At 45.8% G+C, this 246,224-nt stretch overlaps 5 protein-coding genes across 9 annotated transcripts; 3 read left to right on the forward strand and 2 right to left on the reverse strand.

Moving 5' to 3' along the window:
• Nucleotides 1-6,936: 6,936 nt before the first annotated feature.
• QPRT (quinolinate phosphoribosyltransferase) lies at nucleotides 6,937-31,863 on the reverse strand. The gene is made up of 5 exons (XM_063430954.1): nucleotides 31,768-31,863; nucleotides 27,780-28,074; nucleotides 18,601-18,875; nucleotides 10,888-11,019; nucleotides 6,937-7,247 (listed from the first exon to the last, which is right to left on the reverse strand). Exons 2-5 carry the CDS (start codon nucleotides 28,063-28,065, stop codon nucleotides 7,020-7,022), a joined length of 921 nt encoding a protein of 306 aa, XP_063287024.1. The 5' UTR covers nucleotides 28,066-28,074; nucleotides 31,768-31,863; the 3' UTR covers nucleotides 6,937-7,019.
• Nucleotides 31,864-37,202: 5,339 nt separating this feature from the next.
• DCTPP1 (dCTP pyrophosphatase 1) lies at nucleotides 37,203-39,477 on the forward strand. Its single transcript, XM_063429125.1, has 4 exons — nucleotides 37,203-37,346; nucleotides 37,665-37,750; nucleotides 38,720-38,830; nucleotides 39,022-39,477. Exons 1-4 carry the CDS (start codon nucleotides 37,266-37,268, stop codon nucleotides 39,290-39,292), a joined length of 549 nt encoding a protein of 182 aa, XP_063285195.1. The 5' UTR covers nucleotides 37,203-37,265; the 3' UTR covers nucleotides 39,293-39,477.
• A 9,014-nt stretch (nucleotides 39,478-48,491) lies between these two features.
• ITGAL (integrin subunit alpha L) lies at nucleotides 48,492-144,134 on the forward strand. 4 transcript variants are annotated; one of them, XR_010085237.1, is made up of 31 exons: nucleotides 48,492-48,662; nucleotides 48,734-48,851; nucleotides 49,672-49,754; nucleotides 50,482-50,540; nucleotides 56,529-56,643; nucleotides 75,093-75,223; nucleotides 78,001-78,146; nucleotides 89,148-89,292; nucleotides 93,078-93,228; nucleotides 93,312-93,379; nucleotides 94,398-94,521; nucleotides 95,133-95,281; nucleotides 97,300-97,437; nucleotides 97,544-97,747; nucleotides 98,321-98,442; nucleotides 98,519-98,664; nucleotides 108,546-108,700; nucleotides 108,784-108,891; nucleotides 116,382-116,446; nucleotides 117,326-117,485; nucleotides 124,799-124,891; nucleotides 125,839-125,918; nucleotides 127,428-127,514; nucleotides 130,300-130,372; nucleotides 138,933-139,040; nucleotides 139,125-139,178; nucleotides 139,415-139,495; nucleotides 141,451-141,546; nucleotides 141,848-141,958; nucleotides 143,220-143,597; nucleotides 143,907-144,134. XR_010085237.1 is itself a non-coding variant. In XM_063430947.1 (30 exons), exons 1-30 carry the CDS (start codon nucleotides 48,611-48,613, stop codon nucleotides 143,355-143,357), a joined length of 3,360 nt encoding a protein of 1,119 aa, XP_063287017.1. In that variant the 5' UTR covers nucleotides 48,492-48,610; the 3' UTR covers nucleotides 143,358-143,736. The 4 variants fall into 4 exon arrangements, 1 of the variants encoding a protein (XP_063287017.1); XR_010085238.1 differs by lacking the exon at nucleotides 143,907-144,134 and adding an exon at nucleotides 143,743-143,900; XR_010085236.1 differs by lacking the exon at nucleotides 143,907-144,134 and adding an exon at nucleotides 143,647-143,736.
• Nucleotides 144,135-159,922: 15,788 nt separating this feature from the next.
• On the forward strand, nucleotides 159,923-185,848 carry LOC134571410 (coiled-coil domain-containing protein 42-like). Its single transcript, XM_063429615.1, has 5 exons — nucleotides 159,923-160,012; nucleotides 163,341-163,541; nucleotides 172,248-172,463; nucleotides 173,922-174,080; nucleotides 185,753-185,848. Exons 1-5 carry the CDS (start codon nucleotides 159,923-159,925, stop codon nucleotides 185,846-185,848), a joined length of 762 nt encoding a protein of 253 aa, XP_063285685.1.
• Nucleotides 185,849-186,000: 152 nt separating this feature from the next.
• Nucleotides 186,001-243,358, reverse strand: RNF40 (ring finger protein 40). Of its 2 annotated transcripts, none has more exons than XM_063430950.1 (20): nucleotides 243,299-243,358; nucleotides 241,771-241,954; nucleotides 241,377-241,544; nucleotides 238,307-238,463; nucleotides 233,301-233,528; nucleotides 233,000-233,118; nucleotides 231,220-231,366; nucleotides 221,183-221,257; nucleotides 220,301-220,420; nucleotides 220,047-220,226; nucleotides 219,596-219,731; nucleotides 219,408-219,520; nucleotides 218,346-218,677; nucleotides 215,288-215,405; nucleotides 210,262-210,411; nucleotides 205,748-205,960; nucleotides 203,598-203,723; nucleotides 203,197-203,337; nucleotides 188,185-188,286; nucleotides 186,001-186,385 (listed from the first exon to the last, which is right to left on the reverse strand). In XM_063430950.1, the coding sequence occupies exons 2-20, from the start codon at nucleotides 241,900-241,902 to the stop codon at nucleotides 186,209-186,211; spliced, it is 2,934 nt and encodes a 977-aa protein (XP_063287020.1). In that variant the 5' UTR covers nucleotides 241,903-241,954; nucleotides 243,299-243,358; the 3' UTR covers nucleotides 186,001-186,208. The 2 variants fall into 2 exon arrangements, with proteins under 2 accessions (XP_063287020.1, XP_063287019.1); XM_063430949.1 differs by having other exon boundaries at nucleotides 219,399-219,520.
• Nucleotides 243,359-246,224: the final 2,866 nt, after the last annotated feature.

Below are 246,224 nucleotides of genomic sequence, written 5' to 3' on the forward strand. Positions count from 1 at the left end.
GATACCTGCACATCTAGCCACAGATAACAGATGAATTAAACAATCGGCTGCCCTAAATAGACTGTAGAAACATAATGATTTGTACGACTGTTGGAGTTTATTTTATTCACTTCCAAAGTCTATGGTTCTTCGACTGACTTGATATGTGTATGGGGGATTTGAACTTGGTCTGGGCTCTGAAAGACATATTTATCAGAAGTAATAGTTGGTCAGACCATTATATTTTAATTATAGATTTAAATGTACAGAATTATAAAGTGTCTTCCTCCTTGGAAATTAAGCCAGAGACTTACGGTATATATTATATAAAAATATAAAACATACTGCAAAATCCCTGTGCATATTTATATAAATAGAAGGTATATAGTAACTCCAATGGCCATTAGGTGTAAACCTCTTAGGGGGGTCCTACACTGACCTTTCATCTTGGTAAAGATATCTCCACTGAGACAGAGAGGGGTATTTTATATACACCCCTATATACTTATTAACCCTTAATAGGGAACACATGGGATGGGCAGCAGCATTGTAACAAAGCTGTGTGATACAAAAAGTGAATAAAAATACACAAAAATAAGTCCTGCGCTCAGACTCCCACTAATCCTGGGCGGCAACAATAGCTAGATTCCGAATAACACAGCCATGTTACAGTGCCGAATGTATCATGTGGTTTCAATGAGCCACGGCTTGCTGATTGCTACGATAACAGTGATTTCGCACATTTTGAGTACAATGTACTCTGCTCAGGTTTTTAAAATACTTTTTTGACAGAACCTGCATAGAGCCCTGCTCAGTTTAATTCACACATTATCTTGGAAGCCATGGCAAACCCAAACCATGTGTCTGTGAATGTACGCGTCAGCATATTCCTCAATTATTGTGAGGTTTGTGAAACGAATGGGAGAAGGTCCATCAGGATTAGATTCAGGGTGACCCTGGCACCGAGTATGGCCTTAAAAGGTACTCGTCACTTCCAGCTGCCAGTGTCAGTCATGAAAAAACACAGAAAACAGCCAAAAATAATTATAGAAAACAGATCATCAACACAAGGCTCTCAGGTCGTTCGTTAAACTGGGAAATAAATTCAGAAATATTGGATTCAAACTCAAAATCTAAAATGTTATGTTTGATTATCCATTATTCCTGTTTAACAGAGGGAAAAAATGTAACATTCTTGAAATATAATAAAATCAGATAGGAAATAAATTGAAAGGTAAGTCCTTCCTAGCCATTTCCCTGCTTAAAATGAGGGGATTACCCAAACACTGGTACACAATGCATACCACACGCAGACTGTTTAAACAGTACAAAGGACAGACTTGTTCGGCGTTGGTAGAATACTATGCAGAGTGGTGACCAGGCCTGGACCTGCCATGTGAAAAAATAGGTAAAAGGGGAGATAAAAGAATCTCTTCCCACTGACCCAATGTGTGTCTTACTGGCCACCAATAGATCAAAGATCTCCCTCACCGGCCCAATGTGTGTCTTACTGGCCACCGATAGATCAAAGATCTCCCTCACCGGCCCAATGTGTGTCTTACTGGCCACCAATAGATCAAAGATCTCCCTCACCGGCCCAATGTGTGTCTTACTGGCCACCAATAGATCAAAGATCTCCCTCACCGGCCCAATGTGTGTCTTACTGGCCACCGATAGATCAAAGATCTCCCTCACCGGCCCAATGTGTGTCTTACTGGCCACCGATAGATCAAAGATCTCCCTCATTGGCTATTGCACAGGGAGGGTTCAGTGAGACTCTAATCTTGACATCCACTGAGTGTATTGCTCTCGCTAGCTCCATGCGTTCAAACCACCGCCATGGGATGCTACCCATGCTACCACAGTGCTGGAATTTGTGAAAGGAATATATTCAGTCTGCATTCACTTGATGTGCAGATAGCATGGAGGGGGAAGATTAAATTGCTACCCTGCCCCCCATCAGGAACCCACCCCACAAAGCCCCCATCTTCCACAAGACTGCCCGTACCTGTGGGACCAGTCTGATATACTTCAGATATGTTCTCTCTGTAATGGCACGAGATGAGCTAAAACCAGCTTGAGATCTGAGTGGGGACCCACACACATTCACTTCAACCATTATGCATTCACACTACACACTGGGAAAAGAACATACACACTGCATCTCCTATACACACATACAACATTACTGTCCACACATACACTCCATCCCATATAAACACATGCACACTGCATCCCCTATAGATGCACACTACAATGCTGTACACACATACACGCATAGACACTGCATGCCCTACAAACAAGAAAAGGAGAAGGCCTCCAAAAGGGGGCCTGAAGTGTGTAAAGGGACATTAAAGGGGGTAACCCAAAGAATTAGATCAATTGTATACAGAAAATGTCCAATGGATACAAGTCCAGAGGACACAAAGAAGTCAATATATGGATACTATGTATTATTCAATATGAATAAAAAATTCTGTTTCTTAGATAAAAATTGAAAATATATAGCAAAACCACAACAGAAAAGGAAAAAGGAAACTTTTAAATACACACAGAGTAGAGAACAGGAGCTAATAAGCTCTGCGATGTAAGAGGGGTAGAAGGAGTTCTGCTTAGAATTTCCATAATTAGAGGTAGGAGGAACAAAAGTTAAATAGATCAAAATCACTCTTGCTTAAAGTGGTTATGGTGAGTGACAAAGACATCTGCAATTCGTTTCGTTCTGAATGTCAATTCGGCAAAATTTCGGGCAATTTGAACATTTGGATACTTCTGAATGTCCGAATAGTCGAATTGCCGAAGTTCTGAAGCTGTCAAAGTTCCAAGTATCGAAGTTCCGAAGTACTAATATACCCAGTGGAAGAATGAAGAATGTTACACTGCATACCACTTTAAATAAAAAGTATACACACATAGCCAGGATTCAGCTGTAAGCATTTGCAACACTTACAACAATCAAGTAACATACATTCATATAAAATGTAAGTTACTTAGCCAGTCAATGTAATGACCGGAATGAATAAGTAGATAACTCCCTAATTCCCACGGTATTAGGGAGCTATCTACCAAACGGCTGAAAGACCTAAATTGACGGGTGGGGACCCTAAAGTAAAATAAGGGGGGACACCTATTGTCCTCCCCCTGAGCGGCGGGTGGGGGCACTAAAGTAAAATAAGGGGGGGGAAACCTATTTTCCTCCCCCCAGGCCCCACCCCTGAGCGGCAGTTGGGGGCTCTAAATAAAAATGTAGTCCCCCTCCAGGTGACTAAGGGTCCCCAATCCCCTAGTCACCCCCCTCCCAAATTTTTTTTATAAATCCCTACCCAACCCCCTCACCCTAAAAATAGTGAGGGGGGAACAATGACTAAGTATCTGTAAAAAAAAAAAAAAAAAAGAAAAGAAATCAAACCTACCATTTGGGTCTTCTTTCTTCTAAAATCTTCTTTATTCAGCCCCCAGAAAAGGCCAAATAAAAAAAAACATAATATCCGTTGCACTTGAAAGAAAAAAATAAAAACCCAGAGCGCCCCAAAAAAAAATCTGACAAAAAAAACCTCCAGACGCTGATAAAGTAATCCATCTTCACCCATGGAGGGCTCCGCGCAGACTGGGCTCCGCAGGGCGAGGGAAAGGTTTATAAAACCTTGCCCTGCCCTGCATTTAGGCTCAGAGCACTCTGATTGGTTGGTTACAGGGAAGTCTCTACATTTACCTGTCACAGCACTCTGATTGGTTAGCTTGAAATCCAACCAATCAGAGTGCTCTATGTCATTTTACACAGCGTGTGAAAGTTCTTTGGAATTTTCCCACGCTGTGTAATTTGACTCATAACTCTCTGATTGGTTACTTATAATTTACTAATACTAAGTAATTTTTACTTAGTAAATTTGACTGAAAGACCAACTTAAGACTTTCAGCCTTTTGGTATATAGCTCCCCAATACTGTGGGAATTAGGGAATTATCTACTAAGCGGCTGCAAGAGAACCTCTGAAGTTTTGAAGTCCCGAAATTCCAAAGTGTCGAAGTACCGAAGTTCCGAAGTGCGAAGTACCGAAGTTCCGAAGTGCGAAGTACCGAAGTCCAATGTTCCAAAGTGCAGAAGTTCCGAATTTTGGAATGCCGAGCCGAACCGAACTAAATATTTTCCCCATGCAGATCCCGAGTAAAAAATATATTGTTCACAAAGGGTTAACCAACTATCAGAAAATAGGTAGGAGGAACGAAAGTAAAGTAGATCCACGTCACTCTTGCTTAAAGTGGTTTGGTGAGTGAAAGACATATTGTTCACAAAGGGTTAACCAACTATTAGAATTGCTGAGCACTATAAGAGTCTTCCCCAAACTCTAGCCCTTCAGATGTTGCTGAACTACAACTCCCATTATTCTATGAATTAAATAGATAGGCTGAGAATTATGGGAGTTGTAGTTCAGCAACATTTGGAGGGCCGGAGTTTGAGGAAGCCTGCACTATAGGACCTATGAAATTAGACGACAATATATTGAAATCAGTAGCTCCTCACCGAAGAGGAATCCCCAGGATATATTATGCTCACAGAGGGTTAACCAACTGGATGGAAGTTGCTGAGTAATACTAGTTTGAAACGTTTGAAGTCTAACGACCCCCCACCTGAAAGGAATCCTGGGGAAATGGTCACTGAAGGTGAAAATAGCAGCTAAACCTTCATAGACGCGTACTCAAAATAAATCGACTTCAAGGTCGCTATCTGAAAAGATGACTGGAGGGCCGGAGTCTTGGGAAGCCTCCTATAGTGCTTAGCAATTATAATAGTTGGTTAACCCTTTGTGAACAATATGTCTTTCACTCACCATAACCACTTTATGCAAGAGTGATTTTGTTCCTCCTACCTCTAATTATAGAGATTTTAGGCAGAACTCCTTCTACCCCTCTTACATCGCAGAGCTTATTAGCTCCTGTTCTCTACTCTGTGTGTATTTAAAAGTTTCCTTTTCCCTTTTATGTTGTGGTTTTGCTATATATTTTTTAGTTATTATCTAATAAACTGATTTTTTTAATCATATTGAATAATACATAGTATCCATACATTGACTTCTTTGTGTCCTCTGGACTTTGATTCGATTGGACATTTTCTGTATCCCCTAAAAACACACACACACTGTACACACACACACACACACACACACTGTACACGCATACACTGTACACACACACACACAGTACACACATACACGCATACTACATCACTGTACCTGCAATTAACCAAACAAATACACATTGTACAATCGGAAATTACCAGGTTTGACATAACCCCCGTCACCGGGGGTCCACCCACTCATGAAATCAATGGTTGGGAATAGGGACTGAGCTCAGATAGGAGCAGTTTATTTAAACTAAGTATCACACCCCCGATAGATAGTGCAGATTTTAACAGTAAAAAATTCCGCTTTCATATCTGCATTAAGCATGCCACCTAGTGGTGAGAGTAGGCAGTGCCTAATGCAGCTCAGTCCGTCTCAACTCCTATCGACAAACTCTTTTCCCCCTTTCACATTAGATACATCAGGGCTAGTCACTAAAGTGTGAATCTTCCGAAATTACACATTTATGGGATACACAGCCCCCTTTCAGTTATGTTTTCAGATCAGTTCATTTGAATTTTGGACAGTTCATACTTTAGGTAATAATGCTCGTGTACTGAACCTTGTTATGGCTAGTGGAACACATTAAACGTAGAAACATAGAATGTGACGGCAGATAAGAACCATTCGGCCCATCTAGTCTGCCCAGTTTTCTAAATACTTTCATTAGTCCCTGCCCTTATCTTATAGTTAGGATAGCCTTATGCCTATCCCACGCATGCTTAAACTCCCTCACTGTGTTAACCTCTACCACTTCAGCTGGAAGACTATTCCATGCATCCACTACCCTCTCAGTAAAGTAATACTTCCTGATATTATTTTTAAACCTTTGTCCCTCTAATTTAAGACTATGTCCTCTTGTTGTGGTAGTTTTTCTTCTTTTAAATATAGTCTCCTCCTTTACTGTGTTGATTCCCTTTATGTATTTAAATGTTTCTATCATATCCCCCCTGTCTCGTCTTTCCTCCAAGCTATACATGTTAAGATCCTTTAGCCTTTCCTGGTAAGTTTTACCCTAAAGTCCATAAATCTATTAGTAGTTTTGCTAGTACACCACTAAGCTCTTTTAATAGCTTTGGGTGTATTCCATCAGGTCCCATTGACTTATTTGTCTTTACTTTTGACAGTTGAAATAGAACCTCTTCCTCTGTAAACTCACATGTAATAAATGACTCATTTATCCTTTTTATTAACGGAGGTCCCTTTCCTTCATTTTCAGCTGTAAATACCGAACAAAAATATTCATTGAGGCAGTCAGCTAGACCTTTATCCTCATCTACATACCTTCCTTCTTTTGTTTTTAATCTAACTAATCCTGGCTTTACTTTTCTTTTCTCATTTATGTATCTAAAAAATGTTTTGTCCCCCTTTTTTACTGACTGTGCTATTTACTCTTCTGTGTGTGATTTGGAAGTTCTTATAACTTGCTTTGCCTCTTTCTGCCTAATCTTATAGGTCATTCTGTCTTCCTCACTCTGGGTTTTTTTATAATTACTAAATGCTAACTTTTTGTTTTTTACTATTTTGGCCACATCTGCGGAGTACCACAGTGGTTTCTTGAATTTTTTGCTTTTACTGACAAGCCTAATGCAATTTTCTGTTGCCTTCAGTAGTGCAACTTTTAAATAATCCCATTTCTCTTGGACTCCATTTAAATTGCTCCAGTATGATAATGACTCCTTTACACATATTCTAATTTTAGAAAAGTCTGTTTTTCTAAAGTCTAAACTTTTGTTTTTGTGTGACTCAGTCATTGTATACAATCACTACTTCTGAAACGCTGTAGGCTTGTTCCATAGAGACAGACTATTCCTGCAGCTGGTAATGAGTAAAGTGGAGCAGACATTGCATGCATTTATTCCTGGGTTTACAGATATACAATATATAGCCTGGGAACAGACAGACAGTCTATAGGGAAGTGCTCACTCAGGTACGGGCGCCATGGTGGTCACAGGTCGAGTCTGCAAGCCTTTGGCAAGTTTGAGAGAGAAGTCAACACTTGGGGGGCCCTGAGTGAGACATCCCATGGAGATCATGTCAATATGAGGTCCAAGGAATTGCAGAAGGTTGTGAGGGGAAACACCCCCTGAGGCTTCCACCACCACATCTGGATGTCTTGTCTTTAACGCAAGAGCAGCTTCATGGAGTGACTGCAAGAGACAGAGAGACAATGTGAGAGAGACAGAGAGACAATGTGAGAGAGACAGAGAGACAATGTGAGAGAGACAGAGAGACAATGTGAGAGAGACAGAGAGACAATGTGAGAGAGACAGAGAGACAATGTGAGAGAGACAGAGAGATGGTGAGAGCGACAGAGAGATATGTTGAGAGACAGGGCCGGATTAACATAGGGGCTGATGAAGCTGCAGCTCCAGGTTCATGCCAATGGAATAGGCTCATTGTTATTTTTATTACTCTGCACATGCTCGTGCTTAAGTATGGAAACTAAAGAGGGATGTAGGAGAACAAAACCAGTGTGGACTGGCTGACAATGAAATTGGTTAAGGTAAAGCTCTCTAACTCTGTGGCATGTTCCCTTTACACAAACCTAGAGCCTACCTGCTAGTAAGAAGGTAAGGAGAGTGCCCTGGAGGCTATGTAATATCCCACTACACACCACACATTACAGTGTGTACTGGGATATTACTGAGCCCCCAGAAAGCCCCCAGAAAGCGTGGAGCGAGCGCATCATTAGACACATTTATGTCAAGCTCAGTGTGCTGTCTGCTCAGTGTGCTCTTAGTTGGTCATCCCGCAAGATTGGCAGGCCGCCTGATGTGCATTCACGCCAGGCTAACCATCTAATTCTTTGTGTACACATGCCCCCTTTTTGGGCATGTTTGTCCATTTGGGCAGTTCTGGTTACATTATTCTGGTCAATGACCCACCGTTTACCCTGCCCAACCGAAATCCAGCTTCACCAGACACTGCTGTTAGAGGGTATGTATTTACTTGAAAGAGGAAAGCGAGAGATTATCATATGGTATGTGTTTTCTTATAGCTATATCCTGAGTTTCCCTCCAGCACCACCTCCTCCAGATACATGACACTTGGGAGGTATAACCTCTGCCAGATACATGACACTTGGGAGGTATAACCTCTGCCAGATACATGACACTTGGGAGGTATAACCTCCGCCAGATACATGACGTTTGGGAGGTATAACCTCACCAGATACATGACGTTTGGGAGGTATAACCTCACCAGATACATGACGTTTGGGAGGTATAACCTCCACCAAATACATGACATTTGGGAGGTATAACCTCCATGAGATACATGACGCTTAGGGGGTATGACCTCCACCAGATACATGATACTTGGTAAGGTATAACCTCCACCAGATACATGACACTTGGGAGGTATAACCTCCACCAGATCCATGACACTTGGTAAGGTATAACCTCCACGAGATACATGATGCTTGACGGGTATAACCTCCACCAGATACATGACACTTGAGGGGGTATAAACTTCGCCAGATGCATGACACTTGGTAAGGTATAACCTCCACCAGATACATGACACTTGGGAGATATAACCTCCACCAGATACATGACGCTTGGGAGGTATAACCTCCACCAGATACATGACACTTGGGGGGTATAACCTCCACCAGATACATGACACTTGGGAGGTATAACCTCCACCAGATACATGACACTTGGGAGGTATAACCTCCACCAGATACATGACACTTGGGAGGTATAACCTCCACCAGATACATGACACTTGGGAGGTATAACCTCCACCAGATACATGACACTTGGGAGGTATAACTGGTTTAGTGTTTTCTGTCGATAAGATTCTGTAATAAGGACCAACAAAATTGTAAGCACCAGGCCCAATGTGCTCTTAATCTGGCCCTGGTGAGAGTGACAGAGAGAGAAAGTGGGAGTGACAGAGAGACTATGAGAGCGACAGAGAGAGATGGTGAGAGAGAGAGCGACAGAGAGAGAGAGCGACAGAGAGAGAGAGCGACAGAGAGAGAGAGCGACAGAGAGAGAGAGCGACAGAGTGAGACAGTGAGAGCGACAGAGAGAGACGGTGAGAGCGACAGAGAGAGACGGTGAGAGCGACAGAGAGAGACGGTGAGAGCGACAGAGAGAGACGGTGAGAGCGACAGAGAGAGACGGTGAGAGCGACAGAGAGAGACGGTGAGAGCGACAGAGAGAAACGGTGAGAGCGACAGAGAGAGACGGTGAGAGCGACAGAGAGAGACGGTGAGAGCGACAGAGAGCGACAGAGAGAGACGGTGAGAGCGACAGAGAGAGACGGTGAGAGCGACAGAGAGAGACGGTGAGAGCGACAGAGAGAGACGGTGAGAGCGACAGAGAGAGACGGTGAGAGCGACAGAGAGAGACGGTGAGAGCGACAGAGAGAGACGGTGAGAGCGACAGAGAGAGACGGTGAGAGCGACAGAGAGAGACAGAGAGAGACGGTGAGAGTGACAGAGAGAGTTTTACAATCAGACTGAATGCTGCCGGCTGAATTTCAGCCAATCCAGACTCGGAGAAATCAACTCTGGGCCCAGATTTAAAAAGAATATAGTTACAAATAGTTAAAAGTCCTTGGCAGCATGACTGTTAATTATGTGGCAGATGGTCAGCGATTGCTAGCCAGCTACTACATGGAAACATATATATATATATATATATATATCTTACTATGACTGAGGTTTTGTACCCCGATCTGCTATATGACATGTTTGCTTACCAAGTAAACTAGCAACTGTGCTACCATCACTGCCCAGTCACTAGGAAAGACCCCTTCTCCAAGTTATTTGGTGGGGGATATTTACATTTTAAGGGGGGTGTCCCCTCCCCTGGCCCTCACCCATTCCTCACTCTAAATAATTATAGAGTGACATGCCCATCCCGGGTGGCTTGGGGTCTCAATCCATTATCCATCCACTAAAATAAATTCCCTACCCTGTTCCCTTCACCTAATATTGAGAAGCAGGCGAAAAACCTAAAACCTGTAAAAGATGATACCTTAAAAGTCCATTAGTCTTCTTTCTTCTCATTTCTCTGTACTTCAGCCCAAAAATGGCTAAATAAAAATTCATAATTCCCAAGATCATTAATTAAAATATAAAAAACACCTGATAGCAAAAAAAAAAATTATGGCGCAAAAATAAAAACCGCATCGGAACAAAAAATATTAGCAAACCAACCAATCAGAACGCTCTGACAGCCAAGTCTCGAGAGCTGTGAGAGTGTTCTGTTAGAGTACTCTGATTGGTTGGTATACCAGCCAACCAATCAGAGCGCTCCTTGTCATATTACAATGCATGGGAAATTGTCTCTGCTTTGTGATAGCAGTCATGGCGTGGGACACCTATAAAAGGGCTTTCCCCGCTATCAGCGCTTATTCTGCGGTGAGCCCTTCATGGGTGAAGATACATTATTGTTTGTTCCAGCTGTTTTTTAGGGGTTTTTTTGCAACAAGGCCCGTTTTATTTGAATTAGTAATGTTGGAAATTATGGATTTTTGGGGACTGTAGAAGAAGAATAAGAAGAAAGAAGACTTCTGATGATATATATAAAAAAATATTAATTCAGTTTTAGATTTTATTGCCCACTCCTGGGGGGGTAAAGGGAGGGGGGGGTAGGGACTTTATTTTAGGAGATGGATAGGGAATTGGGGACCCCAAGCCACCCACGGGGCACAAAGGCATGTCCACCCCCACCTTATAATTAATTATGACCCCACACGCGAATATGACTCAAATGTTTTAGAGGAAGATGAAGGCTGTGGGTACAATTACAGGGAAAATCCATAGAGTACCTCAGGGAACAGATTGTCCAACATAACAATGTCAGCTCCGGCTGCTGCAGCTTCAAATGCTTCCTCCAGAGAGCGACACTCAATCTCCACCTTCAGTGTGTGACCAATGAGAGAGCGCACGCCCGCCACAGCCTAAAAGACATAGTCCAAAGATAACATTTCTTGAGAAAGCCTAAAAGAGAGGGATAAATAGACTGTCTAAAACAATGAGTGATGTGCTGCTTCCATTCAGACTAATATGTTTAAACAGGGAGAAATCTAGACAGAGACATGGACAAAAACAGGGTTTAAATACCATTGCATTGATTAGCAATGTGGAAAACGTGCCTATGCCACAAGCTCCTGGAGGAGCATGCTAGCTAGCCTCCTGCCCAAAGACTGTGGACTGTATACGAAGACAGCATTGGAGAGTTAACCAGGCCTCCCCAAGAGCCTTGGCTACCCTGGTTTGGTACCTTCCCTCTCCCGAATTCACCTGAATGCTCACTCCCTGGCGGTCGTTCCGACATAGAATGCTACAAACTGACTTCAGTGGTATTTAGTCGTGATCGCTATGGAACCCTTTTTCGGCTATATGACTTTGCGGTTCCCGGTCATCTTTACCTGGTGGAATGTCCACCTTGTCGACTTGCCAGACAGGGCCGGCGCGTCCATAAGGCGGCACAGGCGGCCGCCTTAGGGCGCCAGAGGAGGGGGGCGCAAAAATCCGAATCCCCTGCCTCTGGCTCCGCCCCTGCCTCTGGCTCCGCCCCTGCCTCTGGCTGTGACCCTGCCTCTGGCTCCGCCCCTGCCTCTGGCTCCGCCCCTGCCTCTGGCTCCGCCCCTGCCTCTGGCTCCGCCCCTGCCTCTGGCTCCGCCCCTGCCCCTGGCTCCGCCCCTGCCCCTGGCTCCGCCCCTGCCTCTGGCTGGAGACTCGGATTTGTAATCTCCCCTCTCTCCCTGCAGCCAGCACACAGCAGGAGCCTGGCAGTGAAGTCAGCCGTCCTCCTCTGATGATGTCAGAAGGGGGCGGGACTTCTACTGCTCCCAGACTCCCCAGCGGTCCTGACTGCAGCTCCAGCTTCCAGCCTCCAGTGCAGCCTGTCCCAGCCGACCACCAGGGATAAGGTTCTCCCTCCCCGGCCCAAGGTAAGCCTCTGGGAGGGGGAGGGGGAGGGGGAGGGGGTGGGGGTGGGGGAAGAACTTGTAGCATTTTTTTTTTTTTTTTTTTTAAATCAAAACGTTTTTTTTTTCAGCCCCTGCCCCCACCATACTCCCCCCTGCCCCCACCATACTCCCCCTGCCCCCACCATACTCCCCCCTGCCCCCACCATACTCCCCCCTGCCCCCACCATACTCCCCCCTGCCCCCACCATACTCCCCCTGCCCCCACCATACTCCCCCCTGCCCCCACCATACTCCCCCCTGCCCCCACCATACTCCCCCTGCCCCCACCATACTCCCCCTGCCCCCCACCATACTCCCCCTGCCCCCCACCATACTATCCCTGCCCCCACTGTACTGCCCCTGCCCCCACTGTACTGCCCCTGCCCCCACTGTACTGCCCCTGCCCCCACTATACTCCCCCTGCCCCACTATACTCCCCCTGCCCCCACCATACGGCCCCTGCCCCCACCATACGGCCCCTGCCCCCACCATACGGCCCCTGCCCCCACCATACGGCCCCTGCCCCCACTATACTCCCCCTTCCCCCACTATACTCCCCCTGCCCCCACCATACTCCCCCTGCCCCCACCATACTATCCCTGCCCCCACCATACTATCCCTGCCCCCACCATACTATCCCTGCCCCCACCATACGGCCCCTGCCCCCACTATACGGCCCCTGCCCCACTATACTCCCCTGCCACCTCTATAGCCCCTGCCCCCACTATACTCCCCTGCCACCTCTATAGCCCCCTGCCCCACCATACTACCCCTGCCCCCTTTACAGCCCCTCTATAGCCCCTGCCCCACCATAGTTCCTCTGCCCCCTCTACTGCCCCATGTGCCCCTCTACAGCACTTCTATTTCCCTCTATAGACACTGCCCCCTTTACAGCCCCTGCCCCCACTATACTCCCCCTGCCCCCAATATACTCCCCCTGCCCCCACTATACTCCCCCTGCCCCCACTATACTCCCCCTGCCCCCACTATACTCCCCCTGCCCCCACTATACTCCCCCTGCCCCTACTATACTCCCCCTGCCCCCACCATACTACCCCTGCCCCACCATACTCCCACCTGCCCCACCATACTCCCCCCTGCCCCCACCATACTCCCCCCTGCCCCCACCATACTCCCCCCTGCACCCACCATACTCCCCCCTGCCCCCTCTATAGCCCCTGCCCCCACCATACTACCCCTGCCACCTCTATAGCCCCTGCCCCATCATACTACCCCTGCCCCCTTTACAGCCCCTCAATAGTCCCTGCCCCCTCTACTGCCCCATGTGCCCCTCTACAGCACTTCTATTTCCCTCTACAGCCCCTGCCCCCTGCCTCTGCCCCCCTTTCACACGCCTCTACTGCCCCTGTCTCCCCCCTCTACTTCCTCTACCCGCCTCAACAGCCCCTGTCCCCCTCTCTACTTCCCATTTACCCCCTACCATACTGTCCCTGTGACACCACTTTATTGCCTCAGTGTCCCTCGTTACAGCCTGTGCCCACACCATACTGCCCCTGTGTCCCCCCTCTACTGCCCATTTCCAACCACATTGCCCCTTTGCTCCCACCACAGCCCCTATACTCCCTTCTACAGCCTCTAACTCCCTTACTTCACATCCCTTCCACTCCCTTTTACCCCATAGCTCCAGTACAGCCCCTATTCCCTTACTACAGTCCTTACCCCCACTACAGCCCCTCTCCCCCAAATTGCTGCCCATATCCCCCACACTACAGCCCCTGTTCCCACTTGCAGCCATCAACCTACTTCAGTCCCTAACCCCCTACTACAGCCCCAATTCCCCACTACATTTCCTAAGCCCCCAATTACAGCCCCTAACTCTCAACTACAGCCCCTGTCCCCCTACTACAGCCCTTAACTCCTTAATTAGAGCCCCTATTACCCCACTAAAACTCACTACCACCTCCCCCCCCACCCAAGATTAGGTTCTGGATCTGCCCCTGCTCTGTATACCTGTCTGCATGTCTCTGTATGACTGTCTGTCTGTGTCTGTATGTCTCTATATGACTGTGTCCGTGTGTTTCTGAATGTCCCTGTATGCCTGTATGTCGCTGTATGACTGTATCCATATGTCTCTGTATGCCTTGTTCTGTATATCTTTGTGTGACTGTCTGTGTATATATGTCTCTGTATGCATTGTTCGTTATGTCTCTGTATGCCTGCATCTTCATGTCTCTGTATGTCTCTGTTTGTATAACTGTGTTTTTATTTATCTATATGCCAGTGTCTGCATGTCTGTGTGTGTGTGTGTGTCTGTATGACTGTATGTCTGTGTACCTGTATGTGTTGATTGTATGACTGTGTGCCTGTATGGCTGTGTTTGTTTGATTGTGTGCCTGCATATTTCTGTGACTATGTGCCTGTATGTGTGTGTAGCTATATATCTATGTCTATATGGCTTGGGAGGGAAAAGTTACACAAAGGAGCCTGAGGGGAAGAGGGACACACAAAAAACAGGCTGAGGGGAGAGACCCACAGAAAAGGGCTGTGGGAAAGAAAGACACACACACAAAGGGGCTGGGGGGGGGGGGGGAAAGGAGATACACATGGGGGTTGTAAGAGACATACAAGGGGGTGTAAGACACACTAAAGGGGGGTACAATACACTACATGGGGATTTCAAAAGGCTGGATATGAGACACCGCTAAAGATACATCTTATTTGTGTGTGGGGGCGGCAAAATTCATCTTCGCCTGTGTAGCCAAAAATCCTTGCACCGGCCCTGTTGCCAGGTGAGCGCTTTTTGGAGGGAAAGTGCCTAAGACTGTGGGGAACAATCACACCCTGAGAACCAGGAGGAGCTACCTTTATTTAGTTCACAGGAGCCAATGACAGTTGACCAGCAATAGCACTAATCGCTCTGGAACTATTTTGGACATGGACCACGTGTGCGGCCGGTCAGAATTTTACCTGCCTGGCAATCTAACTACACTGCATGGATCTGAGCGCTACTTGGATAATTTGGGCACTCAGATTAGAACTATCTGGGGATATAGGACATGTGGGGGTGCTTTACTGTATTAAGTATATATTTATTTATTTTTTTGTGTTATACCCTTTGTGTCCTTGAGATAATTCGTTTACAGGCTTTCAACTCAATTAACTCCCAGACACAGATGCCTGGGTGGGGTTATGTGGAATACAATGGAGACCCCATTGTGGCGGAACCCGCCTCGCCACTGGACATTGGAAAGGCCTGGCTGCCCGCCTCCTACCTGCTGACTATGGCCCCGGGTAAATTTGTACTTTTGAATGCAATATTTGGGCATGTGGTATTGTATATTGCTGCTACTGGCCCTTTAAGGGCCATCCGTGGACATATTATGACTTTTAGGAACAATGCCCCTTTAAGACTGTAGCAGATTGTATTCAGGCTGTCTTAAATATTATGTATGTTATTATATGTTCGGTAAATTGTATATGTGTATGCAGCATTCGTCTGATTGTTCGGAAGAATCACTCCATTCATTATATTGAGTGAAACTACCGAACAACCAGACCACCCAGGAATAAAAGTGTGCCTCCAATTACTGTTTGCAACAATGTTGCAAACGGGTAATTGGCCATTTATGTAATGTGTTCTTCGTCCTCTGGGTGGCCGCCATTCGGGAAACAAACACGTGGCGGCGGCCATCTTAAACTCCCGAACAGCGGTGCTTTGCCGTCGAGTGTCTGGAACTAAAATCGGACACTCGACTAGGCAAACACCGCTGAGACCTCCAGACTTCCAGCAATTTGTGTAGAAACTATCGAACGGCCTGCAGTTCGGTAGAAAGAACCCCACGAACAAGGGGATTCATTCGAATCCTCCCCAGGCAATTCGTGTGTTTTCATTCCCTTTTCTGTGACCGACTGCAGAGCCAAAATACATGTAACTATTTTCGGATACTTTTGCCATGCGGTTGGTCAAAACTTTAACCCTCCATAATTTCCGAACCCCTGGTCCGATCTGGGTGATTTTTGGATATGTGTCTCACCCAGATTTAAAGGGGTAACCCTATGTTTAGGGGTACATCCAGAAACCCAGGGAATTTGTGTCTGGAATAATGGGATTATGTGTCACACTAAGAGGAGGAGATGTGTGGGAGGTAACTGGTACATCATTGGCTGTGGTACTAATTGTTGTGGATCCCTCCTTGCATGGGAGAATGTCTTAAAAGGAGGTTGTGTGAATAAATCTGGAGTTCCTGCTTAACCCTCAAAGTGAAGTGTCGTCTCATTATTGGGGGAGGATTTATTGTATGCTGTTCCAGTTTGACTGCAAGGAGTACAAACCTTTTTGCATGGTTTGTCCTATTCGGCTGTATACAGCATTCAAATGCTTGAGATAATTTTATATGTTTCTCCGGTTCGGTGGTTGTGGTGTCTGCTGCAGTGCTTGGAGTCCTCAGGAAGCCCTAGGAGCATCCTTCAACGGAGGTATCCAGTCGGGGTGCCCGTCGATCCGTTACACCCATGCTGGGCAGATGTGTGTAAATTTTGTGTGGCTCGCCTGAATAAAGCAGTTCCTTTTCACCCTTCACTCAGTTTTGACTAGTGTTTGGGTGGACCGGCTATACAGCTATACTCTCCGCAGGAGAGCATAATCATTTAGAGCTGCATCCAGGACCCTGTTCAAGGGTGGGAAGCTACGGAGAGACCCCAAGCAAGCGGAGGTGGCTAGAGGCTGAGGCACTACTGGTTTACCGGCGATAAATAGGAAGTGTGCTTGACGGGAGCTCCATCAAAAGCAACACTTTAAATTACCTCATGATTATATCAAACAGGTGAACATAATACAAATTCATATCCGCAATGTCTGTTTGCCTCCCAGGGTAATGACCGTTTTCATTTACGCCGCTTGTTTTGGGAAAGAGCTTTACGTGTGACGTCATCATGTCATGTGACTTGGTTTTGGCGTGTGGCAGCGGCTGTTACCTAGGGAGGTGAATAGACATTGCAGGCATAAATCTTTATTAGTATGTTTTGATACAGTCTTGAGGTAAATAAAAGTGTTGCTAATCAGTATAATGGTATCTAAACGCTGCTGTTGTCCATGTGTGCTGTGGCTTATTCTTACTTTTTTACATAGGGTGACGGACCGCCTGGCACTCCGACCGAGTACCTCCGTCAATCGATGCTCCTAGTGCTTTCTGAGGACTCCGAGCACTCCACCCGACACCATCAGCACTGCAGACCCCACTTCCAGTGATACAGCTGCGCCGGGGTCTCGCCGTCCTTCACCCACCCTGGACCCAAGGCCAGGATCCAGCTTCCAGTGGGTAGACCTCTCCTACTCCAGAGAGCGTAGCAGGAATAAGCTCTTACAAGAGCTTATACTCAAGGGAGTATTGTGATTATAGCAATCCCCAAGAGTGTAGTTATCCCATCCCCCAAACATGAGCCAAGACTTCATGAAAGGGTAAAGCAGGTCTGTTTAATAGAAGCCAGCACTCACAATTTATACAATTCCTCAGGCCAGAGGCACACCCCCTGGACCTGATGGTACACAGGCACAGAAAGAACACAAACCAATAAGAACAATGTAGTAATGATTGACACTCCCCCATACAGCACACAAGCCCTCCCCTCTGCCTGGGATATAATTAAAGTAGCTAATACAATAACCTAATTATTCACAGGCAGAAAAACACACATTTTCCCCAAAGTCCAGAAAACACCCCAAAACATAAGATTAAATATTACATTCCCTGATAGCCCTGATCTGGGTGAGCAACATATCCAAAAATCATCCAGATCAGAGCAGGGGTTCAAAAGTTCCATGGAAGCCTCTTTTTGACCGACCGCACGCATGATTTCATGCCCAAAACAGTTCCAGAGAATTTGGCTGTGCGGCTGGTCTATTTCCCATGTTAAGTTCAGTTCAAATAGACGAACGGCAACCGTTCGTGCAAACCCGTCAATGTTAAAGTGCCATTCGAATTGCCAAACGGCATTCGACCCCAGTCGAAGAGTTGAAGTCCAGAGAAGGAACGGTTTCAGCGGTGTTAGTGCCGTCGCGTGTCCGATTTGAGTTCCATGAGCTTGACGACAAAACACAGCTGAACTTGTTCGACTGAACTAAAATGGCCGCCGCCACGTGTTCGTTTGGCGAATGGCGGCCACTTTGGCACTTCGGCTGTATCCGAAGTGCCACTTCAAAGTTGTAGAACTGCTCCAATACAATTTTAAAGGGGCAGAAAGAGTATTTTAGAATCCAATAAGCCCAAATAGAGCTTCTAAAGGGCAATACATCCCAGGGGCCATAGTCACAGGGCAAGGGGCTGGCAAGCAGGCCTCTCCAAGTACAAGTGGCGAGGTTACTTTCGCCACACATAGTATTGGTGAGGACTTGGGACAACCTCCAGAGTATGGAGCACCTCGACTCCAACGCTATTATTTTCTCTACTGGTTATTTTGATAAGAAAAGTCCCATACAGTGAATATTGATTTATACAATTGGTCAGACAGACTGACCTACTTCGGCCAATGGACCTTAAAGCTCAGTTTTTGGGTGATGCTCTGGTGCGAAGCCACAATTGTGAACAAGAGTGGTGGCTCTATTCTTACCTCAGTGATTCCACCCATTGCCCATACGTGATTGTCCTTTAGCATGAGCAGGTCACTAGTTCCATATCGATGAGTCCCAGCTCCACCCACCAGCAAGGCATACTTCTCAGGCAGACGGAAGCCAGGTGTAGTCTTCCTGGTCCCCGTTACTTGTCCAGACCATCCTGCACCTTTTGCGCTCTGTGTCACTTTCCTGGCCAGGGTGGCTACTCCACTCACACGAGATAAAACATTGAGAGCTGGACGCTCAGCTAGGAGAATGTCATTGATCCGACCTGGGAAAAAGAGAAGTAGAAGACATTTATTCACTGATCAGATACAGTGACTGATCTAGTGGAAAAGGCAGCACGGCAAATGCCCTCCTTGGGAATCCAGGTGTATTTATGTTGGTAGGCAGAGTCAAACACCTGGCATTATAGCATGCACACAGAGAAAACAGATTCTCTTCATAGAATTTAAATAGTCAGGTACCACAAAAAAAAATACAAAAAGTTTATTCTTGAAAATTATATTGTCTTCCAGTCATGGGATAAATATTCCCGGGACCATGATGGGAACCTTCAAATGTCTTTATGAAGAAAGACAACCAATTCTTCTCTCCCAAAAAATAGGTCATTAAGCTCATAACCTGCAATTTGTGTAAGTTCACTACAATAGGCAAACAAAACATAAACTAAAACAAGTAAATAATAATGAATCACTGAGAGCAATATGTCGGACATTTTGTGGAACGCACAGGAGGACACGTATCAGATTTTCAGTGGGAAGAAGACGCCAGGGGTCTGTATTTTTATTTTGAAATAATATTTTAATTCAATATACTGATAATACTACCTTCATATTAGGCTACTTAATACCAATTTGGATGATAACAGGAGATCAGTGCATGAAAAATGGGCCACAAACAACCCAGAACTCAACTGGTATTTACCAGGGCCGCAAACAAACCAGTACTAACCTAGGATTCACCAGGGCCATGAACAAACCAGAACTAACTAATATTCACCAGGGCCACAAACAAGCCAGAACTAACCAAGTATTCAACAGGGCCACAAACAAACTAGAATTAACCTAGTATTCATCAGGGTCAAACTGGGCAGGAACACACTCATTCTGCAGGGACACAACCAAAGCAGGACTAACCCAGTATTAACTGGGGTGATAACTGAACCAGGACAAACTTAGTATTAACCAAGGCCACAACCAAACCAGGACTAACCAAGTATTAACCAATGCCACAAGTGTACTGGGACTTACCCAGTATTAACCAGGCCACAACCGAAAAGGGACTAAGCCAGTATTAAATGGGTCACAACTAGAGTTGAGCGAACCTGAACTGAAAAGTTCGGGTTCGTACCGAACATTAAGTTTTTTGGACCCCGGACCCAAACACATCACTGTATGTTCGGGTTGGAGTTTGGCAATTTAATGATGCATTTTGAATGGCTGCAGGGCAGCCAATCAACAAGCGTTTGACTTGTGTGCCCTTAGAAGCCATCACAGCCATGCCTACTAATGGCATGGCTATGATTGGCCAGTGCAGCATGTGACCCAGCCTCTATAGAAGCTGGTCACGCGAGTAGGGGCGTGTATATCAAACAGTGAGCAGCCTGTGTCCCACGCTGTGTAAAATGACACAGAGCACTCTGATTGGTTAGCTTGAAATCCACCAATCAGAGTGCTCTGTGTCATTTTACACAGCGTGGAAAATTTCTATGGAATTTTCCCACGCTGTGTAAAATGACACATAGCACTCTGATCGGGTCCCCATTGACTTCAATTGGGTTCGGGGTCAAGTTCGGACTTTTTTTGTCTGCTCAATTCTAGTCACAACCGAACTAAGTCTAACCCAGTATTAAGCAAAGTCACAACCAAATCGGGACTTATCCAGCATTAACCAGGGCCACAACCGAACCAGGATTAACCCTTTAATAACCAAGGCCATAACCGAACCAGGACTAACCCAGTATTATCCAAAGTCACAACCAAATCGGGACTTATCCAGCATTAACCAAACCAAGAATAACCTTTTATTAACCAAGGCCATAATCGAACCAGGACTAACCCAGTATTAACCGGGGGCCACAGCCAACCCAGGAATAACGCAGTATTAATCAAGGTCAAATCCAAACTAGGACTAACCAAGTATTAATCAAGGTCAAATCCAAACTAGGACTAACCAAGTATTCACCAGTGCTTCAGACAAACCGGTACTAACCCAGTGTTTTAATTTCTTAGACAAAAACAGGAGCAAAGATGCTACTGGTCTCAGTGTAAACGAAGCCCTGAGATCAGGTACATCACCTGGATATATATATATATATATATATATATATATATATATATATATATATATATATATATATATATTTGTGTACGGCACATTCCGAGGACGTAAGGAAAACAGGGTTTAAAATAAGTAGTTCCTTAATAGCAAGTCAGTTGAGGTGTGCCGAAACTGACGTAAGGTTAGGCCTGTAAAAGAGGGCCCACCTAGGAAAATGATAAAATTGAGGGTGCGGTGGGAGGGGCACTTCCGAGATCGTCGAAGACAGGTAAGCAGGGGCTTACTGGGTTTAAATAGGGAAATTAAGTGCCTCCCACAATTACAGGCCAAGCCTTCTATTTGTGTACGGCACATTCCGAGGACGTAAGGAAAACAGGGTTTAAAATAAGTAGTTCCTTAATAGCAAGTCAGTTGAGGTGTGCCGAAACTGACGTAAGGTTAGGCCTGTAAAAGAGGGCAAAAATAATAACCATTAAAACAAAATGCGTTTATTAAGCGGTACATCATTTAGTCATATCACAGAAAGCCAGCCTTATCTCTTTCTCTGGATTGGGAATGTATCTGTTGTATGCGGATGATTTCCACCTCCCCATGTTTTTAATTATGTGTGTCGGTACATGATTACCTGAGGCAGCTGTGGCTGCTCCAATGCGAAAAGAATGGCCCGAGAATGAACGTGGGTTTTGTCCCAAACGGAGTAAAAGGGTGCGTATGTAAAGCATGAAAACTTTTGTGGTCAGGGGTTTCCCTAGAATAGCTAGAAGTGGGCTATCAGGAGCGGAATTAGCTTGGGCTGCTACTAGCTTATCCAACACACGAACGGGACACCATTTGGTTGAAGTGGGATAAAAGTTAATTTCCACTGGTGGGCCTGATTGGCTTGTTTTGGTACGGGTAACGGACAGAGTGTAGTGATCTAGACTTTTAATTAAGTGTTTCTTTAGGAGGCACGAGCTGAAATCAGAAGCTCTCTCTACGGTGAATTCTTTGGGTCTCAAGAAACCGTAAAAGGCTAGATAAGCCGCTGATTTGACAACGAGGTTTGTGATATGTTCGAAAGGGGACGTGTCGAGTATATCGGACAAATTCTTAAACAGCTTACTATCTATGGGAAGGCGTTTAGTGGGTATGTGTACTGACAAGTTATGAATGCCTTTGAGGACACTTTTAAGAGGGTAGGAAGATAGGAAAGGAGACTTGTTGGGAAAGGAGGTTAACATGTAGTGTTGGATACCCGTTAAGTAGAGTTTGATTGTGTTGTAAGCTAGATTAAGAGAAAAGTGGCAAAAAGTTGTGAAAGCAACCATGGTTTCAACAGAAAAAACATTTATTACACAGTAATTACGAATGAAACACATAAACAGTTCATATGCTCTGTAATAGGCTTTCCTCGTGTTAAGGGATAGACCCGCCTGAGCAAGCGTGCCGCTTAGTTGTAGGAGAGAGCTTAATGCATTACCAGGTCTTCGAATTTTGGAGGTACCCTGGGTTGCTGGGAAGCTGTAGGATGTAGTCTGAAGAACTCCTGTAAATTGAAGCGTGACAGAGCATCAGCGGCAGCATTTTGTATACCTGGGACGTGAACACAGGATATGCAGAACTGGAGATTAGCTGCTAGCCAAGTGAGTCTCCTGACTAGGTTCATGATCGTGAGGGACTGAGAGCGGCCCTTGTTGATGATGTTACAGGTAGCTAAGTTGTCACAAAAACACCTGACTGACTGCCCCCTCCACTCTACCCCCCACGTGTAAGCTGCTGCTACAATAGGGTAGATCTCAAAAAGAGAGGAGGTGGTACTGAAACTCTCGAGTGACATGGTTTCGACCGGCCAGGAGTCGTATAGCCACTCGTCTCCAAATATGGCCGCATATCCTAAGGTACCTGAAGCGTCAGTCCAGAGTACTGGGGAATCGTCGGAAACGGGGGGAACAAACAGAGACCTGCCATTCCACGAGGAAAGGAACAGCTGCCACATTCTCAGGTCAGCTGTAGCTGACTCGTCTAGGGTTGTAGTGGAGTCATCGTCAGGGAGACCGTGCAAAAGTGAAAGGATGCTGGAAATGAAAGACCTACCCTGTGGAATTATTCTCATGGCAAAATTAAGTGAGCCTAAAAGTGACTGTAGCTGTTTCCTGGTGCAAGTGCCTAGTGACATGCAGGTGCTAATGTAAGACAGAATTCGGTCTACTTTCTCCTGGGGCAGGCTGGCGTGCATGGTGACAGAATTGAGTGTAATCCCCAGAAAAGTAATTTCGGTTTTGGGACCTTCAGTTTTGTCCTGGGCTACGGGGACACCTAAATCTTTGAAGAGCGTGAGCAAGTGATGAAGGCTGCGTGGAGTGCAGTGGTGAGGTTCTATGGTGAGGAAGTCATCTAAATAATGTATGACAACTGGGCATCTGCAGAAGTTAAGGAGAAGCTATGTCAAGGTTTCGGCGAACAGGTCGAATAACTTGGGGCTACTTTTGGAGCCGAAAGTAAGCCTGGTAGCGAAATAGTAGTTGTCTAGCCACTTAACTCCGTGCAGATGCCAGAGTGATTGATGAATGGGAAGTAACTTAAAGGCGTTAGTAATATCTGACTTACTTAACCAGGCTGCCTTCCCGGAGTTAATAATCGCCTGAATGGCATCATCGATTCTAGCGTACTGAAGAGAAAAATCTTCTGAGGGGATTAGTGCATTCAGGCTAGGTGTGGGGGAGGCGTGTGGTGCAGAAAAATCAATAATAAGTCTCTTTTTGTTGTTAAACTTCCCAGTGGCGATACCTAGAGGGTTAGTTCTCCATGAGGAGAAAGGAGGAGTAGTGAAAGGGCCTATCATGAAGCCGTTATCCACCTCTTTCTGTAAGAGTACTTGTAGGGTGTCGGGGTCTGTGAGAGCTGACTGAAGATTGGGGCACTCCAAGATGCCTGAGGGGAGAGAGACAAAGCCTGTGTGAAACCCGTGAGTGAACCCTGACGTGAGAAATTCCACCAGATGTAAAGAAGGATGATTAGCCAGGTAACGTTGCAAACTTGGAATGTTTATTGGAGTAGAAGCCTTTTTAGGGTACAATTTGTTAGGGCACATCGTCTTGGCATGTGCCCTGAAACAAAGCGAGCACACATGCAGCAGCCTACAAGCACTGTAACTACAACCCCCAGCATTAAAATTATTGCAGACCTGAGCTTTGCCCAAGAACACTATTGGCCTGCCTAATTTGTCTCTAATCTCCTTCTGGTTGGAAGTTGATTGAAAATCGGAGTTGGCGTTACTGGTAGAGGGGATAGCTACATTTTCAGGACAGAAATTAATGGAGTGAGCTGCAGACGAGCAAATGGCACAGGAAGGGGTTTTGAGACCTGCAAAATGCATAAGAAACAACTCTGTATCTAGCTGACCCCAGTCCGTGACTGTATTATACTGGGACAATGAAGCGGCCGACCTAGAGGAGAACGACTTGTGATAGTCGTAAAAGGCAAAGCCCCCGTACTTATAAGCCAGCTCTATCACCTTGTGTAGGTACAAATCTAGCTCCTCTCTGCGGAGGGGAAAAGCAGTACAGATAACATCTCTGCATAGGCCAAATGCCAAGACAAACTCAGGGATGTTAAGTTTCCTATTCAACCTAGGGTCCCTGGCCCTCATCACTACTGATAGGTCCTCAAACGTGTATGCCCTGTTTTCTACCACGTCTTGAGCCGCTATCAGTAGCGAGGCCAAGTTAACATCCTTTCCCTCTATGATGTCACGTCTGAGAGACTGCGGTATTAGGTGAATAGGATTAATAACGTTAGTAACTTTCCTAGCCGGTGGAGGGTCACTGTTACCTCCTAGGGCGGGCGTGGGTTGGACAACCGGCCCGGGAATCTCGGGGACTGAAGGAACGTTATTAGCTTCCAGGTTATCCAATCTGTTATTGATGGTGGCAACTGAGGACACTAGGGAGGCCATCATGGCGTGTAATTCAGCCAGGCTATTAAGTACATTAACCTGTGAACTAGGGCCAGGCCTTTCGTTATCCTCAGTAGAGTTCAATAAACGAAAAAGTTCATTCTTCCTAGCTGAAGCCGGATAAGGGATATTCCTTTTTTTTAAGTTCAGCGGTAATCTTAGGGATAGTCCAGGAGCGATAGCTGGAAGCTGGACTTGGAGGGGTTGGTTGCGTTCTCTGCGTGCCCGACCTGAGCGGGGTGCTGGTAACCGACAGATTGTCTTCTAACACCGAAGCGTTGGACATTCTAAGGGGGCAGAGAGGGCGAGTTTAGTACTGAAAAATAAATAGCTGGAGGGACCCCACTTACTAGGCTAGTGCCCATAGGCGAAATTGTATTAGCTTAGCTTTCGTTGGTGGCAGATGAGGCCCTAACTACTTGCCAAGTGGCTATGAGAGGCACTAACTATGATTTGGCGCGTGGGGCCTTGGAGCCACTGAGGTGGGTGGCGGGGAGTTGGCCTCTCGGTGACATGAAAAAGAAGCAATACGATTGGCCGTGACTGGTGAGGCCCTAACTAATTTTTGAAGCAAGGCTATAGCTATGCGTTGGGACGAGTGGCCTGAACCTCCGAACGTAAGGGCTGACCTATGCCTTGCGGGACCTCTAAACTTATAGGCAAAGAGGCCTATGGGAACATACCTAAGTTGGCGGGAGAATTACAACTAGTCCTCGAACCCCCCCCCCCAGGACACACCAATAACATACCTGCAGAGGAAGGAAACTTTATTTGACCTAATAAAGTATAATCCTGAAGGGAACCAACGGAACTAAAGGAAAAGAAACGTGACCTATTTATGAAACGTACTATTTAACTACAACATACACACAAATGAACTGGGTGACACCGAGGCCTACCTCTTTAACAAAGCTGCGAATACGTATACCCGCGAAGGGCCACTTGCGAGAAGTGTCAGTATTAGTAAGAACTACAACAAAAACAGGACAGGAACAGCCATTTAACACAATGGAACAACATACCCCCTATTTACTCTGCTTAGCTATTTATGACTTTAAGGGGACCATATAACCTACTTTAAACACAGAAGTTTAGAATACTGGGCACTACTACAACCCGCCTAAACCCCCTTCATATAAAACGCAACTACTAAATCATAGCTTAAAACGTAAACAATATCCAGAATACGGAACAGAATGAAGATATTGCACCCACTGAACGAAAACGTATGGCAACCCGGTGCGGCTGAACGAGACTACGAGGTGTAAGTGTAACTGAACGTGTTACACTGACCGAGAAAATGCAGGAGCGGATTGAATGCGAGCCCGTGAGCGACAGGGCTAAACTTACGATTTTGATGCCGTCCGTGTAAGGCAAAAGCGGTATACTCACGAATACAGCCGCAGGGCGTTTGAACCGGGCTACCGGCGGGCGGGAAAACTGACGTCACGGATCTGTAAACCGGAAGTACACTGAAGCACTTCCGAGATCGTCGAAGACAGGTAAGCAGGGGCTTACTGGGTTTAAATAGGGAAATTAAGTGCTTCCCACAATTACAGGCCAAGCCTTCTATATATATATATATATATATATATATATATATATATATATATATATATATATATATATATATATATATATATAGCAATGTAGAATCAGGGTAACAATGTACTGGCTAATATATCGAAAAATAATATCTAAATAGTGAGACCATAAAGTGAAAAATAAAGTATATACAAGTGTAACTAATGCAACTATGCAACCAGGATATGAGCCAGGTAAGGGTAACTCAGATTTATGTATAGGGATGTGATCCAAGGTACTAAAAGATATATCTTTATTGAAAAACTGACTTAAAAGAAAAATATCAATCCCAATGTATTACCCCTATCCCTGGCATATCAAGGACACTCCTCGTAGTGACACTGTACCCTATAAGGTGGAGTCTCAGAATTTGTACTCACAGGTTGAAAAAAATATATAGTTTGAGGAATCCAAAGTGTCTCTGTAGTAGTTATAATATAGTTACAGTGGACGACTGTCAGTCATTACAGCAAAATAATCTAAATAGGTCTAGAAAGGGTTACAGTGCTAGATTTCAGAGGAGAGATACTGTCAGACAGCCAGTGTGGAGAGTAGGTTATGTTAGATCAATGGGTCAGTTTCAAATAAACTGACAGAAGAATTTTATAAAGCCTCTCTCCCTGGTAATCTAGCTAGACAGGCATAGAAGCAGAAAGATTAGATAGAGAGTAACAAAGTCATGTTTAAAGTATGAGAGTGATTAAATCAACCAATGCCAAAAATACCAAATAAAAAGGGAAAACCGCCCGACGCGCGTTTCGGTGCTCTGTATAATGCACCTTCGTCAGGGGCCAACAGGAGAGGGATTAGGTATCTCTTAAATACTAATATGCGCCAAAGGCACTGAATACCCGTAGCCAATGGCGTCCAAGGGAATGTCGGTACTTGCTATTTCCAATTAGCTTGTAGGGTCCCCACCCACGTGGTATAGGCTGGGAGGTGCCAAGTACCTCCATCTGAAATCCACATTCTGAAGCACATCCCTCTTTGAGAGGTGGGCGGGTCTATCTGCTGTTTCAATAGAGTGAGCCTAAAGTGGGTGGATACCAGATTGAAAGGGGCTGTCTGTGGAGAGCCTGATAGTTTCTGCAGGAGTGATTGAAATCCGTGGGCGGGGTCCAAAATGTAGACCAGCCAATCAGCTCGAAGTGGGCGTGTCCAAAACGGACTGACATGCAGTCTTATGTATCTCCAATCCCATCACATGAAAGCAGCCGATCTACATTTACATATTATTATTATTATTATTGCCATTTATATAGCGCCAACAGATTCCGTAGCGCTTATATCCTTCTCTGTCCCTTTTCATTTCTTACCATAGCCTTCTGACAAAATAATTACAACAAAAGACATGTAATATGTAATATAGCTCACCCCTGACAGTTGCCACCTGTGTAACAGGCTCTAGCCATTCCCCTTCTTTGTGTTTCCAACTCACAGAGCACCCAGCTTCTTCACAAACTGCTTGAAAGAATGGGCTTCCCGCTAACACCCCAGCAGATTTACACAGTAACACCGCCTCTTCCTGTAAGTCACCTCTTCCATGAGAAGCTGCCCACCCAGCCACATCCAGCCATGGAGCATCTTCTGCCAGCCAATCACGGGCCAGCTGCTGGAGGCGAGGGAGGGGTAGGAGAAGAACAAGATCCTCAGAGGCCATCCTAAGTCACTACAAAAATGAGTTAAAACACTAACTTTATACACACTATTCACATTTAGACATCGTGCACCAAACCCTATAGAGTCAGAGATGAAACTCCCAGCACACACCTCTTCCACAGCACCCAACCCCCCACAGCACCCAAACTCCCCCACATCTCTTCCACAGCAACCAAACTCCCCCACACCTCTTCCACAGCACCTAAACTCTCCCCCAGAGATCTTCCACAGCACCAAACCCCCCACAGCACCCAAACTCCCCCACACCAACCAAACTCTCCCCCAGAGGTCTTCCACAGCACTCAACCCCCCACAGCACCCAAACTCCCCCACACCTCCTCCACAGCAACCAAACTCCCCCACACCTCTTCCACAGCACCCAAACTCCCCCACACCTCTGCCACAGCACCCAAACTTCCCCACACCTCTGCCACAGCACCCAAACTTCCCCACACCTCTGCCACAGCACCCAAACTTCCCCACACCTCTGCCACAGCACCCAAACTTCCCCACACCTCTTCCACAGCACCCAAACGTCTTCCCCACACGTCTTCCACAGCACCCAAACGTCTTCCACAGCACCCAAACTTCCCCACACGTCTTCCACAGCACCCAAACTTCCCCACACGTCTTCCACAGCACCCAAACTTCCCCACACGTCTTCCACAGCACCCAAACTTCCCCACACGTCTTCCACAGCACCCAAACTTCCCCACACGTCTTCCACAGCACCCAAACTTCCCCACACGTCTTCCACAGCACCCAAACTTCCCCACACGTCTTCCACAGCACCCAAACTTCCCCACACGTCTTCCACAGCACCCAAACTTCCCCACACGTCTTCCACAGCACCCAAACTTCCCCACACGTCTTCCACAGCACCCAAACTTCCCCACACGTCTTCCACAGCACCCAAACTTCCCCACACGTCTTCCACAGCACCCAAACTTCCCCACACGTCTTCCACAGCACCCAAACTTCCCCACACGTCTTCCACAGCACCCAAACTTCCCCACACGTCTTCCACAGCACCCAAACTTCCCCACACGTCTTCCACAGCACCCAAACTTCCCCACACGGTTTCAACAGCACCCAAACTTCCCCACACGGTTTCAACAGCACCCAAACTTCCCCACACGGTTTCAACAGCACCCAAACTTCCCCACACGGTTTCAACAGCACCCAAACTTCCCCACACGTCTTCCACAGCACCCAAACTTCCCCACACGTCTTCCACAGCACCCAAACTTCCCCACACGTCTTCCACAGCACCCAACCCCCCACATGACTTCCACACGACCCAAACTTCCCACACGACTTCCACACGACCCAAACTTCCCACACGTCTTCCACAGCACCCAAACTCCCCCACACGTCTTTCACAGCACCCAACCCCCCCCATGTCTTCCACAGCAACCAACCTCCCCCACACCTTTTACACAGCACCCAACCCCCGACCAACAATTCTTCCACAGCATCCAGAACTCTCCCGCACTTCTTCCACAACACCCACCTCACACACACACACATTTCTTCCACAGCATCCAACATCCACACCTCTTCCACAACACTCAAATTCCTCCACTCCTCTTACACAGGATCCAACTCCCCCACACCTTTTTCAGAGCGCCAAACCACCCACTCCTCTTCCATAGCATCTAACCTTCCAGCCACTCCTCTTCCACAGTACCCACCTCTTGCACCTTTTCCACACCACCCAACATTCCCCCACACCTCTTCCACATAACTTAAACTCATCCACCACCTCTTCAACCCTACCTGCCTTCTACACCTCTTCCAATGCTCCCAACCTCCCCCACCCCACCTCTTCCACAGCACCCAAATTCCCCCACCATTTCTTCCACAGCACCCACCACCCACATCTCTTCCACAGCACCCAATCCCCCCACCCATCTTCCACAGCAGCCACCCCACACCTCTTCCACAGCACCCACACCTATTCCACAGCACCCAACCTCTCCCCCAAACCTCTTTCACAGCACCCACAACACCCCACTCTCTCCCACAGCAACCAACCGCCCAAACGTCTTCCACAGCACCCAAACTTCCCCACACGTCTTCCACAGCACCCAAACTTCCCCACACGTCTTCCACAGCACCCAAACTTCCCCACACGTCTTCCACAGCACCCAAACTTCCCCACACGTCTTCCACAGCACCCAAACTTCCCCACACGTCTTCCACAGCACCCAACCCCCCACAGCACCCAACCCCCCACATGTCTTCCACAGCACCCAACCCCCCACATGACTTCCACACGACCCAAACTTCCCACACGACTTCCACACGACCCAAACTTCCCACACGTCTTCCACAGCACCCAAACTCCCCCACACGTCTTTCACAGCACCCAACCCCCCCCATGTCTTCCACAGCAACCAACCTCCCCCACACCTTTTACACAGCACCCAACCCCCGACCAACAATTCTTCCACAGCATCCAGAACTCTCCCGCACTTCTTCCACAACACCCACCTCACACACACACACATTTCTTCCACAGCATCCAACATCCACACCTCTTCCACAACACTCAAATTCCTCCACTCCTCTTACACAGGATCCAACTCCCCCACACCTTTTTCAGAGCGCCAAACCACCCACTCCTCTTCCATAGCATCTAACCTTCCAGCCACTCCTCTTCCACAGTACCCACCTCTTGCACCTTTTCCACACCACCCAACATTCCCCCACACCTCTTCCACATAACTTAAACTCATCCACCACCTCTTCAACCCTACCTGCCTTCTACACCTCTTCCAATGCTCCCAACCTCCCCCACCCCACCTCTTCCACAGCACCCAAATTCCCCCACCATTTCTTCCACAGCACCCACCACCCACATCTCTTCCACAGCACCCAATCCCCCCACCCATCTTCCACAGCAGCCACCCCACACCTCTTCCACAGCACCCACACCTATTCCACAGCACCCAACCTCTCCCCCAAACCTCTTTCACAGCACCCACAACACCCCACTCTCTCCCACAGCAACCAACCGCCCAAACGTCTTCCACAGCACCCAAACTTCCCCACACGTCTTCCACAGCACCCAAACTTCCCCACACGTCTTCCACAGCACCCAAACTTCCCCACACGTCTTCCACAGCACCCAAACTTCCCCACACGTCTTCCACAGCACCCAAACTTCCCCACACGTCTTCCACAGCACCCAACCCCCCACAGCACCCAACCCCCCACATGTCTTCCACAGCACCCAACCCCCCACATGTCTTCCACAGCACCCAACCCCCCACATGTCTTCCACAGCACCCAACCCCCCACATGTCTTCCACAGCACCCAACCCCCCACATGTCTTCCACAGCACCCAAGCCCCCACACGTCTTCCACACGACCCAAACTTCCCCACATGTCTTTCACAGCACCCAACCCCCCACATCTTCCACAGCACCCAAACCCCCACATTTCTTTCACAGCATTTAACCCCGCCACACCTCTACAACAGTACCAAACCCCCCCTCCCCCCAATATCTGCACCATCAGCTCACTTTTTACACAAATAGAGTAATTTACTAAAGTGCGAATTAGTGGGAATTCAAAGTGAATTTTAGGCCCACATAACGAGATGGAAACAGTTTAATTGGAGAATATATTTTAAATTCATCTATTTTGGTCTAAATTCACTTTGAAGTCCCAACAATTATCCTGTGTTTCTCTTACCTGTGAGCTGAATTACTGAACCTTTACAGCAAATACAAAACCTGAACAACAAATGGCAGCCATTTATATACAAACTGGGCGAGTGTTATCAGAAAGCAAACAGATAGCTACATATTCACATATTGTGTAAAGATCAACTCATGGTGGGGGCAGAGCTCACCTGGGAGGGGGAGGGGGGATTGAAATCACCTGGGGGTTTACTACTATTAAATAACAACTCGTGGCCACAGCTCCCCATATATTATACCATTATATAACCTCCCACGGCTCCCCATATATTATACCATTATATAACCTCCCACGGCTCCCCATATATTATACCATTATATAACCTCCCACGGCTCCCCATATATTATACCATTATATAACCTCCCACGGCTCCCCATATATTATACCATTATATAACCTCCCACGGCTCCCCATATATTATACCATTATATAACCTCCCACGGCTCCCCATATATTATACCATTATATAACCTCCCACGGCTCCCCATATATTATACCATTATATAACCTCCCATGGCTCCCCATTTATAATACCATTATATAACCTCCCACGGCTCCCCATATATTATACCATTATATAACCTCCCACGGCTCTCCATATATTATACCATTATATAACCGCCCACGGCTCCCCATACATTATACCATTATATAACCTCACACGGCTCCCCATATATTATACCATTATATAACCTCCCACGGCTCCCCATATATTATACCATTATATAACCTCCCACGGCTCCCCATATATTATACCATTATATAACCTCCCACGGCTCCCCATATATTATACCATTATATAACCTCCCACGGCTCCCCATATATTATACCATTATATAACCTCCCATGGCTCCCCATTTATAATACCATTATATAACCTCCCACGGCTCCCCATATATTATACCATTATATAACCTCCCACGGCTCCCCATATATTATACCATTATATAACCGCCCACGGCTCCCCATATATTATACCATTATATAACCTCCCACGGCTCCCCATATATTATACCATTATATAACCTCCCACGGCTCTCCATATATTATACCATTATATAACCTGCCACGGCTCCCCATATATTATACCATTATATAACCTCCCACGGCTCCCCATATATTATACCATTATATAACCTCCCACGGCTCCCCATATATTATACCATTATATAACCTCCCACGCTCCCCATATATTATACCATTATATAACCTCCCATGGCTCCCCATATATTATACCATTATATAACCTCCCACGGCTCCCCATATATTATACCATTATATAACCGCCCACGGCTCCCCATATATTATACCATTATATAACCTCCCACGGCTCCCCATATATTATACCATTATATAACTCCCACGGCTCCCCATATATTATACCATTATATAACCTCCCACGGCTCCCCATATATTATACCATTATATAACCGCCCACGGCTCCCCATATATTATACCATTATATAACCTCCCACGGCTCCCCATATATTATACCATTATATAACCTCCCACGGCTCCCCATATATTATACCATTATATAACCTCCCACGGCTCCCCATATATTATACCATTATATAACCTCCCACGGCTCCCCATATATTATACCATTATATAACCTGCCACGGCTCCCCATATATTATACCATTATATAACCTCCCACGGCTCCCCATATATTATACCATTATATAACCTCCCACGGCTCCCCATATATTATACCATTATATAACCTCCCACGGCTCCCCATATATTATACCATTATATAACCACCCACGGCTCCCCATATATTATACCATTATATAACCTCCCACGGCTCCCCATATATTATACCATTATATAACCTCCCACAGCTCCCCATTTATAATACCATTATATAACCTCCCACGGCTCCCCATATATTATACCATTATATAACCTCCCACAGCTCCCCATTTATAATACCATTATATAACCTCCCACGGCTCCCCATATATTATACCATTATATAACCACCCACGGCTCCCCATATATTATACCATTATATAACCTCCCATGGCTCCCCATTTATAATACCATTATATAACCGCCCACGGCTCCCCATATATTATACCATTATATAACCTCCCACGGCTCTCCATATATTATACCATTATATAACCGCCCACGGCTCCCCATACATTATACCATTATATAACCTCACACGGCTCCCCATATATTATACCATTATATAACCTCCCACGGCTCCCCATATATTATACCATTATATAACCTCCCACGGCTCCCCATATATTATACCATTATATAACCTCCCACGGCTCCCCATATATTATACCATTATATAACCTCCCACGGCTCTCCATATATTATACCATTATATAACCTCCCACGGCTCTCCATATATTATACCATTATATAACCTCCCACGGCTCTCCATATATTATACCATTATATAACCTCCCACGGCTCTCCATATATTATACCATTATATAACCTCCCACGGCTCCCCATATATTATACCATTATATAACCTCCCACGGCTCCCCATATAGTATACCATTATATAACCTCCCACAGCTCCCCATATATAATACCATTATATAACCTCCCACGGCTCCCCATATATTATACCATTATATAACCTCCCACGGCTCCCCATATATTATACCATTATATAACCTCCCACGGCTCCCCATATATTATACCATTATATAACCTCCCACGGCTCCCCATATATTATACCATTATATAACCTCCCACGGCTCTCCATATATTATACCATTATATAACCTCCCACGGCTCCCCATTTATAATACCATTATATAACCTCCCACGGCTCCCCATATATTATACCATTATATAACCACCCACGGCTCCCCATATATTATACCATTATATAACCTCCCACGGCTCCCCATATATTATACCATTATATAACCTCCCACGGCTCCCCATATATTATACCATTATATAACCTCCCACGGCTCCCCATATATTATACCATTATATAACCTCCCATGGCTCCCCATTTATAATACCATTATATAACCTCCCACGGCTCCCCATATATTATACCATTATATAACCTCCCACGGCTCCCCATATATTATACCATTATATAACCGCCCACGGCTCCCCATATATTATACCATTATATAACCTCCCACGGCTCCCCATATATTATACCATTATATAACCGCCCACGGCTCCCCATATATTATACCATTATATAACCTCCCACGGCTCCCCATATATTATACCATTATATAACCTCCCACGGCTCCCCATATATTATACCATTATATAACCTCCCACGGCTCCCCATATATTATACCATTATATAACCTCCCACGGCTCCCCATATATTATACCATTATATAACCTCCCACGGCTCCCCATATATTATACCATTATATAACCTCCCACGGCTCCCCATATATTATACCATTATATAACCTCCCACGGCTCCCCATATATTATACCATTATATAACCTCCCACGGCTCCCCATATATTATACCATTATATAACCTCCCACGGCTCCCCATATATTATACCATTATATAACCTCCCACGGCTCCCCATATATTATACCATTATATAACCTCCCACGGCTCCCCATATATTATACCATTATATAACCTCCCACGGCTCCCCATATATTATACCATTATATAACCGCCCACGGCTCCCCATATATTATACCATTATATAACCTCCCACGGCTCCCCATATATTATACCATTATATAACCTCCCACGGCTCCCCATATATTATACCATTATATAACCACCCACGGCTCCCCATATATTATACCATTATATAACCTCCCACGGCTCCCCATATATTATACCATTATATAACCTCCCACGGCTCCCCATATATTATACCATTATATAACCTCCCACGGCTCCCCATATATTATACCATTATATAACCTCCCACGGCTCCCCATATATTATACCATTATATAACCTCCCACAGCTCCCCATTTATAATACCATTATATAACCTCCCACGGCTCCCCATATATTATACCATTATATAACCACCCACGGCTCCCCATATATTATACCATTATATAACCACCCACGGCTCCCCATATATTATACCATTATATAACCTCCCACGGCTCCCCATATATTATACCATTATATAACCTCCCACGGCTCCCCATATATTATACCATTATATAACCTCCCACGGCTCCCCATATATTATACCATTATATAACCTCCCACGGCTCCCCATATATTATACCATTATATAACCTCCCACGGATCCCCATATATTATACCATTATATAACCTCCCACGGCTCCCCATATATTATACCATTATATAACCACCCACGGCTCCCCATATATTATACCATTATATAACCTCCCACGGCTCCCCATATATTATACCATTATATAACCTCCCACGGCTCCCCATATATTATACCATTATATAACCTCCCACGGCTCCCCATATATTATACCATTATATAACCTCCCACGGCTCCCCATATATTATACCATTATATAACCTCCCACGGCTCCCCATATATTATACCATTATATAACCTCCCACGGCTCCCCATATATTATACCATTATATAACCTCCCACGGCTCCCCATATATTATACCATTATATAACCTCCCACGGCTCCCCATATATTATACCATTATATAACCTCCCACGGCTCCCCATATATTATACCATTATATAACCTCCCACGGCTCCCCATATATTATACCATTATATAACCTCCCACGGCTCTCCATATATTATACCATTATATAACCTCCCACGGCTCCCCATTTATAATACCATTATATAACCTCCCACGGCTCCCCATATATTATACCATTATATAACCACCCACGGCTCCCCATATATTATACCATTATATAACCTCCCACGGCTCCCCATATATTATACCATTATATAACCTCCCACGGCTCCCCATATATTATACCATTATATAACCTCCCACGGTTCCCCATATATTATACCATTATATAACCTCCCACGGCTCCCCATATATTATACCATTATATAACCTCCCACGGCTCCCCATATATTATACCATTATATAACCTCCCACGGCTCCCCATATATTATACCATTATATAACCGCCCACACAGGGCTTAAATAAATCATTCCAATATATGTGTTATTACCTAATTTGAACATAAAATATCTAGTTCCTTGAAGCCAAGCTGACATTTTATAAAGAGAAAGGATTTATGACAGGGGTTTTATTATGTTTTCAATAAATAGCACAATGAACCAAAGTGCCGCCGCAAAGGCCTCTGGGAAATCTGAAAGCTGGCTGTTTGTTTGTAACACTTGCTAATAAAGCTTTAGATCACCCCCTGAGGAGCCCTAGCACGCATGTGCAGCACAGGGCCATTTCGTTTCTCTCACCGGAAGTGACGCAGTAGGGAATTTCATTAGCCATAGACGAGCATTGAGTGAATGGTGCATTCTGATTCGCTGATTCACGCTGATTACTGATTGGCCAATGAATGGTGCATTCTGATTCGCTGAAGACGTTCTTTAAGCTCCGCCCAGCAGGAAGTGTCTGTTACTGCACGTGTGAGATGGAGGTGAGTTACTACCTGGCGGGTCCTCCCCCCTCCCCCTCTCTATAGTATTATCGGGGAGACCAGCTTTCTGAGGGGGGGGATGGTTGCTGTAGAAGGTCCCCCTTTCTGAGTGGGGGATGGTTTTTGCGGGTGGGGGGGGCTGTAGAGGGTCCTCACTATTCTGAGTGGGGGATGGTTTTTGGGGGGGGTAGGGGGCTACCTATTCTGTGGTATTTGACGTTACGGATTGTTCCTCCTCCGCACACCCAGTCTGATTATAGGGGGCACTCATGTCCTCCCCAATTCTTACTACAAGTTGGTGTTTCTGTTCCTTTTTAGGGTGTTGACATGACTGAGGCTCTTACAGCTACCGGATGCCTCCCTTCGGAATTCAGGTTCAGCAGCTCCCCAACAATGGAAAACATGTGAGTTTCTGTTCCCTGTCTAAGTTTCATTTTTCAAACTGGAAAATTAAGATATTTCTGGGGATTACTTTATAAAACAATCAGAAATGGGCAACTTATGGCCCCTGTGTTGTCCAGTCATTCCTTCCCAGGTTAGAAGGCTTAGCAAGGCCAGTTATGTTGGGAGACTGTCATATTATTTACTAAAAATCACATTATGAAGTTTTGTTGACTTTGATCATTTTGCAATTGGGATTTCCGTTCCCTAGAAATTCACTGTTTAAATAAACACACAGCGATGTTGCAACTTAAAGGGGAACTGCCATCTCAAATAGGTTTACACAATCTAATCAAAGTACGCAGGGAGTTGTGGAGTTTATTCCCTGCAATACCACAGGAAATACGGCTTATCATCAGTCTGCTTCCTAACCTGGAAGTAGTGTTTCTGAACCTTGCTTTACTGGCCTGTGCCAACTAATGAATTAAACAAAATGTTTTACACTTACTTTATTCCAGTGCCAATGTCACTCAGCGGGTCGCACTCTGCCACGTTAGCCAATGAGGGGAGGCTAATTTACATGTGCGTCAAGCCATGTGCACATTAAAACTTTCCCATATCAAGTCATTGACTCAAGGATTTCCTACTAAAACTTTCTTGTGTCATAGTTAAATTCTGTGAAACAGGAAACGTGTCTGGTAGAACGCCACTAGAGGCAGTCTTAACCCTGCAATATAAACAGTTTCTCTAAAACGGCTGTTTTGCACAGCAGGGTTAAGGGGACAGGGACACTGCACCCAGACCACGTCAATAAAGTGAATATATTGTGCCTTTAATATTCACTTTCTATAAAGGTTCAGCTATGTATGTAATTATCAAACTCGTTTCTCACCTGTTTTCTACAATTTGGAACTCCTTTTTATCTCTCCCCTCGTTCCCTTTATTAAGCTTTCTGCACAAGTTTACTGAATGTTTCAATGTTTTCTACCTAGACGTCAGCTCCAGGCCCAGTTCACAAGGGAGAGAGACTGGAATCGGTTCCATCAGCCCCGGAACCTCCTACTTGCGCTTGTTGGTGAAGTTGGGGAACTGTCTGAGCTCTTGTGAGTATAGAGCTGAGGAACATTTAGATATACTAGATATCGGGGTGAACCTAAGTGGGATTGGGGGGATTGCTTTAGACCTGAGGAAGATATGGCTTTTCCCAGGTCTGGGGTATATTGAAAGATCGGTCTAGTGTATGTTGTACATTTGTCTTCCTTCTGGTGAGATATTGGTAATTCTCTCTTTCTAGTCAGTGGCAAGGAGAAGTGGCAGAAGGTCTCCCTGGCTGGTCAGAGTCCCAAAGAGAAGCTTTGTCACACGAGCTGAGTGATGTCCTTATCTATCTCCTGGAGCTGGCAGAGAAATGCCGAGTGGATCTTCCCCAAGCTGTGCTCGCCAAGATGGAGCTGAATGCCAAGAAGTATCCTGCAAGCCGCGTTCACGGCAGCGCTAAGAAGTATACGGAGTATAATGCCGACAATGGAGCCTGCAGCTCAACGGAGCCAGGACTGAATGCTTAATTGACAATTCAGGACTTAACAGTCAATGACGGAAGTATCCCATCTGTTAGTGAGTGGGAGAGTTCCTAAAGAGTTCATCTTCTGTGCTAGTGAATAGTTGGAGATCAGGTTCTTGTTGCCACATTTCTGGCTTTAATCTCTTGTTCTGGATTTTATTCTCGTTTTAGAGTTTGATTTTATTTGTACTTTGTTTTCTGGTTTTTTTTTTACTTAAAAGGAAAAAACAAAACTCACACCTTGTTTGTCACTTTGCTGATGGTGTCCATCTTTGTTCTGTGGTAATGTCTGTGTTGTACCCACACAGGAAGCTGTCAATGGGTGGGGAGAGGCTGGTGCTGGTGCCCATGTCTTGAGCATGTAGTGTGTGACCGCTGCAGCACATGTTGCACTGACACCTTAGTGAACTCTGCAGGCGTTCCAAGCCAGGCTGGGCGAGGATTACCATACATTAGTGGTTTGTGTTTTAACCACCAGTGTAGTGTGAGAAGAATGGGATATGTTGTCATTATGTGATCATTTTTACAGATCTGAAACTACATTGTGTACTTCAGCACTTCTTCCGGCCTGCATAATAACCAAGCCTTAATATTACACATCCTCCTCAATGCTCTAGTTAGAATGGTCTGGAACATTCTCCATGGGGCAAGCCTGTTCAATGTGCCTTGCTTATTACAAGATCGGTTACCCAGCTTACTGTCTCTTGTGAAGACAAACCTGTTTTTACAGCAACTATTAGTTTTACAGTAATAACAGGGCTGGAAAAAACGTGGGTCGATAAAGTTTAGCCTTTAAAAACTTTTTTTTTTTTTTTTTTATGCTGAACTGAGACAAAAATCCAATTTGATGTGAGTGCCAGCTAAGCCACGGAAGGGGGAGAACATTTTGTCCTTGGCTGTAGTGCACTCATTATTGACAGTGTTATTCAATAAACCAACCACGGTAACCACTACCTCGCAGTCCCTGCACTTGCACAGCCACTGAAATTTCCAGACTGCAAGGGAGCGATTAATGAGCTCTGCTGGAGATGATCACCATGTTCTAAGCCCTTCTCTACCCAGTTTCCCCTGTATCAGCCTGGCCAGCTAGCAAGGTGATCCAGCTTATCGTATGGTTAACAGCTTATTGGATTTGTTCAGTTGAGTAGAATCATTCCCTTCAGGCTTTTTTATTTTTTTTTAGACAAAATGCAGTGTTTACATTAGTCTAGGGATACCTCCAGTGGCTCCTCAGATGGCTGCTAGAGGTGCTTCCTGGGGCAGTGCTGCACAGTGTGTGATTGACATTCAGTGTCTCCACCCTCTGCATGCAGACACTGGACTTTCCTCATAGAGATACATTGATTCAATTCATCTCTATGAGGAGATGTTGATTGGCCAGGGCTGTGCTTGACTTGTGCTGCCTCTGCTTCCTTGACTCTCAGCCAATCCTATGGGAAAGCATTGTCATTGGCTGAGATAATCACTTCTGATGTCATCCAAGCAGGTAGATCAGGGGCAGGTAAGATTTTCACTGTATTTAGGGGAAGACAGCGAGGCTAGATGGTGGCTTTAACACTATAGGGTCAAGAATTCATGTTTGTGTTCCTTTAATGTTATCCCTAACCCAACTCCATTTAATATCTAAGTGGCGTGTGGGTTCCTTATTACAAAATGCCCAATATTGCATTGATGTGCATTGAATCTCATCTGCCGCTAGAGACATTGTATCATGTTCGGACGGTATTTAATATAACTCAATGTGGGAGAGGAGGAGAGCGGTGCCTGGTCAGTCTGTAATGAGGAGTAGGAATAAGTGTAGTCTGTAGGTTATTGATTGAAGAAAACAAAGGACATGCACTTGGTTTATGGAGCAGATAATTGGCTCCGATCTTAATGGGCCGGGGCGCTCTAATCCCAGCCTGTGAATGTGGTGCCTGGATATTGTGATGTCACAGATGCTCCTTTTTTATTGATAAGTTTCTGCCTTATTATTTAAAGGACCACTCTAGTGCCAGGAAAACACTCGTTTTCCTGGCACTAGAGTGCCCTGAGGGTGCCCCCACCCTCAGGGACCCCCGCCCGGCTCTGGGGAGAGGAAAGTGTTAAAACTTACCTTTTTCCAGCGCTGGGCGTAGGAGGCGGCTCTCTCTATACTGACTGCCAGGTGTAATGGGCGGAGCTTATAACAATGATTGACAGGGAGCTGAGATGGAGGTGGCTCTCTATACTGACTGCCAGGTGTAAAGGGCGGAGCTTATAACAATGATTGACAGGGAGCTAAGATGGAGGCGGCTCTCTCTATACTGACGGCCAGGTGTAAAGGGAGGAGCTTATAACAATGATCGACAGGGAGCTAAGATGGAGGCGGCTCTCTCTATACTGACTGCCAGGTGTAAAGGGCGGAGCTTATAACAATGATTGACAGGGAGCTAAGATAGAGGTGGCTCTCTCTATACTGACTGCCAGGTGTAAAGGGAGGAGCTTATAACATGATTGACAGGGAGCTAAGATGGAGGCACTCTGCTGCAGGATAAAGAGCTGTGGATATCCATATTTCATTTTATTCTACACACCTCACCAATACATATGTGTTTAATAGTGATGTCCCGAACTGTTCACCGGAACCGTTCGCCGGCTAACATAGCTTGTTCGTGGAGAACGCGTCGTGGCGAACATATCCGATGGTTGGTCCGCGACCATCTATGTAAGTATGTACGTATGTGGTAGTGTATGTGCATTCATCCAACCAGTCAAACACCAGCCCAACATACAAGCACACCCCTGCAATCTAACACAGATATTACATACAAGCACACACCCCTGCAATCTAACACAGATATTACATACAAGCACACCCCTGCAATCTAACACGGATATTACATACAAGCACACACCCCTGCAATCTAACACGGATATTACATACAAGCACACCCCTGCAATCTAACACGGATATTACATACAAGCACACACCCCTGCAATCTAACACGGATATTACATACAAGCACACACCCCTGCAATCTAACACGGATATTACATACAAGCACACACCCCTGCAATCTAACACGGATATTACATACAAGCACACACCCCTGCAATCTAACACGGATATTACATACAAGCACACACCCCTGCAATCTAACACGGATATTACATACAAGCACACACCCCTGCAATCTAACACGGATATTACATACAAGCACACACCCCTGCAATCTAACACGGATATTACATACAAGCACACACCCCTGCAATCTAACACGGATATTACATACAAGCACACACCCCTGCAATCTAACACGGATATTACATACAAGCACACACCCCTGCAATCTAACACAGATATTACATACAAGCACACACCCCTGCAATCTAACACGGATATTACATACAAGCACACACCCCTGCAATCTAACACGGATATTACATACAAACACACACCCCTGCAATCTAACACGGATATTACATACAAGCACACACCCCTGCAATCTAACACGGATATTACATACAAGCACACACCCCTGCAATCTAACACGGATATTACATACAAGCACACACCCCTGCAATCTAACACGGATATTACATACAAGCACACACCTGCAATCTAACACAGATATTACATACAAGCACACACCCCTGCAATCTAACACAGATATTACATACAAGCACACCCCTGCAATCTAACACAGATATTACATACAAGCACACACCCCTGCAATCTAACACGGATATTACATACAAGCACACACCCCTGCAATCTAACACGGATATTACATACAAGCACACACCTGCAATCTAACACAGATATTACATACAAGCACACCCCTGCAATCTAACACAGATATTACATACAAGCACACCCCTGCAATCTAACACAGATATTACATACAAGCACACACCCCTGCAATCTAACACAGATATTACATACAAGCACACCCCTGCAATCTAACACAGATATTACATACAAGCACACACCCCTGCAATCTAACACGGATATTACATACAAGCACACCCCTGCAATCTAACACAGATATTACATACAAGCACACACCCCTGCAATCTAACACGGATATTACATACAAGCACACCCCTGCAATCTAACACAGATATTACATACAAGCACACACCCCTGCAATCTAACACAGATATTACATACAAGCACACACCCCTGCAATCTAACACAGATATTACATACAAGCACACCCCTGCAATCTAACACAGATATTACATACAAGCACACCCCTGCAATCTAACACAGATATTACATACAAACACACCGCTGTATTAAAACACAATAACTATATACAAGCATCCCCTGTACATTACACTATAGCGCCAGTAAATGCCGCAGCGCTGTACAGATATACAACCTAGACATTTTGACTTGGGGCGCCTTGGAAAAATACTGAAATATTAGGGGTGTCTTGAACCTAAGAAGTTTGGGAAATACTTCTCTAATCTATGCTCGGGGAAATGTCCCTGAACATAGACGAACGCAGCAGATCAGGGAATCCCTCTAATTCCCACCCTGCGAGAGCCTTCGCAAAACGAGGACCACCTGTATTAAACATGGAACATTATTTTGCACTCAAGGTAACTAGTTTGTGACTGGTCCAATGCAAACAAACATATTTAACTTTGTTGGCCAAGATTTAAAAAAAATAAAAAAACATTTTTAGTAGATCCATTTAATAATGTTGTAGGGGTAACTTGTGCTTGTTTATCATCTGGCGTTACCACCTATATACTAGGGAACTCTGTGCATTACTTAACCTAAGATGTTTAAAATCATAAAACGCCTTACAATGATATCACATCAGCTAAATGTGAAATGTCAGCTTGAATGCAATGAATTTTCAATATTAATGTTTCCCATATGGTCATTTACCATTTAGTAGCCAGCGTTGATCACTGCACAACCCAATAATATTCAGAGACTTGAAGAACTCGCCTGCGAAACCTAATGATCTGTGAATCAATTTGTTTTCTCTTTCTAACATGACGTTCCCCACCAGTTCGTGTATATTGAACAACATGTTTTGTATAACTTTGTTTTCAGTGGCTCAGTAAAGGAATAGACCTTAGTCTAAGATTTCAGGGACTTTTACCTAAAATATTAAGGTTTCCTTATTCATGTATAGGGTGATTTTTACTTACTTAATGGGTCATTTTTTATTTAGTTTTCTCTATTACCTTGTTTGTATTTGTTATTTTTTTTTCTTTGTGCTAGATCTCAGCACCCGAGTGCCATCATTTGTTCTCCTTTGTCCACAATGCCTGCAGTTTGCCATTGGGTGGGTATTTTGACCTATGCATCGCGTGTAAACTAGTTCACAACTAGGAGTTTGTTTGCAACCATATCCCTACGTTAAACCAGCCAGCTGCTGCTCACTAAAATGCTGAGAGTAGTGGTCGATTACTGACTATGTTAACTGTAATAATCTGTAGCCACTAACATGTACAGGCTTAGTTTATAGCAGCTACTTAACAACAAGATTGTAAACAAGTCCAAAAATGGAAGTTTGATTAAACGAATGTCCTGAACGCATATGGCACTTCAGTTGTCGAAGTGCTTTATGTGTGAAGGAAGTGCAGATCTCATATGAAACTTTTATACATTAACCATTTCAGGAGGGACACTTTCATTTTAGGAGTGCAAGTGGGGGTGAGGCCACGAGCGAGGCTGTTCTGAAACATTTTAAGTGACTAATCATTTTGGCAATTTAAATGTAATTTGGAGGAACAATTACATTACACAGTCTGATTTCTGAACACATTTATTATAATTTAAAGATACATTACTGTGAGTTTTATTGATGTAGAGCTCTGTTACACACTGAGACACAATATTTAGTTTCTAAAAAAAAAAAAAAAGAGGGACAGAGGAATTTGGGGATCAAATAGGGACTGTTCCTCCTAAATAGGGACACTTGGGAGGTATGCCCCTGGCTGTCAGTCCAACACCCAGTCCTGTTACTTTCTAGTAACTCAATGGAGCTAAACTCAAGAATGAAAAAATAGTTTAATGCATACACGTTTTCATTGGAAATATATCTACTAAATAGTGTCTTTATTTTTATTTTGTTGTATTTGGGTAGTAGTGTGCTCCATCCATTGCCAAAGATCACACTACCCATAGGAAAAAGTAATCCCTACATGTTCTTATGAATAACTATGAATATCAAAACAATGCAAATAAAGAAACTTATAGAGACAAAAATAAAAAAATAATAAAACCTGCAAAGTGATAAAGCCACATATGCAAGTTAGGCAGTTAAGCACTATTATTATTATTTATTATTATTATTGCCATTTATATGCTAATACCTGCCTCCCAACCTCCCCGGGTTTGTTAGGACACTCCTGATTTTTGGGCCTTAGTTCCCTGATTTCCCACTTTGGAGGTCACCAGGGAACTGACTTCAACATGCACTGCTCAAGTTCATCGTAAGACATGCTCTCATTATGTTTAGGGCATTCAATGTAAAGGTTAATTTATTTTTAATTGGAACAAGGCAGGAGTGTTCTCTGCCCCCTCTCCTCTTTGTCTTAACCATGGAACGTACTTTTTATTGTTTACATTTATAATAACTACTGTCTTTCTTGTACTTTTAATTTACTGCCTAATAAATCTATTTTTAAAAATAATATCGCTTATCGTCCTGGTAATTTTATTTTTTTTAAATGTATTTTTATATTCTTCTATTATGCAAAATATTGTCAAAATAGGGGATTATATCCGTTAATGGTTCTTGGTTTTAAAGCGCCCTAGCTCTTAAAACAAGTCTCAACATGCCCTCGTGCGGTTCCTGGTTTCATGCACACCATTCACTACAGTCTACAAAACAAACATGTCTAAACATGCCCAAGGTGTCTGTAAATACGCATAGGGCTTGGTTTACACCGCGCGAGGTGTGCACTCCTACAATATTGTCCCTATGGATTATATCACCCCACTACATCAGAGGTTGGACTGCTCATGCGCCGCGTGACTTGGCTCAGAGGAGGCCGCGCATGCGCAGTGGATGCACACATTGTGGGTGTGGTTGCATAGCAGGGGAGTGGTTCAGAGGGTCGCACATGCGCAGTCAAATTCTAGTTTGGTGACATATATAGATTCCTACTACTTCTAAATGTTGGATGTGTATGTCCACTTCACAAATCCTCCTGACTGCGGGCTCTAAATTCACGCCTGTGTGAGGATGATATTTGCTCCTTCTATTGCCAATATTCTGGTTTTTGTGGGAACCAGACAAAAAAAAGTATAATCTATTAAAATAAAAACCAAAAAACAATAATTTAAAAATAATGGGCTTTCAATTTGTTGCATGGATTAGTGACCAATTTTCACAAATAACAAACATAGTGTAAGACATGTGCCGGTGGCGGATTGGATAATTTGGATATTGATTGATATGGGGGCCGAGCATCGCTGCAAAATGGTGAGTTGAAGTGGATATGGTGATTATGGTGAAATCTCAAGGTATCTTTTTGTCACGTATTTATCCGCACATAAAAATGTGATTAATGGCATTTACTGTTCTGACAGGAAAAGTTGTGCCAAGCAGCAATCAAATCCACAGGAGGGTTTGCGCTGAGCAGCAATTATGCAAATCGGAACCTGGTAACTGCCTTTGTAGTCAAAGGCCGGTTACAACCAATCAGATCCACAGGCGGGGTATTTAGGCCCAGTTCTCCTCTTGCTCAGTGTCCTGTCGTGGTTTCCCTTGTGGTTGTCTGAGAGCGCATTATTGATTCTGGTAATTCTGGTTATTAGACTTTGGCATTGATATTGACTTCCCTGCTTTCTGGCATCCCTGACCCCTGGCTTTTCCTTATCGCTGTGTCTCTTTCTGTATCCCTTGACCGCGGCCATTCTAAGGTCCGGTATACGATACCTCTGTTTTACACAATTCTACATGCTGGATAATACTGTGATCCTGACACTTTTTTGTTAAAATATTTTATAAGGAAATATGTAAAACAAAAATCAATGAGTTATTGAACCCAGAATTCCCTGCTATGAGCAGAAATAAGACTATGCACAGAGAATTTTGACGATTGTTGAACTCTTGCAATGCTGGGTTAAAAATGTTAAATGGTTCAGATTTCATAAAATGTGAATAATCAAGAATTTCAATTAAATGACAGACATTTTTTTGTGACCTAACATGTGAAATTCACTAGAACCTCCTTAATGAAAACCCCAAAGTGTCCGATTTTATGGTATGAACGTGATTGATGTGAATGACACTGAAACTCTAATTGGAATCCCAGGTGAAGCCGAACAAAGCTTGTCACAACGGTCGCATAGACAGTCATTGCAACAACCTAAACACTGCATTAACTCCAATAAACAATCCACCCTTTTCTCTATACGTAGACAGGCTTTTAGGACTGTATACAAACAATATAACAATATTCCAATGAATCGCATTCGTAGTATAAAATTACAAGTCTTTTAGAAAGAAGGTCCTAAATGACTGTCGATGTATAGAGACAAGGGTGAATTTATTGATTGAAATAGTTATTTTTATACCTTTTTTTTTCTTAGTTTTAAAAGTATTTTATTAATTTCCCTTCATGCACTCCACTGACATTTAAGCTTATTTTAAATACAGCATTAACTGAGTGCAGGTCTGCAGGATATGACAACCAGCTTCTGCTTCCTTCCTGCCTTCAAACCACAAACCTTCACAAGCTGAGCCACTATCGGCCAGGCTGTGCCCATCGTGGAACATCCTCCATGTGAGAAAGTTCAGACTGTGCCCTTCGATTGGACTCTTTGCAGCTGTATTCGTCTGGCAGATTATCTCTGTGCCCAATGCCCATGCGTTTCACTCTTTGAGTTGGTGTCAGTGTGACCGTTCACTCAGCAGTTGTGGATATACCAGCTGTGATTGTGTGGTGGACACTCTCAACCTCTGGTCTAGCCTATTGAACTCTTGGCATCCTACCAGTGTGGTGAACCCTCTTATTTATAATATTTTTTCTGAGTGGTGGACTCTCCCTCCGTAGCTGGCTTTGAGTGGTGGACTCTCTCCAAAGCTTGCTCTTAGTGGTAGACTCACTGTGTAGCTGGCTCAGAGTGGTGGACTCTCAGAATCTGGCTCAGAGTGGTGGACTCTCAGAATCTGGCTCAGAGTGGTGGACTCTCAGAATCTGGCTCAGAGTGGTGGACTCTCAGAATCTGGCTCAGAGTGGTGGACTCTCAGAATCTGGCTCAGAGTGGTGGAATCTCTCCGTAGCTGGCTCAGAGTGGTGGAATCTCTCCGTAGCTGGCTCAGAGTGGTGGACTCTCAGAATCTGTCTCAGAGTGGTGGATTTTCTTTGTTTGGTGAAGATGCTGGATTTTCTCATACACTATGTGTTATTCGCACTGTTACAGTTTGAAGGTAAATATTATTGTATCTATATGTGTTTCTGCCCTCTTGGCCTGTTTATTTTGTTGGATTACTTCTTGCAGGATTGGATGTTTCATTAGCTTACAACGTGGAGGTTACACCCAAGAATACGTTCAATTCCACTCCTGGAGACCTCTTTGGTTACAGAGTGCGACAGTTTAATTCATCAAAAGGAGAGAGGTGAGCTGTGTGTATATGTGTGCACAATTTGTGTGTGTTATATGAGCTATGTATATGTGTGTGTGTGTATGTGTGAGCTACTGTATGTATGTGTGTAAGCTATGTGTGTGTGAGCTCTATGTGTGTGTGTGTGAGCTACTGTGTATGTGTGTATGTGTGAGCTACTGTGTGTGTGCTTTGTGTGTTTGTGTGTGTGAGCTATGCGCATGTGTGTGTGTGAGCTCTATGTGTGTGTGAGCTGTGTGTGTGAGCTCTATGTGTATGTGTGAGCTATGCGTATCTGTGTATGTGTGAGCTACTGTGTGTGCTTTGTGTGTTTGTGTGTGTGAGCTATGGGTATGTGTGTGTGTGAGCTATGCGTATGTGTGTGAGCTATGCGTGTGTGTGTGTGAGCTCTATGTGTCTGTGTGAGCTATGTGTGTGTGAGCTATGCGTATTTGTGTGTGTGTGTGCTCTGTGTGTGTGTGAGCTACTGTGTGTGTGTGAGCTCTATGTGTGTGTGTGAGCTACCGTGTGTGAGCTATATGTGTGTGTGTGTGAGCTATGTATTTGTGTGTTCATGCATGGATAGTTTGTGTGTGGATGTCACCGAGCGAGAGTGTTGTGTGAGAAGAATAGGAACATAGGAATGAACCATGAATTATGGGAAAGGTATACCATTGAGGGGTTATGGAGATAACATAATACAATACAAGAGCCAGGGTGGACATGTTTGCTTGATTGCTTTTTAGAGGGTTAGATCCTACACACAGTTGTACAGGTAATTGGTATCTGTGTGTGGTTTGCTATTTTCTTATCTTGTTTTATTCCGACTCCTCAGGATCATAGTGGGAGACCCAGGGTCAGGACAACTGCACCTATGTGACATCACCAGAGAATCATGTGATGTCATCAAGCCTCCAAGTAAGTAACAAGCCCAGAAAGTTCATTACTGCTTTCAGTCTGTGATGTGATGTCACACTGCTCTCAGTCTGTGATGTGATGTCACACTGCTCTCAGTCTGTGATGGTGATGTCACACTGCTCTCAGTCTGTGATGTGATGTCACACTGCTCTCAGTCTGTGATGTGATGTCACTATGTTCTCGCTATGATGTCACACTGTTCTCAGTCTGTGTTATGATGTCACGCTGTTCTCAGTCTGTGTTATGATGTCACACTGTTCTCAGTCTGTGTTATGATGTCACACTGCTCTCAGTCAGTGATGTGATGTCACACTGCTCTCAGTCTGTGATGTGATGTCACACTGCTCTCAGTCTGTGATGTGATGTCACTATGTTCTCGCTATGATGTCACACTGTTCTCAGTCTGTGTTATGATGTCACGCTGCTCTCAGTCTGTGATGTGATGTCACACTGCTCTCAGTCTGTGATGTGATGTCACTATGTTCTCGCTATGATGTCACACTGTTCTCAGTCTGTGTTATGATGTCACGCTGCTCTCAGTCTGTGATGTGATGTCACACTGCTCTCAGTCTGTGTTATGATGTCACTATGTTCTCTCTATGATGTCATGCTGCCCTCAGTGTGATGTCAGGGTGGGTTGCACCCTATGGCACCCTCACACTGCTCTATATATTTGTGTTTTGTGTCGCTGTATATTAAACCCTTTGTTTCTTCCACCACCGTACAGCCGATTCTGCTCACTTTGGACTCACTTTGGAAGTCGATCAACTTTCTAGAAATTGCATTGTGAGTATTAATCATTAAAAGGTTTCCAACCTGCCTGTATTTATCCAATGATCAGATTTTATATATCATACATTATAGAAAGTCCGTCTCATAATCCCATGCACTGGATCTGTCGCACTATCTCCCACACTATCTCCCACACTATCTCCCACGCACGGGATCTGTCTCACAATCTCACGCACGGGATCTGTCTCACTATCTCCCACGCACGGGATCTGTCTCACTATCTCCCACGCACGGGATCTGTCTCACTATCTCCCACGCACGGGATCTGTCTCACTATCTCCCACGCACGGGATCTGTCTCACTATCTCCCACGCACGGGATCTGTCTCACTATCTCCCACGCACGGGATCTGTCTCACTATCTCCCACGCACGGGATCTGTCTCACTATCTCCCACGCACGGGATCTGTCTCACTATCCCACGCATGGGATCTGTCTCACTATCTCCCACACACGGATCTGTCTCACTATCTCCCACGCATGGGATCTGTCTCATAATCCCACGTACGGGATCTGTCTCATAATCCCACGCACGGGATCTGTCTCATAATCCCACGCACGGGATCTGTCTCATAATCCCACGCACGGGATCTGTCTCATAATCCCACGCACGGGATCTGTCTCATAATCCCACGCACGGGATCTGTCTCATAATCCCACGCACGGGATCTGTCTGACAATCTCACGCACGGGATCTGTCTGACAATCTCACGCACGGGATCTGTCTGACAATCTCACGCACGGGATCTGTCTCACAATCCCACGCACGGGATCTGTCTCACAATCCCACGCACGGGATCTGTCTCATAATCTCACGCACGGGCTCTGTCTCCCTATCTCCCACACACGGGATCTGTCTCACCATCTATGTGTGTGTGTGAGCTACTGTGTGTGTGTGAGCTACTGTGTGTGTGTGAGCTATGTGTGTGTGTGAGCTCTATGTGTCTGTGTGATCTGTCTCACTATCTCCCACGCACGGGATCTGTCTCACAATCCCACGCACGGGATCTGTCTCACTATCTCCCACACACGGGATCTGTCTCACTATCTCCCACACACGGGATCTGTCTCACTATCCCACGCACGGGATCTGTCTCACTATCCCACGCACGGGATCTGTCTCACAATCCCACGCACGGGATCTGTCTCACAATCCCACGCATGGGATCTGTCTCACAATCCCACGCATGGGATCTGTCTCACAATCCCACGCACGGGATCTGTCTCACAATCCCACGCACGGGATCTGTCTCACAATCCCACGCACGGGATCTGTCTCACTGTCCCACGCACGGGATCTGTCTCACTGTCCCACGCACGGGATCTGTCTGACTATCTCCCGCACACGGGATCTGTCTCACTATCTCCCACACACGGGATCTGTCTGACTATCTCCCACGCACGGGATCTGTCTGACTATCTCCCACGCACGGCATCTGTCTCACTATCTCCCACGCACGGCATCTGTCTCACTATCTCCCACGCACGGCATCTGTCTCACTATCTCCCACACACAGGATGGCTCTCACTATCTGCCACGGGATCTGTCTCACTATCTGCCACGGGATCTGTCTCACTATCCCACGCACGGGATCTGTCTCACTATCCCACGCACGGGATCTGTCTCACTATCCCACGCACGGGATCTGTCTCACTATCCCACGCACGGGATCTGTCTCACTATCTCCCACACACGGGATCTGTCTCACCATTCCACGCACGGGATCTGTCTCACTATCTCCCACACACGGGATCTGTCTCACAATCCCACGCACAGGATCTGTCTCACAATCCCACGCACGGGATCTGTCTCACAATCCCACGCACGGGATCTGTCTCACAATCCCACGCACGGGATCTGTCTGATAATCCCACGCACGGGATCTGTCTGATAATCCCACGCACGGGATCTGTCTGATAATCCCACGCACGGGATCTGTCTGATAATCCCACGCACGGGATCTGTCTGATAATCCCACGCACGGGATCTGTCTGATAATCCCACGCACGGGATCTGTCTGATAATCCCACGCACGGGATCTGTCTGATAATCCCACGCACGGGATCTGTCTGATAATCCCACGCACGGGATCTGTCTGATAATCCCACGCACGGGATCTGTCTGATAATCCCACGCACGGGATCTGTCTGATAATCCCACGCACGGGATCTGTCTGATAATCCCACGCACGGGATCTGTCTGATAATCCCACGCACGGGATCTGTCTCACAATCCTACGCACGGGATCTGTCTCACAATCTCACGCACGGGATCTGTCTCACAATCTCACGCACGGGCTCTGTCTCACTATCTCCCACGCACGGGCTCTGTCTCACTATCTCCCACGCACGGGATCTGTCTCACTATCTCCCACACACGGGATCTGTCTCACCATTCCACGCACGGGATCTGTCTCACTATCTCCCACACACGGGATCTGTCTCACTAGCTCCCACACACGGGATCTGTCTCACAATCCCACGCACGGGATCTGTCTCACAATCCCACGCACGGGATCTGTCTGATAATCCCACGCACGGGATCTGTCTGATAATCCCACGCACGGGATCTGTCTGATAATCCCACGCGCGGGATCTGTCTCACAATCCCACGAACGGGATCTGTCTCACAATCCCACGCGCGGGATCTGTCTCACTATCTCACGCGCGGGATCTGTCTCACTATCTCACGCGCGGGATCTGTCTCACTATCTCACGCGCGGGATCTGTCTCACTATCTCACGCGCGGGATCTGTCTCACTATCTCACGCGCGGGATCTGTCTCACTATCTCACGCGCGGGATCTGTCTCACTATCTCACGCGCGGGATCTGTCTCACTATCTCACGCGCGGGATCTGTCTCACTATCTCACGCGCGGGATCTGTCTCACTATCTCACGCGCGGGATCTGTCTCACTATCTCACGCGCGGGATCTGTCTCACTATCTCACGCGCGGGATCTGTCTCACTATCTCACGCGCGGGATCTGTCTCACTATCTCACGCGCGGGATCTGTCTCACTATCTCACGCGCGGGATCTGTCTCACTATCTCACGCGCGGGATCTGTCTCACTATCTCACGCGCGGGATCTGTCTCACTATCTCTCACACGGGATCTGATAAACATGACAAAGTATTCAATGGCAGTGTATACTGTGAATGACAGTGTCTGTATTTTATGTCTGTATGACTGTCCCTCTATGTCTCTGTATGACCGTGTCTGTATGACAGTGCCTGTATGTCTCTGTATGACCGTGTCTGTATGACAGTGCCTGTATGTCTCTGTATGACCATGTCTGTATGACAGTGCCTGTATGTCTCTGTATGACCATGTCTCTCTATATGACTGCCCCTGTATGACCATGTCTGCCTGTCTCTGTATGAACGTGACTGTATAACAGTGCCTGTATGTCTCTGTATGACCATGCCTGTCTCTGTATGGCTGTCCCTCTATGACCATGTCTGTCTGTCTCTGTATATCTGTGTCTGTATGACCGTGCCTGTATGACCATATCTGTCTGTGTCTGTTTAACCATGCCTGTCTGTCTCTGTATGTCTGTGTCTGTATGACAGTACCTGTATGTCTCTGTATGTCTGTGTCTGTATGACAGTACCTGTATGTCTCTGTATGACCATGTCTGTATGACAGTACCTGGATGTCTCTGTATGACCATGTCTCTCTATATGACTGCCCCTGTATGACCATGTCTGCCTGTCTCTGTATGTCTGTGTCTGTATGACCGTGCCTGTATGACCATGTTTGTCTGTGTCTGTTTGACGTCAGCTGCCAGAGCCGTGCACGCATTAAAAACGCCCATAGGAAAATATGTCTTAATGTTTTCCTATGGACGTTCTGCGTGCTCAATGCGATTTTCGCATTGAGCGTTGCGGAAGCGCCTCTAGCAGCTGTCAGGAAGACAGCCACTAAGGCTGGATTAACCCTCAGTGAAACATAGCAGTTTATCTGAAACTGCTCTGTTTTCAGCTGCAGGGTTAAAACTAGGGGGAACTGGCACCCAAACCACTTCATTGAGCTAAAGTGATCTGGCTGCCTATAGTGGTCCTTTAAAACACGCACAACTCACTATTTCAAGAGTAAAATCACTAACATATTTCCATGTACACAGGTTAGGCCACGGCCTGACCTGGAGATGCGGTGCAGCCTTTTTTTGTAATAAAGAAATCTCCCCCGACAGACTCAGTCCATTGCTGTCAGACACCTTCCGTCTGTGACTGAGTTTCTGACTAGTCAATCTGTGGCGGACCGGTGTGTATTGAGAGGGGCGGCAAACTCAGAAACCGCCCCAGGCAGCAAAAGCTCCGCCATTGGGACAGCCAAGATGGCTGGGGTAGCACATCCTAAGAGCTCCAGCAACAACTGGCACAAACAAGCCAAAACCGAGCGACATACTTACATAAGCATCACAGAGTGACCGGGAACAGACTCAAAGCCGAACAAAACGGTACCAGTCCGGCACCGGTGCCCTGCCGAAAAAACGCTACCGGCCATGCGGCCTACACTAGAGCAAAGCCTGAGGTCCAGGGGAGGTGGCTGCTCTTCCGACACGGGACAAGCTCATAAACGAGAGCCCACTACAGCCCTGCCACCCCCCCCCCCCCCCCTCTGGACTGGTGGGGGACATCTCGGTCCTCGCTGGGGACGACCATCCCCATGCTACCACCTGAACGAGCGACAAAATCTCCAGCCAAACGGGACAAACAAGGACTAGCCAAGATGGCGGCTCAGCGCTGGGGCCCTCAGATAACAGCACTCACGACTACAAGCCCCAGAGGAGGGCCTGCCGGCACACCCGACCGACCTCCCGCCAAGCGACTCCACCAACCCTCAATCAGCAAAGTGCAGCCCTGCGAAGCTCACAAAGCCTGTTGTGTTGCTGACCAGGACGCAGCAAAAACATCTGCAGGTGGACGAAACCGGCGGATGACCCTTTTGCAGCCCACCAGGGAGGGGACCCCAATGGGGCGCAGGCCCTGCCACGCAGGCAAAGCCACTAGGAAAGGCATCGGGTGAGATGAACTGGACTGACATGCTCAGAGGCCCATGGCCTGAGACCCTGCTCGGGGCGCGGGGATTGTTACCTCACTCAGCCGGAGATATAAAACATTTCAGTTGCCACTTCACCATAGACTGTGGACTATGGATGATGCCATGCTAACACAAAGACAAGAACAGAACATCATGTGCACGGACTCAGCAAGAGACAGCATCTCACAGGTTACCGTAAGACATCTTAGCCCCAAGCGGCAACCAGCATGCTCGTCTGGACTGTCTCTATCACAAACCGGTCACGCATAGACTAAGCATGATTCCACACCTTACCGACACTAGCGTAGTTAATCTGAAACTGTTAAGCGTTTATTATCCTCACTTGTCTTAATCACCTCTATTCGATAACATGCTAGCCACAGCATAGAATAGCTAGAATAATGAATGCATGTCTGATGCTCTTGTTTCTGCTTCACTGTGCCTCAAGCCTGTTATATTCACGCTGCAGCAAAATATTAGAGATGCAGACCAGCGACAAGGGACCTTCAATGTTACTCTTACCGTGCCATGATATGTCTGTTTTATCCTGATCCCGCCTAGCAAGGAAATCTTTGTGAATTTACACACTTGCATCCACTCAGAACGTAGGTTTAGCCTAATCACAGCTTGAACACTCTCTAAAGCCGATTGTATTACCTAACATTGTCCTAAAAATATGTGCAGTTAAACGACAACCTTTATACTTACAAATTGGTGCAGTGTTATTGCATACCCCATTGTTATAATGTACTGGAACTAGCGTGTAGAGTGCCGTTGGGGTACCACATGCATGTATATGCACTGCAAAAATAAAGAATAAAAAATAAATTAAAGAAAAGCTCCGCCACTGGCCAGGTGGTTTTAATGTTGCGGCTGATCTGTGTATTTTGTCTTAGCCCTATATGAAAATAATTCTATTATCCTGTTTGTCTGCAGGTGTGTGGGATTGGGACTCCCCATGACTGTGATCGTGTGTTGTATATGAATGGAGCGTGTTACAAACTCACCTCCAACCTGACTGTGTCTGCGCAGCTGCAACCAGGATATCGAGGTAAATAACGGTAACTGACGGTAAATAGCGGTAACTGACGGTAACTGACAGTAACTGAGGGTAAATAACGGTAACTGAGGGTAACTGACAGTAACTGAGGGTAAATAACGGTAACTGAGGGTAAATAACGGTAACGGAGTGTAAATAACGGTAACTGAGGGTAAATAACGGTAACTGAGGGTAAATAACGGTAACTGAGGGTAAATAACGGTAACTGAGGGTAAATAACGGTAACTGAGGGTAAATAACGGTAACTGACTGTAAATAGCGGTAACTGAGGGTAAATAACGGTAACTGAGGGTAAATAACGGTAACGGAGTGTAAATAACGGTAACTGAGGGTAAATAACGGTAACGGAGTGTAAAGAACGGTAACTGAGGGTAAATAACGGTAACTGAGGGTAAATAACGGTAACGGAGTGTAAATAGCGGTAACTGAGGGTAAATAACGGTAACTGAGGGTAAATAACGGTAACGGAGTGTAAATAACGGTAACTGCGGGTAAATAACGGTAACTGAGCGTTAATAGCGGTAACTGAGGGTAAATAGCGGTAACTGAGGGTAAATAACGGTAACTGAGGGTAAATAGCGGTAACTGAGGGTAAATAATGGTAACTGAGGGTAAATAACGGTAACTGAGGGTAAATAACGGTAACTGAGGGTAAATAACGGTAACGGAGTGTAAATAACGGTAACTGAGGGTAAATAACGGTAACTGAGGGTAAATAACGGTAACTGAGGGTAAATAGCGTTAACTGAGGGTAAATAGCGGTAACTGAGGGTAAATAACGGTAACTGAGTGTAAATAGCGGTAACTGAGGGTAAATAATGGTAACTGAGGGTAAATAACGGTAACTGAGGGTAAATAACGGTAACTGAGGGTAAATAACGGTAACTGAGGGTAAATAACGGTAACGGAGTGTAAATAACGGTAACTGAGGGTAAATAACGGTAACTGAGGGTAACTGACAGTAACTGAGGGTAAATAACGGTAACTGAGGGTAAATAACGGTAACTGAGGGTAAATAACGGTAACGGAGTGTAAATAACGGTAACTGAGGGTAAATAACGGTAACTGAGGGTAAATAACGGTAACGGAGTGTAAATAACGGTAACTGAGGGTAAATAACGGTAACTGAGGGTAAATAACGGTAACTGAGGGTAAATAACAGTAACTGAGGGTAAATAACGGTAACTGGCAGTAAATAACGGTAACTGAGGGTAAATAACGGTAACTGAGGGCAAATAACGGTAACTGAGGGTAAATAACGGTAACTGAGGGTAACTGACAGTAACTGAGGGTAAATAACGGTAACTGAGGGTAAATAACGGTAACTGAGGGTAAATAACGGTAACGGAGTGTAAATAACGGTAACTGAGGGTAAATAACGGTAACTGAGGGTAACTGACAGTAACTGAGGGTAAATAACGGTAACTGAGGGTAAATAACGGTAACTGAGGGTAAATAACGGTAACGGAGTGTAAATAACGGTAACTGAGGGTAAATAACAGTAACTGAGGGTAAATAACGGTAACTGAGGGTAAATAACGGTAACTGAGGGTAACTGACAGTAACTGAGGGTAAATAACGGTAACTGAGGGTAAATAACGGTAACTGAGGGTAAATAACGGTAACTGAGGGTAAATAACAGTAACTGAGGGTAAATAACGGTAACTGGCAGTAAATAACGGTAACTGAGGGTAAATAACGGTAACTGAGGGCAAATAACGGTAACTGAGGGCAAATAACGGTAACTGAGGGCAAATAACGGTAACTGAGGGTAAATAACAGTAACTGAGGGTAAATAACGGTAACTGAGTGTAAATAACGGTAACTGAGGGTAAATAACGGTAACTGAGGGCAAATAACGGTAACTGAGGGTAAATAACGGTAACTGAGGGTAAATAACGGTAACTGACGGTAAATAATGGTAACTGAGGGTAAATAACGGTAACTGAGGGCAAATAACGGTAACTGAGGGTAAATAACGGTAACTGAGGGTAAATAACGGTAACTGAGGGTAAATAACGGTAACTGAGGGTAAATAACGGTAACTGAGGGTAAATAACGGTAACTGACAGTGAATAATGGTAACTGAGGGTAAATAACGGTAACTGAGGGCAAATAACGGTAACTGAGGGTAAATAAAGGTAAATAATGGTAATGACGGTAACTGACAGTAACTGAGGGTAAATAATGGTAAATAATGGTAATGACGGTAACTGACAGTAACTGAGGGTAAATAATGGTAAATAATGGTAATGACGGTAACTGACAGTAACTGAAGGTAAATAACGGTAACTGAGGGTAAATAACGGTAACTGAGTGTAAATAACGGTAGTGACGGTAACTGAGGGTAAATAACGGTAACTGACAGTAAATAACGGTAACTGAGGGCAAATAACGGTAACTGAGGGCAAATAACGGTAACTGAGTGTAAATAACGGTAACTGAGTGTAAATAACGGTAATGACGGTAACTGAGGGTAAATGAGTAACTAAGGGTAAAAAACGGTAACTGAGGGTAAAAAACGGTAACTGAGGGTAAATAACGGTAACTGACAGTAAATAACGGTAACTGACAGTAAATAATGGTAACTGACAGTAAATAAAGGTAACTGACAGTAAATAATGGTAAATAATGGTAACTGAGGGTAAATAACGGTAACTGAGGGTAAATAACGGTAACTGAGGGCAAATAACGGTAACTGAGGGTAAATAACGGTAACTGAGTGTAAATAACGGTAACTGAGTGTAAATAACGGTAACTGAGTGTAAATAACGGTAATGACGGTAACTGAGGGTAAATGAGTAACTAAGGGTAAAAAACGGTAACTGAGGGTAATAAACGGTAACTGAGGGTAAATAACGGTAACTGACAGTAAATAACGGTAACTGACAGTAAATAATGGTAACTGACAGTAAATAAAGGTAACTGACAGTAAATAAAGGTAACTGACAGTAAATAATGGTAAATAATGGTAACTGAGGGTAAATAACGGTAACTGAGGGTAAATAACGGTAACTGAGGGTAAATAACAGTAACTGAGGGTAAATAACGGTAACTGACAGTAAATAATGGTAACTGACAGTAAATAATGGTAACTGACAGTAAATAAAGGTAACTGACAGTAAATAATGGTAACTGACAGTAAATAATGGTAAATAATGGTAACTGAGGGTAAATAACGGTAACTGAGGGTAAATAACGGTAACTGAGGGCAAATAACGGTAACTGAGGGTAAATAACGGTAACTGAGTGTAAATAACGGTAACTGAGTGTAAATAACGGTAACTGAGTGTAAATAACGGTAATGACGGTAACTGAGGGTAAATGAGTAACTAAGGGTAAAAAACGGTAACTGAGGGTAATAAACGGTAACTGAGGGTAAATAACGGTAACTGACAGTAAATAACGGTAACTGACAGTAAATAATGGTAACTGACAGTAAATAAAGGTAACTGACAGTAAATAATGGTAAATAATGGTAACTGAGGGTAAATAACGGTAACTGAGGGTAAATAACGGTAACTGAGGGTAAATAACAGTAACTGAGGGTAAATAACGGTAACTGACAGTAAATAATGGTAACTGAGGGTAAATAACGGTAACTGAGGGCAAATAACGGTAACTGAGGGTAAATAAAGGTAAATAATGGTAATGACGGTAACTGACAGTAACTGAGGGTAAATAATGGTAAATAATGGTAATGACGGTAACTGACAGTAACTGAGTGTAAATAACGGTAACTGAGGGTAAATAACGGTAATTGAGGGTAAATAATGGTAATGACGGTAACTGACAGTAAATAACGGTAACTGAGGGTAAATAACGGTAACTGAGTGTAAATAACGGTAACTGAGGGTAAGTAACGGTAACTGAGGGTAAATAACGGTAACTGAGTGTAAATAACGGTAACTGAGGGTAAATAACGGTAACTGAGAGTAAATAACGGTAACTGAGAGTAAATAACGGTAACTGAGGGTAAATAACGGTAACTGAGGGTAAATAACGGTAACTGAGGGTAAATAAAGGTAAATAATGGTAATGACGGTAACTGACAGTAACTGAGTGTAAATAACGGTAACTGAGGGTAAATAACGGTAACTGAGGGTAAATAACGGTAACTGAGGGTAAATAACGGTAACTGAGGGTAAATAACGGTAACTGAGGGTAAATAACGGTAACTGAGGGTAAATAACGGTAACTGACTGTAAATAGCGGTAACTGAGGGTAAATAACGGTAACTGAGGGTAAATAACGGTAACGGAGTGTAAATAACGGTAACTGAGGGTAAATAACGGTAACGGAGTGTAAAGAACGGTAACTGAGGGTAAATAACGGTAACTGAGGGTAAATAACGGTAACGGAGTGTAAATAGCGGTAACTGAGGGTAAATAACGGTAACTGAGGGTAAATAACGGTAACTGAGGGTAAATAACGGTAACTGAGGGTAAATAACGGTAACTGACAGTGAATAATGGTAACTGAGGGTAAATAACGGTAACTGAGGGCAAATAACGGTAACTGAGGGTAAATAAAGGTAAATAATGGTAATGACGGTAACTGACAGTAACTGAGGGTAAATAATGGTAAATAATGGTAATGACGGTAACTGACAGTAACTGAGGGTAAATAATGGTAAATAATGGTAATGACGGTAACTGACAGTAACTGAGTGTAAATAACGGTAACTGAGGGTAAATAACGGTAACTGAGGGTAAATAACGGTAACTGAGTGTAAATAACGGTAGTGACGGTAACTGAGGGTAAATAACGGTAACTGACAGTAAATAACGGTAACTGACAGTAAATAACGGTAACTGAGGGCAAATAACGGTAACTGAGGGCAAATAACGGTAACTGAGTGTAAATAACGGTAACTGAGTGTAAATGACGGTAACTGAGGGTAAATGAGTAACTAAGGGTAAAAAACGGTAACTGAGGGTAAAAAACGGTAACTGAGGGTAAATAACGGTAACTGACAGTAAATAACGGTAACTGACAGTAAATAATGGTAACTGACAGTAAATAAAGGTAACTGACAGTAAATAATGGTAAATAATGGTAACTGAGGGTAAATAACGGTAACTGAGGGTAAATAACGGTAACTGAGGGCAAATAACGGTAACTGAGGGTAAATAACGGTAACTGAGTGTAAATAACGGTAACTGAGTGTAAATAACGGTAACTGAGTGTAAATAACGGTAATGACGGTAACTGAGGGTAAATGAGTAACTAAGGGTAAAAAACGGTAACTGAGGGTAATAAACGGTAACTGAGGGTAAATAACGGTAACTGACAGTAAATAACGGTAACTGACAGTAAATAATGGTAACTGACAGTAAATAAAGGTAACTGACAGTAAATAAAGGTAACTGACAGTAAATAATGGTAAATAATGGTAACTGAGGGTAAATAACGGTAACTGAGGGTAAATAACGGTAACTGAGGGTAAATAACAGTAACTGAGGGTAAATAACGGTAACTGACAGTAAATAATGGTAACTGACAGTAAATAAAGGTAACTGACAGTAAATAATGGTAAATAATGGTAACTGAGGGTAAATAACGGTAACTGAGGGTAAATAACGGTAACTGAGGGTAAATAACGGTAACTGAGGGCAAATAACGGTAACTGAGGGTAAATAACGGTAACTGAGTGTAAATAACGGTAACTGAGTGTAAATAACGGTAACTGAGTGTAAATAACGGTAATGACGGTAACTGAGGGTAAATGAGTAACTAAGGGTAAAAAACGGTAACTGAGGGTAATAAACGGTAACTGAGGGTAAATAACGGTAACTGACAGTAAATAACGGTAACTGACAGTAAATAATGGTAACTGACAGTAAATAAAGGTAACTGACAGTAAATAATGGTAAATAATGGTAACTGAGGGTAAATAACGGTAACTGAGGGTAAATAACGGTAACTGAGGGTAAATAACAGTAACTGAGGGTAAATAACGGTAACTGACAGTAAATAATGGTAACTGAGGGTAAATAACGGTAACTGAGGGCAAATAACGGTAACTGAGGGTAAATAAAGGTAAATAATGGTAATGACGGTAACTGACAGTAACTGAGGGTAAATAATGGTAAATAATGGTAATGACGGTAACTGACAGTAACTGAGTGTAAATAACGGTAACTGAGGGTAAATAACGGTAACTGAGGGTAAATAATGGTAATGACGGTAACTGACAGTAAATAACGGTAACTGAGGGTAAATAACGGTAACTGAGTGTAAATAACGGTAACTGAGGGTAAGTAACGGTAACTGAGGGTAAATAACGGTAACTGAGTGTAAATAACGGTAACTGAGGGTAAATAACGGTAACTGAGAGTAAATAACGGTAACTGAGAGTAAATAACGGTAACTGAGGGTAAATAACGGTAACTGAGGGTAAATAACGGTAACTGAGGGTAAATAAAGGTAAATAATGGTAATGACGGTAACTGACAGTAACTGAGTGTAAATAACGGTAACTGAGGGTAAATAACGGTAACTGAGGGTAAATAACGGTAACTGAGGGTAAATAACGGTAACTGACTGTAAATAGCGGTAACTGAGGGTAAATAACGGTAACTGAGGGTAAATAACGGTAACGGAGTGTAAATAACGGTAACTGAGGGTAAATAACGGTAACGGAGTGTAAAGAACGGTAACTGAGGGTAAATAACGGTAACTGAGGGTAAATAACGGTAACGGAGTGTAAATAGCGGTAACTGAGGGTAAATAACGGTAACTAAGGGTAAATAACGGTAACGGAGTGTAAATAACGGTAACTGAGGGTAAATAACGGTAACTGAGGGTAAATAGCGGTAACTGAGGGTAAATAGCGGTAACTGAGGTTAAATAACGGTAACTGAGTGTAAATAGCGGTAACTGAGGGTAAATAATGGTAACTGAGGGTAAATAACGGTAACTGAGGGTAAATAACGGTAACTGAGGGTAAATAACGGTAACGGAGTGTAAATAACGGTAACTGAGGGTAAATAACGGTAACTGAGGGTAAATAACGGTAACTGAGGGTAAATAGCGTTAACTGAGGGTAAATAGCGGTAACTGAGGGTAAATAACGGTAACTGAGTGTAAATAGCGGTAACTGAGGGTAAATAATGGTAACTGAGGGTAAATAACGGTAACTGAGGGTAAATAACGGTAACTGAGGGTAAATAACGGTAACTGAGGGTAAATAACGGTAACGGAGTGTAAATAACGGTAACTGAGGGTAAATAACGGTAACTGAGGGTAACTGACAGTAACTGAGGGTAAATAACGGTAACTGAGGGTAAATAACGGTAACGGAGTGTAAATAACGGTAACTGAGGGTAAATAACGGTAACTGAGGGTAAATAACGGTAACGGAGTGTAAATAACGGTAACTGAGGGTAAATAACGGTAACTGAGGGTAAATAACGGTAACTGAGGGTAAATAACAGTAACTGAGGGTAAATAACGGTAACTTGCAGTAAATAACGGTAACTGAGGGTAAATAACGGTAACTGAGGGCAAATAACGGTAACTGAGGGCAAATAACGGTAACTGAGGGTAAATAACAGTAACTGAGGGTAAATAACGGTAACTGAGGGTAAATAACGGGAACTGAGGGTAACTGACAGTAACTGAGGGTAAATAACGGTAACTGAGGGTAAATAACGGTAACTGAGGGTAAATAACGGTAACGGAGTGTAAATAACGGTAACTGAGGGTAAATAACGGTAACTGAGGGTAACTGACAGTAACTGAGGGTAAATAACGGTAACTGAGGGTAAATAACGGTAACTGAGGGTAAATAACGGTAACTGAGGGTAAATAACGGTAACTGAGGGTAAATAACAGTAACTGAGGGTAAATAACGGTAACTGGCAGTAAATAACGGTAACTGAGGGTAAATAACGGTAACTGAGGGCAAATAACGGTAACTGAGGGCAAATAACGGTAACTGAGGGCAAATAACGGTAACTGAGGGCAAATAACAGTAACTGAGGGTAAATAACGGTAACTGAGTGTAAATAACGGTAACTGAGGGTAAATAACGGTAACTGAGGGCAAATAACGGTAACTGAGGGTAAATAACGGTAACTGAGGGTAAATAACGGTAACTGACGGTAAATAATGGTAACTGAGGGTAAATAACGGTAACTGAGGGCAAATAACGGTAACTGAGGGTAAATAACGGTAACTGAGGGTAAATAACGGTAACTGAGGGTAAATAACGGTAACTGACAGTGAATAATGGTAACTGAGGGTAAATAACGGTAACTGAGGGCAAATAACGGTAACTGAGGGTAAATAAAGGTAAATAATGGTAATGACGGTAACTGACAGTAACTGAGGGTAAATAATGGTAAATAATGGTAATGACGGTAACTGACAGTAACTGAGGGTAAATAATGGTAATGACGGTAACTGACAGTAACTGAGTGTAAATAACGGTAACTGAGGGTAAATAACGGTAACTGAGGGTAAATAACGGTAACTGAGTGTAAATAACGGTAGTGACGGTAACTGAGGGTAAATAACGGTAACTGACAGTAAATAACGGTAACTGAGGGCAAATAACGGTAACTGAGGGCAAATAACGGTAACTGAGTGTAAATAACGGTAACTGAGTGTAAATAACGGTAATGACGGTAACTGAGGGTAAATGAGTAACTAAGGGTAAAAACGGTAACTGAGGGTAAAAAACGGTAACTGAGGGTAAATAACGGTAACTGACAGTAAATAACGGTAACTGACAGTAAATAATGGTAACTGACAGTAAATAAAGGTAACTGACAGTAAATAATGGTAAATAATGGTAACTGAGGGTAAATAACGGTAACTGAGGGCAAATAACGGTAACTGAGGGTAAATAACGGTAACTGAGTGTAAATAACGGTAACTGAGTGTAAATAACGGTAACTGAGTGTAAATAACGGTAATGACGGTAACTGAGGGTAAATGAGTAACTAAGGGTAAAAACGGTAACTGAGGGTAATAAACGGTAACTGAGGGTAAATAACGGTAACTGACAGTAAATAACGGTAACTGACAGTAAATAATGGTAACTGACAGTAAATAAAGGTAACTGACAGTAAATAATGGTAAATAATGGTAACTGAGGGTAAATAACGGTAACTGAGGGTAAATAACGGTAACTGAGGGTAAATAACAGTAACTGAGGGTAAATAACGGTAACTGACAGTAAATAATGGTAACTGAGGGTAAATAACGGTAACTGAGGGCAAATAACGGTAACTGAGGGTAAATAAAGGTAAATAATGGTAATGACGGTAACTGACAGTAACTGAGGGTAAATAATGGTAAATAATGGTAATGACGGTAACTGACAGTAACTGAGTGTAAATAACGGTAACTGAGGGTAAATAACGGTAACTGAGGGTAAATAACGGTAACTGAGTGTAAATAACGGTAGTGACGGTAACTGAGGGTAAATAACGGTAACTGACAGTAAATAACGGTAACTGAGGGCAAATAACGGTAACTGAGGGCAAATAACGGTAACTGAGTGTAAATAACGGTAACTGAGTGTAAATAACGGTAATGACGGTAACTGAGGGTAAATGAGTAACTAAGGGTAAAAAACGGTAACTGAGGGTAAAAAACGGTAACTGAGGGTAAATAACGGTAACTGACAGTAAATAACGGTAACTGACAGTAAATAATGGTAACTGACAGTAAATAAAGGTAACTGACAGTAAATAATGGTAAATAATGGTAACTGAGGGTAAATAACGGTAAACTGAGGGTAAATAACGGTAACTGAGGGCAAATAACGGTAACTGAGGGTAAATAACGGTAACTGAGTGTAAATAACGGTAACTGAGTGTAAATAACGGTAACTGAGTGTAAATAACGGTAATGACGGTAACTGAGGGTAAATGAGTAACTAAGGGTAAAAAACGGTAACTGAGGGTAATAAACGGTAACTGAGGGTAAATAACGGTAACTGACAGTAAATAACGGTAACTGACAGTAAATAATGGTAACTGACAGTAAATAAAGGTAACTGACAGTAAATAATGTTAAATAATGGTAACTGAGGGTAAATAACGGTAACTGAGGGTAAATAACGGTAACTGAGGGTAAATAACAGTAACTGAGGGTAAATAACGGTAACTGACAGTAAATAATGGTAACTGAGGGTAAATAACGGTAACTGAGGGCAAATAACGGTAACTGAGGGTAAATAAAGGTAAATAATGGTAATGACGGTAACTGACAGTAACTGAGGGTAAATAATGGTAAATAATGGTAATGACGGTAACTGACAGTAACTGAGTGTAAATAACGGTAACTGAGGGTAAATAACGGTAACTGAGGGTAAATAATGGTAATGACGGTAACTGACAGTAAATAACGGTAACTGAGGGTAAATAACGGTAACTGAGTGTAAATAACGGTAACTGAGGGTAAGTAACGGTAACTGAGGGTAAATAACGGTAACTGAGTGTAAATAACGGTAACTGAGGGTAAATAACGGTAACTGAGAGTAAATAACGGTAACTGAGAGTAAATAACGGTAACTGAGGGTAAATAACGGTAACTGAGGGTAAATAACGGTAACTGAGGGTAAATAAAGGTAAATAATGGTAATGACGGTAACTGACAGTAACTGAGTGTAAATAACGGTAACTGAGGGTAAATAACGGTAACTGAGGACAAATAACGGTAACTGAGGGTAAATAACGGTAACTGAGTGTAAATAACGGTAACTGAGTGTAAATAACAGTAACTGAGGGTAAATAACGGTAACTGAGGGCAAATAACGGTAACTGACAGTAAATAATGGTAACTGACAGTAAATAATGGTAACTGACAGTAAATAATGGTAACTGAGGGTAAATAACGGTAAATAATGGTAACTGAGGGTAAATAACGGTAACTGAGGGTAAATAACGGTAACTGAGAGTAAATAACGGTAACTGAGGGTAAATAACGGTAACTGAGGGTAAATAAACGGTAACTGAGGGTAAATAACGGTAACTGAGGGTAAATAACGGTAACTGAGGGTAAATAAAAGGTAAATAATGGTAATGACGGTAACTGAAAGTAACTGAGTGTAAATAACGGTAACTGAGGGTAAATAACGGTAACTGAAGACAAATAACGGTAACTGAGGGTAAATAACGGTAACTGAGTGTAAATAACGGTAACTGAGTGTAAATAACAGTAACTGAGTGTAAATAACGGTAACTGAGGGTAAATAACGGTAACTGAGGGCAAATAACGGTAACTGACAGTAAATAACGGTAACTGACAGTTAAATAATGGTAACTGACAGTAAATAATGGTAACTGAGGGTAAATAACGGTAAATAATGGTAACTGAGTGTAAATAACGGTAACTGAGTGTAAATAACGGTAATTGAGGGTAAATAACGGTAACTGAGGGTAAATAACGGTAACTGAGGGTAAATAACGGTAACTGAAGTAAATAATGGTAACTGAGGGTAAATAACGGTAACTGAGGGCAAATAACGGTAACTGAGGGTAAATAAAGGTAAATAATTGTAATGACGGTAACTGACAGTAACTGAGTGTAAATAACGGTAACTGAGGGTAAATAACGGTAACTGAGGGCAAATAACGGTAACTGAGGGTAAATAACGGTAAATAATTGGTAATGACGGTAACTGACAGTAACTGAGTGTAAATAACGGCAACTGAGGGTAAATAACGGTAACTGAGGGTAAATAACGGTAACTGAGTGTAAATAACGATAACTGAGGGTAAATAACGGTAACTGAGGGTAAATAACGGTAACTGAGGGTAAATAACGGTAACTGAGGGTATATAACGGTAACTGAGGGTATATAACGGTAACTGAGTGTAAATAACGGTAACGGAGTGTAAATAACGGTAACTGAGGGTAAATAACAGTAACTGAGGGTAAATAACGGTAACTGAGGGTAAATAACGGTAACTGAGGGTAACTGACAGTAACTGAGGGTAAATAACGGTAACTGAGGGTAAATAACGGTAACTGAGGGTAAATAACGGTAACTGAGGGTAAATAACGGTAACTGAGGGTAAATAACAGTAACTGAGGGTAAATAACGGTAACTGGCAGTAAATAACGGTAACTGAGGGTAAATAACGGTAACTGAGGGCAAATAACGGTAACTGAGGGGCAAATAACGGTAACTGAGGGCAAATAACGGTAACTGAGGGTAAATAACAGTAACTGAGGGTAAATAACGGTAACTGAGTGTAAATAACGGTAACTGAGGGTAAATAACGGTAACTGAGGGCAAATAACGGTAACTGAGGGTAAATAACGGTAACTGAGGGTAAATAACGGTAACTGACGGTAAATAATGGTAACTGAGGGTAAATAATGGTAACTGAGGGCAAATAACGGTAACTGAGGGTAAATAACGGTAACTGAGGGTAAATAACGGTAACTGAGGGTAAATAACGGTAACTGAGGGTAAATAACGGTAACTGAGGGTAAATAACGGTAACTGACAGTGAATAATGGTAACTGAGGGTAAATAACGGTAACTGAGGGCAAATAACGGTAACTGAGGGTAAATAAAGGTAAATAATGGTAATGACGGTAACTGACAGTAACTGAGGGTAAATAATGGTAAATAATGGTAATGACGGTAACTGACAGTAACTGAGGGTAAATAATGGTAAATAATGGTAATGACGGTAACTGACAGTAACTGAGTGTAAATAACGGTAACTGAGGGTAAATAACGGTAACTGACAGTAAATAACGGTAACTGACAGTAAATAATGGTAACTGACAGTAAATAAAGGTAACTGACAGTAAATGGTAAATAATGGTAACTGAGGGTAAATAACGGTAACTGAGGGTATATAACGGTAACTGAGTGTAAATAACAGTAACTGAGGGTAAATAACGGTAACTGAGTGTAAATAACGGTAACTGAGGGTAAATAACGGTAACTGAGGGTAAATAACGGTAACTGAGGGTAAATAGCGGTAAATAATGGTAATGACGGTAACTGACAGTAACTGAGTGTAAATAATGGTAACTGAGGGTAAATAACAGTAACTGAGGGTAAATAATGGTAACTGAATGTAAATAACGGTAACTGAGGGTAAATAACGGTAACTGAGGGTAAATAACGGTAACTGAGGGTAAATAACGGTAACTGAGGGTAAATAACGGTAACTGAGGGTAAATAATGGTAACTGAGGGTAAATAACGGTAACTGAGGGTATATAACGGTAACTGAGGGTAAATAACGGTAACTGAGGGTAAATAACGGTAACTGAGGGTAAATAACGGTAACTGAGGGTATATAACGGTAACTGAGGGTATATAACGGTAACTGAGTGTAAATAACGGTAACGGAGTGTAAATAACGGTAACTGAGGGTAAATAACAGTAACTGAGGGTAAATAACGGTAACTGAGGGTAAATAACGGTAACTGAGGGTAACTGACAGTAACTGAGGGTAAATAACGGTAACTGAGGGTAAATAACGGTAACTGAGGGTAAATAACGGTAACTGAGGGTAAATAACGGTAACTGAGGGTAAATAACAGTAACTGAGGGTAAATAACGGTAACTGAGGGTAAATAACGGTAACTGAGGGCAAATAACGGTAACTGAGGGCAAATAACGGTAACTGAGGGCAAATAACGGTAACTGAGGGCAAATAACAGTAACTGAGGGTAAATAACGGTAACTGAGTGTAAATAACGGTAACTGAGTGTAAATAACGGTAACTGAGGGCAAATAACGGTAACTGAGGGTAAATAACGGTAACTGAGGGTAAATAACGGTAACTGACGGTAAATAATGGTAACTGAGGGTAAATAATGGTAACTGAGGGCAAATAACGGTAACTGAGGGTAAATAACGGTAACTGAGGGTAAATAACGGTAACTGAGGGTAAATAACGGTAACTGAGGGTAAATAACGGTAACTGAGGGTAAATAACGGTAACTGAGGGTAAATAACGGTAACTGACAGTGAATAATGGTAACTGAGGGTAAATAACGGTAACTGAGGGCAAATAACGGTAACTGAGGGTAAATAAAGGTAAATAATGGTAATGACGGTAACTGACAGTAACTGAGGGTAAATAATGGTAAATAATGGTAATGACGGTAACTGACAGTAACTGAGGGTAAATAATGGTAAATAATGGTAATGACGGTAACTGACAGTAACTGAGTGTAAATAACGGTAACTGAGGGTAAATAACGGTAACTGAGGGTAAATAACGGTAACTGACAGTAAATAACGGTAACTGACAGTAAATAATGGTAACTGACAGTAAATAAAGGTAACTGACAGTAAATAATGGTAAATAATGGTAACTGAGGGTAAATAACGGTAACTGAGGGTATATAACGGTAACTGAGTGTAAATAACAGTAACTGAGGGTAAATAACGGTAACTGAGTGTAAATAACGGTAACTGAGGGTAAATAACGGTAACTGAGGGTAAATAACGGTAACTGAGGGTAAATAGCGGTAAATAATGGTAATGACGGTAACTGACAGTAACTGAGTGTAAATAATGGTAACTGAGGGTAAATAACAGTAACTGAGGGTAAATAATGGTAACTGAATGTAAATAACGGTAACTGAGGGTAAATAACGGTAACTGAGGGTAAATAACGGTAACTGAGGGTAAATAACGGTAACTGAGTGTAAATAATGGTAACTGAGGGTAAATAATGGTAACTGAGGGTAAATAACGGTAACTGAGGGTATATAACGGTAACTGAGGGTAAATAACGGTAACTGAGGGTAAATAACGGTAAATAATGGTAATGACGGTAACTGACAATAACCGAGTGTAAATAACGCTAAATGGTGAGAAATAACGGTAACTGACAGCAAATCACGGTAACTGACTAAATGATGGTAAATAACAGTAAATTGCAGGAAAATAACGGTAACTGAGGGTAGATAATGGTAACTGAGGGTAAATAACGGTAACTGACGGTAAATAATGGTAACTTAGTGTAAATAACGGTAACCGAGTGTAAATAAGGGAACTGAGTGTAAATAACGGTAAATCACGGTAAATAACGGTAACTGAGGGTAAATAACGGTAACGTAGTGTAAATAACGGTAACTGACGGTAAATAATGGTAACTGAGGGTAAAAAATGGTAACTGAGGGTAAATAACGGTAAATCACGGTAACTGATTAAATTACGGTAAATAACAGTAAATTGCGGGAAAATAACGGTAACTGAGGATAAATAATGGTAACTGCGGGTAAATAACGGTATATAATGGTAACTGACAGTAAATAACGGTAACTGATGGTAAATCACAGTAAATAACAGTAAATTGCGAGAAAACAAGGGAAACTGACGGTAAATAGCGACAGTTGAAGATAAATAACGGTAAACAATGGTAACTGATGGTAAATAACGGTAAATAGCGGTAACTGAGGGTAAATAATGGTAACTGACTGTAAATAATGCTAACTGGGGGTAAATAATGGTAACTGACTGTAAGTAATGCTAACTGGGGGTAAATAACCGTAACTGACAGTAAATAATGCTAACTGGGGGTAAATAACCGTAACTGAGTGTAAATAATGGTAACTGACTGTAAATAATGGTAACTGACTGTAAATAATGGTAACTGACGGTAAATAACGGTAAATAATGGTAAATAACGATAAATAATGGGAACTGACGGTAAATAATGGTACTGACGGTAAATAACGGTAACTGAGTGTAAATAACGGTAACTGTCAGTAAATAACGGTAACTAATAGTAACTGACGGTAAATAATGGTAACTCATGGTAAATCACGGTAACTGACTAAATGACAGTAAATCACGGGAAAATAACGGTAACGGCAGCAAATAACGGTAACGGACAGTAAATAATGGTAACTGGGGGTAAATTATGGTAAATAATGGTAACTGATGGTAAATAACGATAAATAATGGTAACTGATGGTAAATAACATTAAATAATAGTAAATGACGGTTAATAATGTAAAATAACGGTAAATGATGGCTAATAATAGTAACTGACAGTAAATAACGGTAACTGAATGGTAACTGACAGTAAATAATGGTATCTGATGGTAAATAATGGTAGCGGACGATAAATAACGGTAAGAGAAGGTAAATAATAACAGTAAATGGCGGTAAATAATGGTAACTGACGGTAAATAATGGTAAATGGCGGTGACTGACAGTAACTGACAGTAAATGGCGGTAAATAATGGTAAATGACTGTAAATAACGGTAACAGATGGTAAATCACGGTAACTGATGGTAAATAACGGTAACTGAGGGTAAATAATGGTAAATCAGGGTAAATAATGGTAACTGAGGGTAAATAATGGTAATTGACGATAAATAATGGTAACTGAGTGTAAATAACGGTAATTGACTGTAAATAACGGTAACTGAGGGTAAATAATGGTAAATCATCGTAAATAACGGTAACTGATGGTAAACAACGGTAACTAAGTGTAAATAACGGTAACTGACAGTAAATAATGGTAACTGAGGGTAAATAACGGAAAATAATGGTAACTGACGATAAATAATGGTAACTGAGAGTAAATAACGGTAAATAATGGTAAATGATGGTAAATAATGGTAACTGACGGTAAATCACGGTAACTGAATAAATGACAGTATATCACAGGAAAGTAACGGTAAATAATGGTAAATAATGGTAACTGAGGGTAAATAATGGTAAATCAATGGTAACTGATGGTAAGTAACGGTAAATAATGGTAACTGATGCTAAATACCAGTAAATACTGACGGTAAATAACGGTAACTGAGTGTAAATAACGGTAACTGTCAGTAAATAACGGTAACTGACGGTAAATAAGGTTACTTGAGGGTAAATAACGGTAACTAATGGTAACTGACGGTAAATCATGGTAACTGACTAAATGACAGTAAATCACAGGAAAATAACGGTAACGGACAGTAAATAACGGTAACAGACAGTAAATAACGGTAACTGGGGGTAAATTATGGTAACTGATGGTAAATAACGATAAATAATGGTAACTGATGGTAAATAACATTAAATAATAGTAAATGACGGTAAAATAATGGTAAATGATGGTTAATAATAGTAACTGACAGTAAATAATGGTAACCTACTAAATGACGATAAATAACAATAAATGGCGGGAAATAACGGTAAATGACAGTAAATAATGGTAACTGACGGTAAATAATGGTAAATGGCGGTGACTGATGGTAAATGACAGTAAATGGTGGTAAATAATGGCAAATGGCTGTAAATAACAGTAACTGACGGTAAAGAATGGTAAATGACAGTAAATAATGGTATCTATATGACGGTAAATAATGGTAACTGATGGAGAACTATGGTAACTGAGGGTAAATAACAATAAATAATAGTAAATGACGGTTAATAATGGAAAATAACGGTAAATGATGGTTAATAATAATAACTGACAGTAAATAACGGTAACTGACTAAATGACGGTAAATAACGGTAACTGATGGTAAATAACGGTAACTGCCAGTAAATGGTGGTAAATAACGGTAAATGGCAGTAACTGACAGTAAATAACTATAACTGACTGTAAATAACGGTAACTGACAGTAAATAACAGTAAAGGGTGGGAAATAACGGTAACTGACCGAAATTGCGGTAAATGGTGGTAACTGATGGTAAATAACAGTAAATGGCGGTGAATAATGGTAAATGGCTGTAAATAAGAGTAACTAATGGTAAAGAATGGTAACTGACAGTAAATAATGGTAACGGACAATAAATAACGGTAAGAGAAGGTAAATAATAGTAAATAACGGTAACTGACTGTAACTGATGGAAAATAAGGGTAACTGACAGTAAATAATGGTAAATAATGGTAACTAACGGTAAATTATGCTAAATGACTTTAAATAACGGTAACTGACAGTAAATAAAGGTAACTGACAGTAAATAAAGGTAAATGGCAGTAAATAATGGTAAATGGCGATAAATAATGGTAACTGACGATAACGGTAATTGAAGGTAAATAATAGAAAATGACAGTAAATGACAGTAACTGACGGTAAATAAGAGTAAATATCGGTAACTGATGGTAAATAACGGAAAATGGCTGTAAAACAGTAGTAAATAATAAAGTAACTGACAGTAAATAATGGTAAATAACGTTAAGTGGAGGTAACTAATAGTAAATAACTGTAAAATGACAGTTAATGATGGTAAATCATGGTAAATGATAATGATAGTGAATTATGATAAATGATGGTAAGAGATGGTAAATGGTGCTAAATTATAATAAATTGCGGTAAATTATGGTGAACGATAGTAAATGGTGGTAAATGATAATTAATGATAATAAATTATGGTAACGAGCTCAAGCTGCCTTTGTAACCATGAATTTACCCTTTAAAAAAACCATATAATAACGTAATCTTTTACCCAACTTCTCTGACTGCTTATTAGTTACCCAATATCTCGCCCACAGATTGCCAGAAAGCTGATGTGGACCTTTGCTTTCTGGTTGATGGTTCCTCTGGGATGGGCGAGAGAGAGTTTGCAGCTATCCGGGAATTCATGATCAGCACCATGAGAAGCCATAATTCAAGCAATATCAACGTGAGTGGAGGAAGAAGAGTGTGGGAGGGGGTGAAAGGATCTGAAGAAGGATGCTATGTGTGGAGAGCTTGAGGTAGGTCTACAGTGTAGATAGCTCAGGTAATGAGGACCTACCTACACTGAGGACCTACCTCCACCTATCTATGCTAAGAACCTACCTGGGGCCTCAGTGTAGATAGCTGCAGGTAGGTTCCCAGTGTAGACAGGCAAAGGTAGGTCCTCATTGTAAATAGCTACAGGTAGGTCCTCAGTGTAAATAGCTACAGGTAGGTCCTCAGTTTAAATAGCTATGGTAGGTCCTCAGTGTAGATCGGTACATCCTAGTGTAGATAGATGCAGGTAGGTCCTTAGTGTAGATAGCAGGAGGTAGGTCCTCAGTGTAGATAGCTGTAGTTAGGTCCTTAGTGTAGATCGCTGTAGTTAGGTCCTTAGTGTAGATCGCTGCAGGTAGGTCCTTAGTGTAAATAGCTGCAGGTAGGTCCTCAGTGTACATAGGTACAGGTAGGTACTCAGTGCTATATGTGGAGAGGTACAGTTAATGCTGGGTTAGGGGAGATTGCTGGGTATGGGCACCCAGGTATGAAGGCAGATATTAGAAGAGATTGCTGCAGTATGCATCCAGGGATGAAAGCGGGTATTAGGGGAGATTGCTGGGTATGGGCACCCAGGGATGAGAGCAGGTATTAGGGGAGATTGCTGGGTATGGGCACCCAGGAATGACAGCGAGTATTGAGGGAGATTGCTGGGTATAGGCACCCAGTGATGACAGCGGGTATTAGGGGAGATTGCTGGGTATGGGCATCCACTGATGACAGCGGGTATTAGGGGAGATTGCTTGGTATGGGCACCAAGGGATGACAGTGGGTATTGGTGAGATTGCTGGGTATGGGCACCCAGGGATGACAGGGGCTATTAGGGGAGATTGCTGGGTATGGGCACCCCGGGATGACAGGGGCTATTAAGGGAGATTGCTGGGTATGGGCACCCCGGGATGACAGTGGGTATTAGGGGAGATTGCTGGGTATGGGCACCCCGGGATGACAGGGGCTATTAGGGGAGATTGCTGGGTATGGGCACCCGGGAATGACAGCGGGTATTAGGGGAGATTGCTGGGTATGGGCACCAAGGGATGACAGTGGGTATTAGGGGAGATTGCTTGTTATGGGCACCCAGTGATGACAGCGGGTACTAGGGGAGATTGCTGGGTATGGGCACCAAGGGATGACAGTGGGTATTAGGGGAGATTGCTGGGTATGGGCACCCAGGGATGAAAGCGGGTATTAGGGTAGATTGCTGGGTATGGGCACCCAGGGATGACAGCGGGTATTAGGGAAGATTGCTGGGTATGGGCACCAATTGATGACAGTGGGTATTAGGGGAGATTACTTGGTATGGGCACCAAGGGATGACAGCGGGTATTGGGGGAGAATGCTGGGTATGGGCACCAAGGGATGAAAGCGGGTTTTAGTGGAGATTGCTGGGTATGGGCACCTAGTGATGACAGCGGGTATTAGGGGAGATTACTGGGTATGGGCACCCCGGGATGACAGTGGATATTAGGGGAGATTGCTGCAGTATGCATCCAGGGATTAAAGCGGGTATTAGGGGAGATTGCTGGGTATGGGCACCTGGGATGACAGTGGGTATTAGGGGAGATTGCTGGGTATGGGCACCTAGTGATGACAGCGGGTATTAGGGGAGATTGCTGGGTATGGGCACCAAGGGATGACAGCGGGTTTTAGGGGAGATTGCTGGGTATGGGCACCAAGGGATGACAGCGGGTATTAGGGGAGATTGCTGGGTATGGGCACCAAGGGATGACAGGGTATTAGGGGAGATTACTGGGTATGGGCACCCCGGGATGACAGCGGGTATTAGGGGAGATTGCTGCAGTATGCATCCAGGGATGAAAGCGGGTATTAGGGGAGATTGCTGGGTATGGGCACCCCGGGATGACAGTGGATATTAGGGGAGATTGCTGCAGTATGCATCCAGGGATTAAAGCGGGTATTAGGGGAGATTGCTGGGTATGGGCACCTAGTGATGACAGCGGATATTAGGGGAGATTGCTGGGTATGGGCACCAAGGGATGACAGCGGGTTTTAGGGGAGATTGCTGGGTATGGGCACCAAGGGATGACAGCGGGTATTAGGGGAGATTGCTGGGTATGGGCACCCAGTGATGACAGCAGGTATTAGGGGAGATTACTGGGTATGGGCACCCAGTGATGACAGCGGGTATTAGGGGAGATTGCTGGGTATGGGCACCCAGTGATGACAGGTATTAGGGGAGATTACTGGGTATGGGCACCCCGGGATGACAGCGGGTATTAGGGGAGATTGCTGCAGTATGCATCCAGGGATGAAAGCGGGTATTAGGGGAGATTGCTGGGTATGGGCACCCCGGGATGACAGTGGGTATTGGGGAGATTGCGGGAGATGGGCACCCAGGGATGACAGTGGGTATTGGGGAGATTGCGGGAGATGGGCACCCAGGGATGACAGTGGGTATTAGGGGAGATTGCTGGGTATGGGCACCCAGGGATGACAGTGGGTATTGGGGAGATTGCGGGAGATGGGCACCCAGGGATGACAGTGGGTATTGGGGAGATTGCGGGAGATGGGCACCCAGGGATGACGTGGGTATTAGGGGAGAGTGCTGGGGGTGGGCACCCAGGGATGACAGTGGGTGTAAGGGTAGATTGCTGGGCATGGTATGTTTGTTTCCAAGCCTCACACGCTAACCCCATGTGTACCCGCATTTCTCCTCTCACGCAGTTCGCTGCTGTACAGTTCTCAAATAAAGCAGAGGTAGCGTTTACCTTCGCAAGATTTCAAACGTCTCGAGATCCTAAGAACCTGCTGGATTCGTTAGAAAAAAAAGGTGGTCTGACGTCTGCGTACAGCGCTATTCGTGTCGCTCTGTGAGTAAATCCAACTGATCCAGGGATAACGGAGTGTGTTCTCTCTATTTGTTCCGCCCTAATAACCACGCAGCTTTTTTCATAGTTTGGTTATAGCGATACATTAGGCTGCGTAGTGACTATGGTGGATGTATCATCGCTTTGATAATGCCTGACAGAGGGCGGAGCTTCAGTCACACTTCCATTCCATTGTCAATGCTTCCCTCCTCCTGGCACCATGTCTCAGAGGGAGTCGCCGAGCAATGAGGAGCGTCCATTCAGTGACAGATTGATTGACAGATTTTGAGATGCCTTAAGTATCAGGTCCCTCTTCTAATACAGAGTAATAGTCCTCGTATCTGCTGCTATCACAGGGGTGTATCCAAAACTAATCTCGAGAGGGGCACTGGTAGATCATTTAAAGAAACAATCCAGGCACAAAACCACTACAGCTCTTTTTAGTGGTTATGGTGCCAGGAGTGCCGTGGCGCCCTCCCAGAGTAAGTTGCCCAACCATTTAAGAACAGTTTGAAAAATGACCTGGGGTCTGGCAGTATAGTGTGTGTGTGTGACGGGTGCAGTGGGTGTGAGGGTTCAAGTGTGTGTAAGGGGTGCAATTGTGAGTATGGGGGTTGCAGTGTGTGTAAGTGATGAGTGGGGGCAGTGTGTGTGTATATGGGAGACAATGTGTGTAAGGGGTGCAGTGTGTGTGTGTATGGAAGGTAGTGTGTGTGTGTGAGTGGTGCAGTGTGTGTATGAGAGGTAATGTGTGAGGGGTGCAGTGTTGTGTTTGGGGCAGTGTGCGGGGGGCAGTGCATGAATGGGGGGTTGTGTGTGAAAGGGTGTGTGTATGGGGGGTAGTGTGTGTGAGGGGCAATGTGTAAATGGGGGGTAGCGTGTGTGAATGGGGGGGCACTGTTTGAGTGTTTATGGGGGTATTGTGTGTTGGGAGGGGGCTGATTAAAATAAATTAAATTTTTGAAAAAAATTAAAATGTACATTGTTTATATCCGCCCTCCCTTCTTACCTTTGCCCAAGGAGAGGGAATATCTATTGTGAAGCCCTGGTGGTCCGGTGAAGAAGCCCTGGCGGTCCTAGACGTGAGAGTGAACTCTAACAGCTCCTGAGGCTACAATTCACTCTCGCGTGAACTGAGCGTTGCCATGGTAACCGCGGCAACACTCCGAGCTTGTGAGAGGAGACCCAGCGGAGCTGCAGATTAGAGCTCTGGGGTCCTCTCTCCCTCCCCTGCCGGCTGCCAACAGTGATCTCCCCTCCAGTCTGTGAAAGCACACAGCAGGGACCGCGCTTGGATAGCGCCAGCCCTCCATGGACCGGCAGAGGAGGGCGATGGAGAGGGAGCGCCTGGACAATGCGCTATCAAAGAATAGAAAAGGTGCTTTGACTTTCAAAGGGTTTAACTTCTTATTCCTGACAGAAAATGAATTATTAAGAGATATGTATCAGCTAATAAAACCCAACACAAATTACATTTGGGCATAATAATTAATTGAAATAATGAAAGGAATAAAATATTTTATTGTGGATCTAATGATCATGGGAGCCTAATTAATGTTAATTTTAATAACTAATAAGCTGTCTCTCTCTCACACAGACAGCTAATTTGATTGACAGCCGTGTGTAATGTGTTAAAGGGACACGGTAGCCACCGTAACCCCTTTGTGGGAAAACTAGCCACTTAAGAACTGTATGTGTGTGAAATGTTTCATTTTTAGTTTCTTTCCCCTTATATTACATGTATCCTGCGTTCCGCTTGGAATTCCACGAACAGTGATTTACTAACAAACTAACAAACTGCCGAATGGGAGACCACACAACGGGGGTCGTTGTTCTCCCATTAACTACTGCAACAATGAATTGCCAGTTGATTAATGGATTTCGTGGGTGGCCGCCGTTCGTATGCCATCTTTGTTCATGAAAGCACAGCGGTGTTTGGTCGTCGAGTGCCTGGAACTAAAATCGGCTACTCGACTTACCAAACACCGCTGGACTTCCAGACCGTTCGGGACAATAATTCTTTCGGTATATGAACACCCTCAATGTATTTAACGGTTACAATGGTTGTTTGTGAAATCAGGTCATTCGAATGGCGTTCGTCTGAATATGGAGGGATCTGAGCGGTATTTCCCCAGATGGTGCGCTCAGATCCCAGCTATTCAACGAGAGGTCATTCGGTTAATTTACTCGAATACTTTTTAAGTTATAGAATTTAATGTGAAACTGTAACTTGGGCTGTATGGAGAGATTGAGTGATTATCAGTATATTCTTATCACTCATCTCTCCAGTGTAACAATGCATGCTGGGAAATCGTCTTGTAACTTAAGTTTCCCATGTAGTCCATTGTAGTAAAACCCTTGCAAGGGCACTTTGTAAACCCCGTATATGGGGAACTGTATAAATGCTGTGACCTGTGATTAAAACCTCAGTTGACCTCCAAGCTATGTGTCGTCTAGTTCTTGGGAGGAAGGGATTGTAACTACGCTACCTGTGTTTAACCTGCTTATACTTACTACCAGCGGAGATATCGTGGATTAACCCCTACTACTCTGCTACACCCTTCATTTCATTGAAGTGGTTATAGTGTCTGGAGTCCAATCCTTCCATTAAACAATTTTAATGTATTATTGCTAAATGAGAGTCCCCGGCATCCTCTCTGTGCTGCTCAGACTAGTTGAGCATTGGGCAACTGTGATTGGCTAAGTGTGTCAGCTGACTGCTTTCAATCTAATGCTGGTATGAATTGGTATGGCTAGAAGGAAGTGTGTAATTGCTACCTAAAGTGGAGGCCGGGCTGTGGAAAGCCAGGGACCCTGATCCAGTGTTACACTTCTCGAAAATGGAGGGACAGTGCTAGGGGACTCTAGACACTGTTCTAGCAGAGCCCTAGTCCTGGCTGGGACTTTCCTCTGCTGGATCACCAAGACTAGAATCAGGAACAGGAAAATGCCAAGTAAAAAACCCACCTCCTCCCCAGCAACTGGACGACACACAGTTCTGGGAGTACAACTGATTTTATTCCTGACACAAACGGCTTTTATACATTGCCCCTAGCATGGGGATTCTCAGTCAAAATTACAAGGGTTCCTTTCCCAAGAGCCTTTGTGTTTGGGAGATAATTGAGCTCAAATTAGGATAACTCAATTATCTCTCAAACACAGAACCTTGCACACATATTTTACAATATCCCAAAAATACATGAAACAATACAGGAACCCCACTGTGGCGAAACCAGCTTCGCCACTGTGAACTGGAGAGGCCTGGCTGCTAGCCTCCTGCCCGCTGACTATGGCCCCTGGACATATTGCACTTTAGAAACTATATTTGGGCATGTAATAATTTGTATTGCTGCTGCTGGCCCTTTAAAAGCAGCGATGGACATATTGGAACTTTTGGGACTACTGTACCTTTAAGACTGTGGAGCGTAGTACGTTAATCCTGCCTTTAATACTTTAATGTCATGTATGTACTTGTTGGTAATAAAAGCCAGACTGGGTGTCCCAGTCTTGAGTTCTTGCTTAACCCTCAAAGCGATGTGTCGTCTCGGTCTTTGGGGGAATGGGATTGTATGCTGACTGCCAAGAGTGTAAGCCGATGTCTGCTTTTCTTGTTCAGCTGTTCCAGTGTTCGTGTGGTTCCAGTCGGGAGAATGGTGTTTGCAGTAGCTGCCTGTTCATCTGGAAAGGGGATTATCGCCTAAACTGGGTTTTATCCTCTTGTAAGTGAAACGGTCCGTTACAATTGGTGGCAAGCGGCGGGATCGTTCCTACAACCAGAGGGACAGCTACAGACAACACCATTTCTGGATTACAAATTGAGGGCAACGCTAGTATCCGTACAGCGACCCTATCTACAAAGGAACTCAGAAAATGGAGGAGAAGTTGCAGGATAGATTGTACGGTTCCGTACTCCGGAGGTCTAGAGCAATGTCAGAAGAGGACATGTTGATGTACAGAGAGACTGTCAGAGCCGAATTGTGGGACGAAGCCCTAGAGGAAGTACAGTATTCACGAGGGGATCAGCGCCGCAGCAGAAGGCAGCGAATTCTGGCTAGAATGGCAGAGCGGATGCCCCTCCTGAGAAATCAGACCACAGAAAAGTGGGTGACTAGACTCGAGATTCTAGTATACGCAGAACTGGTGCTCGACGACGCATACCAGGCGCTACAGTGGTACGCGGCTCAGTGTGTCCCCAGGATGGCAGAGTATGAGTTCCCAGAAGGCGGAGATTACACTGGCCCCGGTCTATTTTGGGATAATAGTGGTGACGAGGACTTTGGGGAAGATACAGACTATCGTTTTTGGGACCTGTACGGCATCCGAGAGAACATGCTGGGTCTCTTTGGCGCTATTGACCTCGAGGCAGACCTACGATATTTAGTTAACCAGGAATGGAACCTGGAGGGGGATTACCTGCGACTCATCAATGAGGCCTGGGAAGAGACAACCGGCCCTCCCGCCCAACAGCAACCAGCAGTACCCGAGGTAGCAGAGTTCCTAGACTGGTCCTGTGAGCAACCCCAGGGAGATGAAGGTGTCGTCCTTCCTCCCCAGCGGCAGGCTGAGTTACAGGGGGCAGAGGTTGTTGTTCCTGCCCCCCAGCAGCAAAGTGAGATGCCAAGAAGGCAGTGTGAAGGGAAGGGAGAGGAGAGCAGCGTCCTCCCTCCCCAGTGGCAATGTGTGCCCCAGGGAGCTGATGGTGTCGTCCATCCTCCCCAGCAGCCGTGTGTGTCCAAAGGAGCCGAAGGTGCAGTCCTTCCTCCCCAGCGGCAGGCTGAGTTACAGGGGGCAGAGGTTGTTGTTCCTGCCCCCCAGCAGCAAAGTGATATGCCAAGAAGGCAGTGTGAAGGGAAGGGAGAGGAGAGCAGCGTCCTCCCTCCCCAGCGGCAATGTGTGCCCCAGGGAGCTGATGGTGTCGTCCATCCTCCCCAGCAGCCGTGTGTGTCCAAGGGAGCCGAAGGTGCAGTCCTTCCTCCCCAGCGGCAGGCTGAGTTACAGGGGGCAGAGGTTGTTGTTCCTGCCCCCCAGCAGCAAAGTGAGATGCCAAGACGGCAGTGTGAAGCGAAGGGAGAGGAGAGCAGTGTCCTCCCTCCCCAGCGGCAGTGTGTGCCCCAGGGAGCTGATGGTGTCGTCCATCCTCCCCAGCGGCAGTGTGTCCTGCAGGGAGCAAAGACAGTCAGTCTCGCACCCCAGCAGCCGGACAAGAGAATGAAAGGGGAGACAGCTGGTCCCCCTTTCCACCAGCAGAGAGAGTGGCAGGGAGAGGAGCCTGCTAACCCCCCTCCCCAGCGGCAGTTTACCGTCCAGAGAGAGGAGCTTGTTACACCCTCTCTCCAGCGGCAGCCTAACTCACCAAGGGGAGATGTTAAGCCCCACAACTGTGCAGATGGGACCGTAGTCTCTGCACTTACAGCACAAGGGATAGGGACGGTCGGTCCTGTTCCCCAGCCTCAGTGTGATGGATCCAAAGGGGAGACAGTCGGTCTCCCCCTCCGGCAGTCGAGCTGCGCACCTAACGGGGAGACAGCCAGTCTCCAGCAACCAGACGCCCACCAGACTACTCCCGTGGTAGTGCTGGCAACAGGACAGAGTACCGCTGGTCTCTGCCCCCTCAGCAACCCACCAAGGCAGCCTACCCGTCTCCCACCCAGCAGTGGTGAAACACCAGAACTTGGACAAAATCCTTCCTCACCCAGATGTAGTAACCGGTTAGTGTGGGTGGGCTGCTCTGTTATTTCTGTTTTGTGGGTGGGTTGCTGGACTAACCAGGGCACTGACCGGCAGAAAGTCAGGTACCCTGTTAGTCTAATTGGCCAAGGGGAGAAATGTGGCGAAACCAGCTTCGCCACTGTGAACTGGAGAGGCCTGGCTGCTAGCCTCCTGCCTGCTGACTATGGCCCCTGGACATATTGCACTTTAGAAACTATATTTGGGCATGTAATAATTTGTATTGCTGCTGCTGGCCCTTTAAAAGCAGCGATGGACATATTGGAACTTTTGGGACTACTGTACCTTTAAGACTGTGGAGCGTAGTACGTTAATCCTGCCTTTAATACTTTAATGTCATGTATGTACTTGTTGGTAATAAAAGCCAGACTGGGTGTCCCAGTCTTGAGTTCTTGCTTAACCCTCAAAGCGATGTGTCGTCTCGGTCTTTGGGGGAATGGGATTGTATGCTGACTGCCAAGAGTGTAAGCCGATGTCTGCTTTTCTTGTTCAGCTGTTCCAGTGTTCGTGTGGTTCCAGTCGGGAGAATGGTGTTTGCAGTAGCTGCCTGTTCATCTGGAAAGGGGATTATCGCCTAAACTGGGTTTTATCCTCTTGTAAGTGAAACGGTCCGTTACACCCACTATATCCAAAAAGCGCTCAGATCGGTTCGGTAGATTGAAAGTTATTGTCGAGCATTAAGTTTTCAGAGGTTTCTTTGCAAACACCGATGAATGCTCCCCCTGGCTGCTATGGAGCAAATGCTCCCACTGTTCGGTAGATCATATCTCCCAAACATTGTTCGGTTTAGATCAGGGGTAGTCAGGGGTACCTATTAATACCTACCGCCCACTTTTATATCCTTGTTGATGGTAAAATTTCTTTACCACCCACCAGTGCCACAGTAATTAAGTTTATAGCGCAAGTGTGACTTTTTTTTATGTATTTTTTATTTATTAGAAAAAAGGGTTAAAAAAAAAAAAGAAAAGAAAATGTACTTGAATTTTTTTTTTGTTCTTTGGGTGCAGTGTGTGTGTGTGTGTGAGGGGTGCTGTGTGTGGGTGAGGGATCCTGTGTTTGTGAAGGGTGTTTGTGTGTGAAGGGTGCGGTGCTGTATGTGTGTGAGGGCTGCTGTGTGTGTGGGCTGCTATGTGTGTGTATGAAGGGTGCTGTGTGGGGGGCAGTGTGAGAGGGAGCAATGTGTGTGTGAGGGTTGCTGTGTGCGTGCAAAGGGTTGCAGTGTGTGTGTAAAGGGTGCAGTGTGCGTGTAAAGGGTGCAGTGTGTGTATGAGGGGTGCTGTATGTGGGTGAAGGGTGCAGTGTGTGTGGGTTACTGTGTGTGCATGTGAGGAGTGCAGTGTGTGAGGATTGATGTGTGTGTGTGTGAGGGGGCAGTGTACGAGGGTGGCAGTGTGTGTGAGGAGTGCTGTGCATGTGAAGGGTGCTGCGTGCATGTAATGGGTGCTGTGTGTGAAGGGGAGGCAGTGTGTGAGGTGTGCAGTGTGTGTGACGGGTGCAGTGTGTGTGTGTGAAGGGTGCTGTGTGTGAGGGGGGCAGAATGTGAGTGTGATTGTGTGTCTGAGGGGTGTGCAGTGTGTGTGTAAAGGATTCGGTGCTGTGTGTGTGAAGGGTGCATAGGGTTTATGCTGTGTGTAGGTGGGTGAGATGTGAAAATCTATCTTAATGTCTCCCCCTCCCTTCTTCTTACCTTTTACCAAGTAGGGGGTCCAGTGGTGGCATGACCACTTTAGCTTGCAACTCCTCCGGCTGTAGGCTGACTCTCCTGTCCTCCTGCGAGCACAGCACTGTATCGGAGCGTTGCCATAGTAACGCGCGGCAACACTCAGGCGGGCTTGTAGAAGGAACACAGAGCCTCCCAGGTCCTTCCCTACCTCTGCTGGAACTAAGTGATCTCCCTCACCAGCCCAAGACGGCTTACAGCAAGGCTGGCTCTGCATGAGTTGGCAGGGGAGATGAAAGGATTTCCCCTGCTGGTCATGGTCCACAGCCATCGAGGCCCGCCGGTCGTTTTCTGCCGAACCCACCACTGCCCACCTGAAACCCCAAACCGCCCACTAGTTGGCGGTAGGGACCGGGTTGACTACCCATGGTCTAGATGGTCAGGAAGTTGAACGGGCATTGGTACGAACTCCGCCTGGGTTCGTGGAAATGCGAGGCCGAAAATAGTTCCAGGCGTTTGACGACCAGGTACCGCTGCCTGCGTTTGGGAGACAAAAAACAGGAAAAATAATCAAGCAAAGATGTTAAGCTGTTAATTTGTGGTTAACAGCCGGGGGAGGTCGGTGTTCGCTGGGGCACAGGAGATGAACAAGGGGGTATGGAAAACCGAACATAAGGGAATGAAGTCTGCTACAACTATAACCACTTCAATGAGTTAGAATGGCTTAACACTTAATGAAGGGACAGCACCAGGGGACTCCAGGCACTATAACCACTTCAATGAGATTAAAGAGTGTCCCTCTAAGGGTAAAAACAAGTGTTATTTGCTTATAATAAAAACAACGGCATTGTTGAACTCACCTTGCAGTGATGGCGGCAGGAAGCCTCACAATGATGAGATTTGATGAGATCTGAAGTAAAAAGGAGGGGGAAAAAAGCTAAAGAAATGAATAAATGCAGCAAACAGGTCAGAGTGGATTTGGGAATCGGTGGGGGGATAAAACAAGTTAAATAAATAACAACAAAATGAAATCTGATTAGCAATAATCATAGGAAAATAGCAAACCAAGTACATGGGGGTCTAATCTAAAGGAATTAAATATTTAATATCGCTGTTAATTAGTGAAGACGGAGGAAGTATAAGGAGCCTCTGTGTCTTGTAATAAAATCCCATTGCAGTCCTCTTCCAAGTCTATGCCGTATGAATGAAACACGTGTCTCACCCATGCCCGCTTGGTCTGTAATTAGAAGTGAAATTGTACAATAAAATAAAGGAAGTCGTTTTAAAATGGTTTGAAGACAAATAGCCTACGTGGGGGAGATTGTCCTTCTTATCACCTTGACGGATCCTTATTAAATATAAAAAACTATATCAAACAATGCCGAGGTAGAAAGGCTTAAACTAATGCATCATTTAGTAGTAATATTAAATGTGAATGATAGATCAGAATTGTAGATCATCAAAATCCCCAGATTTATAGCATTCGGGTTTCTGCATAGAATATAGTTTTCCCGGGCTGAGACCGTTATTAGTAAATGTTGGTTTTAAGTGAATTATGAGAAAAATAAGGTAATTGAGGGGTATTGGAGATGCCATAATACACCCCAACAGACTGAAGGTAGACCCTCTGGAAGCCTGACATTGTGTTATTTCCCATGATGTAGGATGATGTGAGCTTTCGATTTCCAGTTATTGCCGCCCACAGAAGGAGCGGAGGAGTTTCTCCTCATGTGAAATACATTTTAAGATAACTTTATCTGACTTTAACAAAACGGAAACCATAGAGTCTGCAGTATTTAGAAACTTCCTCATTCTCAGTTTTGTACCTAGTAACGGGCTCTAAGCTTGTCAACAAGCCCTTTTTTTGGTACAAATTAAGAAAAACACTTGTTGGTGGAATGGGTGTAAGAACCAGGTGGAAGGGGGGTGGGGACACCCCCACAATTTATAAAGAGATGCGAGGAGTAAGAGCCCCCTGTCATGAGGGTTTTACTAGATCATAGGGTTTAATGTCTAGGAAAGAAAAGAGAAACAAAAAGATTTGGTTATTCTATTTTATTATGAGACTTGTCCTCATTATATATCGTCCTGCCCATAGATTTAAGGGTGGATAGGGGAGATTGAATGGAGGAATGGCTGAGATTGAAAGGGGTAATGGCTGAGATTGAAAGGGGTAATGGCTGAGATTGAAAGGGGGTAATGGCTGAGATTGAAAGGGGGTAATGGCTGAGATTGAAAGGGGGTAATGGCTGAGATTGAAAGGGGTAATGGCTGAGATTGAAAGGGGGTAATGGCTGAGATTGAAAGGGGTAATGGCTGAGATTGAAAGGGGGTAATGGCTGAGATTGAAAGGGGTAATGGCTGAGATTGAAAGGGGGTAATGGCTGAGATTGAAAGGAGGTAATGGCTGAGATTGAAAGGGGTAATGGCTGAGATTGAAAGGGGTAATGGCTGAGATTGAAAGGGGGTAATGGCTGAGATTGAAAGGGGGTAATGGCTGAGATTGAAAGGGGGTAATGGCTGAGATTGAAAGGGGTAATGGCTGAGGTTGAAAGGGGGTAATGGCTGAGATTGAAAGGGGGTAATGGCTGAGATTGAAAGGGGGTAATGGCTGAGATTGAAAGGGGGTAATGGCTGAGATTGAAAGGGGGTAATGGCTGAGATTGAAAGGGGGTAATGGCTGAGATTGAAAGGGGGAATGGCTGAGATTGAAAGGGGGTAATGGCTGAGATTGAAAGGGGGTAATGGCTGAGATTGAAAGGGGGTAATGGCTGAGATTGAAAGGGGGTAATGGCTGAGATTGAAAGGGGGTAATGGCTGAGATTGAAAGGGGGTAATGGCTGAGATTGAAAGGGGGAATGGCTGAGATTGAAAGGGGGTAATGGCTGAGATTGAAAGGGGGTAATGGCTGAGATTGAAAGGGGGTAATGGCTGAGATTGAAAGGAGGTAATGGCTGAGATTGAAAGGGGGTAATGGCTGAGGTTGAATGGAGGAATGGCTGAGATTGAAAGGGGGTAATGGCTGAGATTGAAAGGGGTAATGGCTGAGATTGAAAGGGGGTAATGGCTGAGATTGAAAGGGGGTAATGGCAGAGATTGAAAGTGGGTAATGGCTGAGATTGAAAGGAGGAATTGGTGAGATTGAAAGGGGGTAATGGGTGAGGTTGAATGGAGGAATGGGTGAGAGAGTGAGGGTGATTGTTTAGTAATTTTTTTGAGATTTAGTAGGAGAGCTTCTGACAGGGATCTGTATTTTCTTTGCCTGGATGTATGGTAAGATCCAAAGCAGGTCCGGTGCAAGTGATAGGTGAGGTATAAGGGCAGAGGGGTCTGATCTGCGGTGGAGCTTCTGAATGGAGGATAGGTGAGGTGAAGTGTCAGAGGCAGATATGATTTGGGAAAAGCTGTAGTTGAGATATAGATGAATGGGGTTAGAACTGCCAAAGATGGAAACATATCTATTGTGCATTGAGCTGTGAAAGCTGGGTCAAGGGAAGAGATCCAGGAGGGATTCTCATTATGTCATTTAGTGTTCGGTCCCTTTAAATCACAGAATAACCGTTTAAACATCACCAGTCATGGCATCTCATAGAACAATATCCATTACTTTTTTCCAGAGAGCAAGTGTTCATTGAGAGCGCTGGCTCACGGCCAAATGCCAAGAAGGTTATCCTGATGTTGACGGACGGAGAAGTTACGGACAGTGACCACGGCGTTATAGAAAGTAGTGAAAGTATAAAGCTGTCACGATACATTATTGGGGTGAGTGCCTGACATTGTTTCTTATTACAATGATATTAAAAAATCAACTCATTACACAAGAATATAGATTTTCCCAAATTTTATTCTGGAGCAAATGAAGGGAAATACCCTCTTCTATTCTAGGGAGTAATGTGGGGACATTTGTAGAATAATCCAAGGATATTTTAGCAGAGGTGATTTAGATTATGGATGAGTTTAGCCATAAACTATAGTCTATGAGAACAGGAAAATATTAAATAGCTTGTCCTTTGGTGGGTCCCAGCTCAGGTCACACACAGGTTTTAGCTCACGTGTGCTGTTATAGAGAGAACCTGTTACATATCAGACTAATCTCACCCATAAGGACAGTTCAGGCTTGGTTAGATAATAAAGATCAGTTGGGTCATGGAGAAGATCAGTTAGCTCACAGAAAATACCAGATCACGGAGAAGGTCAGTTAAGTCATGGATAATATCAGTTAAATCACAGAGACCAGTTAGGTCATGGAGAACACCCGTAATGTGATGGACAAGATCAGTAAGGTAATCAAGATCAGTTGGATCATGGAGAAGGTTAATTAGATCATGGATTGCAGGATAAAACTTACCAGGAAAGGTTAAAGGATCTTAACATGTATAGCTTGGAGGAAAGACGAGACAGGGGGGATATGATAGAAACATTTAAATACATAAAGGGAATCAACAAAGTAAAGGAGGAGGCTATATTTAACCCCTTAAGGACGCGGGACGCTTCAGGACCGTCATCGGCATTTTCCCATTGCCGACCGACGACGGTCCAGAACCGTCCTAAATTTAAAATGTACTTACCCGATCGCCGTCGTTCCCCCGGCGGCGATCGGCGGTGCTCCCGTTGTGGGGAGACTGCCTGCAGCCCAGACAGTCTCCCCATGGCGAATTAGGACCCCTGTGGCCATGTGATCGCCCAACAGGGCGACCACATGGTCACAATAGGTGTCCTAGTGTCTGCCTGCAGGGGGACTGTCTGTGCTGACAGGCAGTCTCCCTGCTGCTGTAAAATCATTAAAAAAAATTAAAGTTAAAGTTAATAAAAAAAAAATATTATTATATATGTGTATATATATATATATGATATATAGACATATATTATACCTATATAATATATGTCTATATATCATATATATAATGTCATGCTAAGTGTATTTTTATATTAATATGTACATATATTAATATAAAAATACACTTATAATTAAATTACACACGTATATATATATAATATATATAATATATATAATAACTATATATATTGTATATATATATTATTATAAAATACAAATAATAAGTAAATTAAATTAAATTAAAAAAATTAAAAATAATAATAATTTTTTTAAAAAAAATTATATATCTATACGAAATTTTATTCTAACTGTATTTTGATATTAATATATATATATTTATATCAAAATACACTTAGAATGAAATTGTATATATATATCTATGTATATATAAATAAATAAAAAGAATACGAACTATTCATATGTCCATATACAAAATTACATAAATAATTATATAAATATACACGTAGACTTCAAATATATAAATATGCATATATATTTAAATTCTACGTGCGTATTTATGTAATATTTTTACATAATGAAGTTATTTTATTGATTGCAATTTAACCCCTTAAGGACCAAACTTCTGGAATAAAAGGGAATCATGACATGTCCCACATGTCATGTGTCCTTAAGGGGTTAAGGGACCTGCCTGCCAACCCAGGCCGAAAGTCCAGAGAATTTAATTTGCTATCACTGTATTTTACCCTGTAACGTTCTACGACACCCTAAAACCTGTACATGGGGGGTACTGTTTTACTCGGGAGACTTCGCTGAACACAAATATTAGTGATTCAAAACAGTAAAACATATCACAGCGATGATATTGTCAGTGAAAGTGACTTTTTTTGCATTTTTCACACACAAACAGCACTTTTACTGATGATATAATTGTTGTGATACATTTTCCAGTTTTGAAACACTAATATTTGTGTTCAGCAAAGTCTCCTGAGTATAACAGTACCCCCCATGTACAGGTTTTATAGCGTTTTTGAAAGTTACAGGGTCAAATATATGGGTCAAATATTTTTACATTGAAAATGGCCAGGTTGGTTACGTGCCTTTGAGAGCGTATGGTAGCCCAGGAATGAGAATTACCCCCATGATGGCATACCATTTGCAAAAGAAGACAACCCAAGGTATTGCAAATGGGGTATGTCCAGTCTTTTTTAGTAACCACTTAGTCACAAACACTGGCCAAAATTAGCGTTCAATTTAGTTTTTTACTTTTTTCACACACAAACAAATATGAACGCTAACTTTGGCCAGTTTTTGCGACTAACTGGCTACTAAAAAAGTCTGGACATACCCCATATTGAATACCCTGGGTTGTCTACTTTAAAAAAAATATGTACATGTGGGATGTTATTCAGAGATTTATGACAGATAATAGTGTTACAATGTCACTATTGATACATTTTAAAAATGTATGTTTTGAAACCGCAATATCCTACTTGTACTTATAGCCCTATAACATGCAAAAAAATAGCAAAAAGCATGTAAACACTGGGTATTTTTAAACTCAGGACAAAATTTTGAATCTATTTAGCAGTTTTTTTCATTCGCTTTTGTAGATGAGTAAAAGATTTTTCACATAAAAGTCAAAAAACATGTATTTTTTTCAATTTTTCATCATATTTTTTCATTTTTTAAAAATTAAATTACATGAGATTATATAATTAATGGTATGTAAAGAAAGCCCCCTTTGTCCTGAAAAAAACAATATATAATTTGTATGGGAACAGTAAATGAGAGAGCGGAAAATTACAGCTAAACACAAACACCACAAAAGTGTAAAAAGATGCCTGGTCGCAAATGTACAACATCGCAAAAACAGGCCGGTCCTTAAGGGGTTAAAAGAAGAAAAACTACCACAACAAGAGGACATAGTCTTAAATTAGAGGGACAAAGGTTTAAAAATAATATCAGGAAGTATTACTTTACTGAGAGGGTAGTGGATGCATGGAATAGCCTCCCAGCTGAAGTGGTACAGGTTAACACAGTAAAGGAGTTTAAGCATGCGTGGGATAGGCATAAGGCTATCCTAACTATAAGATAAGGCCAGGGACTAATGAAAGTATTTAGAAAACTGGGCAGACTAGATGGGCCGAATGGTTCTTATCTGCCGTCACATTCTATGTTTCTATGTTTCTATGGAGAAGACGAGTAAGGTTATAGAGAAGACGAGTAAGGTTATAGAGAAGGTAAGTAAGGTAATGGAAAAGATCATTAAGGTCATTGAGACATTCATGTAGATCTCAGAGACAATCTTTTCCATGATCTAACTGATCTTCTCCGTGAACTAACTTTCCTCCATGATCTCACTGAGATTCTCCATGACTATATTGATCATAGAGAAAATCACTTAGGTCAAGGGGAAGATTGGTAAGGTCATGGAGAAGATTGGTAAGGTCATGGAGAAGATTGGTAAGGTCATGGAGAAGATTGGTAAGGTCATGGAGAAGATTGGTAAGGTCATGGAGAAGATTGGTAAGGTCATGGAGAAGATTGGTAAGGTCATGGAGAAGATTGGTAAGGTCATGGAGAAGATTGGTAAGGTCATGGAGAAGATTTGTTAGAGGATATGGTTCTCTGCGTGTTGTTGCATCTCACCTGGGTTTAGACATCTGTTTGTCCTGTGTAGTGTCCGGGTTTCATCCTTTCTGTACCTCTCACTGTAACTAATGATTGTCTCCTGTTCTACATCTTACAGATAGGCAAGAACTTCAACAATGAAGAATCCAAAAAATATTTACATTTACTGGCCTCTAAACCAACTGAAAATTACACAAGAGTTCTGGATGATGTTTCTAAACTGAAAGACGTCTTTTCTGAAATTGAGCGGAAAATTGTCTCAGTTGAGGGTCAGTGGCCAGTTTTACTGGACTTGATGTGATGGCTCCCATTTGTTAAAAATCTCGCCGTAATGCTTTGTTATTCTTATCAGGTGTAACGAGCAGTTCAAATTTCCCCAGAGAGTTTTCATCAGCCGGTCTTAGTGCAGATATGCTGCAGGTAAGATGCTGTTTATTCTAGCTATTGGGCCCTGAAATTACCAGCTACAAATGGCACTCCAAAATATCATTGCCCCCGTGCCAAAAGATATATTGAGTGTCTCCCACAGACTATAAAGAGATATGATTACAGCCCAAAGTAGAGAGAGGCTAATATTGTTCACCATCATGTAATCATGCTTTTCAGAAGGTTATCAGATGACGTACTGTCAGTGTGTCTTCAGATACAACCCTAGGAGCCAGCAGTGTTATGTGCTGCAATGGGGCAGGGCTTCTGATATTGGCTGCTACCCAGAGGGTAGCACTGTGCTGATTGTACAATGAGTTACAGACTGAAGCTGCGAGGGGTCAGGCCACGTTACAACCTGACCATCCTCTCTAGTGCATAAGTCCCCTGTGATCAGCAACTGTGCCCTCCGCTCTCCTCCCTCTGCCCAGCTCTGCCCTCCTCCCTCTGCCCAGCTCTGCCCTCCTCCTTTTGCTTTCCACCCTCTGCCCAGCTCTGCCCTCCTCCCTCTGCCCTCCTCCCTCTGCCCAGCTCTGCCCTCCTCTCTCTGCCCAGCTCTGCCCTCCTCCTTTTGCTTTCCACCCTCTGCCCAGCTCTGCCTTCCTCCCTCTGCCCAGCTCTGCCCTCCTCCCTCTGCCCAGGAAGGGGATTTAAACCCAATTGTCCTCTTGCCCATTGCCCTGTCGTGGTTTCATGCCTATGGTTATCCGAGAGTGTGTTCCTGATCTTGATTTTCTGGTATTTGACTTACCATACAGCTGCATTAACACTCAGTGCTGTGAGACAACGCTGAATTAAAAAAAATATTCTTTGCAATCACCTGTGGTGGCAAGTAACTCTGAAGCCTGGCTAATGGTTAATAGGTCTCCCATTAGGAATTTAAATTTTGAGCCCTGGATATAAATACATAACCAACACTGAAAGGGTAAAGATCACAAACCGTGTTATGAAGGTTATTCTGACAACGATTGCTGGTTTATTAATGCACTGTTTGCCATCCATTTCATTACAGGGTACCCTGGTTCTGGGAGACCCCGGTATCTATGAATGGTCTGGGGGGATCCTGGAGACCTTCCATGGTCAGGACACACTGATAAACACCTCCATGGGGCAGGAAAGGCACTTCTCGTACCTGGGTGAGAAACCAAGAGGGCTGTATGAGAGTCCACAAGACTGTACGGAAAGACTGTGTGAGAGGCCAGGGGTCTGTGCGAGAGATGATGAGACTGTAGGAGAGGCCAGGGGTCTGTGTGAGAGGCCAGGGGTCTGTGCGAGAGATGATGAGACTGTAGGAGAGGCCAGGGGTCTGTGTGAGAGGGCAGGGGTCTGTGCGAGAGGCCAGGAGTCTGTGTGAGAGTCCACAAGACTGTAGGAGAGGCCAGGCAACTGTGCAAAATGCCAGGTGAGGACTGTGCGAGAGGTCAGAGGTCTGTGTGAGAGACACAAGCCTGTATAATACAAAGCTGTGGCATTTCATGGAGATTAGAAACAAACTTCACACCTGATACTGGTCTTAGTGAAATGCGTTGCACCAAGCTGGTATAGAACAATGATTCCCAGTCCAGATTTCCCAGTTCTGTACCAATGAGGATACTGACCACACCTGGACAGCATTCAGGACTGGTTTGGGATTCAGATTGGTCCCAATCTGGAGACCATGGCTATTACAGGAAATGTACTATAATTTACATTCACTTCAAAGAACTGGTAGACTAAGTTCTACAAACCTGTATGTAACTGTCTATAGGTTACTCCGTGAGACTGATTTACTCCCCAGAGGGACTGTTCTGTGTATCAGGAGCACCGAGGTACAATTACACTGGACAGGTGATACTACTGAAAAAGAACATGGCCACAACAGGATGGGAAGAAATAAAGAGACTGCATGGAGAGCAGGTAGGAGATTACTGTAACAGTGAGAGACTGCATGGAGAGCAGGTAGGAGATTACTGTAACAGTGAGTGAGTATCGGAGATCACGACTATTAACATTTTTTACAAAGCAAATGTAGCGGAGAGTAGTAGTAGCAGGGCTTCTTCTCTGCGTGTTACTCCAATAGCTATTCAGGAACAAGCTGGTAACTTCAAGACAGCAGGCATAAATACAAGATAATCCACGAATATCCCATCACCCTTCCCAATAACTGGACAACACTCAGTATTTGGAGCAGAACTGATCCTTTAATGGCCAGGCTAGCCTTTTATGCAGGTTTTGCCCAAAAGGTTACCACCCAGGTGGACCTTGTGGGGCACCGATAAAAATATACATCAACCAGTAAAAACAAAGTTAAGTTACAAGACACCCCCACACACTGTATACAATCCCTCCCCTCTGCTCAGGAGATAATTGAGTTAATTACTGTATCAACTCAATTATCCCAAAACAGAAAAATCACACTTATCTGAAAACACCCCAAAAACATCTCCTACATTTACAATTCCAACATCCCCTGATAGCCCCGATAATATTACAGTGTTACTTGTATCTTCATGTAACCAACAGGGCAAGTAACTGAAATATAGTAACAAATATGGTGGCTGGAAAGCCCTTAGCAAAAGGAAGGTACTGTGGCGAAGCCCATTCCGCTACAGGAAACCAACTTGTTATTCTGAAATTGTCTTGCGATCTATGAAATAAAATCTTAGACTTTTCTAAAATCTATCATTACCTCAAATACTGTCCAACTTCACGCAAGTAAAAATGGAAAAAAATTTAAGACCCAGAACTGAAAACTGAAAAGAGGATCTATGGATAAAGAGGTCACTGCCCCACATCTCCCTCTCACTGTCCCACCACTCCCTCACGCTGCCACTACACTTCCCCTCAATGCCCCACCACTCCCTCACACTGCCCACCACTCCCTCACACAACCCCACCACTTTCTCACACAGCCCCACCACTCCCTCACACTGCCTCTCACTGACCCTCTCTCCCCTCTAACTGCCCCACCACCCCCTCACACTTCCCCACCACCCCATCTCACAATCACCGACCACCCCTTGCTGTTAACCACAAATTGCTCATTAGTGTAAGTGTTTCCCCTGTGTGGCCGCCATTCGTAAAACCGAACACACGTGCTCCAAGAATTGGTGGCTATTTTGTCTCCCAAACACAGGCAGCGGTACATGGTTACCAACAGCGTGGAACTGTAGCTCGGATACGCAACCCCGCGTACCCCTGGTAGACTTGTACCGCTGCCCATCTAACTTCCCGAACAGTTATGAGAACAGCGTTCGAGAGGCATGAACTACCGAACAGGGGAGCATTCGCTCCCTAACAGCAAGGGGGAGCATTCGTTGGTGTTCATGTGAAAACCCCCATAAGATGACTGGTCGTTGCCTTGTTTTCTATGGAACTGTTTTGGGGCATCACCTCGTGGCCGACCGGTCAAAACTTAATTCGAATGGCGATCCCGAACAACCGAAGAGCTCTGAGGGCTATTTTTTACAAAATGGGCGCTCAGACTCAAGCTATTCGGTGATGGGAAATTGTAATATTGTGTATGTTTTCCTGTATCTGAGAGATAATTGAGATATAGTTTTCTCACTCAATTATCTCTCAGAAACAGAAGATCCTGGGAGGAAATCCCTTGTAATGTTGATGTGGCCAAAATAAACTTCCAGAACTTTGTGTCGTCTAGTATCTGGGGAGGAAAAGTGTCTTGGATTATTCTACGGCTTCTTTCAGCTTTGAGGAAGGAATAGCAGAGATACCTATGCTCGGTATCGGAGCTCCGCTACACTTACCTTACTCACACGCCTATTAGAGGCGCATACACTATTTATGCATTGCAGTCAATTTATATAAAATGAATTATTCTGTAAATACATTTTTAGTTTATTATGTAAAGGTTACAATTAACATTAATTAATATAGATATTACCTGGAATTAATTCAGTTTTGATCTCTTGCAGTTTGGCTCGTACTTTGGAGCAGAGATTGCCGTTTCTGACTTTAATAATGAAAGCCCACCACAATTGGTTCTGATATCTGCTCCTCACCATGTGGAGAAGCGCTGGGGTGGTCAGGTCTCTGTGTGTCTGTTTAGAAAGGTGAGTGTTCACAATGTACATGTATTGAGCTATTACCTGCAATTAGACAAGTGCGTGGTTGCTTACTATGTATTTAGATTTTGGACACCATCTGTGTTTAACGTAGGGAGATCTCTCTTGCACTGCCACACTTCGTGGAGAGTCTGGACACCCATTTGCACAGTTTGGAGCTGCAGTCACATTCCTTAGCGACCTTGATGGAGATGGCATTCAAGAGGTGGCTGTGGGAGCTCCATATGAGATGGATGGGACTGGAGCTCTATATATATTTAAAGGAGAGGAAACAGGGGTGCAAACAATGTACAGCCAGGTAAGGGATGGAATGGAGGAGAAGAACAAGTGATGCCAAAAAATGGAAGGATAGGAGATGGGATGAGGCTGGAGAGGCGGAGGGAATGTAGGCTAATCGAGGATGATGGGATGGGTAGGAGAGGTCGAGAGAATGTAGAGTAATGTAGGCTATTGGGATGGACAAGAAGGTAAGGAGAAGGGAATCTGATGGGATCGCCAGGAGAAGTGGATAGGATGTAGGATAATGTAGGCTGATGAGAGGGAGAGACGGATGGAACGTAGGGTAATGGAAGCTGTTGGGATGGGCAGAAGAGGTTAATGAGACGTAGGGTACTGAAAGCTGCTGGGATGGGCAGGAGAGGTGGATGGGACATAGGGTAATGGAAGCTGGTGGGATTAGCAGGAGAGGTGGATGGGACACAGGGTAATGGAACCTGGTGGGATGGGCAGGAGAGGTGGGTGGGTACACAGGGTAATGGCACCTGATAGGATGGGCAGGAGAGGTGGATGGGAAATGGAAGCTGGTGGGTTTGGCAGGAGACGTAAGGAGATCCACTTTGCAATACCGGGTCTATGTTCTGTTCTTCCTCAGCGTCTGTTGGGAACACGGCCGATGCAGAGTTTTGGTCTCTCTGTGCATGGTGTCCTGGATATGACCAGTGACGGCCTGACAGATCTTGTTGTGGGATCCTTAGGTCAAGTTGGAATGCACAGGTAAGAAACCTTCCTTTATGTTGTGTCACAGTCGGTCTTCTTAATAAAGAAACCTAACACGCTCTCCATCCTCCAGGTCTTATCCTGTAATACATGTCACTGCAAACATGACATTCAAGCCACCAGAAATTCCCATCCCGAAATTTGAGGTATCCAGCTGTGAAAGTGCACTGTTAGCACAAACATGTGTGCACTCCAGAATTCTGACACGTTCATATACAGGTACAACAGTGTGCTAATAAAACATGGATCAGCAGCAAAGCTTACTAGCATGCAGAACTCCCCAAACCCCCTCCTCTCTGCCTTAGGTATCGCCTCCCACAGCTAATACTCTAATACCCAGGTACCCGCTCCCAAAGCTAATACTCTAATATCCAGGTACCAGCTCCCATAGCTAATGCTCTAATACCCAGGTACCACCTCCCACAGCTAATACTCTAATATCCAGGTACCCGCTCCCACAGCTAATACTCTAATACCCAGGTACCAGCTCCCACAGATAATACTCTAATATCCAGGTACCAGCTCCCACAGCTAATACTCTAATATCCAGGTACCACCTCCCACAGCTAGTACTCTAATACCCAGGTACCCGTTCCCACAGCTAATACTCTAATACCCAGGTACCACCTCCCACAGCTAATACTCTAATATCCAGGTATCCGCTCCCACAGCTAATACTCTAATACCCAGGTACCACCTCCCACAGCTAATACTCTAATATCCAGGTATCCGCTCCCACAGCTAATACTCTAATATCCAGGTACCACCTCCCACAGCTAATACTCTAATATCCAGGTATCCGCTCCCACAGCTAATACTCTAATATCCAGGTACCACCTCCCACAGCTAATACTCTAATACCCAGGTATCCGCTCCCACAGCTAATACTCTAATATCCAGGTACCACCTCCCACAGCTAATACTCTAATATCCAGGTATCCGCTCCCACAGCTAATACTCTAATATCCAGGTACCAGCATCCCAATGCTAATATTCTAATATCCAGGTACCCGCTCCCACTGCTAATACTCTAATATCCAGGTACCACCTCCCACAGCTAGTACTCTAATATCCAGGTACCACCTCCCACAGTTAATGCTCTAATATCCAGGTACCAGCTCCCACAGCTAATACTCTAATATCCAGGTACCACCTCCCACAGCTAGTACTCTAATATCCAGGTACCCACTCCCACAGCTAATACTCTAATATCCAGGTACCATCTCCCACAGCTAGTACTCTAATACCCAGGTATCCGCTTCCACAGCTAATACTCTAATATCCAGGTACCACCTCCCACAGCTAGTACTCTAATACCCAGGTACCAGCTCCCACAGCTAATACTCTAATATCCAGGTACCACCTCCCACAGCTAGTACTCTAATACCCAGGTATCCGCTTCCACAGCTAATACCCTAATATCCAGGTACCACCTCCCACAGCTAATACTCTTATACCCAGGTACCCGCTCCCACAGCTAATACTCTAATATCCAGGTACCCGCTACCACAGCTAATACTCTAATATCCAGGTACCCGCTCCCACAGCTAGTACTCTAATATCCAGGTACCACCTCCCACAGCTAATACTCTTATACCCAGGTACCCGCTTCCACAGCTAATACTCTAATATCCAGGTACCCGCTACCACAGCTAATACTCTAATATCCAGGTACCAGCTCCCACAGCTAATACTCTAATATCCAGGTACCACCTCCCACAGCTAGTACTCTAATACCCAGGTACCACCTCCCACAGCTAATACTCTAATATCCAGGCACCACCTCCCACAGCTAATATTCTTATACCCAGGTACCCGCTCCCACAGCTAATACTCTTATTCCCAGGTACCCGCTCCCACAGCTAATACTCTAATATCCAGGTATCCGCTTCCACAGCTAATACTCTAATATCCAGGTACCACCTCCCACAGCTAATACTCTAATACCCAGGTACCAGCTCCCACAGTTAGTACTCTACTATCCAGGTACCCGCTCCCACAGCTAATACTCTAATATCCAGGTATCCGCTTCCACAGCTAATACTCTAATATCCAGGTACCACCTCCCACAGCTAATACTCTAATACCCAGGTACCCGCTCCCACAGCTAATACTCCAATACCCAGGTACCAGTTCCCACAGCTAGTACTCTACTATCCAGGTACCACCTCCCACTGTTAATACTCTAATATCCAGGTACCACCTCCCACAGCTAGTACTCTAATATCAAGGTACCACCTCCCACAGTTAATGCTCTAATATCCAGGTACCAGCTCCCACAGCTAATACTCTAATATCCAGGTACCACCTCCCACAGCTAGTACTCTAATATCCAGGTACCCACTCCTACAGCTAATACTCTAATATCCAGGTACCACCTCCCACAGCTAGTACTCTAATATCCAGGTACCCACTCCTACAGCTAATACTCTAATATCCAGGTACCACCTCCCACAGCTAGTACTCTAATACCCAGGTATCCGCTTCCACAGCTAATACTCTAATATCCAGGTACCACCTCCCACAGCTAGTACTCTAATACCCAGGTACCAGCTCCCACAGCTAATACTCTAATATCCAGGTACCACCTCCCACAGCTAGTACTCTAATACCCAGGTATCCGCTTCCACAGCTAATACTCTAATATCCAGGTACCACCTCCCACAGCTAATACTCTTATACCCAGGTACCCGCTCCCACAGCTAATACTCTAATATCCAGGTACCCGCTCCCACAGCTAATACTCTAATATCCAGGTACCACCTCCCACAGCTAGTACTCTAATACCCAGGTACCACCTCCCACAGCTAATACTCTAATATCCAGGTACCCGCTTCCACAGCTAATACTCTTATACCCAGGTACCCGCTTCCACAGCTAATACTCTTATACCCAGGTACCCGCTTCCACAGCTAATACTCTAATATCCAGGTACCACCTCCCACAGCTAATACTCTAATATCCAGTTACCAGCTCCCACAGCTAATACTCTAATATCCAGGTACCACCTCCCACAGCTAATACTCTAATACCCAGGTATCCGCTTCCACAGCTAATACTCTAATACCCAGGTATCCGCTTCCACAGCTAATACTCTAATATCCAGGTATCCGCTTCCACAGCTAATACTCTAATATCCAGGTACCACCTCCCACAGCTAATACTCTAATACCCAGGTACCAGCTCCCACAGTTTGTACTCTGCTATCCAGGTACCCGCTCCCACAGCTAATACTCCAATACCCAGGTACCAGCTCCCACAGCTAGTACTCTACTATCCAGGTACCACCTCCCACTGTTAATACTCTAATATCCAGGTACCACCTCCCACAGCTAGTACTCTAATATCAAGGTACCACCTCCCACAGTTAATGCTCTAATATCCAGGTACCAGCTCCCACAGCTGATACTCTAATATCCAGGTACCACCTCCCACAGCTAGTACTCTAATATCCAGGTACCCACTCCTACAGCTAATACTCTAATATCCAGGTACCACCTTCCACAGCTAGTACTCTAATATCCAGGTACCCACTCCTACAGCTAATACTCTAATATCCAGGTACCACCTCCCACAGCTAGTACTCTAATACCCAGGTATCCGCTTCCACAGCTAATACTCTAATATCCAGGTACCACCTCCCACAGCTAGTACTCTAATACCCAGGTACCAGCTCCCACAGCTAATACTCTAATACCCAGGTACCAGCTTCCACAGCTAATACTCTAATACCCAGGTACCACCTCCCACAGCTAGTACTCTAATACCCAGGTATCCGCTTCCACAGCTAATACTCTAATATCCAGGTACCACCTCCCACAGCTAATACTCTTATACCCAGGTACCCGCTCCCACAGCTAATACTCTAATATCCAGGTACCCGCTCCCACAGCTAATACTCTAATATCCAGGTACCCGCTCCCACAGCTAATACTCTTATACCCAGGTACCCGCTCCCACAGCTAATACTCTAATATCCAGGTACCACCTCCCACAGCTAGTACTCTAATACCCAGGTACCACCTCCCACAGCTAATACTCTAATATCCAGGTACCCGCTTCCACAGATAATACTCTTATACCCAGGTACCCGCTTCCACAGCTAATACTCTAATATCCAGGTACCACCTCCCACAGCTAATACTCTAATATCCAGGTACCACCTCCCACAGCTAATACTCTAATATCCAGTTACCAGCTCCCACAGCTAATACTCTAATATCCAGGTACCACCTCCCACAGCTAATACTCTAATACCCAGGTATCCGCTTCCACAGCTAATACTCTAATACCCAGGTATCCGCTTCCACAGCTAATACTCTAATATCCAGGTACCACCTCCCACAGCTAATACTCTAATACCCAGGTACCAGCTCCCACAGTTTGTACTCTACTATCCAGGTACCCGCTCCCACAGCTAATACTCCAATACCCAGGTACCAGCTCCCACAGCTAGTACTCTACTATCCAGGTACCACCTCCCACTGTTAATACTCTAATATCCAGGTACCACCTCCCACAGCTAGTACTCTAATATCAAGGTACCACCTCCCACAGTTAATGCTCTAATATCCAGGTACCAGCTCCCACAGCTAATACTCTAATATCCAGGTACCACCTCCCACAGCTAGTACTCTACTATCCAGGTACCACCTCCCACTGTTAATACTCTAATATCCAGGTACCACCTCCCACAGCTAGTACTCTAATATCAAGGTACCACCTCCCACAGTTAATGCTCTAATATCCAGGTACCAGCTCCCACAGCTAATACTCTAATATCCAGGTACCACCTCCCACAGCTAGTACTCTAATATCCAGGTACCCACTCCTACAGCTAATACTCTAATATCCAGGTACCACCTTCCACAGCTAGTACTCTAATATCCAGGTACCCACTCCTACAGCTAATACTCTAATATCCAGGTACCACCTCCCACAGCTAGTACTCTAATACCCAGGTATCCGCTTCCACAGCTAATACTCTAATATCCAGGTACCACCTCCCACAGCTAGTACTCTAATACCCAGGTACCAGCTCCCACAGCTAATACTCTAATACCCAGGTACCAGCTTCCACAGCTAATACTCTAATACCCAGGTACCACCTCCCACAGCTAGTACTCTAATACCCAGGTATCCGCTTCCACAGCTAATACTCTAATATCCAGGTACCACCTCCCACAGCTAATACTCTTATACCCAGGTACCCGCTCCCACAGCTAATACTCTAATATCCAGGTACCCGCTCCCACAGCTAATACTCTAATATCCAGGTACCCGCTCCCACAGCTAATACTCTTATACCCAGGTACCCGCTCCCACAGCTAATACTCTAATATCCAGGTACCACCTCCCACAGCTAGTACTCTAATACCCAGGTACCACCTCCCACAGCTAATACTCTAATATCCAGGTACCCGCTTCCACAGCTAATACTCTTATACCCAGGTACCCGCTTCCACAGCTAATACTCTAATATCCAGGTACCACCTCCCACAGCTAATACTCTAATATCCAGGTACCACCTCCCACAGCTAATACTCTAATATCCAGTTACCAGCTCCCACAGCTAATACTCTAATATCCAGGTACCACCTCCCACAGCTAATACTCTAATACCCAGGTATCCGCTTCCACAGCTAATACTCTAATACCCAGGTATCCGCTTCCACAGCTAATACTCTAATATCCAGGTATCCGCTTCCACAGCTAATACTCTAATATCCAGGTACCACCTCCCACAGCTAATACTCTAATACCCAGGTACCAGCTCCCACAGTTTGTACTCTACTATCCAGGTACCCGCTCCCACAGCTAATACTCCAATACCCAGGTACCAGCTCCCACAGCTAGTACTCTACTATCCAGGTACCACCTCCCACTGTTAATACTCTAATATCCAGGTACCACCTCCCACAGCTAGTACTCTAATATCAAGGTACCACCTCCCACAGTTAATGCTCTAATATCCAGGTACCAGCTCCCACAGCTAATACTCTAATATCCAGGTACCACCTCCCACAGCTAGTACTCTAATATCCAGGTACCCACTCCTACAGCTAATACTCTAATATCCAGGTACCACCTTCCACAGCTAGTACTCTAATATCCAGGTACCCACTCCTACAGCTAATACTCTAATATCCAGGTACCACCTCCCACAGCTAGTACTCTAATACCCAGGTATCCGCTTCCACAGCTAATACTCTAATATCCAGGTACCACCTCCCACAGCTAGTACTCTAATACCCAGGTACCACCTCCCACAGCTAGTACTCTAATACCCAGGTATCCGCTTCCACAGCTAATACTCTAATATCCAGGTACCACCTCCCACAGCTAATACTCTTATACCCAGGTACCCGCTCCCACAGCTAATACTCTAATATCCAGGTACCCGCTCCCACAGCTAATACTCTAATATCCAGGTACCCGCTCCCACAGCTAATACTCTTATACCCAGGTACCCGCTCCCACAGCTAATACTCTAATATCCAGGTACCACCTCCCACAGCTAGTACTCTAATACCCAGGTACCACCTCCCACAGCTAATACTCTAATATCCAGGTACCCGCTTCCACAGCTAATACTCTTATACCCAGGTACCCGCTTCCACAGCTAATACTCTAATATCCAGGTACCACCTCCCACAGCTAATACTCTAATATCCAGGTACCACCTCCCACAGCTAATACTCTAATATCCAGTTACCACCTCCCACAGCTAATACTCTAATATCCAGGTACCACCTCCCACAGCTAATACTCTAATATCCAGGTATCCGCTTCCACAGCTAATACTCTAATATCCAGGTACCACCTCCCACAGCTAATACTCTAATATCCAGGTACCACCTCCCACAGCTAGTACTCTAATACCCAGGTATCCGCTCCCACAGCTAGTACTCTAATACCCACGTACACGCTCCCACAGCTAATACTCTAATATCCAGGTACCACCTCCCACAGCTAATACTCTAATATCCAGGTACCACCTCCCACAGTTAGTACTCTACTATCCTTGTACCCACTCCCACAGCTAATACTCAAATACCCAGGTACTCGCTCCCACAGCTAATACTCTAATATCCAGGTACCACCTCCCACAGCTAATACTCTAATATCCAGGTACCACCTCCCACAGCTAATGCTCTAATACCCAGGTACCCGCTCCCACAGCTAATACTCTAATATCCAGGTTCCACCTCCCACTGCTAATACTCTAATATCCAGGTACCACCCCCCACAGCTAATACTCTAATACCCAGGTACCACCTCCCACAGCTAGTACTCTAATATCAAGGTACCACCTCCCACAGTTAATGCTCTAATATCCAGGTACCAGCTCCCACAGCTAATACTCTAATATCCAGGTACCACCTCCCACAGCTAGTACTCTAATATCCAGGTACCCACTCCTACAGCTAATACTCTAATATCCAGGTACCACCTTCCACAGCTAGTACTCTAATATCCAGGTACCACCTCCCACAGCTAGTACTCTAATACCCAGGTATCCGCTTCCACAGCTAATACTCTAATATCCAGGTACCACCTCCCACAGCTAGTACTCTAATACCCAGGTACCACCTCCCACAGCTAGTACTCTAATACCCAGGTATCCGCTTCCACAGCTAATACTCTAATATCCAGGTACCACCTCCCACAGCTAATACTCTTATACCCAGGTACCCGCTCCCACAGCTAATACTCTAATATCCAGGTACCCGCTCCCACAGCTAATACTCTAATATCCAGGTACCCGCTCCCACAGCTAATACTCTTATACCCAGGTACCCGCTCCCACAGCTAATACTCTAATATCCAGGTACCACCTCCCACAGCTAGTACTCTAATACCCAGGTACCACCTCCCACAGCTAATACTCTAATATCCAGGTACCCGCTTCCACAGCTAATACTCTTATACCCAGGTACCCGCTTCCACAGCTAATACTCTAATATCCAGGTACCACCTCCCACAGCTAATACTCTAATATCCAGGTACCACCTCCCACAGCTAATACTCTAATATCCAGTTACCACCTCCCACAGCTAATACTCTAATATCCAGGTACCACCTCCCACAGCTAATACTCTAATATCCAGGTATCCGCTTCCACAGCTAATACTCTAATATCCAGGTACCACCTCCCACAGCTAATACTCTAATATCCAGGTACCACCTCCCACAGCTAGTACTCTAATACCCAGGTATCCGCTCCCACAGCTAGTACTCTAATACCCACGTACACGCTCCCACAGCTAATACTCTAATATCCAGGTACCACCTCCCACAGCTAATACTCTAATATCCAGGTACCACCTCCCACAGTTAGTACTCTACTATCCTTGTACCCACTCCCACAGCTAATACTCGAATACCCAGGTACTCGCTCCCACAGCTAATACTCTAATATCCAGGTACCACCTCCCACAGCTAATACTCTAATATCCAGGTACCACCTCCCACAGCTAATGCTCTAATACCCAGGTACCCGCTCCCACAGCTAATACTCTAATATCCAGGTTCCACCTCCCACTGCTAATACTCTAATATCCAGGTACCACCCCCCACAGCTAATACTCTAATACCCAGGTACCCGCTCCCACAGCTAATACTCTAATATCCAGGTACCACCTCCCACAGCTAATACTCTAATATCCAAGTACCACCTCCCACAGCTAATACTCTAATACCCAGGTACCCGCTCCCACAGCTAATACTCTAATACCCAGGTACCACCTCCCACAGCTAATACTCTAATATCCAGGTATTAGCATTTACAGATAACATAATGTAATCCATATTTGGTGGAGAATCACGGAATCTGTCTGTTATAAGGTCACTGGATCTGTCTGTGTTACAGGGTCACTGGATCTGTCTGTTATAAGGTCACTGGATCTGTCTGTGTTATTAGGGTCACTGGATCTGTCTGTTATAAGGTCACTGGATCTGTCTGTGTTATTAGGGTCACTGGATCTGTCTGTTATAAGGTCACTGGATCTGTCTGTTATAAGGTCACTGGATCTGTCTGTGTTATTAGGGTCACTGGATCTGTCTGTTATTAGGGTCACTGGATCTGTCTGTGTTACAGGGTCACTGGATCTGTCTGTTATAAGGTCACTGGATCTGTCTGTGTTATTAGGGTCACTGGATCTGTCTGTTATAAGGTCACTGGATCTGTCTGTGTTATTAGGGTCACTGGATCTGTCTGTGTTACAGGGTCACTGGATCTGTCTGTTATAAGGTCACTGGATCTGTCTGTTATAAGGTCACTGGATCTGTGTGTGTTATTAGGGTCACTGGATCTGTCTGTTATAAGGTCACTGGATCTGTCTGTTATAAGGTCACTGGATCTGTCTGTGTTACAGGGTCACTGGATCTGTCTGTTATAAGGTCACTGGATCTGTCTGTGTTATTAGGGTCACTGGATCTGTCTGTTATAAGGTCACTGGATCTGTCTGTGTTATTAGGGTCACTGGATCTGTCTGTGTTACAGGGTCACTGGATCTGTCTGTTATAAGGTCACTGGATCTGTCTGTTATAAGGTCACTGGATCTGTCTGTTATAAGGTCACTGGATCTGTGTGTGTTATTAGGGTCACTGGATCTGTCTGTTATAAGGTCACTGGATCTGTCTGTTATAAGGTCACTGGATCTGTCTGTGTTACAGGGTCACTGGATCTGTCTGTTATAAGGTCACTGGATCTGTCTGTGTTATTAGGGTCACTGGATCTGTCTGTGTTACAGGGTCACTGGATCTGTCTGTTATAAGGTCACTGGATCTGTCTGTGTTATTAGGGTCACTGCATCTGTCTGTTATAGGGTCACTGGATCTGTCTGTTATAGGGTCACTGGATCTGTCTGTTATAAGGTCACTCGATCTGTGTGTGTCACAGGGTCACTGGATCTGTCTGTTATAAGGTCACTGGATCTGTCTGTTATAAGGTCACTGGATCTGTCTGTTATAAGGTCACTGGATCTGTCTGTGTTACAGGGTCACTGGATCTGTCTGTTATAAGGTCACTGGATCTGTCTGTTATAAGGTCACTGGATCTGTCTGTTATAAGGTCACTGGATCTGTTTGTTTTATAGGGTCACTGGATCTCGTTCTCCATTTCTTGATCGTGCTGGATTCTGGACGCTCTGTATCACGAATCTCATTTGAAAACCAACAGAGAGAGTTAAATGAAACATTTAGGGTCCAAAGAGAGGGGAAAGAATGTCGTGATATCACCTTGTACCTCTCGGTGAGACTGCTTATAACACCTCGATCTAGATGCTGCAAGTCTCAATATTTCTCTGTTACAGACTATCTCTCTCTCTTTCTCAGGACTGCTCTCTGGATGACCTTTCTCCCATAGCAGTGTCTCTCAGTGTGCACAAAGAAGACTCTTTCTGGCTACTCTCTCCATCCAGCAGTCTCACGGCCGTCTCCCAGGTTTGGCCACACAGTGTGCTGAGTGATATTTGTGTATTACCTAATGATGCTACTGTGACGTCACATCACTGTACCTGACTAATACTAATGTGACGTCACTGTGACCAAGTAATGCTCCTGTGATGTCACTCTACCTGACTAATACTAATATGACGTCACTGTGACCAAGTAATGCTCCTGTGATGTCACTGTACCTGACTATACTAATATGATGTCACTGTGACAAAGTAATGCTCCTGTGATGTCACTGTACCTGACTAATACTAATATGACGTCACTGTGACCAAGTAATGCTCCTGTGATGTCACTGTACCTGACTATACTAATATGATGTCACTGTGACCAAGTAATCTTCCTGTGATGTCACTGTACCTGACTAATACTAATATGATGTAACTTTACCTGACTAATACTAATATGATGTCACTGTGACCAAGTAATGCTCCTGTGATGTCACTGTACCTGACTATACTAATATAATGTAACTGTGACCAAGTAATGCTCCTGTGATGTCACTGTACCTGACTAATACTAATATGACGTCACTGTGACCAAGTAATGCTCCTGTGATGTCACTGTACCTGACTATACTAATATGATGTCACTGTGACAAAGTAATGCTCCTGTGATGTCACTGTACCTGACTATACTAATATGATGTCACTGTGACCAAGTAATCTTCCTGTGATGTCACTCTACCTGACTAATACTAATATGACGTCACTGTGACCAAGTAATGCTCCTGTGATGTCACTCTACCTGACTAATACTAATATGACGTCACTGTGACCAAGTAATGCTCCTGTGATGTCACTGTACCTGACTATACTAATATGATGTCACTGTGACAAAGTAATGCTCCTGTGATGTCACTGTACCTGACTATACTAATATGATGTCACTGTGACCAAGTAATCTTCCTGTGATGTCACTGTACCTGACTAATACTAATATGATGTAACTTTACCTGACTAATACTAATATGATGTCACTGTGACCAAGTAATGCTCCTGTGATGTCACTGTACCTGACTATACTAATATAATGTAACTGTGACCAAGTAATGCTCCTGTGATGTCACTGTACCTGACTATACTAATATGATGTCACTGTGATCAAGTAATGCTTCTGTGATGTCACTGTACCTGACTATACTAATATGATGTCACTGTGACCAAGTAATCTTCCTGTGATGTCACTGTACCTGACTATACTAATATGATGTAACTGTGACCAAGTAATGTTCCTGTGATGTCACTGTACCTGACTATACTAATATGATGTCACTGTGACCAAGTAATGCTCCTGTGATATCACTGTACCTGACTATACTAATATGATGTCACTGTGACCAAGTAATGCTCCTGTGATGTCACTGTACCTGACTATACCAATATGATGTAACTGTACCTGACTAATACTAATATGATGTCAATGTGACCAAGTAATGCTCCTGTGATGTCAATGTACCTGACTATACGAATATCATGTCACTGCGACCAAGTAATGTTCCTGTGATGTCACTGTACCTGACTAATACTAATATGATGTCACTGTGACCAAGTAATGCTCCTGTGATGTCACTGTACCTGATTATACTAATATGATGTCACTGCGACCAAGTAATGTTCCTGTGATGTCACTGTACCTGACTAATACTAATATGATGTCACTGTGACCAAGTAATGCTCCTGTGATGTCACTGTACCTGATTATACTAATATGATGTCACTGTGACCAAGTAATGCTCCTGTGATGTAACTGTACCTGACTATACTAATATGATGTCACTGCGAGCAAGTAATGGTCCTGTGATGTCACTGTACCTCACTAATACTAATATGATGTCACTGTGACCAAGTAATGCTCCTGTGACATCACTGTACCTGACTATACTAATATGATGTCACTGTGACCAAGTAATGCTCCTGTGATGTCACTGTACCCGACTATACTAATATGATGTAACTGTACCTGACATACTAATGTGATGTCACTGTGACCAAGTAATGCTCCTGTTATGTCACTCTACCTGACTAATACTAATATGATGTCACTGTGACCAAGTTATGCTCCTGTGATGTCTCTGTACCTGACTATACTAATATGATGTCACTGTGACCAAGTAATGTTCCTGTGATGTCACTGTACCTGACTAATACTAATATGATGTAACTGTACCTGACTATACTAATATGATGTCACTGTGACTAAGTAATGCTCCTGTGATGTCACTGTACCTGACTATACTAATATGATGTTACTGTGACCAAGTAATGCTCCTGTGATGTCACTGTACCTGATTAATACTGATATGATGTCTGTAACGGACCGTTTCACTTACAAGAGGATAAAACCCAGTTTACGCGATATCCCCCTTTCCAGATGCACAGGCAGCTACTGCAAACACCGTTCTCCCGACTGGAACCCCACGAACACTGGAACAGCTGAACAAGAAAAGCAGACATCGGCTTACACTCCTGGCAGTCAGCATACAATCCAATTCCCCCAAAGAACGAGACGACACATCGCTTTGAGGGTTAAGCAGGAACTCTGGACTGGCTCATCCAGCCTGGCTTTTATTTCCAACTCACACATACAGGCCACACCCAGGGGGAGGCATAAAAGAACCAATGACATAGATGTTACATCCCACACATCCCCTCCCCTTAGTGTGACACATAATCCCATTATGCATACAGTTCAAAATATACTTTTACACAACTTTCATAACTTTAAAACCATACATCACATTCACATAAAAATACATATCCACAATCAATCCATTCAGGGGAACAACATATTAAAAAATGGATGAATCCGACCAGGGGTTCAAAAGTTACTAAAAGTATCTTTTGTCCCTCCTGGCTGGCAGAAAAACATCCCCACAATGCACCCTGGTTTCCTCCCTTCTGCCCTGGAGTTAATTGGAGAAGTAATCCAATTATCCAGGACTAGAGGCAGACTCCATTAACCACATGGTTGCAAAACGACATAAAACACTTTTAAATACATAAAGTCACATTTACACATAACACACAGATATTTCACCTATCCCCAGATAGCTGGGATCTGCGCGCACAAAACTACCGAATAGCGCGCAGATCCTACTCACACAGTACAATTGCCATGGAGCTAAAGTCTTTCCCATAGTCTTTCATTATATGAATATGCTCCATGGTATGGCTATCTGGGGTATCACATTCCCATAAAGTCTGGTCCATAGTCCAAAGGCAAGAGGCGGGCAATCAGCCCCCTCCAAGGACACGTGGCGAGGTCGGTTTCGCCACAATGTCACTGTGACCGAGTAATGCTCCTGTGATGTCACTGTACCTGACTATACGAATATCATGTCACTGCGACCAAGTAATGTTCCTGTGATGTCACTGTACCTGACTAATACTAATATGATGTCAATGTGACCAAGTAATGCTCCTGTGATGTCACTGTACCTTACTATACGAATATCATGTCACTGCGACCAAGTAATGTTCCTGTGATGTCACTGTACCAGACTAATACTAATATGATGTCACTGTGACCAAGTAATGCTCCTGTGATGTCACTGTACCTGATTATACTAATATGATGTCACTGTGACCAAGTAATGCTCCTGTGATGTAACTGTACCTGACTATACTAATATGATGTCACTGCGACCAAGTAATGGTCCTGTGATGTCACTGTACCCGACTATACTAATATGATGTAACTGTACCTGACATACTAATGTGATGTCACTGTGACCAAGTAATGCTCCTGTTATGTCACTCTACCTGACTAATACTAATATGATGTCACTGTGACCAAGTTATGCTCCTGTGATGTCTCTGTACCTGACTATACTAATATGATGTCACTGTGATCAAGTAATGCTCCTGTGATGTCACTGTACCTGATTAATACTGATATGATGTCACTGTGACCGAGTAATGCTCCTGTGATGTCACTGTACCTGACTATACGAATATCATGTCACTGCGACCAAGTAATGTTCCTGTGATGTCACTGTACCTGACTAATACTAATATGATGTCAATGTGACCAAGTAATGCTCCTGTGATGTCACTGTACCTGACTATACGAAGATCATGTCACTGCGACCAAGTAATGTTCCTGTGATGTCACTGTACCTGACTAATACTAATATAATGTCACTGTGACCAAGTAATGCTCCTGTGATGTCACTGTACCTGATTATACTAATATGATGTCACTGTGACCAAGTAATGCTCCTGTGATGTAACTGTACCTGACTATACTAATATGATGTCACTGCGACCAAGTAATGGTCCTGTGATGTCACTGTACCTCACTAATACTAATATGATGTCACTGTGATCAAGTAATGCTCCTGTGACATCACTGTACCTGACTATACTAATATGATGTCACTGTGACCAAGTAATGCTCCTGTTATGTCACTCTACCTGACTAATACTAATATGATGTAACTGTACCTGACTAATACTAATATGATGTCACTGTGACCAAGTAATGCTCCTGTGATGTCTCTGTACCTGACTAATACTAATATGATGTAACTGTACCTGACTATATTAATATGATGTCACTGTGACCAAGTAATGCTCCTGTGATGTCACTGTACCTGACTATACTAATATGATGTCACTGTGACCAAGTAATGTTCCTGTGCTGTCACTGTACCTGACTATACTAATATGATGTCACTGTGATCAAGTAATGCTCCTGTGATATCACAGTACCTGACTATACTAATATGATGTCACTGTGACCAAGTAATGTTCCTGTGATGTCACTGTACCTGACTATACTAATATGATGTCACTGTGATCAAGTAATGCTCCTGTGATATCACTGTACCTGACTATACTAATATGATGTCACTGTGACCAAGTAATGCTCCTGTGATGTCTCTGTACCTGACATACTAATGTGATGTCACTGTGACCAAGTAATGCTCCTGTGACATCACTGTACCTGACTATACTAATAGGATGTCACTGTGACCAAGTAATGCTCCTGTGATGTCACTGTACCTGACTATACTAATATGATGTCACTGTGACCAAGTAATGCTCCTGTGACATCACTGTACCTGACTATACTAATATGATGTCACTGTGACCAAGTAATGCTCCTGTGACATCACTGTACCTGACTATACTAATATGATGTCACTGTGACCAAGTAATGCTCCTGTTATGTCACTCTACCTGACTAATACTAATATGATGTCACTGTGACCAAGTAATGCTCCTGTGACATCACTGTACCTGACTATACTAATATGATGTCACTGTGACCAAGTAATGCTCCTGTTATGTCACTCTACCTGACTAATACTAATATGATGTAACTGTACCTGACTAATACTAATATGATGTCACTGTGACCAAGTAATGCTCCTGTGATGTCTCTGTACCTGACTAATACTAATATGATGTAACTGTACCTGACTATACTAATATGATGTCACTGTGACCAAGTAATGCTCCTGTGATGTCACTGTACCCGACTATACTAATATGATGTAACTGTACCTGACATACTAATATGATGTCACTGTGACCAAGTAATGCTCCTGTTATGTCACTGTACCTGACTATACTAATATGATGTCACTGTGACCAAGTTATGCTCCTGTGATGTCTCTGTACCTGACTATACTAATATGATGTTACTGTGACCAAGTAATGCTCCTGTTATGTCACTCTACCTGACTAATACTAATATGATGTAACTGTACCTGACTAATACTAATATGATGTCACTGTGACCAAGTAATGCTCCTGTGATGTCTCTGTACCTGACTAATACTAATATGATGTAACTGTACCTGACTATACTAATATGATGTCACTGTGACCAAGTAATGCTCCTGTGATGTCACTGTACCCGACTATACTAATATGATGTAACTGTACCTGACATACTAATATGATGTCACTGTGACCAAGTAATGCTCCTGTTATGTCACTGTACCTGACTATACTAATATGATGTCACTGTGACCAAGTTATGCTCCTGTGATGTCTCTGTACCTGACTATACTAATATGATGTTACTGTGACCAAGTAATGCTCCTGTGATGTCACTGTACCTGATTAATACTGATATGATGTCACTGTGGCCAAGTAATGTTCCTGTGATGTCACTGTACCTGACTAATACTAATATGATGTCACTGTTACCAAATAATGTTACTGTGATATCACTGTACCTGACTAATACTAATATGATGTCACTGTACCTGTAATGCTCCTGTGCTGTCACTGTACATGATTAATACTGATATGATGTCACTGTGACCAAGTAATGTTCCTGTGATGTCACTGTACCTGACTAATACTAATATGATGTCACTGTTACCAAATAATGTTACTGTGATATCACTGTACCTGACTAATACTAATCTGATGTTACTGTACCTGTAATGCTCCTGTGCTGTCACTGTACCTGATTAATACTGATATGATGTCACTGTTACCAAATAATGTTCCTGTGATGTCACTGTACCTGACTAATACTAATATGATGTCACTGTGACTAAGTAATGCTCCTGTGATGTCACTGTACCTGACTATACTAATACGATGTAACTGTACCTGACTAATACTAATGTGATGTCACTGTGACCAAGTAATGCTCCTGTGATGTCACTGTACCTGACTATACTAATATGATGTCACTGTGACCAAGTAATGCTCCTGTGATGTCACTGTACCTGACTATACTAATATGATGTCACTGTGACCAAGTAATGCTCCTGTGATGTCACTGTACCTGACTATACCAATATGATGTAACTGTACCTGACTAATACTAATATGATGTCACTGTGACCAAGTAATGCTCCTGTGATGTCACTTTACCTGACTAATACTAAGTTGATGTCACTGTGACCAAGTAATGTTCCTGTGATGTCACTGTACCTGACTAATACTAATAAGATGTCACTGTGACTGAGTAATGCTCTTGTGATGTCACTGTACCTGACTAATACTAATCTGATGTCACTGTGCCCGAGTAATGCTGCTGTGACATCACTTTGCCGGATTAATACTAAGGTGTTGTTTTCCTTCCTGATGAGTGTACCTGTGCTATGAATGCATGTCGATAATACTCTTATGATTTCTCTTAATAATAATATTTTGTGATGTCACTGATTTGAGTAATATGTAAAGTGATGTCACTGAGTAATGTCCATGTTATCAGTCCTCAGTACTGCTTTTCATTACCATGTAAAGTCATTGTCTTCTTGGGTTATGGAACCACCTCGTTAGACAGTCCACGGGGCAATCTCCCCTTATTAGACAGCCCATGGGGAATGCAGTCCACGGGGAAGCTCTCTTGGGCAATTTCCCCTGGCTAGACAGTCCACGGGGCAATCTCCCATATTTAGACAGTCCATGGGAAATCTCTCCTGGTTAGACCATTACAGAGTGCACAATGTAATATTGGGCAAGATGTAGGATAATATTGTCTCATTGTTTATCTTTTTAAAGATCTTGTTTCAAATTTGTGAAAACGGTGGAATCTGTGGATCCGATCTCAGCGTTGCCTTTAAGAAGTAGGTACCAGCGAAAGCATGTTAGTGGGCTTGGGACCTGGCACAGTGATATATCATCGTCCAGACTCTCACATTGTCTTATTACATGATAAACAGATGGCACTTACCAAATGGGCTGCAAAATATTTATGTAGGTGCTCACTGGATATGCAACAAAAGTTATAAGGTGCTCATCATCAATCAAAACAGCAATTTTATTAGGAATCCACCAGTTTCGGCCCCAATGAGTGCTTTTATCAAGCCAAACAGTATCATGATTCACAGCCATTGAAACACTTCTATATTAAATGTAGAATACTGTGTAAAACATGATTTTTATTTGTGTAAATACTGTGCTTTGGCTCAGTGTTTGTCCGATGCGTTCTGTGTACATTCTGTGTTTTGGCTCGACATATCTCAAAGCTCTCTGTGTACATGTTTTGTTTTGACCTGGTGTTTGTTTTGGCTCTATGTTTAAACTTGTGTTTTTATGTTTGTCCGACGCATTCCGTGTACCTACTGTGGTTTGGCTCAGTGTTTGTCCGACGCGTTCCGTGTACATACTGTGCTTTGGCTCAGTGTTTGTCCGATGCGTTCTGTGTACATACTGTATTTTGGCTCGTTATTTGTCAAAGTGCTCCATGTACATACTGGGTTTGGCTCAATGTTTGTTGAAGCATATACTGTGTTTTGGTTTGATGTTTGTCATAGCATTTTGTGTACATACTGGGTTTTGGGTTGTTATTTGTCAAAGCGCTCCATATACATACTGGGTTTGGGTCGATGTTTGTTTGTTGAAGCGCATACTGTGTTTTGGTTTGATGTTTGTCATAGCATTTTGTGTACATACAGTGTTTGGGGCAATGGCTAACGTGATCCTTTATACATTTACTCTAACAGCACCTCTGATCCACGTTTTCCAGTACCTACACTTGTGCTGCGCAGTAAATCACCATTTTCTGTGTCTCTGGAATTAAAGAACATGGGGGAAGTGGGTCACCAGATCACCTTAGCGCTGACACACCCTCACGGACTGTCTTTTCACAAGGCTGCTATTGAGGTACCATGATAGTGCGTGTCATATGTCAGTGTGTGATGTAACAATGCTATCCAGTGAGGGATATAATAATGTCAGTGTGTAATGTTATAATGCTGTTAGTGAGTGATGTAATAATGCAGTCAGTGAGGGATGTAATAATGCTGTACAGTGAGAAATTTAATAATGCAGTCAGTGAGGGATGTAATAAAGCTGTCCAGTGAGGGATGTAATAAAGCTGTCCAGTGAGGGATGTAATAAAGCTGTCCAGTGAGGGATGTAATAATGCAGTCAGTGAGGGATGTAATAATGCTGTCCAGGCAGGGATGTAATAATGTCAGTGTGTGATGTAATAATTGTGATGGACTGCCTGGCACCCCAACTGGGTGCCTCCGCCAATCGCTGCTTCCTACTTGTTACGACACTCACCGCCAGGGGAATGAAGCCGCCGTTTAGTCGATAATCCCCTTTCTCCAGAAATGCAACTTTAGTCCAACCGATTGTAAAACTCCCGAACGGAGCATACGAATACGGCAACTCCCGATCAGCAATTCATCCGAAATCCTTCCACAGCTAGAAATAAACGAAAACGCTGTCCCAATAGTAAATCCCTCCACAAACGAGACAAAGCTCCGTCTTGAAGGTCAAACAGGAATGTGTTTAATGGGGGCTACCTGCCCGATATTTATGCGGGTCTCCACAAGGTGGACACTCTCCTAGGGGACCTTATGGAAGACTGTAAAATATATTATACAGTAGCCAATCGCAGTGGCTTCAATACAAGCCCTTCCCATTTTACCCATAAGTCATTCTTTTCTATCCCGGAGATAATTAGGGAGAAACCTAATTATCTCCAAGGATAGAGACCATCGCCATTTTAAAACATAATGAGAAAAATACAATAAAATACATAAAATCAGAAATACCGATTGTATAGTGTTCGTGCAACGTATCCCCAGATAGCCTGGATCTGAGGGCATATTCCTACCGAATAGCGCTCAGGTCCGATGTACATAGTCCAATCGCCATGGAGTCAAAGTCTCTCATAAGTCCTTCGGTATACGAATGACTCCATGGGACGGCTACCTGGGTAAGTCCATACGAATTAGAGAAACTCCCGAACTGACCGGTGTTCGTACGCCTCAAGGAAATAGAAGGGGGGCGGCCGTTTCCAGCGGTGTTCGGTAGATAAAGAGTCCGTTTTTAGATCCATAGGTTTTGCACCGAACACCGCTGATTCGCCTCGTGTCCAAAATGGCCGCCGCCTCGTGTTCGGCATACGAACGACGACCACCCGTACGAATGGAATGGAGAGGTGTTTGCGGTTAACCACAACGTTCTAATTGTGGTCAAGGTGTTAACAAGCCGCACACTCCTCTCCTGGGTGGCCGTTGGTTCGGTAGTTTCAATCGGTACTAGGGAAAACATACGAACAAGGGCATACGGACAGGAAATCCACGAACTCAAGGCAAACAGACGAACCAGCAATACAAGTCTATACAGATGGGTTCGTCACACTACTAGCCTGGAGTACTCTAAGCACCGGACACCATAAGCACCGTAGACCCATAGCCGCGGTAGTTTGCCTGGGGTCTCGCTGTCCTCCACCCACCCTGGAAACAAGCCCAGGATCCAGCTTCCAGTGGGTGAACCTCTCCTACTCCAGAGAGTCTAGCAGGGATAGCTGTTCCCTCCAATCACGAGACGAGGCTGCATGTTGAGGGTGAAATGAACTCACTTTAATGGGACCACAACTGGCCTTTAGGGGCACTCCCCCTGGACCTGAGGGTAAACCACAGTAGAAACAAATACACAGTCACATTGGCTCTCAGGTCCAGGACACTCCCACATAAACAGATAAACCTTCCTCTGTGCCTGGGAGATAATTGGATCAGGAACTGTACTCATCTAATCCAATTATCTCCAAATACAGAAAAAACACATTATACCCCACAAAGGTTACATGCCCTGATAGTCCTGATCTGGGTGACCAACATATCCAAAAATCACCCAGATCAGTTCAGGGGCTCAGCAATTTCCTGGAAGTCATTTATTTTAAAAAAAATGTATTTGCAATTTTGGTTCAAGAGCACATTGTACAGTCATGACACAAAGGTATTCACAGGTAACAATTGCATCTAAATCACATTCATGTTGTGGTCATCCGGCTTCCCATTTCTACATATCTCACCTTTGATCATACACATTGCTAACCATCCGTGGTGCGCCTTGTTTTAATTTCATATGGTAGAGCATACCACTTAAAAATACCTGTTAACTGGGTGGGAGGGAGGGAGGGGAGTTCTAATGTTATTGTCTTCGTTCCTCTTTGTTTCGCTGTATCGTTATGGTGTTGGCCCTCTGTCTCAATTTACCCCTGTGTTGGTCGTAGATGTATTTAATCTTCTCTGGCCTGTAGGGTGGGCATAATATCAGTGATTCGGTATCTTGTGTGACTTAATGTGTAATCATATACAAATGCTCATATTCATCTTGTTCTGGTTCCCTTATAGACTTGTGTGTCTTATCCTGTTAGTGTTCTGGGTTCTCAATTTACTCCCCGAATCGCGGTCGTTGGGGCCAGAGGCATCTTTTGAGCCTTTGCTATGCCTTCCCACATGCTCCATGCTTCCTCCCAGAATCACTCAGGGAGACTACCTCAAACTACTTAGGGAACTCACGAATGGCCATCTCATACGTTCCACAGAGGCCCTCCAAAAACAAATAAGACAGACAACGAAGCAAATAAACAAGATACTCCTCAAAAAGACAGCTTACACACTCCAAAAATTAAAACTGAAAACATAATCACAAGGCAACAGAGACGGCAAAGCTCTGGCGACACTGTTGCACCAAAAACAAGCCCAATCGAAAATACCATACCTACACAATGATTCCAGAGGGAAAACATATAACCCGCAAGAAATAAACAACCCTCTTGCAACATATTATACCTCATTATATAACTTAAAAAATGACCCTGCGACTACCCAACCCACGGACGAGAGCATAAAATGCTTTAATCTCAGATGAAAATAAACACTCTAAACTTGACACAAAGAGAATCTCTCATGGCCCCAATATCCCTCCAGGACAGTCCATTTTGAAGAAGCTTTGCTAGGTGAAACGCGTTAATGGACACACCACTCCATTATATCCTCTAGCGGGGATTATACCGCTAAACACCCTCCACTCCAGAGCTGGTTTAAGCTCTATTAAATGTGAGTTTACAACCTTCCTTTTATCTATTTTACCCTTGGATTCTGACGTATTACACTATCTGCTGCTTGTCGTATCTCCCCTTTGTCTCTCCACATATACGGATATTTTAACTGTTACAGTATAACCCGGTATAGTGAGGGTTAATACCGGTCAAGGGATTCACCTTTCGAAGAGTGCAGCAGTTCACGATTACTCAAACCCACCGGACATACGATGTTCTCCTCTCCTGGAACAGGCAAAAGAATAACCCACGGTAGTAATTCCCCCCAAGTACGAGACGAGGCTCCGTATTGAGGGTAAAACAGGAATCTGGTTTATTGAGGGCTACTTGCCCAGTATTTATGCAGGTCTCCCACCTGGTGGACACTCCCCTAGGGGACCAGATGGAAGACTGTGACACAGGACAGACAAGTACCAATGACAGACATACAGTGGTAAAACATTCCCACAATGCATCTCAATTCCCTCCTCTCTATCTGGGAGATAATTGGCAAGTAATCCAATTATCTCCCAGACAGAGGCAAATCGCCATTATCCACGTGGTGACTACAGGACAATAAAATACAATAAAATATACAATGTTACACTTATTACCTGAAATATATACATGTAACCTATCCCCAGATAGCTTAGGTCTGAGCGCACATTATTACTGAATGGTGCTCAGACCACACACATACGGTTCAATTGCCATGGAGCTAAAGTCTTTTATTACATGAATAGACTCCATGGCATAGCTATCTGGATTAACAGCATTCAAATGGTTAAATACTGCAGGAACCAGTGTTCGATTAAACAGCCGAAGGCAGAAGCAGGAAGGCTGGCGGCTCAGTGGTGTTCATGAGTAAAAGTATCCGTTTTCAGTTCTATAAGTTTGGTACTGAACACCGCTGGCCGTTCGTGAACTGCAGACTGCCGCCACCGTGTATGCGCTCTGTGTAACCGCGACCACCCAATAGTAGTCAATTAAGCTGCGGTTAACCGCAGCTACTGCGGGGTCAATTGGCGGCACACGCCAACTTTCCGGTGGTCGGTTGTTCGGTACTTCTTCGGGATCAAACAAGGGAACATGTCACATTAACCATCCGGACGGATCAACTCCTGAGGATTGTACCCTTATTTTATCCTGCTATATTAGTGAGACTTTTATATGAATATTTTACTATCCGGACGGATCAACTCCTGAGGATTGCACCCCTATTTTATCATTTTAGTGATACTTTTTACATTTTCTTTCACCACACTTCCTGTTGTATTACCATTTAAACCATTTTCTCTGTCTCTTATTGTTTATTGTATATTGATTGTTACGAGACTTTTGGCGCAGTCCTTACCTCCTTCTTGTTCTTACTTTTTGTTCTCTAAGGGTCTTGAGGGTTTCCCTTTTTTGGGTTGCTGCTCCCTTATCTTGTTATCTAGCGCTGACTCTCCCCTCTATTTGTGTTAAACATACACTTATGAATGGAGGAAAGACAACCTCACTTTCCTAGGGGTGAAATTGACAACCAATGTAGATAGCTTACATAAGGCAAACTACACTAGACTTTTAAACAGAATCAAACACCAAATAGAGAGCTGGAAAAACAAATATATTTCCTGGACTGGTAGAATAGCGGTGGCAAAAATGCTAATACTCCCAAGGCTCCAATATCTCCTCCGCACATTGCCTATTAGGCTACCCACAAACTACCTTCAGGAGGCACAAAAGGTGCTTAATAGCTTTGCATGGGAGGGTAAACGACCTAGGATCGCTGCCCAAACCCTATACAGAGGCATGGGACTGCCGAACTTCGCTAAATACTACAGAGCCTCTATCCTTAGCCCTCTGATAACGGCCTTCCATAGACGAGACTTTCCACCACCATGGATGCAAATAGAAACACACAGACAAACACTACCTCACAGCCCTGGCCTGGCTGCTACCGCAACAAAAGAAGCAGTACCAAGACATCCTACCTGTAACGCAGCTAACACTGCAACTGTGGGATAAATACAGGATGGCCCACAACTTACATACAACTCTTTCACCCGCAATGCTCTTGCAAACGTTTGCCATACTGATACCTGCCCTAAACAGAAAGACCTGAGCGAGATGCGGCCTAACACACCTCCACCAGATAACCAATAAACACAGTGTGGGGATACGCAGCAGGCACGCAGCCCTGCAGGGACAGTACCAACTTCCTACCAAGGCCGAGCTTGCCTACATGCAGACCAGGTCGTGGCTGGGAAAGAACAAGGGACTGAGCCCAAAATATGAAAACGGGCAGCGGCTGTCGTAGCTGGAACACAATAGCATGCAACACAAACAACCCCAAAAAGTGATATCCTGCACATACCAAAGTGAGCTCCAACAAACAGAAGTCCATAAGTTCCCCTTTGTGCAAGCGTTGGAAAAAGACCTAAAGAAACAATTAACGAATGACCAATGACAAATGGTCAAAAAGATTTCAGGCCAATAGGAGACTCACGCTTTGAACAACGCACATAGAAATGGCGAGAAAGATCCTATACCACTGGTACATAGTGCCCACCAGATCAAAACAGATGAACCCCAGCAAATCAGATGCGTGCTGGAGATGCGGCCAATCCGCATGCACTATGCTACACATATGGTGGTCGTGCCCAAAACTGCAAAAGTTTTGGACTAATATTCACAACCTCATCAAACAGGCAACTACCATTAATCTCTCCAAAACACCAGAAACATTCATACTGCAACTCATTCCCATAACCATGCCCAAAGATAAACAATACCTGATATACCAGCGGTCAGAAGCAAATCATGGCTGCAAGCGGTGGCCCCACACAGACACATGCATGGGTATAATACATACAACAAAAGGATACGAAGCCATGGACAGGTTCATTGCTACCCCACAAAAGTTCTGGGAGGAAGTTCTGGAAGTCATTTATTTGACCGATCGCAGGCATGGTCCCATGTCCAAAACAGTTCCAGGGAATCAGGGCTTGCGGTCGGTCTAGTTCGGTAGTTTGAAAATGAACAAACTACCGAACATTCAGTAGTCTTACCCTGGAGCTTGTTCCCCTAATCCAGATGAATGATTTCGTCAAACAGTGCCTTTCTAAGTTGTATAGAACCGAACGCAGGCGATGATGGAAGTCCAACGGTGTTCGGGAGTTTCTGTGTCCGATTTTAGTTCCATGAGATTCATGCCCAAACACTGCTGTCTGCGTTCATGTGAACAAGATGGCCGCCACCCCATGGTTGTCCATAGGAAGTGCGGCCACCCAGATGAACAATTATAACACTGCAGTGAGAACCATTCCAATTTGTTAATAGGTATGAACAAACTCCGGTCTCCGGTTCGTGCGGTTGTTCGGTAACCGAACCATATAATCCCAATTGCAAGAACAGAGTCTTTTTAGTCAGGTCTATTGCAGGGGCCATAGTCCTGGGGCAAGAGGCTGGCGAGCAGGTCCCTCCAAGAACCAGTGGTTCGCCACAATAATGCTATCCAGTGAGTAATGTAATAATGCAGTCAGTGAGGGATGTAATAATGCTGTCCAGAGAGGGATGTCATAATGCTGTCCAGTGAGGGATGTAATAAAGCTGTCCAGTGAGTGATGTAATAATGCAGTCAGTGAGGGATGTAATAATGCAGTCAGTGAGGGATGTAATAATGCTGTCCAGAGAGGGATGTCATAATGCTGTCCAGTGAGTGATGTAATAATGCTGTCCAGAGAGTGATGTAATAATGCAGTCAGTGAGGGATGTAATAATGCAGTCAGTGAGTGATGTAATAATGCTGTCCAGAGAGTGATGTAATAATGCTGTCCAGTGAGTGATGTAATAATGCTGTCCAGTGAGGGATGTAATAATGCTGTCCAGTGAGTGATGTAATAAAGCTGTCCAGTGAGTGATGTAATAATGCTGTCCAGTGAGTGATGTAATAATGCTGTCCAGTGAGTGATGTAATAATGCTGTCCAGTGAGTGATGTAATAATCCTGTCCAGTGAGGGATGTAATAATGCTGTCCAGTGAGGGATGTAATAATGCTGTCCAGTGAGGGATGTAATAATGCTGTCCAGTGAGTGATGTGATAATGCTGTCCACTGAGTGATGTAATAATGCTGTCTTGTAAAATCTCTAGTTTATAAGGCGAGAGCCCCTGATCTGCAGCGGGAGTGGACCACAACTGGTGCAATGCAACGTGAGCAACATAAAGCTGAGACATGGGAGAATGGTAAGATGTCATCTCAGATATAGGAGGGGGCATTATACAGAGATGGGGGGGCATTATACAGAGATGGGGGGGCATTATACCGAGATGGGGGGGGGCATTATACCGAGATGGGGGGGGGCATTATACCGAGATGGGGGGGCATTATACCAAGATGGGGGGGGACATTATTCCGAGATGGGGCATTATACCGAGATAGTGATAGGGTGTACATTATTCCAAAATATAGGGACATCATACAGAGATAGGGGGGCATTATATAGCTATAGGGGAGCATCTGAATTAGGGTATCCCTGGGGGGTGTCTCTGAATTAAGTGTCCCTGGGGGAAGAGCTTTGAATTAGGGTGTACCCGGGGGAGGGCTTTGAATTAGGGTGTACCCGGGGGAGGGCTTTGAATTAGGGTGTACCCGGGGGAGGGCTTTGAATTAGGGTGTACCCAGTGGAGGGCTTTGAATTAGGGTGTACCCGGGGGAGGGCTTTGAATTAGGGTGTACCCGGGGGAGGGCTTTGAATTAGGGTGTACCCGGGGGAAGAGCTTTGAATTAGGGTGTACCCAGGGGAGGGCTTTGATGTAGGGTGTACCCGGGGGAGGGCTTTGAATTAGGGTGTACCCGGGGGAAGAGCTTTGAATTAGGGTGTACCCAGGGGAGGGCTTTGATGTAGGGTGTACCCGGGGGAGGGCTTTGATGTAGGGTGTACCCGGGGGAGGGCTTTGAATTAGGGTGTACCCGGGGGAGGGCTTTGAATTAGGGTGTACCCGGGGGAAGAGCTTTGAATTAGGGTGTACCCAGGGGAGGGCTTTGATGTAGGGTGTACCCGGGGGAGGGCTTTGATGTAGGGTGTACCCGGGGGAGGGCTTTAAATTAGGGTGTACCCGGGGGAGGGCTTTGAATTAGGGTGTGGCTGTGAGGTGTTGTGGCGATATTCTTACAGATATCTCTTTTACAGGCTGTGATTCATGTTATGTTTGACGTTGTCCCAAATGTCACCTGGCCTGACACAGTGAATATTAAAGCTGAAGTAATGAGGTAAGAAATGGGCAGACTGCATCCACCCAGCCGGGGATTGTGAGACTGATTGTCAGACTGCATCCACCCAGCCGGGGATTGTGAGACTGATTGTCAGACTGCATCCACCCAGCCGGGGATTGTGAGACTGATTGTCAGACTGCATCCACCCAGCCGGGGATTGTGAGACTGATTGTCAGACTGCATCCACCCAGCCGGGGATTGTGAGACTGATTGTCAGACTGCATCCACCCAGCCGGGGATTGTGAGACTGATTGTCAGACTGCATCCACCCAGCCGGGGATTGTGAGACTGATTGTCAGACTGCATCCACCCAGCCGGGGATTGTGAGACTGATTGTCAGACTGCATCCACCCAGCCGGGGATTGTGAGACTGATTGTCAGACTGCATCCACCCAGCCGGGGATTGTGAGACTGATTGTCAGACTGCATCCACCCAGCCGGGGATTGTGAGACTGATTGTCAGACTGCATCCACCCAGCCGGGGATTGTGAGACTGATTGTCAGACTACATCCACCCAGCCGGGGATTGTCAGACTGATTGTCAGACTGCATCCACCCAGCCGGGGATTGTGAGACTGATTGTCAGACTGCATCCACCCAGCCGGGGATTGTGAGACTGATTGTCAGACTGCATCCACCCAGCCGGGGATTGTGAGACTGATTGTCAGACTGCATCCACCCAGCCGGGGATTGTCAGACTGATTGTCAGACTGCATCCACCCAGCCGGGGATTGTGAGACTGATTGTCAGACTGCATCCACCCAGCCGGGGATTGTGAGACTGATTGTCAGACTGCATCCACCCAGCCGGGGATTGTGAGACTGATTGTCAGACTGAGTCCACTCAGCCAGGGATTGTGAGACTGATTGTTAGACTACATCCACCCAGCCGGGGATTGTGAGACTGATTGTCAGACTGCATCCACCCAGCCGGGGATTGTGAGACTCATTGTCAGACTGCATCCACCCAGCTGGGGATTGTGAGACTGATTGTCAGACTGAGTCCACTCAGCCAGGGATTGTGAGACTGATTGTCAGACTACATCCACCCAGCCGGGGATTGTGAGACTGATTGTCAGACTGCATCCACCCAGCCGGGGATTGTGAGACTCATTGTCAGACTGCATCCACCCAGCTGGGGATTGTGAGACTGATTGTCAGACTGCCTCCACACTCAGGGATTGTGAGACTGATTGTCAGACTGCATCCACCCAGCTGGGGATTGTGAGACTGATTGTCAGACTGCATCCACACAGCCGGAGATTGTGAGACTGATTGTCAGAATGCATCCACACAGCCGGGGATTGTGAGACTGATTGTCAGAATGCATCCACACAGCAGGGGATTGTGAGACTGATTGTCAGACTGCCTCCACACTCGTGGGATTGTGAGACTGATTGTCAGACTGCCTCCACACTCGTGGAATTGTGAGACTGATTGTCAGAAATGAATGCATTGTTAGGAATGGTTTTGTTTCAGGTATTTTCTTCTATTTCCTCTCTTTCAGCATCAATGAGACAAACAGCACCCTGTCTGACAACACAAAGATTCTGTCAGTTCCTGTGTTACATCCAATTAATGTCATCTCAAAAGGGTTTGTATAAACCTCACTGCGCATGTCTGCTGCGTATCCCCACACTGCGTGCCTGCTGCGTACCGCCACACTGCGTGTCTGCTGCGTACCCCCACACTGCGTGTCTGCTGCGTACCCCCACACTGCGTGCCTGCTGCGTACCCCCACACTGCGTGCCTGCTGCGTACCCCCACACTGCGTGCCTGCTGCATACCCCCACACTGCGTGCCTGCTGCGTACCCCCACACTGCGTGCCTGCTGCGTACCCCACACTGCGTGCCTGCTGCGTACCCCACACTGCGTGCCTGCTGCGTACCCCACACTGCGTGCCTGCTGCGTACCCCACACTGCGTGCCTGCTGCGTACCCCCACACTGCGTGCCTGCTGCTTACCCCACACTGCGTGCCTGCTGCCTACCCCCACACTGCGTGCCTGCTGCCTACCCCCACACTGCGTGCCTGCTGCGTACCCCCACACTGCGTACCCCCACACTGCGTGCCTGCTGCGTACCCCCACACTGCGTGCCTGCTGCCTACCCCCACACTGCGTGCCTGCTGCCTACCCCCACACTGCGTGCCTGCTGCCTACCCCCACACTGCGTGCCTGCTGCGTACCCCCACACTGCGTGCCTGCTGCGTACCCCACACTGCGTGCCTGCTACCTACCCCCACACTGCATGCCTGCTGCGTACCCCCACACTGCGTACCCCCACACTGCGTGCCTGCTGCGTACCCCCACACTGCGTGCCTGCTGCGTACCCCCACACTGCGTGCCTGCTGCGTACCCCCACACTGCGTGCCTGCTGCGTACCCCACACTGCGTGCCTGCTATGCCTATATTTAAAGTGTGTATGTGGTTTGTACTCCTTACTCTATTGTAAGTGCCCCTTACTGCATGCGACTCACGTGAGTGTCCCTTACTGTATGCGACCCCCGTGAGTTCCCCTTACTGCATGCAATCCCGTGAGTTCCCCTTACTGCATGCGATCCCCGTGAGTGTCCCTTACTGTATGCGACCCCCGTGAGTGTCCCTTACTGTATGCGACCCCCGTGAGTGTCCCTTACTGTATGCGACCCCCGTGAGTGTCCCTTACTGTATGCGACCCCCGTGAGTGTCCCTTACTCTATGCGACCCCCGTGAGTGTCCCTTACTCTATGCGACTCCCGTGAGTGTCCCTTACTCTATGCGACTCCCGTGAGTGTCCCTTACTCTATGCGACTCCCGTGAGTGTCCCTTACTCTATGCGACTCCCGTGAGTGTCCCTTACTCTATGCGACTCCCGTGAGTGTCTCTTACTGAATGCGACTCCTGTGAGTGTCCCTTACTGTATGCAACCCCCGTGAGAGTCCCTTACTCTATACAACTCCCGTGAGTGTCCCATACTGTATGCGACTTCTGTGAGTTTTCCATACTGCATGCGACTCCTGTGAGTGTCCCTTACTCTATACAACTCCCGTGAGTGTCCCTTACTGCATGCGACTCCCGTGAGTGTCCCTTACTGCATGCGACTCCCGTAAGTGTCCCTTACTGCATGCGACTCCCGTGAGTGTCCCTTACTGCATGCGACTCCCGTGAGTGTCCTTTACTCTATACAACTCCCGTGAGTGTCCTTTACTCTATGCGACTCCCGTGAGTGTCCTTTACTCTATGCGACTCCCGTGAGTGTCCCTTACTGCATGCGACTCCCGTGAGTGTCCCTTACTGCATGCGACTCCCGTGAGTGTCCCTTACTGCATGCGACTCCCGTGAGTGTCCTATACCGTATGCTACTCCCGTGAGTGTCCTATACCGTATGCTACTCCCGTGAGTGTCCTATACCGTATGCTACTCCCGTGAGTGTCCTATACCGTATGCTACTCCCGTGAGTGTCCTAAAAGGACACTCACGGTAAAGGACACTCACGGGAGTAGCATACGGTATAGGACACTCACGGGAGTAGCATACGGTATAGGACACTCACGGGAGTAGCATACGGTATAGGACACTCACGGGAGTAGCATACGGTATAGGACACTCACGGGAGTAGCATACGGTATAGGACACTCAGGGAGTAGCATACGGTATAGGACACTCACGGGAGTAGCATACGGTATAGGACACTCACGGGAGTAGCATACGGTATAGGACACTCACGGGAGTAGCATACGGTATAGGACACTCACGGGAGTAGCATACGGTATAGGACACTCACGGGAGTAGCATACGGTATAGGACACTCACGGGAGTAGCATACGGTATAGGACACTCACGGGAGTAGCATACGGTATAGGACACTCACGGGAGTAGCATACGGTATAGGACACTCACGGGAGTAGCATACGGTATAGGACACTCACGGGAGTAGCATACGGTATAGGACACTCACGGGAGTAGCATACGGTATAGGACACTCACGGGAGTAGCATACGGTATAGGACACTCACGGGAGTAGCATACGGTATAGGACACTCACGGGAGTAGCATACGGTATAGGACACTCACGGGAGTAGCATACGGTATAGGACACTCACGGGAGTAGCATACGGTATAGGACACTCACGGGAGTAGCATACGGTATAGGACACTCACGGGAGTAGCATACGGTATAGGACACTCACGGGAGTAGCATACGGTAGTATGCTACTCCCGTGAGTGTCCTATACCATATGCTACTCCCGTGAGTGTCCTATACCGTATGCTACTCCCGTGAGTGTCCTATACCGTATGCTACTCCCGTGAGTGTCCTTTACCAAACGCTCCTTACTGTGATGGAATTAATAAAATGGAATGACTTTTAATACGTATAAAATATACGTGTATTTTGCAGATTGGACAAGTCCACCAAATATGTGAATTTCAGTGACCCAGACCAGAGCCATGTTGTGACCCACATTTACCAGGTGACTTTATCACATTAATCGACATTTTTATTTCACGGCGTCGACCACCTACCACCATCACACTAAACCTATGTACAGGGGGAAAAAGAACTAAAAAACAATTTATGACAATTAAACAATATCCAAGTGTTAAATTAAACCGTTTATCAATCCACATGTGATAAACATAACGATGGATAGAACGAATGGAACTAAATTCTTTAATGAACGTTACTGATGTATTGGTTTATAGCGAAGCTTTATGGTTTATTCAACAAATGCCGGTGATTTTGGGCGTGGTAACCTTGAAAACCGTATCCATACAAACTAGCGTGATGCTGCCCAATTTAACCCAAGATACAAGGAAATACAATCATTCCGCCTGCTGTCCCCATTAAACCCCCATTCATTTCATTTTCACCCCATGACAGCTTGAATATTTCTGTTTGTAACGGCACCCTGAGTAGGGGTTAAAGCCGTTTAGGATATTCCCTTTCCGAATGTAAAGGCAGTTACCGAACACTCAAATCAGCCGAACAAGAATGTAATAGGAAAACCATATGAATAATACCCCCAAGTACGAGACGAGCCTCTGTATTGAGGGTCAAGCAGGAATCTGTTTAATCTGGGCTACCTGCCCGCCTTTTATGCAGGTCTCCCACCAGGTGGACACTCCCCTAGGGGACCTGGTGGAAAACTGGGACAAAATATTACATTAACCAATCACGACACAGATAAACACTCCCCTTGGAACAGTATAGGACCCTCTTCTCTATCCTGGAGATAATTGGGAAGTAACTCAATTATCTCAGAGGATATAGGAAAAACTCAATTTTACAAGCATGGACAAAAATACATAAAAATCTATAATTTACAATTTACCGAATGTAACCCCCATATACAACGTATCCCTAGATAGCTTAGATCTGAGCGCACATAATTACCGAATAGCGTTCCAACAAGAAAACAAACCAACAGAAATCCCTATGTGTGTCTAAGAATATCAGAATTTCTGTGACGTATGTCCGTAGTTAGTAATAGTTAGCAAGATAGTGATATCATAGTATGATGGAGGCCGGAGGTTACAATAGCGAGATATTGATGTCATAGTATGATAGAGGCTGGAGGTTACAATAGTGATATAATGAATTCATAGTATGATGGAGGCCGGAGGTTACAATAGCGAGATATTGATGTCATAGTATGATAGAGGCTGGAGGTTACAATAGCGAGATATTGATGTCATAGTATGATAGAGGCTGGAGGTTACAATAGCGAGATATTGATGTCATAGTATGATGGAGGCCAGAGGTTACAATAGCGAGATATTGGTGTCATAGTATGATAGAGGCTGGAGGTTACAATAGCGAGATATTGATGTCATAGTATGATAGAGGCTGGAGGTTACAATAGCGAGATATTGATGTCATAGTATGATAGAGGCTGGAGGTTACAATAGCGAGATATTGATGTCATAGTATGATGGAGGCCAGAGGTTACAATAGCGAGATATTGGTGTCCTAGTATGGTGGAGGCTGGAGGTTACAATAGTGAGATATTGATGTCATAGTATGATAGAGGCCGGAGGTTACAATAGTGAGATAGTGATGTCATAGTATGATGGAGGCTGGAGGTTACAATAGTGAGATATTGATGTCATAGTATGATAGAGGCTGGAGGTTACTATAGTGAGATATTGATGTCATAGTATGATGGAGGCTGGAGGTTACAATAGTGAGATATTGATGTCATAGTATGATAGAGGCTGGAGGTAACAATAGTGAGATAATGATGTCATAGTATGATAGAGGCTGGAGGTTACAATAGTGAGATATTGATGTCATAGTATGATGGAGGCTGGAGGTTACAATAGTGAGATATTGATGTCATAGTATGATAGAGGCCGGAGGTTACAATAGCGAGATATTGATGTCATAGTATGATAGAGGCCGGAGGTTACAATAGCAAGATATTGATGTCATAGTATGATAGAGGCTGGAGGTTACAATAGTGAGATATTGATGTCATAGTATGATAGAGGCTGGAGGTTACAATAGCGAGATATTGATGTCATAGTATGATGGAGGCCGGAGGTTACAATAGCGAGATATTGATGTCATAGTATGATAGAGGCTGGAGGTTACAATAGCGAGATATTGATGTCATAGTATGATGGAGGCTGGAGGTTACAATAGCGAGATATTGATGTCATAGTATGATAGAGGCTGGAGGTTACAATAGCGAGATATTGATGTCATAGTATGATGGAGGCCGGAGGTTACAATAGCGAGATAATGATGTCATAGTATGATGGAGGCCGGAGGTTACAATAGCGAGATATTGATGTCATAGTATGATAGAGGCCGGAGGTTACAATAGCGAGATATTGATGTCATAGTATGATAGAGGCTGGAGGTTACAATAGCGAGATATTGATATCATAGTATGATGGAGGCCGGAGGTTACAATAGCGAGATAATGATGTCATAGTATGATAGAGGCTGGAGGTTACAATAGCGAGATAATGATGTCATAGTATGATGGAGGCTGGAGGTTACAATAGTGAGATATTGATGTCATAGTATGATGGAGGCCGGAGGTTACAATAGCGAGATATTGATGTCATAGTATGATGGAGGCCGGAGGTTACAATAGTGAGATATTGATGTCATAGTATGATGGAGGCTGGAGGTTACAATAGCGAGATATTGATGTCATAGTATGATGGAGGCCGGAGGTTACAATAGCGAGATATTGATGTCATAGTATGATGGAGGCTGGAGGTTACAATAGTGAGATATTGATGTCATAGTATGATGGAGGCCGGAGGTTACAATAGTGAGATATTGATGTCATAGTATGATGGAGGCCGGAGGTTACAATAGCGAGATATTGATGTCATAGTATGATGGAGGCTGGAGGTTACAATAGCGAGATATTGATGTCATAGTATGATGGAGGCCGGAGGTTACAATAGCGAGATATTGATGTCATAGTATGATGGAGGCTGGAGGTTACAATAGTGAGATATTGATGTCATAGTATGATGGAGGCCGGAGGTTACAATAGTGAGATATTGATGTCATAGTATGATGGAGGCCGGAGGTTACAATAGCGAGATATTGATGTCATAGTATGATGGAGGCTGGAGGTTACAATAGCGAGATATTGATGTCATAGTATGATGGAGGCTGGAGGTTACAATAGCGAGATATTGATGTCATAGTATGATGGAGGCTGGAGGTTACAATAGCGAGATATTGATGTCATAGTATGATGGAGGCCGGAGGTTACAATAGTGAGATATTGATGTCATAGTATGATGGAGGCCGGAGGTTACAATAGTGAGATATTGATGTCATAGTATGATGGAGGCTGGAGGTTACAATAGTGAGATATTGATGTCATAGTATGATGGAGGCCGGAGGTTACAATAGCGAGATATTGATGTCATAGTATGATGGAGGCCGGAGGTTACAATAGCGAGATATTGATGTCATAGTATGATGGAGGCCGGAGGCTACAATAGTAAGATATTGATGTCATAGTATGATAGAGGCCGGAGGTTACAATAGCGAGATATTGATGTCATAGTATGATGGAGGCTGGAGGTTACAATAGTGAGATAATGATGTCATAGTATGATGGAGGCTGGAGGTTACAATAGCGAGATATTGATGTCATAGTATGATGGAGGCTGGAGGTTACAATAGTGAGATATTGATGTCATAGTATGATGGAGGCCGGAGGTTACAATAGCGAGATATTGATGTCATAGTATGATGGAGGCTGGAGGTTACAATAGCGAGATATTGATGTCATAGTATGATGGAGGCTGGAGGTTACAATAGCGAGATATTGATGTCATAGTATGATGGAGGCCGGAGGTTACAATAGTGAGATATTGATGTCATAGTATGATGGAGGCCGGAGGTTACAATAGTGAGATATTGATGTCATAGTATGATGGAGGCTGGAGGTTACAATAGTGAGATATTGATGTCATAGTATGATGGAGGCCGGAGGTTACAATAGCGAGATATTGATGTCATAGTATGATGGAGGCCGGAGGCTACAATAGTAAGATATTGATGTCATAGTATGATAGAGGCCGGAGGTTACAATAGCGAGATATTGATGTCATAGTATGATGGAGGCTGGAGGTTACAATAGTGAGATAATGATGTCATAGTATGATGGAGGCTGGAGGTTACAATAGCGAGATATTGATGTCATAGTATGATGGAGGCCGGAGGTTACAATAGCGAGATATTGATGTCATAGTATGATAGAGGCTGGAGGTTACAATAGCGAGATATTGATGTCATAGTATGATGGAGGCCGGAGGTTACAATAGCGAGATATTGATGTCATAGTATGATGGAGGCTGGAGGTTACAATAGTGAGATAATGATGTCATAGTATGATGGAGGCTGGAGGTTACAATAGCGAGATATTGATGTCATAGTATGATGGAGGCTGGAGGTTACAATAGTGAGATATTGATGTCATAGTATGATGGAGGCCGGAGGTTACAATAGCGAGATATTGATGTCATAGTATGATGGAGGCCGGAGGTTACAATAGTAAGATATTGATGTCATAGTATGATGGAGGCCGGAGGTTACAATAGTAAGATATTGATGTCATAGTATGATGGAGGCCGGAGGTTACAATAGCGAGATATTGATGTCATAGTATGATAGAGGCTGGAGGCTGCAATAGTGAGATATTGATGTCATAGTATGATGGAGGCTGGAGGTTACAATAGTGAGATATTGATGTCATAGTATGATAGAGGCTGGAGGTTACAATAGCGAGATATTGATATCATAGTATGATGGAGGCCGGAGGTTACAATAGCGAGATAATGATGTCATAGTATGATAGAGGCTGGAGGTTACAATAGCGAGATAATGATGTCATAGTATGATGGAGGCTGGAGGTTACAATAGTGAGATATTGATGTCATAGTATGATGGAGGCCGGAGGTTACAATAGCGAGATATTGATGTCATAGTATGATGGAGGCCGGAGGTTACAATAGTGAGATATTGATGTCATAGTATGATGGAGGCTGGAGGTTACAATAGCGAGATATTGATGTCATAGTATGATGGAGGCCGGAGGTTACAATAGCGAGATATTGATGTCATAGTATGATGGAGGCTGGAGGTTACAATAGTGAGATATTGATGTCATAGTATGATGGAGGCCGGAGGTTACAATAGTGAGATATTGATGTCATAGTATGATGGAGGCCGGAGGTTACAATAGCGAGATATTGATGTCATAGTATGATGGAGGCTGGAGGTTACAATAGCGAGATATTGATGTCATAGTATGATGGAGGCCGGAGGTTACAATAGCGAGATATTGATGTCATAGTATGATGGAGGCTGGAGGTTACAATAGTGAGATATTGATGTCATAGTATGATGGAGGCCGGAGGTTACAATAGTGAGATATTGATGTCATAGTATGATGGAGGCCGGAGGTTACAATAGCGAGATATTGATGTCATAGTATGATGGAGGCTGGAGGTTACAATAGCGAGATATTGATGTCATAGTATGATGGAGGCTGGAGGTTACAATAGCGAGATATTGATGTCATAGTATGATGGAGGCTGGAGGTTACAATAGCGAGATATTGATGTCATAGTATGATGGAGGCCGGAGGTTACAATAGTGAGATATTGATGTCATAGTATGATGGAGGCCGGAGGTTACAATAGTGAGATATTGATGTCATAGTATGATGGAGGCTGGAGGTTACAATAGTGAGATATTGATGTCATAGTATGATGGAGGCCGGAGGTTACAATAGCGAGATATTGATGTCATAGTATGATGGAGGCCGGAGGTTACAATAGCGAGATATTGATGTCATAGTATGATGGAGGCCGGAGGCTACAATAGTAAGATATTGATGTCATAGTATGATGGAGGCCGGAGGTTACAATAGCGAGATATTGATGTCATAGTATGATAGAGGCTGGAGGCTGCAATAGTGAGATATTGATGTCATAGTATGATGGAGGCTGGAGGTTACAATAGTGAGATATTGATGTCATAGTATGATAGAGGCCGGAGGTTACAATAGCGAGATATTGATGTCATAGTATGATGGAGGCTGGAGGTTACAATAGTGAGATAATGATGTCATAGTATGATGGAGGCTGGAGGTTACAATAGCGAGATATTGATGTCATAGTATGATGGAGGCTGGAGGTTACAATAGTGAGATATTGATGTCATAGTATGATGGAGGCCGGAGGTTACAATAGCGAGATATTGATGTCATAGTATGATGGAGGCTGGAGGTTACAATAGCGAGATATTGATGTCATAGTATGATGGAGGCTGGAGGTTACAATAGCGAGATATTGATGTCATAGTATGATGGAGGCCGGAGGTTACAATAGTGAGATATTGATGTCATAGTATGATGGAGGCCGGAGGTTACAATAGTGAGATATTGATGTCATAGTATGATGGAGGCTGGAGGTTACAATAGTGAGATATTGATGTCATAGTATGATGGAGGCCGGAGGTTACAATAGCGAGATATTGATGTCATAGTATGATGGAGGCCGGAGGCTACAATAGTAAGATATTGATGTCATAGTATGATAGAGGCCGGAGGTTACAATAGCGAGATATTGATGTCATAGTATGATGGAGGCTGGAGGTTACAATAGTGAGATAATGATGTCATAGTATGATGGAGGCTGGAGGTTACAATAGCGAGATATTGATGTCATAGTATGATGGAGGCCGGAGGTTACAATAGCGAGATATTGATGTCATAGTATGATAGAGGCTGGAGGTTACAATAGTGAGATATTGATGTCATAGTATGATGGAGGCCGGAGGTTACAATAGCGAGATATTGATGTCATAGTATGATGGAGGCTGGAGGTTACAATAGTGAGATAATGATGTCATAGTATGATGGAGGCTGGAGGTTACAATAGCGAGATATTGATGTCATAGTATGATGGAGGCTGGAGGTTACAATAGTGAGATATTGATGTCATAGTATGATGGAGGCCGGAGGTTACAATAGCGAGATATTGATGTCATAGTATGATGGAGGCCGGAGGTTACAATAGTAAGATATTGATGTCATAGTATGATGGAGGCCGGAGGTTACAATAGTAAGATATTGATGTCATAGTATGATGGAGGCCGGAGGTTACAATAGCGAGATATTGATGTCATAGTATGATAGAGGCTGGAGGCTGCAATAGTGAGATATTGATGTCATAGTATGATGGAGGCTGGAGGTTACAATAGTGAGATATTGATGTCATAGTATGATAGAGGCTGGAGGCTGCAATAGTGAGATATTGATGTCATAGTATGATGGAGGCTGGAGGTTACAATAGCGAGATATTGATGTCATAGTATGATGGAGGCCGGAGGTTACAATAGCGAGATATTGATGTCATAGTATGATAGAGGCTGGAGGTTACAATAGCGAGATATTGATGTCATAGTATGATGGAGGCCGGAGGTTACAATAGCGAGATATTGATGTCATAGTATGATGGAGGCTGGAGGTTACAATAGTGAGATAATGATGTCATAGTATGATGGAGGCTGGAGGTTACAATAGCGAGATATTGATGTCATAGTATGATGGAGGCTGGAGGTTACAATAGTGAGATATTGATGTCATAGTATGATGGAGGCCGGAGGTTACAATAGCGAGATATTGATGTCATAGTATGATGGAGGCCGGAGGTTACAATAGTAAGATATTGATGTCATAGTATGATGGAGGCCGGAGGTTACAATAGTAAGATATTGATGTCATAGTATGATGGAGGCCGGAGGTTACAATAGCGAGATATTGATGTCATAGTATGATAGAGGCTGGAGGCTGCAATAGTGAGATATTGATGTCATAGTATGATGGAGGCTGGAGGTTACAATAGTGAGATATTGATGTCATAGTATGATAGAGGCTGGAGGCTGCAATAGTGAGATATTGATGTCATAGTATGATGGAGGCTGGAGGTTACAATAGTGAGATATTGATGTCATAGTATGATGGAGGCTGGAGGTTACAATAGCGAGATATTGATGTCATAGTATGATGGAGGCTGGAGGTTACAATAGTGAGATATTGATGTCATAGTATGATGGAGGCTGGAGGTTACAATAGCGAGATATTGATGTCATAGTATGATGGAGGCTGGAGGTTACAATAGCGAGATATTGATGTCATAGTATGATGGAGGCCGGAGGCTGCAATAGTAAGATATGGTATGATGAGGGATTGGTGCCACTATAATAGTAATATCAAATCATAATAAACAAATTGCATTAAATATTTTCATATTGCTTCCAATAAGAGTAATGTATTATTTGTATTATACATTACTATATTCTTTGAGTTGGTAATTGCAGTCCCCTCGGTTTCCACATTACTCATTACTTAGATAACTCTGTGTATCGAACATATATGTCCAATGAGAAGGACGGAGGGTGAGCTGTTAACTCGTTCACTTACGTCTCCGATGACTTCATACTCTGCACGTTTTTCACTTGTCCTCATTTTACCTCTTTAGATTATGAACATGGAGGTCGGGAGTATCCCCATTGATGTAGTGGTTACTGTACTCACCCAGCAGACACATGGCGAGGGACTGAAGTGGGACGTGAGCAGTGTCTCCATGGTGAGAGCGCTGTTGATGTACTGTATGTGTTGTTACATGTGTAATGATGGAATTGTTTATTAAAGGCTTTATGTATTGTGTTAGGACTCACGCACGAACTGTGATACAATGAAGCACAGCATGAACCCTCAACAAAAGGTACGGTGTCTTCATCTTCAGTCTATTCACTAAAGCAGGAATTGTACAGCGTAAAATGAGAATTGAACCATATGGGCTAAGATAGAGACATTGAAAAAATAACAAACTGTAGAATTTTATCACTTTGGTTATTTTGATCGAAATAGTTAAATTTAAAGGTCACTCCTCCACAATTCCTGATTTAGAGCATATAGCTGATATCATAAAATGAGCTCATATAGTGATGTCATCTGCAGGAGTTCTTATGTGCTGTACAAAGCCTGAATGAGACCTTCATACATGTGATAGGGGAACTGACACCCACTAAGGCCTGGCAGGTAATTATTGCACACTATATTCTACACAACCTGAAGATATGTAATATGGTAACATTCCCTAATTCCATGTTACCTGGAATACAAGAAAATGGCTTGTTACCCTTCCCTGATGAAGCCGTAATACTATGGGGATAGAATAGAGGTGAATGGCTCGTTATCTCTCCTATGTTAAAATGGTAATACGATGGGGATAGAATAGAGGTGAATGGCTCGTTATCTCTCCTATGTTAAAATGGTAATACGATGGGGATAGAATAGAGGTGAATGGCTCGTTATCTCTCCTATGTTAAAATGGTAATACGATGGGGATAGAATAGAGGTGAATGTCTCGTTATCTCTCTGGTGATAAAATAGTAATACGATGGGGATAGAATAGAGGTGAATGGCTCGTTATCTCTCTGGTGATGATGCAGAGATAAATTGATGAGATTTACACACACAGGGTTATTTACAAAGGTGAGAATTTCAATTTTAAGGCACTTACTCTGCGCAAGCCTTGCGACCGCGGTATGTACGCCAGTGCATGCATAAACACATACACTTAAAAGACCACTACAGACACCCAGATCACATCAGCTCAATGAAGTGGTCTGGGTGCCAGGTCTCTCTAGTTTTAACCCTGCAGCTGAAAACATAGCAGTTTCAGAGAAACTGCTATGTTTCACTGAGGGTTAATCCAGCCTCTAGTGGCTGTCTCATTGACAGCCGCTAGAGGAGCTTCTGCAATTCTCACTGTGAAAATCACAGTGAGAAGACGCTGAACGTCTATAGGAAAGCATTGAGTAATGGGCGGTTTGAATGCGCGCGTGGCTCTTGCCCTGCATGCGCATTCAGAGCTGAGAGGCGGATCGGGGCAGAGAGATCCCCAGCGCCAAGGGAGTCCGACACTGGAGAAAGGAGGTAAGTGCTTAAGACACACACACACACTCTCATGAACAGACGCATACACACTAGCTAACAGACACACACATTTACTGACAGACACACACTCAGTAACAGACACACACAGTAACACACTCACTGACACATTCTAACACTAACACACACACTCTAATACACACACACACTCTAACACACACACTAATACATACACACACACACTCACACGTTTAAAAAATAAATAAAAAATTAATCCCCCCAGCCTCCCTACCTTTGGGAGTGCTGAAGGGATTCCCTGGGGTCCAGTGGTGGCGAGGGGGCGCTCAGCCAGGGAGAGTGCTCCCTCGCACGCCCGCCAGTCTGCCCGCCGGGTGCCACCAGGAGAGGAGGCTGGCCCAGTGGGTACATACCTGGGTCGCAGGGCAGCTGGGCCCCCTGGTGGGCCGGGCCCGGTCGCAGCCATGACCCCTGCGACCCTGGTATGTACGCCACTGATTGGTGGTTTTTGCCGTTTATTTGAGAGTCTGATTTATAAACTTCTTGCTAATGCCTCATTTCCACTGAGCGGAACGGTTCGGGTCGGTACAGTTTGGAAGGGTTAGAATGGTCCAGCCTATTGAGGTGAGCGATTCCACTGCAAGTCGGACTGCCAGGGGCCATGCGGAGTTTAGACCAGATGCCTAGCATGTCATTTGTCGTGATCATTGACGTTTTCATGTCCGCCCTAACATTTTCCTATGGACCTTCATCTGAAGGGGGGTGTGGTTGGGTTCGGTTGTATGGGCCACTTTCATAATGGAAACACTGAAAATAGCGTACCGTGCCGAACCGACTCGAGGCATTAATGAAACCTGGAAACTGTTGGAAGTTAATGCAGGTTTTGCTGGTTTCTATAGTTACTGCCCACTTTCAGTATTATTATTTCCATTTTTTCTGTCACATTTCGGAGTTCTCCATTTGTTATGTGTTGGTACACCGCTGTACTATCTGATCTCAATATTCCTTTATGCGTGTGATTGTAATATAACAGAGGGTAGGTGTAGCACACTAACACGTATCTCACCTGTGACCTTCAGAAACCCGTGTCCATCATTGTGAATAGCTCTGTGACAATCCAGTACAATAAAACGAGGTACTACAGTGACACGAAAGGAACGTTCTACTCCGCTCAGGTACTGGCCAAAAGGCAACATTCCTCAGAATTGTATGTATTTATAACGGCTTACTTAAATTCTAAAACACATTGCTAAACATGTATAACTCAAAAACGAGTGAGTGCTACAGCGAGACTAAGTGAGTCTTTGTCTCCCTCTCTCACTCGGTCTCTGAGTGAGAGAGCGAGAGACTGAGTGAGAGAGAGGAGGAGACTGAGTGAGAGACTCCTTCACAGGGACTTGGTGAGTTACACTCTGTGAAGGGTTACTCATGGAGTGAGACTGTCTGTACTCAGTTTGTGCTTTGTCTATTGCCCAGGTTTCTACACGAGTGGAGCTTCTAGTTGTGCCCAATCACATGCTGTACATTATTGGGAGCAGTGTGGGTGGGGGAGTCCTCCTGCTTTGTATCTGCGTGATTCTGTACAAGGTACGTAATACCTAGTTACCTGTGTGTATGTAATTATTTGGGGTCTGTGTGTGAGCGTTCAGGGTGGGATATATATTCTGGGTATATACAGTGTGTGAGCGTTCGGGGTGGGATATATTTTCTGAGTATATACAGTGTGAGCGTTAGGGGTGGCATATATATTCTGGGTATATACAGTGTGAGTGTCGGGTGGGATATATATTCTGGGTACATACAGTGTGTGAGCGTTCGGAGTGGGATATATATTCTGGGTATATACAGTGTGTGAGCGTTCGGGATAGGATATATTTTCTGGGTATATACAGTGTGTGAGAGTTCAGGGTGGGATATATATTCTGGGTATATACAGTGTGATTGTTCACCTGTATATAATCTGGGTATATACAGTGTGAGCGTTCGAGGTGGGATATATATTTTGGGTATATACAGCGTGAGCATTCAGGGTGGGATATATATTCTAGGTGTATACACTTTGTGAGTGTTCAAGGTGGGATATATATTCTGGGTATATACAGTGTGCGCATTCGGGGTGGGATATATATTCTGGGTATAGAGTGTGCGCGTTCGGGGTGGGATATATATTCTGGGTATATACAGTGTGCGCGTTCGGGGTGGGATATATATTCTGGGTATATACAGTGTGAGCGTTCAGGGTGGGATATATATACAGTGTGAGCGTTCAGGGAGGGATATATATTTTGGTATGTACAGCGTGAGCATTCAGGGTGGGATATATTCTAGGTGTATACACTTTGTGAGTGCTCAAGGTGGGATATATTCTGGGTATATACAGTGTGCGCGTTCGGGGTGGGATATATATTCTGGGTATATACAGTGTGCGCGTTCGGGGTGGGATATATATTCTGGGTATATACAGTGTGCGCGTTCGGGGTGGAATATATATATACAGTGTGAGCGTTCGGGGTGGGATATATATTTTGGGTATATACAGCGTGAGCATTCAGGGTGGGATATATATTCTAGGTGTATACACTTTGTGAGTGTTCAAGGTGGGATATATATTCTGGGTATATACAATGTGCGCGTTCGGGGTGGGATATATATTCTGGGTATATACAGTGTGCGCGTTTGGGGTGGGATATATATTCTGGGTATATACAGTGTGCGCGTTCGGGGTGGGATATATATTCTGGGTATATACAGTGTGCGCGTTCGGGGTGGGATATATATACAGTGTGAGCGTTCAGGGAGGGATATATATTGTATTTGCTTTTTTTACTGTTTGTTCTCTCTCCCACAGTGCGGTTTCTTTACACGGTACAAGGACCGGATGTTAGATGCCAATAATAAGGAGAGCCACATCAGAAGTGATGATAAAACTCAGATCACAGAAGTGAATGATCTCCAAACTCAAACTATCCAGACAGACAGTGACTGAGACAGATAATCCTGTACACTATCACACCAGGCCACAGAGTAACCTACAGCAATACAATATTATACACCATCTCGCCAGGCCACGGAGTAACATACAGTCATACAATATTATACACAATCACGCCAGGCCATGGAATAACATACAGCCATACAATATTATACACAATCACGCCAGGCCACGGAGTAACATACAGCCATACAATATTATACACAATCACGCCAGGCCACGGAGTAACATACAGTCATACAATATTATACACAATCACGCCAGGCCACGGAATAACATACAGCCATACAATATTATACACCATCACGCCAGGTCATGGAGTAACATACACCCATACAATATTATACACCATTACACCAGGTCACGGAATAACTTACAGCCACATAATATTATACACCATCACGCCAGGCCACTGAATAACAGTCACACAATATTGTACAGTATCACACACCAGAATAGCATACAGTCACACAATATTATACACTATCCAACCAGGTCACAGAATAACACACAGCCATGCAATATTATACATCATCACGCCAGGCCACGGAATATTTGATACTGTCACAGACAATAATATGCTATTGTACACAATCATATACAAGCATACACAAAGGTAGTGGGCAATATACAGAGAGCAAGCAAAAATTTCATAAGGAGCAACCTCACAGAGCTCCACACGAGTAACACACATAGCAAAGTGCAGTGTGTATCACAGAGCTCCACAGTAATAAAACTCACAGTAATGTGCGGTGTGTATGAGTATCACAGAGCTCCACAATAATAAAACTCACAGTAATGTGCAGTGTGTATCACAGAGCTCCACAGTAATAAAACTCATAGTAATGTGCGGTTTGTATGAGGGTATCACAGAGCTCCACCGCAATAAAACTCAGTAATGTGAAGTGTGTATGAGATCAGAGCTCCACAGCAATAAAACTTACTATTTTGTCATTCTAGTATATTTTTGTTTAAATCCTTTCATGTTAATATACTTTGTTTGTTCTAAATTATGTTGTCTTTTGTATTAATTTTTATCACTAAGTCATTAAGTTCTCCAACATTTTCTTGACTAGAGTATCCTCGTCCTTGGCCATACCTACAGCCACACCCACTAAAATAGTCTTTTTATTTCATTCTTTGTCAACAGTCCCCAAACATTACTCAATGTATCCCCCACAAAATGTATCTCAACACAATGTCTCCCCCCAACATACAATGCATCCCCCACACAATGTCTCCCCCCAACATACAATGCATCCCCCACAATGTCTCCCCCAACATACAATGCATCCCCCACACAATGTCTCCCCCAACATACAATGCATCCCCCACACAATGTCTCCCCCAACATACAATGCATCCCCCACACAATGTCTCCCCCAACATACAATGCATCCCCCACACAATGTCTCCCCCAACATACAATGCATCCCCCACACAATTTCTCCCCACACATACAATGCATCCCCCACACAATGTCTCCCCCAACATACAATGCATCCCCCACACAATGTCTCCCCACACATACAATGCATCCCCCACACAATGTCTCCCCACACATACAATGCATCCCCCACACAATGTCTCCCCACACATACAATGCATCCCCCACACAATGTCTCCCCACACGTCATACAATGTCTCCCCACACGTCATACAATGTCTCCCCACACGTCATACAATGTCTCTCCACACGTCATACAATGTCTCCCCACACGTCATACAATGCATCCCCCATACAATGTCTCCCCACACGTCATACAATGTCTCCCCACACGTCATACAATGTCTCCCCACACGTCATACAATGTCTCCCCACACGTCATACAATGCATCCCCCACACAATGTCTCCCCACACGTCATACAATGCATCCCCCATACAATGTCTCCCCACACGTCATACAATGTCTCCCCACACGTCATACAATGCATCCACCACACAATGTCTCCCCACACATACAATGCATCTGTAGCGGAGAGCTGGTATTTCAAAGGGTTAACTCCACTAAAGATCCCAGTGAGGCTCAGGAACAAGTAATAAAATCCCATAGAACAATAATCACAGCAAGCAAGGTAATCCACGAATATCCCCATACAGATCCCAATGACTGGACGACACACAGCATCAGGAGCAGAACTGACTTTTAATCACTCAACCTTCTTTTAAAGCTTTCTCCCCTGCAAGGGAGGGATTTACAGTAATTATACAGTACACCAATCATACATGAGTTGCCACTCACACATCCCCTCCCCTTAGTATGACTCATAATCCCATTATGCAGGACACAGTTCCCCTCATTTTCTGGATGTACCCCTAAACCTAGAGGTACACCTCTAAATTTTATATCCCCTGGTAGCCCTGATCTGGGTGAGTGACATACTCAAAAATCACCCAGATCGGACCAGGGGTTCGGGAAATTCATGGAGGTAGTAAAAAGACCGACCGCGCTGGAGGTAACAGTCGAAATTGGTACCTTACGTTTTGGCCCTGCGGTCGGTCACAGAAAAAGGGAATAAAATGCACGAACGGCCTGGGTTATGGAGACTGGGGAGGATTCGGATAAACCTCTTTGTTCGTGGGTGTAACGGATCACCTGGCACCCCGACTGGGTACCTCCGTTAATGGATGCTCCTAGTGCTTCCTGAGGACTCCAAGCACTCTGGCAGACACCACAATCACCGAATCCGAGAAACCTTTTAAATTCTCCCAAGCATATGAATGCTGTAGACCATTGAATAGGAACCATACAAATAGGCTTGTACTCCTAGCAGTCAACTGGAACAGCATGCCATAAATCCTTCCCCCCAATAATGAGACGATACATCACTTTGAGGGTAAAACAGGAACTCTGGACTGGCTCATCCAGCCCGGCTTTTATTACAATAATACACATACAGTCCACACCCAGGGGGAGGCATAAAATATCCAATCACATACATGGTTCAGCCCACACATCCCCTCCCCTCAGATAACATTAAACCCAATTATCCGGTACACCTTTTCAGCCAAGTTCTGGATGTACCCCAAAACCCGGGGGTACACCTTTAAATCCAGCATCGCTGGATAGCCCTTATTCAGGGGGACAACATATTCAAAATTCAAGTCATTCGGATGAACAGTTCGGCAGATATGGGGTTCCAAAGATTTGACCGACCGCATGGGTAAAGTATCCGAAAACAGTTCCATGCATTTTGGCCCTGCGGTCGGTCACAAACAAGGGAATGAAAACAGGCGAATTGCCTGTGTTATAGAGCCTGGAGAGGGTTTGAATGAATTCCCTTGTTTGTGGGGTTCTTTCTACCGAACGGCGGGTCATTCGGTAGTTTCTATACGAATTTCTGGAAGTATGGAGGTCTCAGCGGTGTTTGCCTAGTCAAGTGTCCGATTTTAGTTCCAGACACTCGACGGCAAAACACCGCTGTTCGGTAGTTTAAGATGGCCGCCGCCACGTGTTTGTTTCCCGAATGGCGGCCACCCAGAGGACAAAGAATACATTACACTGATTGCCAATTACCCGTTTGCAACATTGTTGCAAACGGTAATTGGAGGCACACTTATTCCTGGGTGGTCTGGTTGTTCGGTAGTTTCACTCAATATAATGAATGGAGTGAGTCTACCGAACAATCAGCTGAATGCTGCATACATATCCCAGGTTAAACTCAACACATAAATACATATGTAATATTAAAGGCAGTATACTGGAATATGCTCCACAGTCTTAAAGGGACAGTAGTCCCAAAAGTCCCAATATGTCCATCGCTGATTTTAAAGGGCCAGTAGCAGCAATATAAAGTACAATATGCCCCAAATAACCCAGGGGCCATAGTCAGCAGGTAGGAGGCTAGCAAACAGGCTTCTCCAGGGCCCAGTGGCGAGGTTGGTTTCGCCACAGTGGGGTTCTTTCTACTGAATGGTGGGCCGTTCGGTAGTTTCTACACGAATTGATGGCAGTGTGGAGGTCTCAGCGGTGTTTGCCTAGTCAATTGTCCGATTTTAGTTCCAGACACTCGACGGCAAAACACAGCTGTTAGGGAGTTTAAGATGGCCGCCGCCACGTGTTCGTCTTCCGAACGGTGGACACCCAGAGGACAAAGCACACACTGCACTGATTGCCAATTACGGGTTTGCAACATTGTTGCGAACGGTAATTGGCGGCACACTTATTCCTGGGGTGGTCTGATTGTTCGGTAGTTTCACTAGTATAATAAATGAAGTGATTTTACCAAACAATCAGTTGAATGCTGCGTACAATACACGTACATACGGCAAAAATTAAACGAAAGCATATTAAAACACATAAAGCATATTACAACAGCCCAATGCCATCTGCTACATGCATTCCATTCAAAGGTATATTTCAGGTGTCCCGACTCTCTCCAGCGATTCACAGAAAATCAAAGTCATCAAAATAGCATACATAGAAAACAAAAGAAAAATGTGTTGGACACCCCAATGGGAAGAGGGGTTTCGCCGCCAGAGATGATAATAATCCTGGAAGCGATAATCCTAAAACGCAGTGAAATAGTTGTTATAGCTGTTCCCTACAGACACGATACGAGGCTCTGTGTTGAGGGTTAAACTTGAACTGCTTTAATGGCAGCCACAGCTGGCCTTTTATGCAAGTCTCCATGCAAGGGGTTTCTGATTACACATTCCAGGGGCATTCCCCACTGAGCATGAGAGGGGACAGCACACACATAATTACATTACCTCTCAGGTCCAGGACAAGCATAATAAAAATACCTCAAAATATATATTTAACAGTGAGATATCCCTTCAAGTTCTATATCCCTGGATAGCCTGGGCCTGAGAGCCCAACATATTCCGAATGCACTAAGATTCCACGAACGCAGCCCAAATGCCACCAGGGTATAGTTTAGACTGACCGCACCCGAGGCGCCTGCCCAAAATAGTTCCATGAAATCAGGCTGTGCGGTCGGTCTCTTTCGGGAATATCAAATACACAATATTTATAAACGAATAACAGTTTGTGCATATGTTCACAGAGTATCTGTGGTTCGGGAGATGTTTCCACCGAACGCCGTTTTGTTTGTATGAATAATACCAAACATATTTGGATATGGAAGTCTCAGCGGTGTTCGCGCCGTCGAGTGTCCGATTTTAGTTCCATGCACTCGATGACCAAACACCGCTGTCTGTGTTCATGTCCTAAGATGGCCGCCACCACATGTTCTCACATAGGAACGACGACCACCCAGTGGACTGCTTAGAACGTTGAGGTGATTGCGGTTACAGAGGTGTTAGCAGAGGTTAATGGGGTCAACAAGCGGCACATTCCGTATATTGGTGGTCTGTCGTTCAGTAGATTATTCGTTATTCAAACCGGGCAATGTTAACATATGTGGTGGATGTATTTCACTGAACAAACAGGCGAAGGGAACAAAGAGCTGTAAAATCCAGGGACAGGGAGATCTGTCACAAAAAAACAATAGGGATTATCACCACTCTCCCACCAACCCATAAAAAGGTTGACATCATAGGCCACAAATTGTGCACCCAACGCAGAGCCACATCCCAAAAGATAGTTGTACAGGATCCCATATACTCAGACTGAGTATATCTGTTTTAATTCTCCCAAGTCCCAAGTAAAGCAGTGATTATAGCTTTGGTATACCTAAACATCAGCCTAGACTTGATGAAGGGTACAAGAAGACTGGTTTTATTATGGCAAGATGGCCCACTTATATACACAGCAAGGATACATTAACACACGCCCAGAACACTCCCACAACACGCCCATGAATTTCTGTGTCAGAATGACTAAGCATAAAAATATAAAATATTAAAAATACATATATGACATAGATGAACCTCCACAAATATTACATCCTTAAATAGCCCTGATCTGAGCGCCTGAGTTCTCCAAATAGCACTCAGATCCATAAAGTGTAGGGAAAACACCACCGTGTCAAAGTTCTGACTGGCCGCAAACGTGGTCCTATGCCCAAAACAGTTCCAGGGCATATGGTGCTTTGGCCGGTTAATTGTCGGGAGCTCCTGTGGCCGCAATACGAGGTACTCCGTCTGGGTCTTTTGTGGCATTTGTTCCCCTTAGTCTCAGTCCCCTTCCCTCCAAAAAGCACTCTCATGGTGGATTTCAAAGTTGTTCAAAACCCCGGACCAAGTTGTCCGAAAGCCGCACGGTCACCTCATGCCGAAGACAGTTCTATAACATTGCGGCTAAGTCCCGCTGAGGTAACCGGGAACTCACAAAGTCCTCATGCTGGATTTAGATCCATAACAATCGTGGCAAAGTACCGCTGAGGATTTAACTCCCGAACAGGGTCTTTGTATGTGGCCCATAGTCATTGGGCAGGAGAGTAGCTAGTTGGCTCCTCCAGGAGTTTGTGACAAACGTCATGGGTAAGGAGGGTTTGTCACAATACTAATCCCCTTCAACCAAAAAATAATTGTGTTGGAGTAAAAAACATATATAAACTAGCAAAACTGAATAACTCATCAGAAAATTAACTCAAACATAAAATAAATATTCTATCACTACAGAATCTGTTGGCACTATATAAATGGCAATAATAATAACAGCTACTAAACCCTTTCAAATGGAGGAAAGAGAGGCAACAACCGTTAACCAGGAGTACTCAATTTTTCTACTGAAATTCTGTCTGAAATATCTTGTGGATAACCCGGAGGATCCTTCACCAGAGGCTGTAAATATGAGTTGAACCAATCAGAAAGTTTTTTACCTAGTGAACGTAAGTCGGCCTACACAGGAGGATCCTGCAGGCTCTAGAAGGCTATTATGAGATGAAGGAGATAAGAAATTCTACATTAAACAACGTGCAATAAAAAGTTTAAAGATTAGATCTCTATTTATATGACCTTAGTTACACCTCCTCTGGCTGTGACTCACACAGTATTCCATAAACTTACTGTAAAACGGGTTCCAACGCAGAAGCCTCCTGTGTGTTATTAAAGTACAATTTACAGAGCAGGAGATACAAACTTCTAAAGTAAACACAGTGTGTTGTAAGATCTGATTGACAATTAGACTGTGTGTTCATGCAGGGTGTTGTGACCAGGGCTGTATAAACAAAGTGATTTAACTCCTAAATGGCAGAGGATTGAGCAGTGAGGCTGCAGGGGCATGTTCTATACAGCATAACCGCTTCATTAAGCTAAAGTTGTTCAAGTGACTATAGTGTCCCTTTAATACCTGGGTGCAGCCATTTTGTTCTCCTCTGTCCATGATGTCTGCAGTTTGACTGATGAATTATGGGTAAATTAGTTAAGTAAGTGAAATTAGTTTTTGCTTATGTTCCGCCATTTGCAAAAATTTGCCAAAGATCACGCTTCCCATGAGAAAAAGTAGTCCCAACTAACCGCTTCTTTTGAATGACTGGCAGTTGGTGTTGACTCTGGTTGAGCGAGTGTTGGGATCAGCATGGACTTGGCTGAGTATTATCGAACCCAATATGATCAGAGAATTCTCCAATTACTGGAGTATGTCACTGCTTCCCCACCTCACGCTCCTCCAAAGCCATCTCTTCATTCACTAAATATACCCCCAGCCTATTCAGTCCTGTCTTCTATAATGCCCCCTGTGGCACTCTATAAGGCCCTCATTGGTCTCTGTATTACCCCCCACACTTCCCTGATCTCTGTATTACCTCCGTACTGCCCTGATCTCTGTATTGTCCTCCGTACTGCCCTGGTCTCTGTATTACCTCCGCACTGCCCTGGTCTCTGTATTACCCTCCGTACTGCCCTGGTCTCTGTATTACCCTCCGTACTGCCCTGATCTCTGTATTACCCTCCGTACTGCCCTGGTCTCTGTATTACCCTCCGTACTGCCCTGGTCTCTGTATTACCCTCCGTACTGCCCTGGTCTCTGTATTACCCTCCGTACTGCCCTGGTCTCTGTATTACCCTCCGTACTGCCCTGATCTCTGTATTACCCTCCGTACTGCCCTGGTCTCTGTATTACCCTCCGTACTGCCCTGGTCTCTGTATTACCCTCCGTACTGCCCTGATCTCTGTATTACCCTCCGTACTGCCCTGGTCTCTGTATTACCCTCCGTACTGCCCTGGTCTCTGTATTACCCTCCGTACTGCCCTGGTCTCTGTATTGTGCTCCGTACTGCCCTGATCTCTGTATTACCCTCCGTACTGCCCTGATCTCTGTATTACCTCCGTACTGCCCTGATCTCTGTATTGCCCTCCGTACTGCCCTGGTCTCTGTATTGCCCTCCGTACTGCCCTGATCTCTGTATTACCCTCCGTACTGCCCTGATCTCTGTATTACCCTCCGTACTGCCCTGATCTCTGTATTACCCTCCGTACTGCCCTGGTCTCTGTATTACCCTCCGTACTGCCCTGATCTCTGTATTACCTCCGTACTGCCCTGATCTCTGTATTACCCTCCGTGCTGCCCTGATCTCTGTATTACCCTCCGTACTGCCCTGATCTCTGTATTACCCTCCGTACTGCCCTGATCTCTGTATTACCCTCCGTACTGCCCTGGTCTCTGTATTACCCTCCGTACTGCCCTGGTCTCTGTATTACCCTCCGTACTGCCCTGATCTCTGTATTACCCTCCGTGCTGCCCTGATCTCTGTATTACCCTCCGTGCTGCCCTGGTCTCTGTATTACCCTCCGTACTGCCCTGGTCTCTGTATTACCCTCCGTACTGCCCTGATCTCTGTATTACCCTCCGTACTGCCCTGATCTCTGTATTACCCTCCGTACTGCCCTGATCTCTGTATTACCCTCCGTACTGCCCTGATCTCTGTATTACCCTCCGTACTGCCCTGATCTCTGTATTGTGCTCCGTACTGCCCTGATCTCTGTATTGTGCTCCGTACTGCCCTGGTCTCTGTATTGCCCTCCGTACTGCCCTGATCTCTGTATTACCCTCCGTACTGCCCTGGTCTCTGTATTACCCTCCGTACTGCCCTGGTCTCTGTATTACCCTCCGTACTGCCCTGATCTCTGTATTACCCTCCGTACTGCCCTGGTCTCTGTATTGTGCTCCGTACTGCCCTGGTCTCTGTATTACCCTCCGTACTGCCCTGGTCTCTGTATTACCCTCCGTACTGCCCTGGTCTCTGTATTGTGCTCCGTACTGCCCTGGTCTCTGTATTACCCTCCGTACTGCCCTGGTCTCTGTATTGTGCTCCGTACTGCCCTGATCTCTGTATTGTCCTCCGTACTGCCCTGGTCTCTGTATTGTCCTCCGTACTGCCCTGGTCTCTGTATTACCCTCCGTACTGCCCTGGTCTCTGTATTACCCTCCGTACTGCCCTGATCTCTGTATTGTGCTCCGTACTGCCCTGGTCTCTGTATTGTCCTCCGTACTGCCCTGGTCTCTGTATTACCCTCCGTACTGCCCTGGTCTCTGTATTACCCTCCGTACTGCCCTGGTCTCTGTATTGTGCTCCGTACTGCCCTGGTCTCTGTATTACCCTCCGTACTGCCCTGGTCTCTGTATTACCCTCCGTACTGCCCTGATCTCTGTATTACCTCCGTACTGCCCTGATCTCTGTATTACCCTCCGTACTGCCCTGGTCTCTGTATTACCCTCCGTACTGCCCTGATCTCTGTATTACCCTCCGTACTGCCCTGGTCTCTGTATTACCATCCGTACTGCCCTGGTCTCTGTATTACCCTCCGTACTGCCCTGATCTCTGTATTACCTCCGTACTGCCCTGATCTCTGTATTACCCTCCGTACTGCCCTGGTCTCTGTATTACCCTCCGTACTGCCCTGATCTCTGTATTACCCTCCGTACTGCCCTGATCTCTGTATTACCCTCCGTACTGCCCTGGTCTCTGTATTACCCTCCGTACTGCCCTGGTCTCTGTATTACCCTCCGTACTGCCCTGATCTCTGTATTACCCTCCGTACTGCCCTGGTCTCTGTATTACCCTCCGTACTGCCCTGGTCTCTGTATTACCCTCCGTACTGCCCTGGTCTCTGTATTGTGCTCCGTACTGCCCTGGTCTCTGTATTACCTCCGTACTGCCCTGATCTCTGTATTACCCTCCGTACTGCCCTGATCTCTGTATTACCCTCCGTACTGCCCTGATCTCTGTATTACCCTCCGTACTGCCCTGATCTCTGTATTACCCTCCGTACTGCCCTGGTCTCTGTATTACCCTCCGTACTGCCCTGATCTCTGTATTACCCTCCGTACTGCCCTGGTCTCTGTATTACCCTCCGTACTGCCCTGGTCTCTGTATTACCCTCCGTACTGCCCTGGTCTCTGTATTACCCTCCGTACTGCCCTGGTCTCTGTATTACCCTCCGTACTGCCCTGGTCTCTGTATTACCCTCCGTACTGCCCTGGTCTCTGTATTGCCCTCCGTACTGCCCTGGTCTCTGTATTGTGCTCCGTACTGCCCTGGTCTCTGTATTACCCTCCGTACTGCCCTGGTCTCTGTATTGTGCTCCGTACTGCCCTGATCTCTGTATTACCCTCCGTACTGCCCTGGTCTCTGTATTACCCTCCGTACTGCCCTGGTCTCTGTATTGTGCTCCGTACTGCCCTGGTCTCTGTATTACCCTCCGTACTGCCCTGGTCTCTGTATTACCCTCCGTACTGCCCTGGTCTCTGTATTACCCTCCATACTGCCCTGATCTCTGTATTACCCTCCGTACTGCCCTGGTCTCTGTATTACCCTCCGTACTGCCCTGGTCTCTGTATTACCCTCCGTACTGCCCTGGTCTCTGTATTACCCTCCGTACTGCCCTGGTCTCTGTATTACCCTCCGTACTGCCCTGGTCTCTGTATTACCCTCCGTACTGCCCTGGTCTCTGTATTACCCTCCGTACTGCCCTGGTCTCTGTATTACCCTCCGTACTGCCCTGGTCTCTGTATTACCCTCCGTACTGCCCTGGTCTCTGTATTACCCTCCGTGCTGCCCTGGTCTCTGTATTACCTCCGTACTGCCCTGATCTCTGTATTACCCTCCGTACTGCCCTGGTCTCTGTATTACCCTCCGTACTGCCCTGGTCTCTGTATTACCCTCCGTACTGCCCTGGTCTCTGTATTACCCTCCGTACTGCCCTGGTCTCTGTATTACCCTCCGTACTGCCCTGGTCTCTGTATTGCCCTCCGTACTGCCCTGGTCTCTGTATTGTGCTCCGTACTGCCCTGGTCTCTGTATTACCCTCCGTACTGCCCTGGTCTCTGTATTGTGCTCCGTACTGCCCTGATCTCTGTATTACCCTCCGTACTGCCCTGGTCTCTGTATTACCCTCCGTACTGCCCTGGTCTCTGTATTGTGCTCCGTACTGCCCTGGTCTCTGTATTACCCTCCGTACTGCCCTGGTCTCTGTATTACCCTCCGTACTGCCCTGGTCTCTGTATTACCCTCCATACTGCCCTGATCTCTGTATTACCCTCCGTACTGCCCTGGTCTCTGTATTACCCTCCGTACTGCCCTGGTCTCTGTATTACCCTCCGTACTGCCCTGGTCTCTGTATTACCCTCCGTACTGCCCTGGTCTCTGTATTACCCTCCGTACTGCCCTGGTCTCTGTATTACCCTCCGTACTGCCCTGGTCTCTGTATTCCCCTCCGTACTGCCCTGGTCTCTGTATTACCCTCCGTACTGCCCTGGTCTCTGTATTACCCTCCGTACTGCCCTGGTCTCTGTATTACCCTCCGTGCTGCCCTGGTCTCTGTATTACCTCCGTACTGCCCTGGTCTCTGTATTACCCTCCGTACTGCCCTGGTCTCTGTATTACCCTCCGTACTGCCCTGATCTCTGTATTACCCTCCGTACTGCCCTGGTCTCTGTATTGTGCTCCGTACTGCCCTGGTCTCTGTATTACCCTCCGTACTGCCCTGGTCTCTGTATTACCCTCCGTACTGCCCTGGTCTCTGTATTACCCTCCGTACTGCCCTGGTCTCTGTATTACCCTCCGTACTGCCCTGATCTCTGTATTACCCTCCGTACTGCCCTGGTCTCTGTATTACCCTCCGTACTGCCCTGGTCTCTGTATTACCCTCCGTACTGCCCTGGTCTCTGTATTACCCTCCGTACTGCCCTGGTCTCTGTATTACCCTCCGTACTGCCCTGATCTCTGTATTACCCTCCGTACTGCCCTGGTCTCTGTATTGTGCTCCGTACTGCCCTGGTCTCTGTATTACCCTCCGTACTGCCCTGGTCTCTGTATTACCCTCCGTACTGCCCTGGTCTCTGTATTACCCTCCGTACTGCCCTGATCTCTGTATTACCCTCCGTACTGCCCTGGTCTCTGTATTACCCTCCGTACTGCCCTGGTCTCTAATATTGTAAATGCTACTAATAAATTGATCAGTACATTTTTATTCTACAGGAAATTCCCTCCAAAAGAGACGGAACAGCCAACCACATTGAAAAGGCTGGTGGAGAGGATGAGGAAGACACAGACTTTGGAAGAATTAGTGAAAGCAAAGAGAGAAGTGAGTAGCAAACTTTAAATCTATCCAGTATCTATCTATCTATCTATCTATCTATCCAGTATCTATCCATCTATCTATCTATCCAGTATCTATCTATCTATCTATCTATCCAGTATCTATCTATCTATCTATCTATCCAGTATCTATCTATCTATCTATCTATCTATCCAGTATCTATCTATCTATCTATCCAGTATCTATCTATCTATCTATCCAGTATCTATCTATCTATCTATCCAGTATCTATCTATCTATCTATCCAGTATCTATCTATCCATCTATCCATCTATCCAGTATCTATCTATCTATCTATCCAGTATCTATCTATCCATCTATCCAGTATCTATCTATCTATCTATCCAGTATCTATCTATCTATCTATCCAGTATCTATCTATCTATCCAGTATCTATCTATCTATCCAGTATCTATCTATCTATCCAGTATCTATCTATCCAGTATCTATCTATCTATCTATCCAGTATCTATCTACACAGTATCTATCTATCTATCTATCCAGTATCTATCTATCTATACAGTATTTATCTATCTAGTATCTATCCATCCATCTATTTATACAGTATCTGTCGACCTATGTATCCAGTATCTATCTATCATCGACCTATCTATATATCTATACAGTATCTATCTATACACGATTTATCTATCTATCTAGTATCTATCTATCCAGTATCTATTTATACAGTATCTATCTATCTATCTATACAGTATCTATCCAGTATCTATTTATACAGTATCTATCTATACAGTATCTATCTAGCCATCCATTTATACAGTATCTGTCAACCTGTCTGTCTATCAACCCAGTATCTATCTATTTATTATCGACTTATCTATACAGTATCTATCCAGTATCTATTTATACAGTATCTATCTATCTATACAGTATCTATCCAGTATCTATCTATTTATACAGTATCTATCTATTATCGACCTATCTCTACAGTATCTATTTATACAGTATCTGTCGACCTATTATCGACCTATCTATACAGTATCTGTCTATTTATACAGTATCTGTCGACCTATCTATCTATCCATCCAAAATAGGCAGGAGCACTCACTTGTTAAAAGTCCAAAATTTATTAGAACATCTTTAAAAAACGATCGACGTTTCAGTCCTGCATAGAGGACTTTCATCAGGATCAAAGACAAATGAATTACAAACAATCATTACCTATATACACAAAGATATCAATATAATTGACTTGTGAAACCGGCATCCTGCCGTTCCCAGTGCGCATGCGTGAATAAGTTCCGCCCCCAAAATGACGTCATTGCGTATTAACGTCTAAACTGTCTCCATGGCGACGCGAATAGCTATATGCTCGCCATGGAGACAAAGTAAATACAGGGGGAAACGAGCAGTGACTATAATGCCTATATTGGATCAACACCTAGATTAGTGTGATCCAGGGGACAAATAATGTGTAGCGAAATTGTAGCAGAAGTGCTGTGATTATATAAATAGTGGCAATAGAGTACCACTACAATATATGTAAATGTATATTTCAGGTTTAATGTAAGGGAGTAAATATCCGTTTACCTGTATATATTCTATACCAGTAATAACGTGTTTTCTTGGCAGCAAAGCGACCTGGACTTTTTAATATGTGTATGTAGTAAGTGTTTGTTATATGTGTGTTTATATGGTGGTCTATACACAGCATTAGGTGATAACCCCTTTATATATTTGGGGTATTCAACACGGTCACAGGTTCCTTTACTTATTAGTGACTCATTTTTTATAGTTTGGCACTCAGCACTTTTTATCCACACTGGACTTTTCACCAGCACTTTATCAGTTTTCATGTGCACTAGTCACTTTGCTTAAATATTGCGCATCATAAAGTTAGTATTAATTATAGCAATTATGCACTTTTCGTAATGCAATCCTGTCACTTTAAATATGTACCACCAGCTCTTTTAGCAATATTATTGTGACGGAACACTGGCACTCCGACTGAGTACCTCTGCCAATCGATGCTCCTAGTGCTTGCTGAGGACTCCAAGCACTCCAACCGACACCATCAGCACTGCAGACCCCACTTCCAGCGATACAGCTGCGCCGGGGTCTCGACGTTTCTCACCCACCCTGGATCCACGACCAGGATCCAGCTCCCAGTGGGTGAACCTCTCCTAAATCCAGAGAGCGTAGCAGGAACAAATCAAGCTATTGCAAGAGCTTACTCTGGGGAGTAAGTGATTATAGCAATCCCCAGAGTGTAGTTCTCCAATCCCCCAAACATGAGCCAAGGCTTCAAGAAAGGTACAAGATGATCTGATTTTAATGACCACACACTGGCTTTTATGCAAGTGCCCATGCAAGGGGACATCCCACAGGGTGGGACACAGTACAACCAATCACAGACAATACAAACAAAACACTCCCACAGTGACATCACAATCCCTCCTCTCTATCCTGGAGATAATTGGGAAGTAATCAAATTATCTCCCAGGACAGAGGCAAGACTCCATTAACCACATGGTTACAAAAAGACATAAAATTACACAATGTTACAATTACTACATAAAACATATACATGCAACATATCCCCAGATAGCTTAGATCTGAGTGCACATTATTATTGAATGGCGCTCAGATCACATACATACAATTCAATCGCCATGGAGCCAAAGTCTTTTCCATAGTCTTTCGTTACACGAATAGGCTCCATGGCATAGCTATCTGGGGTAGCACTACTCACATACTGAAAGTCCCGAACACCCCGGCAGAAATACCCAAATAAACCTCATTGCAGGGTAAAATACAGCGGGGCGGAGCTAATTCGCGCATGCGCACTGGGAACGGCAGGACGCCGGTTTCACACAGCTTTTCACCTGGGGGTAAGTCAATTATATTGATATCTTTGTGTATATAGGTAATGATTGTTTGTAATTCATTTGTCTTTGATCCTGATGAAAGTCCTCTATGCAGGACTGAAACGTTGATCGTTTTTTAAAGATGTTCTAATAAATTTTGGACTTTTAACAAGTGAGTGCTCCTGCCTATTTTGGATGGATACATAATACTAGCCATGGCATGCTAGCACCCGATCTTTAAAGGACCACTCTAGGCACCCAGACCACTTCAGCTTAATGAAGTGGTCTGGGTGCCAGGTCCTTCTAGGGTTAACCCATTTTTTCATAAACATAGCAGTTTCAGAGAAACTGCTATGTTTGTGAATGGGTTAAGCCTTCCCCTATTTCCTCTAGTGGCTGTCTCATTGACAGCCGCTAGAGGCGCTTGCGTGATTCTCACTGTGAAAATCACAGTGAGAGCACGCAAGCGTCCATAGGAAAGCATTATGAATGCTTTCCTATGTGACCGGCTGAATGCGCGCACAGCTCTTGCCGCGCGTGCGCATTCAGCCGACGGGGAGGAGAAGAGGAGGATCGGAGGAGGAGAGCTCCCCGCCCAGCGCTGGAAAAAGATACGTTTTAACCCTTTTCCCCTTTCCAGAGCCGGGTGGGAGGGGGTCCCTGAGGGTGGGGGCAACATCAGGGTACTCTAGTGCCAGGAAAACGAGTATGTTTTCCTGGCACTAGAGTGGTCCTTTAAGGGATACTTCAAGCGTGAGTGCAGGAATACTTTGGATTTTTTATCTATCTATCCATCTATTTATACAGTATCTATCTATCTTTCCTGATCTATCCATCCATCCATTATCTATCTATCTCTCCATCTATTTATACAGTATCTATCTATCTATCTTTCCTGATCTATCCATCCATCCATTATCTATCTAGTATCTCCCTCTCTCTCTCTCTATATATATATATATATAGTATCTATCTATGATGTATGATCTAATACAGAGTGTGACCTATGATCTAATACAGAGTGTGACCTATGATCTAATACAGAGTGTGACCTATGATCTAATACAGAGTGTGACCTATGATCTAATACAGAGTGTGACCTATGATCTAATACAGAGTGTGACCTATGATCTAATACAGAGTGTGACCTATGATCTAATACAGAGTGTGACCTATGATCTAATACAGAGAGCGTGACGTATAATATAATACAGAGAGTGTGACGTATAATCTAATACAGAGAGTGTGTACATTTCCCTTTGCACAGAATTTTCGTGCAGAGATGAAGGATCTTGCTCGGCGCAGGGAGAAGCTACGAGTAAAAGAGGATGAGTTACGTAAATACCGTCTGCGATTCCAGGATTTCATTTTGGTGAGAGGGAATTTTAGTAATTAGCCTCTTTATATATATATTTACAAAGTGAACGGAAAGAATTTTACATCTAAGGCCAGAGCAGCCAAACTGGAAGCTGAGGATTTTTCCAATTCTGCTATTTTGAACTTAAAGAAACACTGTAGGGTCAAGAACACAAATATGTAATGCTAACCCTATAGTGTTAAAACCACCATCTAGCCCCCATGGATCCTCTCCTCTTTAACCCCCTAAATATAGTTAAATCTTACTTGTATTCAAGTCTGCAGCTGCTGCTTCTGCCACTGATCTGCCTGCTTGGCTGACATGATCAGAAGTGGTGGTCTGAGCCAATCACAATGCTTCCCCATAGGATTGGCGGAGACTGTCAAGGAGGCAGATGGGGGTGGGGCCAGCACAATTCAAATACAGCCCTGGCCAATCGGCATCTCCAAATAGAGATACATTGAATCAGTGTATCCCTATGAGGAAAGTTCAGTGTCTCCATGCAGAGGGAGGAGACACCGAATGTCAGTCACACTGTGCAGCAATGCCCCAGGAAGCATCTCTAGCAGCCATCTGAGGAGTGACCAGTGGAGGTATCCCTAGGCTGTAATGTAAACACTGCATTTTCTCTGAAAAGAAGAATCCTGAAGGGATGAATTCTACTCACCAGAACAAATACATTAAGCTGTAGTTGTTCTAGTGACTATAGTGTCCCTATAAATTTGATTTGAATTCACCATGAATTCTCACTGTATACATGTATTTTGCCAGTGGGACGGACCACCCATTTGTTGCAATGAACACATTATAATTGTAGTTGCCCTTTTCAAAGATATAAGAAGGTGGGCTACACATCCAGACCCACTCGATAACAAATCACAGCACTACTTGAACCTAACAGGGATCCATCCAAATTGTGCCAGCGAACTCGTGGGGGTACGATTCCTAAAACATAACTATTCTATTTCTTTAAAAAAAAAAACACAAAAAAAAAACACCTGTAGACTATTGCCATAACCATAGCTTAGAATTACAGATAATCTTCAAAGCATTGAATCAGGAAGGGATCAATCCGTTCTTTCAATTAAACGTTGTGTTAGTCTCCAAGAAGGTCTGAAACATGTTAGGACTTCTTTTTGTGCTATGTTGCATCTCTGTATGTACCTATTATCGCTAATACAGAGAGCAGACAGTGCATGGCAGTATTCCCATAGAAACCATATATCGCGTCCCGAAAAATCCCAAAAACCATATAGCGCATTCCGACAGACCCCAGGACACCACATATCCCATGTCGACAGATCTCAGGAAACCATATAGCGCATGCCGACAGACCCCAGGACACCATATAACACGTGCTGACAGACCCCAGGAAACCATCTAGCACGTGCCCACAGACCCCAGGAAACCATAAATTGCATGCCTACCGACCCCAGGAAACCATATAATGCATGCTGACAGATCCCAGGACACCATATAATGCATGCCGACAGACCCCAGGACACCATATAGCGAATGCCGACAGATCTCAGGAAAACATATAGCGCATGCCGACAGACCCCAGGACACCATATAATGCATGCCGACAGACCCTAGGAAACCATTTAGCACATGCCGACAGACCCCAGGAAACCATAAATCAAATGCCTACCGATCCCAGGAAACCATATAGCGCATGCCGACAGACCCCAGGACACCATATAACACGTGCCGACAGACCCCAGGACACCATATAGCGAATGCCGACAGATCTCAGGAAACCATATAGCACGTGCCGACAGACCCCAGGAAACCATATAGCGCATGCCGACAGACCCCAGGAAACCATATAGCGCATGCCGACAGACCCCAGGAAACCATATAGCGCATGCCGACAGACCCCAGGAAACCATATAGCACGTGCCGACAGACCCCAGGAAACCATATAGCGCATGCCGACAGACCCCAGGAAACCATATAGCACGTGCCGACAGACCCCAGGAAACCATCTAGCACGTGCCGACAGACCCCAGGAAACTATCTAGCACGTGCCGACAGACCCCAGGAAACCATATAGCGCATGCCGACAGATCTCAGGAAACCATATAGCACATGCCGACAGATCTCCGGAAACCATATATCACATGCCGACAGAGCCCAGGAAACCATATAGCGCATGACTACCGACCCCAGGAAACCATATAGGGCATGCCGACAGACCCCAGGAAACCATCTAGCACGTGCTGACAGACCCCAGGAAACCATATATCGCATGCCTACCGACCCCAGGAAACCATATAGCGCATGCCGACAGACCCCAGGAAACCATATAGCGCATGCCGACAGACCCCAGGACACCATATAACACGTGCCGACAGACCCCAGGACACCATATAGCGAATGCCGACAGACCCCAGGACACCATATAGCGAATGCCGACAGATCTCAGGAAACCATATAGCGCATGCCGACAGACCCCAGGAAACCATCTAGCACGTGCCGACAGACCCCAGGAAACCATATAGCGCATACCGACAGATCTCAGGAAACCATACAGCGCATGCCGACAGACCCCAGGAAACCATCTAGCACGTGCCGACAGACCCCAGGAAACCATATATCACATGCCGACAGAGCCCAGGAAACCATATAGCGCATGACTAGCGACCCCAGGAAACCATATAGGGCATGCCGACAGACCCCAGGAAACCATCTAGCATGTGCTGACAGACCCCAGGAAACCATATATCGCATGCCTACCGACCCCAGGAAACCATATAGCGCATGTTGACAGATCCCAGAAAACCATATATCGTTTGCTGACAGACCCCAGGACACCATATAACGTATGTTGACAGATCCCAGAAAACCATATATCGTTTGCTGACAGACCCCAGGACACCATATAACGCATGCCGACAGACCCCAGGAAACCATATAGCGCATGCTGACAGACCCCAGGAAACCATATAGCGCATGCTGACAGACCCCAGGAAACCATATAGCTCAAGCTGACATTAGGTTTACCTAAATTGCAGATTTTCAGAAAACCTAGGGCTAACAATGACAGGGTGCTAAAACCAGTCCTGGGACCTCTCAGGATTCATTCTGGGCTCTAGACCATCCCCTCTCTAAAAACACTCTTTTCTGTGGTGTCAGGTGTGACTGCCCAAGGCGTGTGGTTGTGTGGTTTTCTGCAGTGTTTGGAACACTCTGCACTAGCTACAAGCAACAGTCCCACACGGACTGTAGAGGGGACTACAGGAAATTTGCCCAAGAAGCCCCAGAGATATTTTCTCACTTTCCACTGATGATCAGAAAACTAGCATAACATTTCCTATGTGTTTGAAATATCCATTAACAGGATAAAGAAGAGAAATGTGTGAAATCAGCCAGGAAAGCAGAGAAAGAGCGAAATGTACTAAATCAGAAGGAAAAAGAATTAATTGTCCTGCGTGAAGAGCACGGAAAGATGAAACAGAAGAGGGCGCAGATCCAAGCACAAATGCAAAAATATAGCAAGTTCTACCAGTTCCTACAGAAAGTGGTGGATATGTCTGCAGAGGTAAGAGAGGAAAAGGGAAAATATAATAAGGCAGAGACAGAGGTGGAGGCCGCGGACAGGGAAACCTGATCCCATCCATATAAATGATATCCTGATTTTTAAAAATATCTGTAAAATCTGAAAACCGCCTATTCAGGCAGATAATTTCACATCCTTATTGTTCTTACTGTAAAGAACCCTTTTCTCTGCTGTAAGTGAAATCGCCTTTCTTCCAGTCTCAATGTGTAACCTCTTTTCCTGTTGTATATTCCTGCTAATGAACAGGTTAGCACGTAGCGGTTTGTACTGATCCTGTGTATATTTGTTTAGTGCAATCATATCCCCTCTGAGACGCTGTTTTTCTAGTCTTTCTTCAATGCTAGTGTTTTCCACCCCCTGTCATGATTATAGTTGATCGAGCACGCAGAATAGAATCACACCTAGGATTAAGGATAACGTCTAACCGGACCTTAGAATGGCCGGACTTAAGGTACCAGAGAATAGTCAAAATACTTGCCGAGGTCAGGAACACAGAATGAGACATAACGATGAGGAAAGTTAAGGATACCAGAAGTCAGGGAAGTCGAAACGAAGCCAAAGTCAATAACCAGAAAACACACGATCAGGAACACACTCTCGGATAACCAGCTAGTGGAAACCACGACAGGGCACTGACAAAAAGGTAATTTGGGTTTAAATAACCCTCTGTAGGCTGTAATTGGTGGTCTCTGACCCCAAAACGTGCGTGTGCGTCTATAACGTGACGTCATCTTTGATGTGGGCGAAGGTAAGTTTATTATAAAAACCTGAACCGCAGCAGCCGGTGTTCCTAAGAACGTCGCACCCGCTGGGTACCAGAACGGAGGGAGACTGGGAAGCTGCCGCCGCGAACAAGGCAAGTCTGATACATCTCAGTCGGCGTGGCTGCCTAGTTTATGTGAAGCCACGCCGGCAGAAGAGCCAGGAGCCGTGACACCCCCTTATTTATTATTATTATTATTATTATTGCCATTTATATAGCGCCAACAGATTCCGTAGCGCTTTACAATATTTTGAGAGGGGGGGATGTAACAATAAATAAGACAATTACAAGAAAACTTACAGGAATAATAGGTTGAAGAGGACCCTGCTCAAATGAGCTTACAGTCTATAGGAGGTGGGGTATTAGAAACATTAGGATAGGAAATATCAAGTAGGAGTGAAGCAGAGCTGGAGGAGAGAGCAAAGCACTATCCCATAGGGACAGGTATGTAAGGGAGAGATTACTCTGGGAGGCCATACGCTTTATGTTGTAGCTTGCCTCTGCACTTTTTCTAGTTCTACAATATCCTTCTTCAAAACTGGTGCCCACAATTTTATAAAATCCTTGAGCCAGGAATATCACCACTGTTCACTAAAACAAGCTATCTTCACAATTGTTAAGTGCTACAATTTTGATTATTCCCAAACCAGGGAAAGATCCAAATGCTATCACCAATTATCGTCCGATCATGCTTATAAATGTGGACACAAAAAAATCTTTAAAAAATTATAGCTAATAGATTTAGCAAAGTTTTCCCTAAATGTGACAGGTCCCCTATGCCCCGACTGAGCACAACCATTCAAACAGCTTCTTCCCGCTGCACAGATGTCAGCCCATTCACGAAGATTCAGTCAGCTAACACCTCTCCCCACAAGAACAGCAGACCCGCACAGCTTGAAGGTAGAACAGAAAATAATGTTTACTAAGCACGCGCAGGTATTTGTACACCAGTAAACTCATTAATAAACACACAAGGGTTTGGGCCTGTGGCCAATCATACTGGGCCTAGGTGAACAACCAATCACATTTACAACCAATAGGACACACCATCACAGAACACCTACTTTGCATACACAGGAAAACATTATACATTAGGCAAAAGGATTGACACACTATCAACAATAGGTGACTCAACTCTCTGAGTCACAAAGGGGAAAGTCCCCGCCCCCACCCACGGGGCCACACAGTCTCTGACTTGGCGCCATCTTGTCTCTCCATGTTGTGGCTAGCTCCAAGTCTGTGCGGCCAAAATAGCCGCCCTCCCACCGGAGCCCACCCAAACAATGGAGCCCCACGGTGCCCAAATGATGGCATTTGACAGAGTGAGTTGGAAATTCTGAAACCGCTTTTGGAATAGAAGGGACTTTTAAAGATCTAGCAATATCACGTTACACAACTCCTAAAGTTAAAGTATTTGGTATCGATCTGAACTCGCAGTGGTTCGATATTAAGAAGGGTACTAGTCAGGGATGTCCATTGGCACCTTTCATGTACGTTCTTTCTATCGAACCACTGGCAGCATACATTAAACAATCCGTTAATATTTCAGGAATTACAATGTGGGAAAACGAACAACTAATAACTTTTCACAGACAATATAATTCTAACTCTTACTCATCCAGAGACTTCTATCCCTTCTGTCATGTCAACTTACAAAAAAATGTAGATTATTGTACAGCGCTACGGAATCTGATGGCGCTATATAAATAATAAAATAACAATAATAATTATGCTAACGTAGTGTACCTATAATCTTAATATTAATAATGACCGGAGGAGAGTTCCAGCAGCACAAGTCAATCAGAAAACTTTAACCAATCAGAAACAAGTAACACATTCCCTATAAAGCCCTGACAGGCAATTGATGTGCATTGACAGTCTAGTTACTCGAGTATAAAGTCAGGCAATATAAGAATAACTTTGAGGAAACTTGATAACAGTAGGTAGAGTTGAAGAACGGATATATCCAATCTCGAGATTGCAGATAAAAGTCAGACTGAAAAGAACAGAAACAAGTGAAAGGCAATGGTCCACATAACATAGACAATCAGTTTGTAATTCAATATAAGAATATTATAATTTAACATAGCAAATTAGTATATTGTATACGAGGTGTACCATATATTCATAGTCCGTATTACACAGCTCAACAATCCTGAACTACCACAAGACAAATCAGCGTATCTAGAATTACACCATCAGAATGAACAGCACTAACTGGATAAAACTAATAGGAAAATGAAAACAATGGTCAAAAGGGAGGGAAAGCAAGGGAGAGAATATACTCACCTCCTGTCATCATTACAATAAAGATTATAGGTACACATCGTTAGCAAAATCTACAATTTTACATGACAGGATGCTTCATATTTTTAACGCTGTGGTAGAAACACAAGGATGCGTGCAAAGTCTGATCAAATTAAAATACCCTGGAAGTCTCTTCCTGCATCCAATCCGAAGGATATCAGCGAGGGAAACGCGAGTCGTGAACGCTCGAGATGTATCCGCGCCCGAATGACCGCCAAAACAGGTCTTCATGCGCGTTAGGGACAATAGCCAACGTACCCACCTAGCTAATGTGGTGGTCATAACTGGTATGAAAGGTTTTGTATACAAAATGAGAAGCTGGCCCGATTGTGAAGGTCGAAGAGGTGTAGACAGCTCCACATAACATAAAAAAGTAGTGTAAGCTTCACCTAGAGTTGATGAACTGAAAATCCAAATTATCTGGTCAATCCCACAGGGAGAAGAGAACTACTTCTATGTACCCTAACCGAGTGTATTTCGATACTGGTCTGGATAGTATGATAACTCGCAGTAAGCGACATACCAAAGGTCGGCTTCAGGACCACAGAAATATTGTCCATGTGGAGGAGAATACAACAATCGGACATGTCCTTGACCAGATGCGGATTGCAAACGATCCCGTCATCAGCCGTCTCTTCCCCAGACCATGGGCCTCCAGTAGGAGTATGTGTGCCATGAGCTCCCAGCCGTAGAGGTTGATTCCCACTGCTCATTCATATATTTTCCCCTGTGTATTGTACATTTTCACTTGTATTTCATGTATTTTTCCCTGTTGACCACTCGGGAGCGTTCATGCGAATGGAACCCTTTCGTCTCCTGAATGTGGAACACCCTGGTACTCCATTAGAATGTTCACACCAATCCATCAGAACGTTCGCACCTGCAACATAAGTGTGCAACTGCAAGGGAAGTAATTAATGAGTGCTCCCCTGCCGCCAATTCGTACAGACGAATGCTACCCAGGGGGAGCATTCGTATTCTGAAAGGATACGCTTCCTTTGCAGGATCTTCACACAGGGACTCCACGGACAGCTCCCTGAGGTTGGTGGGGACACTGTTGAGGTACTGGCAGTTCGGATCACCCTCTCTGCTCCTAATGGAGCTGTAATCACTACTCCCCTACCCGGGAGCTGCAAGGCCAGGCTAGGAGCTGCCCAAGGAACGCTCGCTCCGGTGCTACCTAAGTGGAGATAGCACCGGAGAGAGCCGTGAGCCCCAGCGGAATCCCTGGAACTGTAAGTCGGCTACACAGCCACAGAGGTCCCGCTGGCCGCCTGGAAGTCTGCCCATTCAAACTGGTTTGCGCCATTTCCCTGATTGGTCGGCACGATTGAACGCTGATTGGGTGCTACAGGGCACAGGTGACCAATCAGAGAAGGAACGCCCTTTCAAATGGGGTTTTGCGCCTTTTCTCCTGATTGGGGAGCGAAAACCTTCTATTCCCAGAGAGCTGATTGGTACAACAGAGTTTCACACCCTTTCTTTTGAATGGGTCGGCGAAACCCCTCTCCTCCCTGAGCGCTGATTGACGCAAATTGGTTTGGCCTTTTTAGCGGATTGGTTGTTGTTTGGTGTGACAGTCCCTGGATTATAAAACTTTGTGGCAAGAGCCGGTCTTCGTTCGTGAGGTTTTTCACTAAAACCACACAAGATATAGTCAAGCAGGTTTGTGGAGAATGCTCCCTGTGTTCGGTATTCTGGAACTCTACAACGCCGTTCGTCTAGGTGAATGAGAACGAGAACGGGGAGTAGATCCATAGAGACCGGTGTTCGTGAGAATGCCTGGCCGAAATGAGTTCCACGCACTCGACGACCAGGTCCTGCTGACAGCGTTCAGGAGACAAGATGGCCGCCATCCATTGTCCCAACCATGTGTATTCGTATGTACAAAACGGCCACCCAGTGAAGCATTCTATTAATGATTTCCTCTGTGGTTTTTGAACAAGATACATAATGTTCTATGTTCTAATTAGTCTCTGGGGTGGTCTCGGTTTGGGAACCAAACAAAATAATGAACCAAACTGGAACATGATTAGAAACTAAGGGAAATAGCCGAACAGTGATGGGGTATTCCTTCACACCGACAAACAGAGCTCTGCATCTAATCTAAATTCGCACATCCCCAATGTAACGGAGCTTCCTGTACCCCAGTTGGGTACCTCCGCCGACGGACGTTCCTGGTGCTTACTGAGGGCTCCAAGCACTTCACCAGACACCATCAGCACTGCAGACCCCACAAACCGCCGCAGCTTGATTGGGGTCTCGCTGTCTCCTACCCACCCTGGACCTACGACAAGGCTCTTGGTTCCAGTGGGTGAACCTCTCTTCCTCCAGAGAGCGAAGCAGGAACAGCAAGAGCTAGTGATTATTCAAGGGAGTATGAAGAGCATAGCAATCCCTTGTAGCAGTTTCTCCCAATAAGAGACAAGATTGAGGGTGACTCTAGATTGAGGGTAAATCAGGAACAGGAAGTTTCATGGCCCACACTGGTCTTTTATACAAGTTTTACAGCAAAGGTGATGCCCAGGTGGACCTAGTTGGGCACCGAATACAAAACATACAAGCTAATAAAAACAGAAGTGTACAAAATCCCTCCCCTCTGCCTGTGATACAATTAATGAAGACAATGGACTAACTCAATTAACACTAAGCAGAAAAAAAACATACATTTTTACAAAGTCTGGAAAACACCCCAAAACACCATCACATCCCCTGATAGCCCTGATCTGGGTGAACAACATATCCGAAAATCACGCAGGTCGGTTCAGGGGTTCAAGAATTTCCTGGAAGTCATAGTTTTGACCGACCGCAAGCATGGCCCCATGCCCAAAACAGTTCCATAGAATCAGGGCTAGCGGTTGGGTCTCTCTATCTGGAGTACAAAAGTACATAACTCACATGAACAGAGCCTGTTTAAAGTATTTTAGCCAGGTTTATCACAGGGGCCATAGTCACAGGGTAGGAGGCTGGCAAACAGGCCCCTCCAAAAACCAGTGGCGAAGTTGCTTTCATCACACCCAAGTTGACCTGAAAAAGGTCAAACGGGGTCTGCTGGAGTGTTCCACAAGAGGGGAGCACTGTGACCCTGTCCCTGGATTATAAAACTTTGTTTCTTTCACCTATTGGTTCGGTATATGGGGTACACTGAACTGATAATGTTAATTTTGTTCATATACTGAATAAACTCACAAACTGCTAGACCACCCGTATTCTAAGTGTGCTGCTCATTGACCCTTTTCACCTCTGTCATAACCTCCTTAACCGCAATAACCACAGCATTCTAAGCAGTCGGCTTGGTGGTCGCCGTTCATATGTTTGAACACGTGGTGGCGGCCATCTTAGCTGTGAACACATGAAGCATTCTGTCCTTCCTCCCCAGTGGCAGGGTGACGTCCAGGGAACGGAGACAACCAGTCTCGTTCCCCAGCGGCAGTATAAGGTCCAGGGAACGGAGACAGCCGGTCTTGTTTCCCAGCGGCAGTGTGAGTTATTGGGAGTGGAGGCAACCAGTCTTGTTCCCCAGTGGATATCCACAAGTACTACGGGTGACCAATCGCAGGCGACCAATCGGAGAAGGCAAACGAACAAAGGCCACCTAGCATTCGGCTATTAAGCTGCGGTTAACCGCAGCTTCTGGGAGGTAAATTGCCGACACACTCCCAATACAGGTGGTCCAGTCATTCGGCTGTTTGTTCGGTAGATTGAATCTACCGAACGCCAGGCAGAAAGGCACGAACAAGCCTTTTCTGCAGGGGAAAAGAAGGCTTTTTAACATGGGGCCATAGTCCAAGGGTAACATGCGAGCAACAAGGCTTCTCCAATGCTTTGTGCCGAGGTTGGTTTCGCCACATCTCTCCCCAAACAGACTAACAGGGTATCTGACCTCCTGCCGGTCAGTGCCCTTGTTAGTCCAGCAGCCCACCCACAAAACACAATCAGCAGTACAGCCCACCCACAATAAATGGTTACTACACCTGGGTAGAGGAGAAGCTTGTCCATGTCCGGGTGCCTCACCACAGCTGTGCGGGGGACTGGTAGGCTGCCTTGGTGGGTTGCTGAGTGGGCAGAGACCAGCGGTACTCTGCCCTGGTGCCAGCGCTACCGTAGAAGTAGCCTGGTTGGAGCCTGGTTGCTGGAGGGGGAGACTGACCGTCTCCCCTTTAGATACACAGCTCTGCTGCTGGAGACCGACTGTCTCCCCTTTAGATACACAGCTCTGCTGCTGAAGGGGGAGACCGACTGTTTCCCCTTTGGATACACAGCTCTGCTGCTGAAGGGGGAGACCGACTGTCTCCCCTTTGGATACACAGCTCTGCTGCTGAAGGGGGAGACCGACTGTCTCCCCTTTGGATACACAGCTCTGCTGCTGGAGGGGGAGACCGACTGTCTCCGCTCCCAATACAGAGTCCTGCTGCTGGGGAAAGGAGACTGGGCTCTCTATTCCCTGTAGGACACTCTGCCGCTGGGGAATGGAGACTGTGCTCCCAATTCCCTGTAATTGTAACGGCACCCCAGGCATAAAGGGGTTACACCGCCGTTTAAAAGATCTTCCCCTTCCAGAGATACAGGCACAGCTACTGCAGAACACCAAACTCCCGAACCGAATACAAGGGAATGCTCCAAACTCCAGAACTGCATACAAAATAGCACTCCAAACTCCCGAACTGGAACCTCACGAATAGCTGCTAGCAGACGAACAGGAAAAGCATCCAAGCGGCTTACACTCCTGGCAATCAGTCTCTAACAGCATACAGTAAATCCCCCCAAAGACGAGACAAAGCTCCGTGTTGAGGGTCAAGCAGTGATCTGTTTTAATTAACACTCACAGACTTTTATGCAAGTCCCCATGCAAGGGGATATCCCACAGGGAGGGACAACATGTAACCAATCCCATACAGTAAAACATAAAACACACCCGGCACAAACGCATAAAATCCTCCCCTCTGCCTGTGATATAATTACTGAACACAATGGGTTAATGTAATTTATCACAGGCAGGAAAAATACAGTTTTTACAGCATATTCATAACTTCTAAAATATACATCACATTCACATAAAAATATATATTCACAATCAATCCATTCAGGGGAACAACATATCAAAAAATCGCATGAATCAGACCAGGGGTTCAGAAGTTAGTAAAGTATCTTTTGGGGCCTGGCTGGCAGCATGGCTATCTGGCCCAAACCGGTTTTACAGAGCCCTCTATCCTGGAGACAATGGGGAAAATAATCCAATTATATCCAGGGATAGAGGCAGACTCCATTGAGCACATGTTACCAGTAAAACACAAAAGGATACAAAAATACATAACTCCTATCATACTGAATTGAACAGGCCAAATCTCCCAGGGTCCATAGTCACAGGGCAAGAGGCGGGCAACCAGGCTCCTCCAATGCAATGTGGCGAGATTGGTCTCGTCACAATATCCTTTAGATTGTTAGCTCATGGGCTATCTAATCAGACACTTTCAATGGCTAGATGTCAGCTCATGGGCCAAGCCCTCTTTATTTTTTGTATAAGTCTATATATACTGTATGGTACGTTCTCCCCTAATTGTACAGTGCTGTAATCATCTGCAGACCTGAAGACACATTCAGCTTTATATCAGTTTCAGGAGGTTGGTGATATCTTTTACCGTTTCCGCACCTTGGATGACACATTGAGTTACCAGAGCAAAGGAGTGCAAGAGGCCCAGGACACACTGCAGAAAGTGAAAGAACACTTGAATCAATACCTGGAATGCAGTAAGAATGAGAGTCTCCAACTTCGCAGACACTTGGACAATCTACAGACACGCCTGAAACAGTCACTAAAGGAGTGTCTGGAGTGGGTGAGAACCAGGCAGAGTATAGTGTGGGTAATGTACTCGACAGTAGGTAGAGCACAGTGTGGGTAGTGTACTCGGCAGTAGGTAGAACACAGTGTGGGTTGTGTACTCGGCAGTAGGTAGAGCATAGTGTGGGTAGTGTACTCGGCAGTAGGTAGAGCATAGTGTGGGTAATGTACTCGGCAGTAGGTAGAGTATAGGGTGGGTAATGTACTCGGCAGTAGGTAGAGTATAGGGTGGGTAATGTACTCGGCAGTAGGTAGAGTATAGTGTGGGTAATGTACTCGGCAGCAGGTAGAGTATAGTGTGGGTAATGTACTCGGCAGTAGGTAGAGTATAGGGTGGGTAATGTACTCGGCAGTAGGTAGAGCACAGTGTGGGTAATGTACTCGGCAGTAGGTAGAGCACAGTGTGGGTAGTGTACTCGGCAGTAGGTAGAGTATAGGGTGGGTAATGTACTCGGCAGTAGGTAGAGCATAGTGTGGGTAGTGTACTCGGCAGTAGGTAGAGCACAGTGTGGGTAATGTACTCGGCAGTAGGTAGAGTATAGGGTGGGTAATGTACTCGGCAGTAGGTAGAGCACAGTGTGGGTAATGTACTCGGCAGTAGGTAGAGTATAGGGTGGGTAATGTACTCGGCAGTAGGTAGAGCATAGTGTGGGTAATGTACTCGGCAGTAGGTAGAGCACAGTGTGGGTAATGTACTCGGCAGTAGGTAGAGCACAGTGTGGGTAATGTACTCGGCAGTAGGTAGAGCATAGTGTGGGTAATGTACTCGGCAGTAGGTAGAGCATAGTGTGGGTAATGTACTCGGCAGTAGGTAGAGTATAGGGTGGGTAATGTACTCGGCAGTAGGTAGAGTATAGGGTGGGTAATGTACTCGGCAGTAGGTAGAGCATAGTGTGGGTAATGTACTCGGCAGTAGGTAGAGCATAGTGTGGGTAATGTACTCGGCAGTAGGTAGAGCACAGTGTGGGTAATGTACTCGGCAGTAGGTAGAGCACAGTGTGGGTAATGTACTCGGCAGTAGGTAGAGCACAGTGTGGGTAATGTACTCGGCAGTAGGTAGAGCACAGTGTGGGTAATGTACTCGGCAGTAGGTAGAGCACAGTGTGGGTAATGTACTCGGCAGTAGGTAGAGCACAGTTTGGGTAATGTACTCGGCAGTAGGTAGAGCACAGTGTGGGTAATGTACTCGGCAGTAGGTAGAGCACAGTGTGGGTAATGTACTCGGCAGTAGGTAGAGCACAGTTTGGGTAATGTACTCGGCAGTAGGTAGAGCATAGTGTGGGTAATGTACTCGGCAGTAGGTAGAGCACAGTTTGGGCAATGTACTCGGCACAGCACTCATACTCCTGTTATACTACGTTTGGATGGATTGTACTGTTTTTTTCTGTGTGCGGTTATTAGGAAAAAAGAAACAAGCATAATATTCATGGTACCGGTTTCTCTGTGTGTTCAGGAGTCTCGCAGTACCCACATCCACAGCACAGCTGCCAAGAACAACATTCTACAGGAAACCATAAGGATAGCCATTCTTAATCTATTCCACCGTATCTGCCGCCATATTGGGGGGGTGCAGGACATAGCAGCAAGTGATACCATGGAGCAGCTTCAGATGGTGGGTAACTCCAAGTAAATGCAATAACCTACTGTATACACACGTCATCTGGCACCACGCAGCCTCTTTCTTTCATAAGGGTTAGGTAGTAATAGAGATCACCCATCACTAAATAAAAAAAACTAAACACTGGTACAAAGGATGACAACGATAAGAAGCAGCCAGCAGGAGACGTAACAGATTCGATATGACTCGACAAGAGATAGGTTATAAAAGTAAACCAAAAAAATACAAAAAAAATAAGGAAACGTGTTGTGCCTACATGAAAAGTGTCACAATCTGGTCGTGTAGTTGATAGTAGAGGACTAGTGCACATTATTCGTGGGTCAAGAATAACCGCATGACTGGCAAAGACCTGCAATTTGGCTGGGCATTTCTGTATGAGCCAGGTAATTATTATTAATTGTAACGGAGCTCCAGTACTCCGACCGAGTACCTCCGCCAAGTCTGCTTCCTTGTAGCTATCAGGGACCCTGAAACACTTCAGACGACACAGGATGAAGGTTAAACAGCAACTCTTTATCAATCAGCACACATGCAGCAAAATAACTCCTCCTCAGAGGAAAACAAAATGACAGATAAAGACAGACAGTGTGTGAAAATATGACATTTATTAAGGGTTTAAACTGGTGTTCTAGGAGGGAGGGGAATAAAACAGTCAAACTAAGTCCACAAAACAGGTTTTCTCTTCACACTCTGCATCCGAAGTGCATAGCAAAACTGCAGATCCTTTGTCAGAGAATTTAAAGGGCCAGAACCAGTCTAATAAAATCCACTATGCTCAAATAACATACAGTTCAAATACAGGCAATAATCAATGCAAAAGTCTCTTGTGGCTGCTTCTGCCACATTAATATTAGTAGTATTTATAAAGCGCCAACAAATTCTGTAACGCTGTACGAGTTGGACAAAAAGGAACAGAGGGATTGAGGCCCTGCTCAGTCAGCTTACATGTTAGAGGGAGTGGGGTATAGTGACACAGTAACAGAGGGATTGAGGGCCCTGCTCAGTCAGCTTACATGTTAGAGGGAGTGGGGTATAGTGACACAGTAACAGAGGGATTGAGGGCCCTGCTCAGTGAGTTTACATGTTAGAGGGAGTGGGGTATAGTGACACCGTAACAGAGGGATTGAGGGCCCTGCTCAGTCAGCTTACATGTTAGAGGGAGTGGGGTATAGTGACACAGTAACAGAGGGATTGAGGGCCCTGCTCAGTGAGTTTACATGTTAGAGGGAGTGGGGTATAGTGACACCGTAACAGAGGGATTGAGGGCCCTGCTCAGTCAGCTTACATGTTAGAGGGAGTGGGGTATAGTGACACCGTAACAGAGGGATTGAGGGTCCTGCTCAGTGAGTTTACATGTTAGAGGGAGTGGGGTATAGTGACAGTAACAGAGGGATTGAGGCCCTGCTCAGTGAGTTTACATGTTAGAGGGAGTGGGGTATAGTGACAGTAACAGAGGGATTGAGGGTCCTGCTCAGTGAGTTTACATGTTAGAGGGAGTGGGGTATAGTGACACAGTAACAGAGGGATTGAGGGCCCTGCTCAGTGAGTTTACATTTTAGAGGGAGTGGTGTATAGGGACACAGTAACAGAGGGATTGAGGGCCTGCTCAGTGAGTTTACATGTTAGAGGGAGTGGGGTATAGTGACACAGTAACAGAGGGATTGAGGGCCTGCTCAGTGAGTTTACATGTTAGAGGGAGTGGGGTATAGTGACACAGTAACAGAGGGATTGAGGGCCTGCTCAGTGAGTTTACATGTTAGAGGGAGTGGGGTATAGTGACACAGTAACAGAGGGATTGAGGGCCTGCTCAGTGAGTTTACATGTTAGAGGGAGTGAGGTATAGTGACAGTAACAGAGGGATTGAGGGCCCTGCTCAGTGAGTTTACATGTTAGAGGGAGTGGGGTATAGTGACACAGTAACAGAGGGATTGAGGGCCTGCTCAGTGAGTTTACATGCTAGAGGGAGTGGGGTATAGTGACACAGTAACAGGGGGATTGAGGGCCTGCTCAGTGAGTTTACATGTTAGAGGGAGTGGGGTATAGTGACACAGTAACAGAGGGATTGAGGCCCTGCTCAGTGAGTTTACATGTTAGAGGGAGTGGGGTATAGTGACACAGTAACAGGGGGATTGAGGGCCTGCTCAGTGAGTTTACATGTTAGAGGGAGTGGGGTATAGTGACACAGTAACAGAGGGATTGAGGCCCTGCTCAGTGAGTTTACATGTTAGAGGGAGTGGGGTATAGTGACACAGTAACAGAGGGATTGAGGGCCTGCTCAGTGAGTTTACATGTTAGAGGGAGTGGGTTATAGTGACACAGTAACAGAGGGATTGAGACCCTGCTCAGTGAGTTTACATGTTAGAGGGAGTGGGGTATAGTGACACAGTAACAGAGGGATTGAGGCCCTGCTCAGTGAGTTTACATGTTAGAGGGAGTGGGGTATAGTGACACAGTAACAGAGGGATTGAGGGCCTGCTCAGTGAGTTTACATGTTAGAGGGAGTGGGGTATAGTGACACAGTAACAGAGGGATTGAGGGCCTGCTCAGTGAGTTTACATGCTAGAGGGAGTGGGGTATAGTGACACAGTAACAGAGGGATTGAGGGCCTGCTCAGTGAGTTTACATGTTAGAGGGAGTGAGGTATAGTGACAGTAACAGAGGGATTGAGGGCCCTGCTCAGTGAGTTTACATGTTAGAGGGAGTGGGGTATAGTGACACAGTAACAGAGGGATTGAGGGCCCTGCTCAGTGAGTTTACATGTTAGAGGGAGTGGGGTATAGTGACAGTAACAGAGGGATTGAGGGCCCTGCTCAGTGAGTTTACATGTTAGACGGAGTGGGGTATAGTGACACAGTAACAGAGGGATTGAGGGCCCTGCTCAGTGAGTTTACATGTTAGAGGGAGTGGGGTATAGTGACACAGTAACAGAGGGATTGAGGGCCTGCTCAGTGAGTTTACATACTAGAGGGAGTGGGGTATAGTGACACAGTAACAGAGGGATTGAGGTCCCTGCTCAGTGAGTTTACATGTTAGAGGGAGTGGGGTATAGTGACAGTAACAGAGGGATTGAGGGCCCTGCTCAGTGAGTTTACATGTTAGAGGGAGTGGGGTATAGTGACACAGTAACAGAGGGATTGAGGGCCCTGCTCAGTGAGTTTACATGTTAGAGGGAGTGGGGTATAGTGACACAGTAACAGAGGGATTGAGGGCCTGCTCAGTGAGTTTACATGTTAGAGGGAGTGGGGTATAGTGACACAGTAACAGAGGGATTGAGGGCCTGCTCAGTGAGTTTACATGTTAGAGGGAGTTGGGTATAGTGACACAGTAACAGAGGGATTGAGGCCCTGCTCAGTGAGTTTACATGTTAGAGGGAGTGGGGTATAGTGACACAGTAACAGAGGGATTGAGGGCCCTGCTCAGTGAGTTTACATGTTAGAGGGAGTGGGGTATAGTGACACAGTAACAGAGGGATTGAGGGCCTGCTCAGTGAGTTTACATGTTAGAGGGAGTGGGGTGTAGTGACAGTAACAGAGGGATTGAGGGCCCTGCTCAGTGAGGTTACATGTTAGAGGGAGTGGGGTATAGTGACACAGAAACAGAGGGATTGAGGGCCCTGCTCAGTGAGTTTACATGTTAGAGGGAGTGGGGATATAGTGACACAGTAACAGAGGGATTGAGGGCCCTGCTCAGTGAGTTTACATGTTAGAGGGAGTGGGGTATAGTGACACAGTAACAGAGGCATTGAGGGTCCTGCTCAGTGAGCTTACATGTTAGAGGGAGTGTGGTATAATGACACAGTAACAGAGGGATTGAGGGCCTGCTCAGTGAGTTTACATGTTAGAGGGAGTGGGGTATAGTGACACAGTAACAGAGAGATTGAGGCCCTGCTCAGTGAGTTTACATGCTAGAGGGAGTGGGGTATAGTGACACAGTAACAGAGGGATTGAGGGCCTGCTCAGTGAGCTTACATGTTAGAGGGAGTGGGGTATAGTGACAGTAACAGAGGGATTGAGGGCCCTGCTCAATGAGCTTACATGCTAGAGGGAAGGGGGTATAGTGACACAGTAACAGAGGGATTGAGGGCCTGCTCAGTGAGTTTACATGTTAGAGGGAGTGGGGTATAGTGACAGTAACAGAGGGATTGAGGGCCCTGCTCAGTGAGTTTACATGTTAGAGGGAGTGGGGATATAGTGACACAGTAACAGAGGGATTGAGGGCCCTGCTCAGTGAGTTTACATGTTAGAGGGAGTGGGGATATAGTGACACAGTAACAGAGGGATTGAGGGCCCTGCTCAGTGAGTTTACATGTTAGAGGGAGTGGGGTATAGTGACACAGTAACAGAGGGATTGAGGGCCTGCTCAGTGAGTTTACATGTTAGAGGGAGTGGGGTATAGTGACAGTAACAGAGGGATTGAGGGCCCTGCTCAGTGAGTTTACATGTTAGAGGGAGTGGGGATATAGTGACACAGTAACAGAGGGATTGAGGGCCCTGCTCAGTGAGTTTACATGTTAGAGGGAGTGGGGTATAGTGACACAGTAACAGAGGCATTGAGGGTCCTGCTCGGTGAGCTTACATGTTAGAGGGAGTGGGGTATAGTAACACAGTAACAGAGGGATTGAGGGCCTGCTCAGTGAGTTTACATGTTAGAGGGAGTGGGGATATAGTGACACAGTAACAGAGGGATTGAGGCCCTGCTCAGTGAGTTTACATGCTAGAGGGAGTGGGGTATAGTGACACAGTAACAGAGGGATTGAGGGCCTGCTCAGTGAGTTTACATGTTAGAGGGAGTGGGGTATAGTGACAGTAACAGAGGGATTGAGGGCCCTGCTCAGTGAGTTTACATGTTAGAGGGAGTGGGGTATAGTGACAGTAACAGAGGGATTGAGGGCCCTGCTCAATGAGCTTACATGCTAGAGGGAAGGGGGTATAGTGGCACAAAAGGTAAGGGTATGGCAGCATGGTAGGTTGCTAGGATAGTATTCATTGAGGGCTTAGTGTTTAGTTTTGATGACAGTTTCAGGAGAGGAATCAGGGTGCGGGGAGGGAAAGCTGTTCACAGTTTAATTTATATGCTTTCCTAAAGAAGAACGTTTTTAAAGATTTTCTGAAGGAGTGGAAATTGGGTGAAAGTCTAACGGAGAGGGGAAGGGCATTCCATAGGAACGGTGCAGCCCTGGAGAAGTCTTGAAGGTGAGCATCAGAGGTAGGAGTATGAACAGAAGATAGACGTAGGTCTCCGGCAGAGCGTAGGGGCCTAGATGGGACATATTTGTGCAGTGGCTCTAGACTTTGAGGCCCTAGGTGAAACTCAAACATGAGGCACCCACTAACAGCCAAAGTGGAAAAAAAAATATTGTTTGCATTGTGTGTATAAGGTGCTGTAGCTGTATTGGACAAGCTTGCAGAGCTGGATACAGAGAGCTAATCCCTGTATTCATTGTTCAGAGGCTTGCAGTGTCGTGGCTCCCTATGCCGCTGTGCTGTGAGCTCTCTGACTGTAGTTATGGCATAATTTGCAAACTAAATGAATTTGCAATAAGCAAATGTGTAACGGATCACCTGGCACCCCGACTGGGTACCTCCGTTGAAGGATGCTCCTAGCGCTTACAGAGGGCTCCAATCGCAGACACCACAACCACCGCAGACCCCACTAACCGCCGCAGCTAATGCTCCAAGTTTCAGTGGGTGAACCTCTCCTCCAAGAGAGTGAAGCAGGAACAAGCTCTTAAAAGAGCTTAGTAGTGATTAACTAAGGGAGTATGCAGAGCATAGCAATCCCTTGTAGTGATATAGCAATTCCCCCAATAAGAGACAGGACTCTAGATTGAGGGTGAAGTAGAACTGTCTGTACTGGCACATACAGCCTCTTTTATTCATATTTTACACACATAGTACTGCCCACAGGGCTTTTCAGAACAACCAATCAATACGTACAATACACTCAGACACTCCCACACAAAATCCTCCCCTCTGCCTGTGATATCATTACTGAACACAATTGTCTAACTTAATTATCACAGGCAGGAAAATACAGTTTTACACAATATTCATAACTCTAAAAGTATACATCACATTCACATAAAACTACACTTTCAGAATCAGCATACTCCAAATACAAACATACGTCAAAATCATACAAATTGGTCCAGTGGGTCAAAAGTTAGATCAACGTCCTTTATGACCAAATGAAGCATGGCTTTTCTGCCCAAAACCAGTTTCACAGAGTCTTCTATCCTGGAGATAATTGGGAAGTAATCCAATTATTTTAAAAAACAGAGGCAAAACTCCATTAGCCACATGGTAGCAAAATACAATAAAATACATAAAAATATATAACTGTGCAGCTAGTGCATAAAACAGGTACATTCAACATATCCCCAGATAGCTTAGATCTGAGCGCACATTATTACTGAATGGCGCTCAGATCACATACATACAGTTCAATTGCCATGGAGCCAAAGTCTTTCCCATAGTCTTTCATTATATGAATGGGCTCCATGGCATAGCTATCTGGGGTAACACTGCTCACATAAGGAAAGTACCGAATGACCCGGCTTTCGGGCCTTTACAGGGGACAATCAAGCATTTCAACAGGGGGCCAAAGTCACAGGGCAGGAGGCTGGCAATCAGGCCCCTCCAAAAACCAGTGGCGAGGTTACTTTCACCACATATCTTGGGGGTAGACTAACCAGGTACCTGACCTTCTGTTGGTCGGTGCCTGAGTTAGTCTGACAACCCACCCACAACAGCAAAGTGCAAGAGCAGCCCACGCACAACAAACAGTTACTGCACCTGTGTATTCATCTGAGGTCACTGGGCAACACGCTGTGGGGGTTTGGGGGGCAGAGGCCGGCTGCGCTCTGCCCCAATGCCAGCGCTTCTGCTGGGGCAGCTGGGTTAGGCCTTGTCTGGGGAGGGTAAATAGTAGTTACCCCCTCCTCCTGGTGTCCCTGTGAGGGTAGTTGGGGATCTGGACAGGCTGTCAAGCATCCCTGTGGGGCAGGCACAGAGACCACGGTCCCATCTGCGCTGTCTGGGAGATTGGTGTCTCCCCTTGGTAGGGTAAGCTGCCGCTGGGGAGTGAGGGCGCTGTGCTCCTCTCCCTGAAATACCGACTGTCTCCACTCCCGTAACATTGTCCTGCTGCTGGGGAAAGAGATCTCTGCTCCCTGTAGGACACACTGCTGCTGGGGAGGAAGGACGACACCTTCGGCTTTCAGGAACTCACACTGCTGCTGGGGAGGAAGGACGGCACCTTTAGCTCCCTGGAACTCACACTGCCGCTGGGGAGGAAGGACGACACCTTCAGCTCCCTGTAACACACACTGCCGCTGGGGAGGAAGGACGAAACCTTCGGCTAACTGGGACTCCCTGTAACTCACACTGCCGCTGGGGAGGAAGAACGGCACCTTCGGCTCCCTGGAACTCACACTGCCGCTGGGGAGGAAGGACGACACCTTCGGCGCCCTGGGGCGCACACTTCTGCTGGAGATTGGGTGTCCATATCCTCAACCCCCACAGTTTTTGCTCAAAGACCATTGCCGCTGGGGAGGAAGGACGACACCTTCAGCTCCCTGGAACTCACACTGCCGCTGGGGAGGAAGGACGACACCTTCGGCTCCCTGTAACTCACACTGCCGCTGGGGAGGAAGGACGACTCCTTCGGCTCCCTGGAACTCACACTGCCGCTGGGGAAGAAGGACGGCACCTTCGGCTCCCTGGGACTCACACTGCCACTGGGGAGGAAGGACGACACCTTCGGCTCTCTGGGGCGCACACTACCGCTGGAGATTGGGTGTCCATATCCTCAACCCCCACAGTTTTTGCTCAAAGACCATTGCCACATGGTTCACAGCACTCAACTGGCGCATTACTTGGAAGACCACCTCGTTCGAAGGGTCTGGGCCATACCAGACCAACTACACCTCTTTACCTCCTCAAGGTAAGCGTCGTCCTCGTAGCAACGTATCAGGTTGAGGTGCACTTCGCAGGGTTCTATCTAGGGTCTTGCTCGCTCCATGCCGTTGTAGATAGGGATGCTGCACAGTAGCTCGCTCTATCCCTCTATTTGTAACTCCATCCATTACCGGTGTCTCTGAGCTGCTTCTCCTCGCACTAGGATGCCATCCCACCGCTGCCACCAATGTAACGGATCACCTAGCCCCCCCGACTGGGTACCTCCGTTGAAGGATGCTCCTAGCGCTTACAGAGGGCTCCAAGTGCAGACACCACTAACCGCCGCAGCTTGGTTGGGGTCTCGCCGTCTCCTACCCACCCTGGACCTACGATAAGGCTCCAGGTTCCAGTGGGTGAACCTCTCCTCCAAGAGAGTGAAGCAGGAACAAGCTCTTAAAAGAGCTTAGTAGTGATTAACTAAGGGAGTATGTAGAGCATAGCAATCCCTTGTAAGCAAATCTAATTAGCAATTATGCTAATCGTTTATACACGCTTGCGGGGTATGGTAACATGGCCTGGCAGTTGTGTATACATAAGTGCCAGTGTGTGTATTTCTGAGTGTGTCTGGCATTGTCTACCTGTGTATGTGCCTGAAAGTGTGTGTCTGACAGAGTATCCCTGTGTGTGAATGTATATCTTTTTAAGAGTATGTGTCTGGGACTGTATGTGTGTGGGGTAGCTGCTTGCGGTGTGTGTTGTTTATGGGGGCTGTCTGTGACCTTTGTGCATGTGTGTATAATGAATGTCTCCAGTTTGTGACTGTGACAAGGTGAGTAAAGGGGTAACTGTGACAAGGTGAGTGTGACAGGGTGAGGGGGGTAAATGAGACAAGGTTTGGAGGGTGAGAATGATAGGGGGGCGATTGCAACATGGATGGAGGAGGGAGTGTGACCGGGCATGGGCAAGTAAGTGTGACAGGATTGGAGGAAGTTAATGTGACAGGCTGCATGTGGCATTTGGGGGGTGTATCACAGGGTTGGGGTGAATGTGCCATGTTTGGAGGAGGCAGTGTAACAGAATGAGGGGAGGTGAGTGTGACAAGATTACGGGGGTTAATGTGTCAGGATTAGATTAATGTGGAAGGGTTGGGGGGAGAGTGTGACAGGGTTTTTTGGGAGTGTGGCACAGTTAGAGGACAAGATTGGAGGGGCTTATGTGGCAGGATTAAAGGGGAGACAGTGTGTGGGGGCTGAAAGTGTTTGGGAATGGTGATAGTGTATGTGGTGACAATGTGTGTGTGTGTGGGGGTGACAGGGTGTATGTGGGGGAGGGGGGACTGTGACAGTGTGCAGGTGGAGGGGTGACAGGGTGGGTAGCTGTGGGATGACAGGGTAGGGGGGCAGTCATCCCACAGCCAGTAAGGTGGTTTGTGACAGGTTGGCGGGGCTGTGAGAGGGTGCGGGGACTATGACAGTGTAGGGGGGGGCTGTAACAGGGTGGCTGTGACATGGCAGGGGGTTCATAAATACCTTCCCTGGTGGTCCTGTGGGTGCCCACTCTCCCCGGTGGTCCGGCTCTCTGATCTGCAGCTCTGCTGGGACCATGTGGTAAATCTTGCGATCTACAGTCAGAGCGTTTCCATGGTAAGGCTCTGACAGGCGGGAGATCGCGAGACAATTCAGTCTGCAGCTCACTCCCGGTGGAGCTGCAGACAGGATGCTCCCGAATCACTCCCGGGCAGACTGACTGGAGAGGCCTTGCACCCAGCAGCATTATGGGCAAGCCGCCGAGCCCCCTCCTGTGTCGGATCCACGGTACCCGACATGGTAGTCTGCCCTGAGGTGATTAGGCAGCCGCGAGGTCCCCATCAGCGTGAGGCCTTAGGCGGCCGCCTAACACCTAGTGAGGATAAATAGGTTGGAGCAGCATTAGGTAGAGATTTGTAAGCAAGTATCAGGATCTTAAATTAAGTCCTATATATTAAGGGAGCCAATGTAGGGACTGACAGAGGGGAAGGCCTGGGAGGCGCGGGCGGACAGGAAAAAGAGCCTCGCTGCCGCATTCATTATAGACTGTAACGGGGCAATTTGGTAACACGTAAGACCACTGAGAAGCAGATTACAGTAGTCAAGGTGAGAGAGGACAGCGGCATGGACAAGCACCTTTGCCGTATCAGGCGTTAAATACGGTTGGATGCGCGCAATGCTTTTTGAGATGGAAGCGGCAGGATTTGGTGATTGATTGGACATGAGGGGTGAAGGAGACGTCGGAGTCAAAGACAACACCTAGGCAGCGAGCCTTAGAGGTAGAGCGGATGATAGTGCCACTGACTTGGAGGGACACAGACGATGGCAACACTTGAGGGAGGGAAGAACAGAAGTTCTGTTTTGGACAGGTTCAGTTTAAGGAAGTGAGCAGCCATCCAGTTGGAAATAGCAAAGAGGCAGTCATTGACATGAGTCAAGAGGGGTGGTGAGAAATCAGGGGAGGATAGATAAATTTGCGTGTCATCTACACAGAAATGATACTGGTAGCCAAAGGAGCTGATGAGTTTACCAAGGGAGGCGGTGTAGATTGAGAACAATAGGGTACCATTTTATAAAAAGTCACTGTATGACTGGTAATGAAGTCGGTATCTCTGTATGACTGGCACAGACTGGTGATGGAGCCGGTATCTCTGTATGACTGGCACAGACTGGTGATGGAGCCGGTATCTCTGTATGACTGGCACAGACTGGTAATGGAGCCGGTATCTCTGTATGACTGGCACAGACTGGTGATGGAGCCGGTATCTCTGTATGACTGGCACAGACTAGTAATGTAGCTGTTATCACTGTATGACTGGCACAGATTGGTAATGGAGCCGGTATCACTGTATGAATGGCAGACTGGTAATGAAGCCGTTATCACTGGCACAGACTGGTAATGGAGCCGGTATCTCTGTATGACTGGCAGACTGGTATTGGAGCCGGTATCACTGTAGACTCGTAATGGAGCCGGTATCACTGTATGACTGGTATTGGAGCCGGTATCTCTGTATGACTGGTAATGAAGCCGGTATCTCTGTATGACTGGCAACGGAGCCAGTATCTCTGTATGACTGGTAATGGAGCCTGGATCTCTGTATGACTGGTAATGGAGCCTGTATCTCTGTATGACTGGCAACGGAGCCGGTATCACTGTATGACTGGTAATGGAGCCGGGCTCTCTGTATGACTGGTAATGGAGCCGGGCTCTCTGTATGACTGGTAATGGAGCCGGGCTCTCTGTATGACTGGTAATGGAGCCGGGCTCTCTGTATGACTGGTAATGGAGCCGGGCTCTCTGTATGACTGGCACAGACTGGTAATGGAGCCGGTATCTCTGTATGACTGGCACAGACTGGTAATGGAGCCGGGCTCTCTGTATGACTGGCACAGACTGGTAATGGAGCCGGGCTCTCTGTATGACTGGCACAGACTGGTAATGGAGCCGGTATCTCTGTATGAATGGCAGACTGGTAATGGAGCCGGTATCTAAGGCTGGCAATGAGGACAGTTAAATAGGTTGGTATATATAGAGATTGAGATACATGTAGATATATTCGAAACAGACACAATACTTAGCAGGAGATCATGTAATTATCATTTTATAAATAAGACGCACGTTCCCAACTGGATAATAGTTAATCTGTGTACAATTTATTGATGCCATCAGATGGAGATATCTTTGTTGTTACCCTGATAATGCCACATTCTTACACTGACTGGTATGTTCTGCTCTTTCCAGATACAACGCCACATACAGGATCTAGCTGATATTAGTCAAATGGTCGTCGAGAACGGGACAGGCTCAACGCAGAAACAGCCACAGCCAGCACTGTGAATTTAAATTGGGAAATCTGTCCGTGTGCTATATCCCAAGGTGCACACCAATTAAAATATTTCATATCATAAGAACACGCCCAGAACACAAACTCCACACACATACAGAGGGACACGGGCGTAAAGTGGGCACAGAGAACAAAAACATCCAGGTAAATTGTGTTGGTCGCTTTATTGTCCCCCTTGAACAAACAAACCGCAACCCAGCGGCACAATCTGTGTCCATGTCAACAGTAAACGGATCGCATCTCCATGCGAATAGTACATTAATAACAGTTTTGGGGTGAAGTATCTGTGGTCTCAGTTGGAGGTGTCTTCAAACATCTCTTTTCCTGTATTTACAAAAGAAGTTGCTTTACATTTAGTTTATATAAATTCTATGGAAGTCGTGTGCTCCAAAGGCAGCATTGCACTTGGGACACTTCCTCTGCCGAGAGTCGTATCGAGTCTTCACGCACTCAAAGCAGAAAACATGGAAACACTTGGTAAGGACTGCGTCTTTCTTACGCGTATTGCAGCACGGACAAGTGAGGCGGGCCTGGGAATGTTAAATAAAAAAAAAATCAACAGGTTGGACATAGACTAGCTCACCCCACACTGTGCCCTTTATACCCCACCTCTGCACACGCTGCGCCCTTTATACCCCACCTCTGCACACACTGTGCCCTTTATACCCCGCCTCTCCACACGCTGCACCCTTTATTCCCCGCCTCTCCACACACTGCGCCCTTTATACCCCGCCTCTCCACACGCTGCGCCCTTTATTCCCCGCCTCTCCACACACTGCGCCCTTTATACCCCGCCTCTCCACACACTGCGCCCTTTATACCCGCCTCTCCACACACTGCGCCCTTTATACCCCACCTCTACACCCTTTATACCCCGCCTCTCCACATGCTGTGCCCTTTATACCCCGCCTCTCTACACGCTGTGCCCTTTATACCCCGCCTCTCTACACGCTGTGCCCTTTATACCCCGCCTCTCCACACGCTGTGCCCTTTATACCCCGCCTCTCCACACGCTGCACCCTTTATACCCCGCCTCTCCACACACTGTGCCCTTTATACCCCGCCTCTCCACACGCTGCGCCCTTTATACCCCGCCTCTCCACACGCTGCGCCCTTTATACCCCGCCTCTCCACACGCTGCGCCCTTTATACCCCACCTCTCCACACGCTGCACCCTTTATACCCCACCTCTCCACACGCTGCACCCTTTATACCCCACCTCTCCACACGCTGCACCTTTTATACCCCGCCTCTCCACACGCTGCACCCTTTATACCCCGCCTCTCCCCCACACTAGACCCTTTATACCCAGCCTCTCCACACACTACGCCCTTTATACCCAGCCTCTCCACACACTGCTCTATATACCCAACCTCCGCACACTGCTCTATATACCCAACCTCCGCACACTGCTCTATATACCCAACCTCCGCACACACCGTGCTCTATATACCCGGCCTCCGCACACACCGTGCTCTATATACCCAACCTCCGCACACACCGTGCTCTATATACCCAACCTCCGCACACACCGTGCTCTATATGCCCAACCTCCGCACACTGCTCTATATACCCAACCTCCGCACACTGCTCTATATACCCAACCTCCGCACACTGCTCTATATACCCAACCTCCGCACACTGCTCTATATACCCAACCTCCGCACACTGCTCTATATACCCAACCTCCGCACACACCGTGCTCTATATACCCGGCCTCCGCACACACCGTGCTCTATATACCCAACCTCCGCACACACCGTGCTCTATATACCCAACCTCCGCACACACAGTGCTCTATTTACCCGGCCTCCGCACTCACTTTAACAAAAAGAACAAAGGATACACGTAGCGCCAAAATAAATACAATATTGCGGTAAGTGATCAAAAAGGTACCAAGTAAAAGATAAAAATGTCCTTTTGAGGTTATAAAAGTCTTTAAAATGTTGAAAAGGATGTCTCCGGAGTGGTATCACACATCAATGGCATATGCAAAATAGAGAATATGGGACCAATAGTGCAGTATTGTAAGTCTATGGAGACATCTTATTCAACATTTGAAGACTTTTATAACCTCAAAAGGACCTTTTTATCTTTTACTTGGTACCTTTTTGATCACTTACCGCAATATTGTATTTATTTTGGCGCTCCCTGTATCCTTTGTTCTGTTTGTTTGATTTATCCTATTCAGGTGTGCAGCCCCCTTGTGATCAGTTATTGTAGCGCTGTTCCAACCATTCTTTGCCCTCATGCAGCCCCTTCCCTTGCCATCCAGTCTGTCACCCTATTCCTCTCATTGTGTACTAGAAGCCTGTCTTTCGTTCCTCACCCTGTATTCTTTAATCTCCTCTTGTAGGATTTGGTCGGCGTCTGCGTACACTTCCATTTTTTTCTGTTTCTCAAGTTTTCTGCGCAGCCGAGATATCTCTTCCTGTGAGAAAGTAATGAAAGTTACAATAAGCAGTAAATGCATAAATCAGTCAGACTCGGGGTAATCACTAAAGTGAGAATTCAAGGTGAATATTACATTTAAGATTTAATATTGTCTAACTCAGGCCTTACTTTTCTCACTTTCTTAAATAGTCCGGTTTGTTAATTAGGCTGAAAAAGGAAATTCCAAACTTGATGTTATCTTCACATCATCCTAAAACAGGAGGTAATATCATCATAATATCGTTGTTTACTACTGCCCATAGCAGTCAAGGTTAAACATGGATTAACAACCGAGCTTAAACCTGATAACTAATGGGGTGCAGGATCTCCCCGTACCATGTAAAGCTGATAACTAATGGGGCGCAGGATCTCCCCAAACCATGTAAAGCTGATAACTAATGGAGTGCAGGATCTCCCCGTACCATGTAAAGCTGATAACTAATGGAGTGCAGGATCTCCCCGTACCATGTAAAGCTGATAACTAATGGGGCGCAGGATCTCCCCGTACCATGTAAAGCTGAAAACTAATGGAGTGCAGGATCTCCCCGTACCATGTAAAGCTGATAACTAATGGGGCGCAGGATCTCCCCGTACCATGTAAAGCTGATAACTAATGGAGTGCAGGATCTCCCCGTACCATGTAAAGCTGATAACTAATGGAGTGCAGGATCTCCCCGTACCATGTAAAGCTGATAACTAATGGGGCGCAGGATCTCCCCGTACCATGTAAAGCTGATAACTAATGGAGTGCAGGATCTCCCCGTACCATGTAAAGCTGATAACTAATGGAGCGCAGGATCTCCCCGTACCATGTAAAGCTGATAACTAATGGGGCACAGGATCTCCCCGTACCATGTAAAGCTGATAACTAATGAGGCGCAGGATCTCCCCGTACCATGTAAAGCTGATAACTAATGGGGCGCAGGATCTCCCCGTACCATGTAAAGCTGATAACTAATGGAGTGCAGGATCTCCCCGTACCATGTAAAGCTGATAACTAATGGGGCGCAGGATCTCCCCGTACCATGTAAAGCTGATAACTAATGGGGCGCAGGATCTCCCCGTACCATGTAAAGCTGATAACTAATGGAGTGCAGGATCTCCCCGTACCATGTAAAGCTGATAACTAATGGAGTGCAGGATCTCCCCGTACCATGTAAAGCTGATAACTAATGGGGCACAGGATCTCCCCGTACCATCTAAAGCTGATAACTAATGGGGTATCTTTTGATTAAAATCTATTTATATACCATGTAAAGCTGATAACTAATGAGGCGCAGGATCTCCCCGTACCATCTAAAGCTGATAACTAATGGGGTATCTTTTGATTAAAATATATTTTTATTTCAACATATGTATTTGCATCATTTCTGTTATTGTTGTGGAGTTCATTTAAGCAACATTTTTCCCTTTGTGTTTTTTGGTGGTGGTGGTGTGTGTAGGGGTTGTGTGTGTGTGTGTGTATGGGGGTAGGGATTGGGGTGTGTATGGGGGTGGTGTGTGTATGGGGTAGGGTGTGTGTGTGTGTGTAGAGGTTGTGGGGTGTGTGTGTGTGTGTGTGTGTGTGTGTGAGAGGGGGTGTTTCTGTATTGCTTTTTTCTGATTTAGTAACCTGTTTATGATGCAGTGCAGTTGGGTAATATTTATTTACCTGAGTGCTGGCGTTGGCACTCGTTTCATTCTGCCATTTTGTTGAATTTTTGCCAGAGTGCAACACAATAGCTTTTTTTCTGGACTTGTGGTTTGTCACTCATAACAATGTGAGCAAATGCACAGTGATGTCATAGCAACTAAGGTAAACTTGGAAACACATCACAACACAAAACTATGCAAATCAAGCAATTCACACTAACCAAAATGTCTTAGATAAGTGACCATGAATAGACACAATAAATGAATTGAAAAAGGTCCAATATTACAACAGGGTATCACAAGACGAGAGAGACAACATGGTATCACAGGACAAGAGAGACATTAGGGTATCCCAGGACGAGGGAGACAATAGGGTATCCCAGGACGAGGGAGACAATAGGGTATCCCAGGACGAGGGAGACAATAGGGTATCCCAGGACGAGGGAGACAATAGGGTATCCCAGGACGAGGGAGACAATAGGGTATCCCAGGACGAGGGAGACAATAGGGTATCCCAGGACGAGAAGGACAATAGGGTATCCCAGGACGAGAAGGACAATAGGGTATCCCAGGACGAGAAGGACAATAGGGTATCCCAGGACGAGAAGGACAATAGGGTATCCCAGGACGAGAAGGACAATAGGGTATCCCAGGACGAGAAGGACAATAGGGTATCCCAGAGCGAGAAGGACAATAGGGTATCCCAGGACGAGAAGGACAATAGGGTATCCCAGGACGAGAAGGACAATAGGGTATCCCAGGACGAGAAGGACAATAGGGTATCCCAGGACGAGAAAGACAATAGGGTATCCCAGGACGAGAAGGACAATAGGGTATCCCAGGACGAGGGAGACAATAGGGTATCCCAGGACGAGGGAGACAATAGGGTATCCCAGGACGAGGGAGACAATAGGGTATCCCAGGACGAGGGAGACAATAGGGTATCCCAGGACGAGGGAGACAATAGGGTATCCCAGGACGAGAAGGACAATAGGGTATCCCAGGACGAGAAGGACAATAGGGTATCCCAGGACGAGAAGGACAATAGGGTATCCCAGGACGAGAAGGACAATAGGGTATCCCAGGACGAGAAGGACAATAGGGTATCCCAGAGCGAGAAGGACAATAGGGTATCCCAGGACGAGAAGGACAATAGGGTATCCCAGGACGAGAAGGACAATAGGGTATCCCAGGACGAGAAGGACAATAGGGTATCCCAGGACGAGAGAGACAATAGGGTATCCCAGGACGAGAGAGACAATAGGGTATCCCAGGACGAGAGAGACAATAGGGTATCCCAGGACGAGAAGGACAATAGGGTATCCCAGGACGAGAGAGACAATAGGGTATCCCAGGACGAGAGAGACAATAGGGTATCCCAGGACGAGAAGGACAATAGGGTATCCCAAAACGAGAGAGACAATAGGGTATCCCAGGACGAGAGAGACAATAGGGTATCCCAGGACGAGAAGGACAATAGGGTATCCCAGAACGAGAAGGACAATAGGGTATCCCAGGACGAGAAGGACAATAGGGTATTACAAAAAGTAAATCTAGAACTTCACTTTCCTGTAAACAGCCCTCTCCCTATCACCTCCCCTACATAACGGGTCATCAGAATCTGTCATTTGGAAACAGAATAGAGGGATCGAGAGACCGCAGATCACTAATGGCACACTTTTAGTCCTACTTTGCATCATGGTTTCACCTACATCGACAAATCCACAAGGTTGGAGTGAGTAGATGACAAAGCTACAGTTATAGGCGTAATATAACTAGAGGTACTCCGGAAAAAGTATATTAATCCAATCTGCCCACACAAAGCAATAAAGATAAGTAGATTTCAAAACCAGTCAGTCAGAGTAAAACTAGTTCTCATAAGGATAAACCAGATGTGAATTGTACCTCTGACGATGTAATATGGAACCTATTTATTTTATTGAAATAAATTCTTAAAGGAACGCTCAAGCAAACTTGGCAGCCAAATCATATAAAATGCCTAGAATGGCAAAGCAATCTTTGGCACTCTTGTACGCATTGTGATAGAGTCAGATTGGGTGCTAGAGACATTGAAACAGGAGTGAAATAGTCAATGGACAAAAGACAAAAATATATCAGTTACTCCTAGCAGGCTCTTTTGCTCTCAAAAGCTGGTGAAAGGGGGGGTGGGGCCTGACCATCATGGCAGAGAGTCGCACTCTGCTTGAGCTCCCGCACAATCCTGATAATAGCCCACCACAGCATTTTATGGGAAGGGCCCACTCGCTCCTCCCAATTAAAGGTATGTAGCAAACAGTCATACAACCAGAGTGAGACCCGCAGATACAAAGAGTGAAACTGAGGCCTAGTGCACATCACTCCCCCGACTTGGAGGTGCCATGTCGCTGTTATGACACATGCACGCCCCGTACCGGTGGGGTGATCCCGGTTCTGGAATATGGAATGAAATTAACAAGACAGAGGAAACAAGCAGTGACTCACCCAAGATGGCGGGCACAGCATGTATCGATGAACCCACCAACGCTGCACTTGACATCCTGAAGAGGCTGGACAGGCATTCTGGAAGAAGCTGGAGCATCAACCTGCCCCACATCAGCCAATTCACTTCCCCTGGCAAAAAACGCCTCCACGCTGCCACCAAGCAAGCCGAGATAGCGGAGGCCACGGCGATGGGCCCGAAAAACCATAGCACCCAAAAGGAGGCAGCTCAATCCTGGGACCAGTGGGAGCCAGTCAGATCAAGACAGGATGTGACACGTTCATAGTCTCTGACTACATCTCTGATGCAACGCCCAAAGAAGCACATGAAACTGGGGGACTGTTTCCTGCCCATGAAGGGCATAGGCTGAACGACACGCTATATACATGGTGACATCTCATACCATTATTTACCTGACTTACTACAGCTAACTATCTCACTTATGGATTGATAAGACTGCACACCTCCCACTCTCTACCCACTCTCTGACTTTTGTCGAAGTGTCGAAGTGAAACCGGGGTTGTTTCCGTGGTGTTCTATTGTCTGTTTTACACCCAGAAATGACAAAGTCCTGTTCGAACGTGTGTTTGAATCTTCGAACGGGACTTAGTCTCCAGCCGCAGTGTCGAAGGGTAGGGGAAGGTACAGCTCACCGCGTTCGACTGGATTAAAATGGCCGCCACCACGTGTTCGACTGTAATGGCGGCCACTTCGACAACTTCGACGGCTTCGGCACTTCGACTGCATTCGAAGTGCCAGTTCAAAAGTTGGAACACTGCTCCCAAGTATTTAAAGGGCCAGGAACAGCATACAAACATCCATTGGGCCCAAATACAAGTCTCAAAGGGCAATACCTTCCAGGGCCATAGTCGCAGGGCAGGAGGCTAGCAATAAGTCCTCTCCAATGCCCAGCGGCAAATGGCAGTTTGTCACAATTCTATTCAAATATATTTTTGGCTCCCAAACCAAAAGGAAAATGAAGACTTATTTTGGACCTGAAAAGAATAAATCTATAGCTCAAGAGCATGTCTTTCAAGATGGAGTCTATCACATCCATAAAACAGGCCATCCATCAGGGCGACTGGCTAACATCGATAGATCTGAAAGATGCATACTACCAGATCCCGATACATCACTCCCATCAGAAGTTCATAATGTTCTGGATGTCGGGAAAACACTATCAGTTCCAGGGCATGCCATTTGGTCTAAGCTTGGCACCAAGAACATTCTCGAAGATTCTCATAAGTTATTGCAATCCTGAGGAAGAGAGGGATCCAAGTATTCCACTATCCTGGTAGAAGCACAGGAATACCACACAGCAGTCCATGAGACAGAAGAGATGATCTTAACTCTGCAAGAATTTGGGTGGCTCACAGAGACAAAAGCAATCTCATTCCATCCAGACACAAAGTGTTCCTTGGAGCAAGTATAAACACAGAAGCTTCAACTACCTCTCTATCCCAAGATCGCATTGCTCGGATCAAGATTTTAGAAATACTTCCAAGGACAAGACTTTGAGCAAAAGATTATAGGAGTGTCCTGGGATCCCTCACGCCGACCATAGGTCTGGTCAGATGGACACATTGGAAGGCGAGACAGGCTCAGATGAACTTTCTCACACAGATCAACAAGTAAGCAATGAACTGGGATCAATGGATCATAATTCCCCAAGACCTGAAGCTTCAACTAAGGTGGTTGATAGAAGGATCCAACTTGACCAAGGGTTTTCCCCTGGAAGATCCCCAATGGGAAGTTATTACTACAGATGCAAGTACAAGAGGATGGGGAGCTCACTACAAGAACCTTGTTGCGCAAGGAGTATGGGACAACCAGACCCGTCTTCTTCACCCCCAACATACTGTAGATGAGGGCAGTATTCAAGTCACTGGGGGGAAGATGCTGTTGATAAGATGCTGTTGATAAGAACAAACAACAGGGTGGTTGCAGCCTATCTGAACCACCAAGGAGGCACAAAGAGCCAACAGCTGCTTTCGCAACTACAACCAATTATGCATTGGGCCATGATTCACCTGAAAGACCTAAAAGCGAAACAGAAAATACCTTAGCAGGAACAGAAAATACCTGTGGCGAAACCAACCTCGCCACTGTGAACTGGAGAAGCCTGGTTGCTAGCCTCCTGCCCTGCGACTACGGCCCATGGACATATTGCTCTATAAACACTATATTTGGGCATGTAATAATTTATATTGCTGCTACTGGCCCTTTAAAATCAGCGATGGACATATTGGGACTTTTGGGACTAATGTCCCTTTAAGACTTTGTAACATATCACAGTAATACTGTCTTAAATATTATGTAGGTATTTATGTGTTCAGTTAAACTGGGGATATGTAGAAATGTGTGTTTTATGTGTTAAATGTATCAGTATGTAATTTTATGTCTTTTACTGTCTTTTTGCAACCATGTGGTTAATGGAGTCTGACTCTAGTCCTAGATAATTGGATTACTTCTCCAATTATCTCCAGGGCAGAAGGGAGGAAGCCGGGATGCATTGTGGGGGATGTTTTACTTCTGTTTGAGTCAGATTGTGCCATGCTGCAAGCCAGGGCCCAAAAGATACTTTTAGTAACTTTTGAACCCCTGGTCGGATTCATGCCATTTTTTAATATGTTGTTCCCCTGAATTGATTGATTGTGGATATGTATTTTTTATGTGAATGTGATGTATGGTTTTAAAGTTATGAAAGTTGTGTAAAAGTATATTTTACTCTGTATGCATAATGGGATTATGTGTCACACTAAGGGGAGGGGATGTGTGGGAGGTAACATCTATGTCATTGGTTCTTTTATGCCTCCCCCTGGGTGTGGCCTGTATGTGTGAGTTGGAAATAAAAGCCAGGCTGGATGAGCCAGTCCAGAGTTCCTGCTTAACCCTCAAAATGAAGTGTTGTCTCGTTCTTGGGGGGAATTGGATTGTAAGCTGACTGCCAGGAGTGTAAGCGGATTGTATGCTTTTCTTGTTCAGCTGTTCCAGTTCGGAGTGTTATCTTGTATCCAGATCGGGAGTTTGGTGTTCTGCAGTAGCTGTGCCTGTCTCTAGGAAAGGGGATTATCGCCTAAACTGGGTTTTATCCTCTTGTAAGTGAAACGGTCCGTTACAATACCTTAGCAGACTTCTTGAGCAGAGCAAGTATAGAGCATGGGGAATAGTCTCTAAACAGGGAAGTCTTCCTACAGGTAGTGAGGACATGGGGAATACCACAAATAGACTTGATGGCCATGTTGAGTAATTTGCAAACAACCAGATTCTACTCAAGATTGGAAAGACAACCAAGCCGAAGCCCAGGATGCCCTATCCCAAAAGTGGGAGTTCGAGCTGGCTTACATTTTTCCACCAATACCACTAATCAGCAAAGTACTGAGGAAAATTTGGAAGGAGAATTGCAATCATGCCATCATGGCCGAGGAGACGTTGGTTTCCGCTCCTGTTACGAATGAGCCAAAGAGTCACAATAATACTTCCACTGAGAGGGGATTTGCTTGTCCAGGGTCCAGCAGTGCATCTAGAACCCCAGTCACTTCAGTTAGCAGCATGGTTCTTGAGAAAAACAACCTCTTAAAATCGGGCCTGTCAGAGTCTGTCTCTAATACTCTACTAAGATCCAGGAAAAGGTCTACGTTAGCCTCCTATTATAAAATATGGGGAAAGTTCTGCTCCTGGATGGTGGATAAGGGAATCCCTTGTGATGCACCTAGCATGGCAGACGTCCTGAAATTCCTTTAAGAGGGTCTGGATAAAGGGCTTAGTCTGAGCACTCTGAAAGTTCACGTTTCGGCAATTTCAGCCTTGACAAATTCCAGATGGGCTCTGGATCCTCTCATAATGAGGTTTTTTTTAGAGCAGTTTTGAGGATTAGACCACCTACCAAACAGTTGGCGCCTCCTTGGGAATTACCTCTAGTACTAAATGCTCTCATTAAAGTACCATTTAAGCCACTAGAAGAAATAGGAATTTATTTGCTCACCATGAAAACTCTATTCCTAATAGCTATTACATCGTCCAGAAGCATATCAGAGATCCAGGCATTGCGTTCTGAACATACTGTGTTCCATCAGGATAGTGTGGTGCTGATTACTAAACCTGACTTTCTTCCAAAAGTAGTTTCTAGTTCCAAGAAATTGTTCTATCTTCATTCTTTCTGAATCCGACTAACAAAGTAGTAGATGCCTAAAAGTCTACTTACTTAGATCAAAGCAAGAGGAAGAGCAAGAGAGGGAGACAAAGTGCGGAAGAGATGCGAGGGAATAGGATCGAGGGAGCAAGTGGTGGGGCGGGAGGACAGGAGCAGAGCAGAAACCTCTTGTGCTGTAGCAGGTGCAAATGAGCATAGGATGGCAGGGGGAGTGGGGTTGGGTGTTGTATTGATAAGGGTAGGAGAGAGATTAGAGATCTCTTTCCTGGTTGTAGAGATCTTCTCAGTGAAATGACATGCGAAGTTTGTGGTGGACAAGGTGGTGGAAGGAGGGGGAGTCACAGGGCGAAGAAAATAATCAAAAGTGTGAAACAGGTATTTGGGTTGATGGGACAGTGTGCTTATGAGGGTGTTGAAGTAGTTTACTTTTGCAGAGGAAAGAGCCATGCTGTAGGAGCGCAGCATAAATTTATAGTGGACAAAGTCAGATGCAAAGTGAGACTTTCTCCAGCAGCGTTCAGCAGTTCTGGAACATTTTTGGAGGTAACGGGTCAGCTTGGTGTGCCAGGGTTGTAGTTGGGGGCGCTTGCTGCGTTTAACTGTAGGAGGTGCCATGATGTCAAGTTGAGAGGAGAGAGTGGAGTTGTAGAGTGAGGTTGCAGAGATAGGGCAGTTGAGATTTGAGATGGGTAAAAAGAGTGTTTGGAGTTTGGTGGAGAAGTGCTGGAGATCGAGGGAGTTGAGGTTTCTGCGAGGTTGGAGAGTTGATGGTGGTGAAATTTTGGTATGGGGTATGCAGATGTTAAATGTTAGCAGATGGTGGTCAGACAAAGGAAATGGAACAGTGGAGAGATCAGAGGTGGTACAGAGATTGGTGAAGATGAGGTCAAGAGTGTTTCCTGCGGTGTGAGTTGCTGAGGTAGAAATCTGTGTGAGTCCAAAGGAGGAGGTTACAGAGAGCATACAAGAGGCATCACGGCAGTTGAGCTTGTTGATAGGGATATTGAAGCCCCCAAGTATGAGGGGAGTGCTAGAGGAAAGAAAGTGGGGTAACCAGGAGGGAAAGTGTTCAATAAATAGTTTAGGGTGACCGGAGGGGCGATAGATGATGGCAATTCTTAAAGTAGTGGGCTTAAAAAGGCGTACAGTGTGAACTTCAAAGGAAGTAAAGGATAGGGCAGGGGCAGGGAGGATAGGTTAAAAGGTACATTGAGGGGACAGAAAGATGCCTACACCACCTCCTTTACAGTCGAGTCTGGGAGTATGGGCGAACTGTAGACCACCGAAACATAAAGAAGCAGGAGTAGCGGTATCGGATGGGGACAGCCAGGTCTCAGTGAGTGCCAGTATTGTGAGTGAGTTAGAGATGCTGAGGTCAGATATAGCTGTAGATTTGATATTACTACAAATGGAGCGAGCGTTCCAGAGTGCATACTTAATTTTGGTAGAGGAGGATAAACTGCAGGGTATTTGGAGGAGGTTTGCATGGTTTCTGGTTATTTTAGTGTGAACAGATGAGGTGAGGGGCCCTGGGTTGGGAGAGACGTCGCCAGCTGCCAGAAGTAGGAGGAGAGATAGTGACAGGAGGTGTGAACGGGTTTTATATGGGTATCGACTAGGGTGAGATTGGGTTAGAGCAGGAGAGAGAGAATAGAGAAATGAGTGCAGGGCTTGAGATGAGAGAAGGGGGGAGTGTAGCAAAGATGGATTAATGTAAATGTGAGTGTATTGTTGAGGGAAGTGGGTGGAAGGGGATATTTTGATCCGGAGGGAGATAAGAGAGAAGGAGAGGAGGAGAGTATAGAGCATTGCTCTGATGGGTAGGTAATTAGAGGAAAGGAGAATGAGCAGAAGTAAGGAGGAGGACTGAGTGTTAGGGGTTAAGAAGGTGGATTGTGCTCATTACTGGTAGTGTTTGCAGCTGCTATTTGGAATTATCTAAAGTTGTGTGTGGGATTCTATCTATAAATGTAGTAAGGAACGAGGGGTGGGGTGGGGTGGTGAGGGGTGGGACCCTGAGCACTGTTCAGGTTTGCTAGAAGTGGTCTTTTAAAACTCAGACTGTGGAAGACAGAGATGATAGAGTCAAAACAGGACTGCAATAAAAGCTATGGAATGGAGATGCACAGAGGAGGTGAGGATTGGTCAAGCAAGACATTCGGGTGGGTATCAATAAAATAAGGGGGGGGGGAGCAGAAATAACAGAGAAAGTCTTTAGAGATAAGCAGAATGTTGAATAACATTTAAGTTAACAAACCAATGATGAGCATGGCAGTGAGCAACTAGCCTTAGCATCCAGGGCAAGACAAACCGCAGAATATATGCATGTATGTATGTATGCGCAAACACACACACACATATATATTTAGATAATTTCAAATAGCAGCTGCAAACACACACATATATTAAAGAACAAGCACACTCAGTTAAGATAAAATGACAAAGAAATGGAGTCCAAAAAGGCGACAGTAGGGGCGGAGCCTAACCAGCGAACTGGCAAGCCTAACCAGCGAACTGGCAAGACGTGTGCAGCAGGAGCTCCTGCCACACGGGCGCTGTTAATGCCCACCTGTTGAGCCATAGGTCACAAATCCTCCTACCAGTGTGCCCATGACACGGAGGAAGCCTACCGGAGCACACTGATATCAAACTCGACGCCCGGGATGACCGAGCACCGCGACGGCAGAGCGGGGCCTAGCTCGAGAGGAGGCAGGGAAAGACGGCCGCTTTCCCGCCAAAGGCAAACAGCCGCAAGCGACTACGAGTGCTTACCCCCCCCCCTATGGACCGGTGGGGGAGATCCCGGTCCCCGCCGGGCGGGGAGCCCCATACTCGACACCACATGAGTATGCCTGCAACTCCATCACGCAAGGTGGGAGCTGGGGCACCCAAGATGGCGGACATAAGCGTATCCAGAATAAGCAACAAGCAACAACCCGCCAAACAAGTCCACGACACACTAGTAAGCGATTCAACCGGTGGAAAACCGCAGCCGAACCTCCGGGCCACGCGGCCTATAGAGTCACAAAACAGAAGAGGCACAACCAAGATGGCGGCCCAACACAGGCCCCAAACAAGAGGCTCATACCTCAAGCGACTGATACAGCCCATGGAGGCGTTGGACCGGCTATATAAAAACTTCTGTGCAGTACTCCACAACTGTGGAGTGACAAACTACCAAGCAATGAAAGCAGTGGCCCTATGGATGCGCCCGGCAACCAGGCGCCGCCACTATGACGCACTACCGAGGGCCCCAAGAGCAACCGCCCTGTGGGGTAACTACAATCAACCAGCAAAGCGGGACACGACAATTGGACGGGCAGGTAAAATCTCCCGTTCCCACACAAGCAAGGACAAAAGAGCGACACACGTCCCACGTACACCCACCTCACCGGACCCAAGATTCCGAGCCAAACGCGGCCCACAGCGGCCCCATAGCCCCCAGACCCATGGCTTAAAAGCACCAGCCTGTAAACTGACCCAAGACCGAAAGGGCAAAGTACGTTGCCTCCTACAATCAATAACCCTGGAGAAGCCATCAGCCCTCAGCAAGCACCTACCTACCATGGGAGTCGGTTGACACCGGACTGAATAATTGCAGCGAGCGGCCGCTGGCGGCAACAACAGCCGAGAGCTGTGCAATATTTACAGGACTGAGCGTTATTTACCTTGAGGGACTCTACTGTTTTATGCAGCACAAGCAACCTTTATTGTTAGTTTATACATGCCTCACACGCTTAGCCAGCCACTATGTCAAGCTAGGCTTCCCCTCTTGAGCCTGCACCCTTTTAGACCCCCTGCCTAGACCCACAGCTCAACCTGTTTTAATGTGCCAGTACAAAGTGCACTTTCCTAACACACATCTGACAAACAAGACAATATACAGGGAAAGTGCTGTGGAACAAGGGACCTCACAATTAGGCTGACCAATTTAATAAGCCACTCAACAAACAATCACCATCACACACACAACTAACTCGACCAGTCAGCTGTGCGGGTCACCTACTTGTTTAGTCTGTCTCTCATGTACACAATGCACCATCTTTACCCAGTTAAAAAGCACATATAGTCAGCCAGTACAGCTTGCCCTCGCATCACATGTTTATTGTTACTCCACTGACTATTGTTCGTTTATTTTTTCTTGACTAGCTTAAAAAAAAAAATGTGCAACTATATCTTATGCCACAATTGTTTAACCGTGTTTTAGCTTGGTACATGCTACTGCTGCTGTGGCAAAGCATGAAAGCTTGTAATAATATCTCTTGCACGAAAAAAATAAAGAATTAAAAAAAAAAAAAAAAAAAAAAAGGCGACAGTAGCTGTATTGACTCTTTATGGTCAGCTCAAATATCGTTATCAAACCTTCTGGACTTGAACATACTCTCTATTACTACCAAACTGGGATGGATTTTGCAGGTTATTCAGTGAAAATTCCATACGTTTGTCAGAAGTGGTTAATACATTTTAACAGGAAAACCTTTTTCAGAATTGACCCCAGACACGGAGCACCAAGACCAAGATTGTCGAGTTGGTGCGTGGAATGAGATCTGAATCCCTTCCATGCAGATCTACCAGAAGTATTTTTTATTCCATTGTCATGGAAAAGGAAACAAACGTTTATTGCAGTTCATGACTGGACAAATAACGTACAAGCAGGAAATTGTCCTTTGGTCTGCAGGACGATGAAAGGAAAGTCTCCTTTAAAATACCAAGAGTCGTGTTTATCTACGTTGGAATCAGAATTAAAACAGTAATCATGGAAACTCTTTATTGTGTTTGATAAATTTCAGAATTAAAAACTATGAATGTAATTAATAAATCGTCCACATAGATCAAACACCATGATAAAATGAAGGGCTATACTAATGTTAGATAGATGGATATATTATCATTCTTTATAAAGACAAACTAAAACAAATTATCATTATTTTTAGGATAATTCAAGTTTTGTGTTCCAGACTTGTGAAAATTCAAGGGTTATTGTGATGAAATACTGTCACTGACATATGGGCCCTGTATAAAGCATGTGATTTCTCTGGTTTATTGTTAGGGTTCCTATATGTGTGGGATATTTAATGGTTTATGTTTTGTGATCTGGAACTCTAGTGCCTGGGGGATAATTGGGTTAAGCAAATGTCTCTTTTGGATATGGTATTGATCATTACCATATCAAAGGACTTCCTATCTGAGAGGCAGGCAAGACATATGGCAGATGTGAGCCCAGACTTCCAGGCCACTTCTGTGTGACTTCCCACACCCTACAGAATAGCTCTGCTGGAGTCCAAGCTTCAAAGAGGAACTGGGGTTGTAAGCTAGGACCCTCCATGTAATCCAATGAACCCCTTTTGAAATGGGAAATGTACTTTTGAGGTGTTTGAAATTGTATTTTCTTTTTGTATCTGGGAGATAATTGAATTGTACAGTTCCTGACTCAATTATCTCGCAGGCACAGGGGAGGAGTTTGTGTGTATTGGTATTTTGTGTCTGAATTATGGATTTCTCTGTGTCTGAGAGGGGACTGAATTGTCTCTCAGGCACAGAGGATCCTGAGAGGGATTGCCCTGGGGGGTTGGTTCCCCTGCATGGGAATTTTGCGTAAAAGGCCGTGTGTGGCCCTGAATAAAACAAATTGATTTGTACCTCCAGGACTCTGTGTCGCCCAGTTACTGGGGGAAGAATAGATAGGTGTCTTTGTGCTGTAAGTGGTTCTAGAGTGGCGGAGGGAAGGAATTCGCGGAGGTAACCGGTCGGGTTACCCGAAGTCCGCTACAGTTATCTTTGCGGATGTTTTTATTGGAAGATTTTGTTTTTTACTTTGATTTGTTGTCAGTTGAACTCTATCAGAGTTGTGAATTCCACGATTTGCCAGTTATAGTCGCAGACACTGGTAAGGTGGGGCTCAGTCCTATCTAGATGGGTCCTAACCTGATGGTCGATGCTCTGTTCCGTTAGTCATCACGTTAAATCTATTTTATTCAGGTTTGGTTGTTTAGCTTTGCTGCTATATGGAGTAATAAAGAAGGATTTCAGCTTAATATTCCTCCATGTCCTTAATAAAATCAACATTAAAGATTCCTGAATAGAATAACACCAGCGACAAAATGTGAAAAATTCCTTAACCCCTTAAAGACACATGACGTGTGTGACATGTCATGATTCCATTTTATTCCAGAAGTTTGGTCCTTAAGGGGTTAAAGGATCACTATAGGGTCAGGAACACAAACATGTATTCCTGACCCTATAGTGAAAACCCACCATTTAGGAGGCTTGCCCCCCACCTTAGCCCCCTCAGAATGGGTTAAAACTCACCTTATTTTCAACTCTCCACGGGTCTGCTGGCACTGACATCTTAAAAATTGGGAAAAGCATTCGATCAGCAAGGAGGCGGAGCCAAACGCCGTTTTGGCCAATCAGCACCTCCTCATAGACATACATTGAATCAATACATCTCTATGAGGAAAATTCAGCGTCTCCATTCAGAGCGTGGGGACGCTGAGCGGCAGGGCTGCCCTCAGTGCAAGGGCTAAGGCCTGCTTACTGTTCTCATTGTAGCCCTGAATATCCAGATATTTACAGAATATAATAATACCTCCTCCCCATTGTTCTCCTGTAAAGCATTCTCTGTGACCTGTGTAACCCGTTACCTGTGCTCGTTTTAGGCTGAACGATTCCTTCTCCTTAGCACTACGATTCTCACACACAAAGCTCTGGGTGTCCTTCAAAGTGCTTAATATATGTTCAAGCTGAACCTTCAAGTCTTCAGCAAGCTGAGCAGCTTCCACAGCCTTAGAAACAACATAAAACAGATAGAATGTTAGACACTACAAACACAATATGCACAGCATACAGAAAACAGGAACTGACCAACACAATGGGAAGAACAGGAGGGACGCTGTAAATAATGAGCCAACAAAGGCGGGTTAAAGAACCAGGGGTGAAGTGCACAAGGAGGAAACAGATGGAACGATAGGGGGATTGAGAAGGTTAGGAAGGCTGAGAGAATATCACTGCACGGTATAGGAGGTTCAAATTAACCAATCCTCACCTTCCGCTTGTGCAGTTCTAATGCCTGTGTTCGCAGGGCCAGCTCCTTCTCTATGGAGGATAGCGACGTGTGTAAAATGCGTTCTCTCTCCTCCAGCTTCTGCACCTGTAACAGCTGTGCATCCACCTGCACAGAAACACCTCAAATTCAAACGGAACCCCCAAATATTACCACGGACACAGATTCAGTTGGAATCCACATAGGACAGTCCGTCACACTAACACAGCGCTCAGGGTTACACACACACACACACTATAACACAGCGCTCAGGGTTACACGCACACACTATAACCCAGCGCTCAGGGTTACACACACACACACACACTATAACCCAGCGCTCAGGGTTACACACACACACACACTATAACACAGCGCTCAGGGTTACACGCACACACACTATAACACAGCGCTCAGGGTTACACACACACACACACTATAACACAGCGCTCAGGGTTACACACACACACTATAACAGCGCTCAGGGTTACACACACACACTATAACACAGCGCTCAGGGTTACACACACACACACACTATAACACAGCGCTCAGGGTTACACGCACACACACTATAACACAGCGCTCAGGGTTACACGCACACACACTATAACACAGCGCTCAGGGTTACACACACACACTATAACCCAGCGCTCAGGGTTACACGCACACACACTATAACACAGCGCTCAGGGTTACACGCACACACACTATAACACAGCGCTCAGGGTTACACACACACACTATAACCCAGCGCTCAGGGTTACACGCACACACACTATAACCCAGCGCTCAGGGTTACACACACACACACACACTATAACACAGCGCTCAGGGTTACACACACACACTATAACCCAGCGCTCAGGGTTACACGCACACACACTATAACCCAGCGCTCAGGGTTACACACACACACACACACTATAACACAGCGCTCAGGGTTACACGCACACACACACTTTAACACAGCGCTCAGGGTTACACACACACTATAACAGCGCTCAGTGTTACACACACACACTATAACAGCGCTCAGGGTTACACACACACACACACTATAACACAGCGCTCAGGGTTACACACACACACACACACTAACACAGCGCTCAGGGTTACACGCACACACACACTTTAACACAGCGCTCAGGGTTACACACACACTATAACAGCGCTCAGTGTTACACACACACACACACACACACACTTTAACACAGCGCTCAGGGTTACACACACACACACTATAACAGCGCTCAGGGTTACACACACACACACTATAACACAGCGCTCAGGGTTACACGCACACACACTATAACACAGCGCTCAGGGTTACACGCACACACACTATAACACAGCGCTCAGGGTTACACGCACACACACTATAACACAGCGTTCAGGGTTACACACACACACACTATAACCCAGCGCTCAGGGTTACACACACACACTATAACACAGCGCTCAGGGTTACACACACACACTATAACACATCGCTCAGGGTTACACACACACACACTATAACACAGCGCTCAGGGTTACACACACACTATAACCCAGCGCTCAGGGTTACACACACACACACTATAACACAGCGCTCAGGGTTACACACACACACACTATAACAGCGCTCAGGGTTACACACACGCACACACTATAACACAGCACTCAGGGTTACACACACACACTATAACAGCGCTCAGGGTTACACACACACACTATAACAGCGCTCAGGGTTACACACACACACTATAACAGCGCTCAGGGTTACACACACACTATAACAGCGCTCAGGGTTACACACACACACTATAACAGCGCTCAGGGTTACACACACACACTATAACACAGCGCTCAGGGTTACACACACACTATAACAGCGCTCAGGGTTACACACACACACTATAACAGCGCTCAGGGTTACACACACACACTATAACAGCGCTCAGGGTTACACACACACACACACTATAACAGCGCTCAGGGTTACACACACACACTATAACAGCGCTCAGGGTTACACACACACTATAACAGCGCTCAGGGTTACACACACACACACACACTATAACAGCGCTCAGGGTTACACACACACTATAACAGCGCTCAGGGTTACACACACACACACTAACAGCGCTCGAGTTGGCGCTCTGTACCTGTGTTTTGAGTCCCTGCACCTGCTCAGCCAGCTCCTCTTTCTCCTCTCTGAGCAGTTTGTGAATCTGATTAGATTTGATTCGCTCAGACATGAGTTTGAAGTTTGCATCGTCTTTCTCCCTGAGTTGCTGCATTAATCGGATATTCTGCTCTTGCATGTCTTCAAACGCCTGTCCAGTGACATCCATCTCTGACAGCAGAGCCTCCTCTTCCTAAAAAGAAAGAGTAAAATCTTCGACCACAGATACACAGTGTCGACAACCAAACAAATTACCGAATGCCAGACCATCCATATGTGGAGTGTGCCGCTCGTTAACCCTAGTAACCTCTGTCACACCTCCACCAACCACAATAACCTGAACATTCCAAGCGGTCGGATATCTTAGGCCACAAACGGAGACAGCGGTATTTGGTTGTGGAGTGTATGGAACTAAAATCGGACACTCGACGGCGCGAACACCGCTGCGACTTCTACCTTCAGTTACATTCCTGGGGATTCAGACGAACAGAGTGGCGTTCGTGGAGAGCAAACCTTGTGGGAAACTGTGTGTTTTGGGGTGATTATTATTATATATGTCCTGGACCTGAGAGGTAATGTAATTATGTTGTATATTTTGGCTCAGTTTACTCTCAGGTCCAGTGGGAAATGCCCCTGGAATGTGTATTTGAAAACCCCTTGCATGGGGACTCACCAGGTTTTTTGCCTTCTTTTGGATCAACAGCAAAAGCATATGTGAGGAAGACTGAACTTGATGGACGCAAGTCTCTTTTCAGCTATGTAACTATGTAACATTAAAGGTCGTGTGTAGCTCCATTAAAATCAGTTATACCTCCAGAGCGGAGTGTCGTCCAGTTGCTGAGGAGGAGGTGGGAAATTCCTGGAGTAATTTTCTGTGTTCGGCTGTTCCCTTGGGAGTATTCTACTAGTTCCTGAGTGTATGTTGGAGAAACCAGAGGCGGAGAGTCCCTGCTAGGACTAGGGCTCCGCTACAGGAGCGTTCGTGGATTGTTTCCTGACTCGGTCGTTTCCCAAACGAGGACCTCCCCAGTGCCCATTAGAATGTTCACACCATTTAATCAGAACGTTCGCACATGCAACATAAGTGTGAAACCGCAAGGGAAGTAATTAATGAATGCTCCCCTGGGTGGCCACCATTTCGTACAGACTAATGCCGTCCAGGCGGAGCCTTCATACCCCGAAAGGAGACCCTTCCCTTGCAGGGTTTCACACAGAGACCTTGCAAGCGGAGCCTGGTCGAGGATGGTACCGCAGCGAGGGCCTCCGAGATTGGTGTGGGCACTTCTGGGCCACTGGATATTTTGTCGGGCTTTGCTGTGCCTGCTGGGACAAAGAGACCAGCTCTTTTCCTGCGGACGGGCTGTTTCCTGCGATTGGTCTCCCAGGTACAGAGGCTCATGGGATGAAGAAACCCTGTCCCCGGATGTGGGAAACCCTGAGTTTTGGTGGTGGGCTTTAGGAGACAAAGGGACAAAGCCCTTTCCTGCGTTAGGTTCCCGGGGAGGGGGAGGAACCGGTCCATGGACTACACTAAGTTGGACTACGCTACAGGAGATACGCACGGCCCAAGGTCTACCAGCCAGGCCAGGCTCAAGGCGGATTTGATTACCAGCCTCATAGAGGACGACCTATAAAGAGACGGGGCCGCGGCATCACAAGCGGTGGCCGAGAAAGATGCCTTCGACAAGGAGATGGACCACCGTCTGGCTTACTACGGAGAAAGCCCATCCGAGGAGATCCTAAACAGAACCATCTCAGAGGTACAGACCTACCTCCTGGCCCAGCTGGGACGGGCAGCGGAGGCAACTCCAGTGAGCGCAGCCTCTGACGAACAGAAGCAAAAGGTGCCGTACGCAGTGTTCAAAATGTTCAACGAAACAGAGGAGGACAATGACGAATTCCTCCAACACTTCGAAAGATTATGCCTCTTGCACAAAATTAACCCCCCCTGCCTGGGTCCTCCTGCTTGCCGGGAAGCTAAGCGGTAAAGCTGCCGATGCCTGTAGAGCCGTGCCAGCAGAAGGACTGAGAGATTACGACCTGGTGAAAAAGGTCCTGCTGGCCCGATATGCGGTGACCCTGGAGGCGTATCGCAGGAAATTTCGGGAGTCCAAAAGGGGGAGCCAAGATTCCCATGCTGAATGGACTTGCCACATGACCCGGGCAGCCCAAAATTGGCTACACTCCCAAGACGCTAAGTCCCCCAAGGTCATCCTCTAGCTGTTCCTACTAGAACACTTTTACAATGGCCTCTCCCCTGAGATGCAAGAATGCGTGAGAGACAGGCAACCCAAAACCCTCGCCGAAGCGGCACAACGAGTACCTCGATGCCTGCCGACATCACCGTTCCGCTCCTGTGCCCAACTTCAGACCCCCCCCGCGCCCGGCAGGCCCAGCCGCCTTGCAACCCAGATACCCACCTGGCCCGGGCCCAAACCGGAGGATACCACCGCAGGCTGGCTCTAGGTGTCATCAGTGCCAGCAACCCGGCCACTTCAAGAGAGAGTGCCCACAGCTCAGATGCCGACCCCAGTTTGGCCGCCCAGGCCCCACGAGCCGCAGCCCACTGCTATCAGGCTCCCCCCTCATACCCACCGATCCCCAGTGAAGACGCCTGGCTCGTCCTACACAAGGTGGACCACCTTCAAGCTGCCAACGACAACAGGGCATACCACAGGCAGCCAGTCCGGCTGAACAAGCGCACCGTTCAGGGGCTACGAGACTCCGGGGCCACTCTGACTCTGGTACAAATTCCGGCTTATCGCAGAGGCCGAGAAGAACTGCGGAACAGTTGCTGTCCGGGTAGCTGGGGGAAACGTCTACTATCTGCCACGGCCCACCTCGACTGGGGCAACGGAGACAAGAGGGTGGAGGTCGGGCTCATGGATGGACTAGCCCCAGAAGTATTACTCGGAAACGACCTGGGCCACCTCACCTCCACTTTTGTGCAAACTCGACCCCGGGGTAGACCTACTCCGTTAAGATCAGGCTGCAGGCACGGCTCACACTCTGAGGCTCAGGTAGGCACACAAACTCCTTCCACTACCCCAACACCCCGCAGCCGCCCCGGTAGGCAGCCCCCCGAGCTAGTCCCTAGAAACCCATTCCCTGTAGTCGCCCATGCAGGAATGCTCCTCGTGCTAGTTCCCCGGCCCCAGGCCCCATTGGTCCCCCCCTTGCCCCTGGTCCCTTGCCCTGGAATACCCCTGCTGAGTTTCATAGGAAGACCCTACCCTCCAGGCACATAGAGATAGGGCCGCCACTAGCCAGGTGGGGAAGGACAGGGAAAAGTTTATCTGGGAGGGGGGCTTACTATATCGCATAGCAGAGAAAGGACCTGACTTTCTCCTGACAGCTCCTACTACCACCAAGCAGTTGGTGGCACCCAGGAAATATCGTCATGAGCTGCGGAAGATAGCTTACGATATTCCCCTGGCAGTGCATTTGGGAAGGGGCCGTACTGAGCATCGGCTAACCCAAAGCTTTTTCTAGCGCAGGCATTTCCTATCTGAGGCAGTACTGCCAGACCTGTGATGTTTGCCAGAAAGTGGGGAAGCGGGGCGATCGGCGCAAGGCCAAGCTCCCAATCATTGAAGACCACTTCGGCAGAGTAGCTGTCGATACCATAGGTCCCCTGGCAAGAAGTTCATTCTGACCATTATGGACTATGCGACTCAGTACCCAGAGTCGGTCGCAAAGAACAACAGCCGAAGCCCTGATGCGAGTGCTCTCCCGGATGGGATTTCCCCGGGAAATCCTTTCGGACCGGGGTTCCCAGTTTACTGCCGAGATGACCCACCAACCGTGGAGGTTATGCGGTATTAAACAGATCCTAAGCTCCGCCTATCACCCCCAAACCAATGGCCTGTGTGAGCGCTTCAATGGCATGTTGAAGCAGATGCTCCATACCTTTGTAGCGACCCGCAAGGATTGGGAAATATTCCTGCCGCATATCCTGTTCGCCTATCGGGAGGTGCCCCAGGAAACCACAGGATTCTCCTTGTTTGAATTAATATTCGGGCGGAGAGTTAGAGGGCCCCTAGACCTTGCCCGGGAACACAGGGAGGGGGCTGGGGAACACGAAGGAACCCCCATCATCCCATATTGGCTGGATTTCATGGAACGACTGGAGGAACTCACTCACCTGGTGTGCAGGAACCTCCAAGCGGCTCACAGACGCCAGCGCACGTGGTATGATCAGGGAGCCAAGAAGCGTAGCTTTCAAGTCGGTCAGAAGATTTTGGTTCTGAAAACTGTCCTGTATACCACGTTGGCCACCCACCGGTGGGATCCCCTGATCATCTGGCGTCTGGGATCCCCTGATCATCTGGGATCCCCTGAACAGCCTTATTACACACATTATTTATTACCAAATTGGGAGAAAGATACTTCAGGTTTCACCAGCTATATTGAGTGTCACAACAGTTAGCATAAAAAACATGACTTTAAAGGTCCAGGGCTCTGTGCCACCCACCTGCCAAATTAAACACTCACCTGTTTGGTGGCGCTCAGTTTTCTCTGAAGATGCTCAATCTGCTCCTCAGCCAGTTTTATTTTCCTCAGAGCTTCCTCATCTGCGAGTTTCTTCCTCTCCCTACGATCCTTTTCTTCTAGTGACTGCACACGAGAGCGCAGCTCCTCCACCTGCCAGAGTGCAATGTTAGAGAGCAAAGAATAACACAATCCTACCAGAGAGAGCATCATTGCAGAGAGTGACACAATCCTACCAGAGAGCGCCATTATAGAGAGTGACACAATCCTACCAGAGAGCACCATTAGAGAGAGTGACACAATCCTACCAGAGAGCACCATTAGAGAGAGTGACACAATCCTACCAGAGAGCACCATTATAGAGAGTGACACAATCCTACCAGAGAGCACCATTAGAGAGAGTGACACAATCCTACCAGAGAGCACCATTAGAGAGAGTGACACAATCCTACCAGAGAGCACCATTACAGAGAGTGACAAAATCCTACCAGAGAGCACCATTAGAGAGAGTGACACAATCCTACCAGAGAGCACCATTACAGAGAGTGACACAATCCTACCAGAGAGCACCATTAGAGAGAGTGACACAATCCTACCAGAGAGCACTATTACAGAGAGTGACACAATCCTACCAGAGAGCACCATTAGAGAGAGTGACACAATCCTACCAGAGAGCACCATTACAGAGAGTGACACAATCCTACCAGAGAGCACCATTAGAGAGAGTGACACAATCCTACCAGAGAGCACCATTACAGAGAGTGACACAATCCTACCAGAGAGCACCATTAGAGAGAGTGACACAATCCTACCAGAGAGCACCATTACAGAGAGTGACAAAATCCTACCAGAGAGCACCATTAGAGAGAGTGACACAATCCTACCAGAGAGCACCATTAGAGAGAGTGACACAATCCTACCAGAGAGAACCATTACAGAGAGTGACAAAATCCTACCAGAGAGCACCATTACAGAGAGTGACAAAATCCTACCAGAGAGCACCATTAGAGAGAGTGACACAATCCTACCAGAGAGCACCATTAGAGAGAGTGACACAATCCTACCAGAGAGCACCATTAGAGAGAGTGACACAATCCTACCAGAGAGCACCATTAGAGAGAGTGACACAATCCTACCAGAGAGCACCATTACAGAGAGTGACAAAATCCTACCAGAGAGCACCATTAGAGAGAGTGACAAAATCCTACCAGAGAGCACCATTACAGAGAGTGACACAATCCTACCAGAGAGCACTATTACAGAGAGCGACACAATCCTTCCAGAGAGAGACACAATCCTACCAGAGAGCACCATTACAGAGAGTGACACAATCCTTCCAGAGAGCGCCATTACAGAGTGACACAATCCTTCCAGAGAGCGCCATTACAGAGAGTGACACAATCCTACCAGAGAGCACCATTACAGAGAGTGATACAATCCTTCCAGAGAGCACCATTACAGAGAGTGACACAATCCTACCAGAGAGAGCGCCATTACAGAGAGTGACACAATCCTTCCAGAGAGCGCCATTATAGAGAGTGACACAATCCTTCCAGAGAGCGCCATTATAGAGAGTGACACAATCCTTCCAGAGAGCGCCATTACAGAGAGAGACACAACCCTACCAGAGAGCACCATTATAGAGAGTGACACAATCCTACCAGAGAGCACCATTACAGAGAGTGACACAATCCTACCAGAGAGCGCCATTATAGAGAGTGACACAATCCTTCCAGAGAGCGCCATTATAGAGTGACACAATCCTTCCAGAGAGCGCCATTATAGAGTGACACAATCCTACCAGAGAGAGACACAACCCTACCAGAGAGCGCCATTATAGAGAGTGACACAATCCTTCCAGAGAGCGCCATTACAGAGAGTGACACAATCCTACCAGAGAGCACCATTACAGAGAGTGACACAATCCTACCAGAGAGCGCCATTATAGAGAGTGACACAATCCTTCCAGAGAGCGCCATTATAGAGAGTGACACAATCCTTCCAGAGAGCGCCATTACAGAGAGAGACACAACCCTACCAGAGAGCACCATTATAGAGAGTGACACAATCCTACCAGAGAGCACCATTAGAGAGAGTGACACAATCCTACCAGAGAGCACCATTACAGAGAGTGACACAATCCTACCAGAGAGCACCATTAGAGAGAGTGACACAATCCTACCAGAGAGAGCACTATAACAGAGAGTGACACAATCCTACCAGAGAGCACCATTATAGAGTGACACAATCCTACCAGAGAGCACCATTACAGAGAGTGACACAATCCTTCCAGAGAGAACCATTACAGAGAGCGACACAATCCTACCAGAGAGCACCATTACAGAGTGACACAATCCTACCAGAGAGCACCATAACAGAGAGTGAAACAATCCTACCAGAGAGCACCATTACAGAGAGTGACACAATCCTACCAGAGAGCACCATTACAGAGAGTGACACAATCCTAGCAGAGAGAGCACCATTACAGAGAGTGACACAATCCTACCAGAGAGCACCATTACAGAGTGACACAATCCTACCAGAGAGCACCATTACAGAGAGCGACACAATCCTACCAGAGAGCACCATTACAGAGTGACACAATCCTACCAGAGAGCGCCATTACAGAGACCGACACAATCCTACCAGAGAGCACTATTACAGAGAGTGACACAATCCTACCAGAGAGCACTATTACAGAGAGTGACACAATCCTACCAGAGAGCACCATTACAGAGTGACACAATCCTACCAGAGAGCACCATTACAGAGAGCGACACAATCCTACCAGAGAGCACCATTACAGAGTGACACAATCCTACCAGAGAGCGCCATTACAGAGACCGACATAATCCTACCAGAGAGAGCGCCATTACAGAGACCGACACAATCCTACCAGAGAGCACCATTACAGAGTGACACAATCCTACCAGAGAGCGCCATTACAGAGACCGACACAATCCTACCAGAGAGCACCATTACAGAGTGACACAATCCTACCAGAGAGCGACACAATCCTACAAGAGAGCACCATTACAGAGAGCGACACAATGCTTCCAAAGAGAGACACAATCCTACCAGAGAGCGCCATTACAGAGAGTGACACAATCCTACCATAGAGCACCATAACAGAGAGAGACACAATCCTACCAGAGAGCGCCATTACAGAGAGTGACACAATCCTACCAGAGAGCGCCATTACAGAGAGTGACACAATCCTACCAGAGAGCACCATAACAGAGAGAGACACAATCCTACCAGAGAGCACCATTAGAGAGAGTGACACAATCCTACCAGAGAGCGCCATTACAGAGAGTGACACAATCCTACCAGAGAGCACCATTAGAGAGTGACACAATCCTACCATAGAGCACCATAACAGAGAGTGACACAATCCTACCAGAGAGCACCGTTACAGAGAGTGACACAATCCTAGCAGAGAGCACCATTACAGAGAGTGACACAATCCTACCAGAGAGTGACACAATCCTACCATAGAGCACCATAACAGAGAGTGACACAATCCTACCAGAGAGCACCATTACAGAGAGTGACACAATCCTACCAGAGAGCACCATTATAGAGAGTGACACAATCCTACCAGAGAGCACCATTACAGAGTGACACAATCCTACCAGAGAGCACCATAACAGAGAGTGAAACAATCCTACCAGAGAGCACCATTACAGAGAGTGACACAATCCTACCAGAGAGCACCATTACAGAGAGTGACACAATCCTAGCAGAGAGAGCACCATTACAGAGAGTGACACAATCCTACCAGAGAGCACCATTACAGAGTGACACAATCCTACCAGAGAGCACCATTACAGAGAGCGACACAATCCTACCAGAGAGCACCATTACAGAGTGACACAATCCTACCAGAGAGCGCCATTACAGAGACCGACACAATCCTACCAGAGAGCACTATTACAGAGAGTGACACAATCCTACCAGAGAGCACTATTACAGAGAGTGACACAATCCTACCAGAGAGCACCATTACAGAGTGACACAATCCTACCAGAGAGCACCATTACAGAGAGCGACACAATCCTACCAGAGAGCACCATTACAGAGTGACACAATCCTACCAGAGAGCGCCATTACAGAGACCGACATAATCCTACCAGAGAGAGCGCCATTACAGAGACCGACACAATCCTACCAGAGAGCACCATTACAGAGTGACACAATCCTACCAGAGAGCGCCATTACAGAGACCGACACAATCCTACCAGAGAGCACCATTACAGAGTGACACAATCCTACCAGAGAGCGACACAATCCTACAAGAGAGCACCATTACAGAGAGCGACACAATGCTTCCAAAGAGAGACACAATCCTACCAGAGAGCGCCATTACAGAGAGTGACACAATCCTACCATAGAGCACCATAACAGAGAGAGACACAATCCTACCAGAGAGCGCCATTACAGAGAGTGACACAATCCTACCAGAGAGCGCCATTACAGAGAGTGACACAATCCTACCAGAGAGCACCATAACAGAGAGAGACACAATCCTACCAGAGAGCACCATTAGAGAGAGTGACACAATCCTACCAGAGAGCGCCATTACAGAGAGTGACACAATCCTACCAGAGAGCACCATTAGAGAGTGACACAATCCTACCATAGAGCACCATAACAGAGAGTGACACAATCCTACCAGAGAGCACCGTTACAGAGAGTGACACAATCCTAGCAGAGAGCACCATTACAGAGAGTGACACAATCCTACCAGAGAGTGACACAATCCTACCATAGAGCACCATAACAGAGAGTGACACAATCCTACCAGAGAGCACCATTACAGAGAGTGACACAATCCTACCAGAGAGCACCATTATAGAGAGTGACACAATCCTACCAGAGAGCACCATTACAGAGAGTGACACAATCCTACCAGAGAGCACCATTAGAGAGAGCGACACAATCCTACCAGAGAGAGAAGGAAAGAGAGCAGAAGAATTAGAAAAATAACACATTTCAGAGACAGACGAGGGGCAGCCATCACAGTTACCTCAGCCTTGGTTTTTCTCTCAGCGGCCATCAGCTGCACTTTATCCCTCTGTTCTTTCGGGGCAGATTTGTACATATCTAGAAGCAGCTTCATCTCCTTCTGGCTTTCTTGGGCCTTTCTAGAGCAAAAAAAAAAAAGAAAAAAGTAGTAAGAGAAAAAAAGACAAGCGGCAGGTCATTAGGTAGACAGCAAATGGTCCGTCACCAACGTAGAAGCTGGACAAACAGTAACAGGTAACGTGGGCAAGGGGCGGCACAAGGGGTTGCGCTGTCCGGGGTGGGCGAGAGGTTGTCAGGAAGAGGGGGGGGGGGGTGCTTAAAAGGCAGACATGAGGTGGTGAGGTAAGAAGCAGGCAACAGTTTGCAGGGTAAGCAGTGAGTGATGGGCAACAAACCGAGAATATAAGAGATTGGTGGAGGAACCAATGAGTGATGAAGCATTATAATGGCATAGAATATGGATTGGCTGTGTTTCGGTTAATTCTGGCTAAATACAGATAGCTGCTCTTTCCTGTATTGGGTTGCTGCCTTCTAGCATTAAGAGAAACTGCCAAGCACAGGTTTACTCCCCCACCCTTTCGAAAGGCTAAAAAAAAAACTGAATTTGTTTTCCTTAGAAAGAAGACGTCTCAGAGGGGATATGATTGCACTAAACAAATATACACAGGATCAGTACAAACCGCTACGTGCTAACCTGTTCATTAGCAGGAATATACAACAGGAGACTGGAAGAAAGGCGATTTCACTTACAGCAGAGAAAATGGTTCTTTACAGTAAGAACAATAAGGATGTGGAATTCTTGGTATGAAAAGGTTGTCTTATCAGATTCTATAGATATATTTTTTTTAAAGGCTTGGATGTTTTTTGGACAGAATATTCAAGGATATAATTGATATGCAGCTAAGCAGGTCGCTGATCCAAAGAGAACTCTGATTGCCATTATGGAGTCAAGGAGGAATTTTCCCTTTTTTTGGCATAACTGGAAATGGCTACATTTGTTTACTGCCTTCTTTTGGATCAACAGCATAAAAGAACGGGTTTCAGCGTTAAACTTTACAGACTTTAGTCTTTTCTCAACCTAGAAAGCTATGTAGCTATATATAAAGTTCAATAATAAAGAATTAGACAAGAATCCAATAAGACAACAGTGAGAACATACAACATAATTATATGAGCTTCTGCAAAAACAAGCTTGCATCTCCAATATCAACTGCTTCTTAAAGGGATACTATACGTGTAACGGATCGCCTGGCACCCCGACTGAGTACCTCCGTTAAAGGATGCTCCTAGCGCTTCCTGAGGACTCCAAGCACTCTGGCAGACACCACAATCACCGAACCGAATAAGCATATAAATCCTCTCAAGCATATGAATGCTGTAGACAGTTGAATAGGAACCATACGAATAGGTTTAGACTCCTAGCAGTCAAACTGGAACAACATACAATAAATCCTCCCCCAAGAATGAGACAACACTTCACTTTGAGGGTTAAACAGGAACTCTCTGTACTGGCACATACAGCCTCTTTTATTCCCAACCCCCAAACACATTACAGCCCACAGGGTTTTGCAGAACAACCAATCAATCCGTTCAATACACACAGGCACTCCCACACAAAATCCTCCCCTCTGCCTGTGATATGATTACTGAACACAATGGGTAATCTCATTATCACAGGCAGAGGAATACCGTTCTTACACAATATTTATAACTTCTAAAATATACATGTCAAAAACATAAAACATACATTTTCATAATCAATCCATTCAGGGGAACAACATATAAAAAAATGGCACGAGTCAGACCAGGGGTTCAAAAGTCAGCAAAAGTATTTTTAAAACCCCTGCCAGCATGGCTTTCCGGCCCAAACCAGTTTCACAAGAGTCTGGCAGAGTCCCTGGGACAACACCCTGCTGGAGAACAATGGATCCGGGGGAGGGGAAGAGGTGTCCAAAAAGTTTCAGTATTTCCCTTCACTGTTGTTAAAAGGCCAGCACAGTACAATATGTCCAAATGCAGTTCTTTAAAGGGTCCCATCTTCCCGGGACCATAATCACTGGGCAGGAGGCAAGCAAGCAGTCCCCTCCAGGAAACTGGGGCAGACTCTGGTGCAGGGTTCAGTCCGCTACAATACGCATCAAAACAACTTGAGCTTAAAGGACCACTATAGGCACCCAGATCACTTCAGCTCAATGAAGTGGTCTGGGTGCCAGGTCCCTCTAGTTTTAACCCTGCAGCTGTAAACAGAGAAACTATGTTTACACAAGGGTTAATCCAGCATCTAGTGGCTGCCTCACTGACAGATGCCAGAGGCGCTTCCGACTGTGAAAATCACAGTGAGAAGACACTGGACGTCCATAGGAAAGCATTGAGAAATGCTTTCCTATGGACTGTTTGACTGTGCGCGCTACTCTATCCGCACATGCGCATTCAGTGCGGACGTCGGGAGGAGGAGAGTTCCCCAGCGCCGAGGGGGCCCAGCGCTGGAGAAAGGTAAGTGTTTAACCCCTTCAGCCCCCTTGAGCCCAGCGGGAGTGGTACGGAGGGTAGGGGGAACCTAAAGACCCTATAGTGCCAGTAAAACGAGATTGTTTTCCTGGCACTATAGTGGTCCTTTAATGAAGCTGTTTTAGTTCAATGCTCTGCCATTTTGGAGTTAAATCACTTTGGTCCATGCAGACCTAGTCACACCTCCCCGGTGATTTTCAAATCACAAGAGGCTCCTGCAGGGTCTAGAAGGATATTAACAGAGCAGGAGATAAGAAATTCTAAATAAAACAGAATTTGCAATAAAGGTTAAAGTTTAAACATTAGATCTCTCTTTGGTTGTGTAAGTCACATGCAGGGAGGTGTGGCTAGAGCTGCATAAAGACAGTGATTTAACTCTTAAATTATAGAGTATTGAGCAGTAAGACTGCACAGGCATGATCCACACCAAAACTACTTCACTAAACCTAAGCAATTTTGGTGCCTATGATGTCCCTTTTACATTATAACAAGAAGAAAACCACCTGAACGAATCTGAATTTTCTGATCTGCAACAGCGAGTGTTTACTTACTTGAGCTCTGCTCTCAGCTGTTTGAGTATGTCAGAGTCTTTGCGCTTGGATTCCTCGGTTTTCTGTTTGTCGCGTTCTTTCTCTCTCTCCCGCTCCTTATCACGCTCTCTCTCTGGCTCGCGTTCTCGTATTTTCCCCCTCTCAGACTCCTTCTTAATTTCCTCTTCTTCCTTTTTTACCTCGGGGGTGGTGGGAGTCTCAGAGTCTCGAATTAGGGGCCCCACGGGTTCTTTCTTCACATCTGGTTCCTCTTCCTTCACAACAGCAGCAGTTGTTTCTCCCCCAAACACATTAGCAGGTGGGACTGATGTTCCCCCCATCTGGTACCGCATCTGTCAAGAATTTAGAAGATAAGTACTCTGCAAAATCAGGGCCACTCAGTTCAATCTTTTACCAGAACTCGTCAGGGACCACTCAGTGCTATCTTTTACCAATACTCGTCAGGGCCACTCAGTGCTATCTTTTACCAATACTCGTCAGGGACCACTCAGTGCTATCTTTTACCAAAACTCGTCAGGGACCACTCAGTGCTATCTTTTACCAAAACTCGTCAGGGACCACTCAGTGCTATCTTTTACCAATACTCGTCAGGGACCACTCCGTGCTATCTTTTACCAAAACTCGCCAGGGACCACTCAGTGCTATCTTTTACCAAAACTCGTCAGGGACCACTCAGTGCTATCTTTTACCAGAAAAAGTCAGGACCACTCAGTGCTATCTTTTACCAGAACTCGTCAGGGACCACTCAGTGCTATCTTTTACCAAAACTCGTCAGGGACCACTCAGTTCTATCTTTTACCAGAACTCATCATTGACCATTCAGTGCTATCTTTTACCAGAATATGGCAGGGGGAAGCTCAATGCTACCATTTACCACTACAGAGCAGGGAACACTCAGTCATGTCCTATACATCACAAGACAGGGACCACTACATTCTGATCTTTACCACATTACACTGGGCCAGCATGCTTAACACTATATTGAGAACATCATCTTTAATGTCTTCCGGTATCTTCCCACTGCTCATTCAATCTAACAAGTCCCTCTCTCACCTTGCTCACCTCTCCTTGGGCATCTCGCACCTTGCGTTTGTACCTCTGGACATCCCCTTTGAGCTGGTGGTTGTGGTTTTGGAGACTACCAATAAGATGACGCATCTCCCGATTAATGGGACCTGCAAAGCATTTAGGGAATAAATTCATACAGTTACAAATTATCTTCTATTCCCCTTGGAATGCTTTCCTCTTACCAGCTTGTTCATTGGCAGCAAGATTCTGTTCAAACTCAATCCTTAGCATTTCATACTCTTTGCGCACTTGAGCAAGTGTGTCCTCAAGCTGGATAACTTCTGTGCGAAGCTTCTTCTGGACAGAGAGTTCTTCACTCTGCAACAATAGCCAGGCACAATAAACAATCCAGTTGGCATTATTCTACAATGCAACCTTCCCAATCTACTCTACAACCCACCACACAAGGACACTAATGATATCCATTCTGTGATCCACCACCTCAGGACACCAACGCTACCCACGATATTAACTCTAGAACCCACCAACCAAGGACATTGACGCGATCTACTGTGTGACCCACCATCTCAAACACTGACACTATCCATTCTTATATATTCTGAGACCCTGAGCCCCCAATATTTGGACTATCCAAGCCCTGGTGCACCTAGCAGCCTCTCCTGCAGACTGTACCTCCATGCGCTCGATCTGCCGCAGGTGGCTGTTCTTTGTGCTGAGCAGAAGGGCGCGAGCTTCATCCAACTGTGTCTTCACCTGCAGAGATTCGTTGTAAAGGACCGAGAACTGAGACTGCAGACAGCGAAAATCCTGCGTGCTACGTACAGCTTCCTCTGGAAGGGTTCTCAGGTCCAGCTGGAGAAATAGACAAAGGGTGAGATGGAGAAGTACCCGACTGACAGAGTTTAGGTTTCCTGGAGGTACACTACCTTGAGCTTCTCTTTCAGCCGGACAGCAGATTGCAGCTCATTTTGCAGCTTCTCAAGCTCACACATGCGACTATTGGCCAGCTCCTGGTTCTGCTCAAGCTCTGCGTTCAACATCTCAAACTGCAGGACAAAACATCACCATCAGCAACAGACGTACATATATAAACAGAGGGGGAGACAGATAGACAGACCGCAAAGGAAACAAACGCATAAGCAATGAACAAGAGAGAGACACAAAGACAAATATAAAGAGAGAGGGTCAGAAAATGAGACAGATGCAAACATAGAACAAAAGAGACAAAGAAAAACAGAGAGAGAGAGAGAGAGAAGGAGACAGACACAAATAGAGAACAAGAGAGGCACAAAGAAACTCAGAAAAGGAGACAGTCACAAACATAGAACGAGAGAGAGAGCGAGAGAGAGAGAAAGAGACACAAACATAGAACAAGAGAAAGACACAAAGACAATCACACAGAGAGATAGAGAAAGATAAAAAGAGAGACAGATGGGAAAGGAGGCTCACAAATATACACAGAGGGAAAGAGAGATACAATAACAGAAGGACAGACACAGGGAGGAATAAGAGAAATATAGAAACAGACAAACACACAGACAGATTGATGCAGACACACACACACATTGGAAGAAAAAGACAGAAAGCGAGATAAAGTCGGGGCTATTCACTATGAGGAGAATTCTCAGGAATTTAAAGTGAATTTCAAATTTACGAACAAAAAATAGCCAAACTGGAAAATGTTCCAAGTTTTGCAGTTTGTCCCAAAATGTGAGTGAATAACCCTGATTGAAAGAGAGAGGGCCATTAAAAAGAAAGAAAGGGAAGTAAGGCTGACAGCAGAGATAGATAGAGAATGGGGACTTTACTTTCTGTACAGTGAGAGTCGTCTGTCCACCCTGGAATCCCCCCGAGCTGCCCGAGATGTGGTAACCAGAGTTAAGCTGTGAAGACATAAACAATACATGACTTGTCCGGCACACTAACCACCAAACACCCTCACTGAGCAGCTTGCAGGATGGATGTGATCCTGGGAGAAACTCCAGTCCTGAACGTGGAACTCTTTAGCACCAAATATTGTTTGTCCAAAAGCAGCACAGTTTAAATAGTGACACATTCAAAACACAACCTCATATTTCAGCATATCTCTCACTAACTCGTAGCCGAGACGCACATTGAACAATATTGGAAAAGAAAACTAGAGATTTGGCTGAGTTACAGAGTAAAGCACATGAACAGTTACTCGACTGCCACTGCCTGCCCCCCACCAGTATTTTCTTTTCTTTTTTTTTCATTTATAGTGTGTGTCTGCCTGCCTGTGTATGTGTGTGCCTGCCTGTGTATGTGTGTGCCTGCCTGTGTATGTGTGTGCCTGCCTGTGTATGTGTGTGCCTGCCTGTATGTTTTTGTCCATGTTTAGGTTTATCAGTGTCTTAAGAGGCGGATCTTGGTGAAGTTTGGGGGAGCAGTTTGAGGTCACCAAATGTATTTATTGACCTGGAAATGCCCCTGGCGTGGGAGAATGCAGCGGAATTAGATTTAAAGGAACACTATAGTGTTAGGAATATAAACGTGTATGCTGACCATATAGTGACCGCTATAGTGAGCCTATGATGATCTCAAGCACCCGGTCACCATGGCTCCTATGAATTTTCTCCTGGGGCCTGGGATTTGTGAGTCATTTACCTCTGAGGCGAGTGGCGTGTATTGTGGGTGGGCAGCGATTATCTCCCTGCTCTGCTGCGCTTCCTCGTGCGCTGCTTAGTGAGGTCAGGGCCAGAATATGTCATCATATTCATCACTAAGTGGCGTGCGAGGAAGAATACCGCTCCCTCACCACCCGTCTCCTATACGTGCAGCTGCCCACCTCCACCCTCCCCCAACTCAACTACGTTCTAGCCGGTCACCCACTGGAACTCAGGGTAAACCTATCCACTCCAGCTCTCCCAAAGGTAGGGAGGCTGGGTGGAATAAAATTTTATTAAAACAAGCAATAATTTGTGAGTGTGTGTTTGTGTGTCTGCCTTTCATGGTGTGTGTGTCTGGACAAAAAAAAAATAGATTCAAAGCAAATTTGCCAAACCCTGTTTTAGGTGGCCGCCCCCCACCCCACCTTGCCCCCTTTAAATAGGATAAAAATGTGCCTTCGTTCCAGCACTGCACGTGTCTGCCGGGCCCTGACGCTAATCTGCATCCTTGGTGGAGAAAGCATTGGATTGGCTGAGATGAGAAAGCGTGGAGATGGAGCAAAATGCCGTGCTAGCCAATCAGCATCTCCGCAAAGATGCATTGAATCAATCATTTCTATGCGAAAAATTCAGTGCCTCCGCGCTGAACATCAGTGCTTCACATTGTGCAGCACTGACCCAGGAAGTGAGTGTCATTGGAGGGGTCCCTAGGGAGCAATGTAAACACTGCCTTTTCTCCGAAACACAGTGTTTACATGAAAATGCCTGAAGGGACAGGATATTGACACCAGAACAACTACATTAAGCCGTATACTGTACATTAAACTGTATAAAATACATTAAAGGGACACTTTAGTTATCAGAACAACTACAGCTTATTGAATTTGTTCTGGTGAGTATAATCATTCCCTTTAGGCTTTTCAGAGAAAATGCAGTGTTTACAATACAGCCTAGGGATATCTCCACTAGCCACTCCTTAGATGGCTGCTAGAGGTGCTTCCTGGGGCATTGCTGCACAGTGTGACTGACATTCAGTGTCATTGGAGTGCCCACCCTCTGCATGGAGACACTGAACTTTCCTCATTGACTCAATGCATCTCTATGAGGAGATGCTGATTGGCCGCTGTGTTTGACTTGTGCTGGCTCTGCCCCTGATCTTCCTCCTTGACAAGCTCAGCCAATCCTATGGGGAAGCATTGTGATTGGCTGACCGACTCACTGCTGATGGTGTCAGCTGTAAGCAGGCAGATCGGGGCAGAGGCAGCAGCTGCAGACTTGAATACAAGTAAGATTTTACTATATTTAGGGAGGCGGGGTGGCTAAATGGTGGCTTTAACACTATAGGGTCAGGAATACAGGTTTATGTTTATGACCCTATGGTGTTCCTTTAAGCTGTATACTATAAATTAAGCGGTATACTGTACATTAAAGGATCACTCTAGGCACCCAGACAACTTCTGCCCATTGGAGTGGTCTGGGGGCCAACTCCCATCACCCTTAACCCTGCAAGTGTAATTATTGCAGTTTTTATAAACTGCAATAATTACCTTGCAGAGTTAAGTCCTCCTCTAGTGGCTGCCTCATAGGGACTTCCGCGTTCTTAGAACACAAGCGTTTTAAACGATGCTGGACGTCCTCACGCTATGGATGAGGACCTCCAGCGTCGCCGAAATCGCCACAGGAAAGCATTGAATAATGCTTTCCTATGGGCAGGTCTAATGCATGCGTGTGGCCATGGCCGCGCATGTGCATTAGGTCTCCCCGCCGGCTGACATCGGAGTCTGAGCCAGCGCTGAGGGACATCAGCGCTAGATTCCTGCAAGTCACTGAAGGTTATTTAACCCCTTCAGCAACATGGGATGGGGGGTGGGAGGGAGAGGAGCACTGCAGGACTCTGCAGTGCCAGGATAACGAATTGAAGAGTCCCTATAAAAGCTATATATCGTACATTAAGCTGTATACTATACATTAAGCAGTATACTGTAAATTAAACTGTATACCATAAATTAAGCCAGACCTCGTCAAACCCCAGGCGCCAGGTCGCCATGGCGACTAGAAATTTTGCCCTGGCGTCTGGGATTTGTCAGCCTTTTACCTAAAGTGGCCGGCTGGGCAAACAATGAAGCTGTGTAGCCGGCAGCCCATGGGAGCATTAAGGCGTCAGCCCGGGGAGCATTTAGCCGAACCCCCTGTAGGTATGGAGGCGACCAACTCAGGGAGCTTAGTAGCCGGCCGCCTGCGGGAGGTATGGAGGCGGCAGGCTGGGGCAGTGCGCAAAGGAGCAGTCTTCCTGCAGCTCCTCTCTGCTCCCTTGCGCTGTGTAATAATGCCGGGACCCGGAATATGATGTAATTCCGGCCCCACTGCAGACAGTGCGAGGGAGCAGAGAGTACCTGCAGGAATACTGCTCCCTCACGCGCAGGAATATCAGCCCCGCTGGACCCCACTCAGCTATCCCAAAGTTAGGGATGCTGGGTGGATTAGAATTAAATATATAAATGTGTGAGTGTTAGAGAAAGTGTGTGTGTGTGTGTGTGTATGTATACGCTTAAGCTGTATACGTACATTAAGCTGTATATTATACATTATTATTATTACTGCCAATTATATAACGCCAACAGATTCAGTAGCGCTTTACAATATTATGAGAGGGGGGGATTTAACTATAAATAGGACAATTACAAGACAACTTACAGAAACGATAGGTTGAATAGAACCCTGCTCAAACGATCTTACAGTCTGTAAAACACATTAGGACAGGAAATAGCAATCAAATAAGGTGGGAGTGAGGCAGTGCTGGAGGAGAGAGTAGAGTGCTGCCCTTTAGGAGAGAGCAAGAGACAGGTATGTGAGGTGGAGGTTAGTCTGGGAGGCCATAAGCTTTCCTAGATGGGTTTTAAGGCACTTCTTAAACGATTGAAGACTAGGGAAGAGTCTGATGGCAGTAGGCAGGCTATTCCATAGGAAGGGAGCCACCCGTAAGAAGTCCTGCAAGCGTGAGTTGGCCGTACGGGTACGAGCAGCGGACAGAAGGTGGTCACAGGCAGAGCAGAGAGACTGAGAAGGGACATATCTATGGATCTGTGATGAGATATAAGAGGGGCTAAGATTATTCAGTGCTTTATATGTATGGGTTAGCACTTTGAATTGACTCCTATAGGATACAGGAAGCCAATGTAAGGACTGGCAGAGGGGTTGGGTGTGAGAGGACCGACTAGAGAGGAAAATCAGTCTGGTGGCAGCATTCATTACAGACTGTAGCAGGGCAATACGGCTTTTGGGAAGACCAATTAGGATAGGGTTACAATAATCCATGCAGGAAATTACTAGAGCATGGACAAGGCCCTTGGTAGCACCTTGTGTAAGAAAGGGGCGGATGCGGGCTAGGTTTTTAAAATGAAATCTACAGGATATGGTAACATGCTGGATGTGAGGATCAAAGGTGAGGCCAGGATCACGTATGATGCCAAGCCAGCACGCTTGCAAGGATGGACTGATGTTGGTACCACAAACTTGAAGGGAGAGCGAAAGAGGAGGATCAGTATTAGAAGGAGGAAAGACAAGGAGCTGAGTTTTAGAGAGATTGAGTTTTAGAAAGCAGGAGGACATCCAGTCAGAGATGGAAGAAAGGCAAGCAGTGACGCGTTGCAGGATGGCAGGAGAGATGTCCGGGAAGGAGAGACATATCTGAGTGTCATCAGTGTACAGGTGGTAGTGTAATCCAAAAGAGGTAATAAGTTTGCCAAGAGAGGCAGTATAAAGAGAAAATAGAAGGGGACCAAGGACAGAGCCTTGGGGAACTCCAACCGAGACAGGGCGAGGGGAGGAGGTGTCATTAGAAAAGGAGACACTGAATGAGCGTTGGGAGACATAGGAGGAGGATAGAGTCACAAAGACAAAGGGATTGAAGAGTTTGAAGATGGAGAGCACCATCAACGGTGTCAAAGGCAGCTGAGAGGTCAAGAGGAATTAGTATGGAGTTGTCGCCTTTGGATTTAGCTGCGATTAGGTCGTTAGTAACTTTGATAAGCGCAGTCTCAGTATAGTAGAGAGGGCGGAAGTCAGATTGAAGAGGGTCAAGGAGAGAGTTGGAATTATACATTAAGCTGTATAACGTACATTAAGCTGTATACCGTACATTAAAGGGGACACTCCAGGCACCCAGACCACTTCAGCTCATTGGAGTGGTCTGGGTGCCTTGCCTCTCTCCCCTTAGCCCTGTTAGTCAAAACACTTTGGTTTTGGAGAAACCGCAGTGTTTTGATTACAGGGCTAATTCCCCCTCTAGCTGCTGTCACTCAGACAGCCGCTAGATCAGGGGTAGGCAACCTTTTAGTTGTACTGTGCCAAAACAAGATCTTGTGGTGTGCCAGCCTTATTTTTTTTAAATTGAGGTGTGTTACCCTTGAATGTGGGCTGTGTATGAGGGCTGCTTGTGGCATTGTGTGTGGATGATATGTCACATAGTGTGTTTTGGTGGTTTGTGTATGAGGCTGCTTGAGGTATTGCATGTGAGGCTGCTTTTTAGGTTGTGTGTGTGTATTATTGTCAGTGGTTTTGTGGGGTCTGTGTGTGTGGGGGTTTGTGCGTGGGATGTTTGCACGATTTGTATAAGGTGCAAGCTTATTCTGCAGCTCTGTGTATATCTAGAAGTGAGGGTGGCTTCGTTGGGGCCAGGCTGGCTAGGTACAGGTCAAGGGCAGGAACTGTGATAGCTGCTGTGGGCTCCTCTACTTCATTGTGGATTCCCGTTCACAAATGCTGGGTATCTAAGTGCTGCAATATGTAAATTGAGATTTGTCCCTCACCAACTTTTTGCACTAGCAGATATTTGAAGTTTCACTAGGACTCCTAATAGGCCAGAGCCTGTTTGGCTCTAGCAGCCTTGAGTGCCGTGCAAAGGCACCTGCAATGCCATGCTTGGCACACGTGACGGAGGTTGCTGACCCCTGTGCTAGATGATGCTTTCTGCTTCTTAGAACACGAAAAGTGTTTTAAATTACGCTGGACGTCCTCAAGCTCTGCATGAGGACCTCCAGCGTCGCCGGAATCCTTATAGGAAAGCATTGAATATGCTTTCCTAAGGGGAGATCTAATGCTAGTGTGGCCATTTCCGTGTGTAACAGAGCTCCCTGTACCCCTGGCTGGGTACCTCCACCAAGGACCACTTCCTAGCTGGAACAGGGGACAAACCGCAGCACTTCTGCCCACACTCGCCGTGGCTTGACTGGGGCCCTGGAACCGCTCCCTCCTGGAACCAAATGGGGAATTCGCTCCAGACACCCCCAGGCACTGGACGACACTCAGTCCTGGGAGCTTCAGTCCTTACAAGGACTTTCCTCGTTGAATTCCCTGCAAGCTGGAACAGCAGACACAGGAGTAAATCTTCTTTTCCCTCCAATAACAGGACGACAAACAGTTTTGGAGTGTAAGCAGGAATAGATTTTAATGGTGCCACACTTGGCCTTATATGACAATCCCCATGTAAGGGGTATGCCCACATGGACCTGACGGTTGACTGATTTACAACGTCACAGACCAATGACAATAGAGTTCAATTACACGACACTCCCATATACAACATACAATCCATCCCCTCTGCCTGGGAGATGATTGAGCCAGATACTATATTAACTCAATTATTTCGAGGCAGAAAAAAAACAAAACACATTTCTGTAAAGTCCCAAAAGTACCCCAAAAAACATAATACCCCCCTGATAGCCCTGATCTTGGTGACCAACATATTCAAAAATCACCCAGATAAGTTCAGGGGTTCAGGAATTTCCTGGAAGTAACATTTTGACCGACCGCACGCATGGTCACATGCCCAAAACAGTTCCAGAGAATCAGGCTGTGCGCCCGGTCTACTTCACTGATTTGAAGTAACGTTCAAAATATCGAACGTAGAGAGTTCATAAGGCACTTAGTCTATGTCTCTGGTTCGGGAGCTTATTCCCACCGAACACCGTTCGACTCCCGTTTGAATAGCCAAACATCCATGGAAGGGATTTAGCGTTGTTCGCACTGTTGAGTGTCAGATTTGAGTTCCATGCACTCAACGACCAAATAACGCTCATTTTGCTTGCAGCTAAAAATGGCTGCTGCCACGTGTTCGAATGCCGCTTCGAGAGTTCAGGAATTCGAAGTGCCGATTCGAACCACTTCGGGAGTTCAAAGTGTTACTGTCTAAGTCCAACAAGGCACAAACAGTGGTTTTCCCCAGGGTTTTAACACAGGGTAGGAGCCTGGCAAACAGGCCCCTCCAAGAACCAATGGCAAGGTTACTTTTGCCACACCGCGCATTAGACCCTGCTCATCGAGGGACAGAGGAGGGGGCGGAGCTTCGCCCCAGCACCGAGGGACATCGGCGCTGGGATCAGGTAAGTAAATAAAGGGTTTATAACCCTTTATTTACCCGGGAGGGGAGGCGCGAGGGATCAGTTGAGCCAGGAATACAGCTTCGTATTCCTGGCACTGCAGTATCCATTTAAGTCGTATACTGCACATTAATCTGTATTCAATACGTTAAGGTGTATACCGTAGACCAAGCTATATACCGTACATTAATCTGTATATCACACAGTAAGCCTTATACTGAACATTTAGCTATATATTATACATTAAGTTGTATACCATGCATTAAAGGACCACTCTAGTGCCAGGAAAGCATACTCTTTTTCCTGGCACTAGAGTGCCCTGAGGGTGCCCCCACCCTCAGGGACCCCCTCCCGCCCGGCTCTGGAAAGGGGTAAAAACTTACCTTTTTCCAGCGCTGGGCGGGGAGCTCTCCTCCTCCTCTCTGCCTCCGTTCCTCCCCGTCGGCTGAATGCGCACGCGCGGCAAGAGCTGCGCGCGCATTCAGCCGGTCACATAGGAAAGCATTCATAATGCTTTCCTATGGACGCTTGCATGCTCTCACTGTGATTTTCACAGTGAGAATCACGCAAGCGCCTCTAGCGGCTGTCAGTGAGACAGCCACTAGAGGAAATAGGGGAAGGCTTAACTAATTGATAAACATAGCAGTTTCTCTGAAACTGCTATGTTTATAAAACAATTAGTTAACCCTAGCTGGACCTGGCACCCAGACCACTTCATTAAGCTGAAGTGGTCTGGGTGCCTAGAGTGGTCCTTTAAGCCATATACTGTACAATTTATTTTATTTATAAAATATTTTACCAGGAAAGATACATTGAGATTTCTCTCGTTTTCAAGTATGTCCTGGGTCTATAAAACATTGCATCGATACAATAGGGTACAATAAAATACAAAAACAATATTATATACAATAAATACACAATAAATTTAACATAGAACAGGTAGGAAATATATAATAAACCATAACATGTGCAATCTGTTTTGAGGTATGTAGAGAGGGATTTCTGAAAGGATTTTAGGCTTGGGGAAAATATTAAAGTGTGCGGGAGGTCGTTCCATAATTGCGGCGCTCTGTAGGAAAAGGAGGATCGGGCCACTTTCTTTTTGTATTGAGGTAGACTAAATAAAGTGCTGGTACTGGATCAGAGGTTATAGGAGGTGGAAACAGCCTGGGAGAGCATTCTGCTCAGGTAGGGCAGGATCTTCCCAAAAAAGCTCTTAAACACAAGGCTGGAAAGATGAAGGGTGCGTCTGGATTCCAGCAACAGCCAGTTTAGTTCTTTTAGCATGTCACAATGGTGGGTCCTGTAATTACATTGTAGCACAAATCGTCAGAACGAGTTATACAATGTGTTGAGTTTATTAATGTGTGATTGCGATGCAGATGCATATACTACATCTCCATAATCAATGATTGGCATCAGCATTTGGTGTACAATCTTTTCCTTTACTGTAGGGCTTAGGCAGGATTTGTTTCTGTACAGGGCACCTAGTTTTGGATAAAGTTTAGATGCAAGTTTTTCTATGTGCAGGCCAAAAGATAGATTGGGGTCTAACAACTTACCCAAGAAAGAGTGGACTGCGGTCAGTGTGCAATAAGCCGTATATCGTACATTAAGCTGTATACCGTACATTAAAGGACCACTATAGGCACCCAGACCACTTCAGCTCAATTAAGTGGTCTGGGTGCCAGGTCCATCTAGGGTTAACCCTGCAGCTGTAAACATAGCAGTTTCAGAGAAACTGCTATGTTTACACTAGGGTTAATCCAGCCTCTAGTGGCTGTCTCATTGACAGCCGCTAGAGGCGATTCTCACTGATTTTCACAGTGAGAAGACGCTGCCGTCCATAGGAAAGCATTGAGAAATTATTTCCTATGGACTGATTGAATACACGCATTCGGCAGAGGACGTCGGAAAAGGGAGGAGAGTCCCCAGGGCAGAGGGAGCCTGGTGCTGGAGAAAGGTAACAGTTTAACCCCTTAACTCCTCTTGAGCCCGGCGGGAGGGGGACCCTGAGGGTGGGGGGATCCAAAGACCCTATAGTGCCAGGAAAACGAGTTTGTTTTCCTGGCACTATAGTGGTCCTTTAAGCTGTATACCGTACATTAATCTGTATATAATACAGTAAGCTGTATACCGTACATTAAGCTGTATACCATACATTAAGCTGTATACCGTACATTAAGCTGTATACCGTACATTAAGCTGTATACCGTACATTAAGCTGTATACCGTACATTAAGCTGTATACCGTACATTAAGCTGTATACCGTACATTAAGCTGTATACCGTACATTAAGCTGTATACCGTACATTAAGCTGTATACCGTACATTAAGCTGTATACTCCTCCCCGCACAGAAACTCCTAATCTGTTAAAGCCGGAGGGTGGTGATTGAAGTAAACGTGAGCCAAACACATGGCATACAGTACTGGTTATGTTTAAAGAGCCATCATCTTGAGATCTGCCAGACAGATTTTCAAAAGCAACGATCTCTTCCCAGGAATTGTAATTTTATTATTTCCCGTATTTAGCAAATATGAAATCCTGCAGCTGGCCGTCTCCAGCTTCGCTTCTGTCAATCACTGTCACAAGATCTGCCCTCTGCGCAGACAGAGAGGCATAGTAACAAAATAATGTTTCTGTTTTTTTCTCTTCATTTGCATTGTGTGCCCTGGCTGTGCCTTGTCCTAACTGGATTATAATACAATTTGTTAAATCTTTAAGATAATTGTAAAAGAAAATTGGATATCTCATGAAAAAATATTACACGTTATACCAAAGTCCAGAGAAGTGACAGCTCCCCTTTAAATGAATGCTTCTCTCCTCTCTGACACATACCTGCTCCAGAGCTTCTGCCAAGTGACGGTTGAGTTTCTGCTCATGTTTACGCAGTTTCTCAATATCCCACTGAAGATCTTCAATGCTTCTCTCCATTTCAGAAACTTTGGTCTCAGAGGAAATGACTCGATCCTGCAACTCATGGTGCTGAGATTGGTTAAAAACAAGCAAACATAAAAAAGGATTATTAAAACCGCAGGTGGCCTCTGCTCCAGAATTCCTTCATTACCAATCCTCAATCTGCCTCTGCTCCAGAATTCCTTCATCACCAACCCTCAATCTGCCTCTGCTCCAGAATTCCTTCATCACCAACCCTCAATCTGCCTCTGCTCCAGAATTCCTTCATCACCAACCCTCAATCTGCCTCTGCTCCAGAATTCCTTCATCACCAACCCTCAACCTGCCTCTGCTCCAGAATTCCTTCATCACCAACCCTCAATCTGCCTCTGCTCCAGAATTCCTTCATCACCAACCTTCAATCTGCCTCTGCTCCAGAATTCCTTCATCACCAACCCTCAATCTGCCTCTGCTCCAGAATTCCTTCATCATCAACCCTCAATCTGCCTCTGCTCCAGAATTCCTTCATCACCAACCCGCAATCTGCCTCTGCTCCAGAATTCCTTCATCACCAACCCTCAATCTGGCTCTGCTCCAGATTTCCTTCATCACCAACCCTCAATCTGGCTCTGCTCCAGATTTCCTTCATCACCAACCCTCAATCTGCCTCTGCTCTAGAATTCCTTCACCACAAACCCTCAATCTGCCTCTGCTCCAGAATTCCTTCACCACAAACCCTCAATCTGCCTCTGCTCCAGAATTCCTTCATCACCAACCCTCAATCTGCCTCTGCTCCAGAATTCCTTCACCACCAACCCTCAACCTCCATCTGGCTTCCACTTCCTCAGCACCAACCCTCAACCTTCGTCTCACTTCCTCAGCACCAACCCTCAACCTTCGTCTCACTTCCTCAGCACCAACCCTCAACCTTCGTCTCACTTCCTCAGCACCAACCCTCAACCTTCGTCTCACTTCCTCAGCACCAACCCTCAACCTTCGTCTCACTTCCTCAGCACCAACCCTCAACCTTCGTCTCACTTCCTCAGCACCAACCCTCAACCTTCGTCTCACTTCCTCAGCACCAACCCTCAACCTTCGTCTCACTTCCTCAGCACCAACCCTCAACCTTCGTCTCACCTCCTCACCAACCCTCAACCTCTCACTTCCACTTCCTCAGCACCAACTCTCAACCTGCCACTCACTTGCTCAGCACCAGCCCTCAACCTGCCACTCACTTGCTCAGCACCAGCCCTCAACCTTCGTCTCACTTCCTCAGCACCAACCTTCAACCTACGTCAGGCCTCCACATCCTGAGCACCAACCTTCAACCTACTTCAGGCCTCCACATCTTCAGCACCAACCTTCAACCTACCTCTGGCCCTTACATCCTCAGCACCAACCTCCACATCCTCAGCACCAACCTTCAACCTAGCTCTAGCCTCCACATCCTCAGCACCAACCTTCAACCTGCATCTGGCTTCCACTTCCTCAGCACCAACTCTCAACCTGCCGCTGGCCAACATTTCATTAATTTGCTCGTCATCAATGCTCAAACTACTTCTTTTCTCTACTTTCCCACCAATAATCTTCAGCTTAGGTTAGTCCACCACACCACAAACTTAAAACTGATCTGAAATGCCTCTCCTCTATCAAAAACAATTACAGACACCCTTCAAAGTATAAAACATCATCCACTCATACATCAATCCCCATCTTGTGTCACCTGTAGGGAGATGCGATGGAGCTTCTCCTGTAGGACAGTAGCTAGATCCTGCAATCTGTGGTTTTCGCTTATCAGCTCCTTGTTCAGTGTTCGGAGGGCTTCATCCAGCAGCTCAAACTCTATGGCACAGAGTAGAGGAGGATAATAATAGATTTATAATGGTGGAGACTGCAGGAAGCCTTCTCCTTATAATGGTGCCACCACAGTTTGCAAAACACAAAATGTTCTGATTAGTCCAGAATCTCCCTATTACACACAATGATGTTCACCACTGTCAATATTAGATTCCCTGCCCCCTTACCTCCACTATGGATATGCTCGCACAGTTCTTCCATACGGCGGTGAAGCCGGTTAGACGTTTCCAGTACACAGGACACAGCTCTCTTGCTGAATTCCATGCGTTCCTGCAGGTGCAACTCTATTTCCTCAGTGGTGCTGAAAGCCAGTGTAGCCAGAAAATTCAGCGAGGATTCAGGAAGGTCCCCAGGTGAAGCATGGACTGTAGGAGCACAGGGCGAGGCAGACACATCTATGAAAAGGAGAGGACATGGTTTGTGATTAGTGGTCATTTACGCAAGACAGAAAAATCTGATGTTAAGTCCCTTGCTATGTATGGTAATTTTATTACACAGTGTACACGAATTCTACTTTATATATAATTGTAGCGGAGCGCTAGTCCTAGCAGGGACTCTCCTCCGCTGGTAACTCCAAAATATACTCAGGGACAAGTAGGTTACTACAAGGGAACAGCCAAATAAAGCAAAAGTAGTTCAAGATTCTCAAGACACCTCCCCAGCAACTGGACGACACTCAGCTCTGGGGGTAGAACTCATTTTAATGCAGCCACAGCTGGCCTATTATGCGAATTCCCCTGCTGGCCTATTATGCGAATTCCTCCATATACATATTCCAGGGGCATTCCCCACTGGACCTGAGAGTGGACAGGGTAAAATACAGAATATAATTACATTAGCTCTCCGGTCCAGGACATGTAAAATATTAAACACCCCAAAATATGCATTTCCCCACAAGGTACCCCCTCAAGTACTATATCCTGGATAGCTTGGGTCTGAGCGCCCAAGACATCCGAAAAACGAACACAGCCGAAACGCCACCAGGGTATAGTTTAGACCGACCGCAAACTGCCCAAAACAGTTCCATGGAAATAGGCAGAGCGGTCGGTCTCTTTCGGGAGTACAAAAAGCATATAAAATAACATGGCAATTTGTTCGTGCGCCCATTCGTATGAATCTCTGGTTCTGGAGATTGTTCCCCCTGATTGGCGCTCCGTTCGTATGCTTTCTCACAAAGTAACTGAAGGTGGAAGTCCCAGTTTGTGCCGTTGAGTGTCCAATTTTAGTTCCACGCACTCGACGACCAAGCACCGCTCTCTTTGTTCGTGTCCCAAGATGGCCGCTGCCAGGTGTTTGCCTATACAAATGATGACCACCCAGCCGACCGCTTAGAATGTTCGTGTAGTTGCGGTTTATGGAGGTGTGAACAGTGTTAATGAGAGGCACACTCCATATCTGGGTGGTCTACCGCGGGAACCACTTAGGGGAATGGAATTAGACGAACGGCCAGGTGAAACAGGGGAAAAGCTTAGGTTTCAAACAAAAGGGGAGAATGTCTCACACATGTACGGTAAATCCCAAACATAGGGGACAACGGGAAGGGGGGAAAAAGGGCACAGACAGCCCGGAGCTGGTATAAAAGTATGGTAGCATGGTCTATTCCGCTACAATAATTGGTCATTCTATTACACAGTGTACACAAATTCTATTTTATATATAATTGGTCATTCTACTCTACCCGGATGACATACCAAGAACGGTGGGTTTGGACTCTTCACCACGGACGGACTATCTGACAGCCCCAGCTACTAAGGGGGATATTAAGACCCTAATAAACAATATCCCTGCTTTCTTTAATGCCGATCTGAATATCATCCGGGAGGACATGTCTGTGGTCACTGCCAGAGTAAGGGTAACGGAAGAGACCGTCTCCTCCATTTCCCAACACCAGGAGAGTAACACGGAGCAGATCAGTCAACTTCAGGCTGCACATAAAGCCATCTAAGTGCAAATAGATTCTCTGGAAGATACTGGATGACGCACAAACCTCAAAGTTAGAGGTATCGTGGAAAGAGTCGACATTCAAGAACTGCACATTTCCTATGATGCTTATTAGCTTCTATACTACCTCAACGCTCGACTAAAAGCATACAAATAGATGGCTGCTTCAGACTGGCCAAATCTGCCAGAGCTTTGGCTGGGGCTTCTCGAAATGTGCTGGTGCGCTTCCTCGTGCTCCGAGAGAGGATGGCGGTCCAATAAGCTGTGAAGAACAAGATGGCCTACCACTTTGAGGAGATGCAGTTCCACTTTCTAGAGGATTTATCCCGCTCCACTTTGACCTGAAGAAGATCCCCACAGCGAGTCACGCAGTCCCTGAGATCGGCAGGAGTAGCCTACAGGCGGAGCCCCTCATACACCCAGATAGCTACCACGGATAGCCGCAACTATCACATTTCATCTGCAGCCGACACAGCAGCTTTTCTCCAGAAATTGGGCATTACCCAACCTGCAAAACACCAGAGATGGGCAGACATGCTCCTGGGACATTTCCCAGATTATTCCGCGATCTGGCGCTGACACCGGCTAATGCCAGAAAGAACTTGTGGTGGCGAGTTTCATGCAGAAATGAGACTCAGCATGCTCAAATGCTTCTGGTTATTGTTTATCTTTCGTTTCAGTTTCTACCTAATGATTCATAGTTAAGAGTTCATTTACTTAACCTTAACATTGCTGTGAGCGTACATTAAGTGCTTACCCCCCCAGAGCTCAGGGGTTATTGAGCGGCATATCACTGTCTGTCAACTTACGCATGAAGCCAAGTACAGGTAACCCTTATTATTACTTTCACTTAGAAATCCATCTTGATTTGATCTCTTGAAAGTCCCCTAGTATTGTCCCGGTGGTGACTACTAGTGGCAAAATTACTCACACCGACCCTAAACCCCTCCCTGTTACACCCATTACTATCTTATCAATCTGTGTACATCGGAGATACTTACCATGATAACTGTGGCGGACTGCCGTCACTAAATACCATGCCCACTGCTTATTCGTGTGTTTTTTCTTTGTATACGGTGTTTTCCCCTTGTATCTGTATGTATATTGTGTGTTCGGGAGAGCTAATACAAACGGAACCTGTTCGTCTCCCGAACAGGGACCACCCTGATTTCCCATTTAGAACTCTCATTAGAACATTCTGAAACCACCAGGGAAATCATTAACGAATGTTCCCCTGGGTGGAAGCCGGTTCGTATTGCTGAACGCCAACCAGGGGGAGCATTCTAACGGAGCTATAGTCACGGTCCTCCCACCCGGGAGCTATGAGGCCAGGCTCGTAGCTGCCCAGAGAACGCTCTCCCCGGGGCTGCCTAAGTGGAGGTAACTACCGGAGATCACCTGGGGCTGTGAGTTGGCTTCACAGCCACAGAGGTCCCGCTAGCCACCTGGAAGCTCCCATTCCAACTGGGTTTGCGCCATTCTCCGGATGGGTGTCACTAGTGAGCACTGATTGGTCGCTGCAGGACGCAGGCAAGCAATCAATTGGGTGGCGAAACCCCTCGAACGCCAATTAGTGGACATGGGTTTCGCGCCTTTAAACGGATTGGCTGTTGCTTGGTTTGGGCGCAAAGTTTGAATTCACCAGACCAAACCAATCGACGCTGTGGAACTGATATCGGGGATGTACAGAGCCTTGAGCCCCAGACTTTATGCAATGGTTTCTCGGGCTCTGTACATCTGATAGCCCCGCTATTTGCAGGGTTACTAGCTGGGACCTGGGGCTATCCAGCGATGTATGTTTCATGTGTGTACACCATTCCCTTCCCGGGGTGCGGAGCTCCTAAGTGTTCCCCCATATTTGTAATGTGTTTTACTGTTTGCAATATGTTTTAATGTATGGAACGGTGTCCTGTTGGTATCTCCCAGAGTGGGAGATGGTTATCTGTAATAGACATGTGCAATTCGTTTCTTTTTGAAGTTCCAAATTTTGGAATGCTGAACGGAACTAACCCTAACCCTACCCGAAGTCCCGAATTTCAGAATGCTGAGCCGAACCGGATATTTTTCCCATGCACATCCCTAATCTGTAACCCACCCCCCTTCCCCTGCCTGGGACAAAGGATTGTGTTGAACTGAATAGAGACCCCATGCGGGTGTCTGTGCTTAAAAGCTGTGTGTACCAATAAAGGATTGTCAGTGTTTTTACCTCCAGAACTGTTTGGCGTCCAGTTACTGGGGAGATGATGGATGCCTGCTTGCTGTAAGGGTTCCTGAACGGCTGAAGAAAGGGAAGTAGCGGAGGTATCCAGTCAGGTTACCAGGTGGTCCGCTACGATAACCTTCACAACAGCTGATATAGAGGATTAATTCACATGTCTGTAAGCGTGTAGATAGTACTCACCCCGGGTATCCAGATTGATGGGCGAAGCTAGAGTACGGGGTAGTACCAGATTCGACCATGAAAGCTTAGTAAGGTACTTGGCCCCTGGCTGTTTTTATTACTTATATTGCTTTTATTATGTTCCTTGCTACCAGAAAGAGGCAGGCACGCTAAGGGGTAGTGCAATCCTGTCTCCGTTGATACGGTGTTGTTCGGATGCATGATAACCACATACTTCTATTCGTTTCTGTATCCTATACTTGATTGCCATAATAAAAGAAAGAATGAAAAAAAAAAAAAAAAAAAAAACATACTGCAGAGTCAAATCTGAATACAGATATAGGTCTACCATTGTCTTACTTCTCATGGCTTCTCTCTTCTGTCACAACATAAAAAGAAGGTGACTTTGTTCAAATGTGATGTGAAAAAGCCAATACCCGGACACAGGAGATCCATTGATTTCCCCATTTCATCAGGGAATTACGTCAACAGCTTTGCAGTTTAGGCAAACAATAATGATAATAATTAGCAGTAAAAGACAGACCGCCTATACTAAAAAAGGAAAGACGTTACTTACGTGATCCCACAATCCTGCTTCCCTAGGCCAAGTATGAATAGCAGAGGGAGCTATGGTGCCATACAGCAGTTTCATCCCAGCCAGTTGGGCTTCTCCTCTGTTATTTACAGATGGCTTAGGGACCCACTTAAGCAGCTGTCGTTCCAGGCAGACATTGGTGGTACGTTCACACAGCTTCTTTTTAGTCTCCATTAGATCCAGAGCAGCCTTCCTATTTACTAAGAGCTTGGCTTGCAGCTCACCTAACTACTCATCACTTATACAAATATAATCACCTTTACTTTCACTCTCTGCCAGCGGCTGCAGATCCTCCATTCCATGCGCTGTCTCTGGACGACTCTCCTTCTGCTCAGGGGGCTCAACCTGAGGGCCGCTCTGAGTGGGGGGCTCAGTATCATAGCGCTTCAACAGCTGCTGGACATTCTCCTCTAGCTGTTAAAGATCGAGAGTGTGGGGAAAGAATGAGCAATCTGTAACAAGGAATGTTAGGAAACACTGGAGACACTGGAGACACACCAAGTCAAATGGGAGGGGAAACAGGAAAGACATCAGGGAAAAGAGGAGGGGAAACAGGAAAGACATCAGGGAAAAGAGGAGGGGAAACAGGAAATACATCAGGGAAAAGAGGAGGGGAAACAGGAAAGACATCAGGGAAAAGAGGAGGGGAAACAGGAAAGACATCAGGGAAAAGAGGAGGGGAAACAGGAAAGACATCAGGGAAAAGAGGAGGGGAAACGGGAAATACATCAGGGAAAAGAGGAGGGGAAACGGGAAATACATCAGGGAAAAGAGGAGGGGAAACGGGAAAGACATCAGGGAAAAGAGGAGGGGAAACGGGAAATACATCAGGGAAAAGAGGAGGGGAAACGGGAAATACATCAGGGAAAAGAGGAGGGGAAACGGGAAATACATCAGGGAAAAGAGGAGGGGAAACAGGAAATACATCAGGGAAAAGAGGAGGGGAAACAGGAAATACATCAGGGAAAAGAGGAGGGGAAACAGGAAATACATCAGGGAAAAGAGGAGGGGAAACAGGAAATACATCAGGGAAAAGAGGAGGGGAAACAGGAAATACATCAGGGAAAAGAGGAGGGGAAACAGGAAATACATAAGGGAAAAAAGAGGAGGGGAAACAGGAAATGCATCAGGGAAAAGAGGAGGGGAAACAGGAAATACATCAGGGAAAAGAGGAGGGGAAACAGGAAATACATCAGGGAAAAGAGGAGGGGAAACAGGAAATACATCAGGGAAAAGAGGAGGGGAAACAGGAAATACATCAGGGAAAAGAGGAGGGGAAACAGGAAATACATCAGGGAAAAGAGGAGGGGAAACAGGAAATACATCAGGGAAAAGAGGAGGGGAAACAGGAAATACATCAGGGAAAAGAGGAGGGGAAACAGGAAATACATCAGGGAAAAGAGGAGGGGGAACAGGAAATACATCAGGGAAAAGAGGAGGGGAAACAGGAAATACATAAGGGAAAAGAGGAGGGGAAACAGGAAATACATAAGGGAAAAGAGGAGGGGAAACAGGAAATGCATCAGGGAAAAGAGATGGGGAAACAGGAAATGCATCAGGGAAAAGAGGAGGGGAAACAGGAAATACATCAGGGAAAAGAGGAGGGGAAACAGGAAATGCATCAGGGAAAAGAGATGGGGAAACAGGAAATGCATCAGGGAAAAGAGGAGGGGAAACAGGAAATGCATCAGGGAAAAGAGATGGGGAAACAGGAAATGCATCAGGGAAAAGAGGAGGGGAAACAGGAAATACATCAGGGAAAAGAGGAGGGGAAACAGGAAATACATCAGGGAAAAGAGGAGGGGAAACAGGAAATACATCAGGGAAAAGAGGAGGGGAAACAGGAAATACATCAGGGAAAAGAGGAGGGGAAACAGGAAATACATCAGGGAAAAGAGGAGGGGAAACAGGAAATACATCAGGGAAAAGAGGAGGGGGAACAGGAAATACATCAGGGAAAAGAGGAGGGGAAACAGGAAATACATCAGGGAAAAGAGGAGGGGAAACAGGAAATACATCAGGGAAAAGAGGAGGGGAAACAGGAAATACATCAGGGAAAAGAGGAGGGGAAACAGGAAATACATCAGGGAAAAGAGGAGGGGAAACAGGAAATACGTCAGGGAAAAGAGGAGGGGAAACAGGAAATATGTCAGGGAAAAGAGGAGGGGAAACAGGAAATGCATCAGGGAAAAGAGGAGGGGAAACAGGAAATGCATCAGGGAAAAGAGGAGGGGAAACAGGAAATACATCAGGGAAAAGAGATGGGGAAACAGGAAATACATCAGGGAAAAGAGGAGGGGAAACAGGAAATACATCAGGGAAAAGAGGAGGGGAAACAGGAAATACATCAGGGAAAAGAGGAGGGGAAACAGGAAATACATCAGGGAAAAGAGGAGGGGGAACAGGAAATACATCAGGGAAAAGAGGAGGGGAAACAGGAAATACATCAGGGAAAAGAGGAGGGGAAACAGGAAATATATCAGGGAAAAGAGGAGGGGAAACAGGAAATGCATCAGGGAAAAGAGGCGGGGAAACAGGAAATACATCAGGGAAAAGAGGAGGGGAAACCAGGAAACACCAGGAGGGAGAGGAGGGGAAACGCATCAGGAGGGAGAGGAGGGGAAACGCATCAGGAGGGAGAGGAGGGGAAACGCATCAGGAGGGAGAGGAGGGGAAACACATCAGGAGAGAGAGGAGGGGAAACGCATCAGGAGGGAGAGGAGGGGAAACACATCAGGAGAGAGAGGAGGGGAAACACATCAGGAGAGAGAGGAGGGGAAACGCATCAGGAGGGAGAGGAGGGGAAACACATCAGGAGGGAGAGGAGGGGAAACGCATCAGGAGGGAGAGGAGGGGAAACGCATCAGGAGGGAGAGGAGGGGAAACACATCAGGAGGGAGAGGAGGGGAACACATCAGGAGGGAGAGGAGGGGAACACATCAGGAGGGAGAGGAGGGGAACACATCAGGAGGGAGAGGAGGGGAACACATCAGGAGGGAGAGGAGGGGAACACATCAGGAGGGAGAGGAGGGGAAACGCATCAGGAGGGAGAGGAGGGGAAACGCATCAGGAGGGAGAGGAGGGGAAACGCATCAGGAGGGAGAGGAGGGGAAACGCATCAGGAGGGAGAGGAGGGGAAACGCATCAGGATGGAGAGGAGGGGAAACACATCAGGAGGGAGAGGAGGGGAAACACATCAGGAGAGAGAGGAGGGGAAACATCAGGAGGGAGAGGAGGGGAAACACATCAGGAGAGAGAGGAGGGGAAACAAGTAAACATCGAAAAACATGGATATTTTTAGCACACAGAGCAACACTTCCATCTCACCCTACTCCAGTAACGGTTCACTATTAGCAGTGTGGCATCATCCGTGGCTTGTCTTTTCTCCAACTTCTCAATCTTTTCACGAAGTTCATCCTCAAACCCCTGGCGCTGCTCAAGACGTTCTGACAGCTTCTTGTTCTTAAACTGCAAGACCTTCATATCCATCTCCTCCTGTAAAGGTTAGTGAGCAGATAAACATAGCGCTAGCAAGGATTCCCCATTCCTCCTGTGTCATCAATGGTGCTAACTGCACCCCCGCCCCAAGACTTGGAATCAGACATTCCAGCAAACAATGGGCTCCAAAGGAGGAATCCCAAGATCCTGAACAGCTGCAAATAGGACGGGAAATCTCAGGAAGGAATATTGGAGAAGTGGGAATGTGGCTGTGGATACTAACCGTGGAGGAAATGCCGCCCAGACGGATGGGCTCAATAAGTGTAGTTGGTGTCTTTTCATCACGATTTGGTTTTTTCTCTGAAGGGCCAGAGCTGTTATCTCCGGAGGCTCTCTTACTGCCGGCCCCCGACATGGTGCCTCTGTGATCCCCTCAGTTACAAAACGACTATGAAAAAGCTTCACGCCTGCAGATAGGAGAATGTCAGTTACACAATGAGACATAAAGGGAAGAATTAACTTATGGTCTTGGATAGGATCACTGCAAAGCCCATGGCTCCATTTAAAGGGACACTATAGTCACCAGAACAACTTCAGCTTAATGAGGTTGTTCAGGTAAGAACTATAGCTCCCTGCAGCCTCTCATGTAACACTGTATGTTCAGAGAAAGCTAGGAACAGCTCCACTTGCAGTCACTCAGAGTGAACCAGAGGGACTTCGGAGTTGATGGAGACATAATATGCCTCCATCCACTCAGATCTGCTGTCAGCAGAGCACAGGGCAGCATTGTGCACAGGATTCCCCCCCCCAAGTCTCTCTCTCTAGGATCCCCCCCCCAGTCTCTCTCTCTAGGATTCCCCCCCCCCCCAGTCTCTCTCTCTAGGATTCCCCCCCCCAGTCTCTCTCTCTAGGATTCCCTCCCCCCCAGTCTCTCTCTCTAGGATTCCCTCCCCCCCAGTCTCTCTCTCTAGGATTCCCTCCCCCCCAGTCTCTCTCTCTAGGATTCCCTCCACCCCAGTCTCTCTCTCTAGGATTCCCTCCCCCCAGTCTCTCTCTCTAGGATTCCCTCCCCCCAGTCTCTCTCTCTAGGATTCCCCCCCCCAGTCTCTCTCTCTAGGGATCCCTCCCCCCCAGTCTCTCCTCTCTAGGATTCCCTCCCCCCAGTCTCTCTATCTAGGATTCCCTCCCCCCCAGTCTCTCTCTCTAGGATTCCCTCCCCCCAGTCTCTCTCTCTAGGATTCCCTCCCCCCAGTCTCTCTCTCTAGGATTCCCTCCCCCCAGTCTCTCTCTCTAGGATTCCCTCCCCCCAGTCTCTCTCTCTAGGATTCCCTCCCCCCCAGTCTCTCTCTCTAGGATTCCCTCCCCCCAGTCTCTCTCTCTAGGATTCCCCCCCCCAGTCTCTCTATCTAGGATTCCCTCCCCCCCCCAGTCTCTCTCTCTAGGATTCCCTCCCCCCAGTCTCTCTCTCTAGGATTTCCTCCCCCCCAGTCTCTCTCTCTAGGATTCCCTCCCCCCCAGTCTCTCTCTCTAGGATTCCCTCCCCCCAGTCTCTCTCTCTAGGATTTCCTCCCCCCCAGTCTCTCTCTCTAGGATTCCCTCCCCCCCAGTCTCTCTCTCTAGGATTCCCTCCCCCCAGTCTCTCTCTCTCTCTGATTCCCCCCCAGTCTCTCTCTCTCTCTGATTCCCCCCCCCCCCAGTCTCTCTCTCTGATTCCCCCCCAGTCTCTCTCTCTCTCTCTCTCTCTCTCTCTCTGATTCCCCCCCAGTCTCTCCCCCCCGGGGTAATAAAGGAGCTGTTCTCCCCCCTCTTACCCCAGCCGCCATCTTGCTCCCAGGATTCCCGGATGTTCCCCGGTACTCACTACGCATGCGCGCCCCCTCTCTGCGTCACTTCCGGTCCGGATTGAAGCTGCCACCGGTAACCGAGGGGGGGGGGGGGCGATCTGTCCAGGTCCGGCCCGCTGTGTCCGCGAGGTGATTGGTCAGTCATTTACATGGAGAGCGCTGTTACCATGACAACCGGCTGTCAGCATTAAGGGGCGGGGCCTTCTGCGGGCGGTTACTATGGCAACTGACAACCTCAGCAGGAACCGAGACATGGACCCTCCGAGTGAGGTGGGGGGGGGGGGGGGGAGTCAGTGTGTGAGGTATGAGGGGACGGGGGGGGGGTCAGTGTGTGAGGTATGAGGGGACGGGGGGGGTCAGTGTGTGAGGTATGAGGGGACGGGGGGGGGTCAGTGTGTGAGGTATGAGGGGACGGGGGGGGGGGTCAGTGTGTGAGGTATGAGGGGACGGGGGGGGGGTCAGTGTGTGAGGTATGAGGGGACGGGGGGGGGTCAGTGTGTGAGGTATGAGGGGACGGGGGGGTCAGTGTGTGAGGTATGAGGGGACGGGGGGGGGGTCAGTGTGTGAGGTATGAGGGGACGGGGGGGGGGGGGGGGTCAGTGTGTGAGGTATGAGGGGCCGGGGGGGGGGGTCAGTGTGTGAGGTATGAGGGGACGGGGGGGGGGGGTCAGTGTGTGAGGTATGAGGGGACGGGGGGGGGGGTCAGTGTGTGAGGTATGAGGGGACGGGGGGGGGGGGTCAGTGTGTGAGGTATGAGGGGACGGGGGGGGTCAGTGTGTGAGGTTATGAGGGGACGGGGGGGGGGTCAGTGTGTGAGGTATGAGGGGACGGGGGGGGGGGTCAGTGTGTGAGGTATGAGGGGACGGGGGGGGGGTCAGTGTGTGAGGTATGAGGGGACGGGGGGGGTCAGTGTGTGAGGTATGAGGGGACGGGGGGGGGGGTCAGTGTGTGAGGTATGAGGGGACGGGGGGGGGGGGGTCAGTGTGTGAGGTATGAGGGACGGGGGGGGGGGGGGGGGTCAGTGTGTGAGTATGAGGGGCCGGGGGGGGGGGGGTTAGTGTGTGAGGTATGAGGGGACGGGGGGGGGGGGTCAGTGTGTGAGGTATGAGGGGCCGGGGGGGGGTCAGTGTGTGAGGTATGAGGGGACGGGGGGGGGTCAGTGTGTGAGGTATGAGGGGACGGGGGGGTCAGTGTGTGAGGTATGAGGGGACGGGGACGGGGTCAGTGTGTGAGGTATGAGGGGACGGGGGGGGGTCAGTGTGTGAGGTATGAGGGGACGGGGGGGGTCAGTGTGTGAGGTATGAGGGGACGGGGGGGGGGGTCAGTGTGTGAGGTATGAGGGGACGGGGGGGGGTCAGTGTGTGAGGTATGAGGGGCCGGGGGTCAGTGTGTGAGGTATGAGGGGCGGGGGGGGTCAGTGTGTGAGGTATGAGGGGCCGGGGGGGTCAGTGTGTGAGGTATGAGGGGCCGGGGGGGTCAGTGTGTGAGGTATGAGGGGCCGGGGGGGGTCAGTGTGTGAGGTATGAGGGCCGGGGGGGCAGTGTGTGAGGTATGAGGGGCCGGGGGGGGGCAGTGTGTGAGGTATGAGGGGCCGGGGGGGGGGGGCAGTGTGTGAGGTATGAGGGGCCGGGGGGGGGGCAGTGTGTGAGATATGAGGGGCCGGGGGGGGGGGGTCAGTGTGTGAGGTATGAGGGGCCGGGAGGGGGGTCAGTGTGTGAGGCATGAGGGGCCGGGGGGGTCAGTGTGTGAGGCATGAGGGGCCGGGGGGGGCCGCCAGTGTGTGAGGTATGAGGGGCCGGGGGGGGGCAGTGTGTGAGGTATGAGGGGCCGGGGGGGGGTCAGTGTGTGAGGTATGAGGGGCCGGGGGGGGGTCAGTGTGTGAGGTATGAGGGGCCGGGGGGGGTTGGTATGAGGGCGTGCAGTGTGTGAGGTATGAGGGCCGGGGGAGTCAGTGTGTGAGGTATGAGGGGCCGGGGGGGGGGTCAGTGTGTGAGGTATGAGGGGCCGGGGGGGGGTCAGTGTGTGGAGGTATGAGGCCGGGGGTGGGGGGTCAGTGTGTGAGGTATGAGGGGCCGGGGTGGGGGTCAGTGTGTGAGGTATGAGGGGCCGGGGGGGGGGGTCAGTGTGTGAGGTATGAGGGGCCGGGGGGGGGGGTCAGTGTGTGAGGTATGAGGGGCCGGGGGGGGGTCAGTGTGTGAGGTATGAGGGGCCGGGGGGGGGGTCAGTGTGTGAGGTATGAGGGGCCGGGGGGGGGGTCAGTGTGTGAGGTATGAGGGGCCGGGGGGGGGTCAGTGTGTGAGGTATGAGGGGCCGGGGGGGGGGGTCAGTGTGTGAGGTATGAGGGGCCGGGGGGGGGTCAGTGTGTGAGGTATGAGGGGACGGGGGGGGGGTCAGTGTGTGAGGTATGAGGGGCCGGGGGGGGGTCAGTGTGTGAGGTATGAGGGGACGGGGGGGGTCAGTGTGTGAGGTATGAGGGGCCGGGGGGGGGTCAGTTGTGTGAGGTATGAGGGGCCGGGGGGGAGTCAGTGTGTGAGGTGATGAGGGGCCGGGGGGGTCAGTGTGTGGGTATGAGGGGCCGGGGGGGGGGGGTCAGTGTGTGAGGTATGAGGGGCCGGGGGGAGTCAGTGTGTGAGGTATGAGGGGCCGGGGGTCAGTGTGTGAGGTATGAGGGGCCGGGGGTCAGTGTGTGAGGTATGAGGGGCCGGGGGGAGTCAGTGTCGTGAGGTATGAGGGGGCCGGGGGGGGGACAGTGTGTGAGGTATGAGGGGCCGGGGGGGGGGGTCAGTGTGTGAGGTATGAGGGGCCGGGGGGGGTCAGTGTGTGAGGTATGAGGGGCCGGGGGGGGGGTCAGTGTGTGAGGTATGAGGGGAGGGGGGGGGTCAGTGTGTGAGGT

This window comes from Pelobates fuscus, chromosome 8 (genome assembly GCF_036172605.1).
Source record: "Pelobates fuscus isolate aPelFus1 chromosome 8, aPelFus1.pri, whole genome shotgun sequence".
In the NCBI taxonomy this organism is placed as follows: Eukaryota; Metazoa; Chordata; class Amphibia; order Anura; family Pelobatidae; genus Pelobates; species Pelobates fuscus.

Excerpts from the sequence above, each read along its gene's own strand:
- RNF40 (XM_063430949.1), bottom strand. The coding sequence starts at position 241,902 with ATGTCGGGGGCCGGCAGTAAGAGAGCCTCCGGAGATAACAGCTCTGGC. Across the intron at positions 219,732-220,046 it reads GGCAGATCGAGCGCATGGAG|AGTGAAGAACTCTCTGTCCA; the intron begins GTACAGTCTGCA and ends CTATTGTTGCAG. Across the intron at positions 205,961-210,261 it reads AACTGAGCGCCACCAAACAG|GAAGAGGAGGCTCTGCTGTC; the intron begins GTGAGTGTTTAA and ends CTTTCTTTTTAG.
- LOC134571410 (XM_063429615.1), top strand. The coding sequence starts at position 159,923 with ATGAAGGATCTTGCTCGGCGCAGGGAGAAGCTACGAGTAAAAGAGGAT. Across the intron at positions 160,013-163,340 it reads GATTCCAGGATTTCATTTTG|GATAAAGAAGAGAAATGTGT; the intron begins GTGAGAGGGAAT and ends ATCCATTAACAG. Across the intron at positions 174,081-185,752 it reads CCATGGAGCAGCTTCAGATG|ATACAACGCCACATACAGGA; the intron begins GTGGGTAACTCC and ends TGCTCTTTCCAG.
- QPRT (XM_063430954.1), bottom strand. The coding sequence starts at position 28,065 with ATGGCCTCTGAGGATCTTGTTCTTCTCCTACCCCTCCCTCGCCTCCAG. Across the intron at positions 18,876-27,779 it reads ACAGGTGGCAACTGTCAGGG|GTCGGATCAATGACATTCTC; the intron begins GTGAGCTATATT and ends TCTTTTTCCCAG. Across the intron at positions 7,248-10,887 it reads TGGACAATCTGTTCCCTGAG|TCACTCCATGAAGCTGCTCT; the intron begins GTACTCTATGGA and ends TGTCTCTTGCAG.
- DCTPP1 (XM_063429125.1), top strand. The coding sequence starts at position 37,266 with ATGGTGCATTCTGATTCGCTGAAGACGTTCTTTAAGCTCCGCCCAGCA. Across the intron at positions 37,751-38,719 it reads TCCCCAACAATGGAAAACAT|ACGTCAGCTCCAGGCCCAGT; the intron begins GTGAGTTTCTGT and ends TTTTCTACCTAG. Across the intron at positions 38,831-39,021 it reads GGGGAACTGTCTGAGCTCTT|TCAGTGGCAAGGAGAAGTGG; the intron begins GTGAGTATAGAG and ends CTCTCTTTCTAG.
- ITGAL (XM_063430947.1), top strand. The coding sequence starts at position 48,611 with ATGCTGGATTTTCTCATACACTATGTGTTATTCGCACTGTTACAGTTT. Across the intron at positions 89,293-93,077 it reads TGTCACGATACATTATTGGG|ATAGGCAAGAACTTCAACAA; the intron begins GTGAGTGCCTGA and ends TACATCTTACAG. Across the intron at positions 94,522-95,132 it reads AAGGCACTTCTCGTACCTGG|GTTACTCCGTGAGACTGATT; the intron begins GTGAGAAACCAA and ends AACTGTCTATAG.